This window comes from Prionailurus bengalensis, chromosome C2 (genome assembly GCF_016509475.1).
Source record: "Prionailurus bengalensis isolate Pbe53 chromosome C2, Fcat_Pben_1.1_paternal_pri, whole genome shotgun sequence".
Taxonomy (NCBI): domain Eukaryota; kingdom Metazoa; phylum Chordata; class Mammalia; order Carnivora; family Felidae; genus Prionailurus; species Prionailurus bengalensis.
Genome location: NC_057350.1, coordinates 158,997,909 through 159,286,266, shown reverse-complemented (window position 1 = coordinate 159,286,266; position 288,358 = coordinate 158,997,909). Strand labels below are relative to the sequence as shown.

At 44.8% G+C, this 288,358-nt stretch overlaps 1 long non-coding RNA gene and 1 pseudogene across 2 annotated transcripts; one reads left to right on the top strand and one right to left on the bottom strand.

Moving 5' to 3' along the window:
• Positions 1-96,179: 96,179 nt before the first annotated feature.
• Positions 96,180-221,061, bottom strand: LOC122492209. Of its 2 annotated transcripts, XR_006299578.1 has the most exons (7): positions 220,884-221,061; positions 216,758-216,814; positions 112,125-112,224; positions 101,467-101,572; positions 99,023-99,188; positions 96,583-96,678; positions 96,180-96,293 (listed from the first exon to the last, which is right to left on the bottom strand). It is a non-coding gene; the product is annotated as an uncharacterized LOC122492209 (long non-coding RNA). The 2 variants fall into 2 exon arrangements; XR_006299577.1 differs by having other exon boundaries at positions 96,583-99,188.
• A 23,602-nt stretch (positions 221,062-244,663) lies between these two features.
• LOC122491057 lies at positions 244,664-269,169 on the top strand (annotated as a pseudogene).
• Positions 269,170-288,358: the final 19,189 nt, after the last annotated feature.

Here is a 288,358-nt window from a genome sequence, read left to right as displayed (position 1 = left end):
TACAAACTCAGATATATGAAAAATAAAGCAACTTTTATTTTGAGCTTCCATTTCACTGAATCCTCAGAAACTTTAACTTCACACTTTTTCAGGGGAGCCAATGTATGGGGAGGGACCTCCCTGGTTTTGAAGTGTTTGTAAACAGATGCTCATATGTGGTAAAGTGGGTACCCATTTTCCTGGGGACTCTCTACAACTTCCAGACTGTAGCTGGGAATTGATCTGGGCAGCCATGTATAAACTTATCTGCCTGGTTGTACCACATCCCTTATCTTTCTTTGGTCTGGCTGCTTCCCAGATGGTTCTTCTTCATAAATGGGGAGCAGGTTGCTTCTGCCATTTGGATTCCTCAGCCTCTCTGCTTGCTTTCACTTCCACAGCCAAGGAAACGCTCTTTCTAGGCTATTCACTTCCTTTCATGACTACCTTTCTTGAGAATTATACTGTAGACTCAGGGGGTTCTGGAAACAAGCTCTGCAGTACAGGCTACTTGTGACTTCTGCCCTGAGGCAGTGAGCCCAGGACTGCCTATGCTTTTGAAAGGTAAAAACATGGGAAGTAAAAGGAAAGGCTAAATATTCTGCTGCACTAGCATGTTCACTATACTTCAGTTCACTAGGCTCTGCATTGTCCGTCTCATCTCCATTCTTTTGCTGGTTGCTGGTGGTCCTGAAGTTTTGTAGGCATACACACACCCCTGTCTGCAACTCCAAGTCAGTTCTTCAGGCACTGTCTTAAGACTTGTCTCCTGTCTGATACCTTTCCTGATCTCAAGTCCAGGGGTCACCACTCTTTATTCTGCATTTTATAGGGCTCTGTTGGTCTCATTCCTAATTCACTGCAACCTTCTCTGTGTCCATTCAGATCTCACAAATAGTCTGTTTGCTGCATCTGTCCGAAAGATGTGGTTTGACTCATGCCACTTTTTGTTTTCAATTTGAATTGGTTGTCAATATTTAAAAACAGGCATTTCTCATAAATTTGGGTTTCTGGCTTGCACTGAAAAATCCTATCTGGTAGCACCAAACTCACATTCCCGTGGAATGATAATTGGCTGATGCTGAGCAGCAGCTGCCCCCTTTAGATGAGACCTGCTCTCTCCAGTCTACACCTGCCCCCTTTACCCCCTCTTATCACCTGCTAGGCCTGCGTCTGACTCATGCTCTGGTCTCTTGTGTAGTTACTTAACATCTCATATACGCTGATTATTTGAGATGTTTTTCTTTTCCATTTAATTGCCCAGCACATTGGGCTGAACTATGTACAAGTTAGAACCACGCTATCTACACATTAGAAGTTATGAAGGTCCTTAGTAAACAATAGGCCCTGGCAACTGATCTTGCCTAGAATCCAAGGCCCAAGTAAGCAAAGCTTTCTGTGTGGTAGACAGAAACTCCCAATTTATTATTAGTTTATAGCTAATAATTCCAAGCATCAATTTCCCTGGTTAGTCTGTCTTGATATATACATTTAGTAATTTATTTGCAGTAGGGGCTGAAGAAGAGTGTAATAATGGAAATGCTTGATCTTTCTAATAGAAGTTTAATTTACTCTCTGAGTCTGGCTTGGAGAATTGAGTGCTAAGACACTGAGGCAGGAGTATGTGTAAGGGGGAGTGGCTGGGATAAAGTAAGTGAAGGGGAAAGTAGGAATCAATGAGGTCAGAGAGCATAGGAGGCTGAGTATGACCGCAGGTGATAGGAAGTGGTCAGATTCTGGGGTTGCCACGGGTTCTGGCATTTGCATTGGTTCAATCTAAATGAGGTCCCCAATCCATTCTATACAATGGGGCTGAACAGGGCTCAAAGCCCACCTTTGAGAATACTCCCAGGAGCAGGTGTAAACACACCTTTCATTTTCTATACTTCCTGTCACCCTCTTGCAGGTTTAGTGACCTGAGGCTTCAAGAAGCTAGGCAACTAGCCCTAGGTCAGAGTCAGCAATGCCTTGGTCTGGGCTTTAGCACCCAAAACGCAGAACTTGAGGACTCTTTTGAGATGACCTTTGCCCCAGAGGCTGCGCAGCTTTGCCATAGAAGTGTGGGGCCTCTGGGAGTCGGGGGGCCTTTCCCTCTCTTGCGGGCTATTCATAGCAACCTGGCACTTCTATGACAACCCATTGTCTTGACTCAAGCCCTAAATTTCCTTCTGCCCAGGTCTTTCCACGCCTCTGGCTTCTGCTTGTGACATTAACATATCTAGAAGGGCTCCAGTACAGAGCCAGTTTGACTTTGGAGGCTGTTTTGCAAAATTAAGAGCCTGCTTTGACATGGCTTCAAGGAGCACCCCAGGAGCTTCAGCAGCAGCAGTTGCTTCATTCAATCCTGGGAGACAACAAATGCTCCAAATAGGGCCACGCATGCCTAGCATTGCACAGCCACCCAGCAAGCAGCCATTTAATCTCAATTGCTCCCCACAGCGGAGCAATTAAAGAGGACGCCAGCAGGGCAGGGATCACTGGAGAATCTTTTGAGGGAAGGAGACCCCAGGGCTGCTTTGCCAAAGGCTCTCCCCCTCCATTCACACACTGTGCAAGAATGCAAACCATGGGGCTGCCAGTTGGATGGAGGGCTGCCCCAGAAACGGGAGCCGAGATTCAGTACAGATGGCAGAAAGAGTAGCAGCAACACAGAATAGTATCCCCAGGGCTCGAAACTTCCAAAATGAGATTTACAGTTCTGGCCCGCCCTCTTTCAGGAGGAAACACCTGCTCCAGCAGCTTTGGGAACGGCCTCTTATTATCAACTTCTGTGCAGGGATCAGATTTTTGCAACTAAATAGTTCCTGGTGTGAAATAAAAGCTATTTTGAGGTGGGAGGAGTTCTCAACCTTTTTGTCTTTGCATTTTGTGTCCTGATTAATTTCTCTTTATTGCTTCACTTCCAACCCTTTCACAATTCTTCCTTCTCTAGCTTCTTTTCTACCCTACTCTCCTCTCCCAGTTTTCACAGCCTGTGCTTTGGGGACCAAGCCAGGGCTTACTGGTGGTTCCCAGCCCTACCTGCCCATCAGAATCACCTGGGCTCCCAAGTAGTTATGGCTGGGCCACTGTCCAGAGCACTTAAGTCAGAATCTCTAGGGGGGAGGGCCTTGGCATAGAAATGCAGGTTTCCCAGCTGATTCTAATGTGTGCCAAAGTTCAGAACCACTGGCTAGACCAATGATGCTAAGAAATAAGACAGATTTGACTGTTCTGATTTGCTGAGGTTAGCTTAATGCCTATACACAAGTTTCTAGAAAGGTGATCTGTGAGGAGTCAATTTATTTTTTCATAGTGCTTTTCCTATTATACAAATGATACATGTTCGTTGAGGAAGATGTAGAAAATTTAGAAATGAAAAAACAACTATAATCTAACTACACAGACCACCATTGATATTTTTATGTATATTTTAGTGTACATTTATTTCTTTTACCCTTATTTTTATGCACATATACAGAGAGTTCTTGAATAAAAATGGGATATGTGGCTGCATAGCTCTCTTAATATCACAAACCTCTCCCATGTGAGCAAATATATTATAGAAAACAATTTTAATTGAAGACATAGCATTGTTTCACTACTTTCCTGTTGATTTGGGGCTACTGTTTTTTTCTGTTATGATGAACACCATGATTGTCCACTCTTATAGCTAAATCTTTGCCCACAGCTGTAGTATTGGTCTGGACTTTTCTCTATACTCATTCACTGGGTCATATTGTCTAGTTACATGCCTTTACTTACACACAAAAGTACTAATGCTCCAAAGTTCATATGTATTTCAAGGCACTCTTGCTCAAAAAGAGCTCTTTTTATTTTTTTATTATTTTTTTAATGTGTATTTTTGAGAGAGAGAGAGAGAGAGAGAGAGAGAGGGGTGGAGAGCAGAGAGAGAGGGAGACAGAATCTGAAGCAGACTCCAGGCTCCAAGCTGTCAGCACAGAGCCTGACACTGGGCTCGAACCCATGAACTGAGAGATTATGACCTGAGCCCAAGTTGGATGCTTAACCGACTGAGCCACCCAGGGGCCCCTCAAAAGGAGCTCTTACAATGCCCCTCTGATTGCCCAAATCTTGTTGCCTAGCTTCCTACTTCTTGTATGTTTAGTTTTTCTTCAAGCCAAAAAACCTAGACCTCAGCCTCAGTTCTTCCTTTCCTTCCACCGCAGAACCTCTCCCCACCAATCCATTGGTAAGACATGTTGAACTCCATACGGTCTTCTTAAAAACTCTTTTAATGTTTATTTTTTGAAAGAGAGAGAGAGAGACACACACACACACAGAATCCAAAGCAGGCTCCAGGTTCTGAGCTGTCAGCACAGAGCCCAACATGTGGCCCAAACTCACGATCAGTGGGATCATGACCTGCGCCAAAGTTGGCTGCTTAACTGACTGAGTCACCCAGGTGCCCCTGAGCTCCATATGGTATTAAATCTATCTATGTCTTTCCATATTCCTATCACCTTCTGATCAAGCCATCCTTACCTCTCACTTGGACTAAGGTTCCTGCTTACCTTGCTAATCTCTGCATTCTACTTCTCCCTTTGATGACTAGGCTTCAGCCACACTGTACCTTTCCTATTATTAATCAGGTTGATGCTTTTTCCATCTTAGGACTTTGATACTTGAAGTGCAGTATCTACCTGGTGCCAGGGGAACCATGCACACATGCACTTTATGCTTCTTGTTTCATGAATAACAAAGCCTTTTGATCCAGGAATTTCATATCTCCTACCATAACAACACAGCAGGGTAAATTTTTTAGCTTGCAAGTAGGGCAAAATCTCAGATCCTTGTAGTTATTCACACTATTCCAGTGTGCTTGAGAAGAAAACCCACCTCAGGGGAGAGCAAATGTGCTTGGCTGCTTAATGAATATACTGCTATTGGGTAGATATGGCAATTCAGTTCCCATATACATAGTCCACCCCTTTCCCCATCATACACACTTTCAACTGAATATTAAACAGTACTGCTTCATGGGAAGGCTAAATGGAAGAAGCAGGGCTGATAATCTCTCCACTCTCATCTTAGTAGTCCTATTTGGTCTACGAGTAAAGCAGGTGGTTCCTGAAGAGTACATGTTGGCTATCATGGCTTTTCAGCAAGCTAGAGACATAGTAAAAGGTGTTTAAGAAGTCCAACACGTTAAGCATTTTACAGATTTAATTAATGTTTACCTTTCTATGTGAATTTTGGAAGGAAGCCAGGCAAAATTTGTTTTCTTACAGAGGGAATGCAATATGCATTCACTCTTTCTGCAAGAGTAACTGAAGACTCCAGTATATGCACACAACCATCAAAAATATGTTTTTTCACACTGATGATATTATGTAGTCTCCTTTTCAGAAGAAGCAACCAGGGAAAATTGGGGAAATCCAGCAGCACATACAGCACGGCTAAAGATGTATGGCCCATCTAATTCACTGGCTAAAATGCATGGTCCAATCAGTTCAATTCTTGTGAATAACTTGGGCCAAGATCATAGAGACAAAAGATCATAGAGACTTAGTTGCCCAGGATACTATTTCATTATCTTGGAACTTAACTGTGATTTTTCCAAAGGCAACAAGGCCAAGCTAATGGCTTCACCTCATGTCTAAACCAGGACTGCCTCTAAATGCTACCCAGCTGCCTGTTGGTATAGTTCCCTTATTCTTTGCTTTCCTAATTTGATTTCTTCTCCCTTCTAAAAATGGACAAAAGGGGAAATTATGGCAAGGCTAATCCTGCTATCTACGCTGTGGGTGAGCTATATGGCTGAATCCAGAGATTCAGGTTCATTATCTGGCTTGAGACAGATAATGAATGGACTAGGGGGAAATTGTGGTAGATGGAAATGGAGCACACAAATGGATAATGATGCTGTAAAGGATAATGTCATATTTTCCCAAGACTGCATCTTGGAGCAAGAGAAAAATTCTCTTAAATGTTTGTTGTGCCAAACCATGGTAGATGTGGAACAAACTTCTGGATTTGCTTTCTCTTCAGAATGAGATTTGGACTGAAGCCAGAATATAAGCTTCAGGATTCTACTTGGTTTGTTTAGAAAAATGACATCACTCAGTACCCCCTAATGATCAACCTGAATAATAGCAGGCTTGATTGGGGTGATTTTTATTTAATTTTGTTTGTTTTGGTTATATTTATAATATTGGTTCTTTTTTAGCCTTGGGAGAAATCCTATCTTTGACTTTTTTTTTAAGTTTATTTTTATTTTTGAGAGAGATAGCAGGAGGGAGAGAGGCAGAGAGAAAGGGAGACAGAATCCCAAGCAGGCTCCACACTGTCAGTACAGAGCCCTAGGTGGGGCTCAAACTCAAGAACTGTGAGATCATGACCTGAGCTGAAGTCAAGATTTGGACCACCCAAGTACTCCCAGAAATCCTATCTCTGAACTGAGGTGGACACATTATCTTATTTTGCCTGGAAGTTGGTAGTATTGTTGTGAGTCAGGATGGCATCTCTTTAAGGGCATAAAAAGAGCTGCATCTTGCTGCTTACACAGTATCTCAGAATATGCTTTGCCTTTTGACTATGCCAGATGTGAATGTGACTGAAAATTATACAAGCAAGCATTCATGGAATCAGAGTGGTGTTCAAGAGGGTGACTATCTGTGTGATGTGGTGGCCATGTGCCATTGATTCCCTTGGAATTTGAAAAGGCAAAGGCTGGTGCTGCAGAGTGGAACCTAGATGCCTGGCTTAGTGAAAACTTGTTTTCTGGTAGCTGGAATATGGTCATGCCTCAGACAGGATGGAACCCAGAATTTACTGAACAATGGCCTATAGTGACCACCTTGGTTAAAGGAAATAAGTGGTCTCTGAGAAAAATGTGTTTTTGCTTTGAAAGTTGGAAAATTGACACCATAATATTAACTGACATATGATGTATTAAGCATTATTTTAATCTCTATTATAATTACCGAGTATAATCAAATATTTTTAGCTTCACATATAGAGCTAAATAAAAATCAAGGCAATGTAGAAGATGATATCTAGGATGAATAGATAGATGCTTTGGGGAGTTGACTTAACATCCCCAATTTATGTAATTTCCATGGAAACGTGCCAGAGGACACAATGGAGTTGAATGCTTTTATCAACACCTATAGAAAAGGGGCAAACAATGCAGGGAAGGAAGGAAAACGGAAGAGGGAGGTAAAGGAATATATATCAGAAAACTTGTGAATGGAGCAGAGTCCTGTTAACTTGTTTTGCAAAGAGGATGCCAAAAATTGCAACTCCTCGTTGGAGGATAGGAGTCTTGGTGATTGCCTATATTGTCGTATATTTTTTTGTACAAATATTATAGAAGTTGCTGACTGAGGCACCTGGGTGGCTCAGTCAGTTGGGTGTCCGACTTCAGCTCAGATCATGATCTCGCAGTCCCTGGGTTTGAGCCCCATATCAGGCTCTGTGCTGATGGCTTGGAGCCTGCAGCCTGCTTTGGATTCTGTATTTCCCTCTCTCTGCTCCTCCCCTGCTTGCACTCTGTCTCTTTCTCTCTCTCAAAAATAAATAAACATTAAAAAAAAATTAAAAAAAGAAGATGCCTAAAATGTGTATCAAAGAAGTTTTAATGGGGATCAGGAGGTGAACTGAAGGAAAGGGTTAACAGCTGTTTCTGTAGTTTTTCCTCTAGGCTTAGGGATATCTGAGGATTTGAATCCTGGTCTTTTCTCTTTGCAATATTAAACTCAAGGAATTTTGGGGATGATATGCTACTGATTAAATAGAATCTGGTTGAAGATTATGTACAGGTGCTTAGTCTGTGCATGAACACTGTCAAAATTCGTTCTTTAGCAATGAGTAATTGACATTGATGAGATGAAGCTGCCCTGAAGAATGAAGGGGTAGTCATATGCCTAAGGGGCCCCATGACCAGCTGGCATAAAGCTGAGGAGGGCTCAGAGCTGATGGTTCCCTGAGCTGGGGTCATCTCCACTCAGTTTTGTCTCTTGTTAATACACATGTCTCACATTCAGAATGTTTGTGCCTAAGAGTGATGCGTGCCAGGATATTATGTGTCCTCTATCCATTAATAAAACTAAATAAATTTGGTGCTAGGAGGAGCCTATTGAGTTTCAAGAGTCTGATTGTCTAACTGAACTAAGTTTACTGTGAAAAGTAGAGCAGGGTGGACATTGCAATTACCTTACCCACTGTATATTTTAAATTGTTTTATTCTCTCAATCATAGATTTAAACCACAGCTATAACAGAGAGAAAGAGGGAGAGAGAGAGAATCCCAAGCAGGTTCTGTGCTGTTAGCACAGAGCCCAACCTGGGACGTCATCTCAAAAACTGTGAGATCATGACCTGAGCTGCAATTAAGAGCTGGACGCTTGATTGAGCCACACAGTTGCCCCTATATGAACACTTGATGGAAGGTAGGAAACATGAGGAAGATTGATTTTGTAATATATGTTTCAGAAGATAAATGATAATTCTTCAAATTTGCCTCAAAATGTTCTTCTTAGATCTGTAAGTTGCATTTATCTGATCGAGATCTTTATACAGGAGATCAACATGTCTCTCTTCCTTAAGCAACCAGTGCTAAGAGAAAATGTAGTGAAAATTACCTCAATTTGGCTTTCTATTTATTGTGAATAAATACCATCCACATCTGTAATGTGTTATTTGTAGAGAAATGCTTACAAATAGCCTAAAAGTTTCTAAGTTTGTCATTTAACAGAAAATCATAAAGATTATAAAAAGAAGCCATTTGATTTTATCTCAAAATACAAGAATTTTAAACATCTAATATATTAATATATAATATATCTATTTGTCACTAATCAAGGCTATCCAAAATCACTTAAAGCATTGAACATAATTTATGAAACATTTTGGTACAGTGAAAGTGATTTCAGTCAAGTACCAGCTCTGTTAGCTCAGTTGTCACCTGAACTACTCTATCTAATGTCTTCTCCTGGCTCTTCCCTTTGGGTACCTTACACCCTAAATCAGGGTTTTTCATTGTATTATCCTTTTTTTTAATCCTGCCATGTTCCCTAGAATGTAAGCTCCACATGGGCAGTCTCTTTCCCGTCTTTTTTTAAACCAGTGTACCACACCCCACCCCACCCCCACCTCGGGACCTAAGAACATTGCTTGGGACATGATAGCCATTCAATTTGAATACACCAAATATATTTTGATTTTACCTCAGGTATAAAAGGTAGTTATTTGGTGACAATTGATGAAAATGGAGTATTTTCTTCTAACATGGTATTTTGACAAAATGCACAAATGCCAAGTATTTATATAGTCAGAGAGGATATAACTCTAACTTTGCAGTTATAGACCAGAGAGTATATAACTCTACCCTTGCAGTTAGAGACCACTGGTGGTTCTGTTTCAGTGATTCAAATATATACTGAATTTTATTTTTTTTTTTATTTTTTTTTTAATGTTTATTTTTTTTTTTTTATTATTTTTTTTTTTCTGAAATTTATTGACAAATTGGTTTCCATACAACACCCAGTGCTCATCCCAAAAGGTGCCCTCCTCAATACCCATCACCCACCCTCTCCTCCCTCCCACCCCCCATCAACCCTCAGTTTGTTCTCAGTTTTTAACAGTCTCTTATGCTTTGGCTCTCTCCCATTCTAACCTCTTTTTTTTTTTTTTTCCTTCCCCTCCCCCATGGGTTCCTGTTAAGTTTCTCAGGATCCACATAAGAGTGAAACCATATGGTATCTGTCTTTCTCTGTATGGCTTATTTCACTTAGCATCACACTCTCCAGTTCCATCCACGTTGCTACAAAAGGCCATATTTCATTTTTTCTCATTGCCATGTAATATTCCATTGTGTATATAAACCACAATTTCTTTATCCATTCATCAGTTGATGGACATTTAGGCTCTTTCCATAATTTGGCTATTGTTGAGAGTGCTGCTATGAACATTGGGGTACAAGTGGCCCTATGCATCAGTGCTCCTGTATCCCTTGGATAAATTCCTAGCAGTGCTATTGCTGGGTCATAGGGTAGGTCTATTTTTAATTTTCTGAGGAACCTCCACACTGCTTTCCAGAGCGGCTGCACCAATTTGCATTCCCACCAACAGTGCAAGAGGGTTCCCGTTTCTCCACATCCTCTCCAGCATCTATAGTCTCCTGTTTTGTTCATTTTGGCCACTCTGACTGGCGTGAGGTGATACCTGAGTGTGGTTTTGATTTGTATTTCCCTGATAAGGAGCGACGCTGAACATCTTTTCATGTGCCTGTTGGCCATCCGGATGTCTTCTTGAGAGAAGTGTCTATTCATGTTTTCTGCCCATTTCTTCACTGGGTTATTTGTTTTTCGGGTGTGGAGTTTGGTGAGCTCTTTATAGATTTTGGATACTAGCCCTTTGTCTGATATGTCATTTGCGAATATCTTTTCCCATTCCGTTGGTTGCCTTTTAGTTTTGTTGGTTGTTTCCTTTGCTGTGCAGAAGCTTTTTATCTTCATAAGGTCCCAGTAATTCACTTTTGCTTTTAATTCCCTTGCCTTTGGGGATGTGTTGAGTAAGAGATTGCTACGGCTGAGGTCAGAGAGGTCTTTTCCTGCTTTCTCCTCTAAGGTTTTGATGGTTTCCTGTCTCACATTTAGGTCCTTTATCCATTTTGAGTTTATTTTTGTGAATGGTGTGAGAAAGTGGTCTAGTTTCAACCTTCTGCATGTTGCTGTCCAGTTCTCCCAGCACCATTTGTTAAAGAGGCTGTCTTTTTTCCATTGGATGTTCTTTCCTGCTTTGTCAAAGATGAGTTGGCCATACGTTTGTGGGTCTAGTTCTGGGGTTTCTATTCTATTCCATTGGTCTATGTGTCTGTTTTTGTGCCAATACCATGCTGTCTTGATGATGACAGCTTTGTAGTAGAGGCTAAAGTCTGGGATTGTGATGCCTCCTGCTTTGGTCTTCTTCTTCAAAATTACTTTGGCTATTCGGGGCCTTTTGTGGTTCCATATGAATTTTAGGATTGCTTGTTCTAGTTTCGAGAAGAATGCTGGTGCAATTTTGATTGGGATTGCATTGAATGTGTAGATAGCTTTGGGTAGTATTGACATTTTGACAATATTTATTTTTCCAATCCATGAGCAGGGAATGTCTTTCCATTTCTTTAAATCTTCTTCAATTTCCTTCAGAAGCTTTCTATAGTTTTCAGCATACAGATCCTTTACATCTTTGGTTAGATTTATTCCTAGGTATTTTATGCTTCTTGGTGCAATTGTGAATGGGATCAGTTTCTTTATTTGTCTTTCTGTTGCTTCATTGTTAGTGTATAAGAATGCAACTGATTTCTGTACATTGATTTTGTAGCCTGCAACTTTGCTGAATTCCTGTATCAGTTCTAGCAGACTTTTGGTGGAGTCTATCGGATTTTCCATGTATAATATCATGTCATCTGCAAAAAGCGAAAGCTTGACTTCATCTTTGCCAATTTTGATGCCTTTGATTTCCTTTTGTTGTCTGATTGCTGATGCTAGAACTTCCAGCACTATGTTAAACAGCAGCAGTGAGAGTGGGCATCCTTGTCGTGTTCCTGATCTCAGGGAAAAAGCTTTCAGTTTTTCCCCGTTGAGGATGATGTTAGCTGTGGGCTTTTCATAAATGGCTTTTATGATCTTTAAGTATGTTCCTTCTATCCCGACTATATACTGAATTTTAAAGCCAAAGGTGGTGACTGTTGAAATGCCCTGATCAGATCTCCAGCCAAGGGCAATGTAGGTGACTGACAGCTCTAGCTGCTGCTCTTCTGGATTCCCCATCATGTTTGCATTGAAATTATGGTTTACCTGGGCTATTACCAACCAATGACCAAGTACGGTGGGCATCCTAGTGAAATATTGAATCCCTATAACTAATAGCTTTTGCTTGAAGACTCCCCATTGGCTAGGTTAAAACTTTTTTGGAACTATACTGCAATCTTGGACTCCCACCTTACTCTCCTCTCCTCCTTCTGTCTTTCTGGGAGGTTCGGCCACAGTGAGTCATTGGCCGAAGATTGGGAATGGAAGGAAGGAAGGGAAAAAACAGGGTCCTTTCCTCCTCTTTCTGCTTCCTATGGAGCATCCAGCAGCACCTACCTGTGTTTCTTCCATGTCCACATCTCCCTCCATATAATATACCCCTTTCCTCTATGGTCCTCTTCCCTGCAGGCTGCCCGCACTGAGCCTCTAGACTCATCCAGTGGCCTCTGTAATACAATAATTTCTACTGGCTTAGGGATTGGTGAATACATAAGTTACATCTCCGTTCTAGGAGAGAATTTAGAAAGAAATCCTGGTTTTTATAAAAATGTAATTTTAAGGAATTAAGAGATTTGTGATAGATTATATAATACATGATACTCATACCAGAAAAAGTATATGAACTTTTTTAATGCTACATAAAAATCAAATCTAATAGATTCAAGACCTAAAATATATATTTTTTTAAAAAGTTGAAATCTTGGGGTGCCTGGGTGGCTCAGTCAGTTAAGTGGCTAACTTTGGTTCAGGTCATGATCTCACAGTTCATGGGCTTAAGCTCCACATCAGGCTCTGTGCTGACAGCTCAGAGCCTGGAGCCTGCTTCAGATTCTGTGTTTCCCCCTCTCCCTGCCCTTCCCCCATTTGCACTCTATCTCATTCTGTCATAAATAAATAAATAAATAAACAAATAAATAAATAAATAAGTTTTTAAAAAGTTAAAATATTGAGAGAAAATACAGGGCAGATAGGTATAATCTGGGAAAATGGACATGGTTTGTAACTGAATTACTTATCTATTGCTGTGTCATAGATAACTCCAACACTCCACCAAATACTTATCATCTCACAGACTTTCTAAGGAGCAGAAATCTTGGAGTGACTTAGCTGGATGGTTCTGGTTTAGTATCATGAAATTGCAGGCAACCGGTTGGCCAGGACTGCAGTCATCAGAAAGCTCAAGTAGGGGTAGAGGATCTGCTTCTGAGCTCACTCACATGGTCCTTGGCAGCTTTCAGTTCCTCACTGGATATTGGCGGAAGGCCTCCACTTCTCACCATTACTCCTCCATAGGGCTGCTCACATGATGGCAGTTTGCTTCCCCCAGAGTAAGAGATAGAGGGAGAGAGAGAGAGAGAGTGAGATAAAGAAAGAATATGCACCCAAGATAGAAGACCCAAAAGAAGTCTTTTTATAACCTAATCTTAGAAGTGACATCTCATCACATCTGCCATATTCTTTTCATTAGAAACAAATGACTAAGTTTAGCCCATACTCAAGGTGAGGGGCTTCACTCCATGTTGGGAGGTGTATCAAAGAATTTGTGGGCTCATCCTTAACGTTACCACAGTAACCAGGAGGAGAATCTCAGAAGTTAAAAACACATCCATTTATATGAAAATATAAATCATTTGCATGGCAAAATACTGTAAAAGTCAATAGGCAAGTGACTGCTTGGAAAAAAGTTTGTAGTCCAGAAAAAGGTGAATCTTTATAACACATAAAGAGCTCATAAAATTTGACAAGAGATAAAAAACCTGTTACATGAATATGCAAAGAATATTGAATCAGTAAGAAGTTATGTTTGCCTGCTAGTGACAGAGACCCACCTCTAATAGCTTAAAGACTTGAGGATTTGTTTGCTTTTGTAATATGTTCAGAGGGAGGACATTGCTGGCACTGGTTCAGGACTGAGATGTCTTCATTTGCTTGGCTTTTCTTTTATGGTTAAAAATGGCTGCTAGAACTTCAGACAAGATGTGCATATTCTTGACCTCAGGAAGGAGACAGCAGGAAGAGGACAAAAGGGGCTTTGCTATTTTTACATGACATCCCAAAAATGACTAGAAACAAACAAGATTACCTATTGCATCAGAAGGATGCTTTTCAATCCAAACAACAGAAGACTCAAAAGAAGATTTAAAAAATGAAGAAAGAAAATTCTTTACACACAAATCTTTGGGTAGGAAGGTTCCAGTATTAATTCAGGGACTCAATGTCCTCAGATATCCAAAGTATTTCCTTTTTTTTTTTTTTTTTTGGCTTTATTTTCCATAGAGTATTTGCTTTTTGTTCCTAGTCTGTTACTCCATGGTTACAAGACAGTACACCTGCACACATCTCTTATCTACCTAACAATGACCAAAGGCTGGAAAAGGCAACTCTGTCTTCCATAAAAAAAGCATGGCCGGGAAGATTCGTGTTATTATGACTGAATGATTGACTTGGATCAGAGTCTTGGCTGGCAGGCCAGAGCTGAAAGTGGGTAACAATTCTGAGACTTTGATTCCACTGGTGCTTAGGGCAGCCTCAGTGGGACCTGTGATGGCTAGAGCCTCCCAGGCTAGGCATCTTTCAGGATAAATGAAAACACTTAAAAGGTACCATATAGGAAACATATCCTATGTGGGTCTTTATATGAAAAAAGATGGGAGGCAATGGCTAAGAGTAATTCACCTTTGCCCCTGGGGCTAGATAGAAGACCAAGGAACACTCTGGTTCTATCAGCATGGAAAAGGAAAAGCAATTGAATGTTTGCCACAACTATAAAAGATTTAGATTCAGATAGAACTAAAATGCTAATCAGTATCTCTAGAGACAAGACAATGGAACTACTGCTTAAAGTTGTGAAGGAAAATAACTTTACCTAGAGCTTTATAACCTACAAAACTGGTTCAAGTGGGCTCACTAGGAAGCAGACACTGAGATGATTTGCATACAGTTTTATGAGGGATCAACACCTCTGGAGAAAGGGAAGCAAACAGGATTAAGCAAAGAGAAAAGTTGGGTTGCAGAAAAGTCCTGGAAAAGGCTTCTGTTGATCCCAAGGGGAGCTCTGAGGTGGAATGGCCTTCAGAGTTGTCCTACATTATAGTGAGGGACTGAGTCTTGCTAATCTCATATGGGTCAGTTATTGGGTGCAAGATGCCCCCCAAGAAAGAGGCACAGCATTGGACGAAGCAGGGCTTTCTAAGCCAAGAGCCATTTCTGGAGGAGACTGAAAACTAAGATATGTCTGCCAGCAGGACTCCTAGCTGCTGGGGAGTAAGTTCTTCAGTCTTGACAGAGGGGATCTGGGAAGTCAAATCCCAGCATCCAGCACACAAATTAACATTTATTCAACAAATATTTATTTAGCACCTACTATGTGCCAGGCACAATTTTAGGCATTTGTCACATACCAGTAAATAAAAATAACCCCCAATATCCCTGCCACTGTGGAGCTTATGGACAAACTGTAAGTATAATAAAAAAGTAAATTATATGTTTGGGTATTGATCAGTATCCAGCCAAGAAAATCAAAACCCTGTTACACCCAATAGTTTATTTTTGTTTTTGTTTTCCTTGCTTGAAGAGACATATCTAGAAAGATATTACTAAGGCTAATGTCCAACAGATTACCACCTATGTTTTCTTTTAGGTGTTTTATGGTTTCAGGTCTTACATTTAGGTCTTTAGTCCATTTGGGGTTTATTTTTGTGTATAGTATAAGAAAGTGGTCCAATTCCATTCTTTTGCATGTAGCTGTCCAGTTTTCCTAGCACTGTTTATTGAAGACTGTCTTTTTCTCATTGTGTATTCTTCCCTCCATTGTTGTACATTAATTGACCATATAAGCATGAATTTATTTCTGGACTCTCTAACTTGTTCTATTGATCTATGTGCCTATTTTTGTGTCAGTACCATACTGTTTTGATTGTTATAGCTTTGTAGTATATCTTGAAACCCAGGATTATGATAACTCCAGCTTTGTTCTTCCTTCTGAAGATTGCTTTGGCAATTTGGGGTCTTTTGTGGTTCTATTGGGACTACACCAAAATAAAAAGCTTTTGCATGGTGAAAGAAACCATCTACAAAATGAAAAGACAATTTACTGAATAAGAGAGCATATTTCCAAACAATATATCCAATAAGGGGTAAACATCAAAAATATATAAAGAAGTTCTATAGCTCACTACCAAAAAACCCCAAATAATCAAATTTGAAATGAGCAGAGAATCTAAATAGGCATTTTTCCAAATAAGACTTACAGATGGCCAACAGATACATGATAAGATGCTCAACATCAGTAATCATCAGAAAAATGTAAATCAAAACTTAGAGAGATATCACCTTATACCTGTCACAATAGTTAATGTCAAAACGATGAAAAATACAAGGTTTGGCAAGGATGTGGGTAAAAGGGACCCTCTTGTGCTGCTGGTGGGAATGTAAATAGGTGCAACCACTGTGAAAAACAGTATAGAATTTCTAAAAAAAATAAAAATAGAAATACCATACAATTTAATGTAATTCTACTTTTGAGTATTTACGCAAAGAAAATGAAAACACTAATTCAAAAAGATATATGCACTCTATATTTATTTGAGCATTATTTATTATAGCTAAGATAGGGAAGCAACCTAAGTGTCCACTGACAGATGAATGGATAAAGATGTTTTATATATATATATATATATATATATATATATACACATATATATGTGTGTGTGTATATATATACATACATATATGTGTGTATATATATGTATGTATATATACATCCATATACATGTATATATATACATACACATATATACATACACACATATACACATACATATATACATACATACATATATACATATATATACGTACATATATGCATATAGAATGGAATATTACTCAGTCATAACAAAGAATGAGATCTTGCCATTTGTGACACTGTGGATGGACCTAGAGGGTGTAATGCTAAGTGAATTAAGTCAAACAGAGAAAGACAAATATCATATGAGTTTATTTATATGTGGAACCTAAACAAAACAAAACAAATGAATAAAAAGGCAAACAAACAGACAGAAACAGACCCGTAGACACATAGAACAAACTGGTGGTTGCCAGAGTGAAAGGGGTGGGGGAATGGGGAAAATGGGTAATGGGAAGTTGGAGGTATAGGTATTTAGTTGTTAAATGAATAAGTCAGTGGGTATGAAAGGTATAGCATAAGGAATGTATTCAATGGGATTGCAATAAATAGTGTTGTATGGTGACAGACGGTATCCATGCTTGTGGTGAGCAAAGCATAATGTATAAAGTTGTTGAATCACTATGCTGTATACTGAAACTAATGTAACACTGTGTGTCAACTTCAATAAAAAAATAAATCATCTTAGAATTTTAACCTGGAAGGGGTTTTGTACAGAAGATTAATTACTACAGGTGTTGAGAGAATAAGGAAGCCAAACATGATGTAAGGTACCCAGAGTTAGCAACAGCAGAAAACTATTGCCACTTCTAGGGCCAGAAAGACAAAAGAAAGAGGCAGTTTTACCAGAACCTAGAAGTTGAGACTGTTGGTGGGGACTCAGCTTGGAAGACACTGGACGATAGAGGAAGGGCATATATGGAGGTATATGGAGCCATGGAGAGGACATAGCTACTGTTGGAGGTTCATAGGAAGCAGAGAGAGAGAAGTAACTGAGTCTCTCCCTTCTTTCCATTCTTCAGTCTTCTGCCAGAGCCTCCCATTGGCTGAACCTCCCAGAAGCCGGAGGGCAAGTGAGCCTGGGAAACCTAGTTCTCTGGGATATAGAAAGGGGAAAGGGAAGGGGAAGGGGAAGGGTGGGGACTGATCTAAAAGCAAACCACCACTGAACAATATAGTCTGATTGGAAGGTGATATATTTTTAAACTTTTTTTTTAATATTTAGAAATGTATACTTTCTAGGCATCTTGTTCATTTATTCATTTATTCAGTGAAAATATATTGAGCTCTTAATACAAATTAGACATCAGCCAGCACTGGACATGTAATATTCCAAGAAAATATGTTATAAACATATATGTACTAAAAATCATTAAATTATTTAAAGCAAATGTATTAGATATAGATTTTATTAGACTTTAAAACACCTTTAAAAACCTGAAGTATAATTGACATACAGCATATTAGTTTTAGGTGTACAACATAATGATTGGATATTTGTATACATTGCAAAACTATCACTACAATAAATCCAGTTAACATCCATCACCATACATAGTTATAAAATATTTTTTCCCTTGGGATGAGAACCTTTAAGATCTACTCTCTTAGCAACCTTCAAATATGCAACACAATATTGTTAACTATAGTCACTATGCTGTGCATTACATCCCCAGGATTTATTTATTTTATAACTGGAAGTTTGTACCTTTTGACTCTCTTCACCCATTTTGTCCACCACTGATACCTCACCTCTGACAACCACCAATCTTCTCTGTATCCACAAACTTTTTTTTTTTGTATTTTCTACAAACAAATGAAATCATACAATATTTGTCTTTTTCTATGTGACTTATTTAATCTAGCATAATGCCCATAAGGTCCATCCATATTGTTGCAATTGCCAAATAGTACTGCATTATGTATGTATGTATATACAGCATATTTTTTTTTATCCATTCATCCATTGATGGATAGTTAGGTTGTTTCCGTATCTTGCCTATTGTAATAATGCTGCAATGAACATGTGGGTGCATATCTCTTTTTGTGTTAGTGTTTTTGTTCAGGTAAATACTCAACAGTGGAATTATTGGATTGTATGGTAACTCTATTTTCAATTTTTTGAGGAACCAGGGCAAAAAAGTTCCCTTTTCCCTACATCCTCAACAACACTTGTTATTTATTGTCTTTTTGAAAATAACTACTCTAGGTACAAGCTGATACCTCACTGTAGTTTTATTTGCATTTCCCTGATGGCTAGTGATATTAAGCCCCTCCTCATGTGGCTCCTGGAATCTGTATGTCTTCTTTGGAAAAGATGTCTATTCAGATCCTCTTCCCATTATTTAGTCTGATTGGGTGTTTTTGCTATTGAGTTTTATGAGTTCTTTATATATTGTGGATATTAACCCCTTGTCAGATATATCAGTTATTTCACCCCATTTGGTAGGTTACCTTTTCACTTTGTTGATGGTTTCCTTCACTGTGTAGAAGCGTTTTAGTTTGATGTAGTCCCATTTGTTAATTTTCGCTTTTGGTATCAAATCCAAAAAAATCAATGCCAGACCAGTATCAAGGAGCCTATGTTTTCTTCTAGAATATTTATGGTTTTAGGTCTAACATTCAAGTCTTTAATCTATTTTGAGTTAATTTTTGTGTATGGTGTGAAGTGGTGGTCCAATTTCATTTTTTTTTTTTTTTGCATGTAGCTGTTCAGTTTATCAAACACTGTTTATTAAAGAGGCTGTAACTTCCCTGTCATATATTCTTGGCTCCTTTGTGGTAAATTAATTGTCCATATATGCATGGATTTATTTCTGGGCTATCTATTCTTTTCCATTGATTTATGTGTCTGTTTTTGTTGCCAATACCATACTAAAGTTTTCATTCCTATAGCTTTGTAATATAGTTTGAAATCATACAGCATGATGCCTCCAGCTTTGTTCTTCTTTCTCAAGATTGCTTTGGCCTTTCAGGGGTCTTTTGTGGTTCTATACTAATTTTAGGATAGTTGGTCTATTTCTGTAAAAAATTATATTGGAATTTTGATAGGGGTTGCATTGAAACTGTAGCTTGCTTTGGGTAGTATGGAAACTTTCAAAGCATTAATTCTTCCAATCCATGAGCACAGAATTATCTTTCCATTTATTTGCATCATCATCATCTTTCATCAATGTCTTCTGGTTTTCAGTGCACAGGTCTCCCACTTTCTTGGTCAAATTTACCCCTAGGTATTTTATTCTTTTTGGTGCAATTGTAAGTGGGGTTATTTTTTCATTTCTCTTTCTGATATTTTGTTATTAGTGTGTAGTAATGCAACATATTTTGTCAATTTATTCCTGTGGCACCCAGGTGACTCAGTCAGTTAAGTGGCTGACTCTTGATTTCAGCTCAGGTCATGATCTCATGGTTTGTGAGAGAGAGCCCTGCATCCGGCTCTGAGCTGACAGTGTGGAGCCTGCTTGAGATTCTCTCTCTTTTCCTTTCTTGCTTGTGCTCTCTCTCTCTCCCCTTCTCAAAATAAATAAGTAAAACTTAAGAATAATTGATTTTGTATCTTGCAACTTTAATGAATTTGTTGATTAGTTCTAATAGTTTTTTGGTGGAGTCTTGAAGGTTTTCTATATACAATATCATGTCATCTGCAAATAGTGATGGCTTTACTTCTTCCTTTCCATTTGGATCCTTTATAATTTCTTTTTCTTGTTTGATTTCTGTGGCTAGGACTTCCAGTACTGTGTTGAATAAAAGTGGTAAAAGTGGGAATTCTTGTCCTATTTCTGATCTTAGAGGAAAAGCTTTCACTTTTTCATTATTGAGTATGATGTTAGTTGTGGGCTTGTTATGTATGGCCCTTATTATATTGAGGTATGTTTCCTCCATACCCAGTTTGTTGAGAGGTTTTATCACAAAAGGATGTTGAATTTGTCAAATACTTTTTCTGCATCTGTTGAGATGATCATATGATTTTTATCCTTCATTTTGTTAATGTGGTGTATCAAGTTGATTGACTTGTGGATGTTGAATCACCTTGCATGCATGTAAGAAACCCACCAGATCATGATGTATTATCCCTTTAATATTTTGTTGAATTCATTTTGTTAATATATTTTGTTAAGGATTTTGGCGTCTATGTTCATCAGGGATTATCTTTTTTTTGTGGTGTCCTTGTCTGATTTTGCTTTAAGGGTAATGCTGGCCTCATGAAATACATTTGGAATGTTCCTTCTTCTATTTTCTATTTTTTTTGAAGGATTTGAGAATGATTAGTATTAATTCTTCTTGAATGTTTGGTAGAATTCAATAGTGAAGCCATCTGGTCCTAGACTTCTATTTGTTGGGAGTTTAAAGTGTTTTTTTTTTCTTATGGAAAAAGAGAAGGTGTAGAGCAAAATAAAGGGAACTGGGTTTTCTAGGTTGGAAGGATGCAGCGAGTATAGAGGAGACCACACTGAGAAGGTGACATTTGAACAAAGAATTGTGGTGAGGGAGTGGACTAAGTAATTTTCTGGGGGAATAATATATTCCAAAGAGAAAAGAGCTAGAGAAAATGCACAAGGTGAGATGACACCTGCCTGCCTGCTCATATTAGAGGAACAGTGAGGAGGGTTGCTGGAGAACAATGAATGAATGTGAGTGGCCAATGATATGGCCTGAGAGGAATGGGGACCAGGTCATTCTAGCATTTATGAAGCGTGACTTTTGCTGTGAGTAAAATCAGGGGCCATTGCATAGTTTAATCAGAGAAGGGACATTTGAATATGCGACTTACAAAGGCTTTTTCAAAGGTGTGGATTTAAAGCATACCATTTACAAACTCTGAAAAAAAATACTAGAGGCTATAATTCAGCAAGAATAAAAATCAGTTCCGGAGGAAGGAGAGAGATGCAGTGGGAGTAAATCTAGAGCTAAATTACTGCTAATTGAGGAAGTGTTTTAAGAGAATTACCTGGAATTAGAATTCCAGATGATTTCAACATGGAGGTGGGACAGCAGGTGGTGGGGGAAGTAGAGAGGTATAAAAGCACATTATGCTTCTTGCCCAGTCTTGATAGGGGGAAATACAGAGAAGGATCTTACTAGAAAAAAAATGTATGTGATTTAAATCTTAAAATTAAAGGTTAAAACTTAAAAGGTAAATTATTAAAAGAATATGGAATATGTAATTTTCTAACTAGTAGAAGAAAAAACTGGAATTTAGGAGACTTAATTCAACAAAGGCAAAAAAAAAGATATTTGGGTAATAGTACTAGTGTATGAAACAGATAACTTGGAAAAGAAAAAGCAAAAGCAAAATTAGATAGCAGGAATATGTTCAACATAGTTACCATTTGACCCAATAGGTATCTGAGAGAATTGAAAACACATATCTATACAAAACTGTACACAAATGTTTATGGCAGAATTATTCATAGTAGCCAAAAGGTGGAAATAATCCTAATGTCTTTTGACAGATGAATGGCTAAACAAAAATGGTATTTCTATTCACTGGAATATTACTCAGCCATAGCATGGAATAACATGCTTGTATGTGTTTTGTATGGATGAACCATAAAAATGTAAGGGAAAGAAGGCAGTCACAAAAGACCATACATTACATGATTCCATTTATGAAATGTTCAGAATAGCCAAATCTATAGACAACATAAAACAGACTAGAGGTTGCTTGCATGAGAGAACATGGGGGTGATATGAAAGTGATATCTGAAGGATAGAAATACAGAGAGAAACTAACAAATCCATAATAATGACAGAATGATTGATTTCTCTGTGACTTCTCTTATTGTTGGCTATGGTGAGTTCCTCTTCATCTTTCACAGAGCCTGGCACATTAGTGGGCAATTTGCTAATTCATTTGTCAAATGTTGGGCGTTGGGGACCCAATAGTGAATGTGATGAACCCAGGCCTGCCTTCACAGGGCACCAGATGGCTGCAGTCACTTGGGAAGTGTTCACTACTAAGAACCTTGGGGAAACATGGTAAATCAGAATGGACCTTCAACGCACAGGGTGTGTGTTGGGCACAAAGAAAACCAGGCTTCCATTTAAACTATGTATTTAGGGGCGCCTGGGTGGCTCAGTCGGTTAAACGTCCAACTTCAGCTCAGGTCATGATCTCACAGTCTGTGGGTTCGATCCCCGCGTCAGGCTCTGTGCTGACAGCTCAAAGCCTGGAGCCTGCTTTGGATTCTGTGTCTCCCTCTCTCTTTGCCCCTCCCCTGCTCATGCTCTGTCTCTCTCTGTCTCAAAAATAAATAAAAACATTAAAAAAATTTTTTTAAAAACTATGTTTTTAATGTTGGTAAAATAAGATGAATTATCTTTATTATCTTTAGAAATGCTGCAGTATACTTCCTATCTTTCATTTCACATTATTTGAAATATAGACATCTTCACAATTACTTGCAAAATGTTTAAAACAAGAGCTGCAATGTAACCAGGGGAGGAACAAGGCCAACGAAGATTTTCCAAGTTTGATTAGAGCTGTAATTGGCCAAGATATTTGTGTTTGTGTGTGTGTGTGCGTGTAGTATCTACGGTGTGTGTATGGTATACATGGTATATATACATTTTTTCGTTTTTTACTGCATTACTTTTTATTTGTTTTTCTAGCTTGACTGTGACATTATTGACATACAACATTTATAAGTTTAAAGTATACAATGTGAGTAGTACTTTTGGAGAGTCCTCAGCAAGCTGAGCTTTACACATGGGTTTTGTCACTGTTCCATGGACAGAGTTTTCACAGCTGATCGGTACTGTGCCACTTCCCAACTGTTTGATCTCAGGAGCTCACATTCAATAATTCTGGAGGTTCTACAAAATCACCGGAGACCCCCTCACTGGCAATTTTAGATTCCCAACCAAGAAACAGTGTACTCTTATAAGGCCTCTGGAACCTTCTGCTCAGAGGTGTTTACCACATTGACAATTGAGACTTAAGATGTCTTCATCAGCCAGGCATTGTAGAAGACAATGTGGAAAATCTTCAGTAGCTAAAAGGAAGAGAAGAATGATCATCAATGGCAAACGGCAGCTGCAGAAAGAAGCAACATCCAGAGCTGGCTTCACGCTCAGGAGAGAATGCTATGTCTTCTCCTCAAGGTTTCAGCAGTAGGGCATATAAACCTTTTCTTCCAACTTCTTATTCTTCTAAAGAGAGCTACTTAAATGAGGGTGAACACATGCTAAGCATTAAAAAATTATGGCAGAGTGTGGTTGATTATTTAAAAAGGAATGAAGAGAACCAGGAGTGATACCAGTCCACTCAGTTAGGTGATGTCAGCAGCAGGGACATTTGGAAAGAAGGGCTTTTCCAGCACTTTTATCAAGTGGTTCAGAAAGAACGTGATTGAAAGAGGCCTTGAGATTGTGTTATTGTTTCTATCAACAAAGAACAGAGGGAATACACAACAGTCACGGGTCATCAATGATAGGATCATGGCCTTGTGGTGAAAATGATTCACCTTTCTGCTGAGGAGCGGTCTTACATGAGCACTCTAGGAAGTTAAAGATGATGGGTCCCTATTTTGCATTCTTGTTGAACAGTCTAATGTGAAACTTTCCTCTTGCACCATAATTATGCTTCATGAGTCTCTCAAAATACATCATCATATGCCACTGGAAGATGGCCTAGTGCTGGTGGCTAAAGAATACAGATTTTTCTCTAAAGGGGAACAGCAGGAACATGCTGGAATTGCTCTGTGGGCTGGAGATCTGGTAGATGAATTCTTGGCTCAGGAGTGACTTAGCAGCTATGCTGTGCCTTCAGGCATTCAGCATTTTCTCTTCCTGTTGACTGAGGGAAAGCATTTGTACAGGAATGAGTTGAACCTGCTCATCGACTACCTGAAGACCAGGAAAGGGCAAATGGAAGGCTTTGAGAGGCTGAGTCTTTGACTAGCAGTGGTCATTCCTCATTGCAAGGCAGAAATACCCCCATTGTGGGCAAGACACCCCACACTTATTCCAACCCTTGGAAAGTGATCGTTCTCAGGCCCTCATTTCCCACTTCCTGCTAAGTCTCCATTGTTAGGGGACAGACCAGGAAAGGCTCTCCTTTCACCAACAGGATTGGTCAACCCCAAAGGTCTGTTTCCCCCTCCCTTGCTTCCAGTAACCCCTCCAAGAGACCTGTTCCTTTGGGATGCCCCCCTCCCAAGCGTGCCAAGTGTCCATTACTTGGGGAGAAACCAAACCTTGTAGCATCACCACCTGTTCAGTGCTGCACAAGCAGTCAGCTCAACCCATTTCTTTGCTGAACTAAGGAAAGCTCCACTGAGCCAGGAGAACAAGGTGGCTGCTGCCCATTTGGTGGGTGGCTTCACCCTCCTTCAAGGATCAAGAATCCTATGTGACCTGCTTCACTGATGTCCAGGTAGTGGGTACCAACATGCTTCCCTTCTGTCTGATACATGGTCCCGTGGAAATGTTTTTCATGTTTGCAGTCTCTTGGTGCCAAACTAGAGATTTGTGGAAGGTTATTGTTGTAGATACTGGATCCTGAAGTTGTTTGATTATATACATATTAAAATATGATAAAAAAATTTTAGCTTTTACATTACTGGCTGCCACTTTTTAAGATGTTTTATTGTGAAATAATTATGTTTACAGAAAATTCCCAAATATAGTACAAGGAGTTCCCTTTATCCAGCTTCCTCTAAAGTTAACACCTTATCTAACCATGGTACATTTACTAGGAAATTAGTATTAGTACAGTAATATTAACTATATTGTAGACTTTATTTGTATTTTACCAGTTTTTCTGCTAGTATCATTTTTCTGTTTTGGGAACTATTCTGGGTACCACATTGCGTTTAGATTCCTTTTAATTTTGTCGTATTACAGTTTTTTTATTATGAAACATTTTAAATATATAGAAAATTTGAATGATGAGTACAGTGAACACCTATATATTCTGTATCAACAATTGTTAACATTCTGCCATTTCTTAAGTTGTACATATAATTGTGTAAATAAAAATTTTTTCTCAACCATGAAACTAAGTTGCAGAGTTCGTGACATCCCGCCTTTAAATACTTTAGCCTTTGGCATGCATCTCCTAAGAATGGGAGCATTCTCTTATGTAATTATGATACTGTTATCATACCTCAAAAGTTAATAATAATTCTATAATATCTAATATCTGTTTCCCTGATGTGAATTTAGCCATTTGTCTCCCAAAAGCTTTTGTTGTCTTTTTAATTTTTAAATTTATTTTATTTTAGTTTTTTAAAGTTTATTTATTTTAAGAGAGTGAGCAGGACAGAGGCAGACAGAGAGGGAGAGAGGATTCCAAGAAGGCTCTGCACTGTTAGTTATGGCCTTTTTTGAAAACCAGGATTTAATTAAAGTTTGTGCATTACATTAAAAAAAAACTACCCCCCCTTTTTTTATATTAAGTAGGCTCTACACCCAGCATGGGGCTTGAACTCATGACCCCAAGATCAAGAGTTGCACACTCTATCCACTAAGCCAGCTAGACACTCTCATTTGGTTTTTATGTGTGCTTAGTTTCTTCTAATCGAGAATAGTCTTCCTACCTCTGTTTTCTACCTTAGTGATACTGACTTTGAGTCCAAGCCACTTGTCTTATAGAATATCCTATATTCTGGATCTGTCTTCTTGTTTCTTCACAGTATCACTTAACTGTCCTACTCTCTGTATTTTCTGTATCCTAGAAGTTTGGTTTAGAGGTTTGATTAGATTCAAGTCCTACATTTTGGCAAGGGTATTTCATAGGTGGTGATAATTCCTAATGCATTATATCAGAAAGCACACAACAGTTGTCCTGCTGGGAATTCTATGCCAGGTCCCTTGGTGAGGTGGTGACTGCCATGGAGTAGGTAGGTTTTTCCCTTCAGGCATGATACTTTGCGATGAAGTAAATATCCTATTCCTCAACAACTTTTACCTAATTGTTTTAGTGTCCATTGATGATTCTTGCCTGATTCAATTATTATATTGGACCCTCCCTTCTTTTAATTAAAGTATAACATCTTAAGTATTCAGTTTACTGAGTTTTAAAAATTGTACACACCCAAGTAACCAGCACCCAAAATAAGGTATAGACATTTCCATCACTTCAAAACATTCCAGGCACTCCCCTATCTCTCCTCAGCCCTTTCTGACTTCTGTCACCTCAGTTTTGTCTGTTCTTATGGTTTATGTAAATGGAATCATGTAGACTTATTGTGGTGATCATTTTGCAATGTACACAAACACTGAATCATTGTGTTCTACACCTGAAACAAATATATTTGTTATACTTCAACAACAATTATGCCTTAACAACAAAAATATATTAAAAATAATTAAAGACATGCAAAAAATAAAGCATACAATGTGATGATCTGATACACATATTTATTGTGAAATGACTATAAGTTTGGTATATTTTGATTTCTACTTTGCAATGTGAATTCAGATGTCTGTAGGCTTAGTCCTTACTCTGCCTCTGATTTAATTTCTGTGACTTTGCAAAGGTGATTTAATTACTCCTGGGTGCTAAAGTCTGTATCAGCTTCAAATACCTTTCATATCAAGTTAGAATCACTTCAAAAAGAGAAAATTCAAGAGAACATTTTAGATGAAAACAAGTTAATTATTTTTTTATTACTCCTAGCCCAGAATTTATATGACCATGAACATGAATCCTGGCCAATATTGTCTTTCTTTAGGGAGTCTGCCAAGTACTTATATAGTGATTTGTGTCCACATTAGGTTTGGGGTCTTTCTGTCCTCCTTCTATTGATGTGAAGGCTCTCAGCATAACGTATTGAGGGGCAATTAAGCACTTGCCATGTCTGTTCCATCTGACTCCACCTCTCTGGTATTGGCTGTCTGGACATTGAGTAAAGTGTTGGATCCAAGGGAAGTCCAACTATACACTAGTCAATGATCCAAGTGGCCTGATTTGGATAGCATCAGTACAGCCAATCAGATTCCGTTTTGGGAAATGTGGAGTTAGCCAAAAGAGACTGAGGTGGACAACATAAGGAGGAAAGAAGTGAGAAAATGCTGTCAAGCTGAAAAGGGACCATGACAAGTCCCTGGCAAGGCAGAGTTAGGAGTGGGGAGAAAAGGAGGAGTTAAAGGGGAATAAGCTAGTGTCATTCACCAACCAGAGCCAGTCTGTTTGATGAAAGTCATGTGTGTGTGTGTGTGTGTGTGTGTGTGTGTAAGAGAGAGAGAGAGGGAGGGAGAAAAAAATCACAATTGGTAGTCCCACCTCTCCCTTAGTGGCAGACCAAATCGACCAAGTATACTGACTATGCTGAGAGATGTCTTCCAGCCTCTCTGGAGTGGGAAGAAGTCACTCTCTCTTTTGCTCTCCTCTGGCAGGTCAACCAGCACTTTCATGAAAAGAACCCTCCCAAACATATTGGATATATTAAGTTTGGGCCATAGCAGTATTCTTAAAAGAGAGAAACCCCAGAGCAAAGGGTTCTATACAATGAAATAGTGCTGGTGGTACAGCCTATTGTGCTTTCTGATTTTTAATGTCATTTTCATGATTTCCCTTAGATTCTTCCTAATCCATCCCATTGAAAAAATATTTTGTTTTGTTCATTTTTCAGAGACAGAAAGAGACAAAGCATGAGTGGGGGAGGGGCAGAGAGCGGAGCACACACAGAATCCGATGCAGGCTCCAGGCTCTGAGCTGTCAGCACAGAGCCTGATGCAGGGCTTGAACTCACAGACCGTGAGATCGTGACCTGAGCTGAAGTCAGAAGCTTAACTGACTGAGCCACCCAGGTGCCCTTAATGCATCCTATTTTAAACATCATCGATGCCACAAATCAAAACCACATTAATGCTAATAAAGCAATCCTAAAATTTTGATACAAATAAGGATGAGTTTGGTTATGCACATATCATAATCATGGCACTGAACATTGCAAAGGCAAACCCACAAAGCACAAAGCAGGGCAGCTACATGCTGTATATGCATGTGGTTGGACAGAGCCTGAAATCTGTTTCTTGATTTTTGGATGTCTCTCCATATCTCTCTGAATTGGGTGTTAGGGAAATGGTATGTACATTTGCATAGGGATGAACAGCTCTTGGGAGCAAGGAGAGCAAGGCCCTTCTCCTCCCTCTTTGAGATTCTATTTTCCTGTGTGTCCTTGCTCACTCTTGCACCCATATGTAACAGTGTTGGAGCTCACTCAGATTGTGCAGTGTAATGCAGATAAGTTCCATCTGTGTTCAATGACCATCTACTGTGCTGCCCAACCCATTTGGGACTAGACACTGTGTTATAGAGAGAATCTAAGGCATTCACAGGCTAGAGGAGAAGCAGTCAATTAATTGTTTTATTCCTGGTCGCATCCCTAAAACAAGAAGTACAGGAGTGCCTGCTTTTTCCCAATTAAAAATTTTTGTGTAAATAAATAATGTTTTGTCCAACATGACAAAATATCATCCAACATATTCCTTTTACTTTGTGCTGGGTTGGAAGTCTCCACAATGGAATTCACTGTTGCCAACACCTCTGTGAAAGAAGATATCTAACCATAGGACACTAGAGCCTGGCTTCGAGTTGCTGTGCCTCTCCACCTGGCCTCATCATTGCAGGGGACATGCAGAGTTTAGAGCACATGTTTAGTGAAGGGTAAAAGGTTCCTCCATGATACATGGACTGTCATCACAGAAGCCAGGTGTTACTTCTCTAGGGATTCAGAATTAATTTATTCATCAAATATGAGTGACTTATGTGTCAGGTGCAGTTCTAGGACTTGCTTTACAGCAGTGAACAAAATCGACAAGGTGTGCATCCTCATGGAGCTTCCCTATGGGAAGATGGAAAACACTGAGTAAACACTGATTGTGACATGGGGGCACAAAATATTCTTCATCTGCTGAGAGCAAAGAGCATTGGTATCCTTTGCTCTTTGTTCTGAGCATTGGTATCCTTTGCTCTTTGCTCTGAGGGACTGACATCCACATTGGGGACGCATAGGAAGATAAGTCCAGTAGACTATGTCTCTAGCTAAAGGTGTCTTCTCAAAAAAGAGGGCTGGTGAGACTCCCAGGCTTTGTCTGGGTTATTTCCAGGGGAGAAAATCTCCCCACCCCACCCCCATCTGAACCTGGACCAAGACGGGTAGACCTGTAGCTCATCCCTCTCCAGGGAGCAGCTGGTTATATAAAGAGTGTGGTCTCTGTGAGTTAGGGGATCCTTCTCTCCCAGACTATGGAGCTCTCCAAAGGTGTCATGACTTCCCAGCATGAGTGTGAAGCATTCAAAAAAAACCACAACAGCCAAATTTGTATTCAGACCGAAGCTATGGGAATCATAGCTTAATCACTTCTCCACTGCAGACTTGTGAAGACTTGTGCCCTTTGTTTTTCCTATTCAGGTCAGGTCCTCATTCTTTCTCTCTAGAGTAGGCTAATAGCTTCCCAGATGGCTTTTCACCCCAAAACTGGTTCCCCTTCACATCATCCTCTGCAGAGCCAGGAGGGTTGCTTATGCTAAGTAGAGTTTCCAAAAAGCATTAAGTTCTTTCCTGTTTAGGAATAGGTCTCTGCAGAGGCTTTTCTTTGGTTGGATGCTTCCCCCATGTCCACTCCCCTCTTCCATCTGCCACGTTGGGGAATGCCTTTCATCCTTCAAAATGCACTTCCATCCCATCTCTTCTGTGAAACTTCTCTGACTCACCTGCAGCACTGTTCTCATAGGGGTTGGTTCTTAATCATAGCACCTTGCCACCCACATTATGGTGGTTTGGTTACAACCATCTCCTTTATGGCACTGAGTTCCTTAGAGCAAGATTCACATCTGGCCCATCCTCATCTTTTAAGAGAAAAATGGGCCAAGCATAGAATATTGTTTCCATTTACATTCCCCCTGAAGTAGCTCCCTGTGACTTGGAATGGAGTTTAAGTATTTTATCTGGGAGGTGAGCCCAGGAGGCACCAGGTGGGGACCTGGAGAAGTGAGAGAGGAGAGGAAGGAGTCTGTGCAGTGTATCATCAAGCCAGCAATCACTGTGAGTACTGGGAGCTTAATTCTGCCAGGAAACTTGCAGCAGGTATAGAACATTGTAATGGCTGATTTTATGTGTTGATCTGTCTAGGCCACTACACCCAGATATTTGATCAAACATTATTCAGGATGTTTCTTTCAAGGTATTTTTTAGATGAGATTGACATTTAAATCAGCAGACTTTGAGTAAAGCAGATTTCTCCTCTAGAATGTTGAGGGTCTGAATAGGAAGAGACTGGCCTCCCTCAACCAAAAAGAAATTCTTCCAGCAGTCTGCCTTTGGACATGGGCCATAACATCAACTTTTCTCTGGGTCTCCACTCTGCCAGCCTACCCTATAGATTTTGGACTTACCAGTCTACACAATCATGTGACCCAATTCCTTAAAATCTCTTTCTCTATATATGTGTATACACATCTCTGTCTCTTTCTCTTTATATGTGTATACACATACATACACCTCATTAGTTCTGTTTCTTTGTAGATCCCATCACAAACACACACCTCAAAGTTGCCCTGCTGTCATTGGGCATTAATTTCCTAGTGTATACAACCTGCTGCACACATGGACAGAGGGGCTCTGGTGGCCAAAGGATGACCTTAGGCAAAGGTTTTCAGGTTCTGGAAGAGAAGCCTTGAAATGAACCCAATGGCCCATGAACTTGGAAATCTGCCTACAGAGTGTTGGTGGGGCACTGATTAGGTGGAAATCTTCTAACAAGACACTCCTTCATTGCCTCATAGGAAGCCATGATACAATTCTATGGCATTACTCTTAAACATTGAGCAAGACACCCAAACTGTCTTCCTCACAGCTTTTCCATTCCATTTCTAAAGTAGAAAGAACAGCAGCTCACAGATAGGGCTGTTGGAGAAAGCAATGATATAATTCATGCAAAGTTGCTGTACAGTATTTAGTATATACAGCACACTCCATAAATGATAGCTGCTATTATCAGCTATTGGAGCTTCTGAACTCTTCTTTCAGAGTGTGGTCTCCGAAATCAGATGCTGGAACACTGAGTACTCATTGCTCTCCATTTTTCATCTTTCCTACCAGGGACATGGAAACACAGACACAAGGCAAGATTGGACATAGCACAAACATGACCACTGAGGAGCCCTGTCCTTAAATTTGGGCAGCTCTTCTATCAGTTAAAGGGATTCCCATCAAATTCAGTCCTTTCCAACTGCCTTCAGGCTTGTTATTTCTATGACCAATAAATGTAAACGAAAGGTCCTATACTCTTTGTTGAAAATAGATGACCATGTGACTAGTGAAAAGAAACAGACCCAAGAAGTGAAAATAAATTGGGAAGAGTGATGTGACCAGCATTTGCATCAGGGTTATATAAGCTGGAAGCCTGAAAGTTTCTATGGTTGTGTCTGTGTGAGACTGCCAGGCAGGAGAACATTCGATTCCCTTCTGCAGGTTCCCTCCTAGAAAGTGTAAAAATCTCTGCACCACAACATAGTACATGATCGGAGTATGGCATCAGCATTTCACAAGGTGAATTGCTGGACCCTAAAGATGTTTTAAAGCTGCCTTTTGAAAAAGAGAAAACAGCATTTATTGTTCCAGAAAATTGGGAGCCATCATTTCATTTGCCCCCTCCCCACCAATTCTCAAGTATGGGTTATTTCATAGCTGTATTCTGTGTCTCTTCTTTTGGAATGGACCTGGTTTTTCCTCAGCTGCGAGTGTGACAAGATCCACAGGGTGAGGCTAACTGAGCAGTAATATGATTGGCTCTGGATGGATGTTTGCTGACAAGTGTAGTAAAGGAGGCTAATTTGAGGGAATTCCCTTCTTTCCCTGAGACAACTTAGGGTTTGTGCAAATGGAGGGCAGATGAAGCCTTTGGTAGTACTCACAACATAATTAGACCCTATAGGCAAGTTGTCATAGCTGATACAAATGAGAACTGTAAAAAAAGTAAAACTCAAGTACACAAACCTATTTGGAAAACTAAACATAAAGTGTTTTTTTTTTTAATTTTGAAGGAGAAATAAATTCGAAGATATTATGGACTTTTAGAAATTCCCATTTGGGACTTCAAAGCAGATAAAGACAATTTGGCTGAAAATTTATGCTCTTGATGGAAACATTTATTTTCATCCTACATATTTTATTTATTTTTTAATTTTTTTTAACGTTTATTTATTTTTGAGACAGAGAGAGAGACAGAGCGTGAGTGGGGGAGGGGCAGAGAGAGAGGGAGACACAGAATCAGAAGCAGGCTCCAGGCTCTGAGCCATCAGCCCAGAGCCCGACGCGGGGCTCGAACTCACGGACCGCGAGATCGTGACCTGAGCCGAAGTCGGACGCTTAACCGACTGAGCCACCCAGGCGCCCCCATCCTACATATTTTAGATAATTTGGTTTATAGCACACTCTGTTTAGTATGCAATAATTTAAGTAGCAATAACATAAATTTTCCACCCCAGTGACAATGTTCAGTTTTGACAGTGCTCAGAGTTGCTGTTCACACCATTTTGAATTTCATAAATGCCTCCAAATATATTTAAAAAATCATGACTTTTCATCTATAGAAAAATCAAAATGCCAGGCAAGTACTTCATGGCTTCTCTGAATTACAGATTGCTTTCTGATTTCAGCCATGTGCGCAATGAAGCCCCACTCTCTACAGCATAATTACTAACAGCCAGTCAACTAGTTTTGTGTTATTCAGGTTCAGTCCAAAGAGAATTTAAGCCAAATGTTGAAAATTACAAAGGGGAAGATTACCTGTGTATTGGTTGCCACTTATATGATCTGATTATTCCCTATGTAGACTTCTCTAGGAAAAGGGAGAGAGAAAGGGTTGGTAGTCATTTAATCATACCAGCAGCCCTTTGGGTGCATAGTAGCATTTCTGTTTTATGATGAGATATTTCACTTCCTTGGCTAGATTTATTCCAGGTATCTTATAATTTTGGATGCAATTGCAGATGGGATTAATTCCTTAACTTCTCTTTCTGCTTGTTCATTATTTGTGTATAGAATGGAACAGATTTCTATACATTGATTTTGTCTCCTACAACTTTACTGAATTCATGTATTAGTTCTGGCAGTTTTTTGGTGGTCTTCAGGGTTTTCTATGTATAGTATCATGGCATCTACAAATAGTGAAAGTTTGACTTCTTCCTTACTGATTTGGATGCCTTTTATTTCTTTTTGTTGTCTGATTGCTGTGATTAGGGCTTCCAGTACTATGTTGAATAAAAGTGATGAGAGTGGACATCTTTATCTTGTTACTGACCTTAGGGGAAAAACAGAGTTTTCAGGAAAATGTTAGCTGTGGGTTTTTCATGGATGACCTTCATTATGTCAAGTTATGTTCCCTCTATACCTATTTTGCTTAGGGTTTTTATCATAAATGGATGTTGTGCCTTGTGAACTGCTTTTTCTGCATCTTTTGTGAAATGATCAGATGGTTATTCTTTCTCCTATTGATATGAGGTACCAGATTTCTTTGCAAATATTAAAGTACCTTTACAACCCAGTAATAAAATACACTTTGATAGCGATGAATGATTTTTTTGATGCATTGTTGAATTCAGTTTGCTTTTATTTTATTGGGAATTTTTGCATCTATATTCATCAGGGATATTGGCCTGTAGTTCTCTTTTTTAGTGGTGTCTTTATCTGGTTTTGGTATCAGAGTAATGTTGGCCTCAGAGAATGAATTTGAAAGTTTTCATTACTTTTTTATTTTTTGGAATAGTTTAAGAATAGGTATTAACTCTTCTTTAATTGCTTGGGAGAATTCACTTGTGAAGCCATCTGGCCCTGGACTTTGGTTTGTTGAGAGTTTTTTGATTACTGACTCAATTTCTTTGCTGGTTGTCAATCTGTTCGAATTTTCTATTTCATCCTGTTTCAGTTTTGAGAGATTATTTGTTTCTAGAAATTTATCCATTTGTTATAGGTTGGCACATAGTTTTTCATAATATTCTCTTATAATTGTTTGTATATCTGTGGTGTTGTTATTTCTCCTCTCTCATTTGTGATTTTATTTATTTGAATCCTTTCTCTTTTTTCCTGATAAGTCAAAATTTTATTGATTTTTTTCAAAGAACTAGTTCTTAGTTCTTTGATCTGTTCTTTTTTTTTTTTTTAGTTTCTATATCACTTATTTCTGCTCTAAGCTTTATTATTTCCTCTGCTTGTTTTAGGTTTTTGTTTGTCATTCTTTCTCTAGCTCCTTTAGGTACATGGTTAGGTTGTTTATTTGAGATTTTTCTTCTTGCAGTAGGTCTGTTATAAACTGCCCTCTTAGAGCCACTTCTACCATATCACAAAGGTTTTGTACCATTGTGTTTTTATTTTCACTTATTTCCATGCACTTTTTAATTTCTTCCTTGATTTTCTGGTTGGCCCATTCATTGCTTAGTAACATGGTATTCCATCTCCACATATTTGTGGTATTTCCAGTTTTTTTCTTGTGGTTGACCTCTAGTTTCATAGTGTTGTGGTCAGAAAATATGCATGACATGATTTTGATTTGTTAAGGTTTGTTTGTGGGCTCATATGTGATCTATTCTGGAGAATGTTCCATGTGTATTTGAAAAGAATGTGTGTTCTGATGTTTTAAGATGGAATATTCTGGATGTATCTGTTAAATTCATCTGGCCTAGTGTGTCATTCAAAGCCATTGTTTCCTTATTGATTTTTGGTTTAGAAAATCTGTGCATTGATGTGAATGGGATGATAAAGTTCCCTACTATTATTGTATTCTTATCAGTTAATTCTTTTATGTTTGCTACTGTTTTATGTATTTGGGTGCTCATATGATGGGTACATAAAATATTTACAATTGTTGTATCTTCTTGTTAGATTGTCCCTTTATTTGTTTTTTATTACAGTCTTTCTTTTATTTTATTTTTAGAAATATTTTTAACTTGTTTTTAAGTAATCTCTACACCCAATGTGGGGCTCAAACTTACAACCCTGAGATCAAGAATTGCATGATTTACTGACTGCCAGTCACGTGCTCCATACAGTCTTTGTTTTAATGTCTACGTTGTCTGATTTAAGTATTGCTATTCTGGCTTTCTTTTGACATCCATTTGCATGATAGATGTTTCTCCATCTTCTTGATTTCTTTATTTATTTTTAATGCAAAAGCATTTAACGTATATTTTATGTTCATATACTCAAATCTACATGCTTCCTCTTTCTGTCATTCTCTTTCATGCCATAGATATGTTTTACGTACACAAAATAATTTGTTCATGTACGAAATAAATGTTTGTTGATTGGATAAGTGAAATGAAATAAATTTGAGTCTGACTTTCCTTTTTAATTGGACTTACAGATCTGGGATGGATTTTAACATTCTGATGTTTGCTTTTTTTCAGAAAGACTTTGATTTCAAAATCTATGTATGTATGTATGTATGTGTTTGTGTGTTTCATTTTATTTAAATCCAAGTTACTTAACATATAGTGTAATAGTGGTTTTATGAGTAGAATTAATGTCCATCACCCATTTAGCTCATCCCAACCAACACCCCTCCAGCAACCTGTAGTTTGTTCTCTGTATTTAAGTGTCTCTCATGGTATCTGTTTTTCCTCGCCTTCCCCTATTTCATCTGGTTTGTTTCCTAAATTCCACATATGAGTGAAATCATACAATATTTGTTTTTCCCAGAATGACTTATTTTGCTTAGCATTATACATTCTAGTTCCATCCACATTGTTTCAAATGGCAAGATTTCATTCTATTTGATTACTGAGTAATATTCCACTGTATAAATATACCACATCTTCTTTATTCATTCATCAGTCCATGGACATTTTGGAACTTTCCATAATTTGACTATTGTTGATAGTGCTGCTATAAACATTGGGGTGCATGTGCCCCTTCGAGTCAGCATTTTTGTATTGTTTGGATAAATGCCAAGTAGTTCAATTGCTGGGTCATAGGGTAGTTCTATTTTTAGTGTTTTGACTAACCCCTGCACTGTTCTCCAGTGCAGTTGCACCAGTTTGCATTCCCACCAATAGTACAAAAGTGTTCTCCGTTCTCCACATCCTTGCCAACATCCATTATTTCCTGAGTTGTTAATTTTAGCCATTCTGACAGGTGTGAGGTGGTATGTAAGTGTGATTTTGACTTGTATTTCCCTGATGATAAGTGGTCTTGAGCATCTTTTTATGTGTCTGTTAGCCATCTGGGTGTCTTCTTTGGAAAAATGTCTGTCCATGTTTTTTGCCCACTTCCTTAATTGTATTATTTGTTTTTTGGGGGGTGTTGAGTTTGATAAGTTCTTTATAGATTTTGGATACTAATCCTTTATGCAATATGTCATTAGCAAATTTTACCTTCTCCTATTTCATTTGTTGCCTTTTAGTTTTGCTGATTGTTTCCTTCACTGTACAGAAGATTTTTATCTTGATGAGGTCCCAATACTTCATTTTTACTTTTGTTTCCCTTACCTCTGGAGACATGTCTGGTAAGAAGTTTTTGCAGCCAGGTCAAAGAGGTTGTTGCCTGTTTTCTCCTCTAATATTTGGATGGTTTCCTGTCTTAGGTCTTTCATCCACTTTGAGGTTATTTTTGTGTATGGTGTAAGAAAGTGGTCCAGGTTCATTCTTCTGCATGTTACTGTCCAGTTTTCCTAACACCATTTGCTGAAGAATCTTTTTCCCATTGGATATTCTTTCCTAATTTGTTGAAGATTAGTTGGCCATACATTTGTGAGTCCATTTCTGGGTTCTCTATTCTGTTCCATTGATCCATGTGTCTGTTTTTGTGCCAGTCTCATATGGTCTTGATGATTACAGCTTTGTAATATAGCTTGAAGTCAGGGATTGTGATGCCTCCAGCTTTGGTTTTCTTTTTCAAGATTGCTTTGGCTGTTGGGGGTCTTTTGTGGTTCCATACAAATTTTAGGATTGTTTGTTCTAGGTCTGTGAAAAATGCTGGTTTTATTTTGATAGGAATTGCTTTGATTGTATAGATTGCTTTGGGTAGTATTGACATTTTAACAATATTTGTTCTTCCAATCCATGAGTATGGAATGTTGTTCCATTTCTTTTTGTCTTCAATTGTCTTCATAAGCTTTCTTTTTAAAATTTATTTTCTATTTTTGTTTTATTTTTTTAATTTTAAAAACATATTTATTTATTGTTGAGAGACACAGAGAGAGCATGAGACAGGGAGAAGCAGAAAGAGAGGGAGACCCACAAAATCCAAAGCAGGTTCCAGGCTCTGAGCTGTCAGCACAGAGCCTGACATGGGGCTCGAACCCACAGACCATAAGATCATGACCTGAACTGAAGTTGGATGCTTAACTCACTGAGCCACCCAGGCGCCCCTCTTTCATAAGCTTTCTATAGTTTTCAGATCTTTTACCTCTTCGGTTAGGTTTATTCCTAGGTATTTTATGATGTTTTGTGCAATTGCAATGGGATCAATTCCTTGATTCCTCTTTCTGCTGCTTTTTAGTGGTGTATAGAAATGCAATAGATTTCTGTACATTGATTTCATATCCTGTGACTTTGCTGAATTCAGTATCAGTTCTAGAAGTTTTGGGGGAAGTCTTTCAGGTTTTCCACATAGAATATTATGTCATCTGTGAATAATGGAAGTTTGACTTCTTCCTTGCCGATTTGGATGCCTTTATTTCATTTTGTTGTCTGATTGCTGAGGCTAGGACTTCCAGTACTATGTTGAACAACAATGGTGAGAGTGGGCACCCCTGTTGTGTTCTTGACTTTAGGGGGAAAGCTCTCAGTTTGTCCCCATTGAGGATGATATTAGCTGTAGGTCTTTCGTATATGGCTTTTATGATGTTGAGGTATGTTTCTTCTATCCCTACTTTCTTGTGAGTTTTTATCAAGAAAGGATGCTGTATTTTGTCAAATGCCTTTTCTGCATCTATTGAGAAAATCATATGGTTCTTATCCTTTCTTTTATTAATGTGATGTATCATGTTGATTAGTTTGCAGATATTGAACCAGCCCTGTAGACTAAGAATAAATCCCACTTGATTGTGGTAAATAATTCTTTTAATGTATTGTTGGATTTGATTTGCTAGTGTCTTGTTGAGAATCTTTGCATCCATGTTCATCAGGGAAATTGATCTGTAATCTCCTTTTTAGTGGGATCTTTGTCTGGTTTTGGAATCCAGGTAATGTTGGCCTCATAGAATGAGTTTGTAAGTTTTCCTCCCATTTCTATTTTTTGGAACAGCTCCAGAAGAATAGGTATTAATTTTTCTTTAAATGTTTGATAGAATTTTCCTGGGAAGCCATTTGATCCTGGACTCTTGTTTGATTACTGATTTAATTTCTTTACTGGTTATGGTCTGTTTAAAATTTCTATTTCTTCCTGTTTCAGTTTTGAAGTTTATATGTTTCTAGGAATTTGTCCATTTCTTCCAGACTGCCCAAATTGTTGGCATATAATTGCTCATAATATTCTCTTATTATTGTTTGTATTTCTGTGCTGTTGGTTTTTATCTCTCCTCTTTCATTTGTGATTTTATTTATTTGGTTCCTTCCCTTTTTCTTTTTGATAAGTCTAGCTATGGGGTTACCAATTTTGTCAATTCTTTCAAAGAACCAGTTCCTAGTTTTGTTGATCTGTTCTACTGTTTTGTTGATTTTGATATTATTGATTTCTGCTTTAATCTTTATTATTCCCCCTCTTCTGCTGGTTTGGGGCTTTATTTGCTGTTCTTTTTCCAGTTCTGTTTGATGTAAAGCTAGGTTGTGCCTTTGAGACATTTCTTCTTTAGGAAGGCCTGGATTACTATATACTTCCCTCTTAGGACCGCCTTTGCTGCATCCCAAAGGGTTTGGACTGTCATGTTTTCATTTTCATTGGCTTCCATGTACGTTTTACTTTCCTCTTTAATTCCATGGCTAACCCATGAAGAAGAAATTCATACTTTAGTGGGATGTTCTTTAATCTCCAAGTATTTGTGGTCTTTCCAATTTTTTCTTGTGGTTGATTTCAAGTTTCATAGCATTGTAATCTGAAAAAAATGCATGGTATGATCTCAATCTTTTTGTATTTGTTGAGGGCTGTTTTGTGACCTAGTATGTGATCTATTCTAGAGAATGTTCCATGTGCACTCGAGAAGAATGTGTATTCTGCTGCTTTAGGATGAAATGTTCTGAATATATCCGTTAAGTCCATCTGGTCCAGTGTGTCATTCAAAGCCATTTTTTTCCTTGGTGATTTTCTGCTTAGATGATCTGTCTAATGTAGGTGTGGTGTTAGAGTCTCCTACTATTATTGCATCATATCAATGAGTTCTTCTATGTTTGTTATTAATAGATTTATATATTTGGGTGTTTTCATGTGAGGTCATAAATATTTACAATTGTTAGTCTTCTTGGTGGATAAATCCCTTAATTATGATATAATGCCCTTCTTCATGTCTTGTTACAGTCTTTGTTTTAACATCTAGTTTGTCTAACATATGTATGGTGACTCCAGCTTTGTTTTGACATCCATTGGCATGATAACTGGTTCTCCATCCACTTACTTTCAATCTGCAGATGTTTTTAGGTCTAAAATGAGTTTGCTGTAGGCAGAATATAGATGGGTCTTTTTTTTTTAATCCATTCTGATGCCCTATGTCTTTTTATTGGAGCATTTAGTCTACTTACATTCAGAGTGATTATTAAAAGATATGAATTTACTGTCATTGTGTTGCCTGTAGAGTTGGTGTTTCTGGTGATATTTTCTAGTTCTTTCTAGTCTTTGTTGCTTTTAGTCTTGTTTTGACTTGTTTTGTTTTGTTCCCCACTCAAAGAGTCCCCCTTAAAATTTCTTGTAGGCCTGGTTTGGTGGTCATGAACTCTGTTAGGTTTTTTGTTTTTTTTGGTTTTTGTTGGTTTTTTTTTTGTTTGTTTGTTTTTTGTTTTTTGTTTTTTGTTTTTTTTTGGTCTGGGAAATTCTTTATCTCTTGTTCTATTCTGAATGATAGTCTTGCTGGATAAAGAATCTTGGTGACATATTTTTCCAATTCTAAACTTTTAATATATCCTGTCACTCCTTTATGGCCTGCCAGGTTTCTGTGGACAGATCTGCTGTGAACCTGATCTGTCTTCCTTTGTAGGTTAAGGACTTTTTTCTCTTGCTGCTTTCAGGATTCTTTCCTTGTCTGTGTATTTTGTGAATTTGACTATGATATGCTTTGGTAATGATTGTTTTTTGTTGAATTTCATGGGAGTTCTCTGTGCTTCTTACATTTTGATCTCTGTGTCCTTCCCCAGATTAGGAAAGTTTTCTGGTATAATTTACTCACATAAACCTTCTGTCTCATTTTCTTTTCCTCTTCTGGGACTCCTATGATTTGAATGTTATTCCTTTTTAATAAGTCACTGAGTTGTCTAAATCCTGTATCGTGATCTTTTGCCTTTGTTTCCCTCTTTTTTTCCTGCTTCATTATTTTCTATAATTTTATCTTCTATCTCACTGATTCCCTGCTCTGCTTCATCAATCCTTGCTGTCATGGCATCTATTCAAGATTGCATCTTGATTATAGCTTTTAAATTTCAGCCTGACAAGATTTTAGTTTTTTTATCTCCACAGAAAGGTCTTCTCTGCTTTCTCAACCCCAGCTAGTATTCTTATAATCGTGTGTCTAAATTCTAGTTCAGATATCTTACTTATATCTGTGTTGATTAAATCCCTTGCTGTCATTTCTTCTTGTTGTTTCTAATGTGGTGAGTTCCTCAGTCTTGTCATTTTGGAGGAAGAAAAAAATTAATAAAATAAAGAATTAAAATTAAAAAAATAAAAACAAAACAAAACAAATCAAACAAAGGAAGCTAGATCCTAGGTGTGTTTGGTGTGCTTGTTCAGAGATGCCTGATAGAAAAGAAAAAAGAGAGAAAGGAAAAAACAGTTAAAAAATTTAAAAATAAAAAATTTTAAATAATAAAATAGAATAATATAAAATAAAAAATGGGGCGCCTGGATGGCTCAGTCGGTTGAGCATCCGACTTTGGCTTAGGTCATGATCTCGCAGTCTGTGAGTTCAAGCACCACATCGGGCTCTGTGCTGACAGCTCAGAGCCTGGAGCCTGCTTTGGATTGTCTCCCTCTCTCTCTCTGCCCCTCCCCACTCACACACACTCTCTCTCTCTGTTAAAAATAAATAAACATTAAAAAAAATTTTTTTAAAGAATTCCTGGATCCTATGGTAATTCTATTTAAAATAAAAAATAAACTAGAATAAAAAAAATTTGCTCTTTCTGTATCCAAGAAAGAGAAAGAATAAAGAAAATAACATAAGCAAAAACAGAAGTAAAGAAAATGAACAAACGAACATACAAACAGAATGAAACCTGAATGAAGTTATATCCAGTTTCCCCTAGAACTGAAACTTTGCAGCTCACTATAGCCTGTAGACTAAGCAGGTGAAAGACATTTGTGCTGGTCTTCTGGGGGATGTGCCTGGAGGGTGCATGTGGGCAGGGCTTGGTGTAATGGCTCCATTTCCCACTCAGTGTTGCTAATTAGCTCACCGGAGTCCATCTGTGTGTGCACGTGTGCACTACTGCACATGCACTAGAGGTGAAAATGGCTTCACCCAACTGTCTAGTCTCTGATGCTTGAATTTCATGCCCTTGCAGACACGTGATCAAGCACCCCTCCTTTGTCTCAGGTTTCTGTCTGCTCCCTGCCTCTACCCTGTCTGTGTCCAAGCTCTCTGTCTGCCAGGTGGCACTTCCCTACAGAGTTTTATTTCACATGGGGCTGTTTCAAACCCCACACTTCAGAGATCCCCATGGCTTGGACCCACTCTGATTCTTTGGGGGAGGGTCTTGCTGAGCAATGGCCAGGTGCTGGCTTGTCCCAGAAAACACTCATATGATCACACAGTGGCAAAGACTCAGAGTTTATAGTAAATCACAACACACAGCTGGGGCCAGGTTTTGCTGCCCTCTGGCATCTTTGTTCCAATATCAGTAAACGTGGCAGCTCTCTAGGTTCCACCAGGACTTTGGGCTATGGGGAAGCCATATGGCCTCTACCAAATGCAGACCAAGCAGGAGAACTGCTTCTCCCCCTGTGGCATATGGACCCCTCAGACCTTGCTGTTGGTCCCTGGAAATTTGCCCTACTTCCTTGCCAGAGCACATCCAGGCACTGAGCTCTGAGCTCTGCACTCTACTGTTTATAGAATCTTGGAGGTATTGAAACTTTCTCCTTTCTCCTCATTAATGGTTTTGAGGAACATGTTTCTTGTCTAGTCCCCTGTGAGTGTTTTCACTTACTTTCTCTCTTTCTCTCCTACTTTCAGGAGGGGAGTGTTTTTCTTGTGCATTCCCACTGTGCTGCACTACACTCTCCCCCTTTCTCTTTCTCTATCCTCTCCACAAAAATGACTCCCTACCTCCCGCAGTCCTGCAGCTTTTCTCCCCCAGTTAACCTCTCCGCAGCATGTACCTGCCATGTTCTCTGGCTCAAGTTATGCATATTGTTGCATTAATCCTCAAATCAATTTTCTAGGTGTTCAGAATGGTTTGACACTGATATAGCTGTGTTTCAAGGAGGAGATAAACTCAGGGTCCCCATAATACTTTGCTATCTTAACTCCATTCTCCATCTTCTCACTTTCAATCTTCAGGTATCTTTAGGTCTAAAATTGGTCTTTTGTAGGCAGCAAAGAGATGGGTCTTGTTTTTTTTTTTTTTTAATCCATTCTGTTACCCTATGTCTTTTGATTGGAGTATTTTCTCCATTTACATTCAAAGTAATTATTGATTGATGTGTATTTATTGCCATTTTGTTACTTGTTTTGTGATTGTTTACAAAGACTTTCTCTGATCCTTTCTTGAGTTTTTCTGTTTCATGTTTTGTTGAAATGTGAAAGCTGTGAAGGCACAGCCGATTTTCTTAACACAGAGAAACCATTTCTGGTTACCATTAGGTTTGTATATTACATCTTCGTCATATAGGAGTTACATTAAGTTGATGATCACTTAAGTTTGAATTCATTCTTTTCTATCTTTCCCATGTTTCAGTTATATGTTATTATATTTTCTATCCTTTTTTGTGAGTTTCTTGACTGATCTTTTATAGAAATATTTAGTTTTATTGCTTTTGTGTTTATAAAGTTTTATGTTTTATGTTTTGTGTTTCGTACCTCTATAAGTAGGCATATGTTTATGAACAAAAGGTTTATTAAAAAGTTTTATAAGTTTTACTGCTTTTGTGTTTCCTACCTCTATACTACCACTTTTGGTCTCTCCTCTCCACTAAAAGGGTCCCTTTTAATATTTCTTGCAGGGCTAGCTTAGTGGTCACAAACTCCTTTAGTTTTTGTTTGGGAAACTCTTTGTCTTATTCTGAATGATAGCCTTACTGGACAGAGTATTCTTGGCTGCAGATTTCCCCCATTTAGCATCTTGAATATATCATGTTACTCCCTTCTGGCTTGCAAAGTTTCTGTTGAAAAAATCTGCTAGCCATATGGGTTTTCCCTTGTAAGTTAATGACTTCTTTTGTCTTGTTGCTTTCAAGATTTTTCTTTATCACTATATTTTGCAAGTTAATTACAACATGTCTCAGTGTGAGTCTGCTTTTGTTGATTCTGTTGGGGGTTTTCTGTGTCTCCTGGATCTGGATATCTGTTTCTTTCCCCAAAATAGGGCAATTTTCAGCTATTATTTCTTCAAATAAATTTTCTGCCCTCTTTTCTCTCTCTTCTTCTTTAGGATCTCTATAATATGAATGTTATTATGTTAGATGAAATCATAAGTCTATTCTCATTTTGCATAATTCTTTTCTCTCTTTTTTTTGTTCAGCTTGAATACTTTCCATTACTCAGTTGTCCAGTCAATAATTTGTTTCTCTGTTTCTTCCACCCTGCTGCTCATTCCATCAAGTGTGTTTCTCACTTTGTTTACTGTGCCCTTTATCTCTGCAATGTTATTCCTTATCTGTGTGTTAAGAGTCTCACTCATGTCTTCCACTTTTTTCTCAAGCCCAGTGAGTATCCTTTTGATCATTGCTTTAAATTCTTTATCAGGCATGTTTCTTATGTTTGTTTTGCTTAGATCTCTGGTTGTGGCCTTGTCCTGTTCTTTCATCTGGGATAAATTTCTGTCTCCTCATTTAGTCTGCCTTGCTGTGTCCGTTTCTGTGTGTTAAGAAAGTCAGCTGTGTCTTCAGCTCTTGAAAGTAGTTACTTTATGAAGAAGAGCTCCTGAAGCACCCTGCATTGCAGTGTCCCCTGTTCACCAGAACTTGGCACACCAGGAGAGTATTCTACGTGTGTTGTTTACACCCTGCTGTTGTGTCTGAGTCACTTTTCCTTTCAGTGCAGTCATCTGCACTCTGCTGTTGTGGGCTGTGCTTCCTGTCTCTGCTGTTAGTGGGACCCAGGCAGGCCAGGTCTGAGGGGGCATGCCCACTGGGGAATTGGGAGTAAGGCTGTGGTATTTGTAAAGTTTGTGTTGGGCCACAAGTCCTATGTGATATTCCTCTAAGCACTGGAGCTGTGCTTAGAGAGCAGAGAAGCAGAGAGCAGAGAGCAGAGAGCAGACTGCTTATGGCAGAGAAGTAGGGGAACCTCTAAGCAGCTGGAGCTGTGTGACAGGGTTGCTGGAGAGTGAGTCTGGGCAGGGCTGGACCTAGTGTGCAATGATGCCTGGGAGGTGTGCAGCTGGGTGTGGTATGGTGGCTGGGTCCTGAACTGCAGCTGGGCCTGGTACGGTGGTTCTGCATAGTGCAACTTGTAGGGCCCGTGTCCTGCTTTAACAAAATTTGCCTTCAGCCTAGGGCTGAGAAGACTAGTCTTTAGAAGAACTCATGGGTGTGGTGCATTGCTAGTGGGTTAGATAGCAAATGCCTGTGCAGTCCCACATATCACAGGTGCTCTGTGTTTATGCTGGGTGATGGGGGAGGAAAATGGCACCTGCCATGTACCTTGTTTTCAGAGAAGTATCCCAATAAGCTCCAAATCAGTATAAACAGTTTTCTCTCCCATTTGCCTCTGCCATTGTATAAATTGCCATTTTTGTGATGCCTTTCCACGTAGGCTGCTGTCTCTCTAAAGATACTGGGCAGAACATTTACTCATCCTCCCTGTTCACCTGGTGCTGAGTAAGCAGACTTTTAAAGGTCCGAGGGGCGCCTGGGTGGCACAGTCGGTTGAGCGTCCGACTTCAGCCAGGTCACAATCTCGCGCTCCGGGAGTTCGAGCCCCGCGTCAGGCTCTGGGCTGATGGCTCAGAGCCTGGAGCCAGTTTCTGATTCTGTGTCTCCCTCTCTCTCTGCCCCTCCCCCGTTCATGCTCTGTCTCTCTCTGTCCCAAAAATAAATAAACGTTGAAAAAAAAATTTAAAAAAAAATAAAGGTCCAGACTCCAAGTGCCACTGGTTATATGAACTCAGGGAATGCAGCCCCTCTGGTTTCTAAAGCCAAATGTTATGTGGATTAGTCCTCCCTGGGGGGAGCTACCTGGCACAAGAGCCCATTTCTCTGCCCTCTCTGGGTGTACAGCTCCCTCCCTTCTGTAGGCAGTCTTCCTCTGCCTTTATAACTTCCCTAACTTTTCAGATGCAGCTTCTTCTCTACATTTAGTTGTGGAGTTTATTCTGTCAGTCTTCAGATTTCTCTCTAGTTTGTTGACTTGGATGTGGACATCTAGTTGAAAAAGTGGGATTGGGTGGACTCAGGGTCCTCCTACTCCACCATCTTCCTAAAGTCCTCTAAATTTCCCTCTTAAAAATTGCTCTTGTTGCATCCCAAGGATTTTGAACTGTTGTGTTTCCACTTTCATTTGTCTCTAGGGAACTTTTGATTTCCTCTTTGATTTCTTCATTGACCCATTGGTAGTTTAATAGCATTGTTTAACCCCATGTTTATATTTTTTCCAGGTTTTTTTTTTCTTGTAATTAAGTGCTAATTTCATACCATTGTGGTAAAAAAAAGACTATATATGATTTCAGTTTTCTTAAGTTTATTAACACTTGTTTTGTGACCCAACATGTGATCTATCCTGGAGAATGTTCTATGTGCACTTGAAAAGAATGTGTATTCTGTTGTTTTTTGGATAGAATGTTCTACATATATCTGTTAAGTCCATTTGGTCTAAGGTGCTTTTCAAAGCCATGGTTTCCTTATTGATTTTCTGTCTGGGTGATTTATCCATTAAAGTAAGTGAGGTGTTAAATTGCCTTACTATTATATTACTGTCAATTTCTTACTTTAGTTCTATTACTATTTGCTTTATGATTTAGATGCTTCGGTGTTGGGTGCATGGATATTTACAATTGTTATATCCTCTTAATAGATTGGTTCTTTGATCATTATGTAATGGCCTTATTTGTCTCTTGTTACAGTCTTTGTTTTACAGTCTATTTTATCTAATATATGTATTGTTATCCCAGCCTTTTGTTGTTGTTTCCATTTAAATAGAATATCTTTTTCCATCCTTTCACTTTCTATTTGTATGTGTCTTCAGGTATGAAGTGAGCTGCTTGTTGGCAGCATATGGATAGATCTTGTGTTTATCCATTCTATTATCCTATGTCTCTTGATTAGAGCATTCAGTCCATTTACATTTAAAGTAGCTATTGAGAGAGGAGTCAATATGGCAGAGAAGTAGGGGAACCTGAAGTTCTCTCATCCCTCAAACACAGTTGAGGCAAGAAGGCCTGAAATTCTAGGAATCTGGACTACAGAGTGATAAAAACATCTCCAGGGGCCTATGGGACAACTTGGTGGGCCATAGATGTGTGTGAATTAGGAGAGATAAAATGGGAGGGATCCCTTCTGTGGAGAGAAAAAAGTAAGAAAAGAGAACAAATTTCTAACACCATCCAGGGTTGCAGGACTTTCTCCTGACTGCAGCCTGTCACCCTGTACATGCGCGTGGGGTGGAGGGGGAAGGAGAGCCATCCTGGGCTCAGGAGTGAGCTCAGAGGTGCAGTCAGAGAGACCAGTCCCCTCCCTTGAGTGCTGTGAGAAGAAGGTATATAGCCACTCTAAGGACAAAAGACTCTTCTTCTGTGGCTTCTTCCTCCACCTCCTCCCCTTTTTAAGTTTTTTTTCCAGGGTTACTTCAATGAACAAATCAAAGCATACCTGGTGGAAGGTCCAAACAACCATTACAAGTAGGGAAATAAAGCAACCTGAGTCACAAAAACAGAGACCACACAACACACTCCAAAAACATCTCCTGAAAACTGGACTCTGGACAGTGTTTGACCCCTTTATAGTAGTGCTTGCAGGGGCAGAACACATAACAAACTATTAAAAAATGTGAAAGACAGAAAAGTAGACAAAATGGCAAAATGGAAGGATTATCCTCTAAGAAACTCTGGGAAGAAATGACAGCCAGATAATTGGTCAAACCAGATATAAACAATGTATCTGAACAATAACTTAGAATACTAGTCATAACATTAATAGCTGGGCTTGAAAAAAGCATAGAAGACAGCAGAGAATCTATTGCTGCAGAGATCAAGGAAATGAATAGTCAAGACAAATTTAAAAATGCTATAAATGAGGTGCAAAACAAAGTAGATGCAGTGACAGCAAGTGTGGAGGAAGCAAAGGAGAAAATAAGTGAAATTGAGGTTAAAATTATGGAAAATGATGAAGCCGAGAAAAAGAGATAAAATACTAGACCATGAGGGGAGAATTAGAAAACTAAGTGATTCAATGCAACGTAATAAGAGTCATAAGAGTTCCAGAAGGAGAGAGAGAGAGAAAGGGGCAAAGGTTTATTTGAACAAATTTTAGCTGAGAACTTCCCTAATCTGGGGAAGGAAACAGACATCCAAGTCCAGGAGGCACAGAGAACTCCCTTCAGACATAACAAGACTAGGTCTTCTCCACATATCATAGTGAAATTGGCAAACTACAAAGATAAAGGGAGAATTCTGAAAGCAGCTCAGCATAAACGGGCCTTAATCTACAAGGGTAGACACATAAGAGTAGCAGCAGACCTGTCCACTGAAACTTGGCAGGCCAGAAGGGAGTAGCAGGAAATATTCAATGTACTGAATAGGAAAAATATGCAAACAAGAATCCGTTTGCTAGCAAGGCTGTCATTCGGAATAGAAGGAGAGATAAAGGCCTTCCCAGACAAAAACTGAGGGAGTTCATGACCTCTAAACCAGCCCGGTAGGAGATCCTAAGGGGGACTCTGAGTGGAATGCTGCAAAGACTACAAAGGACCAGAGAAATCACCACAAGCATGAAACCTACAGATAACACAATGATACTAAATCCCTATCTTTCAATAATAACACTGAATGTAAATGGACTAAATGGTCCAATGAAAAGATATAGGGTATCAGAATCGTTAAAAATCAAGATCTATCTATATATGCTATCTACAAAAGACTCATTTTAGACCCGAGGACACCTTCAGATTGAAGTTGAGGGGATGGAGAACCATCTATCATGCTACTGGAAGTCAAAAGAAAGCTAGAGTAGCCATACTTATTTCAGGCAAACTAGATTTTATTTTTATTCATTTTCTGTGTGTGTGTGTTTGTATTTTTTTTCAATATATGAATTTTATTGTCAAATTGGTTTCCATACAGCGCCCAGTGCTCATCCCAAAAGGTGCCCTCCTCAATACCCATCCCCAACCCTCCCCTCCCTCTCACCCCCCATCAACCCTCACTTTGTTCTCAGTTTTTAAGAGTCTCTTATGCTTTGGTTCTCTCACACTCTAACCTCTTCTTTTTTTTTTCCTTCCCCTCCCCCATGGGTTTCTGTTAAGTTTCTCAGGATCCACATAAGAGTGAAACCATATGGTATCTGTCTTTCTCTGTATGGCTTATTTCACTTAGCATCACACTCTCCAGTTCCATCCACGTTGCTACAAAGGGCCATATTTCATTCTTTCTCATTGCCATGTAGTACTCCATTGTGTATATAAACCACAATTTCTTTATCCATTCATCATTTGATGGACATTTAGGCTCTTTCCATAATTTGGCTATTGTTGACAGTGCTGCTATAAACATTGGGGTACAAGTGCCCCTATGCATCAGTACTCCTGTATCCCTTGGGTAAATACAGTGCTATTGCAGTGCTAGCACTGAAGTGCTATTGCTGGGTCATAGGATAGGTCTATTTTTAATTTTCTGAGGAACCTCCACACTGTTTTCCAGAGTGGCTGCACCAGTTTGCATTCCCACCAACAGTGCAAGAAGGTTCCCGTTTCTCCACATCCTCGCCAGCATCTATAGTCTGATTTGTTCATTTTGGCCACTCTGACTGGCGTGAGGTGATATCTGAGTGTGGTTTTGATTTGTATTTCCCTGATAAGGAGCGACATTGAGCATCTTTTCATGTGCCTGTTGGCCATCCGGATGTCTTCTTTAGAGAAGTGTCTATTCATGTTTTCTGCCCATTTCTTCACTGGGTTATTTGTTTTTCGGGTGTGGAGTTTGGTGAACTCTTTATAGATTTTGGATACTAGCCCTTTGTCTGATATGTCATTTGCAAATATCTTTTCCCATTCTGTTAGTTGCCTTTTAGTTTTGTTGGTTGTTTCCTTTGCTGTGCAGAAGCTTTTAATCTTCATAAGGTCCCAGTAATTCATTTTTGCTTTTAATTCCCTTGCCTTTGGGGATGTGTCGAGTAAGAGATTGCTACGGCTGAGGTCAGAGAGGTCTTTTCCTGCTTTCTCCTCTAGGGTTTTGATGGTTTCCTGTCTCACATTCCTTTATCCATTTTGAGTTTATTTTTGTGAATGGTGTGAGAAAGTGGTCTAGTTTCATCCTTCTGCATGTTGCTGTCCAGTTCTCCCAGCACCATTGTTAAAGAGACTGTCTTTTTTCCATTGGATGTTCTTTCCTGCTTTGTCAAAGATGAGTTGGCCATACGTTTGTGGGTCTAGTTCTGGGGTTTCTATTCTATTCCATTGGTCTACGTGTCTGTTTTTGTGCCAATACCATGCTGTCTTGATGATTACAGCTTTGTAGTAGAGGCTAAAGTCTGGGATTGTGATGCCTCCTGCTTTGGTCTTCTTCTTCAAAATTACTTTGGCTATTTGGGGCCTTTTGTGGTTCCATATGAATTTTAGAATTGCTTGTTCTAGTTTCGAGAAGAATGCTGGTGCAATTTTGATCGGGATTGCATTGAATGTGTAGATAGCTTTGGGTAGTACTGACATTTTGACAATATTTATTCTTCCAATCCATGAGCAGGGAATGTCTTTCCATTTCTTTAAATCTTCTTCAATTACCTTCATAAGCTTTCTATAGTTTTCACCATACAGATCTTTTACATCTTTAGTTAGATTTATTCCTAGGTATTTTATGCTTCTTGGTGCAATTGTGAGTGGGATCAGTTTCTTTATTTGTCTTTCTGTTGCTTCATTGTTAGTGTATAAGAATGCAACTGATTTCTGTACATTGATTTTGTATCCTGCAACATTGCTGAATTCCTGTATCAGTTCTAGCAGACTTTTGGTGGAGTCTATCGGATTTTCCATGTATAGTATCATGTCATCTGCAAAAAGCGAAAGCTTGACTTCATCTTTGCCAATTTTGATGTCTTTGATTTCCTTTTGTTGTCTGATTGCTGATGCTAGAACTTCCAACACTATGTTAAACAACAGCGGTGAGAGTGGGCATCCCTGTTGTGTTCCTGATCTCAGGGATAAAGCTCTTAGTTTTTCCCCATTGAGGATGATGTTAGCTGTGGGCTTTTCATAAATGGCTTTTATGATGTTTAAGTATGTTCCTTCTATCCCGACTTTCTGAAGGGTTTTTATTAAGAAAGGTGCTGGATTTTGTCAAAGGCCTTTTCTGCATCGATTGAGAGGATCATATGGTTCTTATCTTTTCTTTTATTAATGTGATGTATCACGTTGATTGATTTGTGAATGTTGAACCAGCCCTGCATCCCAGGAATGAATCCCACTTGATAATGGTGAATAATTCTTTTTATATGCTGTTGAATTCGATTTGCTAGTATCTTATTGAGAATTTTTGCATCCATATTCATCAGGGATATTGGCCTGTAGTTCTCTTTTTTTACTGGGTCTCTGTCTGGTTTAGGAATCAAAGTAATACTGGCTTCATAGAATGAGTCTGGAAGTTTTCCTTCCCTTTCTATTTCTTGGAATAGCTTGAGAAGGATAGATATTATCTCTGCTTTAAACGTCTGGTAGAACTCCTCTGGGAAGCCATCTGCTCCTGGACTCTTATTTGTTGGGAGATTTTTGATAACCGATTCAATTTCTTCGCTGGTTATGGGTCTGTTCAAGCTTTCTATTTCCTCCTGATTGAGTTTTGGAAGAGTGTGGGTGTTCAGGAATTTGTCCATTTCTTCCAGGTTGTCCAATTTGTTGGCATATAATTTTTCATAGTATTCCCTGATAATTGTTTGTATATCTGAGGGATTGGTTGTAATAATTCCATTTTCATTCATGATTTTATCTATTTGGGTCATCTCCCTTTTCTTTTTGAGAAGCCTGGCTAGAGGTTTGTCAATTTTGTTTATTTTTTCAAAAAACCAACTCTTGGTTTCGTTGATCTGCTCTACAGTTTTTTTAGATTCTATATTGTTTATTTCTGCTCTGATCTTTATTATTTCTCTTCTTCTGCTGGGTTTAGGCTGCCTTTGCTGTTCTGCTTCTATTTCCTTTAGGTGTGCTGTTAGATTTTGTACTTGGGATTTTTCTTGTTTCTTGAGATAGGCCTGGATTGCAATGTATTTTCCTCTCAGGACTGCCTTCGCTGCATCCCAAAGCGTTTGGATTGTTGTATTTTCATTTTCGTTTGTTTCCATATATTTTTTAATTTCTTCTCTAATTGCCTGGTTGACCCACTCATTATTTAGTAGAGTGTTCTTTAACCTCCATGCTTTTGGAGGTTTTCCAGACTTTTTCCTGTGGTTGATTTCAAGCTTCATAGCATTGTGGTCTGAAAGTATGCATGGTATAATTTCAATTCTTGTATACTTATGAAGGGCTGTTTTGTGACCCAGTATATGATCTATCTTGGAGAATGTTCCATGTGCACTCGAGAAGAAAGTATATTCTGTTGCTTTGGGATGCAGAGTTCTAAATATATCTGTCAAGTCCATCTGATCCAATGTGTCATTCAGGGCCCTTGTTTCTTTATTGACCGTGTGTCTAGATGATCTATCCATTTCTGTAAGTGGAGTGTTAAAGTCCCCTGCAATTACCACATTCTTATCAATAAGGTTGCTTATGTTTATGAGTAGTTGTTTTATATATTTGGGGGCTCCAGTATTCGGCACATAGACATTTATAATTGTTAGCTCTTCCTGATGGATAGACCCTGTAATTATTATATAATGCCCTTCTTCATCTCGTTACAGCCTTTAATTTAAAGTCTAGTTTGTCTGATATAAGTATGGCTACTCCAGCTTTCTTTTGGCTTCCAGTAGCATGATAAATAGTTCTCCATCCCCTCACTCTCAATCTAAAGGTGTCCTCAGATCTAAAATGAGACTCTTGTAGACAGCAAATAGATGGGTCTTGTTTTTTTATCCATTCTGATACCCTATGTCTTTTGGTTGGCGCATTTAATCCATTTACTTTCAGTGTCATTATAGAAAGATACGGGTTTAGAGTCATTGTGATGTCTGTATGTTTTATGCTTGTAGCGATGTCTCTGGTACTTTGTCTCACAGGATCCCCCTTAGGATCTCTTGTAGGGCTGGTTTAGTGGTGACAAATTCCTTCAGTTTTTCTTTATTTGGGAAGACCTTTATCTCTCCTTCTATTCTCTCCTTAAATGACAGATTTGCTGGATAAAGGATTCTCGGCTGCATATTTTTCCTGTTCAGCACATTGTAGATCTCGTGCCAATCCTTTCTGGCCTGCCAAGTTTCAAAAGAGAGATCAGTCGCGAGTCTTATAGGTCTCCCTTTATATGTTCGGGCATGTTTATCCCTTGCTGCTTTCAGAATTTTCTCTTTATCCTTGTATTTTGCCAGTTTAACTATGATATGTCGTGCAGAAGATCGATTCAAGTTCCATCTGAAGGGAGTTCTCTGTGCCTCTTGGATTTCATTGCCTTTTTCCTTCCCCAGTTCAGGGAAGTTCTCAGCTATTATTTCTTCAAGTACCCCTTCAGCACCTTTCCCTCTCTCTTCCTCCTCTGGAATACCAATTATGCGTATATTGTTTCTTTTTAGTGTATCACTTAGTTCTCTAATTTTCCCCTCATACTCCTGGATTTTTTTATCTCTCTTTTTCTCAGCTTCCTCTTTTTCCATGACTTTATCTTCTAGTTCACCTATTCTCTCCTCTGCCTCTTCAATCTGAGCCGTGGTTGTTTCCATTTTATTTTGCAGCTCGTTTATAGCATTTTTTAGCTCCTCCTGACTGTTCCTTAGTCCCTTGATCTCTGTAGCAATAGATTTTCTGCTGTCCTCTATACTGTTTTCAAGTTCAGCGATTAATTTTATGACTACTATTCTAAATTCACTTTCTGTTATATTATTTAAATCCTTTTTGATCAGTTCATTAGCTGTTGTTATTTCCTGGAGATTCTTTTGAGGGGAATTCTTCTGTTTGGTCATTTTGGATAGTCCCTGGAGTGGTGCGGACCTGTAGGGCACTTCCCCTGTGCTCTGGTGTATAACTGGAGTTGGTGGGTGGGCCGCAGTCAGACCTTATGTCAGCCCCCAGCCCACCGCTGTGGCCACAGTCAGACTGGTGTGTGCCTTCTCTTCCCCTCTCCTAGGGGCGGGATTCACTGTGGGGTGGCGTGGCCCGTCTACTTGCACACTGCCAGGCTTGTGGTGCTGGGGATCTGGTGTATTAGCTGGGGTGGGTAGGCAAGGTGCACGGGGGCAGGAGGGGCAGGCTTAGCTCGCTTCTCCTTAGGTGATCCACTTCAGGAGGGGCCCTGTGGCAGCGGGAGGGAGTCAGATCTGCTGCCGGAGGTTTGGCTCCGCAGAAGCACAGTGTTGGGTGTTTGCACGGAGCGAGCAAGTTCCCTGGCAGGAACCGGTTCCCTTTGGGATTTTGGCTGGGGGATGGGCGAGGGAGATGGCCATGGTGAGCGCCTTTGTTCCCCAACAAACTGAGCTCTGTCCTCCCGGGACTCAGCAACTCTCCCTCCCTTTGTCCTCCAGTCCTCCCACTTTCCGAGCAGAGCTGTTCACTTATGACCTCCCAGATGCTAAGTCCCGCTTGCTGTTGGAACACACTCTGTCCAGCCCCTCCACTTTTGCCAGCCAGACTCGGGGGCTCTGCTTGGCCGGTGGGCTGCCCCTCCACCCCGGCTCCCTTCCGCCAGTCTGTGCAGCGTGCACTGCCTCTCCGCCCTTCCTACTCTCTTCCGTGGGCCTCTAGTCTGCCCAGGCAAACTAGATTTTAAACTAAAGCCTGTAACAAGAGATGAAGGACATTATATCATAATTAAGGGATCTATCCATCAAGAAGAGCTAACAATTGTAAATGTTTATGCCCTCAACTTGGTGGAACCCAAATATATAAATCAATTAATCACAAACATAAGCAATCTTATGAATAAGAATATGTTAATAGCAAAGGACTTTGATACTCCACTTACAACAATGGACAGATCATCTAGGGAGAAAATCAATAAAGAAACGATGATTCTGAATGACACAGGGGCCAGATGGACTTGACCGATATATTCAGAAGTATTCATCAAAAGCAGCAGAATACACATTCTTCCCAAGTGTACATGGAACATTCTCCAGAATAGATCACATATTGGGTCACAGAACAGCCCTCAATAAAAATAAAAGAATTGACATCATACCATGCACATTTTCGGATCACAATGCTATGAAACTTGAAATCAACCACAAGAAAAAGTTCAAAAAACCTCCAAATGCATGGATGTTAAAGAACATCCTACTAAAGAATGAATGGGTCAACCAGGCAATTAAAGAAAAAATTTAAAATATACTGAAGCAAATGAAAATGAAAACATGACAGTCCAAACCCTTTGGGATGCAGCAAAGGCAGTCCTAAGAGGAAAACACATTGTAATCCAGGCCTATCTCAAGAAAAAGAAAAATTCCAAACACAAAACCTAACCTCACACCTAAAGGAACTAGAAGCAGAACATCAAAGAAACCCCAAAGCCAGCAGGAGAAGAGAAATAAAACAGAACCAAACACTATAGTTTCCAAAAAAACCAGTAGAACAGATCAATGAATCTAAGAGATGGTTTTTCAAAAGAATAAACAAAATTGATAACCCCCCCCAGCCAGACTTCTCAAAAAGAAAAGAGAGAGAATCCAAATAGATAAAATCAATAATGAAAGAGGAGAGGTCACAACCAACACCACAGTAATACAAACAATTAGAGAATACTATGAAAAATTATATGCCAACAAATTGGACAACCTGGAAGAAATGGACAAATTCCTAGATACCCACACACTACCAAAACTCAAACAGGAAGAAATAGAAAATTTGAACAGACCCATAACCAGAAAATATATGGAATAAGTTGTCAAAAATCTCCCAACAGATAAAAGTCCTGGGCCAGATGGTTTCCCAGGGGAATTCTACCAGATATTTAAAGCAGAGTTAATACCTATGTTCTCAAGCGTTCCAAAAAATAGAAATGGAAGGAAAGCTTCTGGACTCATTCTATGAAGGCGGCATTACCTTGATTCCCAAACCAGAGACCCCACAAAAAAAGGAGATTTTCAGGCCAATATCCCTGAAGAACATGAATGAAAAAGTTCTCAACAAGATACTAGCAAATTAAATTCAAGAACATATTGAAAGAATTATTCACCATGATCAATTGGGATTCATCCCTGAGCTGCAGGCCTGGTTCAATATTTGTAAATCAATCAATGTGATACATCACATTAATAGAAGAAAGGAACCATATGATCCTGTCAATAGATGCAGGGAAAGTATTTGACAAAATACAGCATGCTTTCTTAATAAAAACCCTCCAGAAAGTTGAGATAGAAGGAACATATGTTAACATCATAAAAGCCATATATGAAAAGCCCACAGCTAATATCACCCTCAATAGGGAAAAACATAGAGCTTTCCCCTTGAGACAGAAACATGTTAGGGATGCCCACTCCCACTACTATGTTGCTTAACATAGTGTTGGAGTCCTAGCCTCAGTAATCACACAACAAAATGAAATAAAAGGCATCCAAATTGGCAAAGAAGTCAAACTTTCACTTTTGGCAGACAACATGATACTTTACATGGAAAACCCAAAAGACTCCACCAAAAAGCTGCTAGAACTGATACATGAATTCAGCAACGTTGCAGGATACAAAATCAATGTACAGAAATCGGTTGCATTTCTATACACCAATAATTAAGCAACAGAAAGAGAAATCAAGAAATTGGTCCCATTTACAACTGCACCAAGAACCATAAAATACCTAGGAATAAACCTAACCAAAGATGTAAAATATCTGTGTGCTGAAAACTATAGAAGAAGAAATTGAAGAAGACACAAAGAAATGTTGATTGGAAGAACAAATATTTTTTAAATGTCAATACTACTCAAAGCAATCTACACATTCAATGCAATCTCAATCAAAATTGTACTGGCATTCTTCTCAAAGCTAGAACAAACAATCCTAAAATTTGTATGGAACCACAAAAGACCCAGAATAGCCAAAGTAATGTTGAAAAAGAAAACCAAAGTAGGAGGCATCACAATCCCAGCCTTCAACCTATGCTACAAAGGTGTAATCTTCAAGACAGTATCGTATTGGCACAAAAACAGACATACAGGCCAATGGACTAGAATAGAGAACCCAGAATTGGACCCACAAACGTATGGCCAACTAACCTTTGAGAAAGCAGGAAAGAGTATTCAATGGAAAAAAGACATGTTTTTTTGTTTTTGTTTTTGTTTTTTTGCAAATGGTGCTGGGAGAACTGGACAGCAATATGCAGAAGAATGAACCTGGACCACATTCTTACACCATACACAAAAATGAACTCAAAATGATGAAAGACCTAAATGTGAGACAGTAAAACATCAAAATCCTAGAGGAAAAAACAGGCAACAACCTCTTTGACCTCAGCCACAGCAGTTTCTTGTCCACACATCTCCAAAAGCTATGGAAATGAAAGCAAAAATGAACTATTGGGACCTTATGAAGATAAAAAGCTTCTGGGCTGCAAAGAAAACAATCAACAAAACCAAAAGGCAACCAACAGAATGGGAAAGGATATTCGCTAGTGACATATTGGATAAAGGGTCAGTATCCAAAATCTATTAAAGAACTTACCAAACTCAACACCCCAAAAAACAAATAGTCCAGTGAAGAAATGGGCAGAAGACATGAATAGACACTTTTCCAAAGAAGACATGCAGATGGCCAACAGACACATGAAAAGATGTTCAACATCACTCATCATCAGGGAAATACAAATCAAAACCACACCGCAATACCACCTCACACCAGTCAGAGTGGCTAAAATGAACAACTCAGGAAACAATAGATGCTGGCAAGGATGGGAGTGGGAACCATCTTGGACTGTTGGTGGGAATGCAAACTGGTGCAGCTGCTCTGGAAAACGGTGTGGGGGTTCCTCAAAAAATTAAAAATAGAACTACCCTATAGTCCATCAACAGCCCTTGTAGGAATTTATCCAAAGAATACAGAAGTGCTGATTCATAGGGGCACATGTATTCCAATGTTTATAGCAGCGCTTTCAACAATAGCCAAATTATGGAAAGAGCCTAAATGTTCATAAACAGATTAGTGGATAAAGAAGACCTGGTTTATATATACAATGGAATACTACTTGGCAATGAGAAAGAATGAAATCCTGCCATTTGCAGCAACGTGGATGGAACTGGAGGGTATTAGGCTAAGTGAAATAATAAGTCAATCAGAGAAAGACAGATATCATATGTTTTCATTCATATGTGGAACTCAAGAAATTTAACAGAAGACCATGGGGAAAGGGAAAGGGAAAAAATAGTTTCAAACAGAGAGAGAGGGAGGCGAACCATAAGGGACTCTTAAATACAGAGAACAAACTGAGAGTTGATGGGGGGGCAGAATTGGGAAGAGGGGAAAATGGGTGATGGGCATTGAGGAGGGCACTTGTTGGGATGAGCGTTGTATGTTGTGATGAATCATGGGAATCTAACTCCAAAACCAAGAGCACACTGTTTATATACACTGTATGTTAGCCAACTTGACAATAAATTATATTAAAAAATAAATAAAAATTTTAAAAATACATGTATTAAAACAAAACAAAACAACAACAACAAAAAATTTGAGATTTTCGTATGTAATTAAAGGAGGGGCAAAAGTTGCTCTGGAGTCCTTAGGGTCTTGATTGTCTTTAGCTCAAAATAATCTTCTTGCCAAAGTGGCCCATGTTAAGGTGACCTGCCTTCAGCTACTATACCTCTGTTTGTACTGGCATGTGAGAGGTGTGCCTTCTCCTGGGATTGGGGCCCTAAGGAACCCCGGGGCTTCTGCCTACAGCCAAGAAACTATAAAGAGATGGTGGGTAGGAATATTGGCCACTCCCTCAAACGTTTCCCTCCCTCACTTTCTTTCTCAAGTTTGATTGAGGTGTAATTGAGATAAATAAACCACACAAAGTGCAAAAAAAAAAAAAATCTTAGACCATGCTAACAGCTCTTTCCAGCGACAGGACCTTGTTTTTCCTGTCCTTTTTGCGTACATCCTTTACATGTTTTTCTCCCTTTTTAATGGATTTCAACTTAAATATCTCCTCAGAAAGGCCTTCCATGACCATTGTATTTCTTATGGCACTATGATGTTAATTTTATTCATTGTGCTTATTGCCATTTGGATAATTTATCTTTTCATTGACTTTTTATCTTCTTTCCAATTAGACTGCAAGTTCCTCAGGAACTGGAAACTTTCTTGTCTTGTTCTCTGTTGTATTCTGGTATATGGCACTCTGCCCAGCACATAGTTCCAGCTAAATGAATGAGTAAATCTATGAATTAATGGCAAAGTTGGAATGAACACAATGGCCTGCTATCTCTCACTGCAACACACCTTCTACAGCCCTTTCTGCCTTACTCCTTACCAGGTAAAAGTATTGGCAGCAACATGCAGTTCCCCAAAATTTAGTGACTTGAAACAAACTTATTCGTCCTACAGTTGTGGAGGTCAGTAGTCCAAAATGAATGCTACTGTACTAAAATCTATGTGTCAGCAGGACTGTGTTCCTTTCTCAGGGCTCTAGGGAAGAATGCTTTTTATTGCCTTTTCCAGATTCTAAAGGAAGCCTACATTCCTTGCTCATGGACTTTCCCATCTTCAAAGTCAGTAATGGCTGGTCAAGTCGTTCACATCAATCACTGACACTTTGTCTTCTGTCTCCATCTTCTATGTTTAGGGACCCTTGTGATTACATTGGTTCAGGATCATTGACCTATTTTAAGGTCAGCCTTAATTCCACCTGCTACCTTTATTCTTCTTTGCCACATAACATAACGTAAGAACATATTCGCAGGTTCTGTGGTTTAGAATGTAGACACATTGGGAGGCCACTATTCTGCCTGTCATACCATTATACCCTAACTTCCATAAAGAAAGTGATTCCTCTGTTCATAGCTGGATCCTCAGAGTCTGACATCTAGTATCACTGAATAAATTGTTAAAACAAACTTAACATAACCCATGGACAGTATCAGTGTCTAGCATATGGCGGATACACTTACCTTTGCCCACTAAAGGTCTTTCTTCCCAACCCAGCTCCACCCAACAAAGTCAGTATGTTCAAGGCTTTGCTTAAAGCTACTTCTTACATAAACTAAAAGTCTTCTTCCTTATTTCTAAGGGCACAATTATTTTTTTCAACATATGTTTCATTAGCCTGTTTTCTTTACTAGGTTCTGGACAGCCTGGATAGTGATGGTCTCATTCATTTTGAGTTCTTCACAGTTGCTAGCATGTGGTGAGCTCTTATGTAGTTAAGAGAAAGGGGAGTAACACGAGGGAAAGATCAGAGCAAGACAGCAATTGGAGAGTATGGGGGGAAAACACCCCTCTCTCAGTCTTTCATTTCCTCCAATTAAAAAGAATCTCCATTGCAAAGTGGCTAGGGTGCTGGCATTGGTGAACATATTTGTGGTAAGATGCTAGAATCAGATTCTTCCTCCCTCATTCCTCTGTTAGAACATTCAGTTCTCACGAATGCCTTCAGTCCCAGAACCTGCAGCTCATCTGACATATATCTCTTTGCTGAGAGTGAAAGCAGCCTTTTTTAGTTTTGATTCCATGATAGCTCTGTTTCCTGATCTGGCTACTTATTTTGTGATCTCTCCAGTGTTTGGGGGCATCTATCACTCTCCTCTGCTGCCCTGTTGCCTCCACCATCTTCTTGGTTTATAGAGTGCTGCCCCTTGCCTTTTGAAGGTCATTCCTGAAAGCCTACATCTTGGCTGAATAGCTTTTCCTCTCCAGAAAGTGCAGAAGGTGACTTCCATGCACTTTAAAAAAGTGGGTGTGCTTTTATTTTTCTTTTTTCTTCAAAGATACTTTAAACTCTTTTGGTCAACATTTTTCATCATTTTCCTTTCAGATACCCAAGGTCAAGTGCTATTTTTAGCCATTGTTCTCCCCAATGGGGTTCTCCTCAGAGCATCCCAGCTACTGGGGCTGTACTTTTATAAGCTTCTTCAAGGGATAGTACACAGGTAGCCACATCTCATTTCTCCCCCTTTTAAGTAGGTTAAATCTTCCACAGATTGTTTGCTTATTGAATATCTAGTTATTCTTAAATAATAACTTGAGTAAGAATAACTGATTGGAAATATAAGAAGAAAAACACATAACTGTGATGGCTTTGAGATAGAATATTCTTTACCAAGTATTCTCTTGAGTAGAGCACTGGATATGTTTGAAAGGAGTACTTTGTTAAGCCATTGGGAAGCAGTTGAAACCCTGAGGGGATAGGGTGAGAATAAAATGGTTAGTGAAAGAAAAGAGAAGATATTTGTGCGTCGAGAGAAAGGGGAAGTTGAAGTGAATGACAGAGGGAGAAGGGAAGGAGAGGGAGAAGAAGAGAAGGAGGGAGAAAATAACCAGCAAGGTCATCGAAGGCCATGTATTTCAAGATGGGACCCTGACACACGATCCCTCAAGTCCTTGGTGAAGTATAGCAAAAACACAAAATATTTGACATGAGTAAATTCATATAAGAACTGGTGAGGTCAGGTTGATGCAATGCAAACTTAGGACAAATTAATGCTGCCAGATTGAAAGCTGTGAGACATATGAAAATGTAAACCACAGGAATTCACAGAAACCGTAGAAAGGACAAAATTAAAACCAGAAGCAGAACTTCCCTGGTTGGCTTTAAGTCCGTAAGTGAGAAATATTTAAGGATGGTTTGTTACTCTTCAAAGTGCAACAATAGATGAATAGATGATATCCTCCTTCTGATATCATACTTCAAGACCCAGCCCTACCCCAGTCTACAAAAAGCCTTGTTTCCTACAACTCACGTTCTCAGTGGTGTCCCTGTCCTCTAAAATTCTACCTTTATCATTTTTGGTATGTAGTTTAGTGCTTAAAGTTAATATCTTGTGTTAGTAAAAAGAAATTAAGAATTACAAAACCTACAGTGGCCTTCTGGGAGTGTTATAGAAAAGAGACACTATGAATGGGTCAGAGGGATGCAAAAGAGTGAGAACAACAGATAATTGTCCTTGCTGATGCAATGGCATCTGGGGATAGTGATGGCTATGGTATGATTAGTGGTGATCAGAGCCCAGTGTAATTCTCAGTATCAAGCTGGACAATGGTGCTGTGAGACAGTCACTAGTGGCTTGAATGTGGACATTTTTCCAGGCTATATAACTTCCTAGGCTAGTTTGTCATCCTAAGGAGGGCAGTAGTTGATTTTGATACCAAGATGGTGAGGCCAGCCCCCAGTTGATTTTTTAATCTCTATCTTCCCACCATTTGGCTTGAATGCAGACCCATCCATGGAAGTGTGTGGTTGAGTAGGGTAACTACAGTCCAAAGTTTCTGGCCACAGGAGAGATCTAAGAAATCAGAAAGTACCAGGGAGACTTCAGAGAAGGAGATCAGAGAAGCAACTGTTAATGAACACACCTGTTATAAATAGTTGTTTATGAGCTCCAGGGGTCTCTTCTGAGGCGTGCGGTGTGCATGATATCATAAATAGCAAATTAAAGATTTTGAGAGCTAAAGTAATGGATAGATTACCTGGATGGAGTACACTGAGAACCCTGGGTTACAGAGTGAGTGATGCACATCCATGACAGACATGAAAAGCATTGCAAAGATTTTGACAGATAAACTGATATTGGAAACATAGCTTCCAGGTTGAAATTTCAGTCTAAACCCAATCAGTTCCTTTGCCTGCTAAAACAAAAACATCAACACTCTCCATAGGATTTAAACAAGATTCAGAGTATCAAAACATAATATTTAAAATGTCAGGATACAGGTGGGGGCCAAGATGGCGGAACAGAATGGAAGTTTTTTTTGAATCTCTCATCCCTGAAATGTAGCCAGATCAACATCAAGCCATCTTGCACACCTAGAAAACTGATTTGAGGATCAACACAACAATCTGTGCAACTTGAACCACAGAACTTGGCAGGTACGCAGTGTGGAGAAGTGAATGGGGGAAAGAGAAGCTGTGGAGGGCAGGGAGCTGTTTTTGCTTGTAGAGAGAGGACAGAGACGGGGGGGGGGGAGGAGTATGGGAAAAGCACCCCCTCCCCCCACCGAAAGCAGCTAGAGAGAAAGAGGAAGAGTGGAAACAGCCACAAGGGACTGAACAAAAAAGGGAGAATGGAGAAAGGAGAGAGTTTAAATACCATTAAGACTCTATAAACAGGGGGAGCACAGAGTCTGAAACTCTGTAGCTTGATACCTGGCAGAGCTCTGGTGGGAAGGGCGAATCCCCAGGAGCAGAGAGCAGGTCCAAGAGGTCCTCGGGCCACACGGGGAGAGGTGGTTTCCTTGCTGGGAGGACATTTGGTAGAGGCTGTATAGCCTCCCCACAGGCAAAGGTCCCAGTGGACCCTGGAGAACAGCCAAGTCCATGGGTGTTGGAACAAGAACATTAAGGGTGAAGTCTGGTGCCAGATGTGTGTTGTGATTTACCATAATCCTTGAAACGCGGCTGCTATATGATCACGTGAACTTTTTCTGGAGTGGGTTGGCACCCAGCCACAGTCTCTGGGTATTGGGAGCAGCACGGCCATATGAGCATTCCTGGGGGTGGGCTGGCACCTGGCCATTGCTATGCAAGACCCTTCCCCAGAGGGTCTGAGTGGGTCAAAGCTGCAGTCCCTCAGAAGTGAGGAGTTGGGAAACACAGCCCATCTGAGATAATGCTCAGGAGGGAGGTGCCGCCTGGAAGCCTGACAGTTTGGTCACGGAAAAAAAAAAACTTGCTAGAACTGACCCATGAATACAGTAAAGTCACAGGATATAAAATCAATGCACAGAAATTGGTTGCATTCTTATATACCAATAATGAAGCAACAGAAAGAGAAATCAAGGAATCAATCCCATTTACAATTGCACCAAAACCCATAAAATACCTAGGAAAAAAATTAACCAAAGAGGTGAAAAATCTATATACTGAAAACTATAGAAAGCTTATGAAAGAAATTGAAGAAGACACAAAGAAATGGAAAAATATTCCATGCTCCTGGATTGGAAGAATAAATATTGTTAAAATGTTGAATACCACCCAAAGCAATCTACATATTCAATGCAATCCCTATCAAAATAACATCAACATCCTTCATAGAGGTAGAACAAACAATCCTAAAATTAGTATGGAACCAGAAAAGACCCCAAATAACCAAAGCAATCCTAAAAAAAGAAAACCAAAGCTGGAGGCATCACAATCCTGGACTTTAAGATGTCTTACAAAGCTATAATCATCAAGACAGTACGGTACTGGCACAAAAACACTCAGATCAATGGAACAGAATAGAGAATCCAGAAATGGACCCAGAAACATATGGCCAACTAACCTTTGACAAAGCAGGAAAGAATATCCAATGGAACAAAGACAGTCTCTTGAGCAAATGATGCTGGGAAAACTGGACAGTGACGTGCAGAAGAATTAACCTAGACCACTTTCTTACACCATATCCAAAAATAAATTCAAAATGGATGAAAGACTTCAATGTAAGAGAAGATGCCATCAAAATCCTCGAGGAGAAAACAGGCAAAAACCTCTGTGACCTTGGGTGCAGCAACTTCTTACTCAACACGTCTCAGAAGGCAAGGGAAACAAAAGGAAAAATGAATTATTGGGACCTCATCAAAATAAAAAATTCTGCACAATGAAGGAAACAATCAGCAAAACTAAAAGGAAACCAAAGGAATGGGAGAAGATACTTGCAAATGACATATCAGATAAAGGGTTAGTATCCAAAATCTATAAAGAACTTATCAAAACTCAACACCCCAAAAACAAATAACTTCTCCAAAGAAGACATCAGATGGCGAACAGACACATGAAAAAATGCTCAACATCACTCATCATCAGGGAAATACAAATTAAAACCACAATGAGATACCACCTCATACCAGTCAGATAGCTAAATTAACAACTCAGGCAACAACAGATGTTGGTGAGGATGTGGAAAAAGAGGAACCCTTTTATACTGCTGGTGGGAATGCAAATTGGTGCAGCCACTCTGGAAAACAGTTTGGAGGTTCCTCAAAAAGTTGAAAATAGAAGTACCTTATGACCCAGCAATTGCAGTACTAGGTATTTATTCAAGGGATACAGGTGTGTTGTTTGAAAGTCACATGCACCCCGATGTTTATAGCAGCACTATTGATAATAGCCAAAGTATGGAAACAGCCCAAATGTCCATTGACGGATGAATGGATAAAGAAGATGTGGTATGTATATATACAATGGAGTATTACTCAGCAATCAAAAAGAATGAAATCTTACCATTTGCAGCAACATGGATGGAACTAGAGTGTGTTATTTTAAGCGAAATAAATCAGAGAAAGACAAATATCTTATGACTTCACTCCTATGAGGAATTTAAGATACAAAACAGATGAACATAAGAGAAGGGAAGCAAAAATAATATAAAAACAGGGAGGAAGACAAAACAAAAGAGAATCTTAAATATAGAGAACAAACAGAGGGTTGCTGGAGGGGTTGTGGGATGGGGGATGGGCTAAATGGATAAGGGGTATTAAAGAAGACACTTGTTGGGGTGACCACTGGGTGCTATGCATAGGGATGGATCACTGGAAACTTCTCCTAAAATCATTGTTGCACTATATGCTAACTAACTTGGATGTAAATTACAAAAATAAGTAAATTAATTAATTTTTTAAAATGTCAGGATACAGTCCAAAATTAATTAGCATATGAAAGACCAGAAAAACTTCACCTTGCGTGGGAAAGGACAATCAACAGATGCCAATGCATAGAAACAAAAATGACCTGGGGCGTCTGGGTGGCTCAGTCGGTTAAGTGTCAGACTTCCGCTCAGGTCATGATCTCCCAGTTCATGGGTTCGAGCCCTGTGGCAGGCTCTGTGCTGACAGCTCAGAGCTTGGAGCCTCCTTCAGATTCTGTGTCTCCCTTGCTCTCTGCCCCTTCCCCGCTCTCTCTCTCTCTCTCTCAAGAATAAACAAATATTTAAAAAATTAGAAAATAATTAGAAAAAAATCAGAAAAATTAGAAAAAATTAGAAAAAAATTAGAAAATAAAAGAAAACAAAAATGACAGAATTATCTGACAAAGACTTTAAGTCAGCCATTATAAAAATACTCAAACAAGCAATTGTGAACATGCTTTGAAACACATGCTAAAAATAGACTCAGGGAAGAAATAGAGTACATAGGGAAGAATTAAATGTAAATTTTATAATAGAAAATTACAACAACCAAACTAAAAAACTCTCTGGATGGACTCAATAGTAGATAGGGAAAGGGTCAATGAACTTTGCCTAAATTCTGTTGATCTATGTCCATCTGAAAAACAGAAAAAATATTGGGAAAAAAAGTGAGCAAAACCTCAAGAATCTGTGAAATAATAACAAAAGGTCTAACAGAAAGATTAGAAATTAATGAAATTAGAAAAGAAAATCAATAGATAAATCTGTGAAATCAAAGGCTGGTATTTCAAAAAAATTAATTAGCATTTAGCAGGACCAAGAAAGCAAAGAAGAAAAAAGACACAAATTAACAGCATTAGGAATGAATGAAAAAGTGGCTATCACTACAGACGTCACAGGCTTTGCAAAGAATACTATCTCAGGAGTTTTTACCACAATACCCGGATTCCTTGTTTTGCTTCTTCAAAGAATGAAGAGGTGGACACAAAATGAGCAGCAGGCAAAAGTTTATTAGAGTATAAGATTAGAAAGTTAGGAATAGTAGGAAAACTCTCTTTACAGAGAGGGGGCATTTGAAAGTGAATGGCCACTGACAATAGACAAGGGTCCTTGTTTTATAAGGTTCTGGTCACCCCCCCCCCCATTGGCTAGTTTCCATTGTATGAGGACTGGTCTATGGCCATAACATTCCCTGTGGGTCATAGGTTTTATGGTCTACTACTTATTTTTAGTTAGGTCTTTAGTCAAATTCCTGAGGGAAACTGAGGGGGGAGTGGGTGGTGTCTGTTACATTCTTAAGAGGAACTTTTACACCTGCCGGGGGTGGGGGTGGTTGCTGTGACCAGACACTCCCAGCATTCTTCCAAAATATGTGTTTTTCTCTACCCAGGGACCTCAGGTCCTAATCTTTCCCTTTCTGCTTTTTTTATCCAATTTTTTTCCTATCATAATACTACCAACTGCTCTAAACAGTTGGAGGGAGAACTTAGATTAAGTGGACCAATTCCTCAAAATCCACAAACTATCAAACCTCACCTTAGATAAAATAGAGAACATGTACCATCCTGTAGCTATTAAAGAAATTGAACTTGTAGTTAAAATCCTTCCAAAAAATAAATCTTCAAACCCACATGATTTCATGGGCAAATTCAACGAAATACCAATTCTGAACAGTCTTTCAGAAAATAAAAGACAAGGAAATATTTCCCAACTCATTTTATCCCAACTCATTTTGAGTCCAGCATTACCCTGATACCAAAACCAGACAAAGGTAGTACAAAAAAGTACATATCAACATTGCTCATGAAAGTAGATGTAAAAATGCTCAAGAAAATATTAGCAAATTATAAAAGGTAATATATAAAAAGGTTAATGCACTGTGATCAAATGAGGTTTAGTTTGGAATCCAAGCTGATTCGACATTCAGAAATTGATCCATGTAATTTACCACATTAATAGTCTAAAGAAAAAACACCCCATATGATAAAATCAATAGATACAGAAAAGATATTTGACAAATTCCAACATCCATTCTAATGAGAACAAAGGCAAGAGAAATGTAGATAAAATTAAATTTCCTTACAACTTGCAGCCCACTGATAAGTATCTGAGACATGCAGAGTGTGGCATTCCTTAAGGTACTCAAGGCTGCCTTAATATTGATGTTTTGGGAGAGACTAAAAGCAACCTTAACTTGACAATAGCCAGACCTCCAGGATCCTGTAAGTGTTCTTTAACATATGGAAATCCCTTTAGAGACTTCCATTATCTCTACCCTTCCCCAACTTAAAAAGTATATAATCAATTGCTCCTCACAATCACAGGGCAGCTCTTTCTGCCCATGAGTCCTATCCTTGTGCCATAATAAAAGCACTTTTTGCACCAAAAGGTCTCAAAAATTCTGTCTTGACCGTTTGCTCTGCAGCCCCATATCACATTCTTTATAAACATTTTCAACAAACTACGAATAGAAGGTATGGTCTGTGACTGATGTCTCAAGTGGGAAGGGGAACAGTCTTGTGGGGCTGAGTCTGTGGGACCTGATTCTATCTCCAGATAGTGTCAGAATTGCGTTGAAATGTAGGATACCCAGCTGGTGTCAGAGAGTTGCTTGATGGCATAGGAAAAACACACATTGGGTGGAGAATTGTAGAAGAGAATTTCCTCAACCTGATAAAGGGCACTTAAAAAAAAAATCTACATGGGGCGCCTGGGTGGCTCAGTCGGTTGAGCGTCCGACTTCGCTCAGGTCACGATCTCACGGTCTGTGAGTTCGAGCCCCGCATCAGGCTCTGTGCTGACAGCTCAGAGCCTGGAGCCTGCTTCAGATTCTGTGTGTCTCCCTCTCTCTCTGGCCCTCCCCCCGTTCATGCTCTGTCTCTCTCTGTCTCAAAAATAAATAAATGTTAAAAAAAAAATTAAAAAAAAAATCTACAGCTAACATACCTGCTAGTAAAAGGCAGAATAATTGCCTTCTAGTATTAGAAACAAGGCAAGGATGTCCATTCACCACCACCATTCAATATGACACTGGAACTCTTAGCTAATGCAATCAAGAAAAAAGAATCAAATAAACAACAAAAACAAACAAAACTAAAAAAAACCATATAGATTGCAAAGGAAGAAATAAAATGATCTCCTTTCACAGACAACACGATTTTCTGTGTAGAAAATCTCAGGGAGTCATCAAAAAAAACTCCTAGAACTAATAAGTGAGGCAAGCAAGTTTGCAGGTCAATATACAAAAACTAGTCATATTTCTATACACTGACAGTATACAGTGGAGATTTAATATGAAAATCACAGCAGGGGATTTTAGCAAATGTAGACAAAACTATTCTAATATTTATGGAAAACAAATAATTTGGAATAACTAAAACAATTTTGAAAAAGAAGAATATAGTTGGAAAAATTGCATTACTCAATTTTAAGACTTACAGTAATCAAGAGAGTATGATATTGATGAAGAGATAGATATATCAATCAAAGAAACATAGATTAGAGACTACAGAAATAGATTCATACAAATATGCCCAACCAATATTTTACAAGGACCCCAAGTAATTCAATGGGAAAAAGAATAGTTGTTGCTTTTTCCAGCAAATAGTGTTAGAATCAAACAAACCTTGACCTAAACCTCATACTATATATAAAAGTTAACTGAAAATAATAAAAATCTAAGTGTAAAACACTAAACTATAAAACTTTTAGAATTAAGGCACTTGGGTGGCTCAGTTGGTTGAGCGTCTGACTCTTGATTTCAACTTAGGTCATGATCTTACAGTTCATGAGTTTGAGCCCCACAATGGGCTCTGTACTGATAGCATGGAGCCTGCTTGGGATTCTTTCTCTCTCTCTCTCTCCCCTGCTGGCTCTCTTTCTCTCTGTCTCTTTCTGAAAACAAATAAACTTAAAAAAAACCTTTTTAGAATAAAACATAGGACAAAGTCTTTGTGACTTAAACTTAGGTGAAGAGTTCTTAGACATGAAACTACAGTATGATGCATAAAGGAAAATATTGATAAATTGGGCTTCACTAAAATTTAAAATTTTGGTCTGCAAACAACTGCTGAAAGAATAAAATAGAAGCTGAGACTGGTAGAAAATAGTTACAAATCATATACCTGACAAAGGAATGATACCCAAATATATAAAGAACTCTCAAACTCAACAATAAAAAATTAAAAAATGAGCAAAAGACATGAACAGACATTTCATTGGCGATACCATACAGATAGCAAATAAGCACATGAAATGATATTAGACACCATGAGTCATTATTAGATAAATGTACTTTAAACTATGGTGAGATATCACCACATCTACCAGAAGGTGAAAATGAGTAATACAATTCTGAGTGTTATGAGAATGTGGAGCAATTGAAACTCTTTACATTGCTGGTGGGAACATAAGTTTTGAAAATAGTTTGGCTGTTTGTAATAATACAGTTTCTTAAATAGTTAACCATATACCTATAGTATGACTCAGCAATCCCACTACTGGTTATCTAAAGAATTGAAGGGATGCCTGTGTGACTCAGTCAGTTGAGCGTCCAACTTTGGCTCAGGTCACGATCTCACTGCTCCTGGGTTCAAGCCCCATGTCGGGCTCTGGGCTGGCAGCTTGGAGCCTGGAGCCTGCTTCGGATTCTGTCTCCATCTCTGCACCTCCCCTCCTCGCTCTCTGTCTCTGTCTCTCAAATATAAAATAAAACATAAATTAAAAAAAAAAATTGAAGACCTATGTTCACATAAAACCTGTGCACAAATGTTTATAGCAGCTTTGTTCATAATTACCAAAAACTGTAAATAACCCAAATATAATTTAATTAGTAAATAGATAAACTACAGTACATGTATACTATACAATGGAATGCTCTGCCAGCAATAAAAAGAAACAAATTATTGATAAATGCAACAACTTAGATGAGCCTATAAAACACATTGTGTTGAGTTAAAGAAGATTACATACTGTGATTCCACTTATAGGACACTCTTGAAAAGATAAACTATAGGGACTGAAAAATAACTCTATGGTTTCCAGAAATTGTGGGGGGACAGGGTAACTATAAAGGAAGAGCATAAGAGATTTTTTAATGTATACTTATTGTATTGGTGGTTACCGGAATCTACATAGGTATTAAAATTCATTAAACTATACACCCCCAAATTTTCTAAACAGAGATTTTTTTTGAGGATCAAAGTACATGCATATATTTAGTCTTTTGAAACATATTTGGCTTTCAGAAGTGTTGCAATAATTTGCACCCCACTCAGCAGCACCTAAGAGCCTATGTTCCTGCACCCTCACTCACCATCACCAGTATTTATTGCTCTTTATCATCTTTTCCATTTTAATAGGTATAAATGATGTTAGGAGGGTTCTTTAAGAGAGAGAAAGAGAGAGGGGGGGGGGGAGAGGAAGTGTGTGTGTGTGTGTGTGTGTGTGTGTGTGTAGCAATCAATCATTTGACACTAGTGTGTTTTGAATTTCATGTATCCATCTCAGGCCATATTGTCAAGTGCTTTTTTACATTATGTAGGAACTACATAGTCTTTTCAGGCCCAGATCGGGGTCTTTCTTTCAGACCCCTCTTGCTTACTTGGAAGGAGTAAATTGGGATGGATTCTTGAAAACCAGGGACCTGTGGGTTATAAGGAATGGATGATCTCATTCTCCACCCTCAAGGTAGAAGCAAATGTCATGACATTGGCGCTCCCAACCCAGGCATATCCCACCAAACGAAGCGGGTGGTTGATGCAGCTTAAGTGATTCTCCCATGTGGCCATTTCTAGGTACATCTTTTTAAATTGGTTGTGCTTAAATTAGCAGCGCTTTACTGTTAATATTCCTCTCTCGAAGCAGCCAGCATAGTTTCAATCAGGAGCCTGATTAATATGCAAAAAATGATTTGTTTTGATTTCAGTCTGGTGTTTTTTTTTTTTCTTTGACAGGCAACTTCTTTATCAAATTCCTCTGCTTTCAAGGGCTAGAAGAAACGTATTTTCTTAAAGTCAGAGGGCACAGTTTCCTTGAATTTGGAGATGGAAGGCCTCTCTGGGACCTGGTGTGAAATCTCAACAGTGTAACTTTGCCAGCAGCAAAACCTCTCTTCATAATTTTCAGTATACCTTCAGGTGGCATCAGCTCCCTGACACTGTCATGCAAAGTCTCGTTCATTGGAAGTCACAACTGACATAGTCATCCTATCAAAGTTTATAATATTTTGCTGCTTATTGTGTGACTTTGGGCAAGTTACTTAACATCTCTAAATCTGTTTTACTATCCTTAAAATAAAAGATAACATCTACTCCTTGGGGTTTCATGCAATTGTAAGTCTGTAATCCCTTATCCAAAAACCTTGATATATTTCTGAATTCAGAATTCTGGGGATCTTTTACAAAGGTAATTCAGCACATATATTATTTAACACCCCCAGTGGAGCCTGGGAAAACACCCTGTAATCAAACACATTAATATTTCTGCAGCCAGAACTATGAATATTCATACTGAGTAGCATAAGACTAAAAATAGTCTTTCATCAGTCCAGGGTAAGTTTGTAACTAAGTTACAAATAAATCTTTCTGTTTTCAGGGCTCTTTGGATTTAGGGATTGGGAACCAGAGGCTGTTGTCCTCTGATCAGATGATCTCTGTGTCCATCCATCCATTTTCCCACTGGTTCCAGAAAGGACTGAAGACAGTATAGTGATACATGTGGAAAGGCTGGTTCCTTGATGGTTCTGTTTTCCTCCTTGTTTGCGATGTGAGTGGGCTCTTGTGAACTTTCTTTGACTTTTTAAAAAACGTTTATTTATTTATTTTGAGAGAGAGAGAGAGAGGCAGAGAGACAGAGAGAGAACAAGTGGGGGAAGAGCAGAGAGAGAAGAGAGAATCCCAAGCAGGCTCTGCACTGCCAGTGCAGAGCCTGATGTTGGACTTGAACTCACAAACTATGAGATCATGATCTGAGCGGAAGTCAGGAGTCAGATGCTTAACCAACAGAGAGAGGGAATCTTAAGCAGGCTACCTGCTCAGTGAGGATCTGACATGGGTCTCAATCGCATAACCAGGGGATCATGATCTGAGCCCAAGTCAAGAGTTGGACACTTAACTGACTGAGCCACCCAAGTGCCCCTCTTCTCTGACATTTTTAATCCTGATTTGCCTCTCCTAGCAGTCTGATTTCAGGCACGATTCTACTCTTTTGACACAAATAGACAAGGACATGGTTTAAACATTTTTTTCTAGGGAGGGAAAAACAATAATATAAACACTTAATTGGTAGCCTCATGAAGCAATAAATGTCTAAAAATTGGTAAGGAGTGCTAAGAATCTCTTCACGTGGCAAGTGTCAGGACGTTCAAAACTACATATATAGCAAGTCTGTCAATAAGTGCACAGGGCTGAAAGTCTTAGCAAACCCTCAAAACTACCATGATACCATGTCTACTCCCCACACCCTCAGCAATCCCTGCCTAACATTGCTATGATAATATTTAATTTTTATTTACTATGTCAAAATAGACCATATTATTACTTAGGATACTAAACCTAACAAGACTAATCTTCTACAAAATTTATTTTCACTTTATATGCTCCTGGGATTTTCTTGTGAACATTTGTTGGGGTAAAAATTTTGCCAAAGGGATATTCAGTCAGTGGTCTTGATCACTTCTGGGGGTGTTTTCTTCTTTTACTGCATTTTTATTTATCTTAGTAGAAAATAATAATGGTTTGCATTTTTTGAGGGGGGAGCGGAAGGAGGAGGGACAGAGGCAGAGGGAGAGAGAGAATTTTAAGGAGGCTTCATGCCCAGCACACAGCCCAATGCATGAGGCTGGATTTCATGACTCTGAGATCATGACCTGAGCCGAAATCAGGAGTCTGACACAACCGACTGAGCCACCCAGGCACCCCCAAAACAGTTTGCATTTGAATGGCCACTAGTACCTACATTTATAGCCCACAATTCTTTATCCAAGTACCTCAGTATCCAAATACCTTTTGGGTTTTAGAAAGGTGATATGTGACAGATGCTGATTATACTGTTACACCCCGAGGGGTGTATCACACACAGAGATATTTCTGTAGGAAAATGAAAATTCCCACTAATTGGGAAGTAAGTTTTGCCGCTAAATGATTTATGAGAGATTTCCAGTTTTCAGAGTATTGGGGATTTTGGAATTGCATTGGGATGCAATTGGGATGGTTGACTTGTAGTGACTCATTTAATCTTCACAATAAGCCCATAAAATAAAAACTGTTATTATCCCCCTGTGTATTGAAGAATGAACCTGACCCAAAGTCTGGCTCTTGGAAGTTGATCTTTAGACTCCTGGAATGTCTTGCCTGATAGGAGTGCCTTTGTTTGCCTGTGGACATTGGCCCTTCCTTCCTTCCTTCCTTCCTTCCTTCTCTCTCTCTCTTTTTCTTTCTTTCTTTTTTTTTTAAACTTTTTTTTATGTTTATTTATTTCTGAGACAGAGAGAGACAGAGCATGAGTAGGGGAGGGGTAGAGAGAGAGGGAGATGCAGAATCAGAAGCAGGCTCCAAGCTCTGAGCTGTCAGCACAGAGCCGGATGCGGGGCTTGAACTCACGAGCTGTGAGATCATGACCTGAGCCGAAGTTGGACGCTCAACTGATTGAGCCACCCAGATGCCCCTCTCTTTTTCTTTCATACCCATTTCACTGATTCCCACCTCTAACAATCACCAATCTGTTCTCTGCATCTATAAGCTCATTTTGTTTGTTTAGATTGTGCACGTAAGTGGGATCATACAGTATTTGTCTTCCTCTGTCTGACTTATTTTACTTAGCATAATACCCTAAAGTTCCATCCATGTTATCACATATGGCAAGATTTCCTTCTTTTATTATGACTGAATAATATTTCATTGTGTATATATATATATATATATATATATACCACATTTTCTTTATCCACTCATTTATCAACGGACACTTAGGTTGCTTTCATATCTATTGTAAATAATGTCATAATGAACATGGGGTGCATAGATCCTTTTAAGTTAGTGTGTTGGTGTGTTTGTTTCCTTCAGATAAATACCCAGAAATTGAATCACTGGGTATTTCTATTCTGGTATTTCTCTTCTGAATTTTTTAAGGAAACTCCTTACTGTTTTCCATTTTGGCTGTACCAATTTACATTCCTACCTACAGGGCCTGAGGATTTCCTTTTTTCCATGTCCTCACCAACATTTGTTATTTTTCTTTTTTTGATAACAGGCATTCTAACAAGTGTGAGGAGATACCTCATTGTAGTTTTTATTTGCAATTTCCTGATGATTACTAATGTTGAGCATCTTTTCATGTGTCTGTTGGCCATCTGTATGGCTTCTTTAAAAATATGTCCATTTAAAATAAAATTATTCACAAAGATAAAAAAAATGTCCATTTAGATCTTCCTCCAATTTTTTAATTGGATTGTTTGTGTGTGTGTGTGTGTGTGTGTGTGTGTTGCTTTTGTATTCCATGAGTTCTTAATTGACCTCTTATTAGGTATATGATTTGCAAATATTTTATCCCATTTGGTAGGTTGCTTTTCATTTTGTTCATGGTTTCCTTTGCTGTATAAAAGCTTTTTAGATTGATGTAGTCCTACTTGTTTATTTTTGCTTGTGTTGACTTTGTTTTTACTGTCAAATAAAAAAAAATCATTGACAAGATATTATCAAGGACCTTACTGCTTATGTTTTCTCTAGGAGTTTTATGGTTTCAGGTCTTACATTCAAGTCTTTAATCCATTTGAGTTAATTTTTGGGTATGGTATAATATTTTAGTTCAATTTCATTCAGTTGTATATGGCTGTCCAGTTTTCCAAATACCATTTATTGAAGAGACTGTCCTTTCTCCATTTTATATTCTTAGCTTCTATGTTGTAAGTTAATTGACCCTATATATGTGGGTTTTTTTCTGGGCTCTCTATTCTTTTCCATTGATTTATGGGCCTGTTTTTTTTTTTTCCCAATAGCATACTGTTTTGATTACTATAGCCTTGTAGTATAGTTTGAAATCAGTAAGCATGATATTTCCAGCTTTGTTACTCTTTCCTAAGATTATTTGTTTGGGGTCTCATGTGGTTCCATACAAATTTTAGGATTGTTTGTTCTATTTCTGTGAAAAATGCCATTGGGATTTTGATATGGGTTGTACTGAATCTGTAGATTGCTTTGAGTAGTGCAGATATTTTCACAATATTGATTCTTCCAATCCATGAGCATGGAATATATTTTCTATTGATAAATGTCTTCTTCGGTTTCTTTTGTCAATGTCTTATAGTTTTTAGTGCATAGGTCTTTTACCTCCTTTGTTAAATTTATTTTTAGTTATTGTATTATTTTTGATGCATTTGGAAATGGGTTTGTTTTCTTAATATCTTTTTCTGATAGTTCATTATTAGTATATAGAAAAACAACAAATTTTTGTCTATTGATTTTGTATCCTGCAACTTTACTGAATTTGTTGATTAGTTTTAACAGGTTTTTGGTGGAGTCTTGAGGGTTTTCTATGTATAACGTCATCTGAAAATCGTGACAATTTTACTTCTTCCATTCTTATTTGGATGTCTAAATGCTCTGGCTGAAACTTCTAATACTATGTTGAATAAAAGTGCCAAAAATGGGCATCTTTGTCTTGTTCCTGATCTTAGAAACCAAGCTTTTTGCTTTTTACCATTGAATGTGTTGTTAGCTGTGGATTTGTCATAACGACTGTTATTATGCTGAAGTACATTCTCTCTATACGCACTTTGTTCGGTTTTTATCATAAATGGATGTTGAATTTTGTCAAATGCTTCTTTTGCATTTGTTAAGATGATCACATGATTTTATCTTTCATTTTGTTAATGTGTATCACATTGACTGATTTATAGGTTGAACCATCCTCGCATCTTTGCATGGAATAATTATCACATGATCATGGTTTACGATCCTTTTAATGTACTGTTGAATTCGTTTTTCTAATATTTTGTTGAGGGTATTTGCATCTATGTTCATTAAGAACATTGGCTTGTAGTTAGTCTTCTTGTGGAGTTCTTGTTTACTTTTGGTATCAAGGTAATGCTGGACTAATGAGTTTGAAAGTGTTCCTCCTTCTATTTTTTGGAAGAGTTTGAAAATGTTTGGTAGGAATTCTTTAAATGTTTGGTAGAATTCTCTAGTGAAGCTGTCTGGTCCTAAATTTTTATTTCTTTAGAGGTTTTGATTATTGATTCAATCTCCTTACTAGTAATCCATCTGTTCATATTTGCTATTTCTTCATTATTCAGTCTGGGAAGATTGTGTTTTTTAGGAATTCATCTACTTTTTCAAGATTGTCAACTTTTGGCATATAATTTTCCATAGTAGTCTCTCCTGATCCTTTGTTATTTCTTTTTTTTTTTAATGTTTATTTATTTATTTTGAGAGAGAGCAAGCAAGTGGGGGAGGGGCAGAGAGAGGGAGAGAGAGAATCCTAAGCAGGCTCTGCATTGTCAGTGCAGAACCCACTGTGGGCTTGATCTCATGAATTGTGACACCATTACCTGAGCAGATATCAAGAGTCAGACACGTAACCAACTGAGCCACCCAGGTGCCCCTGATCCTTTGTATTTCTGTGGTATCAGTTGTGATGTCTCCTATTTCATTGTTGATTTTGTTTTTTGAGTCTTCTCTATTTTTTTTGGTCAGTCTGTCTAAAGTTTTTTCCATTTTGTTATCTTTTCAAAGAATAGGTCTTAGTTTCATTGATCTTTCCTATTTCCTTTTAATCTCTATTTCATTTATTTTCACTCTGATGCTTTTTTTCCTGCCTTCTACTAACATTGGGCTTTGTTTGTTCTTCCTTTTCTAGTTCTTTGAGGTGTAAAGCTAGGTTGTTTACTTGAATTTTTACTTGTTTCTTGAGGTATTTATCATTATGACCTTCCCTCTTAGAACTTCTTTTGCTGTGTACCATGAGTTTTGTTATATTGTGTTTCCATTTTCATTTGTCTCAAGATATTTTTTAAATCTCTCTTTTGATTTCTTTGACCTATTGGTTGTTCAGAAGCATGTTGTTTTATCTCCACATATTTGTGAGTTTTTCAGTTTTCTTCTTTTAATTGATTTCTAGTGTCATACGACATGGTTGAAAAGATGTTTGATAGGATTTCAATCTCCTCAAACTTATTTAGAGTTGTTTTGTGGTCTAACATGCAGTCTATTATAGAGAATGTTTTATGTGTACTTGAGAAGAATATGTGTTCTATTGCTTTTTGAATGGAATGTTCTGTGTATATCTGTTAAGTCCATCTTGTCTAATGTGTCATTTAAGGCCAATGTTTCCCTATTGATTTCTCTCTGAATGATCTATCCACTGATATAAATTGGGTATTAAAATCCTCTGCCATTATTGTAATGCTGTCTCTTTCTCCCTTTAGTTCTGTTAATATTTGCTCTATATATTTAGATGTTCTACTTTGGGAGCATAAATATTTACAAATTTTATATCCTGTTGTTGGATTGATCCGTTTACCATTGTGTAATGTCCTTCTTTGTCTCTTATTACAGTCTTTGTTTTAAATTCTTAAATAAGTATAGCCACCCCAGACTTCTTTTTGTTTCAATTTTCATGGAATATTTTTTCTCATCCCTTAACTTTCAGTCTGTATATGTCCTTACATCTGAAATGAATCTCTCCTAGGCAGAATATAGATGGGTCTTATTTTTTCATCCAGAGAATAGTAGCTCTTTATGCCTGTGTCATGATTTTTAAAACATTATGGCATTTATCATTTTATTTTTCCTCATAGAATTCTAAAACAGAAGGTAGTACAGAAAACAGAGATGTTGGAGCCTGATGGAAATTGAGCTATTTCCTTGCTGCATAATGGGATTTGTTACCCAAGCTCTTTGGGCCTCAGCTTCCTCAACAATAAAATGATACTGATGGTAACTCTCTTAGGGGGATGGGTGTGGCATTGGCATGTGTGAATATCACCTGACAGTATCTATTTAGTATTGATGTCATTATTTTGCAGATGAGAAGAGTGATTCAGAGATGTTAGGTAGCTCCCAAAGTTTACATACTTCTATGAGGCAGGAACCAGATTTTGTTCTAGTCCCATAGACTTTCAAAAGATAAGGATAGAAAAGGCCTTAAAAATAATCTTGGATATAAGTTTTTCAAATTTTTTATTTTAAGTTTCAGAGAAAATCTTGGAAAACATTAGAATGAGAATCAGATAAAGGTGGGGTTACTCTAGTTCAGGTGGTCCTGGCCTCCTCTCCCCTTTCACACTTCTCAGTAACCTCTAAAAGGTCTGTGCACCCTAGGGTTCCTTGGAATACTGTTTGAGAACCTCTGACCCAGCCTTGCCTCTGCTAACTAGGTTGCTGAGACTCATATTACTTGCCCAGGTCACACATCTGGTCTCCAGCAGGGGTTGACAGAATCCAAGCTTAGTATTCTCACCTTTCTACCTCACCACCTCTGTGGGGCAAAGACACCTGACCCCACATGAGACTGTGCCACCTGATGACGTTAAAAGGTTGCCCTCCATCCCAGGAGTCGTCTGTGGGCCTTCAGCCTCATTCATATACCTCAGTAACTCTTCTTTCCAGTCTGCACTTTGAAGGCTGGAAATATGGAGCTGCATTTCCAGTTAATCTTGCCAATTGGGTTCCTGTTAGGCTTTGCTGATGTAAGATATTTGTAGGAAGGTGGCAATCAGAAGGGTAGAAGCCACCTGACTTCTGGTTTTGGAACTTTGAACAAGTGAGAGTGACTTTGCAGATTTCAGCAGCATTCATGTTTCTAGGAACAGCACCCATGGAAACTACTCTATGTGGTCTTGTGGCAATCTCCTCATTTTATACCTCATGGCATTTAAATAAGTCTTTTGAAAGTACCAGATACTTCCTCTGGCTAAGGATAACCAAGGGAATATGTTGCACTATTTAATGGTTTCACAACTAGGGAGAGAGAACACAGATATATTTTGTTCCTGTATCTCCTTGGCCTACTTCTGATTTCAGCACCACAGCCCTGGACAGCTCCACACCAACTAATAGGGTTTTGAAAGCTTTGGTTCACTTCAGGTACTCTTAGAGGCTGATGTCAGAGCAGGGTGAGATGAACAAAAGGTTTATAAAGGGAAACTTCTGTTAAGGATAAAGGGGAGGAAGCAAAAGTAGGCAGGGAGTTCCTCAGACCACAGTGTAGTTCTGAGAGAATCTTGGCAAGGGCAATGGAGAGTCCATGTGCAGAGATTGCCCTTTAGACAAGTCCTGCACTGGGTAGGAGCGACCTGATTCCAGTGCCCCTGTTGTACTCTTGTTAGATGGAAGCAACCAGGGAAAGTATGGCTTTGGGGTGAGTGTCGTGGCAGATCAGAGGGTGCAGCAGCAGGAGATGCATTGCAGCAGGTTCATTGAAGGATATCTGAGCAATGAACCTCCAGGGATGCCATGAGTGGACCCCACAATTTCTTTGTGCTTTTCTGCTTTTGAGCTTTCTCCAAACCTGAGAGGCCTGTAGGAATTTCACTTCCAGTCAGTCCAGAAGTGCAAAAGAGCTCATGACTCTGGGGGACCGGGACCTAGGAACAATTGTGCAGCTTTTCATCCAAAGGGATTCCATATGGTTCCCCAGAAGGTCCCCAGCAGGACTGAGACCAGTTACCCACACTAACAACCTGCTCATTAATGCACCCTTTGTTGTCATTTTCTGTTTCCTACTACCTCATTAATGCTTCATATAACTCTACAAATAAACTACCCTTAAACAGACCTTATCTCAGAATCTGCTTTTGGGGGAGCTCAGAATACATCTGAGAAGCTGAGTGTTTGGGGGGGGTCAGTACCTCTTGGGGGTCAGACTAAGAGCACCCTAAGAGGGGATGACACGCAAGGGTCCAGGTTGAAGTTCCTTCCAGAGTAAAACCCAGTGTCAGATTAGTTTTCATAAAGGATCCTGGGTTGCCCAACACACTCTACATTAGGGTGTCTTCTTCTTTTTTTTTTTTAAATCACAAGGTGGCTCTCATCCGCTCCCCCAGATCCTTGGCCACATAGTGTTTAACTTCTTGACCTTACTTACACTGGCAGTGTTTTCCAACCTTTTAAAACCTATGCTGCTAATTAGTAACCACCAAACTTCTCAGGATCTTCCACCTGTCCCAAGAGTCTATTACTTAAGGTTTATCAACTTGGAGGTCACTTCTGTGTATAGGAAACAGATTTTCCTGAACTTTTCTTTTTTTCTTTAATTTTTAAAATGTTTATTTATTTTTAAGAAAGAGAGAGAGAGGAGGGGAGGGGCAGAGAGAGAGGGAGACACAGAATCTGAAGTAGGCTCCAGGCTCTGAGCTGTCAGCACAGAGCCCGGCGTGGAGCCCAAACTCACACACTGTGAGATCATGACCTGAGCCAAAAGTTGGACGCTTAACCAACTGAGCCACCCAGGCACTCCGCTATACTCATATTCTAAAAAAGCAGTACATTCTAGCTCCATGTGAAGTTATGTCACAATGTTTTCATACCAGTTGCCTTGCTACACTAGAAATATGGTGACAAGAGTGGATTTTCTCTCCCTCCTTCCTTTGCTTCCTTCCCTTCATCTTACTGTCCATAGGAAGCAGTCTTTGATACAGAAAAGAGGCAAATAATTCTCTTAGACTGAGAATCTGTAGCTCTCCCTGCTGATATCCACATCCCCTTGCTCTTACCAGCCAGCCATCAAACTTCCAGCTGCCTGAGTCTACATTTTGGTACCTGAGGACTCAGTCTGGTGGTAGAAGACATTTTTCCCACCTATGGTCTGCCTGAGTCTACCAGGAATTAACGGCCCCTGGGAGTAGGCTTCAAGTAACAAATACTCCAGTTCTTTCAAGTGTTTGTCCTATACCAGCTCCCAGAGTGGCCTTGGGGATGGCATTAAGCTCCATTGGCCCCCAGGGGTAAACTAGCTTGATAAGGAACCCTTCTGCGTCCCACTTTTCTGTTCCCCTAGTCAGTGGAAATAGTGATGCAGTGCTCCCGGACACCCATCTGATGGGAACTGATGGATACGTGGTGGAAAAGTTAAAGTAATGTGCTCAAATCTTCTAATTATAAGAATGATTCCTTCCTAGAAGTGGGCTGGAACTATGTCTCCTTTGGGACTGAGCAGGCTTAAAGAGAGGTTATCTCCATGTTTGTGTGTGGATCTATGGCTCCCTCCATAATTGTGACAGAATTGGTTGGTAAAGACAGAAATGTATTGAAGATCTCTTTCTAACTGGAATTTCAGGGCTCCCTGACTCCCTTCCCTTCCTATAGTTAAATCTGCAACATAGTCTACAACAAGCATAGACTCTTGTCCCCTGAAGTCTCCCTCGAGATCCAGTGTGAAGGAGCAAGCTTTTGCTTAGATGCTTATAAGGAACTAATAGATTAACCTCTCTGGATGGTGTCGCTAGACTGGTTCATGATGAAAGGTGATCACCGCATCACTATGTGTGTGTCTGAAATTTTTGAAAAAATTCTTTCATTATTAGTTATTTTGATGCTATTTCGTTTCCCGAGTCTTGATCCAAATGGTGACATTGTGTGTCAAACAAGAAGCCTGGGGAATGTGCAGGTGGAATATTTCTGAGCAGAATTAACCAAGAATATTGGATGGAGGTGGAGATGTTCCCCTTCTGATGTCAGAAAACTTCCAAGGACTTCTCTCTGCAGGATCTATATCTGCCATGTCCATGCCAAACACCTCCAAGGGGCAGTCCGTGTGTTCTTTCTGTTACTATTTGAGGTAATAAATTTCATCTTGAGGGAATGTGCATGATAGGTAGCTCATAGTCCTAGGATATCTATAAATAATCATGGATTGAAAAAATCATATTCATGGAGAATAGAATAGAAATGAACAAACTGGTTCATTTGTGGGCTTTTAATCCTTGAGGTACATGATTCCTTGTGAAGCATCAGATTTTCAAGCTGTTTATTTGCCTTTGACAGGCAAAGAACCAGCATTCTCTGATCTGCTGAACATCTCTGGGAGCTTAGGGCAGAGGTGGACAGAGGGGTGTTCTAGGGACACCTCTCTTTGAGAAACTATGATTTAAAGGAACAAAGTGAAAGTCCAAATATGACCTTTATTGGAATGACCAGCGTCCTGGCTTAAAAAAGAATCTCAAAGCCTAAAATCAGCCTCCTGGAGTGGGACTAAGGAGCTGCATTTGAAAAGCTCCTCCCTTCCCCGTGGCTCTCATCTAAACGAAAGTTTGAGGCTCTCTGCTCTAAATAGGAGAGGGTGCTGTGGGTGGACGAGAAAACCTCTTTTTAATTTTCTGATTCAAATATCCTGTCACATGTGTTCTGATTTCTTTTTTTTTTCTTTTCTGAAAACACAAAGCAGCCTGTGGAATTAGAGGACACAAAAGCCAACAGCTTAAATAAAACCAAGAGGTCAGGAAATGTGACTCCTATTCATCATGTTGGCAGGGGTGTGGCCTCAATTCTATTTTTCTAAGATATGGATACATTATGGAGTAGAATTAAAAAGGCATATGAAAGTTGCAGCTGAAAGCAGGATATTCAAAAGAAACGTGAAGCCTGGTGGAAGTGTGAGGGAAAGGAATGACCTGCTTCCAGCTGTCCCCTGGGCAGCCGGGCGCACGCATGCTCCCTCTGCTCCCTCTGAGGGGCTGACCGCGACGGAGAATATCAGTTCAAGCTTGTTCACGGCGTAGCTTTATTTCAGGTAAAGTGAGATCGAGGAAGCACGGGGGCTCTCCTGTGTCAGGGGCAGGTTTCTCTTTGGGCAGCAATAAGGCGCCATGAGCCTGCAGGGTGACAGAAGAGATCAATTACAGTTTTGTCTGAGGCCTTATCGACTCTATGCAACCTGTCCTTTGGGCTATAAGGAAATTTTACTAGAAAAACTGATATAGAAGGTAGTCTTTCCCAGTGATCCATGCGAGGAGGATCAAGAATTTGGTGGATGGTCACCGCAGCCAAACTGAATCCCAGATTAGGGATTTCTAGTTTAAGGAATGTACAGCCCAAAATGTACAAAGCAAATTCACAGCCAAATGCCACTCTATTCCCCAAGTACATATTATATATAACAAGAGATATTAGATGCCATTAAAGTGTTCCTTGTGCTCAGAGCTTGGCATGCATTCTCAATCTTCCCTGAACCACAGGAGGTCGTGTCTTACATTGGGTTCTCTGCAAAGCAGATCCTGAGACAAGGACTCAGGTGCTTTATTTGGGAGTTGATCCCGGGAAACACGGTGACGGTATGGGGAAGTGAGACAGAGAAGGGAGGAAAATGGATATGTGGGGCATGAAGGTGCAGGTTACACAGTGGACACCCAGGGCTCTAGCCCAATAGGGAGCCTTTGAAAGAACCTTTACCAGCCCCATCCTCACTGGTTGAGGCTGCCTCTAGAGCGTTAACTCTTGGACACGTGTGGCCTGCCCCACGTGTTCAGTTAGGCCCACCGCTGTGGCTGGAGGACACTGTCAGGTAGGAAGGAGTGGACTTGGGGAAATCATCTCTAGGCAGCCTGCTGAGGAAGCCGAGTGGCTATGAGAGGGACACCGGCAGCATCGGCTATAGGTGCACATCACTTCCATTTGAAAGATGAGGAAACGGAGACTTTCTCTGCTTCCGTGCACACCTCTCTCTGCTCCTCTGCCGCCATCGTCCCGGTCAAGGCAGTCTCAGTCGGTTACTTTCACAGCGTGACGTGGAGAAAAAAGCACTTATTGAGGAATCAGATCCGCGTTCAGGTCGAGGCTCTATTGCATAGCAGCTGCTTGAGCAGGTTACTTAAGCTCAGTGATGGGGAACTGGAGGTTGTCATCTGCAGACTGTGTGTTACAGTGGTCCCTTGAAGGTCACTGTGAGGGTCAAACGAGCCAGCTACTCTCATACATTAAGTGTTCAATCAGTGTGAGCTGTTGTTATTATTGTAATCACTATTGAATCGCCTGGGGGAGGGGAAAGGTATGGTGTCCTTTGTCCAGTTGGGGGTCCTCAAGGGTGGCCCACATCCACCCCACCCATAGTAATGTTAACAATTATGAATTATGCAAATTACTACACTGACCCACCACAGCTGCGTGGCCTCTGGCCAGTCCCTGGCAGGTCTTTTGGGGACCCCTGGGTCCTCTGTGTCTCTGAGGGCCTCAGATGTTAACATTGCCAGCCTGGGATTATGCTACTGGGGAGGTAAAAACCCACTAAAGGTGTGCAGAGGCCGAAGTGCCGCCCGGGTCAGGGAGGTACGCAGGTGGAGGCTGCTGTAGGATGAGCTCTCCTTCTGGTTCTTAAGAGCCAGCACTTTTCCCATGGTTTCCTTTTCTCCTTGCAGGTGCTCTACACGTGGCGCAGCAGGCCTTGCCTTCCCAACCCCCATTCTTCTGCCGCAGGGCCTATGCACGGCCCTGTAAACTCCCTACAGCCCGAGCAGGCAGTGGAACACTGAGCAGGGCTGGGCGCGGGTCCCCCTGCCAGCATCCCCACCCTGTGCCCAGGGCCCATTCTTAGCACCCGTCTTGACTGGTGAAATAGGTCACTCCAGACGAAACTTCTGACCTTCCAGGAGGAGCTACGGCAGGTGGGCAGGTGCTAGCACTCCTCACATGCCTTTTTACACCTCTTCCCTGATGGCGGAGTGAGAGTCCTGGAGAACTCGGCCGGGTGCAGGAGCATGAGCTCAGACACAGGAGCTGGGGTGGCCTCCTCTTGCCCAGGAGCTGCCGCTTTGCTGTTTGAATCCCAGAGCTGCACTGCATTCTCATGGGGCTTCTCTCTCTCCCTTCCCAAGGGTATTTTCTGTGTGACTTAGAATAAGTATTGGGTCATGTGGATGTTACCATGGCAACCGGTGTTTTAAATAAAAATAGTCCTACACCCCCGGTAGTCTGTCAGTGTGAAATACGCCTATAGGCAGTGAAGGGCTGTTGGCATCTGCACCCCTTCTATTCCCAGAAGCAGCCTCCTGGCTCCCCCCAGGCCTGGAGGGCACAACCTGCATCTGTGCACGGAGGCGGGGCTCCTGGCTGGTGCAGGGGAGAAGGCGGTAGCTTGCGCGTCCGGATTTCCCCAGCTGGTGCGGGGCTCTGCCTAGCGCCTGCTTCCCGCACCTCCGCCAGCAGCGCAGGGGTGCTGCTGTTCTCCAAGTCTTTCTGAGAGAAACTTTAACTGTTTCAAAGATGGCTTTGTCTTGAGGTCTACCTCTAGGGGAACACACACTGAGACCAAGATTTATGTGCAAGTAATTTGGGGGGAGGCGATCCAAGGAGTCACCAGTAGAATGGGGAATGAGGCAGGGAAGGGGAAGCTGGTAAAGGTGAGTTGTCAGAAATGACTGCTCCCGGTAAGGAGAGCTCAGGGCAGGGGGTTGTCCCCCGAGGAACTTTGGGAGACCGAGTCACCCTCCTAAGGGGCAAGGAGGCTGGTGGGTTTGTCTAGCAAATCCCCCTCTATCTTTGGGTGAGGGCTGCTCCCAGGGGTGTAACTCTCTACCTGCAGCTTGACCTGTGAGCAGTCAGAACGGAAACAAAACCCCACAAAAGTCCTTAGGCAGAGAATCGCAGGTGTTGGCAGGCAGCAGACTTCAGCATTTGAACGTGAGTCCCTGCCTAGAGGATGTGGGCAGGGCACCACATCACCTGCTGCCGGGCCTCCTGGCCCAGCTGGCAGCCTTCTGCATGGTAATGAATTTCCTCAACTCTCAAACATGCTTTAGGGTTGGGATAAGGAGCTTAATCTGAAAAGTTAGAGGAATGTGAAATAGCCTTTAAAGATGTTGTTACTAGGGGCACCTGGGTGGCTCAGTTGATTGAGGGTCCGACTTCGGCTCAGGTCATGATCTCACGGTTCATGGGTGTGAGCCCCGCATCGGGCTCTGTGCTGACAGCTCAGAGCCTGGAGCCTGCTTCGCATTCTGTGTCTCCCTCTCTCTCTCTACCCCTCTCCTGCTTGCACTCTGTGTCCCTCCCTCTCAAAAATAAATATACATTAAAGATATTACTAAATCCCAGACCTTTCAAAGGTGGCAGAATTCCAGAGGGCCTGAGGATTCAGTTGGTGCTATCAAGAATGTCTTTCAGGGACACCTGGGTGGCTCAGTCAGTTAAGCACATTGGACTCTTCATTTCAGCTCAAGTTCTCCTGGTTCCTGAGATCAAGCCCCATGTCTGGCTCTGGGCTGATGGTGCAGAGCCTGCTTGGGATTCTCTCTCTCTCCCTCTCTGTCTCTCTGTCCCTCCCCAGCTCAAATGCATGCTCTCTCTCAAAATAAATAAATAAGCATTAAAAACACATCTTTCTTCAGGGTGGAGAGTGGAGGGAGGGGTTGCAAGGGGAAGTGGTGGTTTTCTTTCAGAGGAAAGGGAGGCAGTTTACTGTATGCCAGGCAAGAATTTTTGAAATAGTTTGGGTAGGCCCTTCTTGACTGCATCTCTGACACTTCGTGGGGATGAAAACGTTAAAATTAGGTGCAATGATATTGAACCCAAGAAACTCGAAAACACTGAGGGAAGGAATGGATGGTGGTTGGGCAGGAGCAAACAGGTGGAGATATATTGGCAATGCATTGCTCTTGGGCTCCTGGCATGATTTGGGGCAGGGTGGGTATTGCTTCTTCTCCCATTCAGTTATATCAAAGCTAACAGCCACATGGCAGACCCATTCACCTCCTAATGACACCTTGGTCTTGCTTTGGATTCAGAGTCAGTGGTTCTGTCCATCAGTAAGAGAAGAGTTGCTTCTCAAGGCGCTCCACCACCTTTTGGGCCGATTAGACACCTTCTCCCCAGCATTTGAACCCTAAGTAGGGTGTTACAAAGACTAAAATTTGACTAGAACTTCTTTATGTCAACAGTGGTGTCCTGTTAAAAAAAAAAAAGAGCTCATAATTCTAGGAGATGGTGAGCTGTTGGGCCCTTGTCCTTTTGGAGCCTGGTTCTTTATAGCTTTTCCTTAAATAACTCTGAGTATTCCATAGCATTCCAATAAACTCTTGTTCGTTTTCCTATTACATTAACTAGGGTCTATCACTTGCAATGAAAGAGTCCTGAGTGATCCTAATTTTTTGGAACCAAAAGACTAGAGACCTTCACATGGAACCCTATGAAAGCCTCTCTTTGTTGCTATTTCCTGTAATAGGTCTATTCAGAAATAAGAGAGGAAGGGAAAGATGCCTTACCATCATCCCTTGAGAGGACCCACCTGGGAGGGAGTAGGAGTGAGAGAGGTTTTGGGGGGTAATGGCTGGGGGAGGGAAGGGGGTGGATAACTGTGAAGGGTAAAAAGGGGAGGCAGCAGGATTGGGCAGGAGAACTTCTGACTGTCATGCAGGTCTGATGGAGCTTCAGCTGGTCTAATGAAGAGCTCCTGAGCAAAGATTTCTCCTCAGAGAAATTCTATACCACAAGGAAAGGGCTGGCCTCAGGACTCTGCTGTGCTCAGTCATGGGCTGGGGGGCTGCCTGGAAAGGGCAGGGCCTCTGCTCAGAGACTGAGGCGCAGCCGAAGGCACTACAGCTGGTTGCCGTCAGCTTGCTGTACTCCTAGCAACAGAGCAGTGAGTTCTTTCTGGAAGCCAGACCTGAGCGGTACAACTTCATAGCTGCCTCAGAAAGAGAGGGTGGCTTCCTTCTGCCGAATGCACACTGTGGGCCAGGCTCTTTTCCCACATTATCTTCCTCAGGCCTCTCATCAGTTCTGTGAGGCTGGTGTTATTTCCACTCCCACAGTTGATGATGTGGAGACCTACATTGGTGTTTGCCCTGAGACGGCCCTGCTAGTGAGAGGCAGACAGAGCTGGGATTTGAAGACTCCTGGTTCAATGTTCTGTGGTGGTCGCCACTGCTTCAGCGGCCATCATCCCTGTGATAAGAACTTGGGCTCTGCAGCTGCAGTGCTGTTCGTTGTCCCCAAAGTATATGTTTATCTCGATAGTGTGTATGCATATGCACCTAAGAGGTCTGAGAGGCGATCTCCGGAAGGAGGAATTACAGAGAGGAAGAGTATGAGCCAATAAAGGGCCAATAAATAAAGTATGAGCCAATAAAGAAACATCAGTGAGCCAGTCAACATGTGCTTGAACCTGCTGGGGACTGTCTGAGGAACTGTGCAGAATATTGGGACCATTTTGACTTCTATTCCTCATTCGTGGAAGACAGCCCCACGGGCACTGGCTCCCTGCCACCTCCTGGCAGATGTGGCCCGCATAGAGGCTGAGCAGGCTCCAGGGGCACCACAAAGAGCTTCAGGTACAGAGCTTGAGAGGGGATGTAGTCACCATGCAGGGAACTGCCCATGATGGCCACGGGAACCAGAGTCCATCTGGATAATGCATGGGCGTCCGCAGCATCTGTCACACCAAGTATTCAAGGCTTGGAAAGACTCTCCCTCCAGTTTCAGGGTATCTGATACTTGTGGCTCAGAATGAAGGAGAAGCAGCATCAATCCCGACGCCTGTGGGGGCACCATCTTAGTCGGCTTGGGCTGCCCTAACAAAATAGCACAGACGATGGGCCTTAAACCACAGGAATCTATTTCTTGCAGTTCTGGAGCCTGGACGTCCAAGATCAAAGCTATGGCAGGTTTGGTTTCTTCTGAGGCCTCTTGGTTGATAGCCAACTTCTTGCCGTGTCCTCGCGTGGCCTTTATTCTGTGCCTAGTCAGGAAGAGAGATCTGGTGTCTCTACCTCTTCTTATAAGGATACCAGTCCTATCAGATCAAGGCCCACCCTTACGACCTCATTTAACTGTAATTATCCCCCTAAATGTCCTATCTCCAAATACAGTCCCATTCTAAGGCACTGGAGGTTAGGGCTCCAACATATGAACTTTAAAGGAGACAATTCAGTTCATAATAGGCATGAATGGCTGGCAAGAGGACCCGGATATGAGCCCTATTTCTCCATTTTACTGGTCCCAGAGACAAGGAAGTGAGCAGCTTAGGGTCCCACAGCTCGAGTGGCACTGCAGTGCTGAGTCAGAAACAAATCTATCTGCCCAGGGTGACTCCCAGACCCAGGACTGCCCACACCCATGACCTATGGGGCACTGTGCCCCCAAGGCCTCCTGGGCTTGGCCCGCCCTTCTTGACAATGCTTGTCACACTTCCTGCCTCCTGAGACCCCGCAGACTCTCCTGCATCCCAGTGCTTCTCTCTACCCCATGGGTGCTCTAGGAGGGGGCACAATGCAGTGCCAAGGCCCGGGTTCCAGGGCTGGCTGAGCCGTAGTGCAAGTGCTTCCTCTGTAACTTCCTCTGGGAAAAGAGGGAGCTGTGTCCGGCTACTGCCCCTGTTCCCCCAGTCTATCTTGTCAGTGTTGGTGAAAAGTGTGGAGAGAAATGGGTGTTGGATCTGCTGGAAGGGGGGTACATTGGAACAACCCATCCAGGGAGGCCACTTGGCAGGGGCCCTCAAAGCTCTCAGGACTGTGCATGTCCAAGACTATTCTCTCCTGACCCCTTCTGAGAAGGGGGGCTGCTGAGCAGAGATTTAGCTATAAGTGTTGGTTTGTCACATCGCACCCTTACAAACCCCAAAAGGCGCCACATGAAGGGGCCAAAGAAGCAAATCACGGCACCTAATTCAATGGAACACACAGACATAGGATATGATTCTGCAAAGCATGTTTAATGATTTGGAAGGACTTTTCACTGTATCAAGTGAAAAGGCTAATTACAGAGCAACCCATAGTGTGGTTTTGTCCATGTTGAAAGATACAAAGAACTGGAAGAATAATAAGCCAGGCATAAGCAGTGGTTACTTCTGTGTGATGGGACTGTAGACATTTTTAAATCTTTTCTGAAGTAACAATGTGTATTCATTGCTTTTGCAATAAGAAAGCCCACAGAAACGGTGATATTAAAAAATAACTTTGTAGTCTTGGCAGATGCTGCTGGCTAATTCTACAGCTATTATACCTATTTTCCCTCATTGCTTCAGCTTGTCCACTCCCAGTGGTTGAATCTTTACCTCCTCTAGGCGCTCTGCCAGTGCGGCCACGTCATGCAGTTCCAGCCAATGAGATGTAAGTGGAAGTCAGCTCTGCGGAGGATTCTGGGAGAGCTGTCTCCTGATAAATGGAGGCGTATTTCCGGTCCTTACGCTTCCCCTTTCTTCCTCCCGGAATGTGGCAGTGATGCCTCGTGAGCATCAGGTGATGGACCAGAAAGGTATGGCCTGGGTTTTTGAAACACTGCATCAACCCTGGACTCCCCACCTCCAGGCTTGTGATGGGTGATAATTCTGTAACAGTTCTGGTTAGACAAGTTATGAATGCTTTTGGCTGCTACTAACAGAATTTAGGTCTCTTCCCTAAGTCCTAGGTCACTCCTACCACTCCACAGAGAGAAACAGGGACGTCTTCACAAAGACACTTTCTTTCCCAGCTGATGATGTCATCTATTTGGCGGTAGTGTCTGAATTTGTTTGGTGGCTCTGGGAGGAGGGACACTGGATGTCTTTTACGGGATGGAGAAGGTGTTAAGGCACTACATGAGACAGCGAGTCAGCTGTCCCTCAAAACGCCTACTACGTGCTGGGCATTGTGCCAGGTCCTGGGGAGGCCAAGAACAAATTCGACCCTGACCCTAGGCTCCTGAAGCTTACTGCTTGGTAGAGAGAGAGGATATTGCAAAATCATAGTTGATTCTTTGCTAAATTACGAGTATAAAGGGTTTTGAAGTAGGAGGTACCATGTGAGTAATGGGGTAACCTGATCTGGTCAGCTCAAGGAAGGCAGCCCGGAAGCGATTTTCTGTGTCCCTAAGCTTGGCAAGATGCATCCAAAATTCCTGGGCTTGTCCACGTCAGCCTCTGGCCACAATGCCCACGGAAGGCATTCTTCCCCTTGGCAAGTGCCCTGGCCTGTGGGCCTCATCACCCTTACCGGTAAGATGAGAGCACCGGACTTGATGAACCTTGAGCTTCCCAGCGCTTAAAGGCCATTTGGATTCAGCTGGGAGGAAGCCACTCATGTGAGCAGCACAGGGGGGCTGGGGTGCAGGAGCTGGAGGCCAGTAGAGGGGCCCTTTACTCCTCAGCCTTGGCAAAGGTGGCGCCCACATTTGCTCATCCAACGCGTACTGAATACCTAGTGTGTGCCAGGACCTGTTCTGGGTGCTGGGGATCTATCAAGAAGCAAAGCAGACAGTGATCACTGCCCTCAGGGGGTTATAGTGGGAGATCAGATCACAGGTAAATTATGTCAGAATCTGAAGGTGATATGGCTTTGGGGACAAGGCTGAACAGGGTAGGAAGACAGGAGGGAAGGAGTGTGCTGTGGCCAGTGGCACATATTCTGTGGGAAATTCAGGGGAGGGAGGGAGTCAAGCTGTCACCTGGGGAAAGAGAATACTCTGTGGGGAAGGGAGCCTAAGGAAGCCCTACGGGCAGGCAGCAAGCAGCATGGTAGGGGAGGGGCGGGCTGGGGAGAGGAGGCAGATTCCAGGTGGCCCTGGGCACTGAAGGTCAGAACCCAGTGATTGATTTGTTTCAAAAGGATTGCAGGTCAGCCCTCGCCGATTCCATTTACTCTGAGAAATCAAGGGGCTCAATGGTGGGGAGACCTGGTGACCCATGAGGTAAGCTGTATGCATCAATGTGGTCTCAGACCTGTGCCTGTCAAGAAAGTCTGAGCAATGAAGCATGTATTTTTTTAATGCTTACTTTTGAGAGAGAAACAGAGCACAAGTGGGGGGGGGGGGGCAGGGAGTGGGGGGGAGGAGAGAGAGAGAGAGAGAGAGAGAGAGAGAGAATTCGAAGCAGACTCCAGGCTCTGAGCTGTGAGCACAGAGCCCAGCAAGGGGTTTGAACCCATGACTGTGAGATCACGACCTGAGCTGAAGTCAGAGCCTTAACTGACTGAGCCACCCAGGTGCCCCAGCATGTATTTACTTTTAATTCATTCTGATGTACTGATAAATGTGTAGGACTTTTGTAATAACTAAAAAAATAAAAAAAATCATTAAAAAAATGGTTATCTCTGGGGATAAGAGGAGAAGGGACTTTCATATTCTATTCCATACATCTGTAATACTTCTGATTTTGAATGGTTTGTTCCTGGAACAGTGTTTCCTTTTTTCTGTTATTTGTTTTGTGCTCTAAACATTGAAGGGTATTCCCCCAGGCGATGTACAAGAAGAAACAGTACAGGCAGAGACAGAAGAGAATTAAGTGAGTTTCACAAAAAGTCAATTACACACACACACACTTCTTCCACTTGAGTCAGGCCTGAAGGAACAAGCTTGGAGGTTTGCCCCAGGAGGGCACGGTTTTTTTTCCCCCCAACTTCCAGTGCCTTCTCTCCCCAAGCTCCAGTGTTTCAGGCTGAAGACAGCTAGAACGTTTGGAAGGCAGTCAGTCCCACGTTGCAGCCTGCGGTGGGGTAGAGGGGAAGAGGGGGCCCATTAGCAGGGTCAGAAGAAGACATCTTCGGAGCCTGACTCTTCACTCACCAGCTGGGAGAACTGGCAAACTTCTTGACCTTTCCAAGCCTGCTCCTCACCTGAGAAACAGGAATGACACTACTGCCTCCCTTCCTGGAGCTGCCTGTACCCAACTGAGAGGACACACGCCAGCCCCTGCCCCCCCCCCACCCCCCCAAGGCAGTAAATACCAGCAGGGGAGCGGGTCAGGGTCTTTGTTCTGGAGCAGAAAGGCCTGTGGCTCTGGAAATACAGGGCTGGGCTGTGCCTAATGCAGGTTACTTGACCTTGAACCTCCACTTTCCCAACTATAAAAAACAGAATCACGATGCTGCAAAGTGTAACCCTTCCACTTGGGTTCTGTCTGGGAGAGTCTTCCTGAAATCCCAGCAAAGGCGTCCACACAGCTTTCCTGCAGACAGGCTCAGTGCAGTACGTGGGGACCTTTGCCTTGTTACACAATGAACGGAAACCTTCAAATCACTGTTATCTTTTTTTTGTTTTTTAAGCCACTTCCATGGGGCCAGTACCTACCAAAAGACAGATGCACGGGGTGGAAGTGTCCTTGGCCGTGGCTTGCACAAGGCCTACATAAAACACCATCCATGGGGCCTAAGGTAAACATCTAGTGATGACTATAAGCAAGACGAGACAAGCGAATCTACTCTCATCAAAAACAAAACAAGGTAAAAGAGTAACCAATTTATTTGAAACGACTGCCCGGAGGGTTTTGTCTTCATAGCATGACATTTTGGAGTCAGGGGTTCCCCAAGTTAGCTGCCAATCATAAATGGCTCTTCACTGCTCAGACACAGGGTGCTGAGCTGCATGGGTAGTCTTTCCCGGTCCCAGCTGTTCTTAATGGAGGTAGCAAATCAAAAGCAGGTCTGACCATGGGTCTAGGGACACCCTGGGTTCCAACCTCTGCTCTAGCAGACATATGCCTCTTACTCCTGGGGAGATGGGGAGGGGGGCAGGCTGCTTCACCTCCCGTTGCCTCCAGTTCTCCTGAAAATGGGGTGCTTGTGAGCTCAGATTAAAGAAATATAAAGCCTTTAAAATTTGCCCTACACTGTGTTAAGAATTTAATAATCATGGGAAAAAACCCAAAACACAAGCCTTTAAATCAGTGGCAAATACCTTACCTTCCAATGTCCCTGCTGGGAGAAAGCAAAGGACGTTCTGGGCATGTTAATTACGATGAAGAAGGGAAGGGTCAGATTTCCACAGTCCAGAACACGTGAGGATTCACTTTTAAAAATCAGAAAAGTGGGTTTAAAACACATTATTTGACGTATAGTCAATGCCCTATTTTTCACACTGCTGTGGATGGCGGGCACGGGCACTCCATTACTGTGCCCTTTTATCATTTGGTACTGAAAGTGGGGTGTCCCCCCGTCTTTCACTGTGTTTTAGTGGTTCTCAAACTTGAGGCACTTCAGAATCCCATAAAGGCTGGTTCACACGCCGAAGGCTGGGCCTCAGCCCAGAGTTTCCGATTCAGCAGGGCTGGGCCGGGGGGGGCGGGGGTGTTGGTACATGGAGGATTTTCAGGTCAAGTTCCCAGGTGAAGCTGATGCTGGTGACATTTTGAGAACCACCGTTTTACTTGATACTAAGTATTTACCCGGAAAATGTCCTTTCTGAACCTGGCTTTCCCCAGAGGCACGGACCGGGGTCAGCAGAGTGGATGTCAAAGTGCATATCAGACCAGTTCCCTGCAGCTCCCAAGTTTCTGGTGGTCTGCAGAGGGGCCCCTTGAGAGAGTCCCCACGGGAATGTGGTAGCAGCAAATGCGGGACCCCCAAGGTAGTTACAAAGGTTCTGAACTCAGAGCTTCGGGTGATGTAGATCACTCAACCAAGGTTTCAGAAGAGGGTGGGGGAATGGGCATTCTAGTTTCTTTTTTAATTTCTTAAAAATTTTATTTTTGAGAGCGAGCGAGCGAGCAGGGGAGGGGCAGAGAGAGAGGGAGACACAGAATCCCAACAGGCTCCAGGCTCTGAGCTGTCGGCACAGAGCCCGACGCGGGGCTCGAACTCACAGACCGCAAGATCATGACCTGAGCCGAAGTCGGACCCTTAACAGATTGAGCCACCCAGGTGTCCTCTTGTTTCTTTCCGGTGGCACAGTCAGGTGGCATCCAGTGTGCTTCAGTGGAGGGTCTGGGATGTTCGGCACGACAGGGAGGCTGTTCTCAGTGAGGCCACGCGCATTTTGGAAAAGGAGCCATAGTGCGGACAGAGGAGTGTAGACCAGGCATAGGGCTTTGCCTGGTGCTAAGCACTGGGCAGACCAGCCGAGGGTCATACCCCCTAGGCCGGCTCTCAGAAGCATGCAGTTCTCAGAGCACATCCATTTGCCTTTGCAGCCTCTGACCTCTGAGGGTAACTGTGCAAGCCTCAAATGAATTCACCAGCTTAACAACAAAATTAAGTCGAACTTCCTCTGCTTCTTGAACAGTTTTCTCTCTCTGGGCTTGACCCCGTTTTTTATTTTATTAGGTTTTTAATCAGGTTCCACTCTGACGTGCTTTTAACAAGGTTAGGATCTAACCTTTTAGAAGGCATAAATAGGGAGAATACTGCCTGGTCTGTCTGACTAAGGACACCAGGGTGGAAGATCTGAGAATGGAGACGGCTTTGCTCGGTCCCTGGGAGCGAGCCCTAGGGACTTCCCTGTTCAGCCCTGTCCCCTTCATTCTGGCTCCCGAGTAGCACGAAGCAGTGGCTCACGGTGTGGACCGTGGGGCCAGACTGCAAGGGTTTGAAGAGCAGTGGTACCAATTGCCAGCAGCCTGGACGGTGTGGTCTCGGGACCCAGCTAATACAATGCTTATGTCACCTGCCCGTTACAAGGAAACCGAGGCAACGAGTAAACGGCTAACTGTACACAAAGTGCTCAGAACAGTCCCTGACACACTGACTCGACTCTGTAAGTGCCTGCTACCATTTTTTCAACGTCACTGAAGGGCACAGACAGACCCAGGGCTCCAGTGGGCAAGAGAGAGAGAGAGAACGTAACCTCGAAGGACCCTCGCATTTACTGAACAAATAGATCGCTGAGCTACTACTCCACGCTGCGCTGGAGGTGCAGGGGTGAATGAAGCTGAATGTCCCTGCCCTCAAGGAGCAGGGGAAGACGCACCCTCAGCGGAGAGTCCCCTGCCTCTCACGACAGCCGTGTGAGAGGAGCGTTCTGAAAAGGCAGAATTCAGCCTGCTGGGTGCGCCCGGCCTCCAGGCTGCGGCGCCGGCCCACAGGAAGCCAGGCTCTGTCGGAAACCCGCAGGAGAGTCAGACATCAGTTACGGGGAGGCTGGCGAGGGCTGGGAGCATTGCGGCCAGAGCTGAGCTGCACAAGGGCCCTGGGCCTGAGGGAGCTCGGTGAGTGTGAGGGGTCTCGAGTCAGGTGTGCCAGAGGGAGGGAGGCTGTGGGGGGAGAGGGGTCTGGCGACCACATGCCGCTCATGGGGTCTAACCACCTACCGTCAGAGTGAGGCCAACTCTTGAAGGAGTTCCAGGCAGGGTGGAGGGATTCACATGACGCAGGCGTGCATCCTGAAGAGGGCATTCTGGCTGCGGCTGCAGAAGGGATGGGGTTGGATGCAGGCTGGAAAGGGTGTGGGGAGACTAAGGGGTGGTTGGGGCTCTGGAGGGCCCCCTGCAGGGCCGTTAACACACTGTCCTTGCCCCCTGCTCGGCAGCCCCCGCCCCAAGATGGTGATGCAAAGGGTGGGCGGTGGGGCCCAGGGCTCGGCCTTTGCCGCCTGCTGACGTTGCCGCTGTGGCCCACGCCGTGAGTGGCGCTGGCCTGGGTTCTCCGGGTGGTAGGGCACTGGGAAGTGGGTGGCTTGTCAGAGACCTGCAGCTGATACGTTTTGAGGAGAAGGCAGGAAGACCTTTCTGAACAACTGGGACTCTTTTAACTCTACGACACTGTCCCAAGCATAACTGAGTACAGGCTTCAGAGATACCACAGCAGTTTGGGGATGGGTGAGGGGGAGAACTTAGCCGAGGCAGCGGACTCAGCTTCTGGAGCTCCGAGGTGCCAGAGACCCAGGGCTGTTCTGCCTGGCCCGGGCTCCACGTAACCTTGTCCTGTGTCGTCCTTCCACCGGGCTGGTTTCCGTCCGGCCCTCTGCTTCCCAGGGGACAGCGGCACAGCACTGAGGTCACATAGAGCCTGGGTTGAGCGGAGTGGCTGTGGACACTCTCCCTGTCCCGCAGAAAGCCAGAGAGATAGACTTCTTCCTTTACTTAGCACTTCGGAAAGGACACCGGCCAACCCAGCCACTCCATCTCTAAACTTGCCCCCTTGGTGCTGAAATACAGTGGCGTCACATGTAAGGTTTACGTTAGGCATAAAAACACATGGACTCTGGAGACCTCCATTGGTTTCCAGCTCTGCCAGGTCCCTACCTGTGAGGTCCTGTGGAAAGAGCCCACCTGTCAGTGCAGGTGACAGGTCACATTACCAGCATGGGAGTGTCAGACAAGTCTACGCCCCGGGAAGGGTCCTCTTGTGCTTGGCTGTCATCCAGCCAAGCTGGGGACACACGCCCGATGGAGAGCCGTGGCACTCTTGCACTCAGACCAAGGCATTTACACTCCGGGGGCCTGGGGCCATCTACAACATAGATGTGCTCCCCATCCGTGCGGCTGCAAGAGGCCTCTGTCTCCCCAGGAGTCTCCCTCGGGGCCACCATCTGTAACTAGGGGTCCCCTCCCCTCCACCTTGCCCTTTTCAAAGCCACCACCCCCACGTATCAAAACCGAGACCCGCGTTCACCCTGTGTGTTCCCGGCACCCAGCAGGAAACGCTCAGTTGAGGGGCCCTCAAGCCCCCCGAGGGGCCAGAACGCCGTCTGTCTCCCAGTGGGAAGCCCGCAGCACGGTCTCCTCTGTGGACGCTAATGCCGTGAGGGCGGCTGTTTCCTTACCAGTGGAGGGGGACACTTGCGCTGGGGGGCAAACAGTCCCGGGCACCTGATTGCGGTGGAGTCCACGCTGCGCACAGGAAGAGCCACAGCCGCGTGCAAGCTGGGCTTCCAGAGGCCCTGGGCGAGCCCCGGGATGAGCCGCCGCAGGGTCCTGGCGGCCGGTGCCTGTGGTGGGGTGTGACCCTGGTGTTGTGAAGTAGCCGTTCTCTGAGTGGCAACGGCCTGATTCACAACACCAGCTGCCCCACCGCACCGTGCCGGGAGGTCGCTGGGGCCGCTGGCGGTGGTGCGGTCGCGTGCTCAGTGCTGCTGGCACGGGGGGAGGGGACAGAGAGCAGCCGTGGGTTAGACGCGAACGCGAGCAGTGTCGACATCTCATCTCCCTCCACCCTCATCCCCTGGGCGTTTCCTGTTTGCCACGTCCTCGGCCAGCCCTCCCATCCCCCGGAGTCATGGGTGGCGTCGGGGGCTCCAAGGAGCCCGGGGCCCCTGGACGCGGACGTACCTGCGCATCGGTGCTTCTCTGGGGGGGCCCTCCTGCCTTCAGCAAGTCCTCGGTGGGAAATACAGCCCCCCACAGCTTGCGCATCCCCGCCCTGGGAGGTGGCTTGGGAACCAGATATTCCTAAGCCAAAGTGGTGAGTCAAGTTTTTTCCTCACTGAAACTTACGTGGCAGGAAGGCAGGGACCCCCAGTTGCTCTGCTGCCACACGCGGAAACCACACTCGCCTCGTGTCCTAAGCAGCGACACTGCCAAGACCCCCTACCTCCGCCCCTTCCATCTGTCCGTCCTCAGACCCCGAAGGCTGCGCGGAGCCGCTCCCTCGTTTACTGAGGGTGACCAGGCTCAGAACGGAATCCTCCAGAGACGGAGAGTCTTTCCGAGTCATCCTCCAAAGGGGGGGAACACATTCCAAGCACAAAGTAGGGGTGATCGCTGAAGATCTGAGGCTGTCACGCAAACCAACAAAAGCCGTGAGACTGACCGAAAGGAAATCGGGTGGTCGTGTGAACCCCGATGAGCCGTCACTGTGCTCTGCCTTTCCACCAGCAGGTGACCCGCCGGGCTGCTCGGCTCTCAGATTCAGCCGGCAGACACGGAGGAGCGTCTCAGCAGTGAAATGACTTTGGAATTCTCGTTTTGGTGTTCGCCTAGGTTTTTATCAGCATTAGGAAATTATGCAACATAAACTGACATGAAAATAGCATTTGAAGCTGAATCCCTATTTCCAGGTGTCGATAAACACTTTTAAATGAATAGCTTCTTTGGCCAAAAATGGCTCCTGCCTGCTGCATGGTTCTTAGTTACCCGATCAAGAAAAATGTTTTCCACTTTCTGCCATCTATCTTGGAACCTGCTTTATTTTAAGGACGCAAAGTTGGCAAGTTCCTAGCACTGGATGTGGCACAGAAGTTCTACCAAAGTTCTTGCCAGAGTTGGGGGAGGCAGAAAGTTTGATAATTCATCAGCCACAGTGGTGCCATGTAAACCACTGTGGCCTTGGAGTTCAGAAGCATCTGAATTTTTATGTCTACTATCGAAGAATCCTGGCTGGGACAGTAGGGCATGATGTCTACACTCGGGCCTCCATGGGCCACAGCACTGCTAAGCTGAGAGTGTCTACTGTGCACGGGCTGCCGCGCCAGGCCCCAGGGTGTGTGTTCAGACTGTCCCTTCCTATTTGTGTTCCCAGGGCCGGTTGCAGAACCTTCTGGGCCTCAGTTTTAGTATCTGCAGAACAGAGTAGTAAGATTGGAAAACCTTGCATACGGCAAACACTTGATATACACGTGTATTCGATAAGCGTTGGCACCAAGTTATGTGGCTGGCTTGCTGAGCTTTGGGTACAGAGACATCCCAAAATTTTTCTGTCCAGTGGATTGTCTTAAAGGCTAACAATCACCCACTCTGAGAATGAGCAAGTTCTAGAAAGTGAGATTAGTTCCTTGTAAAAATAAAGCAGGGGGGACTGTTAATTGCCAGTGCTGAGTGGCCAGAACTTTCAGCAAAGTTAGTGCCCTTTTTTGGCCAAGACTGTGTACGTGGGAAGGTGGTACTGGTACCAAGTTCCTAAAACTGAAACCTGCACAGATTCCTATGAGGGCAAAACATCACGAACCTGGGGACTGGTATTCCTACATCGGAGGGGCAAAAGGAGACTGGGGAATAGGGGAGAAGCTGAGGCCATGGACACAGCTCTCCATAGCCACCTCTTCTTGGTTCTGTCTACAACTCACCAGTGCTCAGGGTGTCAAAGAGAGATAAAAAATGATTGTCTAAAAAAGTAACTTCAGGGGCGCCTGGGTGCCTCAGTCGGTTAAGCGTCCGACTTCAGCTCGGGTCATGATCTCGCGGTCCGTGAGTTCGAGCCCTGCGTCGGGCTCTGTGCTGACGGCTCAGAGCCTGGAGCCTGCTTCAGATTCTGTGCCCCGTTCATGCTCTATCTCTGTCTCAAAAATAAATAAACATTAAAAAAAAAATTAAAAAAAAAAGTAACTTCAAATGCTTGCAAGGAGTTGGCACTGTGCAAGGCAGTCCTGGCCCTCTTTTTTTCCCCTTATCCTTCACTGCCCTCCTCCTCTCCCTCTCGGTTTTTCTAACTTCTCAAATATGCCATATTCTTCCCTACCACAGGGCCTTTGCACAAGCTGCTCCCTTCACCTAGAATCCTCCCTCTCCATTTTGTGTATAGTTTAATACCAAGTCCTCCTTCAGACTTCAACTCCAAAGTCACCTCCTGGACTGACTCCCATCCCCCAGACCAGACTGGACTCCTCGTGACATGCTTCCCAGGCATCTGGGACTCTTCCTTCAAGGCATCTGTTATACAGTGTGCACGACGTCTCTTCCATTCAACTCTAAGCTTGCCATTGGGTCCCCAGCATTGGCCACATGGGGGATGCTGGATTAATACTGGCTGGGTGAATGTATGATTTAAAGGAAGATTCTCGTAGTCCAGTGACTCTGTTGCAAGCATGTAGATGAATCTGTGACATGAATCAAAACGGCACCAAGAACCTGAGGGGCACACACGGTGCTATTTGTAACGAGTGATTTTACATGAATAGATGACTGCGGGACCTAACTCAGCTCCCTGCCTTTAGGCTAACCCCACCCTCATCTACAGGGCATCAGAAGGATTCTCCCAGAGGGTCTGTCTAATCTGGCTGAACCTCCCCAAGGCTCCTTTCGTGCCCCCGATAGAGTCTCAGATCCTAATGCACTTCCCTGCTTGACCCCCGCCCCCCACTTACGGAGGAGGAGTGCCCACAACACACCACGTGGGCATGCTTCCGTGGACTGCATGCCCCTAACCCTTTCTACCCAGTGCACCCCTCTTCCTGCAGTCGGGCTCCAGGGTCAGCCCTCAAGAAGGTCCCCTGGCCCCTTGCAAGCTCTTGACCTGGTGGCATCTAGGATTTTTTGTACCTTTTGCGTCCAGTGTCGTTCCAGGCTTCAGTCCTGTTTTAGGAGACAGTGGTCCCAAGGGCAGAGGCCATTGTGGAGTCACCAGTAGCTGGGATCTGCACGGCACCTGAAACACAAGGGCTTTCAGCTTAGATGTGCTCTCAGTCGGCAACAAAGTCCTGCACAGCTGGGGGGCTGCGGACACCAGTGGGTTAACGATTTGTCCTCACTGCTCCCCATGAATCATCAGTGTCCAGAAAGCCCAATATTTTGCCATCGAATGGCGTTTCTTCATCTCCATGGCCGCCCTGTACCCCCAGTCCTCTCACCAGGACACAACACACACACATCCAACTGTCCCTTTGTGAGTCACTCTTCACTCTGCAGCCTGAGTGATCCTTTTAAAATACGAATCAGAGCGTGTCCCTGCGTTGCTTCAAACACTCGCTCCCTTCCCATCATACCCAGAATAAAATCCAAATTCCCCGCGAATCCCACAGGTGCTGGTGACTCAGCTCCCTCCCTGTGCCTGTCCACCGTCACCTCCCCTCCTCATGGACTTAGCTGCACTCCCTCTCTCCGATCTTGGAACACAAAGATAGACCATATGGTGCCTTCTGAAATTAAAGAAGCAGGCCTTTCCTGTAGACGGAGCATTTTGTGGGCTCAAGAAGGCACCTCTTTCCCTGGGCAGAGACGGAACTGTAACAGGGCGTGTGACCCAGTGAGTGGTTTTGGTCTTCACCGCAACCCCACCTGCCAGAGGGCTGGGGGCTCTAGCGTCATCCGGCCACACTGGAACGGCAAAGCTGGAACCCACCCTGTCCTCTCCCACCTCAGGGCCTTCCTCCCAACTTTCGCCTCCCTAAGGACCTCAACTGCCCCAGGAGCATTTTTCAGGGAATGTAAGATTTCTGGTGTTCCAAAATCCTGCATCGATTTAAACCAAAACCTCTTATCTCGTTACTTTCTACATTGGCCTGCTTATGATCACTGCAGACTTGATAGGGTCAAGCCAGCTGATTGTTTAGTTTAGTTTTGCTTTTTTTAAGTCACATAATGGCCACTCGGTGCTGGCAATCCCAAGTACATGGCATTTATCTAAGCTGTATCACATCAGAGGTCTCAAATCAGCAAACTGTCTCGCCGCCTGGTACTTCTGGGAAAAGATGACAGCAACAGGAACACGGGGGGTTTCCTCATCAACCACCTCCCAGGTTGAACAAGAGTCAACACAAACTCGTTCAGCCTCGGACACCAGCCCTCAGTCTGGCTGGCTCCGTGGGGGGCGGGAGGGGGGCTCAGGGCTCCAACCCCACTCCAGATCCTACTCCAGTCCGTCTGGGAGTGAAGCTCAGGAATCTACCCCCCCCCCCATCCCAGGGACTCTGATAAGCCAGATTTGGGGACCACTGCTTTAAATCCAGGGCTCTGTTAAACACTGACGTTCCTGATGAGCCTCAGAGCAGCAGGAGTCCCATGCGGCTTCAGCATCTTCAGAGGCAAATTCCATCTTGCCCACGTGGCGGGTGCTGCTGATGTCCAGCACCACTGCTCCCACGTACAGAATGTCCTAGGCCTGGGGGCTTCCTCGGGTCAGGAGCGGGAACAGGCGTGTGTCGGCTCGGTGTCAGGGAGCCGACGTCCTCAGGAGCCCCCACCAGCGGCACGACGGAGTTGGTGGACAATACCTTGCTCCCTTGCCCCACAGAGCAGGAGCCTGGTGGACAGCACAAGCCTTATGGGGCCCCTCCCCCCTCACCTCCCCAAATCCAGCTGTGCTTTGGTGTCCGTGTTAAATGGCTGCAAGGGCACCCACGTGCTGAACAGGCGTATCTTACCACGCTCCCATGGTCACTTTCAGCAGGGCGGGCCCAAGGTGAGGGGAACGAGTCACCTGCTCTCAGATGCCGACCCCACTCTTGCAGGAGCAGGACTGTGAGCGCCTCCCGAAATTTTGCATCCTGGGCCTTCTCATTCGCTCACCGTTCTGATGTGCAGGGAGTGAGAATACACAAATCAGGCAAAACAACCCACTCCAAGTAGGTGTTTATTCTAGAGTGTGTCGTACTTATGTTTCTTCATTGCTTTTTCATAGACACTAACCCTCTAAAAGGAAGACCCTTTGGCCCCAAAGCTCCAAGGTATTAGGATCATTCTGCACAGTAAGTAGCCACAGATACTGTCATAAGCGTTTAAGACAGCATGTCTGCTCTAGGACAATGGCAAAAATAAACCCGAATGCAACCTGGGAATTCTGCTCGCTTTAGCCCATCTTGGCTGATGCCGTCCAGGTGGACTTCCAAATAAAAACTCCTGGTTCAAGGAGGGCTGCCTGGCCTGCGGAGCACAGCCCCGGAGTTTATTAGCACAGTTAATATTGCATGCAAATAGATTTCCCCGCTTCTGTCTTGCCAGTCCATTAATTCAGCCCCTTGTCGGCTACATCTTTATCCCTGGCAGGTTAATCCTGCCAAATGCCTTTGCTGGAGCACATGTCACGCTGTGCCTATGTCCAACAATGCAATTTTGCTAATCCTGTGGTCTCAGCTTTGTGGCCCTGTCTGGTCGATCCAACGGTGGAAAAAGTGCACGTGAGGTTTTTTTTGCCAAGATCTTTCTCCTACTCTGGCACCCACCCCTTCCTCTTCCTCTTCTTTATCAATTTTTAAAATTTAAATATGGTTTCAATTAAATGGTCTGAAAGTCAACCACAGTGTTTGGACAGCTGCCACTGCCAACGTCATTCAGCAAGAATGCCGAGGCTCTCAGCGGGCCTCCAGACTCCTTCCGGTAGCTTCGCCCGGCTGCCAGCCGAATGTGACAATGGGAAGGGTTAAACAGGAAAATCTGCGGAGCGTCTCTTCTTTCTCCTAGGTTCTCCAAGGCCTGAAGATGACTCAATGGAGCAAATGCATCTCACCCACCATCTCTGATGCCAACCTCGTTATGGCGCAGTGGGATCGCTAACTTGGATTATGAGGAGGGGTGCACCCCTTCCTGCAACCACCTTTGTCTGCTACGCACCTCACGTGGGGACAGCACCTCCAGGCCCCACAGTGGACCGCTCCTCCTGCCCATGGCCTAGTGGGGTTCAGAACATGGGCTTTATAGTCACATTTGCCCAGGTTCAGATACCAACTGGTCTACTGTCTACCTCTGCAGCAGCTAAGGCACATTGTATCACCTCTCTGGACTCACGTGTCCTCATCTGTACAATGGGCATGACCACAGCAAGAGATACAACTGCTGTGAAGATTCAGTCACTTTGTATACGTTAATCCCAATGAGTGAAGCTGGCACACACACATATGTAGGTTTATCCTGGCACAGATCGTGAAATGTGTCAAAATGGACTGCCATCTGCAGCTCACTATCGAACGTATCCAAAGTGCAGGGTCGAATTCCGCACGGCATGTCTTTTAGGGTCTCCAGATGTAAATTCCACTCTCTGGCCTGCTAGTTACAGAAATCTGGCTCTACGGAGACCTTTGCAAGCGCCCCTGCCGCTGCCCTCTGTGTTATCCCTGGCCGCTGTGGCAGGTGTGAACCGTGTTCCAGGTGGAGGAACAAGGGTCCGTGGTGAGATTCCCAGTGACTCAGTCCTGGCTCTGCTCCCAGCTGACCCTGGGCGAGGCATGCAACCTCTGAGACCCTTCCACCACAAGTGGGAGTGCAGGTTCTACAGTGCAGGGTTATTGCGAGGGTTACGGTCAAAAGCACAGGCCAGCCGGTCGGCAGGCGGCTCAACACGAGCTCAGGGCCCTCGTCATGGCTGGTAAACCACAGACCACCCTGGCTCGTTTCTTTTCCCGAACGCCCTCAGCTGCAGAGTCTCTTCTGCGTAAGTGTGCACTTAGCCTTCCGGTCTGAGCCCTAAGACTTATGAGTGGGTTTTCCTTCTTCATTTACTTTTACTTATCTGATGAAAAAATGCTTTTATCACATAGGTAGGTACCCCTAAGAGAGAGAGAGACAGAGACAGAGAGAGAGAGAGAGAGAGAGAAAGGATTCCCCTAAACAGTTTAAGGCTGTTATAGGAAATACATACATTTCCTCAGGGTGTTTTGCTTTATCTAATGATCCAAATTCAATGGCCATAGGGTGTTTAAAATGCTCTTCAAAGATTAAAAATAATTCATTAAGTCCAGCTGGTACACATATGAGGAGACTGGCATTTTCACTTACTGTTTTGTAGAGTGTTAACTGCCTTTCTTCTTGAAAATAATTTAGCAATCTAAAACAAAAGTCCTTAAAAGAAGTAGAATTGACTTGGATTTTATTCAAGGATTTGAATAGGATTTTATTCAAAGGAAAGAATAAGTATGCAAAGATGTTTAAGCACACTAACTGCAGAGTTACTGAGAGCAAGAAGGAGAAAAATCTAGATGTCCCAAAGTTATTGGTTAAACAACTATGCAGCAATTTAAAATGAGGACAGTGGGGTGTCTGAGTGGCTCAGCTGGTTAAACATCGGACTCTTAATTTTGGCTCAGGTCATGATCTCAGTCACAGTTTGTAGGTTCAAGCCCTGCCTCGGGCTCTGCTCTGAAAACGCAGAGCCTGCCTGAGATCCCCCCTCCTCTCTCTGCCCCTCTCCCATGCGCGCTCTCTCACTCTCTCTCTCAAAATAAGTAAACTTAAAAAGTAAACTGAGGAAAGAATACGTATATGACAGCGTGTGGGGAAAAGGCAGTTCCACGTGTGCTGACCGTCCTGTGCGTAGGAACAAGTGGTGTTTGAATGACGGCGTGTATGTGTAGGTTTCAAACTGCCCCTGTGTTTGGACAAAGCTGATGTGCACTCTGATGTGAGCACTTAGACACTTGCGTGGTAACGTCGAGAGCAGAGGGCTAACCCTGTTTGGTCCTGATGCATCAAGACAGGGCTTTGCTCTTGATGTAACTACCGAGAAGAGCTATCGCCTCCCTTGGCAACGAGGCCCCAGCCACCACCTATTCTTCCCAGATCCTGCTGGATCTTCTAGTAAATTAAGTCCAGTCATTAGTGGAGGGCTTCCTGTGTACCCACGACCAGACCTGACACTTCACATTCATTACCTGGTTGAGGTGAGAGAGGACTGTTTCACCAATTTCCTACTTTAAGAAAACGGAGAAATAAAAGTACTAAATTATTAAAATAAAGTAAAATGGAGACTCGGAAACCACAACTAATTTACCCAGCAAGTGGCCGCACAGCCCTGGTGTGAGCCCAGAGCTGCTGGCTCTCGGGGCCCTTAGGCTACAAAATACACGTCTGGAATGATCCCAGTTCTTCTGCTGGCATCTGAGTCAAGGTAGACCTCCTGAATTAGCAACTCTCTTTCGCATTTATTTGTTCCAAGTTGCAGCTATGCCAAATGCAATGTGTTTCCTTTTCATTTTAGTCGTTCACAAATCCTGTACTTAAGTTTCGAGGGGGGTGAGGAGAATATGGCACAAATCCCCCACAAAACCCCAAGACTCTTCTTCTGCAAACATTAGGAAATTCTAGCATCCAGCACGCTCCAGCGATTCATTAGAAAAATCCTGTATACCTCAAGTCCGCTGCACAGATCTTAATCCGGTTTTCGCTTGCCAATCTCTTGAATGGGTTTGTAACACTTCACGTGATTCAAACACGATGGAATGGTGCCATTTGCAGAATGAGCAGTTGTGACTCTCTGGCCTCCGTGGCTCCGACAAGGCCACGGAGGCACAGCCGTGTGTCGCCTTGGTGAGAACTCCTGCTGAGCGGGCAGTCCGCGTAGCCTGGGTCTCGAGGCAGTCATGCTTACCCAGCAGAATGCAAACGTCCTCGAGCTCTGCTTACCGCACAAGAGGCAGCACCGGCTTCCTGTTACATTTCCTCTGGCAGGATCGATCCCACATCCCAGCCAGACCCGGGGCCCCCGCTGGCGAGTAACCTCACAGAGGCGAAGCGCCTCCCTGCACTGGACTGCTGGAGCTGAGTGCAGGGAGGGGCTGAGGGGCTGGAATGAAGGCCGGGAGCAGAACTGTAAGCACATGACGTGTCTGAGGAGGCCGCTCCCTGCCATGTGCTGCAGGAAGCTTTTTTTAGTGGTGGAATCACTGCCAGAAAATCCACTTTTGCCATGCACGCTACTTAGCATCATGGAGGGAGTTTATGATTTCTTCTTTTCTACGGTGAGAATAGTTAGTGGTGCTTCCCTGCCCTCCCCCCCCCCCCCAATTCCTTTTTAGCTAAGTGAAAGTTGGCTGCATCCAGGATCTGTGGTGGCTCTAGGGACGTACTCAGCACTCACTTCCTGTCAGAGGGATAGAGAGTGCTCAGATTTCTCTAGAAGATTTAACTGACAATCACATGATTTAAAGAGGCCTGTTCTTGACTTTGCTCTTGGGACTCTGCTTTTGTAATTCTTCACTGAATTTGAAGATGCTTGAAGGCTGCTGGCATTTTTTTTTTTCTAAGTTGGGGTCATCTCATTTACTAGGTTTGTCTCAGAGGGGTGTGAGAGGATGTGACCCAGGGAGGTGAAAGTCCACACGCCTTCGGCAGAGGTGGATGCGACTTCCCTGAGACACTAAGAGTTTCCAAAAGGGTTGTCAGCTCCTTGTCTTTCCTAAATGATGCGGCTTGTAACTATTTTAGGATCCAAGCAAAAGGCAGAAAACCCTTGCTCTAAAGAATCCCTCTACACAGAAGCCTCTGCTGATACAAAAACCACCTAAGGAGTGACTTCGAGAGAAGAAGGAAGTTTCTTCCTTAAAAGGCAGTTTCCTCCATACCTTAAAGACCACGTTCGCGGCACATTTCATTTTCGGGCCATGCCCGTTGTATAAAGAGAAGTCCATCTGCATTTATCTCTGAAAAGGGATTTCTTTTGAAAAAGGACCTCCCTCCCCGGCAAGCCCCGAAGACATATTGACAACAGGAGGATTAAGACACAACGACAATAGGGGGATTATTTCCTAACCTGGTGTGTGACAAACGCCTATTAATAAACGAACAAGCCGGTCCTGTCTCCGTTTTCTCTCAAACACAAAGCCCCATCGCCCAGTGACCAGAGCCAAGGCGTGCACGGAGTCGCTGAGCTCTCTCCCCGTCCTGCCGCTGGCCCAGGACCCGGCAGAGGCCCCCCCCCCCCCCCGCCTGCCTGAGCACCCCCGGCCCCGACGGAGGTGGCCGTGCAGAGGGCCGGCCCTGTCACCCCGGGCAGGTGGGTGCTCTCCGCAACTGTGTGTCCCTCCTGCTGTCTCGCCTCCTGTCATTTCTGTGGCAGGCGACGATGTTTCTTGCCGGACAAAACATATGTTGGAGAAGCTTGACCAAGCAGCTTTTTCTCAAGGAAAAACGGAAGCTGTTGTCTGAAAACCCCGACCGGCGCGTTGAGGCTTCAAAGGCCTGGCTGGGCAGTTCTGGTTCTCAGCAGAGACCTCCGTGTTTCGGGAAGTCCTGCTCCCTCCCACAATTCCTGGCCTCTGTCACACCAGCTTTGCGTTCTCTTCTCTCCAGGACGTCTCCCAAGAGACGATCTCTGAGAAAATGCAGCAACTCACGCAGTCTTGGAGGAAGAGAATGTCTTAATGAAAGGCGGCTTAACCCAGGAGCAAGGGGAGGTTCTGCTGGACGGAACGAGCTACCTGTACACGAGCACCAAACGCTCCGGAGAAGATAACGGCAACCGGCTTGGGAGAGCGATGAGTCACCACCCGTCCTGCGCGCGCAGCCCTCAGGTGGGGACATACTGGCACACACAGCACACCTGGGCTCGCCCACCTGTGATGGCCGGCTGCAGCGTCATGCACACAGTCTGTTAGGAGACCAGCCAGCCGCCGTTTAGAGATCACTAGCAAAATCGAAGGACAAATCACGAGTCTGAATCTTTCTGTGGTTACTAACAGCTTCCGGGGGCTGGGAGCAGTCGCCTCCTGGAGGGTCCACTCCCCCAGATTCCAGGCCTAGGCACATCACCGGCATGACTTTTGTAGTGTGCCATTATCGGAGTAGCCCAGGGACCCACCGCTGTTAGCCCCGGGAGGAGCCCCAGATCAGCTGGATTTGGGAATTCCTGTGGAACTCTGGGCCCTGGTGCCACACCTCTGAGTCCTGGGGGCAGGGACAGCTTTCTTGCAAGTGAAGGGGCTCACACGCCTGGGGTAGGGGCTTACTCAGAGGAATAGGAAGGTGGGACGGACCAAGGCAGAGGGTAGAATTCAGGGGGGTCCGTGCAACTTCCTTGGCAACACCATTTAAAAAAAATTCTTTGGGGGCGCCTGGGTGGCGCAGTTGGTTAAGCGTCCGACTTCAGCCAGGTCACGATCTCGCGGTCCGTGAGTTCGAGCCCCGCGTCAGGCTCTGGGCTGATGGCTCGGAGCCTGGAGCCTGTTTCCGATTCTGTGTCTCCCTCTCTCTCTGCCCCTCCCCCGTTCATGCTCTGTCTCTCTCTGTCCCAAAAATAAATAAAAAACGTTGAAAAAAAAAATTAAAAAAAAAATAAAAAAAATTCTTTGTATAATGATTTACGGATGAAGCTGAATGAGGAATACTTAGACAAATATCCCGGAAACTTCAAATAAAGCACTTCTGAAACCCTAGGTATCTTAATGTGCGTGAAGATACTGTGAGAAGAGGTCCATCCAGGACATGGAAAGATCAAGAGCCCCCACCCCTGTGGATGTGGATGCCGTGGAAAGGTGGATGTGAGCATGGACACAAGATGCAGCCCAACCCTCACAGCTGTGGCCCCATCTGACTTCGCTGCATCCAACAGCCGTATGTCCACATGCTTTCACACCCTGTGCCTCAGTTAAAAAAAATTTTTTTTTAATGTCTATTTATTTTTGAGAGAGAGAGTGAGAGAGTGAGTGCATGAACAGGGGAGGGGCAGAGAGAGAGAGAGAGAGAGAGAGTGACAGAATTCAACGCAGGCTCCAGCCTCTTAGCTGTCAGCACAGAGCCCAACACGGGGCTCGAACCCAAGAACCGTGGGATCATGACCTGAGCGGAAGTCAGACGCTTAACCAACTGAGCCACCCAGGTGCACCCCCCACCCAAAATTTTTTTTGATGTTTATTTTTGAAGGAGAGAGACAGTGTGTGAGCAGGGGAGGGGCACAGGGAGAGGGAGACACAAAATTCGAAGCAGGCTCCAGGCTCTGAGCGGTCAGCACGGAGACCGACATGGGGCTCGAACTCACCAACTGCGAGATCATGACCTGAGCTGAAATCGGATGCTTAACCATCTGAGCCATCCGGGAGCCCCTGTGCCTCAGTCTGCTTACCGCTAACATGGGAATAACAATACTCTTGAGCCCCCAAATTGGACATCATGTGTCTTGCCCACAGCCAGGCTGCAGCCAATGCAGAACGCCTCGTCAGAAGGCACAAAATAAATCCTGCTGACCTGCAGGTACTGCTGAGCTTCTCCATCCTTATTCTGGACACAACACAGGATGTCCAGCTTCCTTCATTCTACAAAAAATTCCAGAAAATTGTCACCCTCATACTCACTCAACTACAGACTTAGCAAAGGTAACCTTGGGACTCAGCTGAATTTCACGGGGGCTGGCTTTCTTTACACCACAGGAGGCCCACCTTATCGTTCATTTGCTGTCTTAAGTCTGGGCTGGAAAATTTTGGGAGGGGTGGTGGGCACGACTGGCAGGGAATTCTCCCCTGCACTCGCGTATTTTTTAAGACACACTGACAGGGTGCAGCTAACATCACAACACCTTCAAGTGCCTCTTAGCTCTCATTTGACGCAATGCTTCTAGAGGCATGCTTTGATGGGTCTTTCAAGCCTGGATGGCAAGAGGATGAAGAGTTTCCTGTTTCAAGGCCCAGGCACTCTCCTCCTTCCCTCCTCTCCTCACCCCCAATTCTCATTCTTAGAAAGACAACAAAATAAAAACCAGGTAGGGTGACAACACAATACTCTTTAGACAAAGCACCAAGCCCACAACCTAGCTGATGCCATTCCTCTGTCCCCTCACTCTCAGAGGCAACAGTCTGGGGGCAGAGGAGGAGAAGGGAGGGCTTTCAAGGGAAGCCGAAGAGAAAGGCCTGGAAAGAGAAGAGCCTCCGCAAAGCTTGTCTTCTCGGTCAAAGATCCACCCTGACTTCTGCTCCTCTTGTCCTCAAAAGCACCATGATGGATCGCAGTTTGTCCTCACGTTGCCGATAGGGAAAACTGAGATAGTGGGTCTTAAAGCAAACTTTTCCGGGAGCAGCCTATTTATCTTTACAAAAATTGCAGGCTGGTAGGGGCTAGACGTACTTTGTGAACACTCTTAACTTGACTCTGAAGCAAATTTTGCTTCATACTCAATGCTTTTTATTTCCTTTACTCCCACAATGGTTTCAGACCAGCAAGGTGAAGGGGTAATGAAAAATGGCAGCTTGTCCACTGGCAAACATTTCCAAACACCACCTCTACTACCTTTTCCAGCTTATAGAACCATGGACAGCTTATGGAGGTGTAGGAGATAATGGGGGAGCCCTGGAGTCAGAAGGTGAGGGTTATCATCACTTACTGCTGTATGACCCTGGGGCACTCACTCATCTATCCCAAGCTCCAGCTGCATCACGAAGAACACGGAACTGGATTATTATAATTGAACGAGACAAGATGTCCACGTGAGGCTTTGCCATTTACGAAATCCACCCCCTCGGCCCCCACCAATGCCTAAGTACATTTAACTGTAAAACACTGCTCACCTTTTGTGGTTGCATCTGAGTGTCTGACCACCGAGTACTCATCAAGTAGAGGGCAGTGTGGCTGCAGTTCAGAGGGGACTCCCACAGAGAGCCTGGATACCTGGGACGGAAGGGTAAAGGTCAATGAGACAGATTGCCAACGACTGGCTGACAGTTTCCTCATCGGTAAAATAGGAACTAGAATAACACTTCTCCTCCTTGGCTTTAAGAAGGAAGAAGAGGTAATCCACAGGCTCAACAAATATTCACGGCCGTCATCATCACCATCATCACCATCATTGGCAACTCATCAACATGCACCTTAAGATCACAGAAATAACCCAAATGCCACGGTGGGGAGGTCCTACAGAGCTCTGTCTTAGGGAGCCCTGGAGGAGTGATGCACACTTGGGAGCCTTCCTTCTACATAACGCCCCTGGACTCAGAGTTCATTAAGCCAAAGGATAATAAGCATGGTGGTCGAACCCATTATGTTCTTGGAAGTGTTTTTCTCCAATATCAAACATTAGGAAGAAAAATTAAAAAGGGCCAAAGTAGAGGCATCCAGTTGATTCACGGCCAAGGTGGGCAACACGGTGTTCAGGTGTTTCTATTGTCAGATCACAGAAAAATAATGGAGAAAGGAAACATTATACAATTGATGTTGGTAGGAGAGCTGGACGGCAATATTGAGAAAACACTCTGATGCGCATGAGGTAACTGTGCCCTTGTCCCTGGAGGTTAAGTGCTGTCCTTCGTTTCTGCCACACACTGACCCCACCATCCCCACTGAAATCAGGGGCAGGGTCCCCACCAGCATGCCTAGCCTACAGAGCTGGCCACCACACAGCTCTCCAAGGCAGCGCGTGCTGCCTCCCTACCATATTTCTCACGGCCTCAGCAGAGTGTCCCCTGAGCCTACTCTGGGGATGGTGAGGAAGTGGGTGTGGGGGGCACACGTGATGAGTCTACTCCAACCTCCCAGCCTTCCTAAGCCTTTGGTTCCTCCCTTCTGCATTATGCTAGGGAAGTTCTAGAACCTTACTGAATACAGAACCATTGAGTCCAACTTACAGCCAGTCAGCAAAGAAATCTTTTAGAGCCACTTCCAACTGCTTGAGCTAAAACACATAAATTCAGAATTTCTCTATTCTACCCTCCTTAGTCTAACACCCTTAGAATCCATTCGCGGACATTTCTCAGGCTTTCATCAAAATATAATTCAGCAAAATCTTACAATCCTTTTGGAGGAATGTCCCTCCTGGGCTCTCCCCACTCCTGGGCCTTGGGGACCCGATGCCACTCTGCCCACCCCATGGAGGTGGGGTCTCGGCTGAGGCAGGGCTCCCGGACCCCACCTCTTTCTGCTTCCCTAGTTACCTCCAGTGCTTTCCACTTGTGGAGACTGTTCTTTAGGAAGCAAAATTTGCTGACTGAGGTGCTCAGTTCTATGTTGGTGTTTTGCCGGGGATTTCACTTTGATTGTGGAATTAAAGAGTCCTTCTGATCATGAAAGGGTCTCAGAGGAATGAGCCTGAGGAAATGCCCTGGAGTTCTCTGGCCTGATAGTCCTGCTTTTCAGAATTTCCTCTCAAACTGTCTTTTGCAGCCGGGGCCTCGGGCCTCGATAGTCACCTCCCAGCACCATACGCTCCCCCCTCTCTCTTCCCTCCCAATGTCAAAACATCGTGAACTGTTATCAAAAAACAGACCGATTTCAGGTCTGCTGAGGAGGGACAGAGATGTCTGGACAAGCTGGCACAGCTTCTGGAATGCCACCTTTTCCCAAGCCTGACTGCTGGGTAGTCCAGGCGCCCTCCGCACCTCTCCAAGACCCCTGGGGAGGAAGGTATCATGGCCCCAGTTTTTTGTGTGAGGAAACGGAGACGTGGCCTCACCTGAGTGCTCCCCCACATCTATATGTGCCCCAGGTGACTGAGAGGGGAGAGAATAATGCATGCCTCTGGATCCTGGAGGGGAGTGAGGTGAGGAGGGAGAAGGGGCTCTGGGTCAGGCACGAGGGAGAACCTGGGCTCTGGCCACAGACCTCCAGACCCCCACATTGTCAGAAGGCTGCGCCCTTCCTTCTCTGGACGATTGGCAATGAGCCTACTCTCCACGGCTTTTCCAAATTCCCGGGAGGCAGAAGGGAGACCGACTTGGGCCATTCCCTTTATTTCTGCTTTAGAAGCACCTCCTTAAACTTCAGTTTTGAAAAGCCTGGAATTGGCAGTAAAATGGGCCTTTCAGATTATCTAAGAACTTAAAAACTTAACTGCTTCTGAAATGCACTTGAGAAAGCACAGGCTTCCTACAGGCAAAGCAATCCTCTATGTAGACTCAGCTTTCGGACATCTCGTGTGACACTTTCAGACTAGTTACTGACCCAAAGGAAACAAGGTTAAAACTTTCAGCACCAGTATATAAGTACAGTGAGAGTGACTTAGCAAGTAAGCTCAATTCTGAGTTATATTGGGAAACTTTCTGAAAAATAAGGCTTTGGTAAGACAGCTGGGCCCTGGGGTCAGACAGAGGCTTGATTCCTCTCTCTTGGGAAAGTCGTGTGGGCTCCAGGCTCTTCAGGGCAAAATGGGAAAGGTGACCCCCACCCCCCGCCAGAGTTTGATTGCGGGTCCGATCCAGACACGCGCAGGATGTAAACACTACTGGCTCACGTGAAAACGGTTGAGCCCGACACATCTGGTTTTATTTTCCTTGCCCTTGGGACTCACCTAGGTCACAGGAAGAGAATCTTGTTTCCACATGTCCCAAGCATTCCCGCACGAGTTCCCTTCTGATTCAGCGAGTGTCTTTCTGAGTCTAAGAAGACTGGGTTGGGCACTACCAGATTTGGTAACCAGTGATTTCAAAACAAAAACAAAACAAGCACAGACCACGTAAGCACCAAAGTCGAATTAATCAGCTGGCCTCTGCTACCTTGAAGGGAAAACCAATTCAACCCGCTGGACTCTGAACGGGGACACTTCCTTCACAATCACTCCTGGACAGAGAGAAGTGTCGTTACCTACACAACCAGAAAACCAGCCAGCAACCTTCAGTTAAAGCTCCTCTTCTGAACAATGAGGGGGTAGGTAGTGAAACCGAATCCTCCCAATCGCGCTGAAGAAAGGATCTTCATGAGGAAGGTGAGGACCTAAGTCCCTGGGGGACAGAACTCCGCTGGTGCTCGTTTTGTCCTGCTCTTCAAATTCACCCCCCACTGGGGCTTCAGGATGCAAAGCTGCAAGGGCAGCGACGTGCAGGGAGAAACGAGAGAACAGGACTCAGCCTGTGGGTTCTGCGGTGTCTGGTTTCTGTCAGGACAGGGCCGAGGAGGAAGGGGACCGACTCAGGTACGACTGTCGAGACCTGCGGGAAAGACGTCAGCCGGACCAGAGGCTTGGCCCCAGCAATGCAGCTGCCCCCTTCCTTCCCACGGAAACAGAATCTGCCTGACGAAGCATCTGGAATGCACACAACTCCTCCTCTGAGCCGACTCAGCTCTGGAAATCATCTTTGATGCTTTGAGCCTCATTAACAACAAAGGGTCACCTTATCTCGGCCTGATTTTGTCTTTGGTTCACTTTCAATTTGGGTTGTCATGAACCGAATCAGTCAGAAAGGGATTATGGAAGAATCTTCCCTGTCCCTCCTCTCTCCACACACAGACGGCCCCCCCCATCCTGTCCCCCATCCCTTAGTCCTTGCTGCTGTGACTAAATCTATAAGCGCACAAGTGCCATTAACTGACATTCATCAAAACATTCTCCATTGTTCGCAGACGTGAGCGGCCGAGAGGTGGAAATTACTTGGCATTTCATTTTAATCTGTATTGAAGACTTGCCTGACAAAACATATTAAGTGTAAGAATTGCCAGCTTGGGAATGAAGCTATGTTTATGGTTCACCCCGTATTTTTCTTTCCTAAAGGAAAGGAAATGACACTTCCCCATCCCTCCCAACCTTCTGCAGCTCACCGGCCCCCACCCCACCGTCATCTTCCACGAAACCTTAACGTTTAATTTTCCTTCATGAGTGAAGCTTTTGTCGGTGGTGTCAGTAAAATTATCACAAACACCCTGCCTCTGTGCCGGCGTCTGAGATTAAAAACACCAACAAGCAAACACCAACAAAACCCAAGCGACTCCGCCTTTCATTCGGTGTTATCGGCGGCATCTCCCAGGGGAAGGTCCGTTGTGGCGTCTGACTAACTGCAGACCACATGAGCTGTGCGTTTCTCTGCAGAGACTGTCCCCTAACGCTTCTGACAAAGAATGGATGCCATGCTAATGGATGCGCATAATTACCAAGGGACAACGACTCTCCCTGCCGGATTGGGACAGTCGCCATTGCCACGCGGCATGTAGAGTGCGGGCCACTAAGGTTCGTTTTCGCCGGATCCTCCCTCAGGTTGACACTTGGATCTTTCAGGATGCTTCCACACCGTATCAGAAATAGATAACTAAAGAAGTAAATAAATAAATAAAAATGAAGGCTCTCAGAGATGGAGCGTTATTTTTTCTTTTCTTTTTTTTTTTTTTTTTTTTTTTTTTTAATTTTTGCTCTGGTCCGTCTCCCTGGATTAGTTAGGAGGCTGCCTTGGGGCGAGGCATAGCGTGAGCGGCCCACACTCTCTGTGCTGCCGCCGGCCCAGGTCAGGCACAGGGATCCGGGAGAAGGAGAATCTGTAGCAGACCTGTGCAATGGAGGCTGGGGGGGGGGGGCGGGGTGGGAATCTGGGTCAGCAGGGACTCACAGGGACACTTCGGCTTCATTTACCAACCTCCCGATGCTGCAGAGTGCGGCTGTCCGGGTGTGAGGAGGGTAGAGAAGCCCTCCGTGCTGCGTCGTGTTTTACGGTGATTGGATCTGCACCCGGGGCCGTTTCAGAGTTCTGCTTCTTGGTGAACTTTCTGTTTCCAAGCTTCTGGCTTGGCTTGGCTGAGCTTGGTGAGGGTCAGGTGGACCAAAGTCTCTCCAGAGAGGCCTCTGTTGTCCCCCATCTTGGCTGATGTTCATTTCAGCCCTTCCCCCGGCCTCTGCCATTCCCAGGATTTTGGAATCAGGAGTTGAGAGCAGAGGAAAGGAAAGGAGAGAAACACTTCATGTCCTCCCTTCGTGTCCTCAGCCAGCGCTTCTCCGGGTGGCTCCGACCCCTTCAAACTGTGAGTCCTGGGGATTCTTGTCCCAGGCCACAGCAGCCCACAGCTCCCATGTCAGGGTAAGGGTGCCAAAACCTTGAGGTTCATGCTGGGGGCAATGGGGAAGCCTCCACCTCGTGAAGGCAGGTGGACTGGTGGCCTGGCTGGCTGTGGTTGTTCTGTCCCACCACAGGTATCAAACTGGCTCCACACTCCCACCCCTGTCCCCCACCCGCACTCCCAACCCCAAGCCAGTGAGTGGCCCAGGTCAAGCACGGATGCCCAAGACAAACTTGTCGAATGAGCAGGTGCATCAATGAATGGGAACAAACCATCCGTCGTGCAGAGCTCCCCACTCTCTCCCTGATCTCTGCAATACCCTTGGCTTTGCACAGAGCAGGGTGAGGAAGGGTTTGTGTTCTGTCCTGTCACATACGCTAGAACACTGCTCACAGCTACATTTATAACACAAGATCTCAGGCTGACACCTGAGGAGAAGAACCAGTCAGGCTGGCCTGGGGCTTGTTACCAATCAAGCCCTGAACAGATATAGCTCTTTCTGCCTCATTCCCAGTCCAGGCTACCCTGATGCACTCCAAAAACTCACACCTTAGTAGCCCAAAGGTATGACCTTTTTCATAAGGTGTGAGGAAAATAACACCTACCTGGTTTCCAGTCATAATTTCAGTCTGTCACCTTTTGATTTGAAAGATAAATACTATAAGAGAGACTTGCATACGGTCCAATTTTAGGGGCAGATGTGAACAGAATGGTAATTACTTGCCAAGAATTGCAGCAAATCATTTGAATGAACTACACAGTATAGGCACATAATGGCTAGAAAGATAAGTATCTGTTCTAAATCTGTTCTACATAGTTCTGATTCTTTGTCATATAAAAATGACGTTAAACAAATAACAATGCCCTATTAGCTTCCGCTTGAACAAACTAAAAGTCTTTTTCTTCAGGAAGTAAGTAACTGGTCAGATTATAAAATGAACTCTTTCTCAGTTCTTTGATCCAGTTCTGCTGATAAGATGCACACAACTCTGTTTTGTCTCCCGGAAACTCCAAATGACCTAGCCTGTCTTATGGATCATCATGAAGGAGCTCTTGGGGCCCTGCTGGCACCCACCCCCCCATACTCATCTTGGATGCAGCCCAAGGGAAAAGATGGAGCAGGCAGGCAGCCCGGGCAGAGAAGCATCAGGGCACAAACCACAGTCAGAGAGGACATTCACCGGGGGAGCTGGGTGAGCGCCCGAACCATTTCCCACTCTTTTTCACATTAGCCTGTTTGATTCTCATTACAGCACTTGTCACCAGCTGCAACCATGCGCCCGCAGCTTTATTCACCAGTCTGACACAGGACCGTCCACTGGCCGTAAGCCCCGTGAGTAGGGATTCAGGTCGGAGCTGTTCACCTCTGTGTCTCTAGCTCCTGGCATATAATAGATACTCAAGACATACTTGTGGGAAGCAACGTTCTATAGAACTGCCCACGCCCCCCCTTGATGGCGGCAGTACCCCTGGCTTTTACCTCATGCACAGAGCAGGCATGAGGAAGCAGGTTCGGAGATTCTCATCAAAGTTGAAAAAGAGCAGGAAGGAACCTAAGCTCAGAATTAGGGCTAAGATAAGAGTTGTAAGTTAGAAGGATGCACTAAGTATCAAGGTTAGAAGCCTCAAGACCCTGGCATCACAGCCTAGAGACAACTGCTATCTATCTATGATGATGTCCCAGGTCTGCATTGTTCCAGACGGGAAGTGACTGCAGAAAGACAGGAAGGGGAGGAAGAGAAGAGAAGAGACGCTGAAAGGAATGAAGCCAGGCACTAAGCAAAGAGCTCACAGAGGCTGCAAACTGCGTGATGCTGTTCAGAATTTATAACGTGCCTGTGGGAACAGGTGAGAATGGTGCACGCCAGCGGAAGCCTTGTGCCCTGTACGACAGACACAAACCTCTTCAGTTCCAAGGACAAGAAGCCGTTCTTTGAACACTTCATCTTCCAGATCCAACCACGTGTAAAGAACATAAACTGACACACACATGCTGCATTTGCCACAAAAGCTTTCCCTAACCTGACTCATCACTGACGACCTACGTATGCACCAAGACTCAGACCTAAGACGGGCAGCCTTTATCCCAAATTCACTGGACTGAATGTGACCATCTCTTCTAAGTCTTGTTTACAAAATTTTTTTTTTTTGTATCGCCAGTAACGTTCCCTCATAATTCTCAGTCCTTCAATTCTTCAGCCAACGTTTCAGTTTAAAAATGTAACCTGCTGGGGCGCCTGGGTGGCTCAGTCAGTTGAGCATCCCACTCTTGATTTTGGCTCAGGTCATGATCTTCTGGTTCGTGGGATTGAGCTCTGCCCGCATTGGGCTCTGTGCTGACAGCATGGAGCCTGCCTGCTTGGGATTTTCTCTCTCCCTCTCTCTCTGCCTCTCTCAAAATAAATAAATAAACATTAAAAAAAAATCAAAAGTGTAACTTGCTAACTATCAGCGATGGAAGAATGTTTGGATGGCCTAAGTGATTTTGTTGATGTAGTGGCCTTTAGTCTCATGAGTTTTTACACCTCTGAAACGCTTACAAAGGGGAGGGACAACAGGTTTCAGGCTGAAATGGCTGCCTTCCTATTCTGAATGAGTCCCTGTGTCAGAAAATGCCTACTGTGTGCTCAGTGGTGACACTAGAGAGCGGAGGCCGAGCCCTGGCACCCACTGCTTGGGCAGTGAGGTCTGCCAGTCACTTTCAGCCAAAAGCCATGCCTGACGCAGCCACACTGTGGGGTGACACGGCTCCGAGCTCTGTTGGCCATCTGCCACTAGATGATCCTGATCCTCTTAAGAAAGATTATCCAAAAGAAGGCTGCAATTATTGATCGAAAACCGTGTCTTCACCTAATCATGACGACACATCAGCAACACCCAACATGGGAGACCTTTTCCGTTCTCTTAAAAATGCCCATGCCAGGAAGGACAAGACAGGCTGAGGAACTGTTTCAGATCACAGAAGATCAAAGACGCAGGACGGCCAGACACAAGGAGCACTGCTGGACTGGATCCCAGATGAAGGGAAGGAAGTTGCTCTACAGGGTGATTTACCGAGACAAACGGCACAATTGGGATGCGTATTGCGACACCTCATCGCACAATACTACCGCAACCATAGCGATACAATGACATTATATCCACCTTCAATCTCCTGACTTGGATCACTGTATTTGGTGATGTTTTGAGGAAACACAGCCCGAAATGTTTCAGGATAAACTAACTCTCAAGTGGCTTGGCGAAAGGCCGTGCGTGCATACACGTCTGGGTGTGTGTGTACATGTGTGTGTTGAGAGAGGAGGGGAGCAGAGGGGTGGAGCAATCAGTCTGGGTCCAGAGTACCTGGGGGTTCATCGCACTGCTCTTACAATGCCGCTTTAGGGTTTACATTTTTTACTTTGGAAGGAATACGTTTTCATTTTCTTTTTTGCTTTCTGTGTTGAACTATGTCACCTGTAAATAAAGGCAACTGTGAGATCTTCTTTGTCACTCTTTTCGAGTCAGAAAAAAGTCATACTTGAAGTAACTGACATCACATTTAGTGTCAATTTATTTACCAGGGTATTTCTTTAAACTCCAGTATTATACGATCCCAGTAATTACTTCATGTACATCATCATCTTGAACTGTTTTAGTTTGCTCTGCCTTGCTCAAAGCTGCTTTGGGAGGAAAAAACGGTATTTTTGTTTTATATGGAAATGGGTAACACAGATGGTTTTACAATGTGGCTTAAATCGCACAATGCCCTTTGGCTTTTTAACTAAGTCAGAAAGATAAATTCCTAGTAGTTAATCAGAGCCACTTCCTGCTCCCGCCCCTCCTTGGCAATTTTGGGGGCCCGTGTGGCCAGAGGTCCTTGGGAAAGCCTATGTCTCGTATACCTTTAGTCGCCAAGGGGTATTCACTTTTCGCAGGCAAGGTCAACACAAACGTTGCCTACTTGACACGAAAATAGCCTTCCTTCCATTGAAATGGCAGATGATCAAAAGGATACGAGCAAGAATATTTTGCTTGGCACGTGGCCTAAAAGTTCTAAATTTATCTCTTCTATTTTTACTTCGTTCTCAGATTGGATTAGTTACTAGGCAACTGAAGTATTTAATTTCATTTGCTAATAGTTACATTTTAATAGAGGCGGCTAGTGGACACGACCAATCCTGCCAATGCAAACACAGCCCAGCCCCCAACCTCCGCAGGGCAGTGGGCCCGACTACCTCATTCCTGCGGCAGATAAACACTATTCATACGCTCACGTTTCACTGACTCGACGTTCGCATACAGGAAAGGGGGATGTCTCTTTTGGAATTACTTAGATTAAAAACATTTTAGTTACTTGTTTTTCTCACTCCAAAAGCCACCTGTTTGTGGCATCCTAAACCCTCTTTAAACTTGTGGTTCACAGCGGCACACCAAGCACATAGGTCTTCTTCCCCTCACCAAGAAGGAAACGAAATCCTTAACAGCAGAGAAAGGGCACCATCAGCACCCCAGGTGTATTGATAGGCGGGGTAGGTTGATAGAAAAATGAAAATAGTGAAAACTACCCCAAACAAACGTAGCACTAGGCTTGGCAGAGGTAAGACAGTCTTCCAATAGTGAGCTGGAAAAAATCCAAATGTGGAGAGAGGGCAGGTTGTTGGGAACACTTATGATGGAAATTAGTTTTAAGATAGCCGCCACGCCCTCACACCCGGCTTCTCCCCAGTAGGTAGAAGGCTGGATGTGGGATGCTGTGGGAGTGGCTCCTAAAGAAGGCTGGAGATTGGTCTAGGATGGGGCTGTCCTCTTGGATACTGAGTCTAGAACATTAGAGCACAGCTACTCAACAGACTGAGTCGGGGAGAAGGAGAGGAAAAGAGACGTACCACTCTGCCCAGACGTGGGCTGCGGGGAACTGTTCCACCTCAGGGCAAAGCTTCCCTGGGGGCCCCGGCTGGCCCGGCTGCCTTCTTCCCAGGCACTCTGAAGGGCAATCTGCTGTCAAGCCCCTCACTAATGGACATGTGCTTCTTGGCCATCTTTCCTTCAGAGAAGGGACGTGCAGTGGAAACACCAATCCACATATAATTCTGCCCTTAAAATACGAATAGGCAGGCAAGAATTATGGGACCTTTGAGGAAATCATTTGCACAAGAGAGGAAGATCAAAATAACCTGAACTGGACTCCAATGCAGAGAACAGAAGGTACAAACACACACACACGCACACACATACACGCACACACAATTACTATCACCAGAGAGGCTACACTGATGAAACCAAAATAGGCTACTGTGAAAACAGAGCCATCGGAGAGCAAGAGAGAGTCCTTGGAAGTTAAAAACATATAAAATTGTGCTACAGATTTTGTCCTGTAGGGAGGAGTTACAAATTCTGATTAAAATTGTATTTTCCTGTCAATGGTGAGAACTCAACGCTTTAAACAACTAAAGAATAGGATGTAGGGGGCGCCTGGGTGGCTCGGTTCAGCGTCTGACTTCAGCTCAGGTCGTGATCTCACGGTTCATGGGTTCGAGCCCCACGTCAGGCTCTGTGCTGACAGCTCGGAGCCTGGAGCCTGCTTCGGATTCTGCGTCTCCCTCTCTCTCTCTGTTCCTCCCCTGCTTGCACTCTGTCTCTCTCTCAAAAATAAATATTAAAAAACAAATAGGATGTAGAACTTACAAAGCACCAAAGGTAAAGAAGAAAATGTTGTAACAACAAAGAAAAGGAAGACAGGGAGAGAAACTATGAGAAGCATGTGAAATAGACAATGAAAATAAATGATGGGGATGAGCCTAAATATATACATATTTATAATAAATACAAGGAATTTAATTATTTTAAGAGATAGACTTTCAGATGGGAAATATGTAGAACTGAGCTGTTTGTTATAAAACATTTTTTTTTAATGTTTTAATGTTTAGGGGCCCCTGGGTAGCTCAGTTCATTGAGCGTCCAACTTTGGCTCAGGTCATGATCTCACGGTTTGTGGGTTCGAGCCCCGCGTCAGGCTCTGTGCTGACAGCTCAGAGCCTGGAGCCTGCCTCAGATTCTGTGTATCCCTCTCTGTCTGCCTCTCCCCCACTTGTGCTCTCTCTCTCTCTCTCTCTCTCAAAAGTAAATATAAAAAAAATCAAATTTCTTAATATTTATCTTTGAGAGAGAGAGTGGGGGAGGGGCAGAGAGAGAGGAAGATGCAGAATCTGAAGCAGGCTCCAGGGTCCGAGCTATAAGCACACAGTCTAACACAGGGCTAAATTCACGAGCCGTGAGATCATGACCTGAGATGAAGTCAGACACTTAACCGACTGAGCCATCCAGGTGCCCCAGTTACAAAACCTTTTAAATGGCACCGAATTGAATGACTGGAGATAAACCTAGTAAGTGCTACCAAAAAGAAAGCAAAAAGAAATGCAAGTCAAAACCACAATGAGATATCACCTCACACCTGTCAGAATGGCTCATATCAAAAAAGACAAGAAACAATGAGTGTTGGCAAGGATGTGGAGAAAAAGGAACCCTCCTACGCTGTTGGTGGGAATGCAAACCGGTGCAGCCACTCTGGAGAACAGTATGGAGGTTCCTGAAAAAATTAAAAATAGAACTACCATATGAGGCAGTAATTCCACTACTGGGTATTTACCCAAAGAAAATGACAATACTAATTCAAAAAGATATATGTACCCCTATGTTTACTGCAGCATTATTTATTTGAGCCAAGATACAGAAGCAGCCCAAGCGTCCGTTGATAGATAATGGATAAAGATGTGGTGTGTGTGTGTGTGTGTGTGTGTGTGTGTGTGTGTGTGATGGAATATTATTCAGCCATGAAAAAAGGGGATCTTGACATTTGTGACAACATGGATGGACCTAGAGAGTGTTATGCTAAGTGAAATAAGTCAGACAGAGAAAGATGAACACTGTATGATTTCACTTATATGTGGAATCTATAAAAAGACAAAACAAATTAGTAAACAAAAAAACAGACTCTTAGATACAGACAGAGTGCAAACTTGTGATAGCCAGAGGGGAGGTGGGCAGGGGGAACAGTGAAGGGATGAAGAGTTACAAGCTTCCTGTTATAAAATAAATAAGCCACAGAGATAAAAAGTACAGCATAAGTAACAGAATTAAAATATACTGTAATAATGTTGTGTACTGATGGATGGTTATTATACCTCTCATGATGAGCACTGAGTAATGTACAGAATTGTCTGTACACCTGAAACTAATATACTAATATACTTGTATGTCAATTATTCTTCAATTAAAAAAAAGCAAAAAATTCAATATTAATACCAGGTAAAAATAGACTACAAGGCCAAAAGCAAGGGAATATTTTATGTGGATTAAAGATTCAATCCAGAAGATAATAATAGTCACAAACTTTTTTCACTGAAAAACACAGCATGGATCTTTGTAACAAGTGTTAGAAATGCAAAGCAGAAACTATTAAATTCGTGATCATAGGGGGAAACTTTTGCACATCTTTCTCAAAAATTGACAGATTGAGTAGACAAAAATATAGGCAAGGCTTTAGATGATTTGAATACACAATCATCAAACTACATTAATTTCATAATTAAACTCAGTTCTCATCTAAGAGAAAACATGCTTACATTTCCATGGAACACTTAACAAATCTGATCAAGTATTTGGCCACAAATAAAATCTCAATAAAACCTTGAACAGATACATGCTACAGGTCTCTCGGAACTCTAACCCGAGAGTAATTTATAAAAGAAAACCAAAGCTGAAATTAGTGAGTGTATGGCAATGAATCATAATGAGGGCACTCAGCTCAAAATCTGCAGGGTGCATCAAAGAGGGGCTCTAAGTTTAAAATGCATTTGGAAATCAAAGATTGAAAATGCACCAAACAGTCATCCCAGTATTAAAAAAAAAAGGCTAAACAAAGTAGAATAAAGGGAATCAATAAAGACAAAACCAGGAATGGTGAAATAGAAAACAAGTCAGTCAGTTTGATTATTGAAACCAAAAGATGTTTAAAGACGGATAAAAGAAACCAGTCTGATAAAAAAAGGTAAACAGAACAAAATTATGAATACTAAAGAGGATGTAACTATAGACATAGATTTTATTTCAAAATTACTAGAGAAGATACGCATGAATTCCAATAAATTTGAAAAAGTTTTGAAACAAAATCGAAAACAGAAATAATATCCTAGAAACATATCAACTATTAAAATGACTTAATAAGTCATTTTTAGGCAGAAAACCTGAAAAGATCAGTAACTATAGGAAAAGAAAATTGGAAATGGAGTCAAAGGTCCCCTACTTGTTTCTAACCCTTATCAGCTGGGTCCCAGGCCCAGATGTTTTTACCATTTCCTTTTTTCCCCTGACTTTAACAGCCTTTAAATTTTGAAGTACATATTAATCCCTGTGCCAGATTTCTACAGAACACAGAAAATACGCAAAGATTCTCAATTTATTCTACAAAGCTAGTGTAACCTAGATGCCAAAAAGATGGATAGAATGACACTAAAATAGCAAAGTGCACACAAGAATTCAGTAACTCAAAATGCCTATTAAAGCCAAGACATTTAATAGTAAGAAATATAATATTTAATAGGGAACTTGGTATTAATTTGGTGGAATGACCATCGGAAGTGGTCGAAGGCAGTGTGGGATGGAGAACACGTGTCCCACCTGGAAGAGGTCATCAGTTTGGTGTACAGCAGGAATTAGGAGCACAATCCTATTAATGCATACATAAGCAAAAACTCTAAACATAATAACGAATCAAAATTAGTAGTGTCTTAAAAGAGTAACACACTATGACCTAGAAAGAGGGTTTATCCAACAAATGCAAGGAAGACTCAATGTTAGAAAAATCTATTATAAAATTCAATTCACTAACATTTCAGAGGAGAAAAAACACATGAACAGCTTGATAAAGTCATAACGGCATTTAATAAAACTGCACATCAATTCCTAATAAAAAGTTCTTAATATGCTCAGTTCAGAGAAAATATTGATAAAGGATATAGAAACCTACAAAATAATCTATTAACACTGAGCAATCAGAAGCAAGAGAGGGACGCTTGCCCATCGTCATCACTGCCTTTCCACACCACACCAGCAGTCCTGGGCAAGGCAGTGACTGGAAAATAGAGAGAGGTATAAACACTGGAAAGGAAGAGAAAACAGTTTGTTTCAAAGTATGTGGTTGTTGTCATTAAAATCCAAAACCATCAACTTGAAAATGGCTAAAACTATGAAAATCGACCAGCAAGGTGCCTAGATGTAAGGTATCTTATCTGTTCTGCACCTGCACATCTCAGAGATACAGATATGAGAGGTGGATAAGGAAGACCAAGGAAATACAATGTGTAGCTCCTCTTGAGTTCTTGAATTTTCTAAATTATGTTTCATGGTTGAAGAAAATTCTAACAGTGTCAGATGTGGTGTAAGTGTACATAGAGGAAACATTTAAGACAAATTCCAGTATAAACAGGGGAGGGCAAAAGGGGGCCAAGGAAAGTAAGGTTTTCTACTTCTCTCAAACTGGTAAAGCATTAGCATCAACAGACTGTGATAATCACACACAAGTGCAACACAGACACAATAGACGGGGACAACACATACACACACACACACACATAGCTACTGCAATGTCATATCTAGCCAGAACACTACAAAACACACAGCCCAAATCACTACACATAAATCAAAATGAAATTCTAAAAAATGTTTAAGTAACCCAGAGCAAGACAAGAAAAAGAAAACAGAAATAAAAGAGAGTAAAAGCAAAAAAGAAAAATAAAACAGCCAACTTAAGTCCTAACACACCAATACTTAAGTTAAATAAAATACACCAATTAAAAGAGATTGGCTGAGTGAATAAAGAAACATGACCCAACTATATACTGTCTACAGGAAATTCACTTCAAGTATAATAATAAAGACAGATGAAAAGGAAAAGGATAGAAAAAGATATATCATGCAATAAAGCAAGAGCTAGCAGGAGTGCTATATTGATATGAGATCAAGTAGGCTTCAAAGAAAAGAAAATTACCAGAGACAGAGACAGATATCACATGATGATAAAGGGTCTAACCATCAAGAAAATACAACAGACAAGAGGGCTGCAAATATAAGAACCAAAACCACATAGAACTAAAAGAAGAAAGAGAGAAACCCACAATTATAATTGGAGGCTTAAACATCCCTGTCTCAAAAGTTGATAGAAAAACCCCAGAAAATCAGCAAGGACAGAGAGGACCTCAACAATATTATCCACCATCAAGAGCGAATCAACATTTATAAAACACTTCACCCAACAATAGCAGAATACACATTCTTTTCAAATGCCTGTAGAACATATTCAAAGAAAAGCAATACCCAGAGCCAAACCTCTCTCTCTCTCTCTCTCTCTCTCTCTCTCTCTCTCTCTCTCTCACACACACACACACACACACACACACACACACACACACACACACAGGAAACCAGAAATAAATAACAGAAAGGGAAGTCTAAACACTTGTAACTAAACAAAAGATTGCCAAGCGATACGTGGTTGAGAGGAAGTCTCCAGGGAAATAAAACATGCTAAACTGAATTAAAATGAAAAAAAAAAAAACAACCCAGCATATCAAAAATCTGTGAGACACAGCTAATGCAGTGCCAGGAGGGAAACTTGTAGCACTAAAATGCTTGTTTTAGAAAAGACAAGTCCTAAATAATAATCATCTAAACTCAAGAACCCAAGAAGAGTAACAAACCTAAAGCAGGCAAAAGAAAGGATATAAGAAAGAACAGAAACCAGTGAAATTGAAAATAGAAAAATAAAGGAAATGAAAAACAAAAATCTGGTTCTTCAAAAAGATCAGGCAAATGAACAAATCTTTTAATAAGAACAAGACTTTAATAAGAAAAAGCAAAAGAGAAAAAAAAACCCCACAAATTACCAACATTATGAATTAAAACGGGATATTACTATATACCCTGAAAGCACCAAAAGAATAGTAAGAGAAATATGAATAACTCTATGAATAACTCTATACACATAAATTTGGCAACTAGACAAAGTGGACCAATTCCTTAAGAAACACCGACTACCACAAACTCACCCAATATAAAATAGACAATTTGAATAGCCCTATAAGTATTAAGAAAATTGGATTTTTAGTTTTAAATCCCCCAAGAAAGGAATCTCCTGGCCCACATGATTTCCTGGGAGAAGTCTAGTACAGAATTAACACCGATTGTACACTTTCTCTTCTAGTAAGCAAAAGAGGAAGAAATACTTCTTAATTTATCTTATAAAGCCAATATTATCCTAATAACAACACCAGACAGGGACAGGATAAAAGAGAAAACTAGAAAAAAATATCCTTCATAAAAATGCAAAACTCGTTAACAAATATTAGCAAATAGAATTCAGCACTATATAAAAGGAATTATACACCATGACCAGGTGGGGTTTATTCTAGGGGTCAAGAGGGTTCAAAATTCACATAACAGTGTAATTCATATTAACAGGCTAAAGAAGAAAATTACACAACCATACAGATGCATAAAAAGCTCTGACAACATTGAACACTCATTCCTGATATAAACACTCAGAAAAACAGGACTAGACAGGAACTTCCTCAACCTGATTAAAAAGCATCTACAAACTACCGTACAGGTAATATTATACTTCATGGTGAAACACTGAATGCTTCCCGCCTCAAGTGGGAAAAGGCAAGGATGTCTGCTCTAATCACTCCTGTTCAACACAGTACTGGAAGTTCTAGCCAGTGCAATAAGGCAAGACAAAAGAAATTTATAAAGAACAGAAAGAAACCAAGAAAACTGTCTCCATTTCTAGATAACATGAGATTGCATAGAAAATCCCAACAAATCTATGGGGCACCTGGGTGGCTCAGTCAGTTAAGCAGCTGGCTCCTGGTTTCGGCTCAGGTCATGATCTCCTGGTTCATGAGTTCAAGCCCTGCTTCAGGCTCTGCACTCACACTGTACTATGAAGGCAGAGCCCGCTTGGGATTCTTTCTCTCCCCCTTTCTCTCTTCCTCTCTCAGCTAATAGACTCTCTTCAAAAATGGAAGTTAAAAAAAAAAAAAGGAAATCCCAGCAAATCTAAAAACAAAAACAGAACAAAAATGCACAAACAACTAGAACTTGTAAGGAAGTTCAGCAAGGTCATTGAATACTAAATATAAAAACATTCAAAAATCAATCGTATTTTTTTTGCATACTAGCAATGTACATTAGTGAGTACTAAATGTAACATATAGTACCGTTTACAACTACTCAAAAAAGGAATTTTACATGTAAATCTAATAAAACTTGTACAGAACTTGGATGCTGAAAGCCACAAAATGCTAATAAAAGAAATCAAAGATCTAAATAAATGGAGAGACATACTGTGTTCACGGATTTGAAAACTCAACATAGTGAATGTGTCAATTCTGCCCAAGTTGATATGTTTAATGCAATTCTTAACAAAAAGCCCTATGTTTTGTAGGTATAGACAAGATTATTCTAAAAATTTTTTAATGTTTATTTATTACTGAGAGACAGAGAAAGACAGAGCTTTAACATGGGAGGGGCAGAGAGAGGGGGAGACACAGACCCCGAAGCAGGCTCCAGGCTCTGAGCCGTCAGCACAGAGCCCGATGCGGGGCTTGAACTCGAACAGACTGTGAGATCATGACCTGAGCCGAAGTCGGACGCTTAACCAACTGAGCCACCCAGGCACCCCTAGACACGATTATTCTAAAATTCTTCTGTAAAGGTAAAGGGACTAAAATAGCTAAAACAATTCTGAAAAAGAATCAAATGAGAAAAATCAATCTGCCTGTTTCAAGACTTGGTGTGGAGCCACAGTGGCCAAGGCTGTGGTGTCAGTGGGGGCAGAGACCAACAGATCACTGGAAAGAACAGAGAACTCATCTAATTCCATATTATTGCCCTGCTGAGTTTTGACACAGGTGCGACAGTAACTCAGTAGAGGAAGGATGGCTTTTTCAGCAAGTGGTGCTGGAGTCACTGGGCACCCACAGACAAAAACCAAATGAAGCTTACACCCTATATGAAAATTAACTCAAAATGGATGATGGACTTAATTATAAAATGTAAAACCATACAATTTAGAAAAAAAACACTAAGAGAAAATCTTTGGGATCTGGGGCTAGGCAAAGAATCTTTAGATATGGCATGACACAATAAAAGAAAACAAGTTGATAACTGGACTTTAACACAGTAAAATCCTTCCGCTATACAGGCTGGGAGAAAATATTTGGAAGCCATGTAGCCTACAAGAGATTATTATCTAGCTTATACAAGGAACTCTCTAAACTCGATATTAAAATAACAAGCAATCCAAGTAGAAAACGGACAGAAGAATGGACATTTCACCAAAGAGGATACACAGAGAGCAAATAAGCACATGAGAAAATGTTCAATACAGCTATTCCTTAGGGAACCGCACATTGAGCCGCTCTGGGAAACAGTGTGGAGTGGAGGTTCCTCAAAAAATTAAAAATAAAGCTACCCTATGACCAAGCCATAGTCCTGCTAGGAATTTATCCAGGGGACACAGGAGTGCTGATGCATAGGGGCACTTGTACCCCGATGTTTATAGCCACACTTTCAACAATAGCCAAATTATGGAAAGAGCCTAAATGTCCATCAACTGACGAATGGATAAAGAAGATGTGGTTTATATACACAATGGAATACTACTTGGCAGTGAGAAAGAATGAAATCATGCCATTTGTAGCAACATGGATGCAACTGGAAGGTATCATGCTGAGTGAAATATGTCAGTCAGAGAAAAGACAGATAGGACAGATGCCATATGTTTTCACTCATATGTGGAATCTGAGAAACTTAATGGAAAACCATGGGGGAGGGGAAAGGGAAAAAAAGTTACAGAGAGGGAGGGAGGCAAACCATAAGAGACCCTTGGATACTGAGAACAAACTGAGGGTAGATGGGGGGTAGGGGAGAGGGGAAAGTGGGTGATGGGCACTGAGGAGGGCACTTGTTGGGATGAGCACTGGGTGCTGTATGGAAACCAATTTGACAACAAAAATAAATTAAAAAAAAAAGGAAAATACACATTGAGACCATACACCTATCAGTACAGACAGAAAAGAAATAGTGAAAGCACAAAATGCTGGAGAGGATGTGGAAAAATCTCTCATACACTGCCTATGAGAACGTAAAATGGCACGGCCACTCTGGAAAACAGTCCGGCAGTTTCATCAAAAAATAAACATACACTGGCTATGTGACCCAGCAATTGTACTCCCGGGCATTTGTCCCAGAAAAATTAAAGCTTATGGTCATGCAAGAACCTGTACACAATTGCTTGTAGCAGTCTTCCTTGTAGTAGCCCCAACTGGAAACCACCAAAACGTCCCCCCCAAAAGTACACAGTAAAACAAACTGGGGCATGCCTGTACCATGGAATACTACTCAGCATTCCAAAGGAACAAGTTGTTGACACAACAATGTGGATGGGTCTCAAGGGCATTATACTGGGTAAAAAAGCAACTACCAGCCTCACATAATGAACGATTCCATTTATGTTACGTTCCCAAAATGATAAGAATTACAGAGGTGGAGAACAGGCTAGTGACTGCCAGGGGTTCAAGATGGTGAAGGGGGTGTGGGGTGTGTGGGACCCAAAGAGGTAGCACGAACGAAGGAGACCCCCGGGTGATGCACAATTCTCCATCTGGACTGTGGTGATGGCCACACAATCCACATGTGTGATTTTGTATGGTTGGTTTTAATAATATACTATTGGTTATGTAAGATGTCACCACAGCGTCATCTGGGTGGCTCGGTCGGTTAAGCGTCTGACTTCAGCTCAAGTCGTGATCTCGTGGTCCGTGAGTTCGAGCCCTGCGTCGGGCTCTGGGCAGATGGCTCAGAGCCTGGAGCCTGCTTCCGATTCTGTGTCTTCCTCTCTCTCTGCCCCTCCCCCACTCATGCTCTGTCTGTGTCTCAAAAATAAATAAACGTTAAAAAAATAAATTAAAAAAAAAAGATGTCACCACAGTGGGCAGCGGGGGGAGGGAACTGGATAAAAGATGCCTAGGACCTCTCTGTAGTATCTTTGCAGCTTTCTATGAATTTATAACTATTCCTAAAAAAACATTTTTTTTTAAAAGTTACTAAAGGTTAGGATACAAGCTATCTGAGATCAGGGAATTTACTGATTCTCGGGTATTTTATCTTTAGCACCTAAACAGTGACTCACTCATAGTAGGCTCTCAATTAATATTTGGGAACTAGATGAACACTTCTGTTAAAGAGTCCATTTTTGTTGTCCAAGGAACATGATTATAAATGGTGAACCTCTGGAAACATAAAGACTACATGGCAAATGATGGTTCTTTCTAGAGATGCGACAGAGATGGGAAGAGAAGTTGGAAAGAGGTGAGAAAACAGAGATCTTATAAACAATGCAGAAACACACAGACTAAAGGGCTACATTTTTCGTTCCTTTCTACCTCCATCATTCCAAAAGAGGTTCTTCCTCATCTTAATGATTTTTTTAAAGGTTTTAACGTTCATTTATTTTTGAGAGACAGAGAGAGAGGGAAGAGGGAGCGGGGGAGGGGCAGAGAGAGACGGAGACACAGAATCGGAAGCAGGCTCCAGGCTCTGGGCTGTCAGCAGAGAGCCCGACGCAGGGCTCATATCCATGAACCGCTGAGATCATGACTTGAGCTGAAGTCGAACGCTCAACCGACTGAGCCACCCAGGCGCCCCTCATCTTAATGATTTCTCAAAACTAGAATACATGCGTAACGTAAAAACAAGCAAATATACACATAGATGAGGGAATCTCCCCGATGTCTTGCCTCTGCTGTACCGAAAGACGGTGAGTGGAGGAAGCCTGTGGTGTACCCAGCGGTGAGGGGTTTAGGGGGGCAACCCACCCACCGTGTGCCACGGCATGTTCCAGGGTGTCTCTGAACAGATACGCCGACCAACCGCAGGGTAGAAATGCATGTTACATAGGAAGTAAGTCCAGGTGGCTTTCAAGATTCTGAAATTCTTAAAATACCTTATAAAAACCATATTATGTAAGTAGTACCTACCTACTTGAGAATCCTTCTTTTCCCAACTTCTGTTGCCTTTCTGTAGTGAAGCACCGCACAAGACACTTTTTAACCGTCGTCTTCAACGACTGTGGTGTCTCAACTAAACTAATTAACTGCCCTCTGCAGGTGGTGCCGTAAACGCCCCTGTCCATCACAGGGAAGACGCACTGAAAAGTGATCCATTTTCTGAATTTCTCTTTTAACTTCCGATCTTCTGCTGGATCATGGCTTGAATGTGCCTATTTTAGCGCAGACATTGTACCCATGTGCAAAAAGACCACAGCAGACAGTGAAAGCTGCATTAGTAACAGTTTACTTTTACATTACATCATACAGCGCTGTAGGCTTTTCAGAGCGCCTCTACCTGTATCTCTTTAAAAGCACATAATAGCCCTGCGAGGTACGCAGTATAAAAACAATCTCAAGGAATGAAATATCATACCTAAGATTTCATGTTTAGACAGGAGATGAGTCAGAAACTGAACCAGAGATTTTTGCCTCCCATTATACCATGCTTTTATGTGTTCTAGAAGGCATGCTATTTGTTACAGTCTTATAAAAACAATGCCTATTTGCAATGATGGCTGTTTCTCTTTGTTCTTCCTGCTTAACACAATACCTCAACTCTACATGTGTTCTCCCTAAATGTAAATTTAAAACATTGGCAGATATTTATTAAAGCCCAGCTATAATTTAGAGACCCAACATTCTAGTTGTGGAAGAGCTGAGCTGATTTTCTAAAAAAATTCTGCTGGGAGAATTGAATAAAGGAATCTTCCGCCCCCAAAGGCATCCTTAATTAAAAGAACAAAACTTATGGGGCATCTGAGTGACTTCGTTGGTTAAGCCTCCAACTTTAGGTTAGGTCATGATCTCATGGCTCATGCATTCGAGCCCTGCGTCGGGCTCTGTGCTGACAGGTCAGAGCCCGGAGCCTGCTTCGGATTCTGTGTCTCCCTCTCTCCCTCTCTCAAAAATAAACATTAAACAATTTTTTTTTTTTTAAAGAACAGAAGTTATAATCTTTTACAAAGCAAAGCCAAAGCACATCCTTGCTTTCATTAAAAAAAAAAATCAGAAGTACAGCAAAATAACCACAGTGGAATTGTGAGGTCTTTGTTACTACTGTTAAAAGCCAGATTTACGAAGTTGGAAGGGTATAAGGTCACGTACTGCTTAAAGCTTTAAGCCATCTTCTTGGTGAGAAGCGAGACCATCAAAGGTTGTGCCGGCGTGCTGAGGGGAAATGGAGCTGCAAAATGAAATGTGTCAAACAAAAAAATGGGAAAGTGTGGAAAACCTGGAGAGTCTACTAAGTAAGTGGGGACTAGGATTCGGGCAGGTATTGTTGCGAATGCTTTCTTGGGGAGCGCTCTGACACCAGTGGTTTTCAAACTGTGCTGCACAGAGATTCACATGCACTGTTTAGGGAAAAGCCCCGATCAATGCCTGTGTCTCTCCCCAGATACTCAACCGGTGTGGGGCCGGTCTGGGGAGAGGGTTTCGAAAAGCTCCCCCACCCAGGTAATGCTCTCGGGCAGTGAGGTCTGAGCCCTCCGTGAGGGAGAGATCTTAAAGATCATCCTGTGGGTGGTGACTGTGGGGAGAGAGGCCATGGGAGCCCGAGGGCCAGCCATCCCAAGACGAGGAGACGGGGAGACACGGACGGGGCGCCCCCGGGCTTCAGCCGGCCCCTGGGTTCTAACTCAGCGGGCCTGAGGCAAAGGGGAAAACAGGAGGCACCCTCTGTGTCTCGAGGGAGCCAACCCTGATAAAAATGGGATCCTTATGGTCTCTTTTTAATTTTTTGACGACCCCTTTCATTTTCTTTGTCAAGAAAAAAAGAAAGAAAATGAGAGGTGACAAGGGTTAGCGGCTCATCATTACCCGATCTGGATCTGGGGAAATCAGCCTTATAGTTAATTGGCCAAGAATTCCATTTTCCCGTGTTGACCTGGTGAGAACATCTCCAACATCACGGCACAGACACCTTTCTTTTAAACATCAACTGATTTTTTAGGGGCGCCTGGGTGGCTCAGTCAGTTAAGCGTCCGACTTCGGCTCGGGTCATGATCTCACAGTTCATCGTGAGTTTGAGCCCCTCACCAGGCTCTGTGATGACCGCTCGGAGCCTGGAGCCTGCTTCGGATGCTGTGTCTCCTCTCTCTGGTCCTCCCCCTTTCACACACACACACTGTCTCTCAAAAATAAATAAAAAAGGATTTACAAAAATAAAAGCCAACTGATATTAAAAAAAAATTATGTTGAGAGAGAGTGCGTGCAAGTGGGGGAGGGGCAGAGAGAGACTCCCAAGCAGGCTCCACGCTCAGTGCAGAGACCGATGTGGACCTCATGACGGAGACATCATGACCTGAGCCAGACATTTCACCAACTGGGCCACCCAGGTGCCCCCCAAAACCAAGCGAATTTGATTAAGGGCAGAAACCAACCCTTTCTTCTGTTACCACACGGTAAGTGAGTTCCGACACTTTTGGTCAAAGAAACAAAAAAAGCTACACACCCCGGAAACTATATGAGATGTGGTTTGCTGAAGAGAGCAGACAGAAAGGGAAGACACGTGGATGAAGGCAGTCAAAGCACCGAGCTATCCACAAAAGGCTGCTGGACAAAGTCGCCTCGGGGGCAGACAACCTTCAAACTTTTTAGGTCTCGTCCAAGGGGAGCGGACGAAGGTCAAGGAGAGACAGAGGCACAAGCCTGGGAGTCACCTGAGACGGGCACCACCCGCCTTAATCACCTAAGAGGGAGAAATTAAGCTGTTGATGAGGACCTTCGATATAAAGGCAGAAATCTCTCTCCTGCTCTTCTCCCTCCTGTCTTCTCTGGGAGTCATTAAGAAATAGACCATTAGAGGGACACCCGGGTGGCTCCTGGTTTTGGCTAGGGTCATGAAGCCACGGTTCGTGGGTCGGTATTCACTGCGTATTAATCCCCTCAAAATTGGTCTTTGCAGGGAAACTTTGCTTTTTAAAAAATCAGTATGTGTTGAATAAAGGGAGTTGGTCTGGGTGTTGCTGAGGGGCCAGCACCTCCAGAGAGGCAAAGCCGTGGGCCTCCCGCTCCTCCCTGTGTGGGCTCCCAGCCCCCGTCCCTGCCACTCGGTGAAATGCATTTTCTGCCTCTCCCGGCTAATAGACTCTCTTCAAAAATGGAAGTTAATCCTTGGGCAACGCAATGTTAAACCGCCCGAGGAAGAATTAAATATTTCAGAAGAGAACATGGTAAAAAATGGCAACTGCTATTTTAGATTCTTTGAAAATTTAAGTAGGAGAGCAAAAAATAGAAAGCAGCTTGTACTTGGTACAATGGATCTAAGTTCACTTTTGTGAGATTCTCAAGAATGTGCAGGCAGACAGAGACACCGCAAAATGCTGGGACACGGAGGGGACCGGGCCGCTCCGGTCAGAATTTCAGAGGCCCCGAGACTGCTTCAATCCCTCAGGAGTGACAAGCACATGCGGCTTAAAAAAAGAAAACTGACCCATTTCCCTTGTCCTCGCCGGAAGGTGGAGGCAAGTAAAACGTGCCCGCTTGAGAGGAGCAGGCTCTGGAGTTGGACAGCTTGGGGGGGGGGGTCCTGGCTCCCCAGGGGTGCCTCCCCGCCCCCCCCCCCCCCCGGCCTGGAACAGTGCTTGGCCTCGGTGCCCCCGGCGACTCCTCTGAGAAGAGCCCAGAGAGCCTGTGGGCCGGGCAGGTGTGAGTCCCGCTTGAGTGCTGAGCAGTCAATACGGGCCGGACTATGATGACACAATCATGAAGCCGACCGCGGCTGGATCCGTTTTTACCGCAGAAGCACAAAGAGAAAGCACTCTTTCCTCCGCAGACCCAGGCAAACCAGGTAATTGTGAAAACGCCGCAATCATTTTTCCACCCTGCGCTTTCACAACCCAATTTATTGCCCTGCTCCTCACAGCTGCTTTCCAGAGCCCGCACACTGCGGTTAGAACAGATTAGCTGGAGTCAGAATAGCAGGTTCAAGTATTTATGTATTTATTGCGTGCCTCAAAGAGGCACAAGTGATGTGACTTCAATTGTTTTAATTTGCTATGCCTCGTCTCCCTCGGCCTACTCGTGTAGGCAGCCAACGGGGAGGGAATGGGCTCTTCTTCTGCCCCGGACGTGCCACCCAGGCAGGGGCCGGGTGGGTCCCAAAGGCACCCCCACCGCCAACACCACGCAGGGTGTGGGCTCCGAGCCTGATCCAGCCTGAAGACACCCCGATCGTGCCTGCTGAGGGCCAGCTCTCAGGGCTTCCGACCTCTGCTCTTGTGACCAGTTTTGATTCCCCATGATGGGGCGGGGGGCAACTACCATGAGGACTTCCTGTGCTTTCTCTCCTTATTTTGCCTGAGCAAGTCCCTTAGCCCCTCTGGGCCTCAGTTTCTCCATCTGTGAAACGGGGATGAGGAAAGCTGCATCCACAGGTGGGGGGCAGACTAAATCAGGTAATAAAGTGCTGGGTGGTTTACGAAACGCTGGCTCTGTTACTACAGAATTAAGATGTCTGCTTCTCCCCAAGCGCACGTGGAACACAGCTCCAGGCCCCCAAACGCCCCAGCCTGACCTTGTTCAAAGTCCCAAAGGGGCCTCCCTGCCTCCCACCTGCAATACCCCTCCCCCGAAGTCTTTGCCCAGTCTGAGTCCTAGTGCTCATTTCCATCTTGTCTCCAATGCCACCCTTTCCGGGAGGCCTCTCCACACGTCTGCTGGCCAGCTCTCCTCCCTTCCTGGACCTTCCATCGCATGTTATAAAGCCACAGGCGTGTGTCATGGATCGACACACGTCGTCAATGCCGATGCCCTTCAGGCCCTAGGCACGGGCTGCATCTTACTCGGTCCTCTCCACCCTGTCCACGGCTTGCACCTAGCTTTGGCTAATTGTCAGTCTGCTCACTTGAACTAAACAACCCAGCTTTCCGTGATCCTGACTCAGGGTCTCGCAGTTTTATGTATCAGGTTCCCAACTCGATCAGACCTAAATGAGTGTCCTAGATCCAGAGGCGCCCAGAATCTGAGACAAGCTGTGCTGCTGAGGGCACCAGGGAAGGGGGCCCCAGCGTCCCTGAAAAGCCTCGTGGTGGCCTGGGACAGGAATGGCACTTTTTTTTTTTTTTTTTTAAAGATTTTTTTTTCAACGTTTATTTATTTTTGGGACAGAGAGAGGCAGAGCATGAACGGGGGAGGGGCAGAGAGAGAGGGAGACACAGAATCGGAAACAGGCTCCAGGCTCTGAGCCATCAGCCCAGAGCCTGACCCGGGGCTCGAACTCATGAACCGCGAGATCGTGACCTGGCTGAAGTCGGACGCTTAACCGACTGCGCCACCCAGGCGCCCCAGGAATGGCACTTTTCATTGAAGGAATGCTTCTAGACAAAACCCCTGGATATGGGTGTCGTGAAACACACACTGGAAGGCACACAGTAGCACATTGACATTGTTACTCTGCATTGTTCTTTTCTCTTTTTTTTACATTTATTCTTTTTTTGAGAGACAGAGATTCAATTTTGAGAGGGCAAGCATTGGAGGGGCAGAGAGACAGAGGGAGACACAGAATCCGAAGCAGCAGGCCCTGAGCTGTCAGCACAGAGCCCAATGCGGGGCTCGAACTCACGGACTGCGAGATCACAACCTGAGCTAAAATCAGGCGCCCCAAAATGTGCAATGTTCTAATTAAGGGACTGTTGGAATTTGGGTCCTCTGAACTTCTCCTGAGCATCTCTGGTTAGGGTGGAAATAGCCCAAGCTGGCTCACGCACTAGACAGCCGTTAGGAACGTGGGTGCTGCGGCTGGACAGGCCTAATCCCACCATTCCCATCTGGGTGCCCCTCATCAAACGTAACTGATCCGTGTATGTCCCAGCCTCTTTCTCGCTGAAAGACGTGGGCAGGGTGACAAGGGGACCATACTCCCACCTCAGAGGCCTCTGGCACGGCGACGAGCCACGCGGATCTTGGTGCAGTCCCCGGCATACAATAAGTGCTCGGTAATGCTTTCGCTGGAATGCTGCCATAGATGCATCTGGACCTGAGGTGAGGGTGCGATTCCACTTGGAGTAAATTAAGTCCCCACAATCTATCGTGAGCCAGAGATTATGGGTGAGCCTGTCTCGCTTGGTGAGCTTGAGTGGAAAGAAAACAATCCAGAAAGAGAAAAGAAAGTGACCAGACCCAGGTATATCTACACCACGCATGCTGGCGGATGTGGCACTCGGATTTTTTAAAAAGCAAGTTTAAGAAGAATGGGGTAGGGGTGGGTTGGATTAAGTTGAATGGGTTTTTCCACCTCATTGGCTTTAACTTTCAAAATAAACTGTCTTGTGACAATAACTACATCCCTAGCTCTCAGCTCGTCACCCAAAGGTAAGAACGACATAATAACAGGTAACAGGGAAAGGTGGGTCCCAGCTGAGGACCCTTGGGAGTGGAGAAGCCAAGATACTGCTTGCTCTCGTATGGCTTACTCTTAGCCAGGGAGGGCCCTGAGAGAGGGGTCCAAGAAACCACCATCCCCAAAGCCCTGTGCTTTTCAAATCCAGAAGCACTCTAACAGCCCTCTTCAGGTGACGAGGAAAAGGGACACTGGGGACCGGTGCAGTCAGAGGGGCGGGGGGTGGGGGGGGGCGGCCTTGCAGCCAGCAGCATCAAGGAGGCTTTTAAAGGGGCTCATGAACTATCTGCCTTCATCCAGGACTCAAATTACCCCAAGAAACGGAAGGAAACCACTTTTAGTGTGTGCAGGGGGGCAGAGAGAAGGGAGTAGTAGTGAAAACCATCTAGCACAGGAATTAGAAAACCCACTTCAAGAAGATCCGAAAGCCACGGGGCTTATCTATTTATGGTACACTGATCCCAACAGTTAATCTACAATGTGCAAGAGAGGTTTTGCCTCCAGAAGTGTCTGCTTTTAAGCAGCCATTGGGCTTACGCTAAACCCAGTGGCTGGTACACTGTGGGCACCAGCAGAGAATGTCTCCTGAAGATGTGTTCGGAAGGGCAGAGGAGGGTGACGTGCTGGGGTAGAAGTGAGCTCACTGCTTTGGGCCGCATTCCTTTTTCTTTTTTCTTTTCTTCTGTGGCAGCTGTTGCTTTTTCTCCCCCTCTAATCACTAGAAAAGGCCTCCCTGGGCCTCACTGTCCACACTTGGCCCAGAGACCAACAGCACTTGGCTGCAGACCCTCGGGCCCACTGCGCACCTGCTGGCTTAGAACCTGCACTGAACGGGGTGAGGGAACTCTAGGGCGAACTTTACTAACATGAAGGTTCTGGTGACTTGAAGAGGAAGGGGAAAGGTGGATTCCTACAAGGCTACTCGTTTAAGAATATTAGTCTCAAGCACCAGTTAGGGAAAAAAATTTTCCAGGGAAAAAAATTAAGGGAAGGTACAGTTTGGAAATTCTGGTTTCTGCTAATTTCATAAAAGCAAATCATAGGCTAGAAAAGGCTCACCAATCGCTGGGAGCTCACTCTGTATTCATCATCATTACTCAGCCTACATGGGTTACTAAGATGATACTTCTTTTTTTATTATTATGCTTTTTTCTGGAGGGAAGAGTGACCAGAGATGTATACCTGTCAAACCCACTACTGGAGTCAAACCCACTCCTTCCCCCCTCGGTTCCTCCCCAGTAATGTTCCATGTCCTTCCGGATGTGGGCACGTGCAGCTGGGCTCCCAGCCAACTATCACCTGCTCAGGCTGCCCAGTGCCCGTCTCCGTCAATCTGCCACTGTGCCTGCATCATTTCTGGTCTCCCTCGCCCTGCAGCTTGGCTGTGAATGTACTATGTCTTTTTCTTGCCCCTTCAGACCCCCTCTTCTCCCTTTGTTGCCCAGCCCTGGGACGGGGGAGATTGACACACGGTAGGGACTTCACCAATGGTTCCCAGCTCTCCGGGTGGGGAGGTGAGTGAGGCTGGGACACTGTTTTGGGCTCACCTTCTGCCAGCTTCCTCCTCTAGTCCCCACAGGCCGGCCACCAGTCCAGGGACTGCATCTCTCTGGTTCCCCCACCCCCTGTCCATTTCTGTGTACCACCACTTAAGCTAAACTCTCCTCAGTGACCCAACCTGAGTGTGCCATCTGTCCCCTCCTGGGCCCTGACCACTGACACACAGGTCTGCTACTCCCCACACCTTACGTTCCTGAACATTCCCACAGCTTTGTAAAAGATAAACCCAGTGGTGGTTTCGTCCCCCTTTGGCCTCTCTCTATTGCATCTGATAGTTCCCCAAACACATCACATTCAGAATATCTGAAATAACTCCTTTTTCTCCCCAAATCTGCCCCACCCAGACTTCCACCCTGCCACCACCTCCCCTCCAGGGGGAGGGATGGCCTCCCAGATTGCACCCGCCCCATGCCCCAGCATACGGTTTGGTGCCTCACCACCTTTGCAGCCGGAGGACAGCCTGCATGCAGCCTCCCGTCACCTGTGGAAATCAATCCTCCAGCGGGACTCCAGTGCAATGCACATCGCCGCCCAGCCGCCACACCCCTGCTCTTGTTCACGGCTCCCATGGTGAGGATCTGTCCCAATCCCGGGCGTCTTCTAGAGTTCAGATCTGGCTCAGGAAACCCTAAGGGGCTCTCTCCTTCTCTCATTTCCCACGGTCCCTTATTTTCTGTCCCATTTATCATTAAACAATCAGTCACGTCCCACTTCTGGTTGCCCTGATCTGCTACGAAAGACACACGTTTAACTCTTCACCTGCACCCACCTGCCCCAACCAGACCTAAGTGCTCCGGAGCTGTGACTACTTGCATATCTCGACACCTCTGTCAGCATCTAGCAAAGTGTGATACAAATAGAAGGTGCCAGAAAAGCAGAATGCGACCCCTCCAGTTTACGGCAGGGGACGTATGAATAAAAGAATAAGCAGAAATAAAAGCTAAAGGCCATTTTGGGTTCTCCGAGTGCCCTGTGAACCAGAGAAGGTGCAGGGACAGTCACCCCAATCACTTGTGCTCCAAGCTGCCTAAAACGAGGTTCCCAATTTCTGGTTTCCAGAAATTGGTTTCTATGTAAGTCTGGTCTCATTACAACCAATGTGTCGCAAATTCTATCGTAATACATATTATGGCTTACAGATGTTCTTCTCCGAAGATGCTGAAATGTTGCTGCATCCTGACCCTCACGTGAGACCCTCCTGTGCCTGCTAACCTCACCCCTGCTCAGGTACAAGCCACCACTCCTTACCGTGACCCCGTCTACTCCACTCTCCCTACAGCAGCAAGAGAATGAAAAAATGAGCAAAGCCGATCATGTCATTCTCTATCACCCTGACCTTCCAGTTCCCCAAGGCCATCCCTGCCTGCTGTCCCTGCTGCCCCTCCCTCGACCCCTGCTCAGCCCCCCTCCACCTGGCAGCCTCCTTAACCCATCCTTCGGGTTTGTGCCGAAATGTCACTTAACACCTGTTCACTCTCCCTCCTGCCCATATGACATAACTCAGGGGCAGCGAGTCTGGTCTGACGCCCTCCGCGTCTGGTAGACCCTGTGCATAGTAGGCCATCAAGATGTCAGTTTCACTTTCTGCAAGAGAAAGCCATAACAGAGCGGGATTCGAGATGCTACTTATTCCAAAGAGTTACTCCCCGACGTGCCCCAAAGTGTCATTCTCGTCTCAGACTCATCAGGGCTATCATACCCAGAGAAACTCACTCTGTCCCTGCTGTGGAGTCCTTGGTTGGTGAGGAGGTGACAGGCCGAGTGAGGGTCCCCCGTGCCTGGGGCAGATGCATCTCAGTCTCTCCACTGGCCTCTTCGGAGATAGCTAACCCCGAGTGGTTTCGGAGAAGTTACTCAGATGTTGGCCCCTGGTTTCCCTCTTTGTTACTGTAGTAAAATCTACATAATGTGAAATTGACTGTTTTAATCATTTTTAAGCGCATAGTTCTGTGGCATTAAGTACATTCACACTGCAGGGCCACCAGCACCTACCTCCAGAACGTTTTCACCTTCCCAGAGTATAAAACTACCCATTCAGCTCTAACTTCCCCTGTGGTAGCCCCCGGAGCCACACAGAGAGGGTCTGTTTCGGTGATCTTGGCTACTCTAGGGATCGAATATGAGAGGAATCATACAGCACCTGTCTTTTTGTGCCTGGCTTATGTCCCTTAGCACGTTACCCTCACCGTTCACATGTGTTGCAGCCTGTATCCGATCTTCCTTCCTTTTTTAAGGCTGAACAGTAATGTCCCATTGTATGCACAGACCACATTTTGTTTCTTCGTCCATCTTTGCACCTGTCCATGGGCACTCGCTTCCACCTTTTAGTCTTCCTTCCAGTGAATCATGTAATCACTTCCAGTAAATCCAGTACAATCACTTTCAACCCGCCAGAAACGATAAAAGCAAACAACCCTTCCCCAGTCGACTGCAGCAGGTAGGTCCCGCCAGTGCCCTGCCCACAGTCCCCTGGGACCTGCTGGGGCCACCCAGGGTTTCCTGCCCCAAGCTTGGAATCTTTCTGCCTGAAGCTGCAGAGGGAAGGCTGGAAGTGCTGGCACATGAAAGCCCCGGGAGCACCCTGCAGCCCGTGACCATGAGACTGGGGGTGAATGTCTCGCTCAGCTTCCTCACCCCTTGGTGGCTGCAGCCACCTACTCTGGAATGAATATGCCTGCTGTCCTGGCTCCCTCCCCTCCCCTGTCTCCCCTCCCCTCTCCCCTGCTGTCCTGGCTCCCTCCCCTCCCACATCTCCCCTCCCCTCTCCCCTGCTGTCCTGGCTCCCTTCCCTCCCCTGTCCCCCCTCTCCTCTCCCCTGCTGTCCTACTTTCCTCCCCTCCCTTGTCTCCCCTCCCCTCTCCCCTGCTTTCCTGGCTCCCTCCCCTCCCACATCTCCCCTCCCCTCTCCCCTGCTGTCCTGGCTCCCTTCCCTCCCCTGTCCCCCCTCTCCTCTCCCCTGCTGTCCTGGCTCCCTTCCCTCCCCTGTCCCCCCTCCCCTCTCCCCTGCTGTCCTACTTTCCTCCCCTCCCGTCTCCCCTCCCCTCTCCCCTGCTTTCCTGGCTCCCTCCCCTCCCACATCTCCCCTCCCCTCTCCCCTGCTGTCCTGGCTCCCTCCCCTCCCACATCTCCCCTCCCCTCTCCCCTGCTGTCCTGGCTCCCTCCCCTCCCCTGTCTCCCCTCCCCTCTCCCCTGCTGTCCTGGCTCCCTCCCCTCCCACATCTCCCCTCCCCTCTCCCCTGCTGTCCTGGCTCCCTTCCCTCCCCTGTCCCCCCTCTCCTCTCCCCTGCTGTCCTACTTTCCTCCCCTCCCGTCTCCCCTCCCCTCTCCCCTGCTTTCCTGGCTCCCTCCCCTCCCACATCTCCCCTCCCCTCTCCCCTGCTGTCCTTGGCTCCCTTCCCTCCCACATCTCCCCTCCCCTCTCCCCTGCTGTCCTTGGCTCCCTTCCCTCCCACATCTCCCCTCCCCTCTCCCCTGCTGTCCTGGCTCCCTTCCCTCCCCTGTCCCCCCTCTCCTCTCCCCTGCTGTCCTACTTTCCTCCCCTCCCGTCTCCCCTCCCCTCTCCCCTGCTGTCCTGGCTCCCTCCCCTCCCACATCTCCCCTCCCCTCTCCCCTGCTGTCCTGGCTCCCTTCCCTCCCTATCTCCCCACCACTCTCCCCTGCTGTCCTGGCTCCCTCCCCTCCCACATCTCCCCTCCCCTCTCCCCTGCTGTCCTGGCTCCCTCCCCTCCCCTGTCTCCCCTCCCCTCTCCCCTGCTGTCCTGGCTCCCTCCCCTCCCACATCTCCCCTCCCCTCTCCCCTGCTGTCCTTGGCTCCCTTCCCTCCCACATCTCCCCTCCCCTCTCCCCTGCTGTCCTGGCTCCCTCCCCTCCCACATCTCCCCTCCCCTCTCCCCTGCTGTCCTGGCTCCCTCCCCTCCCACATCTCCCCTCCCCTCTCCCCTGCTGTCCTGGCTCCCTTCCCTCCCTATCTCCCCACCACTCTCCCCTGGCCATGGTTGCCTGGGCTTCCCTCCCAGATACACTATTTGCACTCGAATCCTCTCTCAGTGAAGGCTTCTGGGGGAATCCAAACTAAGGCCCGCACCAAGTTCTCTCATGCACAGAGGTAATGACGAAGGAGGAGACAGACACACGATGTGTACTCTGCTGAGAGTCCCATTATTCACTCCTAGTGGCCTGATCTCCACCCTGCAGTCCAGGGAGACATGGGGAGGCTACCTCAGTGGGGGGGTCCTGCCCTGAATCAGCCTGGAAAGCCTTTTGGAAAATGAATGACAAGGATCTTTTCCGACTGCTCCAGGCTCCCAACGGCAGCTGTCGGTTCCTGCTAAGACAGGCCAAGCCACCTTTCAGGATCACGGCTGGCCTCCTCCACCCAGGGCACCAGGTAGCGTCTCCCCCAGACACAGTGATGCCACAGCTATTCCGAGGCCAGCACCTCAGAAAGAGACCTCAGGGGTGGTCATGCCCTGTGCGAATCTCACCCCTGCAGACATGCGCCCACTTACTTCTGGGGGCCCTGTCAGCCCCTCAGTGCCAATGCAACGGCGTATCACGTCTCACCGTGTTTAGACAGCTAGGGTAGAGGCAAACCTAGGGGAGGTGTGTGTCTGGACCAAACACCCCGCGGGGACCCACCTCCCCCCCACGGGAGCAGAGGACCGAGTGTTTCTTGGAGGCACCGAAGCTTCCTGGCTGCCATCCCAACGCTCTTCTGTCGCAAGGCTCGTTCTGCCGAGCTGACGCTTTCCCGCAAATTGCAGAAGATTCCATGACTTAGCTACACGGCTCTGGTAACATCAGAAAGGCGAGAGCCAGAGTGTGGGACGTTTACAGGACCAGACGTCCTCCACACCATCTGCTGTCGCTGTGTCATCTAAGTGGACTTCATGTTGTTAATGAGGTCACAGGCCATGTTACCCTCCATCCCGACTCAGTGCCTGGTGATTGGAGGATGACTGCTTTTCACCAATTCAGCTGAAAATCTTCAGCAGGATCAGACCCACTGTGGTTGCAGGGCAGGGCTCTCAACCCTTGTTTGTTTGAAGAAAGAGCCACTGATTATAAAATGGAGCTAACTAAATTCCACAGGGCCAACTGCTTCTTCCTGTGCTCATGATACATCCCAACCTGCCCACCAAGGCCAGGAGCGATCCCTGTGTACTCCACAAATATTGACCGGCTGCCTCCTTCTCTCTGACCTGTTGTACGGGGGTCTGTGACAGCACAGAGAAGCCTGGGACAGAGAGGGGCCTGCCCCCCCTGCCCGGGAGCCTCCAGTCTAGAGGCAGGTGGAGTAGGCATGTCCCAACCAGGAGCACCATCGGCCGCTACTCCAGGTGCCTCACGTCCACTAACCTTTCAACCTTTCTGCAGCCCTTTGAGGAAGGCATTGTTATCTGCACATCGCACAGTGAGTCAAAAACAGAACCCCACTGCCTCGACTCGCCCAAGTCACCCGGCTATCCAACAGCAAGCCAGGATCCCACCCCGACAGCAGGCCCCAGCACCCACACTCTTAAGCACTCTGCGACACGAACTCCCCAGAAGCCCGAGGACGACCTTTGCATTTTCCAGTCACTATGTCGGCCGTCTCCCTTTCTGAGCCTCAGAGCAGGGTTGTCTCCCTGTGACAGGGAATCCACGAGGAAGAACGAATGGCTGCTCACCTTTTTGAACATGCCAAGCTCTGCTGACCCCTTCACAGAGCAGTTCTGCATGAATAATGGCTGAAGTCAGGGTTCTGATGGAGAGAAACAAACCACGACATCTTATGAAATGTTAATTAGGGTGGCCAGGGCGCTCAGTTGTGACAGAGGTCTGCCCTGCCGTAGAGGGCAGGCCCTGATGAGGCCTTGCCATCCTGCTTTCATGAGTCACCAGAACTGCCTTAGCCCCGTCTGCCCTGCCGAGTTACAGGTGCTTTAAGGTGTGACAATCACAACAGAATATGGCTCATGTATAGAGAAACATCCATGCGTGTCTGTCCACTTGGACTGTTTTAACAGAGTCCTCACGTCCCTCATCTTATGGCGGTAAAAAAAGGGACATCTGTGCCCGGTACTGTGCTGGGGACTTGGAAGGATATGATGGGCTCTGACTCGAGGCTCTCAGAGTCTGATGAGAAAGACCACGAAGGGTTCGCTGCGAGGCACTATGATAACAACAGCACTGGTTACACAGACGCTGCCATGAGTGGGGTGGGGCGGCTGGGAGTCCGGGAGGGCTTCCCAGAAGCGGAGACTTGGAGCTGGGTCTTGAACACTAAGACTCATTTGTTCTTAAAAAAAAAAAAAAAAAAAAAAAAAAAAAAAAGAAGTGGGGCCCCTGGGTGGCTCAGTCGGTTGAGCGTCCGACTTCAGCTCAGGTCATGATCTCACGGCTCGTGGGTTTGAGCCCCGCATCAGGCTCTGTGCTGGCAGCTCGGAGCCTGGAGCCCGCTTCGGATTCTGTCTCTCTCTCTCTCTCTCTGCCCCTCCCCTACTCGTGCTCTGTCTCTCTCTCAAAAATAAATATAACATTAAATTTTTTTTTTAAAAAAGTAAGCAAGGCAATGGTGTGATGAGGAAGGGGCATTTCCTGGTCAGAAATGTGGAGACAGGGGCTTGGGTGAGCAGGAGAGCCAGGACTTGGACCCTTGCCCACCCTTGCCGGGCCTGGGACCCTGAGTCATTTATTACTTCACCTGTCTCCTCACCTGCTGAATGGGGACTGCACGCACCAGCTCATGTGATCCTCATTACCAAGAGCTTAGCCCACTCAGCACCTGTTCCACCAACTGCTTATTAAAACGGTTCATGGGCAGAGTCAACACTTGGCTTGTTTTCTACCATGACTATGTCGCCTTGGTCTGAAGAAGTTTGGGAAGTGCCCTCAGTCCAATGTCTCAGAGTTCTGCAGGGTCCTTGGCTCCTGGATTAGGCCTTGAAACATGAATAAAAGATGATCCTTTGGTTTTGATGCACAAAGGGCCCATGCTTCCTGACAGAGTAACGTACGAGAATACATAATAGCCAACATGCTACCATGAGAGGCAGGGGATACTCAGCAGCCTCCAGGAGGGCACAGGAAGGTAGATCTTCTTTTTGTTACCTTTGGGGGCCTGCCGTTCAAATGGTCATATCCTTTGCAGGAGGTACGATGGAGTGGAGTGGGGTGGGGCGCTTGGCTTGAAGGAAAAGGGAATTTCCCCCCAAACTGATGGTTCATTATAGTGAACTGGAGAGAACCAAGAAGAGAAGCCATTTCAGAAAGCAATTCACAAATCAATTGCCAATCAGCACAGTTCCAAGTCCTCGGCAAATTCCCCTCCAAAACAGCAAAGGAACGGAGCAAGGGAAATTTATAACCTCTTTTCCTGGGCATACACCGGCCTGTATTTTTGACAAGCAGTAATGGAAAGCAGGTTTCCTGCATGCTTCTATTCTCCCTGCTGTTGGTTCTCTAACTTGCTTTCTGTTCCTCCCTGCTCTGGTAACATTCAATTTATTTTGTGATCCTGACATGTCTAGTGACCCAGACTTGCATGAGGCGTGCTTGGAATTTTAACTACAGCTCTCTTCTTGACTTCTCATGGCTCGGAAGGTTCTTCAGTTTTCCTGCCTCTTGGTCCTTGGCAAGAGAGAATCTGGAACCTGGCATATGAGTGAGCTGCAATGTGGACTATGGCAGGACCAGGGACCAGCACCATCTTCAAGACAGGCTTTCACAAAACGAATTGGGGGAGAATAACAGGGAAGGCACAGGAGAAGACAAATGGTTTCACAGGGACTGAATTCGAGGCTTCTAGAAGCTACCTACAGAAAATGGCAATGTGAGAGACACCAGCCTCTCTGTCCCCCAACAAAGGTCACCGATTAGACTGCCACCCCCAAAGAGGAGAGCTCTGGGGGAGCTCCAGAGTCCACCTAAGAAAGTTTAGGAACACAGTAGAACAAAAACCCGAGGAAACCTGCACAAGAAGAGAAGGAAGCCAGCTTCGTTTTGCCTGCATCACCCTCAAGCCAGCATCATTCACCAAGAGGACAGAAGAGGGAGCAACTAGCTTTCCAGCTTTTGGGGGTGTATGAAGGTCCTGCTTTGGCTTCGCCCTAGAAGGTACCTGATAAAACAGAGCTTCTCAAAATTCAACGCTTTCAGGAATTACCTGCAGATTAGGATTCAGCAGGTCTGGGGTGGAGTCTCAAATTCTGTGTCTAGCAATCCCCCATGGACCACACTTTGCATGGCAAGATTCTAGATAACTTAAATCAACCATCTCATTTTTGGATGAAGACACTGAGGTCCAGAGTTGGGGGGTAACTTGGGGAAGGAAGGTCAGAGCAAGAAATGAGTCTAGAATCTAGGCCTGTGATTCCTGGCCAGTGGTTCCCAAAGGAGCTTTCTCACCAGCTCTGCCCTTAAGTCATCAAGGCCTGCCAGGAATCTGAACTTGGGGTTCAATTCCCCAGAGGATTCTAATGCTCAACCAGTTTTAGGGACCAAGAGATGAGCTGGCTCCTCAAACGGTCTTTCAGCTAGGATAGTGCCCCCAAGGGAGAAAAGGATGGGGCCCAGGTTACCCGTGGGGCCACCTGGTGGCAAGGGAGATACGGGCACATTGTGGGAGGGTGAAGCCAGGGCCCCTTCCCAGAGTTAACGAGAGTTACAGGGGTGCCTGGGGACCCCATCCTTCATCTGTTTGAAGAGAACCAAAGCCACCCGAGATGAGGAAGGGTCACCGATGAGCAACCCTCACTGTGAGGAGGGTGATCTGGATGTTTCAGAATCTATCAGAAAGTTTAGCAACACTGAAGCTGTGATCTCAGCGTGGAGGGAGGCGTTCATTTCTAGAAAAAAAAGTCCCTTTAAAAAGCTTTTGAGAATCGAACGGAAAACATGTGATGTGGGACAGACTTTCTCTGGAACTGTGAGTGGCCTGCCGGATGGCTTCTGTGCCATGTGAGAGCGTGGCTATGCGGACGGTGTGTTGGGGGCAGGGGGACAATTTCTAGGCTTTCCCACTGCCTGCAAGAAAGAGAGCAGGCAGGAAGAAGATTCCACCAAATGAGCCTCCAGGGACGAGGCGCTGTGCTGGGGGTACTACTGGCCTGGGTTCTGACCCTTGTTCCCCTGTGCCTGCCCCGTGGTTTGCAATTCCTCTCGCTAAAGAGGGGACAGGGGCGTGCTTCTCTGCCCCCTGACTTAGGGTTGGCTGTGGAACTGAATGTGGCCAGGCGGCCAGGGGCCGGATGCATTTTCACTTGCTTCACTGCCCCTCTGACATCGCCACGAGCAGACGGTGCCCGCCACCTCGCCTGTCCGTGGACCCCGAGGAACACGAATAACACAGCCCTAGCGGCCACCGCCTGAAGCACAGGGGCCCCACCGAGCCAACCCTGGGTCGGCCAAACCCCGGCAGCTGTGCAGACGTGGGTACCACAGAATTGTTCCCGAAGCCCCGAGTTCTGGGGTGTTCCCGGACACAGCCATAGCTAACCCGCCCGGGAGCCGAGGGGCCAGGTGGTGAGCACGCGTGCACTCAGGGTGCCAAGTCCGCGCGGGCTCGGGGCGACCGCTCCCTCCAGAAGACAAATTGCCGAGCTGCTAATTGAGAGGGCAGGACAACTTTTTAGGAGCTGGTCCTCACTGACTCTGATTTCATGATCCCTTCTGAATTTCAGACCCGTGCTCACATTCCTACACATGACGAAAAGAGAAAGCGGACTTTTAATCATGGTGGTTGGCCGGCAAAAAGTGACACGGTTGCTAATAATAAACATGCGATCATAAACGCTTTACCACATCGCACGCCTTTTGCTCAGGTCTCCCGGTACTTCATAAACACTTCCTCATCCATCATGTGGAGGCCTGAGGCTTCTGCTCACTCCCATCGTGAAGAGAGGCAGCTAACACCTGGCCCGGGGGGTCTTTCCCAGGCTCCCGAGTTAACAGGATTCTCAGAGGGAAGAAGGACGCGGAATTACCGTGGCCTTGTTGCAGACGCTAGGCACTGGCTGTAAATAATTTCCTATCAGTGCAACTGCTCGCCACATCAGTGCCTGACTTGGGTCTTAATCTGGTTCAGCTTCTGACTGTTGTTATCTTAGGGAAATCGACTTTTTGAGCCTTAACTTCCTCAACATAAAACCTTAAGAGTTGCTGTCAGGGTTCTTGGTAATAACTATGTAAGAAAAATTCCTGGCCTTATGCTTACACGTGTAGGTACTCAAGGATACCTATTTGCTTTATCAGAGCACAGAGGAAGGAAGGTCGTCATGTGTGAACGTATAGGTTGTTAACTGCGCAAAGACTCCTGGCCAAGGAGACAAACGGGGCCTCCTCTTTTGTCCAATCCTTGCCTCCTCTGTGGCTTAAAGCTACCCAGAAAGAAGGGTCCCTGTTTCTAATCTGGACACGAGGTATATGGCAGGCCTGAGGACCCAGCACACTGTACGTTTGTGTTGAAATTTCTCTGAAAGAAAGTGAAAATCAATGGCTTAACTGAGTAACTTACAAAGAATTACTCAGCTTTGATTTGATTCAGTATATCTAGGGAGAGGCCTTGGAATCTGTGCTTTCAGTCAACCTCCTGGATGTTGGTCCATACCAAGGTTCGAGAACCACCGGGAGGCTTCTGGTCTCCTTGGCCTGGGCATGGGCTCCTGAGAGACAAGAGCAGGTCAAACAAACAGGAAATAATCTACAGCAGTTCAAGTTTAAATCCCAGGGTTAAAAATCCAGAAATGCCCGCTGTGTCTTGTTAACAACAGCTTCAGTCAGCTAGGCCTCCCAGAGCGGTTGGGGCAGGGAGAGTCCGGGCACGGAAGGGGCACGTGGCAGAGGGCACAGCTTGGGAGGTGGCCGGGTCTCTGACAAGTAGCCTCTGATGCACACTAATGATAGGAAAGAGCTTGGCCACCGAAGGCAATTACAGAGGATGAGACACTGTGCAAGCCAGCGAGTCGGGGGAGTGCAGGGGGATCTTATTATCTCTCTGTCTTGCTTAATAGGAGTTAATAGTTGGAAGGGAATAAAAGAATGGTGTGTGAAGTTTAGTGCCAATACAGTCTAATACACATGCTACGTTTCTATTTCAAAGAGGATAAAGGCCCAAATTTTATACTGAAAACAAATGTTAAAAATTAATTATAAAGAAGACACCAGAGGGCCTCGAGCATGTTCCCTGGGTGACTGATTAAATGCCTGCCTCATTTAGACTGGTATAAACCCAATCTCTTGGAAGAAGGCCAAAACTATTTGCCAACGTCCACAGAGACTCTCCAAGAAAATGATCCCGGTGCCAGGAAAGAGAAAAACATAGTCACCACTGCTGCCCGGAGCCAGCCACCGCCATGGGGTGGGATCCAGTCATGGGCGGGAAAGGGAATGCTCCTGCCAGAGCAGTGCAGGTGGAGAGCATCCTTCCCCACCTGCCACTGGTCACCGAGGACCCAAGCAAATGACACTACTCAAGCTGGTGATGAAGGTGTCCTGAAGAGTCCCGGGTCTCTGCAGGCTTGGAGGGGATGGGACCCTTTTTTGTTCAACCCCTGGATTTCGTTTGGTTCCAGAGAATATCTTCCCAATTCTCAGAACGCGCGGGCTCTAATTGAAAATTTAAGAGGTGGGAAATAAGCCAATGACTGTGTTATCTTTTGAATTTTAAAACTGTATTTTAGTGGCAAGATAACATTTTCCTTGTTACAATACAACGGAAAGATCACCAAAAATGCAGACTGTCTGCCTTCAACACTCTGCACATCCCTAAACCCTAATTTCTTTTTGCTTCAAAGGTAACCACTGTTATCAGTCTGGAGTGGGCCCTCTCTGAACACAAACACACCGAATAGCTTTGTGTAGTATTCTTCCACTGGTGACATCACACTGGGCGTATCTTTCCGCACCTCGCATTTTCCATTAAATGACAGGTCTGGGAATTTGATTCATGTTGGTACATATGCTAACCATGGCATAATATTCTAGAATATGGATACAGGCACTCCATGGTCAACAGAAAAAAAGGTCTGTGTTTCTTAGGTTGATATTTTGGGCCATTCACGGTACTTTCTACTTTATTCCTCATGGGTCCCCTCCCCTCCACGTCCAAGGAAACTAAACAAACAAGAGGACCCATTGGCAGTTTCCTACAAGGAAAGAGCCACGCTTCAATGAAGAGCTATCTGTGCCATCAGTTCTTCCCCATCTTTTAAGGGCAGTCAAGGAACCTTCCTGTCTCCTTTCTATGCCCCACTTCCGCTGAACATTCAAGTAATTAATGGGCTGTTCTCGCTGTCCCTTTTTAGCAGCAAGTTCTTGTAGGATAAGAGTATGGTCCAGGGGTAGAGTAGGTGCTCGACAAACTGTTGTTGAATTAAAGAAAGGGAAAAAAAAAAAAAAAGGAACAGTGTCTCACCGATTGTCTATACTGCTAGGGGAGGAGGAGCAGAAGCTCAGCTAGAAGCTGGACTATGGATACATTTTCCTCCCTTCCACCCACCCAGCCTTCCTCTTTGGTGACAGCCATGAAAGGATGCTCCATGACCAGTGTGGAGCCCAATGTGGGGCTTGAACTCATGACCCAGAGATCAAGATCAAGACCTGAGCTGAAAGCAAGAGTCTGAGCCACCCAGGCACCCTGCGCCTTCACACTTCTGACTGCACCGTGAAGCCAGGGTGGATTAATTGATGAGAAGCAGGAGATGGTGGCCTGGCATGTAAGCAGTTGCCCCCTTCCCCCCCGCCCCCCCCCCCCCCCCCGGTCACTGCAGACGGGTGGCGGAACGGACAATGGAGGCACCTGTTGGCTGGGCTCCCCTCTCACGTCCCAAGGTCGCTCCAATTTCTGGGGTCCCCGCACGTCGGCAAGGGGTTTCCACTCTTCTTGGTGCTCTCATTTCATCCCCCTGTGACCTGACATTAGACAACTCCTACTTTAGAGGTAAAGGAAGTGACTGCAAGAGAAGCTGGTGGTTTGCCCGAGAGGCCACTGTCGGTGCCTGCAGGAGCCCAGTCGGGCGCTCACATCTCTATGAGCTCCCCAGCCGGAGGCAGCGAGGGCCAAACAGTCCTGGCCCAAGAGTTGCTAGAAAGAACTGATTCCACGATTCTCCTCAACTCCGTCTGCAGGAAGGTACGATACGCCCAGTACACATTAAAGTGAGCTGATGCTTGTTCGTCGTCATCGTTTTTAAACCAGACTCCGTCATTCGCGAAAGACAGGCTCCTATCCGCCTTGAATTCTCTAGATTCTGAGATTCCGCAGCCTTCCTCGGGCACCCTCTTCTAGTTCCGCACAGGAGCTGGTGGCCCAGGGTCGGTCTGGCCGGCCCGCGGGCTCATGCTGTGGCTCCCTCCCCCCCCCCCCCCCCCCCCCCCCCCCCCGGCAGGGGTCTCAGCCTGAGCAGCGGCGGCAGAGCCCCTGGCAGCCCTGAGGCAGGCCACGGCACCCCCCCACAGCGGGGCCCGAGACAGGGTGACCCCTCACAAGCCACACCGCGAGCGCCGATGGGTCGGCCGGAAAGGCGGGTGCAGCTAAGCCGTCTCCCCACTGTCGCCCCAGGTCTGCTCTGCTCGCCTCTTCCTCTTAGCTGCCTGTGCCTCCCGGAGCGGCCCCCCTCTCTCGGACAAGGCCGGCTGCCCCCCCCCCCCCCCGGGTGTCTGCCAACCCTTCCGGGCCTCTGCAGGCACACCGCATGTGCGAGCTCCACTTCTCCACCGTCCACATTCGCTTGGGCAACACAGCCTTCTGACAGCCTCCCGGTGGGTCAACGTCCTCGCAACCATTTTTCCGGCTGGCTGCTCCTGTTTTCTACAATTCCATTCATGTCCTCTGTGTCAGGGACTCTGTCCCCGCTGCCCACACATCCCCTGGTGTCCCTCCTCGGCTCCCTCGCCTTCTCTTACTGCCTCCTCCGCACGCGTGCTCAGTCTCAGGCCTCTGTGCTCCTCTTGTCCGAGCAGACGGGCACCCGGGACCAGGTGCCCACGACCCGTCGGGGCGGCTGCCCGCTGCGATGCAGACTGTGACGACCTGGTCCCAGATCCGGCAGAGCCCCTTGGCAGCTCTTAGCACACCGCCAGTTTTCAGGGACGCACCCAGCGTACTCGGGCAAACGGGCACCTGAGAGCCAGCTTGGGAGTCACCGGCAGGGACGGCAGGGCGAAAGGGCCGACACAAAACCAAACAGGAGCTTCCCACGGTGTTCCGGCTGCTGGAACCGGTGAATAGAGGAGGCAGGTCTGGAGAGGGAGGCCCGGTTCATTGCTTTTGTCTCTTACGCCCCAGCCAACGAGCAATGCGTAAGAAGAAAGGTTAAACCTGTGAATTTAACTTTTAGAAGTCAGAGGACTATAACTACCTTCCTGTTTTAATGGTTAGAAGATAAACCAGAATCTAGGAGAGAGTCTGAAAGTCAACAGCCCTTGGTGCTGCCTTCCAAAGAAAGGGCTAAAGAAAAAAGTATTTTTTATAAAAACAGAATTACAGTTCTCCAAAATAGGGTTAACTTTTTTTTTTAATTTTTTTAAACGTTTATTTATTTTTGAGACAGAGAGAGAGCATGAACAGGGGAGGGGCAGAGAGAGAGGGAGACACAGAATCTGAAATGGGCACCAGGCTCTGAGCGGTCAGCACAGAGCCCGACGTGGGGCTCGAACTCACAGACCGTGAGATCATGACCTGAGCCGAAGTCGGACGCTTAACCGACTGAGCCACCCAGGCGCCCCAAAATAGGGTTAACTTCTAACTCTTCTAATATTTGTCTCAAGCATACAGAACTGCCAGAAGTTACTTAGATCCTGCTGTGGAGAAGATGTTCAACTGTTTCCAAGTCTGTTTGGGGCTTCTCAGGTTGCTGCCGCATTAGCCCCGACGTCACGTGCAGGGCGCGAGGAAAAGTCCGCCCTCGCCTTTCCTTTTATCCTTCTCTGAGGAGACTAAGACATCATGTGCCCCCCAGAGGAGGAGAGGGTGACAGGCCCTCCATCATTATCACTCCAAACGACTACATGTTAGGCGTGGCTTTCTCTGTCAGTTAAGAACTCAGGTTCTTCCCACGGGGAGATAGGGCTACCCCAAACGTGTTCCAGGACACGAGTTAGCAGCGCTCGCTCCTGCCCGGGTGAGTGGGGTCTAGTGGGAACCAGCCCCTTCAGTCCCAGTAAATGGCCGTCCTTCAAACATGTCAACCAAACAGGGTGATAACTGGTTCCAGGTAAGTTGACGCTCTCCGCTTCCACCCCGTTCTTGGTATTCTTCTTCTCTTCCAGCCATTCGTTCCACACTGCCCTTCCGCCAAAGGCCTCGCGTTTCCCCTCTGGTGCTTCTTGGGAAGGTGTCCCCCTGTTCTACATCAGCATCCTGTGACGCTGTGGCAGAGGGCTGCCCGTGTGGCACGTCACTGCCAGGAAAGTCCGAATCGTGAGTGAGCACAGACAGTGGGCACGCACTGACCTCCTTCAATCCGCACACGTCGGCCGGGCTGCATGGGGGCCACAGTTGTATTCACGAAGGGCCTTCCGTGTTGTCCAGGCTTCCCCACTCGTTACATTCGACGCGTGTGCCTCACAGAGCCATCTGCGCTCCTGGTTCGTGGGGCGCGTAACTTCACCTGTGCACTTTCCCCCAAAAGCGTGGGCCCGGTTCACACACACTCTCCCTCGACTTCCTTTGTGTTTCTAAATTAGAAAACCTAAAGGTCACTTTTCTCGGATATGTAACACTCTCACGGTCAATGTAAAAGAAGGCAATTAACTTCCTGGGTAAATTGCAGCGTGGTGGCTACAACACCACACTGGAAACAGTGGTTAAAAGAGAAAATCCGTTCCACAAAGGCCATCCCTCGTCTAGGACCAAAATGAAGAGTGCGGTTCCTGAGGCTCCCGTCAAGTGAGCAAGGTGGAGGGCCGGTTTGCTCCCCCTCGGTCCCTACAGGAACGTGCTGTTTTTATGAGGCTGGGCACACTGGCTGTTTGATGAGGCCAATTGGTGGCGAGCTTCCCTGCTTTTCTTTCTCCTCCTTTTTTGATACCTTCTCTCAAGTTTTCTAATAAAACAAGCTCCGTTTCTGAATTTCCAGTGGGGCCATGACGGCCTAACATATAATGGGCACCGTAGGCACCAACTAAATACGCCGCATTCTGTTAGCGAGTCTGGTAATTACAAAGGAACAGACCTGTGCAGAAACAAAAAGACGGAGGCAAGGCTCCAACTAGTTGTTCAAATCATAAGAGTTTCCTTCCAGGTTTGATTAAAATTGTGCCTCAAAATTTGCCGTCTCCCGCTTCTGCAGAAGCGAAAGTGAAAACACATTCTGACTTGCACATTTCTTTGTAAGAGTCACACTGTGACCCACAGGGCTAAAGGGACATGCTTAACCATGTTTGACTGAATCTCCAGACCACAGTCTGATTGCTGCGTCGCTGGCTCAGAGCCCCAGAGTTCCCATAACCACGGGAGGTCAACCATCTCCCCGTGACTGACTTTCCCAAAACCCGATCCAAAGCGTCACTTGGTTCTCTGCAGGAGCCGCACCTCAGGACAGAGAACAGCACGCGGAGCACGGCTGCACCCGGCGCCTCACAGGAAGGCATCGGCGGGTCCTGTCCCCTCAGCTCAGTAGCTACGGCTTCGGTGACAGAAGTGGGGCTCGCGGGGCCGAAGGTGCGTGGGGTTTCTGTCCTACTCCCGCCAGCGCCATCTTCCCAGGCCTCCGGATGGCCACGAGGGTGTTCACGTGGCTGTGACCGCATGTTCTCAGCGGCCTCTGGGGAAGGGCAAGCCGGCGGCTCAGAATCCCCTTTCACTAAGGCCCTTGAAGAACTGGTGACGGGTTCTACAAAGATGTGGACACACAGACGGCAGGCCCGGCCAGCAGCCCTCCCGGACCCCTCTGGGGGGTCTCAAGAGCTCTCTCGGGCTGCTCCCCGTGGGATCCCCGTCAGGTCACGCGTTTCCATTACCCCCTAAACACACCTCCCACCCAATGTCTCGCATTCTCCCCTCCCACAGGTGACAACCCCCTTCTTATTCCAATCTCACCGCTGAGTCCTGTATTTCCTAAATCAGCTCGCGCATCACAGAAAGACCTCAAAAAGCAGCAGGCCCTGCAAACATCCTGGGCTTTGCTGTGGTGATGTGCCCCCCCCCCCCATAGTCCCCAGTCCCCTCCCAGCTCCTCCAGGGGCACGGAGAACTCCAACTCCGAAAACAAGGAGGGGGTGGCAGGAGGGGGTGCTGCCTGGTGCCAGGAACTGGAAGGCGCTGCGTGGGTCTAATAACGACAATCAGCACCGCCAGCAGGCTGGTGCCACGAGCCCGACCTCTCCCAGTCGTCCTCAAGCTGCAACTCCTCTTGGCCATCTCACAGGCACTTTTCTTTTTTTTTTCTTTTTATTTATTTATTTTTTTAATTTTTTTTTTTAACGTTTATTTATTTTTGAGACAGAGAGAAACAGAGCATGAACAGGGGAGGGGCAGAGAGAGAGGGAGACACAGAATCGGAAACAGGCTCCAGGCTCTGAGCCGTCAGCACAGAGCCCGATGCGGGGCTCAAACTCACGGACCGCGAGATCGTGACCTGGCTGAAGTCGGCCGCTTAACCGACTGAGCCACCCAGGCTCCCCTCACAGGCACTTTTCGAATCTCTCCAGCCTCTCCAGGCAGGGCCGCATCCTCCCGCTGATTCCCTATGCTGTGATGAGTGCCACCGAGTGACAAACAGCCACCGACCGGACTCAGGTCTCAGAGTCTGGGGCAGAAGCAGCCCCGCCCCCCGCTGGATCCTGCGGGGGGGGGGGGGGGGGGGGGGGGCGGTGAGGGGGAGGGAGGTGGCTGGCCAACAGACCCTCTGGGATGGGGAGGAGCCCAGCCCAGCCCAGCGGGGGGCGTGCAGGGGGAGGGGAGCCAGGCTGGCCTGCCTGCGCTGGGAGGCGCGTGGGAGGTGGTGGGGCCGAGGGAGGGGGGTGATCGCACCCACCCACGAGCCCCCGCTTCCCACGAGGTGTGAGCAAATGAGGAGCCAGGAGTGGAGCTTTGCAGCCCGCTGCTCTCAAAGGCTGGCAAGCCCGCTCCCTCCATGACTCATCTACTTTCACTCTCAGGACTTCTTACTGCCTTTTATCTGCCACAAATGTTCCCGTCAGGGAGCTGGTAGGTGTTAGATGTTCAAGCAGACTCAGGGGTGTGAGCACACACACACCATCTTTTGAAAAGCACATTTGTCTCTCTTAAAAACAAACAAGACAACACACCTGCCTGCCTGAAGTACTTCTCTGGGAACGGACGGCCTGCCTCTGACTTCCCAGCTCTCAGTTCACTGGCTCTAAGCGCACGAGCACTGTGTGCGGGAAGGGAAGGCGGCCCCCGAGACCTGGGCCAGCGTCCCACGGGAGCGCCTGCTGGAGGCAGGAGGGAAGTGAGCCGTGCAGGCAGCAGCAGGCCAGGGCAGCAGGCCACCCCGCAGCATGGGCGTCAGGGACGCACCTGCCACAGGGCCGAGGTGGGGAGGCAGGAGGTTGGCAACCGCCACTCTCTTCAGAAACGGCAAAGCGAGAGGGACAGAATGCAAGTGGAAGTCAAACCTGATTAGCAAACAGCACTCGTTTCTCTAACTTTCCCCCCGCAGCTGCTAACGTAAGGTTGTTTCCGAAACCTCCAAGTTCCATCTAAAATACTCTGCGAAGCCATCCACCTTCCCACAGAGAGGGAGGGCTCCAACCCCTAAGGAAGCTTCAACTCCACTCCACAGATGCCCAGGGAAGAAAGGAGTGGCATCCCCGATCAAGCTGCTGGCTCCGGGAGCGGGCAGGCAGGTAGGTATATGAAAGGGCAGAGGCAGGTGACCGATGTTGAGCGGGGCCCAGAAAAGGCTGTGGAGCACAGAGGTAGGCCGTGCTCCACACAGCAGAGTGGGGAGAGCTGGTGGTTGTGGGGGGGAGGGGAGGCCTCGAAGGGCAGGGCAGCGGGGACACAGGATGGGGGCAGGCAGTGGTGGATGGCATCCAGACATCCGGGGCGACCACTGGAGGCCCGCGGGCAGGCCTGGGCAGATGCGTGAGGCTAGGAAGGGAGCTGGTGGCCACCATGTGGAGGGGCTCACATGCTTCCCTAAAACCCCTGTTTGGAGAAGGTCATCAGGTGCTTCCTGTAGGGAAGTGACTGGCTCTGGTGTAGGGGGTGGCTGGGGGGTGGTCAGGGGACGAGCAGGGTGAGAACAGTGAGGTGGAAGGGAACGGCCAGAGCAGGCAAACATTTTGAAGGCAGAAATCACAAGACTCCACCAAATGAAGGAGGCACAAAGATGTGTCTGCCAGCAAGACGTCAAGGCGAGGTGGCTGGAATCCAAGGTACCACGGATTGGGTGGGGAGGGGGGCAGGGGTCGAAGCAGGGCAAGAGCCACACAGAAGAAAGAGAAGCATCTTGATGCAGAACTGGGTCTTCCCGTTTCCGGGCCCCCAGGAGCAGGCAGCGGTCCCTTCCCAGCGCCCCGCACACTTCAGCACCGAGGTGAGGGTCAAGAAAGGGTAAGGGAGAGGCGGACATCCAGCCCTGGCAAACATCGCCACCTCATCCAGCGCTGTGGGCGGAAAAGTACAGGCCTCAAATGAGCCTGAAACGAGAAGCCGTGTGGGGCTGCAAAGGACACGGAGGCACAAGAGACGGTCGCAAAAGCCAAAGAGAGCCGAGCGCCCTGTCAGCCTCCCGACTCCGAAGGCTGGCATTTTGCCACCGCGGGTGGGGGGACAGCTCCGGGGTCCAGCAGGGCCGGGCCTCTGGTCAGCCTCAGCAGAAAAGCTGTGTGCTGCTCTGTTTCCGGAAAGACCGGGGCGGGTGAAGGGAACGGGGTCTGTCTCCAGGAAGTACCAAGCACTTCCCAGGCCTCATTTTTAGATTAATGTGCGGATGCTATTACTGGCACTGGATTCCCAGCAGGCCGGCACTGGAGATGCGAAAGCATGCTCGCCGTCTGTTCTGTCACTTCAGCCACAAAACTTTCACCCTTGCTACCCCTCACAGATGGGCCTCGCTCCTCCATTTTATTTTATTTCAGAAAAAAAGATTTTTGATTAAAAATTTTTAATTTTTTCAAAATTTATTTGTTTGGTTTTTTTTTCTCCCAAGTACAATGAACATACGCGGCTACGTCAGTTTCAGGCCGTAGAAACATTTCTCTGGATATGTCTCCTGAGGCAAAGGAAACAAAAGCAAAATTAAACTATTGGGACTACACCAAAATAAAATAAAAAGCTTCTGCACAGCGAAGGAAACCATCGTGAAACAAAAAGGCAACTCAATGAATGGGAGAAGATATTTGCAAGTGACAAATCCGATAAAGGGTTGGTATCCAAAATATATAAAGAGCTTATACAGCTCAACACACACAAAGATAATCCAATTAAAAATGGGCAGAGAACCTGAATAGACATTTTTCCAAAGAAGACATCCAGATGGCCAACTCACTCCTCCGTCTTAAAGCCGAGGCTCCAAGAGGCATCCTGCATGGGCCCCCTGGGCCTTGAGGCCTGTCCCCCCTCTCCCTGCCCTTCACAAGGCCCCGAAACCCCCACGATGTACCCTGGGGCACACACACCTTCTCGAAGGAGTCCCACCGCCATGGCACTGGGTGATCACATAGCATAAGATGGCGAGACTTTTCACCTCACATCACAAATTGCACTTGAAAAGGAGGAAAATACAAGAAATGTTCCAAACATACTCTTCCTGGCCGCTGCTGAGCTTCGTGCTGACTCGTCCTGCTTGTCCTCTTTTCCACAGAGGGAAGGGGGAAGGTGAGGAAAGACCACAATTTCACTTCATAAAGAGGCTTGGTTTTCTGACATAAACACATCCTTACTTTCCAGTGGAAACTTTAGCCCGTGTCATCAACTCCACAACTGCAGGGCGTTCTGTCTCAGGTTACTGCAATTAGGTAGACACTGCTTGTTTTAAGAAATGAAATGAACAGCAAAGACTGCAGAGACTCTCTCCCTAAAGTTACAGTTTCTGGAATACTGGGGTCTCAGAACCATCCAGCGGTTTCAGAAAAAACAGCCCACACGTGGTATGGGTGTACTGGAAACTTCTGTCAAAGGTCTATCCACTTAGCTGAATTTGGTGACCCCTCCAGACTTTTCTCCACATGCTTCCTTTACCAAAAATGTTACTGTTTTGCTTCTTGAGGGAAGAAGTCTAGCTGCTTACAAAACAAAATGCAAAAGCAAACGACACTTATAAAGCGCTCATCAGGCAATTAACAAGTGTCTCCCACACCGAGGATCTCAAAGTCCTGCTTGTTTTATCTTGTCGGTGTTGTAAGTGGTGACAACTTGCACTCTAATCAACTATGTCTCCTACTGTCTCTGGAATTCCATGGGAAGGGGTGTGAGGCAGCGAGTGAGTGACGCGTGTCCTCCAACCGTATCCTCCTGGAGTCTTCCGCATACGCCTTAACTTTTTGAATCAACAACGAACAGCTAAGTGAATGGCCAAGTTACTTTACTGTAGTTTTAGCAGGACCCGCTGTGCGTTCCCTTCTTGCATTAAGGAAAATCTTCTCCAGCTGGGGTTGGAGGCAGTGGCCAGGAGGATTTGGAAGGGAGTGGTCGGGAAACGGGGCAGATTCAGAACACTTGAACCAACGCTCCTTAGGGTGCCCTTGGCAGACATTAATAATCAACCACAACTCTCCCTGAGTGTCGATTAGGTCTCAGATTTCACCTCCGATGCCAGATCAACCAGCATCGGCCACCCTAAGTGTTACGCAGAGAAGGGTCTGTTTGCCTTTTCTGTGTTGGGCCCAGATTTTTAAAAGCAACACTTTACTAAAAATTAAAAAAGAGAATAGAATGCAGGGTTATTTCTCCAGCTTAATGTCAACTCTCTTGTTTTTAAACCCCTTCTCCCTCCCTGTTTGGTTTGGCAGGTATTCTGCCTCATCCTCTTTAAACAGAACTATGTCTGATAATCCAGTTGGCCTGCCTTGCCGTCGCTCTTTGCTCCTGCCTGGTGCCTGGAACCCTCCTCCAAATGGTTCTCACCACCTTGCACACCTGCCAGACCCCTGACATCGGGGAGCTGGATGTTACGGCGAGAAACAGTGGGGGCGCCCCGGTGGCTCAGTCCGTTAAGCGTCAGACTCTGGTGTCGGCTCAGATCGTGACCTCACGGTCGTGAGATCGAGCCCCAGGTCGGGCTCTGAGCTGACAGCACAGAACCTGCTTGGGATTCTTTCTCTGTCTCCCACTCGTGCTCGTTCTCTCTCTCAAGATAAACACACATTAAAAAAAAAAGAGAGAAAAGAAACACCGGGTCATTTTCCTCAACCTACAAATGTTCCAGTGTGCCTTGGGAGCTTTCCTTATAGTGTACCCCAAGCTTGATCCTCACCAGAGAGGAGCCAGGTGGCTCCCAGAGGAGCCCTGGGCCATCACCATGCTGAAAGTCCCCCCCTGCCCGCTGCCAACTATCTACCTTTCTCTGAGGGAGGGGCGGCCTCACCAAGCAATTGAGAGTGATCTTAGAGGGACCCGAAGGCTCCCGTGTCTGCGGTGGATGCAGATGTGGGGGCTGCCGTGAGACCCCTCAGGGGTGTGCTCAGTCAATATGAAGGACAGAAAATAAGACCTGGTCCCTGCCCTCAGGAGGCTTGTGATCTCACGGGGTAGGTGCCACCCACGCAGCAGGAAGACCGGGTGAAATCTCGAACACCGCCACTCTGTGTTGCTGGCGGAAAGCTCACATTCCCCTCTCCTGCGGAAAAGCGGGACAGCTGGAAAGCAGAAGGTGTGTGGCTTCTCTGGTGTCCGGAGAAAGAGGTTTTTGACCCCAACAGGGGAGAAGCCAGACTGGGGAGAGCAGTGGGTCCTTCAAAGACTTGAACAGGCCCAGTGAAGCCTGGGGGAAGGGGTTCTGTGGTTGGGGAGGACGTGGGCTCTGCTCCCCCACACTCACGGAGGAGCCTGGGAGTTGGAGACCGAATTCTGGGGGCTACTGCCCCGGGGCTGCAGGGCAAGCTCTCTTGGCTGTGACTTACCAGCGTGTATGGTTTTGCTCACATAAAAAGCACTGATTGCGTTGAATTAAAATATTCTTACAAGTCCTGATACTAAAGTCTGGGGTTGGGGGCCATGGCTATCACCGAGAGTACCTACCGTGGATTCCATCCATTATCCCTGTCACGACCCCATATGGAGGCATTACTGTCCGTGCTTATAGATAAGGACCAGATAAGAAAGTGGGCTCAGAAAAGTGGAAAACCTTGCCCACAGGCCCGCAGTCCCACAGCCAGGAACACCCGGAGTCAGGCCTCACACTCAGCTCGGTTACAGCTCGGCTTCTCCTTTCCACCTCACAGGTCCCCTCCTAGCTTCTGAATGGCCCCCAAGTTGGATGTGCGTAGAAGGGTCTTCAGGAAAATTTTCTTACTTAGGAGAACATCTGCCCAGCTGTGGAAGGAGTCTGTGGTTCACAGCAGTGTCTGGGATCAGGTCCCCCGGACTCGCTCCTGACCTTGTCTCCTATTCACTGTGGTAAGAAGCCTCTCACAGCACGTCTCTCATCAGTTAATCAGGAAAGGAAAACCCCCCTCCAGAGTGGCTGTGACAAGGGAGAGCCCCAGGGCCCCCCACCCCAGAGCAAGGTCAGCGCTCATAAACAAAAAGCGGCTGGAATTAGGAGTATTTGTATCGATGTGATTAGAATCAGGGCGGGTCACCACACCGCCTTTAGTTCATCTAAGATGTGGATTGTAAGTGGAGTTGCATTTATGTTTCATTTCCTAAAGGTGTGCCCCCTTGTTGAGGCAGCGGTCCTGGGCCGCACATGCCTGAAGCACCCTGGGAAGGAAGGAAGGTGAGCCAAGGCCTGCGCTGCCTGAGGGTCCCCCAAGGAGGCCTGGACCCCGCCCCCCCCCCCCCCCAGCACATCTGCTATTCCGGCCCAAACGCCACCTAAGAGCCAAGTCACCCTTCCAAGGGGAGGACTGGAAGGTATCGGTCAGTGAGGTTGGTAGGAGTGTTCCCGTGCTAGAAGGACCTTCGTACAGCCAATAGGCCGTGAGCTGGTGGCCCGGTCCTGCAGAGGGAATGAGGACGAGGCCAGCTCCGTGTATGCGACCGGGTGTTCCTTGGAGGGGAGTGCAAGTTCTCACCACAAGAACGGGGTGCAAACAGTGAAAGACAGGAAGAGTGTGCCCTTGGGTTCGGGGAGGCGTCTCCAGAGGCTGGCCATCTCTGAAGATGGGGGAGAAAGTGAGACAGACATCCTCCACCTCTCGGAGTGCAGGAGCTGGGACAGGGAATCAGGCGGGGGTGCCTGTAGGGACAGGACTCTGGTGAACACTTCTCCTTCTTTCTGTTATGAGTCGCTGTGCTGTTGACCCGGGTTTAAATGTGGCAGGCTAACTTCCACTGCGCTCGGGGAATGGGGTCAGAGTGGAAGGAGAGACAGACTCCCCAGGCCCCCGGGGCCACACAGTGACAGCAACCTCGGTGCCAGGGAGGCTGGCAGTCACGGCCCCACAGACGGATGAGCTGGGGACAGGCAGGGACCCTTGGGCAGGCAGGAGTCAGGGCAGAGACTCAGCACCAGGCCCAGGATGGGTATGCAAATATGCCCCCAGTGGCACAGAGACTCCCAACTGGGGATGCTGGTCAAGTGGGCCAGGGTGGGTGGTATTAGAGGAAATGAGGTCCCGGTTTTCCCCCAGGCCGATGGGGTGAGCGGAGCCCCTGGGCAGGGAGAATACGCTTCCTGGCCCCGCTTCCTGGCCTGCCCAGCAGGCCGGACACAAGAATGATGGCTCGAGGGCTGGCAGGGAGGAGGGCCAAGGGTGTGGAACTCACCCCACACAGGGAATGCTCCCTGGGCCCCAGGCCCCCTGAGCCACAAATATGCACGTTTTGGCCTGTGAGTATTTCATCACAGACAAAACTCATTTGGATAAACAGAGGTCTCCAATTTCTCCCTCTGTGGGTGTTCTGCGGTCACCATTTCCTCTGCTACCCTTGGGGTAATCATTAGGAGCCCGCTGACACGTTAACTCCCAGGGCTCCCATCCGGGGAACTCAGAGCCAAATCCAGGGGAAGGTATGGCTGTGTCACCTTCCTGTGCAAGCTTCTCTCCAGCTTCTGCCCCTCCTGCTGCCTTCACTCCAGGAGGACACTTCTGGGACCTGTGCTGGGGACCTAACACACTCGGCTTCCTCCACCCTCCACACAGCCTGGCACCCCCCCAAACCTGAAGGCTTCCCCTGCTTCTCCTAATCCCCAGCACAAGGAAGAGCCCAATAAACCATTTTAGATGTGTTAGCAAGGAGACCAGGTTGCGTTTCCCTGGTTCCTTTGAAACTCAGAAAACACAGTCTTTCTCCTTCAAAAAAAATCTAATTTCATTTAGGATAATGATTCTCTTTGCTTCCCTGTAAAAGTTAAGATCCAGACAAGTCTATAAGATACCCTACAGTTCCAAAACCAATCTCACACACCATAACTGACAGAGGCCTGTTAAAGGAGAGCTACAAAAGCCGCCTGAAGCTCGGGGCTCAGCACATTTAAGCAGCCGCAGACGCATCAGCAGCACCACACAGACAGTGGGGGTTTGTTGGGGACGGTTCTATCAGACTCGACCAGGCCCCAGCCCCTCCACCGGCTCTGTCCTTTGTGCCAGTGACAGTGCAGATGTGCTGACCGGCAAGGGGTGCTGGAGACGTCTGAGGACGTGCTAAGGACTGATTCAGAGCTGTCAACGGCTCCATGGAAAGCCCTTTGTGACGGGTCCATCCCCAGGGGCAAGGATATAAGGACCCACGATGAAGGACCCATTTCAATTCAACAAGGATGCATTGAGGTCCCACCAGCTGCAAGGCCCTGCGCTCAGCTCAGCTCGGGAGAGGCCGGCGGAGAGGGACAGAAGACAGGCAGTGGGAGAGGGACAGAAGACAGACAGTGGGAGAGGGACAGAAGACAGACAGTGGTGTCTCAGTCAGCCGAGCCCCTGGCATCACGCTGCACCAACTGAACAGTGGGGATCTTTGCTCCCATTGTCCTTGCGCGACTCACTCCGAGTTGGGGGAGCTGTGGACACAGAGAGTCACCGAGGAACGAGGGGACACACTTTCGCTTCCTCCTTGGGATGGTCTGTTCCGCAGCCTCTCGAGGTGACTAACTGCCCTCCTACAGGTGGCAGTGTGGATGTCACAGAAATACGAAGACACCCAGAGGCGCCCACACCTCCACCAAATGCTTTCTTCCCCACATGCCTGGATCTCCACCCAGCGCAGGACACAGATGGCACCCCATGGCGGGCACCCGTCCCATCTGCTCTCAGACCGTCACACGTGAATCTCAGTGGTTCAACGATACGTTGATTTCAATGAAATGAAAGCGGACTTTTCAAATTGGATTAGGCATCCGGCACTTCAGAGTTAAATCACCCTCGAAATGTGGAGACTGAAAAATGGTATCTAATGAGTCTGTAGAAAAAATTCCCTTAGAAGTAGGAAAAATCTTTCTGTCATGAGCCAAAAGGGCTTTCATACAATGATGTATAAAAATACCCACAGCAAAGAAGGAAAATAAAAATACTCTCTACTTATTTACTCGTTTTTTTTTTCAGAATTTTAATGCAAAGGCATGAGTGGGCCAAAATCATCAATGAAATTCTATCCCCAAATCAAATCTTCTTATAAAAACGACTACCAGAAGATCTCTGTTTAACACTGCAAAGCCCCAGTCAATATTTTTATGCCATCGTGTTCTGGTCTAAGCACTAAACCCAGACAGTCTCCTGGCATTTGGTGCTGTAGGGTTTAATCCGTATTAAAAGTTGTTATCGCTGATAGGGAGGTTTGTGGGGGAAGCCCTGATCAAACTACACAGTCCTGCCTACAGAACAGCCATCAACAGATGTCTGTATCTGGAAGATACTTTGCAGAGTCAAAGTACCCTGAAAACAGATGAGCAGACTCCACCGTGGAAAAGTCACCTTCCATTTCGGAGAGAAGAACTGCTCTGGTCAGACAATGCTCAGCGTTCAGAGGCTGACTCCCGGTGGTCTCAGGAAATCCTTCACAAACAAGACCCCTCGCGCAGGTGTAGTGAAACCCCCAAAGGCTGGCTTCCAGTGTTGGCAGGGAAGAACCCTATGCTGTTGGTTACCGCTCTCTGCCTGTGGCCATGGAAGCCATTACTAACCAGTCACATGCAACTTCACATCTCCTAACACTGACCTCAGTCCCCCTACTGTAACAAGGAAATCCCCTAGTCCACACCCAGAAAGCATGTCCCTCATTTATACAGCTTTTGGACCACAAGCCTAGGGACCCTACTCAGGAAACAGATCACAAAAGCTCGGTGCTTAAAGACAGCATCCGGATGTCTACCACAGTCATGTTTAGAATTCCAAGAATGGACTGGTATGAAGAAGGCTGGCTCAACCAGCTTGGTCAAAATACCAACAAAACCCAATACACTGGACCCTTTGTTCATCCGGGCTGTTCACAGAGAAATGTCCCAATTCAGAAGTATTTACAAAGAGCTGAAATGACCATTCACCAAAGACCTCTCAGGGTTGCTCTGGACTGATTAGCACTGGAGGGCCGGCTCCTAGAGAGAACATGAATTATCTGGAAGCCAGAACCTTCCTGTCAAACTTCATTCCAAAGATAACAAAGGGACTCGCCCAGGCTGTGAAACTGCTGTGTGCCGGCCGGATCACCTGCTCAACGTCCATCGCTAGCCTCTGCTGGCTCACAAAGGCAGAATCCACAGACCACTCTGAAGACGGCAGAACGCTCTCCTGCCCCTTTCACCCTGGGAACTTGGTGCCTAACAGAGGGCTAGGAACCAAGGGCCTCCTACAAACGTTGACTTCATGCTGTATAAGAAATGTGGATGCTAAAGATACCTTTGGACCCTGACTGGGTTGCAAGACTCCAAGGAAGTGCCTGCAGTTCCTGCGCCCTCCTCAGTGGAAGGGGGGGTCTCACCAGTTGAAGATGGTCAGAAGCAGGGCCTGGTGACCTGGAAGGGACTGGCCACAGGCAAATATCTGAGGCCTGGTATCAGAGCATTCCATAACTCAAAAATGAGAAGAGTTAATAAAGTGTTAAAAACTTCAGAATAAGATCTGCTTTTAAAAATAGCATTGTCAGGTTTATCCATATAATCACATCCCTTGCATTCAGATGAGCTGCTGGGGGGCGGGCGGGGGGTGACTTTTGGCAACTGCCAGGGAACTGCTCACAGCTGTCAGCCTGCTTCGCCTGTGCCACTGCCCTCTGTGAGGACCCATTAATCTCGTCCTGTCTACAGTGATGGCAATTACTAAGCACCTTTGTGTTTCACTCCCCTGCCTCAGATTGTGCTGCTGTTAGTTTTGTTGGAATCTAACATGCGTCGCTATTACCTAACGCCCGTGTCTGGGGTAGTGGGGAGGGACGAGAATTTTCTTGGAAGCAGTCGGAAATATGATGGAGAACTGGCAACTGGGTGAAGGAAGTCTGTAGCCAACTGGTTACAGGTCAGACAGGGGAGTCTAAGGACACCACCTTGCTGGAGGGATTGGAGGCTCAGGTCAAGTCTTTGCGCCTTCCACAGGCTTCTCACCTCAATGGGGTTTTCTAAGGTTTTTTTTCAACTCTGACCAGCACTCCCTGGTCTACCTAAATCATGGTGTGCATGGAGACTGTATTTCTCACTGCAAAGCACTTGATGAGTTTTGGGATTTACAAAGAAAGTGTAAGCAACCAGGGTAGATTTTCCAAGGTCTGAATCTTAGAACCAAGAAGCCAGTCACAAACGATCTTCAGGAGCATTACCCTGTCCCCCTCGCCTCGTTCTCACCCCGGTGACAATAAAAAAAATACGTCTTACATGAAAAAAAATGGGGTTATAAAACATTGTTCGACGTAATCATAATTTGGTTAACCAAAATGTATGCATACATTTACAGAAAAAATACTAAGACATAGAACAAAACAGTAGTAATGGCCCCTCTACGATCTACCTCTGCAGTTTTTCTGTTATACAGAATGACAGCATTGACTCTGCTGTACCCCCTCTAGAAAGATCTTCATCCTATTATGCACATACAGAGGCTAACAATATATGTAAAATATGACATCTCACACTTTCAGATTTCTGCAGGAAATAACCCAAGTGCTATTAAGTGCACACCAACATACCATATGACGCTGTGAGGAAAATTACCGCACTTGATCTACACAATTGATGCTTAGTTTGAAATCTGTTAGCATTTTCATCCATTCAGCTGAAAATTGACCCTCTGTTCTAGACTAATAGCAATCGGCTAACAGCAGCCTCCAAACTTTTCTGAGCACATGACCCACTAGTAAAAGAAAAGCTGTGGTCATGCCAGCTGATATATGCATGTTTATCAAGTAGGTGCAGGCACTACTATACTAACGTATCAGGTCCATTATCAAATGCAGGAGAATAGAACTTTTCTAGTCTAATCTGCATTCTTCTTACACCACAGTGCGTTCTCTGGTGTGTACCCCACTCTGGAGATCTCAAGTTTGGACAACTAAGAGAAGAAAGTGGTCATGGCTGATGTTAATTTCCTGTCCCCAGTTGCAGGAGCTCCAAAAACTCCCACCATTCACCTCTTCACATGCAGCGGGGATCTGGAAACCCCCAACCAGATGAGCAGAGTGGGCTCGACAACTGGCAGGTCACGAGCAGGAACTCATTTGTCCCTGGGCTGAAAGTCCCTTCCCACAGTGAGGCTCACAGCAGCTATGACTGGGGACTGGGGGCAGGTGGCTGAGGTCCAAAGAACCTCTGAGAATGAAGTGTTTCCCTATTTTTTTCAGATGGCTTTCTAGAAGATGATTAAATAGAAAAGTTTTAGTGATTTCTTTTCTGCTTGGAAATCTATAAATATAGACAGCTGTCAGAATAGTAACATCAGAGTCTTCTGAATTTTTAACAAAAATCTGATGTCAATTAGGACATTAAGTCAAGACACCTTGGTACAATGCAGATCTGTCCCTAAGATAGTTAATAAGAAATGCTGAGGATCTGCATGGTTTTCTATTTCCTCTAAACAAGGTCTGAGAGCCACGGAAGGACTTTCAAATTCAAATCTGGGGAATGATGGAAATTAAAAGTTAAAAAAAAAATCAACTCTGAACTACGTGAACCCAAAACAAAGTCTCATGAAGTATTTGTTAACCTCAATTCCACCTTTGCCACGTCGAGTGCCTGAAGAGTCTAGTATTTCCGGCACCTGGTATAATTCTCCAAGAATTAACAGAAAGCAGGAACGCAAGACTTCTCTTAAGAATGAATGAACAAACGAACGGACGATCACTTGATATCCTACGTACATTGCTGAGGCGTAGATATAGACCTGTGTGCTCCAATGATTGGTTGACCCACTTTTCTTTTTACAAAAGTGGTATCATTTTGGGGGGTTGCCCAACCCCCTCAGTCATGAGAACAAAGTTTATGCTGATACCACTGAACGGGAGATAATGGCAGCATCTGTGGGGTGCAGCGCGGGGCCTCTCTATACATGGCTGAGAAGCCACACTGGTGAGGCCAGAGGATCACAGCACGCCATCCTGTGCTCACCAGAGGAGCACCCCAGTACTGTCAGGGCGGGCGGGAAGGACCCACATCCCAGCACTCCCCAGCCCCTCCTCATTGCACACACCTTGGGACCACCCTCCTCCACACCACAGGTTCTAACGCAGACCCGTAACTGCAGAAGGACATTCTCTGGATGGCTTGGATCACTAACACTGCTATCGGTGTTGCTGTGACTGTGTTCACTGGTAAAAGGTGCTGATCTTTGGACAAGCAATTTTGGTCTGGATGAGCAGAGAGACACATGACTACGAACCACCTCCTGATTCCTTCTTGGTTGACATCTTCTGGCCTTCTTCAACCTCTCCTGCTTGTGATGTGTGTAACCGGTGCCTTGCTGTTTTACCATCAAACGCTGGCCCTGATGTCAAGCTTTGCTTTTACAGGGCTGCTTTGGAAAGAAATAAAGTTCTGCTGTATGCCCAGAACCAGAAGCTCATACTGTATCCCATACGGAGCAACTCTGAGCAGTGAGGGAAGGCTGAAATGGACAAAGGCTTGGTCTCTTGGCTAAGGAATCCAGGAAGGGACAAAAACCCAACCAAATGCTATAGATTGAATTGAGGATCCTGATCTGCCCAGAAAGGTGGACTCTAGTCTCAGAGATCATCTTATCCAGTGAGGGATCTGCACGAGGTAGGAGAGAGAGACCGGGACTTCTGGAGAGTCAAGGGCAGACCAAGTGTCTCCAACTCTGTCTATAAGAGCAGCACAAAGTGCCACAACTGGAAAGTTCTTCACAAATAACCATGCAGCCCTTGCATTTTAAAGTTTATTTATTTATTCTGAGAGAGAGTGAGCATGAGCACATGAGTTAAGGAGGGGCAGAGAGAGAGAGAGAGAGAGAGAGAGAATCCCAAGCAGCACAGAGCCCAATGCAGAGCTTGGTCTCAGGAACCATGAGATCATGAACTGACAGGAGATCAGCAAGTTGGAGGCTTAACTGACGGAGCACCCACGTGCCCCACCTTGCATTTTATATACAGGTTACATTGCCTCCTTCTCTGGGCCTCCGTCTCCCTAGTGGGATACCACAAACACACAACTGGGGTAGAGTAGTGGGGACAAGAATCTTGGGTATCCTGCCTATTGAGTAATTCCTATTATGAACCCACCAAGCTGCTTCCAGAAATGCATAATCACTTCTTTTCTCCTCTGAGCCCAGAGAATGTTTTTAAAACATATTCAAATCTTATGCAGTCTAAAAGCTTGATGACAAGAACTCTTACTTTGGCAAGCAGTATGAATAGACAGTTCATCGAAGAGCACATTCAAATGGTCAATAAACAAAGGAAAGATGCCCAACCTGAGGAGTTGTCAGGGAACTGCAGATCTGGGCAACAATCAGCTTTCACTTATCACTCCTGGTTTTTACCAACCGGAAAGGTGAGAAATCCCACTCCTCCAGGGTCAGGCGGGGTATGGCTCAACACCACTGGTGGAAATGTAAATTAATTCAGTCTTTTTAGAAGGCAATCTGACAACACAGATTCCAACCTAAAGGGCACATTCCCTCACACTTAAATCTTCCTCCTGGCAATCTTTTCTCTGGTAGACACTGTTGGGTTGGTTTCGTACTTAGCATTCATTTCCCCCTTCCTCTTTATGACGGAATGCTAGGTGTCCTCAGGTATCCACCCCTGCCCCTACACAACTCACCTGATCTACACCCACAGCTCCTTTCAAGGACCCAGCAAGTCTAAGAGTAATCTCAACCCCAGGGCAAGTTGCCCCAGGGAGTGGAACACAGACTAAGCAATGAAGTCCTGGCCTTCTCCTGGTCCCATGGTTTGGTTCCTGGACATGTAACCTGCTGGACCAATGAGACTAAAGCAGAAGTTGCCCAGGGCCTTCTGAGGAGAGACACGGGAAGCCAGACCAGGGGTGACCAGACCAGGGGTGACAGCACCCAGCTGGCTTTCAGCCTGAGAATAAAGCACAAACATGGAGGAGGGGGGGCCTGCTTGAACCACATCTGCCACTGACCTTTCTCGCCATTGAATCCCCTTTGTTGGTTTTCTTCGTAACTTATGAAGAAGTTTACACACGGAGAAAGGTACAGAGAATAAGATAGAAAATATCCAAGTGCCCACAACTCTGATTTCACAAATGTTCACATTTTGCCATATGCTCCAGTTCGGCATGTTAAACCAAACTTTACAGACACATCTGAAGCTCCCTGGTAGGCTTTCCTAACTCAGTAACTCTCTCACCCTGTTCAAAAACAATCACTACCCTGGAGATGGCAAGGATGCTTCCCTTTGCCTTTTAATATTTATATTATATGTACATATATACATATACACACATGTATATATACCTACAATGGGCTACATGAATTGGTCAGTATCAACCATTTTTTACCTACATATCCTACATGTATACCTTGTATGGTCCAATCTAAAATCTATATACTCCAATTTTTTCATAAATGGCATCACTGTACATATATGTAACAACTTTAGTCACCAATATACTTTTGAGGTTTATCCACATGGACCCCTGTCATTTTAGCTGCCACTCAGAATTGCATCGATTGGATGTATCATAACATCTTTTTTCGTCTCCTCTAGATGGGTGTTTGGCTTGTTTTCCATCCTATCGCAGGTGCGGAATCTCCTGGAGCCCGTGGAGGAGGTCTCCAGGGTAGAATAGCGAAGTGCAGTTGCTGGGAAGGGCTGGATCTTGAGATTCACTAGATGCTGCTGCATTTACAACCCCGCAATCCAGGAAGACAAGTTCTACTTCAATGCTTCCTCTCCCACCTGGCTCATTTTTGTCAGACTTCAACATTTTCACTAATCTGTTGGCTGTGAAATGGCTGCCTTTTGAGGTTTTAATGAGCATTTCCCTCATTATTAATTGAGCATCTTTTCATATGTTTATGAAGTATCAGTCTTCCTGTTCTGCAAAGAGCTTCTCTAAAACTTTGACCATCTCTCTAATGGCTTTCCAGTGTTTTTCTCATTGAGTACTAGTAATTCTCTAGGTCGTCTGAATTAGTCGTTACATGTTGCAAACATCTAGTGAGGGTCTTGGTCCATCTTCTAAAAATGGTTTCTATTGTCATTCGTAAGTTTGAATTTTTATGTTGCAAAATTTATCAGTCTTTTCCTTTGTGTTTCGTGTGTGTGTGTGTGTGTGTGTGCGCGTGCGCGCGCGCACACATGTGTGTGTATATCTTATTGAAGAAATCCTTCCCGTACTTCAACATAATAAAGGCCATAAATGACAAGCCCAAAGCTACAATCATACTTACCGGTGAAAAGGTGAAAGCTTTTCTCTTAAGATCAGAAAGGAAACCAGGATTCCCACTCTCACCACTTTTACTCAACATGGTATTGGAAGTCCTAGCCAGAGCGATTAGGTGAGAAGAAATAAAAGGCATCCAAATTGGGAAAGAAGAAGTAAAACTGTCACTATTTGCAGATGACATGATTTTTATATAGAAAACCCTAGAATTCCACCAAAAAATGTTAGACTAAATACATTCACTACAGTTGCAGGTTACAAAAATCAATATGCAAAAGACTGCTGCATTCCTATACCCTAATAATGAACTACAAGAAAGACAAATTAAGAAAACAATCCCATCTACAGTGCATCAAAAAGGATAAAATACCTAGGAATAAGTTTAACCAAGGAGGTGAACAACCTGCACTGAAAACTACAAGACATTAATGAAAGAAATCGAAAATGACAAATAAATGGAAAGATATTCTATGCTCATGGATCAGAAGAATTAATATTGTGAAAACATCCATACTACCCAAAGCAATCTAAAGATTCAATCAATTCCTATCAAAATTCCAATGGCTCCCAAAAAAAACAAAAGTCCTGGACCAGATGGCTTCACAAGTGAATTCTACCAAACATTTAAAGAAGAGTTAACACCTATTCTTCTCAAACTATTCCAAAAATTTGAAGAGGCAGGAAAACTTCCAAATTCAGTCCATAGGCCAGTATCACCCTGATACCCAAACCAGATAAAGACACCACAAAAAAGAGAACTACAGGCCAGTATCTCTCATGAATATAGATGCATAAATCCTCCACAAAATATTAGCAAACCAAATCCAAGAATACACTAAAAAAATCATACACCAGAATCAAGTGGGATTGATTCCTGGGATGTAGGGCTGGTTCAATATTCACAAAACAATCAATGTCATATATCACATCAAATAAACTATTGGGACTACATCAGAATAAGCCTCTGCACAGTGAAGGAAACAATCAACAAAACTGAAAGGCAATGTACTGAATGGCAGAAGATATTTGCAAGGGGCATATCTGACAAAGGGTTGGCATCCAAAATGTACACAGCTTATACAACCCAACACCCCAAAAGCAAATAATCCAATTAAAAAATGAGAAGACATGAAAACATTTCTCCGAAGAAGACGTGCATTTGGCCAACAGACACATGAAAAGATGCTTGACATTACTCATCATCAGGGAAATGCAAATCAAAACTACAGTAAGATTATCACCTCACACCTGTCAGAACGTCTAAAATCAAAAACACAATAAACAGTAAGCGCTGGTAACAATGTGGAGAAAAAGGAACCCTCTTGTACTATTGGTGGGAATGCAAACTGGTACAGCCATTCTGGAAAACAGTACAGAGGTTCCCCAAAAAGTTAAAAATAGAACGACCCTATGATCCAGCAATCACACTACTGGGTATTTACCCCCAAAATACAAAAATACTAATTCAAAGGGATATATGCATCCTTATGTTTATAGCAGCATTATTTACAAGAGCCAAGATATGGAAGCAGCCCAAGTGTCCATTAGTTGATGTGTGTGTGTGTGTGTGTGTGTACACACACACACACACACACACACGAACACTCACACACACACACACACACGAATATTATTCAGCCATAAAAAGAATGAAATTTTGCCATTTGCAACAATATGGATAGAACTAGACAGAGTATAAAGCTAAGTGAAATAAGTCAGAGAAAGACAAATACCATACGATCTCACTCATATGTGGAATTTAAGAAACAAACGAGCAAAGGAAAAAAAAGAAAAAGAGAGACAAACCAAAAACAGACTCAACTATAGAGAAAAAACTGATAGTTACCAGAGGGGAGGTAGGTGGGGGATGGATGAAATAGGGGGAACTAAAGAGTACACTTATTACGATGAAATGATTACGGTGATCATTTCACAATATATAAAAACACTGTACACCTGAAACTAACATAATATCGTGTGTCAATTATGTCTCGGTTAAAAAAAAAAAAAGAATGTAGAATGAGGTGGCCTCCAAGGTCCATCCAGCTTTCAAGGTCCATAGGTTCACACCTTTAAGGATAATACTTTGTTCCATTTTACTAGAGTTGGTTCTCAGTTGTTAATGAAGAAACAGAAAAGAGAGAGAGAGGAGGGAGGGAGAAATCCTTCCCTTCCGGAGGTCATAAAGATATTTGCCTGTTTTTCTTCTAAACATTTAAAAACTTTGTCTTTCACATTTAGGTCTCAGAACCATCTGGAATTTATTTTTGTGTGAGGTGTGAGAAAGCTGTCTAAGTTTATATTTCCCTGTATGAAAAAAGCAGCCACGCTAGCACAGTATATGGACGCGGCCCCCTTTTCCCACTGATTAATAAAGCCACCTGTGAACTGTAAGTGTGATAAACACAGAGACCAAAGGGACAGACTAGAGAACCCGGAGAGTGCCTATCTGCAAATACCGCATTATTTTAATAACTATGTCCTTAAGAAAACCTCTCTCACTGTGAAGGCTAAATTCTCTCTTCTTTGTCTGGGGTTTTCTTGGACCTTCATTCTTCCACGTGGATTTTAGGATCAGCTCATTATATTTCTGTGGAAATTTTTATCGAAGCTTTTGTTGAAATTATGCTGAATTAACATATTAATTTGGGGAAACTATTAGTCTATGTCTCCATTTAGACACTCTTTTGTCCTTCAATAAGGTTTTACAACTACTCACATACACACCTCATACTTGTTATCAGAATTATTTCTGAGTTTCTTAGTTTTTATAGTTAACAGAATCTTTTAAATTTCACTTTCTTCTCATGAATGAACTTTTATTTGGCAAACTTTCTGAATTCACTGACCGGTTCTAATCATATAGATTATTTTCAGTTTTCTACACTGATTACCATATGGGTTTCAAAAAGTGATTAATTTCTTCTCTTTTCAATCCTTATGCCCCACAGGACTGCCAGTAAAATGTTAAAGTGGTGGAAAGAGGCATCTCTGCTGTATTTCTGCACATAACAGGTTGTTTGGTTGCTGCTCTTTTTATCAGGCTCTCTATTCACACTGGTCATATTTTAAAAATTGGGAATGAAAATAAGATTTGTATGAAAAGTTTTCCACGCATTTATTGCATGATTGAACACTTTTTCTCCTTTAATCTGTGACCACGGTCAATTCTTCTAACAGATTTTTGGATGTAGAGCGGTCCTTGCCTTGCCTTGTACTGATGTGTTCTTTACTAATAAGTTGCTGGGTTCACTTTGCTCATATTTTATTTGGGATTGTTTAAACCAGTGAGAGTTTCTCTCTTACAGCAAAAAGCTGGCCCAAACCCAGGGAAACAAAAGCGGGTGGGCATTGCCGATACACACATGCATGTCTGCTATGGCAGAGCCTGCTGAAGAGATGGCGGGGAGGCCCTTGGGGACACATGTGGCTGCACTCCATTGGATGTGGTACATCCAGCCTGTGGACTCTGCCGCCACTGACAAGGACGAACGAGGGCTGGCTCGGACAGCTGACTGTAGCGACCGGCCCGATTTATCAAGTGACAAAAGTTGCAGAGAAGCACCGGCACATGATCTCACACCACACAATGACCAAATCGCATTTTACTCATGTTATACATGTGTCAGTGGATGTCCATCGAGGAAACTATGGGAGGAAACCGCCAGGCTCTACATATTGGCTGCCCTAGTGGGAATGGAGGAGATGGAGAAGAGAAGGTCGAACAAAAGAGCAAAAAGCCATGTCCCTCAAAAAATAACCCTGCATATTTGTAATCCCTTTCATGTAAGTTATCTTATACGCTTCTGCAGAGCCAGAGAATCCTATGGTAAATAGTATACGAGGAGAAAAAGTTTAAAAACTATCTTCACGCTAGGTTCTTACAAAAGAGACCCTGCAAAGATGCACTTATTTGATTTTGTCTGAAAATGTCACTTGCACATCAGAACCTACCCTCACCGAACCCTGAAACCGACTCGACCCCGCTACGGTGACAGCGGTGGCCACTCGCGCTGCTCACGCCTGAAAAGGAGGCAGTCTGGGCTGTGAGGGGCTTGGGTGGGCCCGCTCCACGCGGATCCCACAGCGCCCGTATCCCTTATTCTGGCAGGCGGTCTAACAAATAAGAAATGTTGACGTTCTGTCCACTTCTCACAGATGCCACATACAGCCAGGCAAAAAGTCTTGAGCTGGTTTCTCACCACCTCCAAGCCCCAGGCAGGCAACAGAAAACAGATGTCCTCAATGGAGTGCTTTGCTCCTGGCAACTTCTCCTCGCTTTGCTTTCACAGCAAAGGAACAGAGGGGATGGGACAAGGACATAAAAGAACGTTATTATTATTATTTTTTTTCATCTGCTCCAACAGAAAGCCACTGCAAGACGGGGAAAAGAAGGCAGGGGTGGCTGCTTTAACCAATACGATGCTGCCAAGGAGCGTCTCCGTGGACGACCTGAGGCCATCCACCCACCACCAGGGACCTTCTCTCTCTACGGCTTTTCTGTAAGGAAAATTACTAACTCAGCAAACATTCGAAAACACTTGCTCTGGGCCAGAATCTTGGCTACGCCCTGAGGATCCGACTGTCCCTGCCTTCCAGGAGCAGAGAGTCTGCTGAGAGACTCCAATATCTAAAGAATATTTAAGTCCTATACCAGGAAAATGCAGTATTATAGAAAACCACACACATAAACACACACAAAAGAAGAAGCTTCTAACTAAAATAAATCAGTACAGAGTTCACAGAACAGCACAGCTGAAGTCTTTTGTCAAAGACCCAGGCATAGAAGTCTAACACTGTGGAAGGTGTCAGGGAGAGAAAAAGAAGGAATAAGTGGAATAGAGAATTAAGGGTTGGAAACAGGGAGATAAAAATCAAATCCAGTAGTTCTCCCCGCCGGGTTGGGCACCACTGTAAATGCTTTGCATCCATTCATGCATGCAGTTCTTACAACCTCTCTGAGGTGGTGTTATTATCATACCCATGAGCCCCCAAAAGAAGGCAAGAACCAGCTGAGAGGCACAAGGAGTTCAGTGACCGGCCTCTTAGCCGCCCGGTCTAGATTCCCAGAAAGAACCCTAAGAAACCGACATTCTCCTGAAGACACATGGGACTCTGGGCTGGGCTGGGTGGTCTGGTCTAGAAAGAGAAACGTGAAGGGGTGTCTCCACATCCAGCTGTCGACTGAGGCACATGGCGGCCGTGGACAAGTTGATAATCTGCCACCTGTTTAAGTCAAGGCTTTAAATACTGTCCAGCACTTTTTCGGGGCAAGGTTTCCTGTTGCCCTGAGGGAACTGTGCGGGGGGTGGTGCTGACAGAGGCCGCTGCATTCTCCAGGGTGCCAGGGAGCCGGGAATCACTCTCATCCTCATCGTCAGCACCAGCAGGAGCAACGGCGATCCTTGGACTGACATTGTTATCACCACGTGCTGTTCTAAGCATTTCACATCTGCCTGCTCGTTGACCTTGGGTGCGAGTCCTGCTGTCATTCCCATTCTGCATATGAGGCCCGGGAGGTGAAGGGCAACTCACCCAGACTTAACAACCATGACTCAAACCCAGCTAGGGTGCCTCAATTTCTAGGTGTAGATGGTCCCATTGCTGTGCGGTTGTGGCCCGAAACTCGTACGCCCCATACAGCAAACCAGAGCCCTGGGATTAACGGGGTTCACACACTTTGGACGGCAACTCATTATTAGATTGCTCTTCAAGGGAGCTGGGGGTCCTCACCCCATCTTACCCTGAGTGGCTTAATCTGAAATTCCTTTTAACCACATACACTGAAGAACTCAGGGGAAAGGTCATTTTCTCCGTTGTGTTAAATTTCTCTATGGTGGGAACCCACTTGGGCTGTGTCCAACCTGACTGCCTTTAATCTGGCAGCATCCGCAAGAGGAAACAGGAACTGTGGCCCCACCTCAGCCCCAGGCCATCCACTCTACTCTAAATCCACTGACTCACCCTGCGCTCGAGGCAGAAATCCTTGGTTCCAGCCTCAGGCTTACCCCCAACAGGTTCTCTCCCCAGGCAGAGGATTCAGGGCTTAGTGTCCTCTTCATAACCTGGGCAGGTTGGACCAGACAGCCTGGATGTTTCTCTCCTGTCCCAAATCTAAACTGTGCACCTTAACTGAGGCCTCCTGTCTACCTGCTTTGCCAACCAAGCTGAGACAACTTGTTAACTAGTTTTTATAAGCTGCCGTCCTCAGAACTACTCCTTTGCTTGGGAACACAAATGGGGAAAGCCTGAGTCTGTGGGAGGGACGTGAGGGGGTGGGTTATGACTTGTAACTTGATGACGGCCATACCGCTTTCTAGGCCCCGAGCAATACACATGAGCAAAACCTAACCCACACCAGAAAGGAGAAGTGACAGTTCTCTCTGATTTTAAATGCAAGCTACAACCAGGTGAGTCAGCGTGGTCAATTACTGACCCCCAACCTTAATGTAAAAGGGAAAAACAAAACAAACCCCAATGGCTTCCTGTTCTATCAAGGGCTGTTGGCAGCTTTGAAGTTTTCTTCTTCTTCTTCTTTTTTTAATGTTTTTATTTACTTTTGAGAGAGGCAGAGAGTGGAAGCAGGGGAGGGTCAGAGAGAGGGAGACACAGAGTCCGAAGCAGGCTCCAGGCTCCCAGCTGTCAGCACAGAGCCCGACACAGGGCTCGAAGCCATGAACCGTGAGATCGTGACCTGAGCCGAAGTCGGATGCTCAACCGACTGAGCCACCAGGCACCCCGGCAGCTTGAGTTTGCTGGGTGCCAGCAAGACTGGGATCCGATTCTGCTTCCTTACTCACTGTGGGACTAGAGCAATCTACTCAGCGCACGGAGTCTGCATTTTCTCAACCAGAAGGTCGGAAGAGCAGCATCTCCACAGCCATGTGCCCAGTGGCATTAAATAAAATCATACAGGAAAAGTCCCTGGTACTGAATACTTGAGACAAACAACTTAAGGCAAAAATTTCAAGAGAAATATAAACATGAGCCATCAGAGGCAACATAACACACAGGTGCATACATGTGTAAAACTATATGCTAAAGACCTGCGTGTTTTACTTTATGTACAACATACTCACTTTAAAAAGTTACAGAAATGCATGAGACTGGCATGAAGGTTTATTAACAATGACATTTACGGGGGCGCATGGTGGCTCAGTCGGTTAAGCGTCCGACTTCAGCTCCGGTCATGATCTCACAGTCTGTGGGTTCCAGCCCGGCGACGGGCTCTGTGCCGACAGCTCAGAGCCTGGAGCCAGCTTCGGACTCTGTCTCCTTCTCTCTCTGCCCCTCCCCCACTCACGCTCTGTTTCTCACTCTCTCAAAAATAAATGTTAAAAAAATTTTTTTAATGACATTTACAGAAACACTATTCATCGTGGCAAAAAAGAAAGGACGTAAACATTCAGCAGCAGGTGAACAATGGAATAAACTCAGGTACTTCCGTATGGTAGACTATTGTTTATCTATTAAAATTATGTTTTCAGGGGCGCCTGAGTGGCGCAGTCGGTTAAGCGTCCGACTTCAGCCAGGTCACGATCTCGCAGTCCGTGAGTTCGAGCCCCGCATCAGGCTCTGGGCTGATGGCTTGGAGCCTGGAGCCTGTTTCCGATTCTGTGTCTCCCTCTCTCTCTGCCCCTCCCCCATTCATGCTCTGTCTCTCTCTGTCCCCAAAATAAATAAACGTTGAAAAAAAAATTATGTTTTCAGACAACGTTTAATGCCATGAGAACATGCTCAAATGAAAATGGAAAATGGGGAGAAAACAGGATATGAAACTATGTGCAGAGCAGAATTCCAATTTATGGCTCCTAACTGCACAGATCAAGACTAGAGGTATCAGAATATGGCCTAAGCAGTTGTCATCCCTGGGGGTATGGTTGTGGGTGGCATTTATTTTTCCTTTATGCTTTTCTGTGTCTCCTAAATTGTCTCAAGTGGACATATATTACCTCTAGAATCGGAGGGGAAAAAAACAGTAAGAAATAAATGTATGCCGTATAGTACTTAAAGGAAGTGGCAATATTATGCAAAGAAGGCATGCGCTAAGGTACTACACCCCCAAACAGGCATGTCCTCACCAGAGAAAACAGAGCCCCAACCCCAAGACAGAAAATCCAGAAACTGGGTTTTTAGACTGTGGAAATCTTTGACTAAAACTACAAGGGATCACTTAAGCACTCTGGGAAATGTAACAAAAGGGAAAGAGAAAAAGCCTTCGGGATTATTTTAGAATTTCAATCCTTAAGAGACAAGGGAAGTTTCTCAGTGAGAAAGACCTTGTTTCCAAACAATTATTTTTTTGTGACTTGGCAGTTAGAGACTAGTTCAGGGATTGTCTCAGTGTTGCTTTACTGTCATTATTACTATTATAACATCATTTTGTAAAACAGTGAGTTGTCTGAGATGTGAAGATGGCCTTAGATTTCTAATTTAAATGAGAAATTGGGAGTTTATCTCCAAAGAAAGAGAATATTAAATTGCCGCGGCAATGAGTACTTTTACTGTGTAGAATTTTACACTCACATCCTTCTCTTTTTAAAAAAAGATCTGAAATAGAAGATCAGCTTTGATTTTTGGTCTTTATCTCAAAATGTCTAATGTTCCTGAAGGGATAACATTAAAAAAGGCCAGAAAGTGAATTTCCTCTTATCCCAACAACAGGAGTGGCGCTATTTGATTACCGAGGCAGAGACATTGGGGGAGAGAGTGGGTTGAGCTCAGAACCACAGCCACTGACCGGGAAGGGGCACGGCGGAGCCCTCAAACTCCTGACCCTTGGGGCCCGCGGCTGCTCTGTGTTCACCGGCTCTCCCGGAAGGGCGCCTCTGGTGCCACGCTGGCCCTGCCTCCACCCAGACATTGGCTCAGACTGAAGCCTGGCCGGAAGCTGCCATGGGCTCTGGAAGTGGACTTCAGACCCCACTGCTCCCCCAGGGCAGGAACGAGAGCAGGAATCTCAAGATGAGGGTGGGAAATCGAGAACAACTGGGCAAAGGGTAAGAGGGGCATCTTGAAAGCCCACGGACAGGGCAGCAAAGGGGCACCAGTTAAAAGGGGCCGGCTGTGCGAGCTGATTTCCCACAAGGTGACGGTGCAGGTAACAATATAAGTTTCAGCCAAAGGCTTTTGATCTTCCCACAATTAACAACTCGGAGGGTGGTTGTTACATTTCTATTCCTAAGGAGATTTCCAGGATGGGACTATACCTGGCCCCCATCTCTTTCATGAAAACTACAAATGCTTTCATGTGTTCATCTTATGAAAGCCGGGAATGCTTCCATCCACCCCCCATCTGTTCATCTGTCTATCCATCCATCCATCCATCCATCCATCCACCATCCATCCATCTGTCCATCTGCCTGTCCACCCAGTCGTTCCTTAGGTACCACTCATTGTGCTTGGTGCTAAAGACACAAAGCTGGATCTGCCAGGATTCCTGTCCGTAAGGATATGACAGTGGAGTATGGAAGACGGGGATATGCAAGAGAAATGACCCACAACATGAGACATCCTATGATAAAGAGCTGCAAGGCACGGTGACATCCAGGGGAAGAAGTCACAAATAATGAGAAGGATCTGGGGATCTTGGGTAGCAGGTGAGGGCTAGGAAGGCCAGCAGACTACTTGCCTCGGTGACCTCCTTCCCACCCCTGATAGACCCCATCTTCAGTGAAACCCTCTTTAAGAGAGGGGAATACTCTGGAGAGGATGAAGGTCTGTGAGTGGAGGGGAGTTTGACAACAAAGACAGGCTTGTGGCCCGCTGGCTCCGGTTGGGAGCACCATGCTGCAGAGCTGGGCCACCATGCCCTAGAACACTGGGGGTGGGTACGTTTTGTTTTGGCTGGCTGCCAACTGGAGACTGGGCCTCCAAGTTGCATGCCCAATGGCAGTGGCGGGCTCCTGGGGTACAGCCAAGGAAGGCTGGCTGCAGGTAGGAAGGCTGTGCACCACACGCTTTCCTTCCCCTGGGAATGGCAAGCCCTTTCTGGGACAACAGAAAGTCATTAATGCAGCATTTCTCAGCCATTTTTAATTCATTCTCCTCTAACTGAAAAAACTTCACACCCCACCCCCTGAGAGATTCTGAAATGTCTCTTCTACCCCCCATACATGCAGAAGGGAGTTGGGGAAGTGTCCTTTGGCATATGCTGCACAAGCCCACCAGCCAAGATCTGTCCTGTCCCTTCCTCTGTGTTCTTTTCCCATTTCCAAATATAAAATAACAATATTAAAAATTCTATTTCAAACTAACCGCCCCCCACCCCCCAGTCTTCTATAATTCTCGAAGACCGGGTTTCCACCTTCCCCTCAGCTCTAAGAATTGCATTGGAAGGACACAACATAGGGTGAAGACCATCAGATCTGAGGGGGAAGGCAAGGAAGCTAGGCAAGTGGAGACAAGGAACAGGATGACAGGCTGACCCTGGGCAGGGCTGTGGGCACGGCATGAATGGGAGATGCTGGAGAAGGGACAGAAACAGAACAGACGGGCCTTGGGCAGTGGGGCAGAGGGAAAGGTCAAGGATCATGATGCCAAAAGTTATGACTTGGGTAGCCTGATGACTAGCTGTGTTGTTAACAGAGATAAGGAAGCCAGGAGGGCTGGACCTGGTGAGAAAGTAATGAGTTCAGCACTAGAATGGCTGAAGTTTTAATGGGAAACACGAGGTAAAATACACAGTCGAGTGTCCCTGGCCCCCTATTTGGGGATTATTGATACGTCACATAAGGGTCATCTGAATTTTGTTAGGGCTCCTGGCTGTGTTTTCCCTTCCTTCCACACTTCCATCCAACTTTCTTATCCTTCCTCCTATCTGTCCATCCGTCTACCCATCCATCCATCCATCCATCCATCCATCCATCATATAATGCATAGTACTGCATACCAAGCACAATCAGCGTGATGGGGATCCAAGAGTGAAGAGACGACATCTTGACCCTCATGGAATTTTGACTCTCACTGGAGTTTTTTAAATTAATGACATAAAGGAGGCTCCCTCGAGGTAGTGCTTTTTCTATTATCAAAAAGATATGAGATGGCAAATATTAGCAAGGATGTAAAGAAAAGGGAACCCTTGTACGCTGTTGGTGGGAATGTAAATTGGTATAGCCAGTATGGAAAACAGTGTGGAGGTTCCTCAAAAAATTAAGAATAAAACTACCATATGATCCAGCAATCCCACCGATAACAAAATCACTACCTCAAAGAGATGGCTTCACCTCCGCATTCACTGCAGCATTATGCACAACTGCCAAGATACGGGAACAACCTAAGTGTCCGCTGATGGATGAATGGATAAAGAAGATGTGGGGTACGTACACAGTGGAATATCATCCAGCCACAGAAAAGAAGGAAATCTTGCCACTTGCGACAACATGGAGACACTCTGAGGGGGTAATGCTAAGTGAAGTAAGTCAGACCAAAAAAAAAAAGATAAATACTGTATGTTCTCACTTATATGTGGAATATAAAAAAGCTGAACTCATAGAAACAGAGAGAATACTGGTCGCCAGAGATAGGAGAGTAGAGGAAATGGGGAGATGTTGGTCAAAGGGTACAAGTTTTGTGCAGCATGGTGACTACAATTAACAATACCGTATTATGTACTTAAGACAGTGAATCTTAAATATTATCGCCACAACAAAAATGGCAATTTTGTGAAAGAATGAGAGTGTTAACGAAGTTTCTTATGTGATCATTCTCTCATAATATATGTGTATGAAATCACGTTGTGCACCTTAAACTTATGTATGTTGTATGCCGGTATCTCAATGAAGCTGGAAAAACAAAATGAAACAAAAGAAGTGTCTTTTAAGCTGAGATATGAAGAATGAGAACAGAGAAAGGAGGACTTCAGCTCCAAGTTGGAGGGACGCATGGTGCATGCAGGAAAATGAAAGGAAGTGGGCAGGGGCCCAATGGTGCAAGGCCCTGAGCATAGTGTAAAGGACTCTGGTCTTCCTTTTAAAAGTAATGGAAAGTTTTCTTGAAGAGACTGTTTTCTCCACTCTCCCAAGGGTGGTTCATAACTGGAATCATCCTAGTTGCACCACAGAATAATTATTCACATGATAGATGCCTTGGGGCTTAATACCTTCAAGGAAGTGACTGAGAACTACTGACTATTTCAGCCAACCCCTTTTGTTATTTCAGTAACTATGTCTCTCATTCAGGGGTTCTCAGGAGGCTGAGTCGGCTTCGTACAAAGCTCGACTATCCATCGTGGGAAGGCAGAACAGACTGGCATCACATATACTTGGGTTGAAATACCAACTCTGCCATCCACAGGCCACGCTACCTTGGCCAAACTACTCAACCTCTATGTCTCAGCTTCTTCAGCACTTATTTCCATGACTTCTTCCAACAAACCCTATGAGATAATTCATAAAAGGAACTGGCATACATTTTCTTCTATTGATGGGACATCTACTACTAGATTATTATTATTATTATCATCAGATGGCATCTGAGTAAGGACTTCCCATGTCATGTGAACTGGAACCAGACTCTCATCTTTCCACAGTAGTTCAGAAGCTCCCTCATCAAAACTGACCTTTATTCTAGTTAACAAACTGAACAGAATAGACTTGTTATTCTATCCTAGTTAACTCTAAGAAGTAAAAATAATTTGGCTTTTTTTTTTCCAGGGACTGGTGTTGGTCTTAAAGTTTTCTGGGTGCTCTGAACAAGGAAGGAAGGTCTGGGGAAATCTCCAACCTCTGGGCTGTTATGGACAGCGCATGGCAGGAGTATCTCTTAGGGCTGTATGAGAGCCAGCACAGGCCAGTGCTGTGCAACATGACCATGAACAGCCCATCCTTGCCACGTGCTGGATTAGATGGACTTAGAGCTACCAGTTATCCCATAGGAAATGTTTGTGGGATGAACTGTAGACGTTTCTGACCAACAGCATCTTAAAGGTTATCTCAAAAGTGGCAGAAATCACACACTGTTCTCTCTGCAGAGCAAACCACAGTGTGTCCCCAGCCACCCAGGTCAAGAAAGACGGGAAAACCAGTCTCAGATGTGTCCCGGGCACCTAGACCAATGGGTGCTCAATATACGTTTATTGAGGGGAAGGAGTTAGGGGGGCAGAAAGCTTTCCCAGGCATGCTGATGTGGGAAGACGAAGGTTGAGGATGGGATTCTACCTGGAATGGAGTATTTTTCAGCATCCTGAGACCCGTGGGCAGGGCCAACCCCAATCTGGAGTGGAGAGCAGAAACTCCTTTAGAAGGAGGCTGAGAGTTAAACCCACTAATTCAGCAAGTCCTCGTCTGTCTCATTTCACGGTTCCCAGGGCCCTTTCCCACACATTCTTTCAGTTCCTGCCAACAACTCTGTGAAACAGATATTATCCTCTTTTTAGGGATGTGGAAACCGAAACTAAGAGAAGAACCCAAACGAGGCTGCTCGTCACAGGCACTACAGTGGTTGTTAAAAAAGCAGAATCCCAAGCCCCAGCTTCAGACCTACTGGGTCAGAACTCAGGTCCGGGGAGGGGGTGGCCTGGGGATTCTTCTATTATTGAGCCACCCCCAAGTGATTACTTTCAATAATCATTTCCACGTGGGAGCCACTAGGTCCCTGAGTTACCCCAGTGCCTGGGAGCTCCACCTGCTACTCTCCTCTTGTGTCTCTCCGTTGGCCTCACAGTGTTCTGTCCTCTGATTGGCCATAAACTACTCTCAGCTGGTAACTTACCTAGGCCAGATTTAAAGCACCGTCCCGGGAAACAAGCCAGCAGATGTATTCGTGGAGTCTGTAAGGGGCAACCTGAGCCAGCCTCCTTCCTATCTTCCCATTGAAATGCGAACATGTGAGGTACTTCCTTGGCGTTATACTGGTATCAGTATGAATTTTAAAATCATCACCAAGAGCAAGTGGTGGGTTTTAGAATAGTACTACGCAGGGACGAAGAATCAAACAGAAAAGGGGCAAGGAAATCAACCATTTCACATGCAAAGTGCCTCCTGACAGTGCACAGGGCCAATCCACCTCCTTCTGTCGAAAGTGAACAGGGAATAATCAAGAAAGCATTTGAAGACATTCTGTATGGTGGTGATCATTCTACATATGTGCACTTAGCTGTGGTTACTGGGGATTTTGCGCTTCTAATCTGATGACCAGGTAATGATTTCACCGTTCCCCATTCCCGCTTCTCCTTCTCACCTACACATTTTTAGGGACATGAAAATATGGTTTAAAAAAAACAGAGCAAAAGATAAAAACATTTTACAGGGTTCTCTTGTGGGAGTGGAAAACAAAGGGACATTTCCTTAAGACAGAGGATGGAATCACAAATAAACTGGAACTCTAAAGTCTAGAAAAGATAAGGAGTTGGCCTGATCTACAAAGGACCTTTAGCCTACATGCAGATTTTTACTCAGATGTTGATCGCTTTCCCTGTGTTCCTGGCAGAAACACACACAGCACTGTGAATGATGTACGTGCTTTAGCAGAAGGAAGAGGGATATGAACACTTGCTTTCGACATCATGTGTCAACTACACTTCAATTAAAAGAAAGCTTGCTTTTGAAAAACATGACTAGACATGCTGCTAATAAGTGAGAGAATAACACAATTACGAACAAGAACTTAAAGACAATATTGTATGTTCTTAAAAATCCTCAGAAAAGGGTCAACGAAGTCTTCTATGATACCGAGTAATGGGCTGTTTAATCTTAAGGATTTTTAAATTTGTTTTAATGTTTATTTTTGACAGAGAGAGAGAGAGCACAAGCGAGCAGGGGAGGGGCAGAGAGAGAGGGAGACACAGGCTCGAACTCAAGAATCCTGAGATCGTGGCCTGAGCCGAAGTTGGACGCTCAACCGACTGAGCCACCTAGGTGCCCCAGATCTATAGGATTTAAAGAGGCTCCCCCAAAAATCAGGATGTTACTTTACACTACTCTTTTCTGGGCACGGCGGTATGCTTAGAAGAAGAAAAACGACTGTTCGGGTCACTTATGGTCAGTGAAGACCCTGGAAACTTCCATCAGAGTTAAGGATAAACACTGGGAGGTTTCTCAAAGCGTGCGTCAGGAGTACAAAGTAACGAGACACCAAAATGATTCACCCCTTGCCTATTCCAAGGTTCTACCTTTTCATAGAAAGGGGCTGGCAAGAAAAGACACTTTCTTTTCAGTATCAGTTGTTTTACCTGGTGTTTTATTCCTTGGTTTTGTAAATACCACCACCGACACGTAATTTCAAGCTACATCTGAAACGCTCTTTACTCAGATGCGTCTGGGCCATGTGTGCGGACAGGAAAAGCATTACCTATCAAGCTAAGAGTCCCATGCACTGCGGGGCTCTGCCAGGCCCCGCACAGGAGTGCTGAAACGGGAAGTCTGAGATGTGCCTACCTGTTATAACCACTGACTACTGAGAGTGTCCAGGGCAGGAGTAGGCACTTCATCGTTTCTCAGGGCTAACATGGACCCTCTCCAGGCTAACATGTTCCTGGGTGGGCAACACCCTCCCCATAAAAACCAGTTAAAAACTCTAACACTGGGGCACCTGGGTGGCTCAGTAGGTTAAGCATCTGACTCTTGATCTGGGCTCGGGTCACGATCTCACGGTTGTGAGATCGAGCCCCGCTTTGGGCTCTGCGCTGGGCACGGAGACTACTTGGGATTCTCTCTCTCCCTCTATCTCTGTCCATTCCTTACTCGAGTGCACTCTCTCACTGCTCTCAAACAAACAAAACTCTAATGCTGTGTCACTCCTAATCAGGAAATGTGCAGGAAACATAGCCACCTGCACCCACACGCACTGCAAGACAAGAAAGTATGCTGATTTTCACCCCTTCACAGCCTGACTCTGCCCATGGTGGAGAGGTCCCTGTGGAGCAATCCAGGGGCCGGAGGACGGTGACTCTGACCCCAAGCTACCTCTCCCTTCCTCTGGGTGGCTGGGAAGGTGCCCTGGAAGTGCTTCTGAGACTCCGCCTCCAGGAATGTGGAACGCTGGGCTGGCCATACCAGCAGGTCCCACGGCTGCCGAAGCAGGCCTCGCGACAGCGTCCATGCTTCCCCACCCCCAATGCCACCTGTTCTGCAGACGTGCAATGCGCTCCTGTCCAGGGTTCTAGACGCCAAGAACAAAAGGACGCGTGGCCACAGCAGGCCTAGGCAGGGCAGGAGGGAGCTCAAGAGAAGGAAGGGAAGGAAAGGATGCCTCCTGATCTCACTTCTTCCTCTGTGCCCATCTTCTCTGACTTAATAGAGGTAGAAAGAAGACAAATGGTGTTTTCCTTTGTTCTAATGTCTAATAGAGAAGGTGAGCCCTTCCCTGAATTTGCCCCTCCTCAGGTCCTGTCTTTATCTCCCAACAATCTCTATGGTTTTTCTTTTTTTTTTGGTAAGTTTATTTTGAGAGAGAGAGTTCACGTGCAAGTTGGGGAGGGGCAGAGAGAGAGGTGGGGAGAGGGAGGGAGGGAGAGAGAGAGAGAGAGGGAGAGAGAGAGAGAGAGAGAGAGAGAGAGAATCCCAAACAGGCTTGGCACGGTCAGTGTGGAGCCGGATGTGGGGCTCGAACTCACAAACTGTGAGCTCATGACCCGAGCCAAAGTTGGACACTTAACTGACTGACGCCCAGACGCCCCTATAGTAGTTTTTACAGTGCTGACCAGGAGCTGGGTGTTCTCAGCACTTTACAGATGCTATGCCATTTAATCCTTAGAATAACCAGGGAGGTGGGCACTCTGGCAGCAGAAGAAGAAACAGGGTTGGAGAGGGGCAGTGGCACCTGTCCAGTTCCAATGGCTGGACGGAGTGGTGCAGAAGGTCCAACCACCACGCACTGAACCAGAGGTAGAATCCCAAGGATGGAAATAAGCCTACAAAGCGGGTGTAAATGCTAGGGCCAGCTTGGCAGGGGGCTCCTGCCCACGCCTTCACAGGTTAACACTGTCGTCAACCAGGAAAATGAATTACTAACACTTGGTCATAGTCTCCTAGCACCCTTGGGAGCCCCTGCCACTTTGGGAGAATTCGCAGAGAGAAAAAAACGCAGGGACCGAGGGAGTCGGAAGGAGGGGCTGAAGGCTACTGGCAAAGGCCTGCATCAAGAGCCAGGAGACAGTGGTCAAAGGGGAGGCCGGGAGAGCCAGTCCCGGATGCAGACCGCCTGCACTTAGCCCTGCAGCTGACGGCATGTGACCTTGAGCCAGCTCCTCAATGCCACTGTACCTCAATATCCTCATCTGTTCGGGGGGAATGATACCTCCCAGGGCTACAGTGAAGATTAAATGTTTAGACTTACAACTGTATGTCCTTATTAACTACTAGCCGTTACCAAATCAACTGGGTAGTATAACAACATACTGGGCAAGATTTCTTTTTATTTTTCCAAAGCAAAATCACCACACCTACTGCACCTTCATGAGCCTGAGTTTCCCCTAAGAAACAGGGATTTGCAGGCAGAGTTTAGCAGGAGTGGCGACGGGAAGGTGGGCTGGAGGGGGTCATCAAGGAAGCAGGGGCTGCCTCACAGGGGGTGGCTAGAGGCGGCCCTCCCACGGGCGCGCCCCTGCGGGAGGAGGTGCTACGAGGCAGATGGCCTACGGGGGGTGGTGGTGGAGGCAGAGACCCCTCAGGGCAGGGCATGCCCGGTTGCACCTGCAGGAAGCCGCCCCAAGCTGCTTGCAATCCGGCGCGCAGGCGCCACAAGCCGAGAGAGAGGGTTCCCAGCGGTGCACGAGGTGTCCAATATGTTCGCTCAACAAATCTGTGCTAAGCACCTGCTGTGTACCTACCAGGCAGTGAGGACGGAGCAGAGAACAAGACAGGCAAGGTGCTTGCTCCCTCCTCCACTGTCATGAAGGAGAGGACAATTAAGAAGTAAAAATGGAAATTTCACATAGGGATAAAGCACTTGGGAGCAGCATACAATGAGCTAATGGGGTTGGGAGGAAGGCCTCCTTCAGACACAAGCACCAGGCGCGGCCCCGTCTGAGGAGGTGAAATCTGGAGTCGAGGCTTGAATTGCAAGAAGGAGCCAGACACAGAACGCAGGGGGCAAATGCAAAGATCTCAGGGGAGTTCTGGGAGCAGCGGGGAAGCCAGCTCAGGAGGACCAGAGGGAGTTGCAGGAGAGCACGGAGACGGGGCGCCGGCGGGGGCCAGGTCCACAGGGACCTCCGAGGAGGCCAAGGGGAAGAGCCTGGGTTTTATTCCGAGTGCACTGAGAAGCCAGTGGAACATTTTTAGGCAGGGGAATTACGTGATCTGGTTGCTGTGAGAAGTAGAGCAAGATTAGAAATAGGGAATGAGGAACTGCTGTTTTTGTAGGTCAGCAACGGCCGAACACCGGCAGCTTCACGTGGCTCGTCCCGATTCCCGCCCTGCAGCCATCGAGAACAAGAGCCAGGCCTTAATAAGGCTGTGGTGCCCGCACCCACCGTGGCATCCTCCAGGAGGGCGCGGCTGGCCTAGGAGGGGTCTCCCGGGCGTCGGGTGGTGGAAGGACAGCGGTGGGGTCTCCCCACGTCACCGCGACCCACACGACGCGCAGGAAATGACTTCTCAGTTAATGCTTCCCGTCCACCATCCCCCAGGGTGCTGGGTCACTCGTGCTCCGTCCGCACAGGGCCGACGCCCGGCCAGCGCCCGCGACCGCACACTCATCCCCAGCCCCGAGACGGACGCACGCGCGCAGCGAAAGAAGGGCCTCCGCGACCGCTTGGCCCCCCGGCTCAGATTCCTCCTCCTGCGTCTCGGTGCCTTGGAGGAAAGGAAATCCTTCCGAGGGGAGAGGGGGGTCTGTGTCAGAGACGGCCACGATATTTGATCAGCACTGTCGGCCGCTGACCGTGACAAGTCCCCATCGGCACCTTGACGGGTTCCTGTCTGAAGGACCGTGTGCTTAAGCAACATGGTGACTGGTGAACTGCCAAGCCCAGGTTAGCACTCGGACCAGATTAATACACGTTTCCTATTTTTTGTTCTTTACCCATCCCCATTTACTTGGGTGCACAGGACACTCAGTTCCGCCACGGCGTGAAGGTTAGGTTTTTAAAAATGTGAGAATACGGCACACAAATTTATCCTCGGGCTGCGTAACCGTATCTGGTATCCAGTATTCGCCATGCATTTTTAGATGTTTCACGAGGCTACTATCGCCACTCTTAATTTCAAAAACCACAAACTGTCTAACGATTCAACAATACCTTGATGCTATCGGACGCTTTGATTTCCATGTTGTTAATCCCCGAAGCACAGGGGGAAAGTGCTTGTTTAACCCTCAGCCACCTGGAAACCGTTACAGAGAAATCCTCTGGGGCAAAGACAGCGAGACTTCATTGGAAATCAAACCCCACATGAATCATTATTGATTATCAGCCAGTGGGGCACTGTATTTGGGATAAAGTTTGAGGAAAGGACAAGAGCTTTTTCTCTTTGAATCTATTACAAACCAGTACTGAGGGCCTTTGGGGCTGCTCAGTCCTTCCTAATTTATTCTTTCTAGGATATGTTGGGTTTGTTCACATTGGTCAATCATCTAAAGTAGAAAAATAGGCCACTGACCTGAAATAAAGAGCTTAAAATATGTAAATTACATAAAGGTGAAACCGCTAAGGTATTTTACTGTCTCCCTGGAATGGAGTTCTACAAAACTACACCAAAATCAAGTCTTTTTCAAGTACACAGAAGATGTAGTTTTTATGGGGGCAGAAGTCATCCCGATCCCCAAATGACAATATTAAAGTAAGCCTAGAAATAGCTTTGACTAAAAGGTGGCCAGAAGTCAGGTCAGCGTGAGTGGGTTTTTTCCTTCCGCCTAATTTCTCAGGGGAATTCACGACACCCTGGTGGGGTAACTGGAACATCCTAGTCCCCATGCCCTGTAGACCTGCACCCACAGCCACTGAAAGAATTCCATCCTACTCTGAGCTGCATTTAAAAATACAAAGAATACATTTTTGATCAGTAAATATCTCCACAGATAATCTCCAATACCTCCCAGTAATTTCATTCCCAACAACAGCCTTGATAAACAAGGGTGATCAATAGCATCCACAAAGTGGAAATGACTCCCCTTGCTTCTGGAATAAGCTACAACGGACCGTGAGACAGTATCATGTCGCCTTGGCAGACCCATTCCCTTCCGATTATCAAAATGAAGAAATACATACATATACATACATCTATATATTTAGTGAATCCTTGAACCAATCAAATAGGATATTGGTCTCAAATGTTTCTGATACTGAAAAATATGCCAGTTGCTAGTCTCAGAACAGAAGCCTAAACAATCAAAAAACCAACCGAGCCCCCACCCCCTTTTTAATGATCAAGAGTTTCCGGTAGAGAAAAGGTTGCCTTCTGGGTTAAAAAAAATTTCACAAGCAGTGATCTAAAGGGTAATGGCCTGGAGTGGGGTTTGTCAAAAATCCCCTTACGGTCTTTTAAATGAATTTAGGGAGACGACGCAAACACACGTTCGCATGGGTCACTGTCTTAGAACGACGTGTCTGCATGTGCGTATCCTGGAGGAGCACAAGAGGATTCAGACCCTCGGTAAAAGGTTACACCCACCATGAGCCTCCCCAGGGATTTAGTGCCAAGCCACCTATGATAAACAAAAGGCCACGCAGAGACAGAGCCACTAAAGAGGGTGGGGCAAGTTTCACTGTCTGCTTCCTCAAAAATCCACATTTCAAGGCATAATATCTCGTTGCTCGGGGGGAATCGGCCCAGCTCACTTCAATTCTTCCCTTACATCCTCTGTGCTAAGTCTCTGCTACCCCCAGGACCTTAGAAAGCTCTGTGTGCTGCTCACCACGCTAAACGTATCACTGGCGTGTTAGGTCGTTCCCCGCATCCCGGGTGTGGAACACAGTGCCGTGGCTCACAGACAGCGGTAACGTGCCTCCCGTAAAGCAGCACAAACACACGCCAAACGCACCCCACGTCTACACGCCAGATTCTTTCCCGTAAGCTTAACAGTCACATCCGAACGCATATCTGCTGTTACTCTCAAAAATTCTATCCTCACGCCGTCTTCAGAACATCAATTCTATTATTACTTTTCAGTAGACAATAAAGGCATTTCAAAAATTTTCACAGTAAACACGTGAAATAAAAACGACATGTTGTCTGGTAAGCGTCCTGTCTTACTTTTGCTTAACCATTCCAATACGAGTGAGATACCACCGGGCAAGGCTTATCTCAGAACTGAAGCAAAAGAAAAGCTTTGGGGCCCCTTTCTGTGCCGGTTACTTATGAGTTATTGATCTGGGGGGCTTTCTCTCTCGTTCTTTCTCACAGAGGCAGACGCTTCTTTATTCTCACCCCAGTGGCTGTCGTTTCTACCCGTGGATTAAACCATATACGTACATACACGTAGCATGTTCATCTATTTATATATAAGTTGGCAGCGCATTTTTAAAAAGTAAAAGAGGCATATCAGATAGAATAGACAAGCGTGCAGAAAATATAAGCCCCAAACAAATGTTACTGTACTTCATTCATTCATTCTTACATGGCTCCTTCACCCTCCAGTATAAGAAATGCACACTTTTTTCCTGAGTTTAAAATCAGAGAAATACTTTAAGTGGTGAAATTCCTATTGTTGTTAGATCAGCTCTTTCCATTAAAGAAATTTATTATGATTTAATCATTAACAATATAAACATCTTTTGTCAGAAGCATATTTTACATTGATTAGAACTGGCTGGGTTGAACAGGCTTTTAGAGTACTGAATCTAAAAATAGGTCTATCATGATCTGTAAAGACATTTTGGTTAAGTGTTCACTGGCCTAAAAATATCTTTTAAAAACAATTTAGCTAATTTGGCTGAGGGGTTCATACCGACTTATCGACCCACAGGCTGTGATTTCCTGTTTGACAGAAAAACCTACCAAATTAGTAACACAATCCAGGTCAAGTTTATGAGCATAACAGAGTGCCTGAAAAATGTAAGCGAGGCTGCGGATTTCTTTTTAACAATGGGATGTGTATGGATGGATGCGTAGAGCGGTGGGAGCACGGGAAGATGAGAAGCCAAGTTGAGAATAAAATAAGGATACAGAAAATACAGTGGCAGTGAGGTCTCCCTTCCCACTGCAGCATCCTTTGTAGCGAAAGGCGACGTTCCGTTCATGTGCCTTGGCAGGAACGTGCCACCGACGGTCTCACAGAAGTAGCCTCAATCCCAGAATTATCCCGAAAACTGAAGAAACACAGCACCCTGTGCAATCTTTAGGACACACCCAGAAGTAGTTACTTGTCAAGCGCTGGCCTCTACAACACGACTGTGTGCCAGCATTTAACGCAGTGACTCCTCTGGGGGAGGGGGGGGGGTGGAAGCCACTCCTAACTAGCTTTCCACAAAACAACAAAGTCTGTGGTCACTAGGTGGGGGGGGGGGGGGGGGGACGGGGGGCGGTGCCACGACCACCTTTGTCTCCCAACCCTCGCAGTGAACGTGCCTGGGAAGTGCAGCCGGCTCCATGAATCCAGGATTGCCTAATGACTAAAATAAAACGCACTTTACACATAAATCAATAAATCAGCCTTTAGTGGCAAGACGGGCAGCCGCTCACCAGACAGAATGAATATGCATAAGCGCCACCTCCTAGGAGAGCTTCTGCGCCTGGGCGCGATCGCAGACTCAGCCAGGGTGACCCGTGAGAAACGGCGCGCAATTCACCGCGCGAGAGGTCGGGGAGGGGGCGCTCGGCCCGCGGGAGCTCGGGCGACAGCGAGGACGCCCCCTCACCTGGAGGCAGGGGAGGCGCGGGCGGGCAGGGTCCGCGCGCGCGGTCAGGCGCGCAGGGGCGCAGGGGCGCCGCCGGCCGAGCCCGGGGGACCGCGCGGCCCGGCCCGCCCGGCGCTACTTACCCCGGCCGCGGCATTAACAGACGCTAATGGCTCCGTTAGGTCGAGGAGAAGCCTTTTGCCTTTTTGTCCTATGGAAATCCCAAGTTTAAAAAAAAATCCCGAAGCAGCAGTGGGCTCCCTGGTGCAGTGGATGCGAGTTCACACTCCGCCCCCAGCCGCCTCCACACTCCGCGCCAGCCCCCAACTTGCTGCAGCAGGGGCCAAAAATCAATCCGGAGCCGGGAGTGAGCCGGCGCGCAGGCAGACAAAGGCTTCACCCGGGGCAGGGCCAGAGTCTGGCTTTGCTCTGAAAGCCGTAACCTGCAATGGCATTACAGGAAGGGGTCCTACACGTCGTTTTCCTCCAGAGGACTGCTTTCTGACACCTTACAGTCCTGAAGTCCTGACGATCCCCAATCCCCTTTGTGCACGACCAGGAAACACCTGACACACCCACCCTACTGGGGTCCAGTCCCAAGACCTTCCCCAGTCTTGCCACAGGACAAGCCCTCAAAAGCCCCTTGGATCGGGGGTGGGAGGAAGGGAGGCAAGGAAGGAAAGGAGGGATTACATTTCATCCATTCAGAGATGCCGTGGTTCATAGCAGTCAACTCCTGATATTTTGAATTCCAAGACAAACTGTTTTTACTAAATGGGCGGCAAATTAAAAAAAAAAAAAAAATTTAAGTCTCGGGTCTGGAGACTTGGTCTGAATGCACCTTAGCAGAGGAAAAACCAAGTGTTGTTACAGTGCCCTTTGGCTGGCTTACCGAAACCTTCGACGGGCCAGGCCATCTTGATTGGTCACACACAAACACCCAGCAAGGCCTGCCACCTTGCCGATGGAAGCTACCCATATCACAAATTCAGCTGGTTTTGTTTGGAAAGGTATGTAGTTCAACTCTATTAAGAATGCACTAATTTTGAAATCTGCAATATATCAATCTGTGGAGGTGGGCCCTGAGTGGGGGAATAGTTGACTTCCAACTCCCTTGATACTCAGGATATTCCGCATTTGGGGGGAGCCGGGAGCCCCTAAACTAGCAACGTGTCTTCAACGCGCCTTCCAGTTCTTGGTCCAGAAATTGCTTACGGGAACTCTGCAGTTAACATAGCAGGCTACGCATGCCTGTTGTGAATTTTGACTATTTTAATTAAGCTACCTGTTTCTATTTCTTAGTACTCATAAAAGAAATAAAACTCCATTAGTACAATTACTATTTTTCAATAAATCAGATTGGCCTTCTTACCATGATTCTCAAAGAACAAGAATTAACAGTACGATGATGACAGATGTTGCAACGAAGTCACAAGTGAGGGGAGGAAAATGGGAATTTCACTAGAACTTGAGAATCATTTTTTCCAATTCCCAACTCTTGTTCTTCTCCATCCACGGGCACCACACAGAAGGACAGGACAAAATGTGACAAAGTTTCATAATATTGGATTATTTGTTGAGAGACACACATGCTTTACAACAGCCCGTGTTTCTTTTGTTAAGTTGGCCTTTAATGAGCAGCTGCAAAGTTCAACAACAAGCTATTAACCACTTCAGGGTCTGCTTTATGAGAAATGGGACCTGCCTGCAGGACCCAGAGCCCTGCGAATTCCAGTAAACTAGGGGCAATACGGTTTTAAAAATAAATCAATATGCCGAAGTAATTGCACGCAGCATGCACGTCCTCATAGGTAAGGGTGTTGGGGAGAGGAAGGTGCTCCGAAAGTTACCTTCTTATGGGCAGATAAAGGGCTGCAGCTCTTTTCTTGGTTTCGCCAAAAGAATGAAAAATGTCGTTAATTCTTTCAAGACAAATGCAAGCAACTGGCTTTGTTGCCTTTTCTCCCTCCCTCCCTCCCTCCCTCCTCTCTCTGCACAGCTTTAGAGAAAGGCTGCCCTGAGATTGTAGCAGTGATGGAATCACAGGGTCTGCCTACATTAGCAGAATTGCAGACAGCACTAGGGTGATGTCTTCGCTCTCCAGCTCTCTAATTATTTACCCAGATCAAGCCTGACTGCTGGAAAATCAGCTCTCCCCAGGAGGTAACCGAGCTGAAAGGTTCTTTTCACTGAGAAATGATGGGCTGGTGGCTGGCATCCAGCCTACAGGCCAGTGTGCCCTTGTGGGCAGTGTCACAAAATAAATACCCAGCCCCACACCATTTCCCTCGCTCATCCCCAGGAAAGTACTGGTCAGTTTAAGAAAATTAGGTAAGAGGAGCGTATTCGTGGTGCCGAAACACGCAAAGATTGAGCCCCTAGAAGACACTGTTCTAAAAATGAATTTTGTGAGATGAGGAGAGAGGGCATGCTGAGGTTGTTGAGCATTTTATGGCTGGAGCGTCCATTCAAAGTCCCTACATGCAGACAAAGCAGATTGCTGCATTGTTTCCACTTACGGGTGCTGTTTTCTCTTGCAGGTCTGAAAACAGAAAATGTTCAGGCAACATTTATGTTCTAATTTGCTCGGGCTCTTACAAAAACAGAAAGCCAACTAGCACTCTGTCAGCTCATATGCTGCTCCAAAGCTTTGGGTCACTCTCTTGACTCCCCAGAATAAGAGGGAAAAAAAAAAAATCAATTTAAATCAATCAATATCATTTCTATTTGTCTATTTCCAAAAGCTCTGTTAGAAGTAACACTTAATTTTAATGCTTTCCGCTTTCTTATTTGCTTTCCTAGGACTACAAAACTATTATCACACACACCAAATTTTTAATTTATCAGGCCCACGATGGGACGAATCACCTTCAGATTCCTTTATGTTTCACCACTCACAGACGAACATGGCTGCCAGTGAGGCTCTGTCGTGAACATGAACGTGTGGGCCTGGCACGCACATCCCCACTGCTCATTTACCTACACCCTTCCGAAGGCGCAATGACAGGGCTCATCCAACAAACATACAATAGCTTTGGGGAGACAATGTATGTGTTTTGATTGGCATTTCAAATTTATACTGTGTTTATTCTAACATTAAAATCCATTTGTATTCTCCACATACACAGCCATCTCTTAATAGTACATTTGAGGATTCTTTTTCCTGCTTCCCGGTCAAGACTGGAATTCAAAATCTGCTGTGGTTGATTAGCTTGCTGATTTTCAAAAACTAATTTCTCTTTTCAAAAATCACTCTTTTTTGGGCAACTGACATTCCAATTTGAGCTTGAGAAGCAGTGGAAATTTATTCCTGCATCGAACACCTAACCAAACTATGGCTGATCCTTCAACAACGTGGAAGTTAGGGGCCCCGACCCCTGCATAGTCCAAAATACCCCTATAACGCTTAACTCCCCTGAAAATTAACTACTAGTAGCCCACTATTAACTGGAAATCTTATCAATAACATAAACAGTCGATTAACACATATTTTGTATTTTGTATGTATCATATACTGTTTTCCTACAATAATACCTTTTCTAATTTCTCCAGTATTTCTAAGCTAGGCAGTTCATCTGTGAGTTTTTTTCAAATTGTTGTAAATCTCCAAAAAAAAATGTTCCCATGTATTTACTGGAAAGAACAAAATCTGCGTCTAAGCCAACCCGTGCAGTTCAAGCCCATGCTGTTCAAGGGTCAATTATACTTCCTTTCAGTTAGGATCTGTAATACATTCATCAAATTTCTGTAATGAAAAATTTGCATCCATACTGCATCATCTGTGTTTAAGAGAAGAGACCCAATGAATTCATTATTTAGAAAGGAACTAATCTGGGTATGTTAAAAGCCTATCTCGAGCTTCTTCTTAGACATCATGGAAACACCTGAACTATTCCACAGAACTAAGTATTAATAGAAGAATTAATAGAATTTTGAGGAGGGTATAAATTAATATATATAATATAAACTAGGGGAGACAACAAGGCCATCCCTTTCCAGTATAAAAAAAATCACTGCCCAAATGTCCTGTGACGCCATTGAAAATAGGAGGAAGGAAACATGATCACACCTCATGGGAACAAATTGTTTTATAAGAAAAAAGGGTAATCTACATTAAATTATTCTTCATTTAGAGAACACATACTGATTATAAACAATTTCCTCTCTGGCGTTGAAAAAAAAATTTTAACTGGAATGTCAAGCAATTTCCCCCCAATTCTAAAGGAAATAACCTCACTGTTCTCGGAGACGTCACACAGACTACAGGTTACTGTGTTCAATTTAGAATTTTTTATCTTCTACAGAAAAATGTTTATTGTAGTGATTAGAGTTTTTTGGGTTTTGGGGTGTGTGTGTGTGTGTGTGTGTGTGTGTGTGTGTGTTTAAAAAACCTCTTAGGATGTTGAGGACTTTTGTACTGCTCACAGGATTTGCCACTGTGTAACCATGTTGCGCTTTTTGTCCCAACTGCATCGGGCTCTACTCAGACCAAATCATTGCTTTGTTCACCTGATTACAAGACAAACTCCATTTTCCTTCCTGGGGCTTGTTAATGGTCCCTGAGCCTGAGTTCCCATCTTTAGTTTTTACCCAACAGTGCCAGATATGAAGCTATTGGAGCATTGGTCCATATCCCGAAAACAAACGGACGGAGGCACGGCCGCCCCAGCCCAGAGAAGACCCAGCGGACTTGCCTGACGGCCAACGTATGCCGGGATCAAGAGCCAGGAGAGTTGACTGCATGCCACCAGGGGCATCCGAGAAGAGTGTGGACCACTCGGGACAGCTCCTCTTACCACCAACGCTCTGTGCTTTCCTCCTGTCCAGGTTCCCTTGGGGTCCTTTCCTGGCCTTGGCACTAAGCGTTTTTGGCTGTGTGCAAGATTCCTGCTTTCGTGGAGGTGGTCCAATTGGACCACAAGCGCTTTGTGAATCACTCAGGAGGAATCACGAGACAGCAATTATAAAAACCAACACTACCCTACACTGTTACAGGGTCAGAGTGGCTCCATTAAAGTATCAGTGTTTGAAAGGAAAATACGGTAGACCCAAATGTGGTTTGCATTTACATAAACTTGGCATTGGCAGCACTACAACACGCAATGACAAACTTTATTTCGCAGAAGAAGGAAAGTGACAGGAATGAGGTGACGTGGCAAGCTAATGCCCCTGTCCAGGATTGTGGCTACTGATTTCAAGGTATTCTCCCTCAGGAATCTGGATCTCTGAATGTTTAGGTAATACGGGGACGGGACTGTCCTGTGGTTCCTTTTGGAAAGCGCGGCTGGGTACTTTGTAGGGCCTCTTTTTACTCCCTAATGTCTTTGAAACCTAATCCCCACCACCCTCACCCTCAAGGCCCTTATCACTCACTCCCTGCTCCGGCTAGCACCGTCTACATGAGGGGTGCTGCAATTTGAGACTGAATTTGAGACTCGTTTACGTAAGAGCAGGTTAAGGGGTCCCTGTGTGCTGCACTCTACTTCTCGGGATTCCATCTGTGTGGAGAGCATGGAGCTCACATCTGTCTGACCAACACCAGCACCTAGACGTGGGGCTTGCTCAAGAGTAAGGGCTGAGACCTGAAGGTGTGCCTGGCGTCCTCCACCAGGGAAAAGGTCAGGGACCACCACCAAGTGTTGTTGTTCTCGGAGTTCTTCAGTCTTTCTCTTTGGCCTGTGACTCTCCCGTGATCACACAGTCCTTCCATCACGGCCTGGTTACCAAACCCTATTTTAGCCATTTGTTGTCATCTGTTAAATGCTCATCTCAAAACCCTCGGCGGCTGATGTAGACACAGGCGGAGCCATGCCCATAGGGGGAGATTTGATCCTGCTTTTCCACCCACCTCCACGGCTATTCATTTTCCTGACCCGGTCAGTGCTCCGTCTGGAGACTGGCAACACCTGACCTTATTGTCAGAGCTCAAGAGCTCCAGACAAGGTGAGTCCTTATGCCAGTTACAGACTGCTGAAACTAAGCAGCCCTTTCTTAGATCCAGACAGTTCCCAGATTCTTCGGGTAAAAACTGTCTACGTCCCTTAACAGACCATCATCATATCTGAACGTTCCTCACTGTGAGATCGCACGTTGGCTCTGACCTGGGGATAAAGTGCTTTGATTACATTAAGGCAGATGGGGTTTAAGCCCTTGCTTCTTGTTTAGCTCAGGCTTGGCTGACAGTCTAGGAGTGAAGGGGGAAGGATGGCATGTAGTTTCTCTGAGCCTCAATTTCCTTATCAGTTACCTGGGAAGTAGGTGACTAACCCCCCACAAAGTTTTGGTAGAGATGAGCTGAGATGATGTGTGAGAAAGACGGCACCAAAGATGCTCAACAAATCTTCACTGATCCTCTCTAACTCACCCAGTATTTCATTCCCCAGGAGCTAGTTCATAGTCGCCACCTCTTTACTGGGGAGAGGAGAGCCGTCCTCCTATCCCCCCAGGAGCACATGCACTAGCTTGGGAGTCACTGCCCAGCAATCAGAGGCAGAAATGGCAGGCGGGTAGGGTGCAGGGGCTTCCTTCTCCACCTGCCTGCACCAGCCCAGTGACCTCATAAAGGTCCTGCCAGCTCCTTAGCAAGTGGGTTCCCAGACATTTCTGTCTTTAGATGTTCTCAGACTTCTCTCTTTGCCTGCCCCCAAGCAATGAGTGTGAGGCCATGCTGGGGTACAGAGATGAGCAATCCAGACAGAGTCCTGCCCCTGTAGCCCTTACCAGCTAATGGGGGCCAAAGGAACAAAGCAGACCACCCCAAGTAAGAAGTGAAAGTGCAGAGTGTTAAGAAGAAATAGAGAGGAAGCTACAGCCCATGGCAGGGAGAGGGGAGTTGGAAGCATAATGGCACCAGATTCGTGTCTCTAAGGACCACTCCGGATGCTGTAAGGCCAGGGACAGGGAGCAGAGGCTGGAGGCAGGTAGACCGGATGCAGGTGGGTCAAATGGAGGCCAGGGTGGAGGCCCAAAGAGGTAGGCGGCGGTGACCTACCTTTGCTTTAGCCCTGACCGACCTTAGCCTTTGCTTGGGTGGTGACTCTGGAGGTGGGGTAGATGTGGGCACGAGGGAAATGAAGGCACCGTGGATGACAACACAGCTGGGGCTTGAGCAGGACTGGGGCCAATCTTTGGCCTAATCCCAATCACCAAGAAGCAACAGCACATGGAGAGAAAGCAGGCGGAAGACCGCTCAGATCCTGCCTGGAACTCAGCACGGTCTAAATAAATTAAATAAGCAATAAGTCACATAATCTCCCTGAATCCTGTAATGTGGCTGGCAAGGCCTCTTCTGATCTTAGCGGATACCTCACTAGAGCTTCAGCCATTTCTGCCTGTATGAGACAGGAATTATTACTGGTGTTTGTTGGATGGCAACATCCCCAGCTATCATTCCGCACAGTCCTTTGCAGAAATGAGTCATTCTGTTACTAAGCACCTACTGTATGCAAGGCACTTTCTCCAGGTGCCACACACACATACTCCTTGGTCCCAACAACCACCCTCTGAGGTAGTACCATTAGTTTACATATTTGGAGGCCGATGCACAGGGAGGGTAAGTAACTTGCTCAGAGGCACACAGCAACAAGCAAGTCGAAGAGCCAAGATGTGAACCCAGGCCATGTGAATCCAAGCCTGTGTGTGCTCTGTCACTTTCATGAACAGGTTCAGGTGCCCGGCCCTGTGTTGAGGGTTTTCGTCCAGCCTCCTTTTCCCTCTGCCCCTGAAGCATCTGCCTTGGTTTTGCTTCCTGCTAACATGGATCTCCTGGGGAATCAGGGATGACAGGTTCTGTGTACCACTGAGCACGAACCCATTCCCAAAACTCATAGCATTTCTCCAGCAAAGGTTTAGGTTGCCCTGAGACACAACATTTGATTTGTATCTGGGATAAATATATATACATACATACACGGAGCGGACACTCCAGTGAAGCCAATATCCAGAATTGATAGCATATGGCTACACACTTTGCAGAGACAGAAATCTAACATTCAAACAAACAAACAAAAATAGTTCTGAAGGTCTTTGGAACGCTTCGACAAATGATCTGCAGAAGCAGACATAAGTCACCGTGAAGAAAACTTTTTCTTCTAATAGAATAAAACTCTAAGAAAAAAAAGGTTGAAGAAATGACTCACTGATATGTATGGAGGCGAGGGAAAGTGGGCCCTGGGGAGCCACGTGGATGGATTACAGAGGCCTCGAGGCTCAGCTGCGAAGAGAAGGCTGGGAAATGAGGTCCCCGGAGCATGTCTGGGCTTCTGATTTGTTCCTTCTTTTTCGTCTCGCAGAGCTCACGACTCAAACACCTGGGGTAGGTGGTGAGCCGGTCTAGGAGCCTGGCCTGAGGACACTCCGTGCCTAGGCCCCAGAGAACACGGCTGGCCTCCACCTTTTCCAGCTGCGTGACCCTGAGCCACTGGCTTGCCCTCTCCAAGCCAATTTCTCCATTTGCAAAATGGTAATCAGAACCCACTACACAGGTCGTTGTGAAAATGAAATAAAAATCTCCACCTCAAGTGCTGAGGAACCGCTCCAAAGTTAGAGTTATCAATGGAAGTAATACTAAATCATGGGGCTGAGGAGGCAAACAACTTCCTTGAGGACCTAGGGGGTATTGCTCAGGGCCCAGGGGGCCAATTCAGGTCTAGCCCTGAGGGATGGAGAGCACATACCTGGGTATTTCTCATTCAAATGATGCCCTCAGAGCTTGAGCCCTTGCAGTGTAGGATCCTGACCATCCCCGGCCCCTCAGGGCAGAGCACCTGCTGGGAGGCAGCCAGACTGGGGTGGGGGTGGGGGGAGGGGGGTTGGTGACCAGGGAAGTTTTCCCAAGCACTGTGGATCGTGGTGCACACTGGAGGTATCTCCACCTCTGTGTCTGTCCAGACAACTCCTTCAGGCCAACCTATCTGTCAAAGAAGGTCAGAAGGAGTCTGTGGATGTCCTCACTAGTGGACGGAGCATTCCTGCCGACAAGCAGGGGTGGAAATGCCGTTGTCCTTCCCACGAGGTTAGCTTCCAATACCGCAACCTTCAATCAGTGGCGAGCCCAAGCCTCTCTCAATCCACGGGAGCCCCAGAGAACAGGTCCCGCTGCACACACGCGCTGCCTGCCTGTCACTCCGCACAGGGCTCTCGGCTGGGCCAGGCCCGCCTTGGGCCTGCTTCCGGGAGGCGGCTTCTGCCCAGCCCGCCAACTCCTGCCAGCGAGACCCTGCCTCTGCGTCAGCACGTACACTGTCACCCACTCACAAATCCGATCAAATCTCCGCCGTTGGCCCGGCCACGGCGCTGCCTGGGGACAATGGGCCCTCTCGGTGCGCTTTAAATCGAATGACCCAACAATTTTCTTCGAGCAATGCCGTTTGACCACTCTCAAGTACAGTAACTCCTATAAATAAAGATATAAATGGTGCTAATCTGGAGACTTGGGCCATCCTGCACACAAAAGGACTTCTCTGTGTAGGCTTGTTGCGGATTGTCCTTTGTCAGTGGCTTAACTGTGAGCCAGAGACAGACAGCAGGGTGGAGAAGGTGCTGGCCTTGCTGGTGGGAGGCGCTCACAGGGGGGCCTCCCAGAGCCGTCCAGTCCACTCATTTCAGACCGCAGAGCCCACGGGGTGGCTGAGGGACGGGGCCTGGGAAGGTGGCACGCCGCAGTCCAGAGCCTAGCGAGCTCCCGGCACTGAGTGGGGCTGTGGCAGGGGGGAGACCCGAGGAGGGCAAGGGAGACTGACCATGCTTCTTCCCGGAGGTTGCCAAAGGGCCTCCTGGCTGAGATTCAAGTCTGGACGCTTACAGCCATCTTCAGGGCCACAATCCACGGGGGCTTTGCAGCCCTCTCCCTCTGGGATCAGTTCTCCTTACCCACATAAGGCTGTTGGTATGTCACCCACTACCTACAGCAGGTGGAGGGAGCGCCCACATCAGCACTACCACCGACTCCGGGAAGCGCGGCAAAGGCTCTGCCCCCGCACTAGGCAGCGCGGCTCGGCCAGGAGACAATGACACGGCTGAGAGGGACCTTGCCCCATCCCAGTGAGGCAGCACCAAGATGGGCAAATTCGAAGACAGAAGTGGAATGAGGACAGCGGAGGGTCGCCCCCGCGGGGATTTCCTGCCTCCCAAAGACGGAACCCAGAAGGTGAGCAGGCAAGGCAGGCACTCACCTCTGCCTCTCCCGCCTGCTCCCCTACCCCACACTAGCACAGCCCACACCCCTGCACTTCCATCCCACACCCTGCCCCCTCACACTCACATCTTCTCCCTCCTCCCCCTCAGAAGACTGGAAACTTCTCCAACTTCCCCGGGTGGGTGGGGCCTCTGCGTACCCCGGATCAGCTCCCTCCCACAGCTTGCCCTCCCCTGCGGGGAATGGGGGGGGGGGGCAGAGCATACACCATACACTTGTCCGGAGGAGGGGCCCGGCTGCCCCCACATTCTCTGAGGGATCTCCAGGACAGGAGGACTAAAGGGGCAGCCCCAGAAGGGGCCTTCCTGGGCATGGCCAGGAGTTGCACAAAACGGAGGCGCTGTGCCCACTGGACCACACTTCACAACTTGTCCCGGCAGGCGGGCTAAGCTGCAGACTGGGGGACGGGCGCGCAGGCAAAGGGCAAGGGCAAGAGGGTTACTGCCATTGTCCCCAGTACAAACACCTGCCAGCCAAGTTTCAAAATTCTTGTTCCTTCAAAGAAAGGGGCGGAGGAATTTCCAGAAGTGCCGCCAAAGTGCCGGGCAGCTGCCCTGAGAAGGCAGGTATGGGTGAGCAGCTTGACGGGAAGGAGGGAAGGAGGAGGTAACAGCAAGAAGGAACAGAGTTCACCAGGGGGAAAACAGTGCATGCGTGTGAACTCGTGTGCACGGGCTTGCGAGCGCGTGGGCGTGCTTGTGTGCGTGTGCGCGCATGTGCCTGTGCGTGCTTTCGAGCATGTGTGTGCGTGTGCGTGTGCGCAGGGCAGATGCAGTGACAGGAGCAGAAGCTGCAGGCTGGCAAGCCCAAGATGAACGCCCGGCACATCCACTCAGGGGAAAAAGCAAAAGCCTGGGTCACTGCCAAGAGCATCCAGTCAAGGGCACCGGAAGGTGATGCCACAGGCACCTCAGTAGGGCTGTGTGATGCAGACAGAGCCTTTGCAAGGCCCTGTCCTGGGAGCTGAGGGGCAGGGCGGAGTGCCTGCAGGAGGGAGCTGGGGGTGGCAGTGGGGCCCTAGAGGCACTCAGCTAGGAGCAGGGGGCAGATGAGGAAAGAGAGCCGAGGACCAGAGGTGTAGGAGAAAACGGGGGGCTTGGGAACGAGGGGTGTGGCCACAGGCATCGAGGGAAGCTTGCGGGCACTCCGCGAAGCAGGCCTTGAGGGAGATTATTAGGACAAACGCAGAAGAGTGGGCAAGTACAGGGGCTGCGGAGCGGGGAGCCCCGCGTGCAGCTTGTGGGGGGGGGGCAGGGTCCCTGGAAGCACGGTGGGGCAGATGTGACCGGTCCTGTCCTCACAAGGAGCTGCTCTGCAAGCCCACAAGGATGACCGGAGAGAAGAGCAGAGCCAATCCAAGCAGCCAGAGACCAACAGGGCATTTCCAGTCAGCCTAGACGAGAGTCAGTGTAGGCCTGAATGAGGTCAGCATCAGAGCGGCCAGACACAGGGCACTGCAGGGGACCGTGGCAGGAGTGGAGACGGCAGGGCTTCGGAACCACGCTGCACCATGGGAGGAGGGGCTGCGGAGGTTCCTGGGGTGCAATTCCACATTCCTGGGGGGCGGGTGGGAAGGGCCCAGGCTCACCTATACCTATGCCCAAGGACACACCCAGTAGAAGCTGGAAAACCACGTCTGGGGTGGTCACTGCTGAGACACAGACCTACGGCGCATCTGCTCGGTGGGCACCACAGAAGTAAGGAGCCTGCCACGGAGGCAGGACACGGGCCTAGCAGGGCCTGATTCACCACAGGTCCCCAACAAGTGAACGCAAGCTAAGGCGGGGTGGGCATCCCAGACGTAACTCTTCCCGATACGGCCAGATGCAAGTGGTGGCAGAGCCCCTGGGGGGACCTAAAAACTTGTTGGCGTCCAGGCGCCACCCCCCAGAGATTCCAATTCAGTCTGGGGCACGACCCGGCATCAGCAGGTTTTGAGAACCCGCTAACCATGAAGACTGAGTGAAGAGAATTGAAAGCCATGTTCTAATTCTATGTTTTCGTAAAGAATCTCCTAGGTGATTGTGAAGTAATCACAATCTAATTTGGGGGATCTGGGGTCAAGCGGGAGATGGTGAGGTATAGGCCGTGAGCTTCTTGAGGACAGTGCTGCCTTACCCACCTGTGCCCACCGGGCTGTGTGTCCCTCCCCACGCAGATCAAAGCCTCCTATGCGTACTGGGCTGCACGGGGTCACCCTGGGCAGGCACAAAGGGGACAGTCACAGCTGCAAAGCATCCTTTACTCCCTTTCTTCCCCACACGTCTATCTGCAAAGTCTTAGGATGGCAGGAGCCAAAGACCCCAACCTCCGCCAGGAAGAAGTCCACCGGCCCATTGATTCTCATGTCCTGAACAGGCTCTGAGACTGTCACAGTCAATTCCGTCTGAAGACCCTCTACACTTATGGAAGAGGCAGTAGCTGCTCTTAGCAAGAGGCCCGCGTCTGTGGCACGAATGCGTTGTCACAACTTCTCAATTGGTCTTGGCTTGACTGAAGGGTCTGTGCTTCCTTGTTAAGCACATTTCAGGTAAATTCTTCCAGACACAAGGGTGCACGTGTAAATCAGATGGTGAAGCCCTAACCATGTGCAACGGGGTGTGGTGACCACAAAGAAGCGGTAGAAGGACCTTCTGGAAGGGCAAATCCAGCCCTTTGTCCCCAAACCCGTTCTTCCGAAGCCAGCATTCTCTGAGGGCACCTCGGATGGACATGCAGAGCCAAACAAATGAGCCAGGACCCCGAGAGGCTCTGGGGTAACAGAGACCGCCCAGTCGGGGACTGGGTCTCAGAGCAACAACAATAGTCAAGCTCACGGAAGCAAAGAACAGAACTGTGGTTGCCAGGGGCTGGAGGAGGGGAGAGGGAGAGTTGCTAATCAACGGGTATGAAATTTCAGTTATGCAAGATGAAGACATTCGAGAGACGTGCTGCACAACGTTGCGCCTACAGAGGACGATACCGTGTCGCACACTTAAAAGTCTGTTTTTAGGAGGCCTCATTCTAAGTGTTCCTACCACAGTAAAATAAAAAAACAACCAAAAAAGGGTAGTGACACGACCATGCACCGTGTCCTGACTGAAAGCATGCAGTTCTATTTAAAAACGTAAGAACGAGAAGGCAACAGAAGCACCTGATCTGCAGGGGCCACCACGTCGAGCGAACACCGCGGTCGGTGCCCACCCGCCTCCGGTTTCCGCAGCCCGTACTGCCCTCAGCTCACGTCGTCCACGAAGGAGACTTCGTGGCAAACGGGCCTCCTGTCCCCGGTGCTCTGAGGCGATGCCGTCCACCATGTAGTCACTAGCTGCCTGTGGCTTTTTAAACTTTAATCGCAATTAAAATTAAATACGACTTCAGGAATGGAGTTCTTCGGTCACGTAGCCACATCTCGAGGGCACGGCTGCTCGTGTGGCTCGTGGCTCTATACCGAACGCCGCAGATGCGGAGCATTTCCGTCACCACAGAAAGTTCCGCTGGACAGCGCTGCTCAAGAAATAGGCTCTGTGAGGAACCCAGTCAGCCTCATGTTTAGATCCAGAAAAATTAAGAATGTTTAGTCATCGTGGCCTCCGCCAGCAGCATCCCTGCACTGTAACACAAGGAAAAAAAAAAAAGAAGGAAACCTGGAATTGGGCCAGTTTTCCTACATTTACTAACATCTCCAAAGAAACAGAAGTTGTCATCTCTATAAATGTTCACCTTGTGCCGTTTTGCTTTTTATTTTACTGTCAATTTAAATCCTTGCCTGACGAGTATGTGTCTGCCTGCTTTTCACCAGAATCCCAGATCCACAAACACCTGGCTAAGTCACATCTCCTAAAGTATGTTCATGAAGGCTCTGACTTAGGGTTTTATCTAGGCTGAAAACTCATGCTCCCCCAAATTATTTCCAGAGATTAAAGGCGAGTGGAAGAGCCTAACAATGTGGGTCTATAGGTTTCCTATTTTAAAGTCTTGTCTTGAATGCTTCTCTTTTATTTTAACAAGAAGGGAGAAAAACGATTTTGAAGAACTCATGGGAAAACAGAGATATTTGCAGGGGTCTGCAAAAGAGCACAGCAACAAAATGAAGATGCTGAAGAGGGTCTGGCTACCCTGCAGGAGGATAGCATTGGCTAGGACACTGTGGTTTCAAATTCTTGATTTAGGGACAGAATTCATAGACTGGGTCCTCCGTCTGCTTGCATGAGACAAAATCAAGTCCATCAGACAATGGGTTTGGCATTGCCGGTGTGACCAAAGCGTGGTCATAAGGGGGCCAAGGCCCACAGCAAGATGAAGAGATTTAAGCTGTAAGTAGGACTAACTGGTTTCACTTGATTTTGTAAAGTGAGACTGTAAGCCCCCATCCCCAACACACACACACACACACACACACACACACACACACACCCCAAAACAAAACAACCCAAAACTCCTACCACGCATCACTTTTTCACCAAATTCCTACACAGCCATGGTGGGTCTGCCTATCGATAAGAAAATAAATGTTTACACAGCATGTATCTCAAACAAAAACTATGCTGAGGAAACAGTAAAGCCTATTTTCTTTAATGTTATAGGACATTTGGTTATGTCTACTTCTCAATACTAGGTTTTGAATTAAACTGGAATGTGGCATATGAACTTAACTGTTCATAAATATAACAATATGCTTATAGTAAGTGTATTATATATACTCCTACGACGTACCTATATTACTGATATATCAGTAAGTGTACAAAAGTCATTGGCTGACTATGACCCCAAGCTAATCCCCACTTACATGGGGAATATGGATTCTGAAGAGGCACATGGGGGGTTAATAAAGGTTTCCTCTGTGTCCCAGTGTTTCCTAGTGAAAGTAACTTATATAAGCTTGGAAGTTACATACCCTAAGCAAATTGCCTGTGGATTTTCCATTAGCATGAGCAAATAAACTTTTTATTAAATGTAAACCTAGATCTCTTAAAAGTAGTATATAGCAAACGACTTCATTGATAATTGAATTAGTGTACCGTAATTTTTCTTTATTTTATCTGAATGTGTTTTTTATTAAAGTAAAAAAAAACGCCAATTTTCAAAAAGGAGATTACCCTTAATCCATCACATCAACCTCGTTATTACTTACATCATTGTTGGAAGAAAAAGTAGTCCCACTGCTATTCTTTAAAGGAATGTTAACATTATGCTGCATCTAATAGAAAAGAGCTTGGACTCTGGTCTCTGAAAATGCAGCAGTTACAAGAAAAAAATACAGGAGTTTCAGTCACTTCCAAATCTCCATTTAGCATATATGAAAATCAAACCTCAGAAATCATAGTACATTTCTGAGAACCAGCTGAAAATGCAACTCTGCTTTTGAAATTTATAGTGAATAAAGATTCTTTTAAAACAAGTCAAAAGCTTTAGCAAAGAACCAGGTGAGTATCCTGAAGTTATCTTCAGTTCTACTGAAGAGATCTATATGCGCTTAAATTTGTTTGGTCCTTAAATATTCTCACAGTAGGATGTTAAGGACTGGGAAGAAAGCAGTCTATTAAAACTGGGTATTTAGGGGCACCTGGGTGGCTCAGTCGGTTAAGCATCCGACTTCGGCTCAGGTCATGATCTCTCAGTCTGTGAGTTCGAGCCCCATGTCGGGCTCTGTGCTGACAGCTCAGAGCCTGGAGCCTGTTTCAGATTCTGTGTCTCCCTCTGACCCTCCCCTGTTCATCCTCTGTCTCTCTCTGTCTCAAAAATAAATAAACGTTAAAAAAAAAAAACTGGGTATTTATATTACCAAGCTGGGTGTTATATTACAAACACATAATCTTTCATATCTTTAAATCAGAAAATAGTTCATATAACTTCTACCTAATTCCTAATAATTTTTCTCCCCTCATTTAATTAAAATAAATTAGTAAAACAATCCAAAACTTAAGACAACAGCAAGGCCTGTAAATGCAGTTTTCAGACTCAAATTTCTCCGGGAAACGTTTTCTTTACAATTTTCTTTTCCCCGGATGTAATTTGGTGACATCCAATAAGTCCCAGTTTTGACATTTGCAGACATACATTTCTCTGTAGGTTAAAAGTAATGAAGTTTATGCAAATAGCTAATTCCCAAGTTTAAAGTTCTCATATAACCTCACTTTTGCTAAAATCTCAACAGCATAATTCCCCAAGCTTAAACTATCAAATTTGATTGCCTCTCTTTGTGCAAAAAAGCACATATGACAAATAGTTTCTAATTGTTACAAAACTATATACATACATAAGGGAATATATAGATAAAGGATTCTACTTATAGAAGATATTACCAAAATACATAGCTCTCACGTAATCATTTACTGTTAAGCCTCTGCAACTTGCTACGTCTCAGATAATCCCATTTTCTCAGCAAAATCTACATTCTCTCTTCTTGCAAATCAGAAATCTTAAACAATAAATCAAAAGCAATTTAATGAAGTAGATGAGACTAGGCAAAAGTTCTTGGAACCCTGCAGAACGAGAGTAGACACGATCGAGGCCTGATGTCACGTCTGTTATACTGTGATACACCCGCTCTTGGTGATAAGTCGATTTTTCTGGTTATCAGATACGACCTGAGATTTAAAGAGTGAAAATTCTGCCACAGTACACTTCCAAAATTCTTGAATACTGCCCAGGAACTGGAAGAGACATTTGTCTAGAGTGTGATTTGATTTTTGCCATAAAAAAGCCAATTAAAACCTGATTAGCAAAGAGCCCATTGATTTCATTCACTTATAGGAGACAAAGAATTCCTAATGGAAGCTGGGTTGCACCCCACCCAGAGGGCTGAGAGAGTATAATGTATCCCACACTGTCCTGGGATAAAGCAGGATTACACTAATACTCCATGCTCCCTCTGGCCAGATTCTACACAGACAACCAGCAGTCAAGGAGTCAGCTCTGCGTCAACTACAGAAAGTAACCCAAAATATCACTTCCCCAGACATACCTACCATCATAATCACTGCTCTGTCGGGAAAACAGAGTTTAAGGAATTGCACATAAAACTTAATAAAACCGAGATATCTTTACTTATCATTTACTGGGAAATTTTAAAAGAAAAAAAAAAGATGTAGCTTTCTTAACGCATGGGTACTTCACTGCTCAGTTGTTCTTAAAAATAATTTATGTAAAGCAGGCTTTTCTCTAAATATACTGTGCTCTCCCATATACACATTGAAAATGATATTTGCATACAGTGAGTATATGCACTGATACACACATGGTAAAAACTTAAAAAATATGGACTGCATAAATCAGTAGCTGATTTTAAATATACATCAACTTAAACAGATTTGTTTGCAATTTCTGAATTCCTCAGGTAGAAAAGATCTTTCTTGCTGGCTGTGGTTCTAGATGTTTATACTCTATAGAATGTGCAAAAATGCTTCCCCATACAAACAAAGAAAGAAAGGTTTCGAGATCTTGGTATTCTAACCTTGCATTTGCTATTAAATATCTATCCGATGAATGTGAGGGAGAGCAGTGCAATCAGTCTGTCATGCTACAGTAAACACGATATTTTGTGTGCTGCCCAAGACATTTTTTCTCATGAATATAAGTTGGCTGCCATTTATTATGAGATTTTTTCCCCGATTGACACCCCATTATGCATATTCAGTCAAGCTCAAACAAGATTTCAAGTGATCAATATACTGTTTGTGCTGAAAGTCTATTAGCAGCTCTAGCAATAAAGTCTGCAGTGAAACAAAAATGGAGAGAGATTTAGTGAACTGAATTACATGGAAATCCATGTTTTGGGCAAGCGGGCAGAGATAGGAAGGCAGAAAAGCAAGGGGAAGCGAAGGTAGGGCAGACGTTTCTCTTAATAAATATCAGCTTTCTAGAGTCTGACCACCGATGAAATGCATCAAATGCCTAAGAATTTTTCAAAAAAATACCTTAAATTACATGTTGAGGTCTCTAAAGAGGCAGGGAGGGGTCTAAACTAGCACTGAGTCCCTTTCCAAGAACACATAGCTCACTCTGTAAAGAGCTGGAAGGTACTTGGAAGAACCTGATACCTACAAAGTGGAGAAGGTGGACTGATCGGGGAAATCTGCAAACTCCTGCACAACCCAGTGTCTTTGTGTGAAACAACAATGGCTTCCTACAGATTTCGACACTTCCTGCTTTATAAATGAAGTATACCAGATCACTATAGTATGACCATACCAGCTGAGCTAAAGACACATCTTGGTTAATGTACATGGTAGGAAAGGGAGCTTCATAGCAGCCACAGGATTTCATCGGGCACAAAAGAACCCTGGTCCTGAGGCTGGATGTGCCTCCATACTGGAATCTGTCTGCTTGAGCCAGGAGAAGATTAGAATAGGCAGGGCCATCCAGAAAGATGTGGCATCTGGGGGAGTGTCAATCCAGCATCACCCAGACACCAAAGGTTCATATTCTATTACCAGAAAAATGGTGAGGTAAGCAGAGTAGAGAAGAATGCCACTCCATGGCTGTGATGGTGGCTGTATGTTACCTCGCTGCGCTGTGTGGTCTAAGTTAGGCATCCCTCCCCCAACCCAAGGGGGTGATATCTTACTTATGAGGCTGGAGTCTTGGGTCGAAGGAACAAAGAGACAAACTGTTCTGCATGGAGGTCCAGAATTATTATCGACATTTCATTATTTGGCTTGTTGAACTTACGTTTTGAACCACTCTCAGGCAGAAGAGCAGTCTCCATTCACCGTATCAAGGGAAGACCTGGGAAGACGAAAATATTTAGATCAATAGCAGTCTGGATAGTTTCCAAATTCCATAAGCAGCAAAGAAGATGTACAGGAATTTGACCAAAGGAGATGCATCCTGGACTACATCAGGACAAAGGCTATTTCTCGTGCTATTTTTAATTCTAAAACCTAGAGGATGAGTAACCTAAAAGAAGACACATTGTAAAAAATATACTTTACTTACAATATGAACTATTGTATTTGTTCACTGCCTCTTCTTGAGGGTCCTAAGTACGAAGATACCCAAGCAGAGAAGAATCAGAACCCAACATCCACCAGAAAATAAATCAAGAAAACCTTCCCCACCACCCCAAGTCTACTCGAAATAAACAAACTGAATAATCCTAAATAGCAATTCTCATCTGTGTCGGATGCACGCATGTGTGGCAAAATGTGCACACCAGAGTGTATTCTTTAATTTTGAGGAGACGTATGTACAAGTATGTAATGTCACATGATTTTAAAGCAGCAATTTCCAAATGGTTTTTTAAAGGCGGCTTCCGAGTAACACTTAATCCAACCCTGTATTCATGTACCCCAAGATACATAAATATATTAACTTTTAAATACATAAACCCACTGATATGACTAATATTACTAATCTTACAGCTCATTACAATAAGTAGATTAGCAAAGTGAGTTTTCTTCAATTTCCTTGCAAAATGCACATAACCTGACATCCTCAAATGGAAAAAGATAGATTCCTGGAGGCCAACTCTAAAATAAGTCAGATATTGGATGCTCCTCTCCATCCTGCAAGGCTCTCTAGGGTCCTGAAAAAGCTCAGATGAAACACCATTTCCTACGGTAAAAAATGAAATTTGTTGGCAGGCTAAAGCAGCCCAGGTGTTTATTCAGCCAGCACATTCACTTCACCGGGAGGTGGGTGTTCTGGAATGCTCCTCACACAATGCTGTGTACATATTTACTGTCAGAACTCAAGGAAGTACTGTTCTGGAACCTTCTCAATGCAATTAACTGTGCAAGTGGGCAGAGCTAACTTCCACAAAATAATGACTGCAAATCTTAGGAAAAGACCCTCTTTGAAACCAGGCTGCCAGGGTGCTGGTGTCTGAGCAAAGTTCCGGAGGCATCCTACCAATTTGATTCTTGAGGCTGAAGCTGAAATCTATTTGGATTTCAAAATGACCCATAATCATAGGCAGTTTATCCGATTGTGTGTTCCTAGTAAAATCTCAGAGCCTTCTAGGTGCTAGGATTTGTAGGTGTGGTTTGTGGACTTTCAAGAGAAGACAGCTAGTATGAGAAAGAATGAAAAAAGCAGAAGGTGGTTTTAGCAGCTTTCAACCTACATTGGTTCTCAACAGAACACAGAATTTTTCCCGAGTCTCCCTTCAGTCTGGAATAACTGTTAAGATACTGCTAACTGGCCACCGCTTCCAGACCTGGTAGTGCATTAATTCACTCTAGCCATCAGGGGAAAGGTATCATTTTCTCTTCTTAATATATTTTATCTTAAAAAAATGAATGGTACCATGAAGTAGGCGTCCTTTTGAATTGTCGGTGTGTTTTTTAAAAAAGGAAAGAAAAAAGGCATGGTGTCTCTCTTCGTCATGGTCAGATCTGCAGCAGACACTGCGGGTAAGCACGGCTATGATAATAATGATTTGTGAAATTATAAAGATTGCCTCCTTCTTCAGAGCAGCTCAAAACATTTTCTTTCCCACAGATCTGAAATAAGATTTGAAATCTCCTTGCCGAGTTGCAGAAATGGCCTTCCTCCGATCTGAGGTGACATGACTGGATTTGGACTGAAGGGCCAAGCAGTAGAAGGTGAGCTCATTCACCTGTTCCTTGTTCCCATTATGCACGTCTGTGCTGAGAGGCCAGATGGTTGTCTATCCTGCAAGTAGGTTTATTGCCTGAAAATGAGCCCCCTCTTTCTAAAAAACTTACTTTTATAAATAAATTGTATTAAAAATACCAGGGCAAAAATAATTCTTTTTGGCTTTATCATGTGCTTCAATATTTGTGCTTCCATCATGTCTTTAAGCCCTGGGATCTTAACATTTGGAAGCAGCTCCCACTTCACATCCCTTTTCTATCAAAATCAACCTCTGAAAGTTAAATGGATATTTAACAGGCTGTCAAAGTGAAACAGAATGACACTGTGCCTTTCAAGACCTACCTAGGGATTAAAGGCTGCCCTCCAAAATTTCAGTTAACATTTAAGTAAATGTAATACCCTAGCCTAGAAACTGCCTCTCCCTGCACCACTGCAATTGTCGAATTCCTTTCCTGGCCTTTCATGCAGATACTCAGAAACAGGGTGGGGCTCCCTAGTCTTGCAATGTTAAGGGAGTCTGCACTGCAAAGAAAACTCAGTTAATCGTTCATATTCCCATTTTTCTGTATCCTTCGCAAATACCTTTGACATGATCGTGTTTAGGAGTGCCACTCTTTCTCACGCTAAGATTTAGATTAAAATCTTTGTGTCAAACCAAATGTTCTGTGCACAAGCATGGATGACAGGTACGGAAATGAAGGTGACAAGTCCAGGAATAGGGAAAAACCTCCCTGAAGAAGAGAAGAGGAGGTGAGCTTCTCTGTTTATGGAGGTCTCTGCTGGAGCTTTCTCTCTCTCTTTTATTTTTATTATTTGCGGGGAGGGGAGGGTTGCAGATGGAGTTCTTTTAGAGTTGCAAGTAAAACCCAACCCTGCTAAGCCATGCTGGTTCCCTTATGAGTCAGCAGGCCACTGGGCAGTTCAGACGGTACGGCCCAGAGTCACTGGACAAGAGCTGTCTTTGGACACACCCATTTTACTAATCCTGACTCTGATTTTTTAAAAAACCATCTTTATGTTACTTGGTGCCTGACCTCAGAACTTGCATCAAAAACTGTGGCCCCCCCGTCTCCACCAAGGAGGACTCAGGCTCCAATGTGGAAGCACTCTCCTTCAGCTCTGTTACTGATGAGCACAATTGGATTAGGGCTTGTTTCTTCCTCCATGGGCAACTCCTGTTTCTTTCTCTCTAGTCTGCATGTTATCAGCTTGACATTCCCTTCAGTGGCATATGACAAATCAAATTGGCCATCACTGCACTCATCAAAGGAGGATGTTTTCTATTTCCGAGGACTGTTTCCTCCACTCCTTTCACAATCCTGGACACACACACACACACACACACACACACACACAGGTCTTTTTTTTTTTTTTTTTGAGGGGGGAGGGCGGTAAGAGATAATGAATGGATACAACTCACACTAAAGAATGAAAAGCAGCGGACACTCAAAGACAAGGGCACAGTCTCAAATGTGGTTTTAAATACCCAATTCCTACACCTTAAATTTAAAGCATTCATCCAGAAACACAGATGTTAGTAGCTTTGAAAAACTTTACCAAAAAATGAAGTCCATTATTTTTCACGTCTTTTTGCATGATTCAGCACTTTTAATACTAATTTCTGCCAAGAAGTTAAAAGGTAAAAGGAGTATATATTTTCTGGGGCCTTAAAATCTCACACACTCTTTATGAGCACCCCCACTCCTGCTATTATTACAGGGGCATATCAGAAATCCGGGGTGTGTGTTTGGGGCGGGGGGAGTCTGTGGTTCGCTGCCTATTACCCACCCGGCGACCACCTCAGAGCAGCGCAATTTCCCTCTCCGGCATCTAAGTGGCTTTGGGGGATGGATGACCCGCCGCAGGGACTTCGCCCTGTCTCGGGCTCTCCTCCTCGCCAGGAGCCACACACGCACACACACGCCCAGCACACACACGCACACTCGAACGCACCTGTCCAACCCCTGTCAGCTGCAGCTATACGCTCCCCCTGCTGTGTCTTTTCAACCTTTGTCAAGTATCTCAAGACCAGAATTTCCCGAAGCCCTTCCCCCAAATCCAGGCTTTCGCAGGAGACCCCAACCCACCGGGGCGGCAAGAGAAGGCCGAGACGGAGCGACCTCGGACTCGCTCCGCAAACTTAACCTGCGCGCCGCACGGCTCCGCGTCTGCACCGAGGACCCGCAAGTGCCCCGCACTGTCCCCGCAGCATCCCACGCCCTCCCGGCACACTCACCTGCGGGTGGGAGAGCCGCGCGCCTCCGCGGTCCAGCCTCCCGTAGCGACCTCCGCCGGCGAGCCTCTGCACCGGGTGTCGGCAGCGCCCTTAGGGGTGGCGGGGGCCGCGGGCCGGTTCCCGGCAGGGCGGCGGGACGCCGGGAACCGGCGCGAGGAGCGCGCCCGGGCGGGTCCGCGCCGAGCCCGAGCGAGCGGGCGAGCGGGGCGGGAGGGGCCATTTGTAACCGAGCAGACGCTACCACCGCCCCTTACTCGCGGGGGGCGGGGGCGGGCGGTCAGGTGACGGCGGCCCACCCTCCGCCGCCAAGCCGGGTGGTTCCTGCCCAGGAGGAGCCCCCTGGCGCGCTCTGATTGGAACTCCCGCCGCAGTGGCGGGGGAGGGGGGCACGTGACAGCCCGGCCCGGCGGCCCGGCGCGCCCCGCCCCCGCTGGGCACCCCACCTTCCTCCTGGAAAAGCCGGGGGACACAGGGAAGGCGGGGGAGGGGGGCTCGCGGGGTGCAGGAGAGCCGAGCGGCCCCTTTAGCCACGGCTCGGGGTGCTCCCGGCCGCGGAACCCGGGGAGGAAGGGCTCCCCTGCGGCCAGCGGGCCTTCACGGTCCTCCTGCCCTGCCCTGCCCTGCCCTTGGCCGCAGTGCCCTCCCCCCAGCGTCTCCAGGCACACACGCTCAGTGTAGACCCCCGCCACTCCACAAATGCCGGTGACACTTTAGGAGTGTGTTTCTGGGTTTTGTTTTGTTTTGTTTTTCTCTCCGCGCACCGGCACATTGTGCCGGAGAGAACCCACGACGCTGCAGCGCAGACCCCGCCCAACTCCGAGGCCCGGAGCGGCCGACCACGCCCGGGGAGGTCTGACGGCTCCCGGGTTAGGTCGCCGGGGGCCCGCTCTCCCGGGAGACGAAGGGGGTGGCGCGGGAGCTGCAAGTTTCCGACCCTCCCCTGCAAGCAGGCTACCGGGGAGGGGGGGGGGAGGAGGGAAAGGGCAGCCATCGGGGTGCGAAGCCCGTTCGCAGCCCCTGGGAGCACGTAGCTGATGATAAAGGTCAAATTAAAACTACTGAGCTAGTGGTGCCGCAGGGACGCGCCGCCCGGTCGTGGGAAGCCCGGCTATTCATCACCCACAACGAGCACTGCTTTTCCCACGTTGGGGAGTGGGGCCGTGCGAGGCCCGCCCCCCCCGCCCCCCCCCTGCCCCCAGCCCCCAGCCCCGCGAGTCTCGGCCCAGCAGAACGGACGGATCCCGCAGCCTCTTCCCCCACCTCCCCGTGGCCCTGCACCACCCTGGAAGGCAGGAGTTCGGAGAAAATGCGGCGTCACGTTCGCCACCGTGCCCGCGGACGCGTCTGCGCCGCAGCTCCAGCAACACGTGGGGCCCGCGAATCTGGGCACCCGCTCTTCATTCGGGTGGCTATGTGGGTATACTTATATGAGTATTTATTATAACCAGATTTAAAGGGAAAGTCTGCTCACTGGATTCTTGCAAACTTTTGTCCTAGGTAGTTTCGTAGTCGTTTGGGGTGGGGACGCGGGCGAGGTCGCCAGGGCGCTCAGCTGAGTCAAGGACACCAAGGGGAGGAAGACGGAGGCCCCCGGTCCCTGGGCGCTCCAGCCCCCTCTCCCCACATGCATCAGCCGGCAACACGTCGCCCACCCCTCGGGGCCTTTCCAAGCAGACTGTGACTCTCAGTATGGAAGTCAGGGGATTTGACCCACTGGTACCGGGGTTTCGCTGGGCGCGGGTTTGCCCGAATAGGGGGGTTAACCGTAAGGGTTCTGGCACCAACGTTGTACAGGGAACCTCGGGGAAGCGGAGAATCTGACCAATGTAAACCGGGGGGTGGGGTGGGGGGTGGGGAGAAGCGTCGGATAGAAAAAGAAACGCCCTGTTACCCTAAGTGCCCGCCTCCAATATCTCCGAACCGCAAAGGTTGGGGAAGCCTTATAAAGTGTTAAATCCATCGGGAGGAAAAACGCTCGGTTAAAAAAACAGCACCTCTTTAATAAGAAAGTGGGTAAAATTTCCATTTCCAGGTGTTAATCTTGATGATGCCGCCGCGTTAAAAATGGGGGTCGATCGTGACAAGAGAATCCCAGCACACAGGACTGCGCATTTTCCCAGTTAACAATAGCCATCCTCCCCAGCGCGTACGGCCCGGTCGGCTACTCCAGCAAGGGCGGGGACCGGGAGGCCGCGGTCCGGGGTGCGCGGCCCGGCCACTTGTTGCCGCACCGCCAGAGGAGGTAACTGCCAAGCGGATCTGGAGGAGATTCAGAGTTAAAATCCCTTCCCCGCGATGCGGATGCTTCAGAAGTGGAGACAGGCTGCGAGCACTGACTCAGTGCCTCGAGATTTTTTTTTTTTTTTTAACTTGAACTCTGAACCCTCTTAGGACAGACCAATGTTTTGTTTCCCGGGAATTATTGTGTGGTAGATTACACACACACACACACACACACACACACACGCACGCACGCGCGTCGCTCCGCATGGGGGGAGGAGAGTAGCACAGGTGCTTCGCACTTTCACGGGCTCCGTCCTTGAGAAACGGGGGTGGGGGGTTGGGATGGCTTCGATGTAGCTGCTGCCAGGAGACAGGTTAGCTCAGAAAAGCCGTCCTTCGGCAGCTGGGGGCTGGGGACCTGAAGACTGAGGCACCGGGGAGGCCCAGGTGCGCACACGGCGCCGGCCGCAGCGACGTGCAGAAGCGTCGGGAGGAGGACACCGCACGCGGGCGGGAGGGCGCTCGGGATTCCGAGTTCGCAGTCTGCCCGGCCGGGCTCTGTGGAGACAACGCGCGCTGCGCCAGCGGGAGGGAGAGACCCCGGCCGAGTGTCGGTGCAGGGCCGACCCGCCTGCCCGGCGAGGGGCACATTGCTCGCGCGGTAGTCTCGGGGGCGCCGGCAGCCTCCACTCCGCAGACCCTGGCGGCCGCCGAGACTTTGCCTTCAGCGTCCTCCGGTGGCACCGTCCGGGGTTTGCGGAGCAAAAAGCCTCGCACACGAGCAACCTGCCGTGGGTTTGGCGTGACCATGCCTTAGGACTGTCAAAAGCTGCCTCGTGGGGATTTGGGGACAGAGGTGAACAGAGTGGAAAACAATTCTTCTTCATAACATGGAGCTGTAGAACTACTGTGTTAACACCACTAGGAATTTGGAGGTGTTGGAGTAGGAGTGGAAAGGGTTAATGCTAGCTTTGGGACCCCTGTGGGCAGTGCCCAATTGAAAGGGTCGCCTCCTCTAGGCTTGCGCTCGTGGGAGCCCAGCCCCAGCCGAGGCGCAGCCGCGCTCGCGGTCACCTTCCCGCATTATGACACCTGGAGCTGCCCTGCAATTTCCACGTCCCCGCGGCCGAAGCCTCCCAGCAGGTTGGACCCCGCAGAAGTCTCTGCCCGCCCTGGCCCCTTTAAATGGGCCTTTTTCTTTTAGCTTTCATCCCGAGGACGCGTTGACGCCGGCAAAGACCGCAGTGCGACCGGCGGGCGGGCACCTCGCCGCCCCCTGCCGCCTCCGCCGCGCCGGGCGCTCACTGCGGGGCTGCTGCGGCAGCGGGGCCGCGGCCTCGCCGAGCCTCCCGCCTCCGCCCCCGCAGCCACACCTCAGCCCCCCCCCCCCCCGGCTCCCCACCCCGCCCAGGCCCCCGGCGGGGCAGCCTTGCCGGCGCCGCGCGCTCCCAGCGCCACCCCCGCCCGGGACAGGTGGAAGCTCGGGCCCGTGTGCCGGCGCAAGGAAGCGCACACGACGGCGACCCGCGACCGCACCGCCGACCCCGGCTCACAGTCCACCCACGTGGAACCCGCGGGCCTCGCGGGTCCCGGCGCCGGTGCCCCGGAGCTCGGTGGCGGGTGCAGCTGCCTCGAAGCCCTACGGCGCCCGCGCCGGTCTCCATCCCAACCTCTCTCCCCCCCGCCCCCCCCCCCCGCCCCGTGCCGGGATCTGGAGCCCCGGGGTCCTCCGCCCGCACCCTTGGCCATCCGCGGACAAAGCCGCCGGGCTTTTCGCACTGGAGCCGGGAGGGGGGCCCGGGCACCCAGCAGGAGACCCCGGCGGAGAGCGCCTCCAGGCGCTGGGCCTCGGGGCTGTCCCCGCCCCCGGCCTGCCCGCAGGGCGCCGCCTGTGCCCCGCAGGCACCCCGCCCAACGTCCCTCTAAGCGCCGGCACCCGGCCGGGGGCGCCGCGGGAAGGAGGCCCCGCGGCACCGCTGCACCCACACACCCACGTGCCCCTCGCGTGCGCGCCCCCGGCCTGCAGAAGCTGCCCGGCTGGCGCCGCCGGGATTTCCGGGCGGCCCCACCCTCCTCGGCCTGCGCGCCGCGCTCCTGGCATAGTCGGAGGCTCCTTGGCGTCTCGGCCGCAGCCTCCGAGACCCGGCGCCGCCGCCGCGAGCGGGGCTGCTCGGGGGGCCTGCGGGCCGCCGCGCGGAGGCCGCGCCTCCCGCCCCCGTCCCGCGCTCACCTTTTGCTGCGGCTGCTGGGGTTCAGTCCCTGCGCCCGGGTGTGCGGCCGCCGCCCACGGCCTCCCGGAGGAGGCAGCAGGGGGGCGTTCCTGAGGCGCCGGCACCCTCCTTACACCCCTGCCTGGCGTTCAGCGCTACCTTCCGCAGCCCACCCACCACCTTCTTTGACAGTAACAGAGGCATGGCTCTCCCTGCTTTCCTCCTCACGTTCATGCCAGTGCCCACCTACGCGCGCACACACACACACACACACACACACACACACACACTCCCTCCACGCCGCGAGGCCGCGGCCAGTGTCTCCCTCTGGAACTGCTAATTCCAACACTATGCAGCACACATCACCTCGCTGAGAGCAAGGTGAGGGAGTGGCACTTCGGAGCTAGGTGGTTTCTTAAAATGTGTGAAATAGCTTTCTGGCTTTGACGTCGCATTTCTAAAGGGTTGCACTCTATTTTTAAAAATAAATAACCCTGATCGTGGATGCTGCGGCAGAGACGCACGTTAGTAATAAGTAAGTATGTTAATATAATCGTAGGTTCACATTCAGTTGTTCAGAAACAATGCAGAGAGATCTTGTCCACCCTTCACCTAGTTTTCCATGCTGGCAACGGTTCCCAACACTGTAGGGCAATATCCCAACCAGGATGTTGGCATTGGCCCACCGATATTATTTAGATTTCCCCGGTTTTACTTGTACTCGTGTGTGTGTGTGTGTGTGTGTGTGTGTGTGTGTGTGTGTGCGTGTGTGTGTGCGCGCGCGCATGTTTGTGTATTTAGTTCCATAGAATTTATCAAATGTGTTAGGTACCTATCCACCACCACCTTCAAGATACAGACAGAACTCTTCATCACCACAGAATTCCTCTTGTTACCTTCTATAACCCACATACTGGGGGGAGGAGGGGCCGGCTGACAACCACTAATCTGTTTTTCTATTATTTTGTCATTTCAAGAATGTTATGTGAATGGAATTACAAAGTCATGTAGTCTCTTCGGACTGTCTTTATTCACTCAGCAAAATTCCCTTGAAATTCATCCACGTCCTTGTGTATATCAACAGTTCATTCCTTTTTTGGCTGGGTAGTATGCCATGCTATGAAGGTGCTACAAATGTAAACAATTTGGGGGCGCCTGGGTGGCACAGTCGGTTAAGCGTACGGCTGCAGCCAGGTCAAGATCTCGCGGTCCGTGAGTTCGAGCCCCACGTCAGGCTCTGGGCTGATGGCTCAGAGCCTGGAGCCTGTTTCCGATTCTGTGTCTCCCTCTCTCTCTGCCCCTCCCCCGTTCATGCTCTGTCTCTCTCTGTCCCAAAAATAAATAAACGTTGGAAACAAAAAAATTTAAATGTAAACAGTTTGTTTTACTGTTCACTGGTTGAAAGGCATCTGGGTTGTTTCCAGATTTGTGATGTTACAAATAAAGCTGCTATGAACATTTGTGTACAGGTTTTTGCGCAAACATAACTTTTCATTTCTCTGGAATAAATGTCTAAGAGAGCAATTGCTGGGTCATAGGGTAAGCACATTTTTAATTTTGTAAGAAACTGCCATACTCTTTCCCAGAGTGTACCATTTTACATCCAGTTTCTCCTCATCCTCCACAGCATTTGGTCTTGCCACTATTTTTTATTTTAGTGCTTTTGACAGGTACAGCAATATCTCATTGTGGTTTTAATTTCTATTTCCTTGATGGATAATGATATTGAATATCTTTCTAGATGCTGACTCGCCATCTTTATACCCTTTTTGTGAAGTGTTTGTTCACATGTTTTTTCCATTTTCTAAATAGAGGTTGTTTTTTTTCTTTTTACTGATGAGTTTTGAGAGTTCTTTAAAAAAAATTTTTAATGTTTATTTACTTTTGAGCGAGCGAGAGAGAGAGCACGAGTGGGGGAGACACAGAATCTGAAGCAGGCTCTGAGCTGTCAGCACAGAACCCCAATGGGGCTCAAACCCATGAACCGTGAGATAATGACCTGAGCCAAGGTCAGCACTTAACCAACCGAGCCACCTAGGTGTCCCCGGAGTTCTTTTTTAAAGCACTTTGTTAAGGTATGATTGACATACAAAAAACCAGTACGTATTTAATGTATACAATTTGGTAAGTTTGGAGGTAAGTATACACCTATGAAACTATCATCACAACCTGTGCCATAAATATATCCATCACCTCTAAAAATTTTCTCCCACCTTCTTTATTATTTTTATTGTGTGCAATGAAAACATTTAACATAAGATCTACCCTCTCAGAAAAATTTTAAGTTTAGAATACAATATTGTTAACTATAGGTGATATGGTGCACAGTAGGTCTCTAGGACGTATTAATCTTTTTTTTTTATTTTTGAGAGAGCGAGCGCAAGCGGGGGAGGGGGAGAGAGAGGGAGACACAGAATCCAAAGTAGGCTCCGGGCTCTGAGCTGTCAGCACAGAGCCCGACGCAGGACTGGAACTCACAAGGTGTGACGTTGTGACCTGAGCCGAAGTCAGAAGCTTAACTGACTGAGCCACCCAGGTGCCTCTAGGACTTTATTAATCTTTGAAACTTTGTACCCTTTGACTAATAACTCCCTGTTTCCCTCTCCCTCCAGAGCTAACAACCACCATTACATTCTCTATGCGTTTGACTGGTTTAGATTCCTCATGTGAGTCGTGTCGGGTGGTATTTGCCATTCTGTGTCTGGCTTGTTTAATTCAGCATAATGTTTTCCAGGTACATCCATGTTATCACAAATGCCGGGGTTTCCTTCTTTAAGGCTTAATCATATTCCATTATGTGTACGTACACACATACACACACATATATATTGACCTCTCTATAAATACATGTATAATCTACATGCATACATATATGCATATATACACATTACATATACATGCATGTACATGAATATGTACATACGTACTTAGATTATGTATGTACGTTATGTGTGGAGATTGTATATGTATTTATATATACCTGTGTATATATCCATTCATCTATCTGTGGACACTTAGGTTGCTTCAGTGTGTTGGCTACTGTGAAAAATGCTGCAATGAACATGGGAGTGCAGATAACTCTTTCTTCAAGACCCTAATTTCAATTCTTTTGCATATACACCCACAAGTGGGATTGTTGGCTTAATGTGGCAGTTCTATTTTTCTTTTTTTTTTGAAGACCCACCATACTGTTTTCCATAGTGGTTGCACCAGTTTACATTCCTACCAACAGCGCACAAGAGTTCCTTTTTCTCCACATCTTGGCCAATGCTTGTTATCTTTTTTTCTTTCAAATAATAGCTATCCTAACTGGTGTGAGACAATATCTTGTTGTGACCTTTATTTGAATTTCCCTGATGATTTATGATGTTGAGCACTTTCTCAAGTACCTGTTCCCCATTTGTATGCCTTCTTTTGAGAATGTCTGTTCAGTTCCTTTGCCCATGTTTAATAGGGTTATTTTGTTGTTGCTGCTGTTTTGTGATTGACTTGTAGGAGTTCCTTATATATTTTAGATATTAACCCTAAACAGATATATATTTTGCAAATATATCTCCTATTCTGTAGGTTTTCCTTTCATTTTGTTGACTGTTTCCTTTATCATGCAGATCTTTAGTCTGATGCAGTCCCACTGTCTGTTTTTGCTTTTGTTACCACATCCAAGAAATCATTGCCAAGACCAGTGTCAAGAGGCTTATCCCTTATGTTTTCCTTTGGGAGTTTGATGGTTTCTGGCCTTATGTTAAAGCTATGTTAAATTTATGTTTAATCCTTTTCGAGTTAAATTTTGTGTATGGTGTAATATAAGGGTCCAATTTCATTCTTTGCGTTTGAATATCCAGCTTTTCCAAACCATTTATTGAAGAGACGATTCTTTCCCCATTATGTAGTCTTGGAACCTTTGTCAAAGAGCAGTTGATCATATATTTGTGGCTTATTTCTTGTCTCTCTATTCTGTTCTATTGGCCTGTGAGTCTATTTTTACGCCAGTACCATACTATTTTGATTACTTAGCTTTGGAATATACTTTGAAGTCAGGAAGCGTGATGTCTCTGGCTTTGTTCTTCTTGCTCAAATTTCTTTGGCTACTCAGGATTTTTTGTGGTTCCTTATGGATTTTAGGACTTTCTTTTTTTACGTGAAGAATGACATTGGAATTTTGATAGGGGTTGCATTGAATTTGTAGATTGCTTTAGGTAGTATGGACATTTGAACGGTATAAATTCTTCTAATTCTTGAACATGTGACATCGATGTCTTTCCACTTATTTGTGCCTGCTTCAATTTCTTGCATCAGTATTTTATTCATTTTATTTTTAAATGTTTATTTATTTTGAGGGAGAGACAGAGAGCGTGAGCAGGGGAGGGCCTAGAGAGAGGGAGAGAGAATGCCAAGCAGGCCCCACGTGGTCAGCATGAGCCATGAGATCGTGACATGAGCCGAAATCAAGAGTAGGACGCTCAACCTACTGAGCGACTCAGGTACCCCAACATCACTATTTTATACTTTTATATGTATAAATCTTTTACCTCCCTGGTGAAGTTTATTACTAAGTATTTTATGCTACTGTAAATAGGATAATTTTCTTTTTGAATAGTTTGTTACTAGTGTATAGAATTGCAACTCGGTTTTGTGTGCTGATTTTGTATTCTGAAACTTTACTAAATGTGTTTCTTAGTTCTAACAGTTTTGGGGGGGAAAGGAGAATCTTTAGGGTTTTCTACATATAAGATCATGTCATTGGCCAACAGACACAATTTTACTTCCTCATTTCTGATTTGGATGCTTTTCATTTCTTTTTCTTGCATAATATCTCTGGCTAGGACTTCCAGTACTATGGTAAGTAGAAGCGGTGAGATAAACATCTTTGCCTTATTCCAGATCTTACAGGAAAACCTTTCCGTTTTTCGCCACTAGGTATAGTGTTAACTGTGGGCTTTTCATACATGGCCATTCTTGTGTTGAGGTATGTTATTCTGTACCTATTTTGTTGAGAGGGTGTTGAATTTTGTCCAATGCCTTTCTGCATTTATTGAGATAATCATGTGATTTTTATTCTTCATGCTGTTAATGTGGTATATCACACTGATTTGTATATGTTATGTCATCCTTGCATCCCAGGGATGAATCCATTTCATCATGTATGATCTTTTTAATGTGCTGTTTAATTTACTCTGCTAATATTTTCTTGAGGATTTTTGCATCTATTTTTATCAGGGATATTGGCCTGTAGTTTTCTTTTCTTGTGGTGTTTTTGCCTGATCTGGATATCAGGGTGATGCTGCCCTCATAAGATGAGTTTGGAAGTGTTCTCTTTTCTATTTTTGGAAGGATTTTAAAAGGATTGGTAATTATGCCTTAAATGTTTGGTAGAATTGACCTGTGACATGATCTGGTCTTGGCTTTTTCTTTCTTGGGAAGTTTTCTACTACTGATTCAATCTATTTGTTATTGGTCTGTTCAGGCTTTCCATTTCTTCTTCTTCTTGATTCTATCTTGATAGGTAGTATGTTTCTAGGAATTTATACATTTCTTCTAGGTTGTCCAATTCATTGTCATGTACTTGTTCATAAGTCCTTTATGATCTTATTTATTTCTGTGGCTCAGTTGCAACATCTCTTTCATTTCTGATTTTAGTTTTCTTGAGTTTTTTCTTAGTCTAGTTCAAGGGTTGTCAATTTTGTTTATCTTTTCAAAAAACCAATTCTTAGCTTCATTGATTTTTTTCTAATCTCTATTTCATTTATTTTTGTTTTAACATTTGTTATTTTCTTCCTTATGCTAACTTTGGGCTTAATTTGTTCTTTTTCTAGTTCACTGAGGTATAAAGCGGGGATGTTTGAGATCTTCTTTTTTAATGTAAGCATTTATTGCTATAAATTTCCATCTTAGTGCTGTTTTGGCTGTATACTATAAGTTTGAGTATGTTGTGTTCTCATTTTTTTTTCTATCTTATTTTTTTAGTTTTCTTTATTTAAATTAAATTAAATTAAATTTTTTTTTTTTAATTTACATCCAAGTTAGTTAGCATATAGTGCAACAATGATTTCAGGAGTAGATTCCTTAGTGCCCCTTACCCATTTAGCCCATCCACCCTCCCACAACCCCTCCAGTAACCCTCAGTTTGTTCTCCATATTTATGAGTCTCTCCTGTTTTGTCCCCCTCCCTGTTTTTATATTATTTTTGTTTCCCTTCCCTTATGTTCACCTCTTTTGTCTCCTAAAATCCTTATATGAGTGAAGTCATATGATTTTTGTCTTTCTCCGGCTGACTAATTTCACTTAGCATAATACCCTCCAGTTCCATCCACATGGTTGCAAATAGCAAGATTTCATTCTTTTTGACTGCTGAGTAATACTCCATTGTCTGTATATACCACATCTTCTTTATCCATTCATCCACCGATGGACATCTGGGCTCTTTCCATACTTTGGCTGTTGTGGATAGTGCTGCTATAAACATGGGGGTGCATGTGTCCCTTCTAAACAGCAGACCTGTATCCAATGGATAAATACTTAGTAGTGCAATTGCTGGGTCATAGGGTACTTCTATTTTTAGTTTTTTGAGGAACCTCCATACTGTTTTCCAGAGTGGCTGCACCAGCTTGCATTCCCATGTGTTTTCATTTTTATTTGTCTTTTACTTTTCCTGTTTTCCTTTTATTATTGATTTCTAGCTTTATTCCATTGTGGTCAGAAACAGTACTTGGAATGATTTCAGTTTTCTTAAATTTGTTAAGACTTGTTTTATGACCTATTATGTGACCTATTCTGGAGAATGCTCTGTGTGTACTTGAGAAGAATGTATATTCTGCTGCTATTAGGAAGAATGTTCTATATATGGATGTTAGGGCCATTTGGTCTATATTCTGTTCAAGTCTGCTGTTTCCTTATTGATTATATTTGTGGATGACCTATCCATTACTGAAAGTGGGAAGTTGAAATTTCCTAATATTGTTGTCTAACTATTCCTTCAGATCTGCCAGTATTTGCTTTATGTGTTTAAGTGCTATGATGTTGGGTGCGTATATACTTATAATTGTTGTATATTCCTGTATAATTTATCCTTTTATTATTAATGACCTTTTTGTCTCTTATGACAATTTTTGAATTAAAGTCTTTTTCCATCTGATGAAAATACTGCCCCTTTGCTCTCTTTTGGTTGTCACTTGCATGGAATATTTTTTTTCCATCACTTCACTTTCAGCCTACATATGTCCTTAAATCTAAAATGAATCTTTTATAAATAGCATATAGTTGGATTTTGTTTTATATCCATTCAGCCACTCTATATTTTTTGATTGGTGAGTTTAATCAATTTACATTTAAAGTAATTATTTATAGGTAAAGACTTACTATTGTCATTTTGTTAATTTTTTTCTGTTTTGTAGTCCATTGTTCCTTTCTTCCTCTCTTGCTGTCTTTGTGATTTGACATATATTTGGGGTTTTATTGTAGGAACACACTTTGATTCTTTTCTCTTTTTTGAATCTTCCCTAGGTTTTTTCCTTTGTAATTACTATAAAGGTTGAATAAAATTTCTTATTATACCAGTCTATTTAATCGAATAACAACTTAAATTCAACTGCATTAAAAAGAACTACACTCTTATTCTCCCCTTTTCATTTTATTTATATCAGGATTTGCTGGCTTTTACACTGTATATCCATGGGCAAATTTTTGTGGTTACACTTCCTCCTAGGCTCTTATTCTATTCTTTGTCTTTTAATTTTCATACTAGGATTAAAAGTGATTTATGGGGCACCTGGGTGGCTCAGTTGGTTAAGCATCCAACTTTTGATTGCAGGTCAGATCATGATCTCACGGTTGTGCAATCAAGCCCCATGTCAGGCTCTGCAAAAACGGTGCAGAACCTGCTGGAGATTTTCCTCTCTCTCTGCTCCTCTCTTGCTTGCACTCTCTCTCTATCTTAAAATAATAACATTAAAAAATTTTTAAGTGACTTATACACCATCATTATCACATTACTCTGTATTTTTATATATCATAAACTTTACCAGTGAAATTTATACTTTCATATGCCTTCATGTTGCTGTTTAGCATTCTTTTATTTCAGTTGCCTAGTGATGAATTCTTTCAGTTTTATTAATCTGGAAAAGTCTTTGTCCCTCCTCCATTTTTATATTTTTTATTTTTTAAAACTTATTTGTCTAAATTCAAGTTAGTCAACATACCATGTAGTATTAGCTTCAGGAATAGAACAAAGTGATTCCATCACTCATATGTAACACAAAGTGCTCATCCCAATAAGTGCCTTTCTTAACACCCATCACCCATTTAGCCCACGCCCCCACCTCTCCTCCAGCAACTCTCAGTTTGTTCTCTGTATTTAAGAGCCTCTTATGGTTTGTCTCCCTCTCTGTTTTTATCTTATTTTTCCTTCCCGTCCCCTAGGTTCATTTGTTTTGTTTCTTCAGTTCCACCTATGAGTGAAATTATATATCTATCCTTCTCTGACTGACTTATTTCACTTAACATAACACACTCTAATTCCAGGGGTGCCTGGGTGGCTTAGTCGGTTAAGCATCCAACTTCAGCTCAGGTCATGATCCCACAGTTAGTGAGCTCCAGCTGGCGTTTGGCTCTGTGCTGACATCTCAGAGCCTGGAGCCTGTTTCAGATTCCGTGTCTCCCTCTCTCTCTGCCCCTCCCTGCTCATGCTCTCTCTCTCTCTCTCTCTCCCCCTCAAAAATAAATAAATAAACTAAAAAAATAGTTCCATCCACACTGTTGAAAATGGCAAGATTTTATTCTTTTTGGTCATTGAGTAATATTCCATTCTCTCTCTGTATCTTTATCCATTCATCAGTCAATAGACATTTGGGGTCTTCCCATAATTTGGCAATTGTTGATAGTGCTGCTATTAGCATTGGGGTGCATGTGCCCCTTTGAATCAGTATATTTGGTGGATTATACCCTTTGGATAAATACCTAGAGTGCGATAAAATTTTTTATTTATTTATTTTTTGTTTCAAGTTTTTATCTAAATTCTAGTTAGTTAACATATAGTGTAATATTGGTTTCAGGAGTAGATTTTAGTGATTCCTCACTTACATGTACCACCCAGTGCTCATCACAAGTGCTGTCCTTAATAACCTGTCACCCATTTAGCCCATCCTCCTACCCATCTCCCCTCCAGCAATCTTCAGTTTGTTTTCTATATTTAAGATCTTGTCTCTTATGATTTGCTTCCCTCTTTTTTTTTCTTCCTTCCCCAATGTTCATCTGTTTTGTTTCTTAAATTCTACATATGAGTGAAATCATATGGTACTTATCTTTCTCTGACTGACTTATTTCAATTAGCATAATATACTCTAGTTCCATCTGTGTATTTGCAAATGGCAAGATTTCATTCTTTTTGATGGCTTAGTAACATTTCATTACACACACACACACACACACACACACACACTACATCATCTTTATCTATTCATCAGTTGATGGACATTTGGACTCTTTCCATAATTTGACTATTTTTGATAATTCTGCTATAACCATCAGGGTGCATGTGCCCCTTCTAATTACTATTTTTGTATCCTTTGGATAAATACCTAGTAGTGCAGTTGCTGGGTCATAGGGTGGTTCTATTTTTAGCTTTTTGAGAAAACTCTATACTGTTTTCCAGAGTGGCTGCACCAGTTTGCATTCTCACCAGCGGTGCAAAAGCGTTCTGTCTCTCCACATCCTCACCAACATCTGTTGTTGCCTGAGTTGTTAATTTTAGCCATTCTGAGAGGTGTGAGGTGGTATCTCATTGTGGTTTTGATTTGTATTTCCCTGATTATGAGTGATGTGGAGTATTTTTTCATGTTCTATTAGTCATCTGGATGTCTTCTTTGGAAAACTGTCTGTTTATGTCTTTTGCTCATTTTTTCACTGGATTATTTATTTTTTGGGTCTTGAGTTTGATGAGGTCTTTATAGATTTTGGATACTAACTCTTTATTTGATATGCGGTTTGCAAATATCTTTTCCCATTCTGTCAGTTACTTTTTAGTTTTGCTGATTGCTTCCTGTGCTGTGTTGTGTTACTTTTTATCTTGATGAGGTCCCAATAGTTCATTTTTGCTTTTGTTTCTCTTGCCTCCAGAGACATGTGAAGTAAGAAGTTGCTGTGGCTGAGGTCAAAGAGGTTGTTGCCTGTTTTCTCTTCTAGGACTTTGATAGCTTCCTATCTTACCTTTAGGTCTTTCATCCATTTTGAAGTTATTTTTGTGAATGGTGTAAGAAAGTGGTCCAGGTTCATTCTTCTGCATGTTGTTGTCCAGTTTCCCCAGCATCATGTGCTAAACAGAGTGTCTTTTTCCATTGGATGCTCATTCCTGCTTTGTCAAAGATTAGTTAGTCATACATTTGTGGGTCCGTTTCTGGGTTCTCTATTCTGTTCCCTGTGGCCAGCCAAGTTTCTCTGGATAAGTCTTCTGCCAACCTTATTTTTCATCCCCTATAAGTTAGGGATTTCTTTTCCTTTGCTGCTTTTAGGATTTTTTCCCCCCTTTCTCTGTATTTTGCAAATTATACTATGATATGTCTTGGTGTTGGCCTGTTTTTATTAATTTTGATCAAAATTCTCTGTGCCTCCTGGATTCTGATGTCTTTATTTCCCCAAATTAGGAACATTTTCAGCTATAATTTGCTCAAATAAACCTTCTGTCCCTTTCCCCCTCTCTTTTTCTCGGAATCCAGTGATAATAATATTATTACACTTTATGCAGCCCCTGAGTTCCCTAAGTCTATTTTTGTGACCCAATATTTTTCTTTCCCTCTTTTTTTTTAAATTTTAATGTTTATTTTTATTTTTGAGAGCGAGACACAGAACAGAGAGGTGGGGCAGAGAGAGAGGGAGACACAGAATCAGAAGCAGGGTCCAGCCTGTTAGCTGTAAGCACAGAGCCTGATGCAGCACTCGAAATCATGAACTGCAAGATCATGACCTGGGCTGAAGCCAAACACTTAACTGACTGAGCCACCAAGGCGCCCCTCTTTCCCTCTTCTTTTTAGTGTCATTATTTTCCATAATTTTATCCATTTCACTTATTTGTTCCTCTGCTTCTTCCATCCTTGTGGGCATTACATCCAGTTGGTTTTGCTTCTCAGTTATAGCATTTTTTTTTATTTTGACTTGACTAGTTTTTAGATCTTTCATCTCTGTTGTAAGGAACTCCCTCATGTTTTCTACACATTTCTCAAGTCCAGCTAGTATCTTTCTGATTGTTGTTGTAAGTTCTGGATCAAACATATTGCTTTTATCTGTTTGGATTAGATCCCTGGCCCTGACCTTTTCTTGTTCTCTCTTTTGGGATGAATTCCTCCATTTTGGGATTTGTCTAGGTCTCTGTCTATGTTAGGAAAACCTGTTATGTTTCCTGCTCCTGAGAGTAATGGCTTTATTAGGAGGTCATATACTGCCCAGTGTCTGGCACCTTGGGAAGTGTTTCTGGTGTGTGCTATGTGCACTCTGCTGTTGTGTTTTGGCTGCTCTTTCCCTCAGGTAAATTCTCTTTGTCTGCAGTCAGGACTATTTGGTCCTTGTCCAGTGTGTGGTGGGCTTTAACTAGATGTGTTTTAGTCTGCTTATTAAAATGAGCCTGATCCTATTTCCACTAGAGCTGAAGCTTTGCAGCACTCTATGGTCAGAAGACAGTGTGTGCAGCGATTTTGTGCTGCTCTTCTGGGGCAGGAGCCCACTGCTACTCTGGCTCTCAGGCACATTTACCCTAGTAAAAAAAGCACCTGTAGAGAGCAGGGGGGAGGGGACTGGTGTAATCACCTCAAGCCTCTTCTGTGGGTGCTATGCTGCTCACTGAAGTCTGCCAGTGCTCTTGGCAGGGCATAAAAATGGTACCGTTTGCTCTCTCATCTCCAGAGAAGGGCAATTGTGCTGTCCACTGTCCAGGAATCCCTCACAGAAGAGTAAGCATTCACCCCTCTTGTGTCTCAGACTTCTCTCAGATCCCTGCCTACACCCGGTCTGTGTCCAAGCTGTCTGCCCACCTGGAAGTGCAATGCTTCAGTGTTTTCTCGGGCACACAGGATAGGTTTCAAAACTCCCAATTTTAGGGATCTGGTTCGGTGCAGACCCACACTGGTCCTCTGGGGGAGGGTCTTGCCGTACTGTGGCTGGTGCTAGTTTGTCCCAGAAGGGCAGTAGCTTGACCTCACAGGGGCTTGGAGTTTATGATAAAGCCAGCAAAAAGCTGGCATCCAGGTTAGCTTCCCTCAGCAGGTGTCTTTACCCCTATGCTAAAGTTGGGGCAGCACAATTGTGCCCTCCAATTCTTTTTCCTCCTAAGAGGCAGTGCCACCTCTCCCAAATGTACTCCAAGAAGGGGAACTGTCTCTCCCAGTGAGATTGAGGAGATCCTGAGACCATGCTCTTTGCTCCCAGGCCTCTGCCCTCCTTCTCCACAGGAGCACTGCTACACCAGCCACTATGAAGACTTCTAAAACTTCAGTCTTTGAACCCCCCTGGTTGTAAAAACTCATGGTAATTAGCCCCTCTTCTTTTCCCAGGAAATGATTTTGGGCAATTGTTTTTCTTCTTCAATCCCCTGTGCTTTCTGTATGCATTCTCTCTCTTTCTTCTCTTTCCATGATCAGGGCTCCCTCTCCTCCACAGCACATATGATGCTTTTGTCGCCAAAATCACATCTCCACACTTCCCACCTTCCGTGATGTGGCCTCTTTTCTCCCGCTAGTTGTGCAGTTTGTTCTCAGTCCTCAGATTGATTTCTTGGGTGTTCAGAATGAGTTGACATTTATCTAGCTGTGTTCGAGGGATAAGGCGAGTATAGGGTCCCCCTATCACTCTGCCATCTTAGCTCCTCCTTCTTCATTTTTTAAAGGACAGTTTTGCTAGGTATAACATTCTCGGTTGGCCCGTTTTTTTTCTTTCAGTACTTTGCATATATCATCCCACTTTTTCCAAGTCTCTAAGTTTGTTCTGAGAAATTCACTGATAGTCTTATGGGGGTTCCCTTATATGTGACAAGTCACTTTTCTTGCTCTAAAAATTCTGTCTTTGATTTTTACTCCTAACAATTTAAGTATAATGTGTCTTGGTATAGATGTCCTTAGAGTCGATCTTTTGGGGGTAATTTGGACCTCATGAATCTGACAATCTATTTCCCTCCACAGATTTTGGAAGGTTTTAGCCATTATATATTTTTTTTAATATTTATTTTTTTGGAGAGAGCAAAAGTAGGGAGGGGCAGAGAGAGGGGAGACAGAGGATCTGAAGCAGGCTCTATACTGACAGGCTGACAGCAGTGAGCCTGATGGGTGGCTTGAACTCATGAACAGTGAGATCATGACCTGTGCCAGAGTAAGACGCTCAACCAATTGAGCCACCCAGGTGACAGCCATTATTACTTTAAATAAGAATTCTGGGGATGACTGAGTGGCTCAGTTGGTTGAATGTCTGACTCTTGACATTGGCTCAGGTCATGATCCCAGGGTCGTGGGATTGACCCCACATCAGGTTCCATGCTCAGCATGGAGACTGCTTGCAATTCTTCTCTCTTCCTCTGCCCTTCTCCCCTGCTCACACTATCGGGAGAAAGAAAGAAAGGAAGAAAGAAAGAAAGAAAGAAAGAAGAAAGAAAATAAATAAGCATTCTGTCTTCCCTTTTATTCCACTCTTTTTCTTCTGGTGCTCCCATAATATGTATTTTGCTTTCCTTATGGTTCTTATAAGTCTCATAGGCTTTCTTCACTCTTTTCATTCTTTTTTCCCTAATTTTTTCTTCTGAATGGATAATTTCAAATGACTTGTCTTGTTTTTTAAATTTTTTTAATGTTTATTTATTTTTGAGAGAGACAAACAGAGTGTGAGTACGAGAGGGGCAGAGAGAGAGGGAGACACAGAATCTGAAGCAGGCTCCAGGCTCTGAGCTGTCAGAACAGAGCCTGATATGGGGCTCAAACTCACGGACCACAAGATCATGACCTGAGTCAAAGTCAGACACTTAACTGACTGAGCCATCCAGGTGCCCCAACAAATGACTTGTCTTTGAGTTCAATGATTCTTTCTTTTGCTTGGTAAAATCTGTTGTTGAAACTCTAAATAATTCAATTTAGTCATTGTATTCTTCAGCTTCAGAGTTTGTTTGGTTTCTTTTTTTATGGTTTCTACCTCTTTATTGAACTATTTATTTTGTTCATGTATTGTTTTTCCTTTTTCATTTTGTTGTCTACCTGTGCTATCTTATCTTGTAGCTCACCAAACTTCTTTAAGATGATTATTTTGAATACTTTCTTAGGTAGTTCATAGATCTCCATTTCTTTAGGGCTGGTTACTGGAGCTTTATTCTGTTCCTTTGGTGGTGTCATGTTTCCCCAATTCTTCATGATTCTTGTAGCCTTTCATTGGTTTCTGAGTATTTGAAGAAGCAATCATCTCTTCAGTCCTTATAAATTGCCTTTGTCAGGGAAACCCCTTCACAAATAAGCCCAACTAAAGATTCTGGGCAGGCCAGTTGGTGAGGACCATGAGTGGACCCAGTGTGGGACTGTGAGTGGGCTTGTTCTTTATTTCCCCCATGAGACAACTCATTGGCTAAGGGGATCTCTCTTGGCTCTGCACTGGGCTGGCTTGGGGGAAAGCTAATGCAGATAAAGTGAAAGTGTTTTCTTACCCTTTTCAATGACTCTTTTCTCATTTCTGTGCTCTACTAGTGTGATGTAACCACTGACCTGGAATTTGGAGCTCTTATAAACTTTTTCGTCCAAGGATGGTTGTTAAATTGGTATTTTCGTGTGGGGATGAGGTCTGGGATCTCCTATTCTACACTTGCTGTCATTATTCTTCTGAGACTTCTTTATGTATTCTAGAAAAAGTCCTTTCCACATATGTGATTTGCAAATATTTTGTCCCAGTCTCTAGCTTGCCTTTTCATCCTCTTCACATTAGCTTTTGCAGAGTAAAAATTTCCAATTTTAGTAAGATCCAATTTATCAATCTTTCATTTTGTGGATCATGCTTTTGGTATCAAGTCTAAGAACTTTTGCCTGGCTTTAAATTCTGAAGAGTTTTCTCCAATTTTTAAAATGAATTTTATAGTTTTACATTTTATATTTAAGTCTGTGTTTGTTTTGAGTTAATTATTCTATAAGGTGTGAAGTTTAGGTGTGAGGTGAAATTTTTATGCCTATGGATCCCAACTTGTTCTGGAATCTTTTGTTGAAAGAGCTTTGATTCCTCCATTGAATTGCTTTTGCACATTTATGAAAAGTCAGCTGGGATATTTGTGTGGGTCTGTTTCTGTGCTCTATATTCAGTCCTATTGACTTATATGTCTATCTCTTCACTGATACCAACCTGTCTTAATTACTGTAGCTATAATAAGCTATAGTAAGGTAATCGAGTACAGAGATTCCTTTCACTTTGTTCTTTTTTAAAGATTATGTTAGCTATTTTAGGTCTTGTGCTATTCCAGATAAATTTTAGAATGGACTTGCTATATTTACAACAGAATCTTGGTGTGATTTTGATAGGAGTAGCTTTAACTCTATAGTGATCTATAGAAGGGGGGGAAAGCTGACATTTCTTCTATGTCGAATATTCTAATCCATGGACATAGTATATCTATTCCTATATTTAGATCTTCATTTATTTCATCAGCATTTTTAAATTTTCAGCATAAGACCCTATTTGTGTTGTTAGATTTATACCTGAAGTTTTCATTTTCTTTGGAAAAATTTTAAGTGATATTATACTTTTAGTTTTGGTTTCCACATCACCATTATTAATATGTGGAAATTCAGTTTAATAGTTGTGTGTTGATCTTGTGTCCTGCAACCTTGCTGAATCACTTATCAGTTCCAGGAGTTTTCTATGTAAGCAATCATGTTATTTGCAAAGAAGGCCAGTTTTATTTCCTGCTTTCCAATCTGTATGACTTCTGTTTTTTTCTTGTCTTATTTTAGTGGCTAGAACTTCCAGTACTACGTTGGTTATGAGTGGTGAGAACAGAAACTGTTTTGTTCCTGATCTTAGGGGGAAAGCATTCAGTCTTCCACCTCTAAGTATGTTTTTAGCTGTAAGGTTTTGCAAATGCTTTTTATAAAGTTGAGGTAATTCTCCTCTACTCTTAACTGGCATAGGGTTTTCATACTTAATAGGTGTTGGATTTTGTCAAATGCCTTTTCTGCATCAAATGATATGATTATATGATACGGTGAATTGATATCACTGATTGGTTTTTGAAATGTTGTACCATATTTGCACACATGGAATAAATCCCACTTGATCTTGGTGCATAATCCTTCTTATACATACCTAAATTGACTTTGCTAATATTTTGTTGAATATTTTTGAATCTAAGTTCATAAGAGATATTAACATAAACTTTTCTTTTTTTGTACTGCCTTTGTTTGGTTTTGGTATCAGAACCTCATAAAATGAGTTGAGAATTGTTCTCTGCTCTTCTATTTTCTGGAAGAGATTGTATAAAATTGATGTTAATTCCTCTTTCAATATTTTGTAGAATACTTTAGTGCAATCACTTGGGCTTAGAAATTTTAAAGTAAGTTTTTCTTCATGAATTTAACTTCTTTAATGGTTATATGACAATTCAGATGATCTTGGCTGAGTTTTGGTAGTCTATGGTTTTCAGTAACTTGATTCATTTCTTCTAAGCTTTCTAATTTTTTCTAGAAAATTGACCATAAAGTTGTTCATAGTATTCCCTTATTTTTCTTTTAATGGCCACAGAATTTGTAGTGATATACTCAATTTCATTCATGATATAGGTGACTTGTATCTTCTCTATTTTTGTCAGCCTTGCTGGGGGTTATCAGTTTTATTGATTTTGTTGAACGAGCTTTCTGTTTCATTGCTCTTTCTTGATCGTATTCTTATTTTCAATTTCGTTAATCTTTTATTACTGTCTTCAATTTTTCTTTCCTTATACTTGCTTTGGATTTATTTTGCTTTAATTTTCTAGCTTCCTGAGACAGAAAATTATATTATTCATTTGAAACCTTTCTTATTTGCTAATGTGAGCATTTAGTGCTATTAATTTCCCTCTTGGCACTGCTTTAACTATGTCTTACAAAGTTTGATGTGTTGTATTTTCATTCTCATTTTGTTCTATGATATTAAAATTTTTCTTTTGAGAATTCTTCTGATCTATGACTTATTTAGAAACATATTGTTTAATTTCCAAGTGTTTGGAGACTTGTCTGTTATCTTTCTGTTATTGATTTCTATTTTACTCTATTATGGTTAGAGAATAAACTCTATGATTCAATTTTTTTTGTTCGTTGAAGTTTGCATTTTGAACCAAGATATGGTATATCTTGGTGAATGTTCCATGGACTCCTGAAAAAAAAATGTGTATTCTGCTATTGTTGAGTGGAGTGTTCTATTAATGTCGATTAGATCCTATAAGATGATGTTGTTAAATTCTTCTATGTCCTTAATGACTTTGTGTAGTAATTCTATCTGTTACTGAGAAAGGGATATTGAAGTCCCCAACTATAATTGCAGATGCATGTATTTCTCCTTTAAACTCTATCAGCTTTCAGCTTTTATTTCATATATTTTGAGACTGTGGTTTGGTGCATTCATATTAAGGATTATGTCTTCCTATAGATTGAGATTGATCTTTTTGTCATCACATAATGTCCCCCTTGTCTCTAGTAATTTTGTTTGCTCTGAAGTTCATTTTGTCTGTTATTAATATAGCCACTCCTGCTACTTAAAAAATATATATATATGTTAATGATATGTCTTTTTCCATCCTTAAATTTCAACCTTCCTATATCACAGAATTGGATCATTCAGGCATCAAACATCAAACATTTTAAGGTTTGTTGTTGTTATTGACAATTGATAAAATTCTAAAAGTCATTTTGTCTAACAAAAAGTACATGGTTTCGTGACACTGGATTTGATAATGATTTTTTTGGTTATAACATCAAAAGTATAGGTAACAAAAGAAAAATAGATAAATTCACCCAAATTAAAAAACTTTTGTGCATTATAGGACATATCAACAGAGTAGAAAGACAACCTACAGAATGGAGGAATATATTTGCAAAGCGTATATGTGATAAAAGATTACACATAGTAGTCCTACAACTCAACAACATAAAAACAAATGAACCAATACAAAAATTGGTTAAGGATTTGAATAGACATTTCTTAAAGGAAGACATACTAATAATCGATAAAAAGAGGTTCAACATCCCTAGTTATTACAGAAATGGAAATCAAAATCATAATGAGATACCACTTCTCACCTATTAGAAACAAACATGCCTATTATAAACAAACAAATAGAAAACAGCAAGTGTTTTTGAGGATTTGGAAAACTTGGACCTTATGCATTTCTGGTGGGAATGTAAAATGGTACAGCTTCTGTGGAAAATGTTTTGGTGTTTCCTCAAAATGTTAAACGTAGATTTACCACATGATACAACAATTCCACTTCCAGGTATATACCCCAAAGAATTGAAAGCAGAGACTCAAATAGATACTTGTATGCCAGTGTTTACATCCACATTATTCACAATAGCCAAAAGATGGAAAACCTCAAATGTCCACCAACAGATGCATGAATAAACAAAATGTGGTATATACATAAATGGAATACTACCTAGCCTTAAAGTCAGATACAAAAGGGAAAATATTATATTCCACTTATATGACATAATGAGAATAGATAAATTTATAGACACGGAAAGTAGAATAGAGGTTATTATGGGCTAGAGAGAGGAAGGAATAGAGAATCGTTGTTTAAGGGGTAAAGAGTTTCTGTCTGGCAAAAATAAACTATTGGGAGTAGGCCAAAATAAAAGGATTTTGCACAGTGAAGAAAATCATCAAATAAATAAAAAAGCAATCTACTGAATGGGAAAAGATATTTACAAATGATATATCTGAAAGGGGTTAACATCCACAATATATAAAGAACTTACATAACTCAACACCCCAAAAACCAAATAATCTGACTAAAAATGGACAGGACCTGTATAAACACTTTTCCAAAGAAGCCATACAGATTGAAGAGATGCTCAACATCACTAATCATCAGGGGAATGCCAATCAATACTACAATGAGGTATCACTTTACACCCATCAGAATGGCTAGTATCCAAAAGAAACAAGTGTTGGTGAGGGTGTGGAGAGAAAGGAGTCCTCATGCACTGTTGGTGGGAATATAATTGGTGCAGCCACTATGGAGAGCAATATGGAAGTACCTCAAATAATTAAAAATAGAGATACCATACAATCCTAGCCACGTATGCCATGCATTCTATTCTTGACTTGCCTCCAATAGCCTGTCTCGCCACCAGCACACTCTGTTGCTGCCCCACAGAAATGCTTCCATTACTCACAGTCCTTTGCCAAATTAGGTCAGTGTCCAGGGCACTGGCTCCTTATGCCACTTGGGCTTATGCCAAAATTTGGTGCAGATGCCTGAGCCTTAATGCGTCAAAGTGGAGACCTTTAAGCTGATGATTTAGCCATTACTATGGGGCCAAAGGGAATAACAGTGACTATCGAATAGAACCGGGAAAGTCCAAAATAACAGAAGATGGTGTGACCATTGCAAAGTCCATTGACTTAAAAGATAAATATAAAAATATTGGTGCTAAACTTGTTCAAGATGTTGCCACTAACACAAATGAAGAGGCTGAGGCTGGTACCACTACTCCTACTCATACTAGGACACTCTTTTGCCAAGGAAGGCTTTGAGAAGATTAGCAAAGATGCTAATCCCGTGGAAATCAGGAGAGATATGATGTTAGCTGTTGATGCTGTAATTGTTACGCTTAAGAAGCAGTATAAACCTGTGATAACCCCTGAAGAAATTGTCCAGATTGCTGCGATTTCTGCAACTGGAGACAAAGAAATTGACATTATTTCTTATGCAATAAAAATGGTTGAAAGGAAGGGTATCAGGGTATCATCACAGTAAAGGATGGAAAAACACTGAAGGATGAATTAGAAATTATTAAAGGCATGATGTTTGATTGAGGTTATGGTTCTGTATACTTTATTAATACATCAACATGTCAGAAATGTGAATTCCAAGATGCCCATGTTCTACTGAGTGAAGAGAAAATTTCTATTGTCCTGTCCAGTGATCTGCTCTTGAAATTGCCAATGCTTACTGTAAGCCTTTAGTCATAACTGCTGATGATGTTGATGGAGAAGCTCTAAGTACACTGGTTTGAATAGGCTAAACGTTGGTCTTCAGGTTGTAGCAGTCAAAACACCAGGTTTGGGCAACAACAGAAAGAACTAGATTAAAGACGTGCCTATTGCTACTGGTGGTCTAATGTTGGGAGAAAGATTGACTATATCTTGAAGATGTTCAGCCTCATGACTTAGGAAAAGTTGGAGAGGTCATTGTGACCAGAGATGATGCCATGCTACCCAGTAATTCCACTACTGGGTATTTGCCCAAACAAAACAAAAACACTAATTCAAAAAGATATATGTATCCCCATGTTTACTGCACCATTATTTACAATAGCCATGATATGGAAGCAACCTAAGTGTCTGTTGATAAATGAATGGATAAAGAAGATATGATTATACATATATATAATATTATATATATATATATATATATATATATATATATATATCACAGGTTAAGATCACCAAAACTAAATAAAACCAAAATTGGAATGGGGATGGGAGTGTGGAAATTATGCAAAAATAGCTTATGGTTTGATTTTTCAGAAATATTTACCCTATATTACAAAGGTGTTTCATACAGCTTGCATATCACAATATTCCACACACAATGGGATATTTCTTAACCATAAAAGGATGTGATCTTGCCATTTGTGGCAACGTGGATGGACCTAGAGGGCATTATGCTAAGTGAAATAAATCAGACAGAGAAAGACAAATACTGTATGTTTCACTTATACATAGAATCTAAGAAAACAAAGCAAATGAACAAACAAACAGAAAAAGCAGAAACAGACCCATAAATACAAAGAGCAGACTGATGATTGCCAGAAGGGAGGGGGTGGGGAAGATGGGCAAAATGGATGAAGGGGAGAGAGAGACACAGGCTTCCAATTGTGGAATAAATAAATCACAGGGATGAAAGGTACAGCCTAGGGAATATAGCCAATGATATTGTAATGATGTTGTATGTTGACTGGTAGCTATACTTTGGCGAGCATAGCATAGTATATAGAGTTGTTAAATGACTATGTTGTATACTAAAACCAATGTGACATTGTATGTCAATTACACTTCAATAAACTAAATTTTTAAAAAGTATCTAGATTCAGTGGTAAAGAAGAAAAAAAGGAGTTTCTGTTTGGGATGATGAAAAAGTTCTGGGGTGCCTGAGTGGCTCAGCTGATTAAGCATCCAACTTCAGCTCAGGTCATGATCTCATGGTTCATGGGTTTGAGCCCTGCGTCAGACTCTGTGGTGACAGCTCAGAGCCTGGAGCCTGTTTCGGATTCTGTGTCTCTGTCTCTCTTTGTCCCTACCCCGCTCGCATTCTCCCTCTTTCTCTCTCAAAGATAAATAAGCACTAAAAAAAAAAGTTCTGCAAGTGGACAGTGGTGACGTTTGCACAACACTGTGAATGTACTTAATGCTACTGGTCTATACAACTCATAAAAGAGTAAATTTTATGTCATGTATATTTTACTACAATAAAATTATGCAAAAATAGCTTATGGTTTATTTTTCAGAAATATTTACCCTATATTACAAAGGTGTTTCATATAGCTTGCAATGGCTTACTGCCAGGAGTCCCTCCACACTCCCATCCCCGTTCCAATTTTGTTTTTATTTAGTTTTGGTGACCTTAACCTGCTTCACTCAGATTTTCTGCTGCATCAGTTAGAGGGTATTTTCTTCCACCGTATGAAATAGGAATAAAAACAGCCAAGGCATGTCAATGCTTCCGGCTCAGGAAGTACCTTCTCATCTCCCCACTTATGTGATCACTGAAGACAATACTGAACTTGGCAATAAGTCACCTTAGCAGTCCCATTGACTTACCTCTTCAAAGACAAATATTTGGGCCAAGTGAAAACTACCTGACCTCTTGTTTTTCCTTTAGTTTTTTCTTGCCTCTCTTGACATGTTTTTGGCTTTCACTATTCCTATAGCTGTATCATTGCAAAGGTAAAATGCAACTATTGAAAAAATGTTTAAATGTTTATGTCTAGACTGTCAAAAAGGCAGATACATATTCTTTGACCTACTACTTCTAATACAGAAGCCATGATGTAGTACGAGGGCGTTAGGACCCGGGAGTCCTGGGGTCTACCTTCAGCCAGCTGTGTGGGCATGGGCTTGCTGAGCCCCCTCTGCCTGTAATATGAGTGGGTTGGCTAGAGGACCCTAATGATCCTTTCACATTTAAAATGAGAAGATAAAAGGTCCTGGAATGTCGAGTTGCCTGACAAAGATTCACTCTCCCCTCTCACCACAGAGAATATATCCTATTGTGTAACAAAGATATTCTTTATATGACATTTGAAAATCTTACCGATTTAAGTGTCATTCATATCAAAAGCCTTGATGTTTTAGAGTTCTATTTTTTCCTATGGTTGTTCTCTGTCAAGAGGAATTGGCTACATATTTAGGGCCCAGGGCAAAATGAAAATGCAGGCCCCTTTCTCAAAAATTATGAAGAATTTCAAGACAGATGAAATAGAGCATCAAGCCATGCACAAGGCCTTTCAGAACCTGACTGCACAGGTCACATGCTATCTGTCCATGTGTAAAAAGGCACCCCCCCACACACACACTACTCCACCCCTGGGAAAATATTTAAGTTGACTGTGCACCTTAGGCACATGGAGCGGCTAGGTGTGTGGGTTGCATTTTTATACACAAAGTACACAAACAAGAAGTAAATCTTCCAACCTGCCATGTAGCTAGTCCCTCATGAGCGGGTTGTTGCAATTAGTCTCTGATGAGAGGCTGCACAATGAAGTGAGAAGTCTGCAAAAATAGCCAGATAAAAGACTCAGATTCTTCATTTGACAAATATTTGTTGAGCATCAAATAATGAACTTAGGCATGTGCTAAGCATTCCATAGTGCACAGATAAATCTGTTGCCCTGGGCCTTTCAGTCAATCTTCGATACCTTGGTTCTCTGGGTTGTTAGATGGGAACTAAGGAATCTCTTACCTAAAAACCTTTAGGAAGTATGGGCTCAAGAAATTCAAGTTGAAATATCAGTTATAGTTATTGCCTTGTAAAATTTTAAGGATGATATCAGCTTTAAAATGATGATGTTACCAAGAGTAGACAATGAACATAGACTTTAGGGTCTAAGGGTAGCTTGTGATATTTTTCCTTAGCTTTTTTTTTTTCATCTGAACAACTTAATGGGAGATTCCATGTCCAGAAACCATAACCAGGTCCTCCAATGTCTACTATGAATTTACAGAATTTCCTCCTCGAACTTCAAAGACATAAAAACCAATAATGAGGAACTTTCTTGCATACCTGGCTTTACACAATCGATGTGTTCCTTAAAAAAAAAAGAGTCAACCGAATTGTTGGAAACTGAATTATATTTGAAATGCTCTAAAGAACTTGGATATTAAAAGAAAACCTGCGTTGAATCCTTTTGTACAACAAAGAATAATTTTTATAAAGCAAAAAATTACCCCTAATTTGCTTGATGTGAAAACTCAGGCTTAAGCACACAGTTTTGTGACTGTACAAATGGGAGCCCATTTAGACACACAATGGCTTCCCCTCTTCCTTTCAGCCCTGAGGAGGTGCAGGTGGAAGGAAGAGGTAGGAAGGGTGGGAGATGTCAGCATTCTTTACAAATGTTCACAATCCATTTCCTACTTGAATGAAAAGTATTTTCCTAAGCAAAGGAAGACAATAAGACTCAGAGCCTTCAATGAGATCAACACTGATGTGACAATGGGCGCACTTTTCAGGAAACACACTGTGAAGAATAACAACAAATATTTAAACTCAGAATTTTAGTCAACTGAGGTGAGGCAGTGTGATGTGGGAGTTCACAGGTCATCCACCCCATGGCTTTCAAATTGTAACAGGCTATGCTAGATTCAGCCAGATATCTGTTGAGAGATACACAAATTCTGAGACCCCACTCTAAGAGGCAACAGATTCATCAGTCTGATTTTCTTCCCAAGTCATTCTGATTTCAATGCACACTTACATTTCAGAACCACTGATTTACAAGCCTCACCTTAGAAAAGGGAGTTGGTAGAGGTTCTCCTCCGATGCGTTGGATGTGGCTCTGTGCATGTGACGGTCCCTGCTTGTCTCACTCTTCTGCTTTGCTCTTAACCTCTTCTTCCGATCTCTTGGAAACTGAGACAGGTAGACCTTTTCCTTTCTTTTTCTGTTTGGATGTCTTATCCCTCTTTATGATTTCATCTAAGTCTTAATGGCTGACAGAAGTATCTTGCCTATATTAGTAGAGAACCCTGTGAACATTGACTCCCAGGGTCAGGAGAATGATAATGTAAATAAGAACTAGAGGAATTTGAAAAATTAGTCTTTCTGAAAAATTAGCCAAGTTTTGTGACATTTTGTCCCCGTGTGGTTCCCCAGAAGAAGAACATGAGATAATGATTCAAGTGTACTTAGTTTATTTGGGGAATGACCCCAGGAAACACCAACATGGGAGTGAAGAATGTACATGTGTTGGGAAATGAAGTGAGGCACTAAAGAGAATATAATCAAGAAGTTACTGTTAAGGGAGCATAAGGCAAGCTGACAGGCCGCAAACACCCCTCCCCCCAGCCCCCACCATGGGATATGTGAGATATTCCTCGGAACTCCTGGGTGCCCAAAAACAAGGAAGGGGGAAAAAAAACAAATTGTTAACTGATAGCGATCATAGTCCTGCAGGACCTAAGTCTCCATAGCTCCTCCGTGGTGATGTGGGAAACAAAGGCAGAAGGAAACGGCAGGTAAAATTAAATTTCCTTATAACCTGCAGCCCATTGACAAATACTTGAGGCTGGCAGAGTAAAAAGTTTCTCCAGGAGCTCCCTACTGTCTTAATGTTAATGCTTTGCTAGAGGGAAAAAGAACCCTTAGCTTGACAATAACAAGCCCCCCACTATCCTGTGAGCCTTCTTTAGCAGATGAAAATCCCATTGGAAATTTCCCCTGGACTTCACCTCCCCCCAACTCCATAGTATACAACCAGTCTCTCCTCCATGGTCCTGGGGCAGCTCTTCCTGCCCACAGCTTCCTGTCCCATGGTTCAATAAAATCACCTTTTTGCACCAAAGACGTCTTCAAGAATTCTTTCTCGGTCATTGGCTCCAGACCCCACCTCACTATCAACCCCCAAAACTTCATCAGTTACTACCATGAGCAACTGGGCTTAGACCCTCTAGGAACTCAAAGAGCCAGTGTAGAACGCTGTGTAGTAAAGAATTAACATTACCCAGAGAGAAGTCTGGCCTTTGCCCTTGGCTACTGGAATGTCCTGCCTGAAAGAGTGTCCCTTTTTGCCGGGCAGCTTTGAACACCAAACAGTGTAACAGTATGATTTATGGTGGTCTTAGGGCCAGATGGTATCAGTTTTGCCCCTAGGGCAACTAGAGACTAAAGGTCAGGTACACAAGCAGTATGTGACTGAGTCCCAATAAAAACTCAGGGGGCTTCCCTGGTTGACAATATCCCACGTGTAGCATCACATATAGTAGCTGGGAGAAGTTAGTGCTTTCCATGACTCCATTGAGAGAGGACAACTGGAAGCCATATGCTTGAACCCTCCTGGACTCTGCCCTATGCATCTCTTTACTTGGCTGATTTTAATCTTGTTTCTTTTCTCCATAGTAAATTGTAACTCTGAGTATAACAGCATTCTGTAAACTCTGAGTCCTTCTGGTGAATTATTGTAACGTGGCTTTGGGAACCCCCAAACTTGCAAATCGTGTCAGAAGTGAGGGTGGTCTTGTGTGAATGTGCTCCCTCTAAAATTGCAGCTGGTTCTAACTCTTGTAAACATGCAACTCAGAGTCGCTCCATTCAAGAGGCGAGTGATACACACTGGCTGAAAGCCTCTTCTAGGCAGCGTTAATTCCCTGGCACTGCTGGTCTGGTACATGGGTAGCAAAATGGGCTCTAGGTGTGAGCAAGCCCTAGGCATAGAAATGCCCATGTTGGCGTTTGAAGTCAGCAGCAAGTACTGTGAGAGTAAGGGGATGCGGGCGAGACACTGGCAGCATCTGCTGATTGTTTCTAATCTCTTCCCCCACAATGTGGATGACGTGATGCCCTTAGGACAGGGATCAGCAGCTTATGGCTTATGTCAAATTCAACCCACTGCCCGTTTTTGTAAATAGTGTTATTGGAACACTCATGTTTATTAGAAATAAACATTTATTGGAATAAATAGAAACACTTGTTTATTTATGCATTATCTTTGGCTGCTTTATGCTCTAATGTCAGAGTTGAGGAGTTAATAGCATACACTATATGGTTGGTAAAGCCTAAAGTATTTACCATCTGGCTTTTTACAGAAAAATTGCCAATCCCTGCTGTAAGACAAAGATTAGCAAAGGAAAAAAAAAGCACATCAATAAATTTTAAAACTGGACCCTGTAGCACAGTGAACCAAATGTCATGAGAAAGGTATAAACTAGGGGCAGCCAGCACTCACTACCCTGATGGGAAGTCCATGAATGCGTCACTGAGGAGATAATGTCTGTGCTAGGTCTTAAAAGATGAGTAGAAAATTAGCACATGGGAGGGAAGAGATTTTAATAACGAAGGTATAGAGTTGTAAAGACATGAGGGCCTGCGGATACATGGGAAAATGAAGAAGCTCCAACGCTTTTGCATGACTCCAGTGCAGACATTGAGTGGTGAGGTGGGGAAGGAGATGGGAAGGCCCACTGGTACTGGATTTTTAGTAGCATAAAATCCAAGCTCCTCAGCATGGCTGGGGACTGAGCTTCTCTTCTGCCCTCTTCCTCCTGCCTCTAAATAATAAAATAGGAAAGAAAATGGAAAGAAAAACCAATAAATCCATAACTATGCTGGATAAAAACAAGGAACACTCTTGGTGAATCAGAAACTGTGAGAAATCCTCAGCATGTAAAAGGCAAATGAGACAGGATCGAAGAAGGAATGGTATCCTAAAAGTTCAACCAAGTAAAAAATGTATATCCAAGGAAATGGAGTTAATAGAGAAAACAGATATGGAAACCAATTTGACAATAAATTTCATATATTTTTTAAAAATAGAGAAAGCAGAGTAAATTTTTAAAGGGTGTTACACCCATTAAACAGAAACAAGTAGAATCTTGGAAATAAAATATATCAATTGTTGACATTAAAAAAAAAAAAGCAGTCAGTAGCTAGCCTGAATAACAGAATGAATAGAGTCAATGAATTGAGTTGAAAGATGGAATCAAGAAATTCTCCCTACTCCCAACATAAAAGGAGTAAGAATTGAAAGTATGAAAAAAGAGATAAAATGTGGAAGATGTATTCAAAATTTTAAATGTTCATCTAATGAATAGGGTTTCTAGAAAGAGAAAATTAAGCTGTAAAAGGAAAACATTCCCTTACATAAACTTTAAAATGATGAGATTTTAATATGATAAAAAGGGCCCACCAAGTATATAGCAGGGTTGCCGAAATACACACACACTCACATATAAATTTAGACAAATTGTAGTGAATTTTCAGAACACAAAAGAAGAAATCAAACCCTAAATCTTCCAGAGATATTACCTACAAGAGAATAATGATTATATTCATATCAGATTTCTTACAGGCCACCAGGGTCACAAGAAGGTGATGGGGTAACATCTTTGAAGTTGTAAAGGCACAGGATGCCAAACTCTCAAGTAAGTGTGGGATTGGAATGACACTTCAGGGATGTAAGCATTCGCTTTATCTGAAAGATGTACTGAAAGACGTATTCTTACATAAGGAAAAAAATGAATCAAAGAGAAAGAAATCGGATACAAAAAAGCATTGGTGAGAAAAATCCTTAGTAAGATTTATCGTTAGACTAAATAATGGTTGATGATAAACAAATTTGATAGAGGAAGTAAATCAGAAGGTGAGAATGATATTAAGAAAGGAAAAACTATGCCAAATACTTTATCTTCTTAGGGCAAGGATATAGATAGTGAACCTAAAAATTATTAGGTAAATACAAGCTTAAGTGTGTGTGTTACAATTTCAGAATAATAACTAAGAAAATAGAGTACATCTAATAGACTATCAGAAAAGATAAAACAAAAAATGCAATCAGGTCAATAAAGGAATAGGGAAACAGAAACAACAAAAAATGTATGAGAAAGTGAAAACATAAAATAAGATAAAATGAACCCTAACATATCAGTAATCAAAACAATTGTGAATGGTTTAAATTCACCTGTTTAAAGATTAATAGCTTAATAAAGCCAGATAGATACTGTTTATAAGGGATACACTTAATATGACATGTGAAAGTTGGTAGTTAAGAAGGATAAGATTGACATATAATCCAATAGCAAAAGACCCCCCAAGTAACCCAATTTAAAAAATGGGTTTTTAAGGACCTGAATAGATATTTAAATATATTAAAGGCTAATAGGTACATGAAAAAATGTTCAACATCCACTAGTCATTAGGGAAATGCAATAATATGGTACAATAAGATGTCACCTCATACCTGTTAGAATAGCCATCATAAAAAAGATAAAAGACAATGAATGCTGGAGTGGATATGGATAAAGGGAACCTTGTGCGTTGCAGACTGGGATTTCCACTATGAAAAACAGTATGGAGTTTTCTCAAAAAATTAAAAATAGAACTACTATATGGTCCAGCAGTTCCACTTCTGGGAACATTTCCAAAGGAAATGAAAACACTGTCAAAAAGATATCTTCACCTTCATGTTTATAGCAGCATTATTTACAATAGCTAAGACATGGAAACATCCTAAATGTTCATTAATGGATGAATGGATAAAGAAGTTGTTATATATAGAGAGAGATATATAGATATCGATATATATTCCATTGTGTATACATATGTGTATATGTATATTTGTGTACCTATACATATTCCACTGTGTGGAATATTATTCAGCCATAAAAAGTGAGGAAATCCTACCCTTTGTAACAACATGGATGGATCTTAAAGGCATTATGCTAAGTGAAGTGAGTTAAAGAAAGACAAATACTTCATAGTCTCACTTGTATTTGGAGTCTTAAAAAAAAAAAAAAGAAAACCCAAGCTCACAGAAAAAGAAAAATTGTCCACATTAAAAAACTACAGTGTGATAAAAGATGTTATAAAGAAAATTAAATTGCATGCTATTGACCTAAAAAATGCAGTTACATTGCAAAACAATGAATTGATATAGAGGTATATAAAAATTACCAACCAAAGAAAAAAATCAATACAGCCCAATTAAAAATGGGGAACTATGAATAAACAGTTCATAGGAAAGGAAAGAAAAATCACCAATAAACATGTGACAACACTCAATCTCAAGAGTAATTGGGAAAATAAAAATTAAAGTAATGAAGAATTAGTCTTATCCAATCCAATTATTTAAATGTTATATGTTGATAAATATCCTAAATTAAAGCAGGTAAAGGACAATTGCATCCTCTTGTAGATTGTTGTTGGGTGTGAATAATAATAGCTTTTTTAGAAATCTATTAGGTAGTATACTTTAAAATTTAAAAGAGCAGAAATCAATGAAATAAAAATTGACAAAGAATAGAATAAATTAACAAAACTAAAAGTTGGTTTCTTGAAAAGATCAACCCAACAGCTAGACAGATGAAGACAAAAAAAAAAAAAAAAGAGGAGAGAACACAAGTTACCAATATCTGGAATGAAAGGAAGGATATTGCTACCAGTCCTACAAGCACAAAAAGGATAATAAAAGAATATTAGCACTTTTATGCCAATGTATCCGACAAATCAGATAAAATGGAAAAATTCTTTCAAATTTCTTGACAAATACTAATGACCAAGGTGGACGTAAGATGTAAGAGAAAATTTGATTAGCCCTATAAAGTATAAAGAAATTGAAATAATCATTAAAAAAAAAAAACCTGTGGCACACAAAGTTTTAGGCCCAGATAGTTTCATTCATGAATTGTACCAAACATATTAGAAATAACATCAATCTTATACAAACTCTGTCAAAAAATAGAGGAACAGGTAATACTTCCCAGATTATTTTGTGAGGTTAATTTAACCCTAATACCAAAATATCACAAAGGTATTCCCCCCAAAAATTTACAGGCCAATATCCCTCATGAATATAGATACATATTTCCTTAATTAAGTATTAGCAAATGGGGTCAAACATTACATTAAAAGAATAATGTATCATGACCAAGTAATGTTTATCTGAGGATTACCAGGTTGGTGTAGCATTAAAGAAAATCAATCACTGCAATTCATCATATTAACAAAATAAAGACACGACCCATATGATCATCTGAATAGATGCAGATAAAGAATTTGCCAATAGCCATCATCTGTCTGTAATAACAACTCACAGAAAACCAGAAATAGAAGGATATTCCTCAACCTGATAAAACAATCTATTGAAAACCTATAGTTAACATCATGCTTAGTGGTAAAATTTTGACCGTTTCCCACTAAAACTGGTAATGGGGCAAGAATGCCCACCTTGACCACTTCTATTCACCATTGTACTAGAGATGCTAGCCATTGAAGTAAGGCAAGAAAAAATAAGTAAAGGACATAATATTTGGAAAGAGGGGCATACAACTGTCATTTTCAGATGACATAAATTCAATAGGAGTCTATAAAATAACTATTGAACTCAGAAGTTAATATAGTAAGGTTAAATATACCAAAATGAAATACATTTTTATGTGCCAGCAGCAAATAATTGGAAATGAAATTTTAGAAAATGAATTCCATTGCTTGAAAAAATATAAAAGTAAAATATTTAGGATAAATGTTAACAAAAGCTATGCAAGAACTTTACACTGAAAACTGGAAAATATGCTGAGATAAATTTTAAAAGACCTAAATAACTGGTAAAATATATCATGTTAATTAATTGGAAAATCCAATATTGGTAAAATGCGAATTACCCCTAAATTAGTCTTCAGATTTCTCTCCATTTTAAAAGCAGATGTTTTTAAAAAGAAATTAACAACTAGATTTTAAAATTTATATGCAAATGCAAATAACCTTGAATATCCAAAGCAAACCTGAGAAGAGATAGCAAAGCCACAAAACTTACAATCAAGACAGAGTCATACTGGTATAGAGGTCAGCAATTAGGTCAATGACACAGAACAATGAGCCCAGAAATACATTCAAGCTTATGAAGCTGCTTGATTTTTAACAAAGATGCTAAAATAATCCAATGTAGAGAGGATTTTTTTTCAACAAATGGAGCAGGTTATCCATATGGGAAAAAAATAAAATTCTATTCTAATTCACTTTATACTTCGAAACTATCTCAAGACAGCTCCTAGACCTAAACATTGAAGCTAAAACCATAAATTGTTTCTGAAAAAAAATGAAAGCATATCTTTATGAATTGGGGTAGGGATATGTTTCCTAGGTTACAGAAAGCAATAACCTTTTAAAAAATTGAAAAATTATATTTTATCAAAATTTAAAACATATCATGAAAAGACACTGTGAAGGAAGTAAATAGGCAAGCCACAAACTGAAGAAAATATTTGCAAAACATGTAACTGACAAAGGTCTGAGATTCCGCCTATATAAAGAAGTTTGAAACAAAACAAAACAAAGGAATAAATAAAAAGCAGAATCAGACATATGAATACAGAGAAGAAATTGATAGTTACTAGAGGAGAAAGGGGTGGCGAGGGACAAAATGAGTCAAGGGGTGTGAGAAGTATGGGCTTTGTTATGGAATGAGTGAGTCATGGGAATAAAAGTCACAGCGGAAGGAATATAGTCAGTGATACTGTAATAGCAATTTATCAAGACAGATGGCAGCTACATGTGTAGTGAGCACAGCATACTGTATAAACTTGTTGAATCACTATGTTGTACACCTGAACTAATGTAACATTGTGTGTCAACTATACTCAAATAAGACAAACAAATAAATAAATTCCCTTAAGACACAGATACAATATAGTAAACACACACACACACACACACACACACACAGTTAATGTTGAAAACAATTGAAAGACAAATACTGGAGGGAAATGGGCAAAAGACTTGAAGATGCCTTACAAAAGAAAATACAGGACTATCCAACAAGCACTTGAAAACGTTTGCTGTCAATTGCCATTAGAGAAATACAATTTAAAATCACAGTAAGATACCGCTATAGATCTCCCAAATCGGCTCAAATTAAAAAGCATGATAATACTCAACGTTGGTGAGGATGTAGGATTCCATTTAAATGATGTTCAACAGGCAAAAGGGTGAAAAACAATTCAGGAAACTCAGTTGCTTCTTTGTGGGGGGAGGGGAAGGGACCAGGAAGTGGAATGAGGAAACCTTAAAGGATGTTTATTTTCTATATTTTGATGGATCTCAGCGTGACAGGGGCATAACATCTGTCAAAACTCCGTGAACGTTCACTTAATATCCGAGTATTTTATTGTACATGAATTTTATGTAAAAAGAAATTAAGACTCTGAAAAATATTTGACAGTAGTCAACTCGATGCAAGCGGAAGCATTTAGAGGGAAGTGAACTGTTTTCTCAAATTGGAAACGCATCAGAAAACTAGAGGGAGTAGTGGATTGATAGAGAAGTGGGTTGGATGTATCATAAAACAAGTATACAAAAAATGCTAATGGTGGAATGGTAGATAGTGATACATTGGTACTCACTTAAACTTACTTTATCTTTGCTGGTTGTTTGCATTAGAAAATAATAGATACACCCTTGATCCACTCCGTTTATGTCTAGTTTTTATCCCGGAGAGATACATTCCACGTGTGTGCCAAGAGGCCTGTGTAAGGGTAGCCACTGTACTACTTTTGTGATAGTGGAAGAAAATAAAAGGCAGGTGGGGGTGAGCGTGTCCATGGTTAAATATGCCATGGTATAGTCACACGGCAGAAAACTATGCAGAAGTTTAAAAAAGAACGAGGTAGACTTATACGTGCTGACATGAAAAGATCTCCGAGGAAGCAGAAAAAGAAATCACAGAATATGTATGGCTTCCCCTTTATGGAAAACATTTAACATCCAGTTAACACGACATATGTATAAATATATATGTGTGTGTGTGTATAAATGACTAGAAAAAGGTCTAGAACATGAGTTAGCATATTTTTCTTTTATAAAGGGCCTAGTGGTAGATACTTGTGTTAATATTACTTCTGCTGAGGGGCACCTGGGTGCCTCAGGTGGTTAAGCATCGGACTCCTGGTTTCTGCTCAGGTCAGGATCTCATGGTTCCTGGGTTAGAGCCCCGTGTCAGGCTCTGTGCTGATAGTGCAGAGCCTGCTTGGGATTCTCTGTCTCCCTCTCGCTCTATCCCTCCGCTGCTGTCTACCCCTCCCCCACTCATGATGCACGCTCTCTCTCTGTCTCTCAAACTAAACAAACATCTTGTTTAATAATATTACTTCTGTTGTAAATACTTTCCCATCATAGTATAAAAGTAGCCACGGACAGTATATAAATGAATAAACATGGCTGTCTTTCAATAAAACTTTATTTACAAAATCAGGTGGTAGGCCAGATTCAGCCTGTGGTCCATAACTTGTCGGCTCCTAATCTAGTGGTGCGATTCATTGCAGTGAAGGCCCTGATTCTTCGTTACTTCCTGTGTCTGTACCCTTTGCTATGTGTGTTCGTTTCCCCATCCCTTTCTGTCTCTGACTTCAGTCATGTGATTTGCTTTGAATCCATGGGCTGTTGATAATTTTGATGCGACTGGAAGCTTGAGAGAGACCGGTGCCAGGGGGCTGGCTTGCTCCCAGGCCTCTTCCATTACTCACAGAACATACCCAGGCTAGCCTGCTGGGGGAGGAGAGTCCAGTCTCCACAGTTCTCCCAGACGAGGCCATCCTAGATCGGCTGATAGGTGACCCCCTGACTTGTGGGCAAACCTGGTCAAAATGAGTAGGGCTGCCAAACTGACCACAGTAGACACGAAGCGAGAAATGTCTGTTGCTGTCTGCCACCAGAATGTTGTTTTGGATGTTGGCTAACCAACACAGGAACAAAACGTGCCCAACTAACAACATCGATGATTTTTGAGGAAGGGAGGTGGAGGTGGCTTCTGCAATTGAGAAAGGAAAGAATCAATTTTAAGAAAGAAAAGTTGTGTAGTGATGTTCGGGGATTCAGGGGGGAAAAAAAAGTTCCAACCAAGGTTCTTCGGAGGTTCAGGCACAGACACGATTAAAAAACCAAGCTCTATCTGCCACTTTTTTTCTTCTATCCTTAGTGTCTTTTAATTTTTTTATCGTCTACCTATAAATATGTCCCAGTCTTTTATATTCTAAAGAACACTCTTGCCCTTGTACCAATGTTTTATTTAGCTCTCTTCTTCTTTTAAGACTTCGTGTTATAAGTAGCAAAGGAAATAATGTATGCATATGCCAATAAAAGTTCAAACAGTACAGAAAAGCCCAAAATAAAAAATAAAAGCCTTTCCTGGCCATCACCTCTCTGCTAATACTGCTCCTGGAGCCAAGAACTTTAACATGATTCTGCTCTCATTTTTTTTCCCAGTAGTTATCCACATTTCTTCTAAATAGCATTTCTTCTCTATAGGAGAGATCCGGCACTTGGCCAATGTATTCTAGTCCTCTGCCCTCACTCTGCCTTCACGCATATTGCGTCTTTTAAAACTTTTAGGTCTTTTGTTTTTATACTTTATACCTTTACATTGCATTCTCAAACATCTATTTCCCTTTCTAAATAGTGGTTTTTACATTTTTGTTAAAGTCATATGTCCACCCAGTTAAAAGCAATAGCCCAGTCTTTCCCACCTTCCAGTTCTACGTCATCCCCTTTCCAGAGGCAGATGGCTCACAGAGCACCTGGGGTCTACTGCAGTGCAACTCCAATCGCTTCTCGGTCTTTTTGCTAAGATCGAGTGTACTGAAACGCAACTCCTGATGAGTAGGTCTACAGATGAGGCTGAGAACCCACATTTCCAGCAAGTTCCCAAGTGCCACTGCTGCCGCCAGCCCATGAGCCAAGTCCCGCCTCTGGGACATGGCCGGCATGCCAGGGAGGGTGAAGGGGCAGCCTCGGTCCTTTCCGAGCCTGGTTCTTCGTCTGGACCAATAGTCCCAAAGTCTTTATGCTCCTCAACCCCTGGCAAAGGAATCTTTATACAGAAACCTTCCTAGTGGGCTTGTTGGACCTACTAGAGTTCCCTGGGTGCCGAATAAGAACCAAAGCAACCCTTGTAACATAAGGAAAACGTAGAGAAGCTATCTAGAGGCAGATGCTGTTCTGTTTCTGCTAAACGTCTTTCCTCTCTATCAATCAAATTCCCAGCTTCTACCATTAGGTCATGGTACCTAATTATATGCATAATTATAATAGGCATAAGACATTATATAATTATAGCATATAAAAATCAAATATCTGGCACTTTCCCTTATGGGTTTCATCTGCATTCTGGAAAAATAAGTAAATAAGGACTTGGAATGGCTCTAATAGAAGTCGTACATTTGCACTGCTTTGGGTTCCCCCAGAAGCAGACCTTGCGATGAGACTCACGTACAAATAGCTTATTTGGGCAGTGAGACCAGGAAATTCCAGGAGGGCACTGGTGAAGCAAGATGCGGGAGTGAAGGCAGTCAATAAAGGATGTGGAGCGGCCAGGTTACCACTGGACGGCTCTGCAATTTTATTCTTTGAGCAACTCCAAGAATAAACGTAAAACATATGCCTCAGATCTGTCTCACCCGACGGCAAAGTTGCTGGAGTATTTGTGCAACCCTTCCTCGGGTGAGGGCTGCCCCTATGGGAAGTGAATTCCCTGACACTCAGAGCCTGCTATGAAGCCAGCAGCGTGGGCACAAGGCAGCAGAGAGAGCCCCCGGGAAAAGCAAGGTGGAGGCCGGAAGCTGGAAGCCTGGCCAAGCCCCCAACCGCTTCAGGTAACTCCCTTCGGAGGGGAGTCCTTCAGCCCCCTGTTTACCCTGAAGTCCTGAAGCCTGTTTATCCTCTCCTGGCCCTATCTGCACATTAGATGCTGCATATTAACAGCTTCAGAGAAGGACTGCAGCAGACCTGCACCTGACCGTGAGGTCAGCTGTCTCGCCAGCGTGAGAGGGGGCAGGGATCCAGGTGTCCTGGGACCAGGGCTTGGAGGGCAGCCCCAGGTGTGGGGACCCCTGGCCTGGAATCCCCGGGGTCTCACACTGTGAAAGAATCAGATCTGTTCCTCCCTCTGTAGAATTGACCCTGTACCCTGATCGTGGCTTTATTTCCCAGGAATATATGTCAAGGAGATAGATCTGTGGAGAAAAACTGTCCGGAGGGGCTATTTTCAAAGGAACTATTTTAAGGCTGTCCTTCCCGTCCACCACATCCTGACGTTTGGTATATTTAGCATCAGGCACAGACAGGGCTAATGGGTTTTTAGTTGCAAATCATTATCATTCAAACCACTGCAGTCTTTCTTTTTTTTTTAATTGCAACTAAGTCACGCACACATGCACACAACACACATTAATAGCTACCTGATATTTATACACGAAAATGCTTCCAATAAAAGCAACTCTGTTTAAACTTACAAGCCTTTGCTATTGAACCCTTTATATTTGGGGGAGGGGCTAGCGCTGCAGGTTAGCGGGTATTGCCTTCACACTGTGCATGAAATGCACATGTATTTGGTCAAAGAAAAGAATGCACAAAAGGTGGTTTAAATTGACAGCCCAAGACAGGAGTAATTTAACATGCCATTCTTTGCCTCCCGCTCTGGTAGTTGTGGAGCACTGCTGATTTGCCTCACTGAATACAAATTTATATTGTCCCGTCCATTAATATGGTTGCTTTTCATCCCATGAATTAATCTCCTTTTGCGAGCACAATGAAGACTGTAGAGTAACGGGTTCCAATGTCAGTATCAAAACTGCAAGAGACTTGGGCTTTCTGATGGAGTCTCATTCGGATGCCGCCCCACGAGCTTTGCTAATTACCTGCAGATAACACAGGAGTCAGCAACCAAGAGCAGTGCCCACAGTTCGCCACAGTCCTGTGGCCACCACGCCAAGGCTCGACTTCCCACTTCCTCTGATGACGGATTTGGTGAATTTCCGGTCCTTGGCCTCTCTGTTCTGAGGTACTAACCGGGCTTCAGATTCTCCACCGTCTTGAAAATTGCCTAGTATCACAGTCTGGACTGGGTTTCGAATGCTCCGCCCTAGGCTGGACCCACATTCTCTGAGAGGAGACATTGTTCTTACAGGTTTCTGTATCCCGCAGTGGCTTGCACAATGCCTGCCGTAGGGCACTCAAACAAGGCGGGCTGGAGTGCAGATGTAGTATGTTGGAGCACGTCACGGAACGTGGCAAGAGTGTAAGCGTGCCACAAGGCGTGGTAGGAGCGTCTGTGCCACCAGAGTGTGGTAAGGACGTGTGTGAGCACGCCGTGGAGGGTAGTAGCCACACTGCGGCGTGCAACCTGCATAGGGACAGGCCCCACCATCTTGACAAGATGGATCCATTTGAACAAGCATTTCCGTCAGCAGGATGATAGGCTGCTAATTACTGAGGCTTAAATGTGATAGCAGTGGTTCTCGTGGTGTGGTGTGGGAGCATCAGTAATATTACCGGAAACTGGTTAGGAATGAAAATTCTAGGGCCTCACCTAGACCCTAGAAACTCTGGGCAGTGAGGGTGGGGCCCAGCACTCTGGGTTTAGCATACCCTCTGGATGATTCTAGCGCATGGCTCGGCTCCAGAGCCCCTGCACTAGAGATTAAGAACTCAGGTTCCGGAGCCAGGCTGCCCGGGGCTACAATCACAGCTGTTCAACCTTGAATAGATTCCTCGATGCCTCGCAGCCTCAGTTTCCTCATCTGAAAAGTGGGGACATCTTAGTTTGTGTTTCCCTGAAAGTAGACCCAGAGACAAAGATATGGGCCAAAGTTGTTCATTTGGGATAGGACCCTGGGATACTCCCGGGAAGGAGTAAGGAGAGTAAACAGGGAAAGAGGTCAAACTAGATCCCGAGTGGCACCGGCAAATCCCACTGGGGATCTCCGAGACGGTGAGGGCTAAATGCCCCACATTAATGACTCTAATTAGCCCACCAGGAAGGTGATTCTGAGCTGTGTTCAACAAACTCCCCTTCTTCTCCCATTAAGAGTCACTTGCTGGCTGTCAATGCTCTGACATCTATCAGATGTCACAGAGTAAGACGGACAAGCGTAAGTGCCTCCTTCAGACCTCATGGAAGTGACCAGGCCTGGGTGAGGCGAGCAGCCACATGGTCTGCTAGCCCCACACGCTGGCTTACTGATTAGCCTCTGCCTGGCCTCCTTTGCAACCATTCACTTCGGCACGACCCCAAAATGGCAAATACATGGGCATTGCTTTCAGTCAGGTCCCCCGAGAGGCAGACCCCGAGATAAGAAATTCAAGTGCAAGTGGTTAATTTCGGAGGAGAGCCAAGGAAGGCCCTCGAGGGGATTGGGGAAGTGAGTCAGTGTACAGAAGCGGGTTTCTACAGGGTGCTTTTCTCCACAGGAGGTCTCCATGGAAGGCAACCAAGGCCTGGTTCCCACTGGGGTCTCTGAGACACTCTTCAGGACATACCTCAGTTCTATTGCTCTTCAAGGGCTGCTTCCAGGGTCAGCAACTCTGCAGCATTTCTGGCCTCCACTGTCTATACACACAACATGCTCCCATGCTCCAAAATGCCCTCAGGCAGAGTTGCAAGTGCTCACTGGGTAGCTCGGGTGTAGAGGTGAGCGCTGTGCCCTCCAGGCTGGCACCCATCACTTCTGTTCCCTGTGTCAGGGACATTTGGGGCTGTGTGCAAACAGGAAATGCTGTAGGTGTCCCCAAGACTCTGGTACAGTTGTGTGTGGTTGTGGGCCCACTGAGCCTGAGGTGGGGCCCTCTGGCAGCTATGGGGCTGCACTTGGATCTTCCCTCAAGAAAGGACTCGCCCTCAGCTAGGAGGATGCAGTGAGCCCAGGCCCCCCCATCTATTCATGCCCAGCTGATGACTGAGCATGGAGAGTGCTCTAGGGCCTGACCATCTGGCCCAGCACAGAACTCTTCTAATGGCCACTCTTTGCTCTGGAACACTCCTTTAGGTTGCCCAAAACTTGGGCCACTTGCACACCAAGTGGATGGTCTTGCTGCTCAATCCTGCTTCTTCGCTTTTATTGCTCACAGGTGTTACTTCTCAATAAGCGTTGCATGTATGCTCCCAAGTGGAGGTGGTGGAGGGACAAAGTTTAGCATCAGTGACTCTAAGTAAAGAGTACATGCGTGTTCCTTGTCCTAGTCTCGCAACTTTTCTCTACATGTGAAATTTTAAAAAGTTAAATTTGTGGGAAGAAAAACAATCCAGAAACTGGAAACTTCTTTGAACATCACTATCTCTGGCCTCCTGCAGTGGGCCTGGAAGCAGGCTGCATTGTCTCCTGGGCAGTAGTGAGTACAAGACAAGTGAATTCTCTGCCTTCTGTGGAAGACTGAATGAGTGTTTCACCCTAGAGCAACAGATCAGCCTGGAAGTTCAGCTTAGGAGGCACAGGGGCGCCATCCCACCCTGAAACAGTCCAATGGCAAGCCACTGTGCCCAGCACGGCTCCCCTGTTTGGGGTGGGGAGCTGTGCACATGGGCTGAGTGAGGGCCAACTAGACACAGAGCCTGGCCGGTGGGCAGAAAACCCTCCACGGTGAGTGGCTTGTGCAGAATTCAGGAACCGACTGGAGGAGAGGTCAGCCCAGAAAAGAACCAAAAAAAAAAAAAAAAAAAAAAGATATGTTGGATATCTTCTGAGAATCTTTAAACAATGAAAAAGTAAATCTCCTGGGAATAATGAGACTGCCAGTCAGCTCAGTTCTCTCCAGGGTAACCAGATGCCCCATTGTACGTGCTACAGTCCTTGCTGGTCCTTGTGTCCAAACTCAGAAGGGTCCTGGTTTGGATGCTCAGTGATGTGGTCACCGCACTTCTCTCCCTTCTGGTCATTCTTGTCATTCGTTGGCCAGATATCTGCTGTAGACCTGCTGAGCCAAGGCTGTGAGCTTCTTCATGACAGGAATGGCAGCATGGTTTCCCAGGCTCAAAGAGGAGGCCATGACCCTGTACTTTTGTTGCCCATACATGGCAGGGAAGAAAGGGCAGGGGGGTTCCAGTCAGACAGAATGAGGTCCGGATAGATTCCAGTCCTGCAACTCAGCACTCCGGACCTGAGTAAATTGCCCTCCGTGACTCAGTTTCCCATCTATAGAATGGGAACATCACATATTGCGTATCTTTCAGAAAGCTGTATGGAGGAGTTATAATGAATGGAAAGTGCCTGGTGTGCAATATGTTCCCAATAAAGGGTGTTTTTTTATTAACAGGGAGCCTCCTCTCTGGTCCTGCAGTTCAAGCCCCGCCCCCTGTGGCGTGGGCCACCTGCATGTGGCCCCTGCACCCACATCTTCCCCATCATAGGTCCTTTCTGCTTTGCCCGCAGGGCCCAGGGGAACCGGTAATGGCAGCTTCTGCACTGTGCCCGGCCCTGTGCCACCCCTCCCATTCATGGTCACGGCTAATCCCTGCAAGTGTCCTTTGAGATTGGTACTACCATTGTTGGGGACCAAAGGCAGGTCACCCCCGGACGGGCCACTTCTGCAAGAAGATTACTTTCGGTTAAAAAGCAATCAGGGGTGCCTGGGTGGCTCAGTTGGTTAAGCATCCGACTGCAGATTTTGGTTCAGGTCATGATCCCATAGTCATGATCTCAGGGTCGTGAGATCAAGCCCCTCATCGGGCTCTGTGCTGACAGCATGGAGCGTGCTTCTGATTGTCTCTCTCCCCGCCCCCCCTTAAAATCAACAAACAAACATTTTTTAAAAATAGCGGATTCTCAAAAAACTCTTTATGTCCCCTACAACTGCCTAAAAGTTTAGATAGAAGACCTGCTCCAGGAAGAGTGCCATCACCATAGACAAGTTCATTGTATGAACTAGGTACGGTGGACAGGGGAGGAACCTGGCAAGGCCTGCTTTTTGGTTTTTGGTTTTCTTAAGGCCTATTTGATCTGTCCTCTATGTCCCATTGTTTCCAAGTGGCCCAGCAAACAGGTGTTTACCAAACATTTACTCTTTTTTTTATCTTCCTGTGAATTGTATTCCTTCTCTCTGAAGTTCCAGACCCTTGTCCCCTTCTCTTAGTTTGGGATGACATAACCACCTCATTGCACCTGTCTTTGGAATTTCGATGTCTGTGTGGATTCCCCGTACATATGCTATGAAATTTGATTTCCCCCGTTAACCTCCAGTCTCATGTCAATTTGCATCTTAGTCCAGCTAGAAGGACCTTGGAGGGGACAGGAATTCTTGCTCCCTGACCATTTCATAGGTGAAGAGACTGGGGCCCAGTGAGGGGTATGGGACTAGAGACCATTATCGTGTGCTACCATTCCTCCTAGGGCACTGTGTGGTTTAGACAAGTACAGCAAGACTGACTACATAATTGGCCAGGCCCAATGCAAAGAAAATGTGGACGCTTTCATTCAAAAATTATTAACAACTTCTATATGGTGACAACAGAGGCTTGAACCAGTTCGGGGCCCTTTTAGTGTGGGGTCCCAAGCAACTGCATGGGTCACAGGCCCACAAAGCCGGTCCTGAGTATAGCCCTTGGATCAGTAGCTGGGGGGAGCAGGTGAGGCCTCAAGGGCAGGTGCAAGCACTCGAAAACATGATGCTTGCCATGTTGCTATGCATGCCACACGGGGAGGGATTTTGCTTTCCTCCTGGTGGCAGAGGAAGAAGGAGGATGCCTGAGAGGTAAAGGAAAGCGTTGACCACGTTCATTCGTGTCCTCGGGAGAATCTATTAAAACATTCGGCAACTGTAGAGACTGAGCAAAAGCAGAGGCAACCCTGAGAGGCATTGAGAACACAAGGCTTGAGAATTCATAGAAATCATAGGGAGGGCTGCGGGCTTCCACAGGGACTAGGGGGCTGGAGCAAGCTTCCTGGCTGCGTGTTGGGTGAGGTTCTGGGGCTCCAGACTGTGTCTACAGGACAGTAGGAGGGGCTCAGTGGGGGCACCTCTGCTCCTCAGTCCTGTCATGTATCAGTCGGATATTGGGATTCCACATGGAATCTGCAGACTAGAGGGTCACGCTGCTCTCTGGCCAACCACTGAGCAGTGGGTGGCTGCGGGTGGAGGACTGTCCCCTGCACCACTTGCACAGGCGTCGGGCCGTTTCTTAGCGAGCAAGTCTGCAGTGTCTTTGGCTCAGCCCAAGGCCGGCTTCCTGAGTCATCCTGGCCTGACGGAGAAACACAGCCTCCCGCTGCAGGTCTGGCTCCCTTCAGTGTCTGTGAGTCCAGCAGTATCACTGGAGAATCCCAACGGCAGGTAATGTGAGCAATGTCTCCGGCATCTCCTTGGAGTGGTGCGTATAATCCCTGTGAAGGTCTGCAAAGTTCATGGGCATCAGGCCTTTCGCTTGGTGGCTTTTATTCACATGTGAGAATCATCTCAAAGGCTTCAGGCCAGATCCAACTCATAACTGGTATGTTATTTGGCCTGTACGGTGTTGAAAACCATGTAGGTATTGAAAAATCAGAGATTCCATATAAAATTTTGAATTTGGGGCTCCTCTTGAGAGAAGCTTTTGGCAGCCCTGGCCATTTTCCTGCATGTGGCTAAACTTACCCGGGGCAAATGCAGCAGCAGGTGCCTCCTGAACCTGACGTCAGTCCTTCCCGCACTATGGTCCCCACCCGACCCGCAGCACTCACTTTGTCGTCATCATCTGCACTTGCCCTTCCACTGGCGCTGTGCCAGGGATGCACCTGGCATCCCCACACATCTGCCCCGGAGTTTCGGACCTCAGATGTCACTGGGCACATCTCTCATCTGAGCATGGGTTTCTGGCCAGGGCTTAGAACTGTGTGAGTTCGCTTAATTTTAGAGTCAAACATTTCATCTTGCTTTCCTGCTTTCTGCCTTCGGTCCTTCGTTCCTTCCTTTCTTCTTCTTCTTCTACTTTTTTTGCTGTTGTTTCGGATCTTTGTGACGAGAGTGCATGCTATGAGTATGGGTACTTAAGTCTAGACTTCTGCTGGGTCAAAGGGCTTAGGCTTTGCTCGCACTTTTCATGGATCTTCCCAAGGGCTACCCGAGCCCATTCCTGGGGCTTTGAATCTTTGGGTCCCCATTCTGTCTCTCGCTCTCTTTCTCTCTGCAACGTGAATACAGGAAAAGTCCTGTGTGGTGGATTATCTCATTAGCAACGCCCTCATAGGAGAAGAGTCAATGGATGCTAAGCATGTCAGTAATTACGTTTTTGGTTCGAGGCCAGAGCCCTCTCTCCCCCCTCGGCGGCTTGCCAGCTCCAGGGAGAGACCACAGGCTTCGACAGCCCTGCCTAGAGAGCTGGGAGCCCCAGCCTGCCACTCTAGAGAAGTGAGCTATTTCTGAGTGTGTATGTGGGAAGGGTGGGAAGGCGGAAAGAAAAGTGAGAAAATGTATGTAAGCAAATATTTCAAGGGAAAGAGGGGGAGTCATCCTGAGACAGCCTTGTAAAATAATTGACGAGATCCTGCCAGAATGAACAGCAGGCCCCGTGTCCCTTTGTAGCCCAGGAGACATCACTGACTGCCAGCTGCAGTGTCAGTGCCGCCTGGAAGTCCTCGGGAAAATGAAGCCCGTCTCCGTGCCCTTGGCACCCGCCTGGGACTGCACGTGGCCTGAGCCGCAGAGACGACTGTGATCTACTCCCCTGCAGTTTCCCAGGACCGTGCCTGGAATGTGGAGGGTATATGGCAATGCCAAAGCGACTTCAGTGTGGTTTGCTTCCGGGAGCAGTGACGAGGACAAGAGAGGCGGGAAGGAGTGAATTTCATTCTTTAATATGAAAGAAAAACAACCAGAGAAGCTTGCGGCTGAACAACAATCATTTCTTCCCACCAACCCCTTCCCTGTCTATGCACTCAGCAGATTCGAAAACTAGCCCCCTGCCCGCCCTCCCTCCTCCACCTTGAAGGGGCAAATTGAAAAGGTAACCAAGGAGATTCTGAGTGAAGAGTGAAGAAATAGAACAGAGATGTGAGAACATCATGACGGAACTGAATCAGCTGCTTATTGGAGACAAATGTCCACGAGTGACTCAAACCAAGTGAAACTGCACCAAAATTTCAAGATTCTTCCAACGTGCAGGCTTTTCTTTGTTTCGGTAGTTTGGGGAAGTATATAAATCTGCTTCTCATTTATGTTTCTGATTCATGCTCCACTTAAGAGAGCTTGGATTTGATTCCTTTTGGATGCAGCAAGCTACCTTTCCCCCCGCCCCGGGTCTGGTTCTCAGTTTAAAAGACCCAGGCACAGGGGCGCCTGGGTGGCGCAGTCGGTTAAGCGTCCGACTTCGGCTCAGGTCATGATCTCGCGGTCCGTGAGTTCGAGCCCCGCGTCGGGCTCTGTGCTGACAGCTCAGAACCTGGAGCCTGTTTCCGATTCTGTGTCTCCCTCTCTCTCTGCCCCTCCCCCCGTTCATGCTCTGTCTCTCTCTGCCCCAAAAATAAATAAACGTTGAAAAAAAAATTAAAAAAAAATAAATAAAAGACCCAGGCACATATAAGCAGTAGCTCAGAAACACACATTTCAACCTGGAAAGCTCAATAGAGCCAGATAGTCTTCTATTGATTAGAATCGTTAAAATATCAGAATCTAATGGATGGGAAGGACGTAAGGGATCTTATTTCACCCACAGGAAACCGAGAGAAAGCAGTTGGGGAACCCATCTTTTATGACAAGCTGGGAAACAGCAGTGTCAATGCCAAGATCACATAATGAACCTTGCTTTATGGTGACTTGGCTGTGTTTCTTGGTGTCGGCTATTCATATGGAGCAGGTGTGGTGTTTCTTCCAGCGGTGGATGTTGCTGGTGGTCCACTCAGATCCCTTCACAGAGCAAGTGTACCTGTCCTGGCCTGCTGCCAGTGGGACATGGCTTCCCCCCCCCACAGGAACGGGAGCCACCCCCACCTCCACATTCCTCAAGATTACAAGCCACCTTGACACCCACAAACCCGACCAATGACTGAATGACGTGAGATTTTAAAGGTCAGCCCTGGGACGCCTGGGTGGCTCAGTCGGTTAAGTGAACGACTTCGACTTGGGCTCAGGTCAAGATGTCCCCCCAGTGGGCTCTCTGCTGACGGCTCAGGGCCTGGAGCCTGCTTTGTATTCTGTGTGTGTGTGTGTCTCTCTCTGCCCCTTTCCCATCCCCGTCCCCCACTCTTTCAATAAATAAAAAATAAATAAATAAACATTAAAGGTCAGCCCCTTTCCCTCAAGGGGGACAACTCCGGTGCAATTCATGCTCTGGAGCTCCCAGGGGGACAGGCTGAGCTAACCACATTCTTGTTCAGCCCCTCCCCCTGCTCGCCTCAGCTCCCCGGGAGCACTCCCAAACAAGAACCCTGGGGCAGGTTCTGCTTTCTTCCGAGAACCTTTTAGCTCAGATGCCTACTGTCTTCTGAAGGAAGTTCTCTCCAGTCCAGAGTGCTCTGCTGAACTTCTGTCCAACATCCTTGTCCAAGCTCCAGGTGAGTAAATGTTTCCAGTTAACTAACAAGAAAAATACAAAGTCAAAACAACACTGGGTTTCTTTCTCAGCTTAAAAGAATTCCTTTTCGAGTAATACTTCCTTTTTTTTTTTTTTAAGTTTATTTATTTGAGAGCACTTGCACAGGGAGGGGCAGGGGATGAGGGGGGAGGGGCAGAGAGAGAGGGAGAAAGGAGAATCCCAAGCAGGGATCCCGAGGCAGAATCATGACCTGAGCCAAAGTCAAGAGTCAAAGGCTTAACCGTCTGAGCCACCCAGGCACTCTTTGAGTTATACTTCCAACCCTCCTCTGTTGTATCCTAAAATGCAAAAGAAAAACAAAACAATAGAAAATGTCTCAACCCAGCAATTCTATTAACCGTGCTTACACAGCTCTTTCTCTTTCCCTCCGCCACCCCAAACTGCTCTTTATCTCCTCCGTACATAGTTTCCACACAGCCGGAAAGACCATCAGATCTAGAAGGAAAATCAGCAAAACCGTACAGCTTTGTTGTAACGAGATGGCACTTCCTTCCTGGACATCCATGTTTAAGCTCTTTGTCATTTGTATGATGGTGCTTGGGAGGTGATTCCCTGTTGGGGATCCATCCTGTTTTTGGAATTTTTATGTGGGTGGGAAGGACCTTGAGGACATAGTGGCCATTTGCTGAGCGGAGTGTGGAGCTGTACTACATAACATCAGTGGCTTAGACCATTGGCCAGAGTGACAGACACACTATCCCCCAGGGTGTGGGGGGCATAGGACTAAACACCTTTCCACTTGAACCACACCGTGGGCAGAGTGCAGCACTTCAGATAGCAAGTAAGTAGGTAATTGTCGACCATCTGCGATGAACACAGTGTGTGCAGGTTCGAATGGGCTTGGGAAAACATTCTCACTCTAACGCTCAATATTACTGAGGGCTCCATCTGCTGGTACATGTACATTTGCAGCAGATGCTGTTGATGGGCTGCCTGAGGGCTTTCCCCACACCACAGGAAATTGCTTAGTTGCCATGGAAGAGACTGGGAAGTACAGGAGAGTAGGACAGTTACCATCAAACTAGGGGGGATGGGAAGAGTTTCACAATATCTTGGCTCCTTATTCAGCTGTGAGACCCCTCTGAGCCAATAGGTTCCTCCTTATGGAGGAATCCCAAGTCGGTGGGATTAAGCTCCCCCTCCCGTCCCTTCCCCTCCCCCCCCATTTCGGTTCCGTAGGGTCACCTCTAGAGAAACTACCTGCATCCAAGTCCTCATACTGGGTCTGCCTTGGGGGAACTCAAATGAGATCACATCCGTCCGTTCATTCACCCATCCCCTTACCCATCCACCCGTCCTACTATGATCCCCCCTTGGGTTCCAGCTACTGTACTTGGGCATGGGCAGGAGAGAGGGACTCAAGAAAGTACAAAGCTGAACAAGATGTTCTCTCTCCCTCCAGGGATCTCTCAGTCTACCTGAAATAAATAATCACCACACAGTGGGGCAGTGCCAGAATAGATAGAGACACAAACTGCTGTAAGAACTTGGAGGGGAAAACAACAGCCTGAGACATCCAAGGAAGCTTTATGAGCAGGCACCTTGTCTGCCCGTCTTGAAGGACACTTAAGTAGTACGTTGGAATGATGCCTTGCAGGAAGAGGGAGGATCCAAGGTTGGCACAAAAGGTAAAAACTGACATACAGTTGAAAGTACACTTTTGATACTAGAATCCTTCTCAGCATCACTGGCAGTGTCTAAAATTTTCTCTCTTTCAGCAAGATAATTTTTTTAATTTGTAAGAAAATTCTTAATGTTCATTTTTGAGAGAGAGAGAGAGAGAGAGAGAGAGAGAGAGATGGAGTATGAGCGGGGGAGGGGCAGGGAGAATCCAAAGCAGGCTCCAGGCTCTGAGCTGTCAGCACAGAGACCGACACGGGCCTCGAACCCACGATCCGTGAGATCACGACCTGAGCCGAAGTCAGACGCTCAACGTGCTGAGCCACCTCGGCGCCCCTCAGCAAGATACTTTTTGTCAATTAAATTCTCACATAATGTAAGTCCACTGATATTTATTAAGTGAACAAAGAAAGAGCAAGGGTTTCCAGGTGGAGGGACGAGAAGGTGAAAAGGCATGGAGGTATAAATGTGCAATTAGTTAGGCTTCTGGAGTGCAGGGTGAGTGGTGTCGAGTAGGCAGGTGGGGGCCAGATTGTAAAACCACTAAATGCCATTTTAGAGAACTTGGACCTTGTTCTTTGGGCTTATGGTGGCACCACTGTAATGGCCCTAGAGTGATCTTTTAAACCACTTAAAATGTTCTTGTGTGTGTGTGTAAACAATGCTTATGTAGTAGGATATTGTTTTTTAATCTACTCTGTCAGTGGATAAAACTCTTCTTTTAATTGGTATATTTAGATGATTCACATTTAAAGTGAATATTGATTTGGTTGAACTAATGACTACCATATTTGTATCTGTCTTCTACTTGTCGTTCTTGATCTTTGGTGCTTTAAAAACATCCTCCTCCCCTTTCCTGCCTTCTTTGGTTTTAACTGAGCATTTTCCATGATTCCAAATTATCTTCTCTCTTAATATATCAATTACATTTCTTTAAAACAGTATTTTTAGTCATGGCCCTAGAGTTTACAATACGCATTTACAACTAATTCAAGTCCACTTTCAAACAACAGTATACCGCCTCACGGGTAACACATGCCTTGTACCAGTATTCCCAATTCCCCACTCCCATCACTTATAACAGTGCCCCATTCAGTTCACTTAGAGCCATCTTGGACGATGAACCGGAGTGAGACAAAAATAATCTCAAATAATCTTGGAGGTAAGAGCCAGTCTGTGGTAGATTGTTTGTAAAGATAGCTAAAACGATTAATTATACCCATGCCTGCACAGTGCCCCTTTGCAGCGTGACTTTGCAACTTCTCGTCATTCCTCCACCCTTGGAATATGGGCTCGGCCGCATGACACTTTGACCAATGGGTGTTGGCAAATGCGCCACGGGCATTGGGGCTTGGCCTCTTATAATGGTGCGTAAAAGCTCAAAAGCATATCATCCCTGTTGAGAGCCTTGCTCAGCTCTTTCACAAAGAAACAAAGAAAACTTCCTTTTGCACCTTCCCAGTTGTGGTCTGCGAAGCACAGACCTGTTGTTCTCGCCCCAGGGCCCCTTCCTCTGCTGTTAGCGCACCGGCCCCCATCCATCACAGCTCCTTAGCTGCTGTGTTCGTTTTCTGGAGGCTTCCAGCAGACAGCCTACTGCTCACTGGCCTTTTAATAGCAATGGGAAAACCCTGGCTCCAGTCACTGCTCTGGTCCTTGGGATTCACGAACACTTACGCACCTGTCCATTTCGTTGAGAGACAGCCAGCGCTCCGTGTGCTAGCCACCCTGCCCCCACCATACACACCTTAAACAGAAAGTAGGCAGGGCCTGAAGGTTTACAGCTGATGATTTAGAAGGCAGGGGGACGCCCAAAGGAGCACAGAGACGTCCTTGGAGCTCAGACCCTGCAGGAGTGGGCTTGTAGCCTCGGTGGGATGGTCCTTCCCTCCACCCCCAACACCCTGCTCATTCCCAGAAGCCTTTGGTGCCAGCAGCACTTAACCACCAGGATGCAATGTAGAAAAATTTAAGGAGTCTGCTGTCTCAAAGGAATGAATCCCAGATCATTTGTTGATACTTCTGCCCCCACTTTTGCTCTTTCTTTCTTCCCTCTCATAACCCTTATTTCTCCAAGGAGGTTCGTTTTTGGAACATATTCTGGAGAAAGCCTGAGGCAGGCATAGCCATTGCTGGGCCCGCTCCAGGGCTGGACAGTGGCAGCTACCCAGGCGTGAAGCCCACCTTGCCTACTGGAGGGTCTGAAGCCCTTTGGAGGCCCTCTGTGGTCCTGGACAGGGCTTTCCGAGGCTTTGTTCCAGGTACCTGGGGAAGGGCAAGCAGGCTTCACTGGAAGGCCGAAGGGTAAGGGGACCCTGACTCCCCCTCACCCACCTCGGCCTCATGTCAGCCTCCTAACTTGGAAGGGCAGGCAGGGAATCAGGTCATCTGGTCTTCACTGGTGAGAGTCAAAACCGACATTCCTGTTGGGGTCTGAGCACTGTAACCCCGCTGGCCCGGGAAAGCCCACCAAGAGGCGATGTGGCATGGTGTCAGAAACGTGACCTTGGGGGCAGACAGGCTGGAACTATTGGCTGTGTGGTCTTGGCCAAATTACTTAACCCTGCTGTGGCTCAGTTTATTCATCTGTGCAATGGGATTATTGACTGTTGTCAAGCTTAAAGGTAATATTAAAAGTAAACCATTGCCATATAAACATTCAGCCAAAGAAAACAGAAGGAGTTGATGCTCTCAATATTATTAGAGCAAAATAGTGGTAATAATAGTAAAATAATAATAATAAGAAGAAGAAGAAGAGGAACCATTATTAATGCTGGGGATACCAAATCTGGTTGAGGCATGTGTACATGCTGCAGTCTATGAATGACAATCAGAGCCAGGAATGCAGGAGCCGAGGAGACGGGGACTTGGGACAGGGCAGGGGGCAGGATCTCAGGGCCACGTCCCCCAGGCTCTCCGCTGGCTCCATCCGATTGTCACTCCCTTCTCCTCCTTTGCTGTGCAGGACTCCAACCCCTGGCCGGTTCTCAGTCATCTGCCTCAGTTTACCCGCACATGTGTTTGACAGGGAATGGATGGTAGCATTTGGCTGTGGGAGGCTGGTTGTGCCCACCTCCTGTGCCACAGGGTTTGACTGGGTCCTGGATGACCCTTGGCACTTCCCCCACAGGGTCTCTTTGTGTCCTGGCCTTGGGGTGCACAGTCTCTGGGGTGACAGAGTGGTTTTAAAAATGTTCCTACGTTCTCGTTCTGGCACTGTGGAAAAAAACACTTGGCCTGAAAGCCTAGAGATCGGAGTTTGAATTCTGACTTAGCCACTATCTAGGTGACCACAGGGAAGGTGTGTGAAGGTGTCTTCATTTGGGTTCTTCCAAAAGCTGACCCTGAGATAAAGACGTGGGTGCAGGGAGTTTATCTGGGTAACACGGTGGGGAGGAAGAAGCAGGGTGGAGGAAATAACAGGAGCGGGTATGGTAACCGTCGATCAGCGGGCATCCGTCCTGCTGGGGCACATCTGAGAAACCACGATGAACACTCTCAGAATTCTCCCAGAATTCTGGGGGCCTGTGGCATGAGCCAGTTGATTCCTAGGTCCCTCTTGAGGGTCGCTCCAGGTATATTAATGCCTCCAAATGTCACTTGTGCTTGTGGCGGAGCGAGTTCTCACGTGCAGGAGAAAGTCTCGGGTAAGGAGGAAGGACCACGTGTCTATCAGAGGTGGCCACCTCACGCAGGAACTGTTTCCCACAGCCGCAGGTGAGCTCAGGAGGGTGCAAGGGAGGAGGTGGGGCACCAATCACACTCGCCACAAGGGCGAAACTATCATGTGAGACGGGAGGGCGCAGGAGTGTCTGAGCTCATTGCTCAGTACATCTATGAAATACATATTTTATGTTCTCCGTGTCCAGTTAACCACCTTTGGCTAAGCATCCCCAGTTGGAAGGTGACCAGCAAGTTTGCCGCAGCCCAGGTGGCTGGTGAAATCCAACATTCCTTTTCTCCTTCTTCCTCAGTGAGAGGATTTCTAGTTGGGTATGTGGTCACACAGAAAACAGACCATGTGTCCAGCCTGTCCTGAAGATGGGCATGGTCATGAGATTCGGAATGGACTAAGGTGATGTGACTGAAATGATGGTACAGCTATTTCTGGGAACCTTCCTTCAAAACAGCCTGTGCGTGCCCTTTGTCCTTCTCCCTCTTCTGGTCATTTCCTCCATCTTGTGCATGGAATGGAATGTCAGGCTTACTTGCCTGGGCCACACAGGAGTGGAACTACAGGGAGCTGGAAGGAGCCCGGGTCCCTACAGACTTCATCAGAGAGCTCATCACACAAGCCCCCAGCTGAAGAGCTCCAACCTTTTACCTAATAGAGCGATACCCTTTTATCTTGTCTAAGCCATGATGCTTTGTGTCTCTTGCTACAGACTAACTTCATCTTAATGGATATAGTTGCTCGTGGTTCTAATTGTCCCCCCTGAACTCAATGTTTATTTTCTTTAAAAATAACTAAGCATGGACAGACCAATAGCAAGCAAGGAGATTGAATGAGTAAGCAAAAATCTCTTGACAAATAAAAGCACAGAACTAGATGGTTTCACTGGTCCTATGATAATACCAATCCTCAAGCTTTTCTTAAAAAAAATAAAGAAGGAGGAATATTTCCAAACATATTTTATGAGGCCAGTATTATCCTGATACCAAAGTCAGATAAGGACACTCTAAGGAAAGAAAATTCTAAGCCAATAGCCTTGATGAACACAGAGGCAAGAATCCTCAACCAAATAATAGCAATTAAGTTTAAGAGCACAGTAAAATGATCATACATCATTGTTCAGTAAGATTTATTCCTGGGATGTAAAAATGGTTCAACACCCACAAATCAATCAGTGTGATACGTTGCATTAACAGAATGAAGGATAAAAACCATACGATCATGTCAATATGTGCAGAAAAAGCACTTGACAAAATTTAACATCTTTTCGTGATTAAAACTGTCGACAAAGTAGGTGTAGAAGGAATAAACTTCAACAGAACGGCCAAATATGACAAGTCCGTAATTAACATCATATTCGACAATGAAAGAGGAATAAGGAACATTAGGACCACAAGGTAAGTACTTACTCTTTCCGCTTTTATCCGACCTGGTACTGGAAGTACCACCACAGCAATTAGGCAGGAAAAAGGAATAAAAGCATCCAAACTGGAAACAAAGACATAAAATTGTCTCTGTCTGCAGATGACCTTATCTTATGTATATATAACCCTAAAGACTCCACTGAACAGCTGTGAGAACTAATAAGTGAGCTTAGTAAATGTTCAGGATGAAAAAATTAACATTCAAAAATCATTTGGGTTTCTATGCACTAACAACAAACTATCTGAAAGCGATCCCATTTATAACAATATTACAAATGACAAAATCCTTAGGAATAGACTTAACCAAGGACGCGAAAGACCTATACATCGATAAGACATTGGGGAGAGAAAGTGAAGGAGACAATTTTAAAAGATATTTCACGTTTTGGGATTGGAAGAATTAATATCGGTTAAATGTCCCTACTACCCAAAGTGATCTACAGATTCAATGCAATCTCTATCAAAATTCCGATGTCACTTTTCACAGAATTTTTTGAATCCTAAAATTCTTATGGAACCTCAAAAGCCCTGATTAGTATTCTCGAGCAAGAAGAACAAAGCTGGAGGCCTCATACTTTCTGACTTCCATGATGTTACAAAGCTATCATGATCAAAACTATGTGGCACTGGCATAAAAAAACATACATAGAACAAGGTACTTAGGAACCGAGTAGAGAGGCCAGAAATAAACCTATACATTACAATCAGCTTATCTTCAACAGGGGGACAAGAATATACAATAGGCAAAGACTAATCTCTTTTTTTAACGTTTATTTATTTTTCAGAGACAGAGAGAGACAAAGTATGAGCAGTGGAGAGACAGAGAGAGGGAGACACAGAATCCAAAGCTGGCTCCAGGCTCTGAGCTGTCAGCACAGAGCCCAACGCGGGGCTCGAACTCAAGAACAGTGAGATCACGACCTGAGCCGAAGTCAGGTACTTAACCGACTGAGCCTCCCAGGTGCTCCCAAGACTAATCTCTTTAATAAGTCGTGTTGGGAAAACTGGATATCCACGTGCTAGAGAACATAACTGGACCCCTATCTTACACCACTCAAGAAAGTAAACTCTAAATGGATTAAAGACAAAAAAAGTTTAGGGAAAAGGATCAGGAATCATGCTGGTCTCCCCTGCCCTGTTTGGAGGTTGCCGTCCTCTTCCTGTTGTGGCCAGACTTCCATGAAGCCCTTAATTGTCTGCCTGCTGGAATACCTGAACATCTGGGGACTCTGGCTTCACCTGTTACCAATAGCCACTGGCCTCCAGACACCTTCGCCGTTAAGAAAGATCGTTATCTTTGCGCCCCACATGCTGTTGGGACCATCTTGCCCTCAGAGCTCTAGGTAGGTGTACCCGAAGCTACATGTTCCCACTGCTCACCTCAGGGTTCACATGATGCTGAGAGGAGTCCCCACGTGTGACAGCTGCCACTCCCAGTGTCTGCGTCCTCCCGCTCCCTAACTGAGGCCCTCCCAGGCAGCACAGGAGCTTGCTCAGCCTGGGCATGGCAGCCTACAAGTGTGGGGGTTTCACACCCGAGGGACAGCTCTCACCCGAACAGGGGGCCTCTAGTTAAAGTTAGCTTTCTATTCCTCCTGGGACAACCCTGAGGTTGTTCTACATAGTTCCTCAGAGAACTATTCCTGGCAGGGGGGATCACCGGTTGACCACGGTGGACACCCACTCATTAACACACTCCCATCTCTGGATCACCTCGCTGAGCAAACCACACGCACCCAAATCCTTATTTCAGAAGCCGCTTTGGGTGAACATGGACACTAGCACGGCCTAGAGAGACCCAAAGTCTTCTTCAGAATCTCCACCGGTCCCTAGGAGCTCTCAGGCCTCTGTTCCTGGCTCACCCATTCAGACCTGCTGTCCCTACTTGTCCCCACACCAGTTTGATCATGGAACCAGCCCCTCACGGGTGCCTGGCGCATCCCCCCGCACTGGGTTCTTCTCGAGTTCTGTAGACTTCACTACAGACTCTGGGCTGCAGGATTCACATGACTTTGCCCTCTCTCTGGCCTCCCCTCTTCCATCCTATCACCTCTCCTCCCACAACCCCTCCCTCCTGCTCACCCAGGTGCTCTCGGCTCTCCTCCCTCTGCTCTGCAAGGTCGTGTAGGCTGGGCACTGTGGCCTCCACACCCAAGGAGCTGAACCAAGCCTATGAGGTTGTTGGCAGAACAAAGAGCCTCCGGTCGAGCAGGACCCACTTTCCTCAGAAGAAGGCGGGTTTTTTCTGTACTATGCATGGCGGCACAGAGCATGTGATGTGGGTTGTCCAAGGTCCCAAGGGAAGTAAGTATCTGCTGGAGCCCACCCATATCCCGTCAACACGTTTCCATACTAAAATCTGCCTATGGCAACCCCATGAACTTTCCACCTAAGTGCCCCATTTCCCAAGGCCACAGAGTTAGCAGCCTCGACTGATGATGGAAGGGTGTTGGTGGACATCTCTCCCAGGGAACAGCCCTGTGCCTCCGTTCCCACAGCGCTAACTGCTGGATAACTCCTGCCATATTTTTTTCTCTCCCTCATTTCCCCAAGATGAGGTCTCTTGGCCTTATCTCCCAAATCAACTACCTGCCTCCAACTCCTCCTGTCAGAGTCTGTGTGTGGGTGGGGGGAGAGATCACAGAAGAAGACAGTGGCAGAGCTGGAATGTGAACCCATGTCTGGCTGACCCCAAAGTGATGTTCTCTCCAACACTCCACGTGTGGTCCTCATCGGATCTCCCCAGCATTTCTGCCTGTTGCCTGGTTCCCAGCATCTCCTGATAGTCAGGATGCTATTCAGTTCCTGACTGACGGTCCCTTTCTCCCAGGGTCCTATCTAGTTTCCAGTCACTCCCACCCTGACTTTCTGGCCTTGTCTGGGGACCACACGCTGAGCTGGGAGCTCTCATCCTGAGACCGTGGGAAACCCTCCTCACCCTGATACTGTGGGGGTGTAATTATTCGTGGCTGTGGTTTGCCTGTGGCCTGGAGTTTTCCAGGCTCTTTGCAATCATTTAGATGCAACCTGCCCAACATTTCTGTGATGTGGCCAGAGGAAATTGCCTCTTTGCTTTCTTGGCTCCCTCCTTAATGCCTTTGAAACGGGCCACCCTGGCCCAGTTTACAGCCTGTGAGGCTCATCTGTCTGCAGTTACGTGACCCCACCCCCACCCCTCACAAGAAAAACTAATCAGAGCTAGAACCGCCATTCCTGAGCAGGGGAGTCGATCATAGTTTCAGCAGGCCCTGTAAGGGTCACCGGTACAGCCAACACTGTATGGATCAGGGGCACTCGGATGTCTACATGGTGACGGGGGCCTGTTCCTGATTCACTGGTCAAGTGGGGTCCCTCCCGGGGGTTCAGTCTGTCATAGGACACTTCCTACACCCTCCCAGCTCCTAACTGTATAGAAGTCTGTTCCTGGGCCAGAGAACCTGGCTGGGGGTGAGGTATAATAAGGTATCAATGGTGATGATGGGGAGAACCAAAGAACCACACACAGAGATGAGCTTGCTCTTCAAGCCCATGCAAAGCTTTCACTGAGAAGTTCGTTTTGCCCCTCCCATCTGTCAGCTGGTCCCACCGAGGACGGGGACCAGCCTGGGGACTCCCAGAGGATAGGACATTAGCACCGTCCTTCCCCCAAGTGAGAAGCAAGCAGAAATCGGGAGGAGAGCCTGGGTGTGAGGCCAGGGGCTACTTGCTATTTGAGGAAGGGGATGCTTCCTAACTGGACACAAAAGTTCACCGGGTGGCTTAGTTGGCAGGGAGGAGAGTGCACAGAGAGGGAAATGTGGCTGGGATGTGATTGTTGGATACACACATACGATAAAAGTGCAATGCAATCTAGCCGGAACACCTCTGCATTTGGCTATGAACGTCTAACAACAGTATACTAGAAAGAGCGTTCTGGGTACCTTTACGGTTTTTTTTTTAACGACAGACATCCTGAATACAAGGGCGATGCAATCGCCACCTTGGCCCTTGGCCCTTCTCCTGAGAAAACAGATTGTCCCTCATGTTCTTGTTGGTGGGGCTATACCGGCATTGATAATGTAGACAGTTAAAAAAACCCCACATCATTCGGCATTGCTAGTCAGAATGTAAAATGGTGCAGCTGCTATGGAAAACGTTATGGCGGTTCCTCAAAGCATTAAAAATAGAATTACCATATGATCCAGCAATTCTATTCCTAGTTGTATACCCCCAAAGAATTGAAAGAGACTTGAACAAGTATTTGTGCAGCAAAGTTCATTGCAGCATTATTCACAGTAGTGAAAAGGTGGAAAGAGCCCAAATGTCCATTGATGAATGAACCGATAAGCAAAATGTGGTCTATACGTACACATAGTGGAGTACTATTCAGCCTTAAAAAGGAACGATGTTCTCAAACATGGTAGAAACCTGAGTGTATTATGCTAAGTAAAATAAGCCAGACCCAAAGAACAAATATTATATGATTCCGTTTGTAGGAAGTCCCTGGAATAGACAAATTCATAGAGACAGAAAGCAGAGTGGTGGCTCCCCGGGGGTGGCAGCAGGGGTGCATGGACAGTTAGTATTTGATGGGCACAGAGCTTCGGCTGGGGATGTTGCAGACTTCTGGAGATGGATGGTGGTGGTGTTTGCTTAATGCTACTGACTTATACACTTGAAAATGGTTAAAACAGTAAGTTTTATGCTATGCATGTTTTACCACAACAAAAATGTTTTTTAAAAAACCCATTCATGGGCGCCCCGGTGGCTAGGTTGGTTAGCGTCTGACTCTTGATTTCAGCTCGGGTCATGATCTCATGGTTAGTGAGATTGAGCCCCACATTGGGCTCTGCACTGACAGTGCGGAGCCTGCTTGGGATTCACTCTCCCCCTCTCTCTCTGCCCCTCCCCTGCTCATGCTCTCTCTCTCTTTCTCAAAATGAATAAACTTAAAAAAAATTTAAGCCATTCTTTGAGCATGTTTGTGATGTATACTTTCATTATGTGTACAAAAATCCTTTCATTTAATCCTTATAGTTTCTCTACATGAATTACAACACAGCACTAATAACCCTCTGTTTTGTGCCCAGCGGGGCCTCTTTGCCAAGCAGGTACATTTCACTACATGGTTTCAGGATCTGGACTTACCATCAGCTTTTCTTGGGTGGTGTTACAGGGAGGGAGTGTGAGAGCCGGGCGTTCCTGATGCCTATTCCTTTATTCTGTCAGTGGTCTACTTTCCTGGAAGAAAAAAGGTTAAACTATGCTGAAAAAGACTGCAAAGATTGCCCAAACATCTTGGGTAGCAAATGGGTCATAAAGAAGATGGAAAATGCAAGTGAGCTTCGATGAGTAAGGTGTACGTGAATCAGAAGCAGGGGACAGAAATACATCTGAAATCTGGGCAGGCTTAAAAATTAAGGGAAAATGGTGCTTAGCAAAGTTATTTGCGGTTTTTCAAACTCAGATAAAGAACAATAGAAAAATTGTTCCAGATGTTCAGTGAACCTTGGAACGGAGCCAGGCCCACCCTACCCAGTGCCGTCTGAGGAGGGAGAGAGAAAGGGAAAGAAGTAAATAAAAGAGGATGGAGGGTTGCTTCTGGTGTGTACATTTAACTGTGAAACTAAACACAAATGATAGAGGATGACAAGTTCTCCGAGCCTGCGAAGCAAGGAATACCAGGGCAACCTGAGTTCCTGAATTCAAAATTACAGGAAAGACATTTAAATTAGCGCCAGTGCTGCACACTTGGGTACCTTTCCTCTGCAGGAATTCAGGGTCAGAGAGATTCCTGTAGGGTGTACTGGATTCTTCCTCTCTAATTGCACTCGGGTTGCTTTATGCAGTTCTTCATATGTTGGCATTGTTTTCTGAATTGAAAATTTTGTCATGTTAATTTATTTGCAGTCTAATAGAGGCTGAAAATGCATAGATTTTTACTGATGAGCCATAGTAATTAATTTGCTGCTGAGCACCGGAGTTCTCATGAGAATGCTGTGGGTGAATTTCTGGTAGTTGTTAGTCGTCGCATAAGATCGGGTTGAATCAGCCCCCTCCTGTCCTACAGAACGTATCTGAGTTTAGAATAAAATGGTTGCTATCTAAAGCTGCCCACGAAAGTTTAAAGAAGCTGAAAAAAAGGCACACTACCACTCAAGGAGTGCCTCAAACTCCACCAGCTCTCCAACACTAAGGTTGCCCGTGTGTGCCAAAGCAACTGGCAGTTCATTCAGTACTCACTCAATGCCAGCCTGGGGGGGGGGGGGCGGTGCTAGCAAAAGAGGACTTCAGACTTTAAAGAATTCCCAGTCTAGTGGGGGCTGACTGTGAACAATCAGTCATCATATAATCTCTTAAATGTTATTACAGAAGCTGTGCACAGGGCTTTAGGAACTCAGGTGATCTAGTGAACAGTTCTCTTTGTGTGCCTGTGCATATGTGCAGGTGTGTGCGTGTGTGTGTGTGCACGTGTGTGTGTGATCAGAGGAGACCCCAGAGAGACGTTTGTCTTCTGTGTTAGAGAACGAATAGATTTTCGGAAGGCAAGCGTAGGGGCAATTCCAGAGGGATTTTGCATGCGGAGAGGGAACCACACGAGTAGAATTGATCACGGTTCAAGACAAAATACAGTTTTTGTGAAGGAAACAGGATTGATTAGAAAACAAAAAAATAGCTCGTCCTCCTCCTCTTCTCCTCTCACTTCCCCTTGGCCTCCCTTCTCTTCCTGTTTTTCCCTTCCATTCTCAAAACGCAACTCACTCTGCAGCCATTAGGTGGGGCAAAGCAAGTAGGCGCTCTTGCCCAAGGTAGTCATGGCGGCCCAGAGGAGCAGAGCTCAGGCCAGTGCAAGGGCACTCACCTGGGGAGCCATCAGGAGGTCTGGGGTGGGGTGATGGCATATGCACAGAGGGGCAGCCAGGCATGGTGAGACAGAGCTGGCAGAGAGGAAGGTGTTCTAGAGGAACACCTAACCTGAGGCGAGGAGGGTGTCTAGACAGTGGCAGAGCAAGCAAGGTGAGAGAGACAAAAGGCAGACAACAAACTCAAGATTGTACTCATTGGTCAAGTCCATTTATTCATTCAACTGAGGTGCATGGAACACATACCGAGTTCCTCATCCTGGAATCAGGGAGGCACAGATGAGCAAGGTGGGCACAATTTCCACTCTTACAGAGCTTAGGGTCTTTGGGGAGAAACTGCCCAAAACTAAAGGAGGAAGAAACTAATATTTCTTGCAAAAATGTAGGCCTCATAACGTATATTGGCTGCAAATAAGACCAATGAAAATCATACTCAAATGCTTACTGCCAGTGTGAGTGGAGTGGAGTGACCCAACACCATCATCCCAAAAGGATCACAAACAGATCACGTCCAGAAACATTTGTCTAGATTTGCCAACACTTAACCAATTCTTTGCTCCTTAATGGTTCTTCCATTCCGCTATTCCAGGTTCGCTTTTGTTTTCCTGCTGAAGCACATACTTTAGTGTTTCTTTCAGAACATATCTGTGGCCTTGCTGGCATTTTTGGGTCATAGTTTAGCTAGCATAGAAGTTTGGTTGGAGAGTTCTTTTCCTTCAGCGTTTTGAAGGTACCACTTTGTTTGGAGGCAACCATAATTCTTTTAAGATGCCTACTTCCAAAAGAACAGCCAAGCACATTGACAGCAATATTTCTTTGATCTCTAGCACCTTTTGGGATAATCTATTTGTATTTGATGTACTGCTATTTTATGACATTATAACAAGGTGTGACTTCATTTGTGTTTAATCTGAGATACAAAGTTCAATCTAAGAACTTTGATTCTTTATGTCTTTGAACATGATTCTTCTCCATTCATTCTGTATTCTCCTTGAGGCTATGTTGGTCCTACTCAGTCTTTTATTCATATCTCTTCATTTTTCTTTCATATTTTCCATCTCTTTTTCCCTCTGTGCAATTTCTGGGTGGGTATCTCAGCTCTACCTTTTTTCTATTAATTTTCTTTTCCCCTATATCAACTTGTCCAATGTTTTTTTTGAAAATGGCTTTATTGAGATATAATTCACATACCACAAAATTCACCATTTTAAAGTGTATAATTTGGTGGGTTTTAGCATATTTACAAGCTTGCACAACTATCTTCACAATGTAATTCCATTTTCATCATCTCAGAAAAGATACCCTTTATCCATTACTAGTGACTCCCCATTTACTCCTCCCTCTTTCCTCTGGAAACCACTAATTTACTTTCTACCTCCATAAATTTACCTACTTTTGATATTTCATATACGTGGAATTATGTAACATGTGATTGTTTGGTCTGGTTCCTTTCACTTAGTGTTATGTTTTCAAGGTTCATCCATGTTGTGGCATGTTTTAATACTTCATCTTTGTATTTGGGGGGGGGGTGCTGAATGATAATCCATGGTACAGATAAACCATATTTCACTTACCAGTTTATCAGCTGATGGACATTTGGGTTGTTTCCACATTTGGCTGTTATAAATAATGATGCTATGGTTATTCGTGTACAACTTTTTGTGTAAACATATTTTCAGTTCTCTTTGGTATCTACCCAAGAGTGAAATTGCTGGGTCATATGTTAACTCCATATTAAACTTGGCGAGGGACTACTGAACAGTTTTCCACAGAAGCTGCACCATTTTACATTCCCACTAGCAGTTTATAAGGGTTCCAATTTCTCCACATCATTGCCAACACTTGACGTTGTACGTCTTTTTTATCATAGCTCTCCTTGCCTTGCAGGTGAGAAGTGGTATGTCACTATGGGTTTGATATGCACCTCCCTAGTCACTAATGATATTGAGCATCTTAATATGTTTTTCATTGACTATTTGCATATCTTCTTTGTAGAAATGTCTACTCAAATCCTTTGTGGCTTACTTGTCTTTTGACTATTGAGTTGTAAGTATTCTTTATATATTCTGGATGTATATATAACTCGCAATATATACTCCAGGGTTGTCTTCAATTTCTTGATAGTATTCTTTGAAGCACAAACGTTTTAAATTTTGATGTAGTCAAATTAATCTATCTTTTCTTTGATTGCTTGTGCCTTAAGTGTTCTAAGAAATCTTTGCCTAATCTAAGGCGATGAAGATTTACACCAGTTTTTTCTTCTTGGAGTTTATCGTTTTAGCTCTTAGATTCATTTTGGGTTAATTTTTGTATCTAGTATGAGGTAGGATTCCCGATTCTTTCTTTTGCACATAGATACCAAGTTGTTGAAAACTTCTTTCCCCGATTGAATTGTCTTCGCACCTTTGTCAAAAATCAGTTGACTAAAAAATGCAAGGGTTTATTTCTGGACTCCTCGCTCTCCATTGAGCTATGTTTGTCCTTATGCCAATATCACACTGTCTTGATTACTGTAGCTTTGTGGTAAGTTTTGAAATCAGAAATTAGTTCAACTAGCAACATTAGCAACACTAGTGGGGTTTTCTTGACTCCTTCCTGGCAAAGCAAAGCAAAAAGAACAGAACTCCCTCCTGGAAGAGTTCTCCTATAAAGACTTCCTTTCTGGAATGTAATAAAAACAACAGGCACTAAGTTGACTGTCTACTTACATTGTCTTGTTTATTGTTATTTTTATTATTTTCATTTTACAGATGAGGAAATAGAATATGCTAGATGTATTCCAGCTGCCCCTCCCGACTCACACTCTTTGCTCCAGGGACTTGCCTCTATGGGGTCTTTAGCCTCCGGCTTCCAACTGACTTTGGCAGGGGGGTTCCTGAAGAAGGTGAGAGGTGGGATGCATGAGGCCAGGGCTCTCTCTCAGTGAGCATGCTTCTGTCTAGCCTATACCCTTCTCATAGCAGGTTGTTCCTTACAACTCCCTTCTTCTGGGTTCTGGAAATCACACTGAACCCAAACCCCTCTATGAGATAGAGGTGGTGACAACTTCTGGGAATTGTAGCTCCCCGCCCCCGCCCCCCCCCCGCCCCGCTCACCACCCAAGTGGGCTGATGAGTCTTAGAGCTTTAGCTGAGTGAACCCCTTCTCAGTGTCACCAGTTCAGCAGGCTCAGGAAGATGCACTCTGAGAAAGACCTCAGGGAAGATCCACCTGATGGGGCAATTTCTAGAAGCACTTACTCTGAGGTTCTTTGCCAAAACATGTAATATTAATGGTAGTAGTAGGTGGAGCGACTCCTAGCAGAGAAGCTTGGGAAAACATAATGGAACTTCCAGATGTGAAGTGCAAGGCCATGGAACTCTAGCTAAAGACTCTGCCTTGAGAGGCCATTGAACTCTGCCAAGTTTGGAAAACCACTTCGTCTTTCACAGCAAACTGAGAATGATGGAAAGCCATAAGTCAAATGTCAAGGTAACTCCTAGCAGATGAGCCCATTAGCAACACTTCTGAGACACGCAGCTTTTGAGAACCTTGTGAGGGATTTTGAAATGATCTGGGCAGGATTCAAGGTCTGCTTGGAGAATGCTTTGTGGAGAAAGGGAGGCAACACCTATGCAGAACTTGGAAATTACAGCATCTCCCTACTACAGAGTGTTCTAGTATGCCCACTGCACAACAGCATGTTACTCCACCTTAGAGCCTTTAAAAACTTAACCCTTTGTTTAGGAAAAGTTTCTCAGACCTAAATATTCCAG